Raw genomic sequence first — 269,021 nt, forward strand, 5'->3', positions numbered from 1 at the left:
CGCACCGGGCGGGAAGGACCCGGCTTAAGAGGAAAGCGGTTGTGAAATGACCGGATAAGACGGGGCGCATGGACCCGGTCAGCAGGAACCCAACAACGTTCCTCGGGGCCATAACCCTTCCAGTCAACGAGATAGGACAAGACACCTCTGGATAACTTGGAGTCCATGATAGAACGGACTTCATATTCTTCTTGATCACCCACTACCAAGGGCGGAGGAGGAGTGGATAACTTGGTGTAGCGATTGCAAGTAAGGGGCTTGAGCAGAGACACATGGAAAGTATTCGCAATTCTCATATGAGCCGGTAGTGCCAAAGAATAGGTCACTGGATTAATACGTTGGGTAACTCGAAAGGGACCTATGTATCGAGGGGCAAATTTCATGGACGGGACCTTGAGCTTGATATGTTTTGTGGAGAGCCACACCCTGTCACCTGGAAGATAGACAGGATTAGCGCCCCGTTTTTTGTCAGCTTGGACCTTTGCTCGTAATGAGGCTTTTTGCAGAGCTGAATGGACGGAATCCCAGGTATCATGAATCGATTCTAAACGGGTGTTCAAAGCAGGAATTTCCGTGTCTGAGAATTCAGAAGGAAAAACCGCGGGGTGATAACCCTGATTTACAAAGAATGGACTATGATTAGAAGATTCATGAGTGGCGTTGTTCCTGGCGAACTCAGCCATGGGTAAGAGCTCATACCAGTTAGACTGATTGGCATTTATAAAGCAACGTAAATATGCTTCTAAAGACTGATTCGCCCTCTCTGCAGCTCCATTTGTTTGAGGGTGATATGCTGACGAAAAGGAGAGTTCGATGCCCAATTGTTTACAAAAGGAACGCCAAAACCTAGAAACAAACTGGGTACCTCTGTCAGATACTATGCTTTTGGGTACACCGTGTAACCGAAAGACCTCTCTCATGAATATTTGAACTAGATCTTGAGCAGATGGTAATTTTTTAAGTGGGACAAAATGTGCCATCTTAGTGAATCTATCAATAACCATAAGGACTGTATTAAACCCGTTTGAACTGGGTAGATCCACAATGAAATCCATGGCCAAGTGGGTCCATGGAGCACTAGGTATGGGCAGTGGTTGTAACAGTCCAGGAGGCGATCTAGGAGGAACTTTAGAAACGGCACATATTTGACATGCCCCAACATAATCTTTGATATCGTTTCTAAGAGCAGGCCACCAAAACCTCCGGGAGATGGCAGAGAGAGTTTTATGGACTCCAGGATGGCCCGCTGTGAGGTTGTCATGGAACATATCTAGAACCTTTTTTCGGAACTGAGGTGACACATACAGTTTGTCCGGAGGTTTTCCCACAGGTGCCTGAGTGCCACTCTTATGGCACAGAAGAGTGGAGAAGACACTTCGGAAACTGTAGTGGCAATGAGGCATTCAGGAGGTATAATAGGATATATCTCCTGTTCCGGAACTTCCTCTGTCTCAAACTGCCTAGAAAGTGCATCTGCCTTGGTGTTTTTAGTACCAGGCCTATACGTAATTATGAAATTGAATCGGGAGAGGAACAATGACCATCTAGCCTGACGAGAGGACAGTCTCTTAGCGTCCCCAATATAAGCCAAATTCTTATGATCAGTAAAGATCAGAAGTGGCTCTTTGGAACCTTCCAAGAGATGCCTCCATTCTTTAAGGGCAAGTACAATGGCCAAAAGTTCCCTATTCCCTATGTCATAATTCTTCTCTGCAGGTGTGAGTTTGCGAGAGTAAAATCCACAGGGATGTAAAGGCGTATCAGGACTTTCTCTCTGAGACAGAATGGCTCCAACTCCTGTCTCTGACGCATCCACCTCTAGGATAAATGGTTTGGTTGGATCAGGATGGGTCAGGACAGGTGCTGAGGAAAATAAAGATTTTAACCGTTCAAATGCCTCTCTTGCTTCTTTGGGCCAAGATATACAATTTGCTCCTTTTTTGGTTAAATTGGTTATAGGGGAAATCACGGAGGAAAATCCCTTTATGAATTTGCGGTAGTAATTCGCAAAACCTATAAAGCGTTGAGTAGCTTTAAGGCCCTTGGGCAATGACCACTGTAAGACTGCCTCCAGTTTGCGGGGATCCATCTGGAAACCAGACGGAGATATAACGTATCCAAGGAATTGTATCTCCGTTTGGTCAAACTGGCATTTCTCCAGTTTACAGTAAAGACCGTTCTGTAACAGGGTTTTCAGTACAATTCTCACATGTTCGTGATGTGTCTCTAGGTCTGGGGAATAGATGAGAATGTCGTCCAGGTACACTAGAACGAACATGTGAAGGTACTCTCTTAGGACATCGTTAATAAAATCCTGGAATACTGCTGGAGCGTTACATAATCCAAACGGCATAACCAGGTATTCGTAATGTCCCATTCTGGTGTTGAATGCGGTCATCCATTCGTGACCGTCCTTAATCCTGACTAGATTGTATGCACTTCAGAGATCGAGCTTAGTAAAGACTCGAGCTCCCTTCAATCTGTCAAACAGCTCTGATATAAGGGGAATAGGGTAGGCATTTTTTATGGTAATCCTATTCCAACCCCTATAATCGATACAGGGGCGTAGGTCTCCTTCTTTTTTAGAGACAAAGAAGAACCCAGCCCCGGCTGGTGAGGAGGATCTACGGATATGACCCTTTCTGAGAGCATCCTTTATATATTCTTCCAAACAAAGATTTTCCTGGGGGACAAGCCATAAACTCCTCCCTTGGGAGGCATAGTCCCTGGTAACAAATTTATAGTACAGTCATAAGGTCTATGAGGAGGTAACCCTTCTGACTGGACCTTGTTAAATACCTCTTTTAAATCCATATACTGCGGCGGTATTTGTGTGGTCAAGGGAGGTGCAATAGGAACATTAATGGTACCAATAGGTTGTGGGATTTGCTTAAAGCAAACACCTTTGCATCTCTCACCCCAACTCACAATCTCTCCTTCAATCCAATCCAAACGTGGATTGTGTTTCAGGAGCCAAGGGAAACCGAGTATTATCGGACATGTAGGTGAAGATATGATTTGAAAGGTTATTTCTTCAGAGTGGAGAATACCCACTGAGACAGTGATTGGCAGAGTTTCGTGTGTGATGAAAGGCTGGGTAAGAGGCCTTCCATCAATGGCCTCGACTGCTATAGGTTTCTCTTTTTGTCTTAAGGGCAGGAGATGTTTTGCAGAGAACTCCTTGTCTAGGAAATTCTCCGCTGCCCCAGAGTCAATCATAGCCTCACACTGAATAGTAGTTGTAGCGGAACGCAGTAGCCTGTCCTGCAAAATGCCTGTGTGACTTAATTGGTTATATTTTTACCTATGTTGAAATTGCTATTCGCCTATTTAATATGTGAATTGTATGTTATTCGGTAGTTTCCATCCGTACTATATACTTATGGAAACTACCGAATGGAGAGACCACCCCGGAGAGAAGTGTGCCAGCAATTAAGGTTCACATTCTCTCCAAACCGCAAGTTAACCGGCTCATTAACAGTGTGTCTGGGTGGCCGCCATTCGGCATGCGTACACGTGGCGGCCATCTTACGCATGAAAATCTCAGCGGTGTTTTGTCGTCGAGTGTCTGGAACTCAAATCGGACACTCAAACAACCAAACACCGCTGAGACCTCCAGAGCTCCGTAACTGCCGAACGGAGAGACTTAACGAATCCCCATTCGGTAGTTACAAAGTACCGAATGAGGGAATCACTATCTAGGTGAATTAAAGTATGGATGGCAATTATAAATGTCTGTTTTAACTGCCGAACGGAGACCGACCGCAGGGCCCATTCTCATGGAACCCTTTTCGGATACCAACTCGTGTGCGGTCGGTCAAACTTCACCTTCCTGTAACTGCCGAACCACTGGTCCGATCTGGGTGAATTTTGGATATTATATTCACCCAGATCAGGGCTACCTAGCGGTACCCTAATATTAAGGATATGCAATGGTTTAGGGGTACATCCAAGTTTGGGGTAAAGTACTGTACAAGTTAAGGGGATTATGACTCACTCTGAGGGGAGGAGATGTGTGGGAGGTAACAAGCACTGCATTGGTTACTGTCATAATTACTGTAGTTCCCTCCCTTGCATGGGAGCAGGCTTTATAAGAAACCTTGGAATAAACGATTGTCAGTTCTACTCCTGAAACGGTGTGTCGTCCAGTTATTGGGAGTGCTGTGGGGATTTTGCTGTACCTTTTTACCTGCTGGAAACTCTGCTGTGGATTTACTAATGACTTGTTCCTGAGCCTTCCTTGGATCTAAAGTGGAGAATAGCTGCGAGAAATCAGCTCTCCGCTACATTGGTTGGCAGCGCTGGGATCCAGACTCACAGAGGAACAAGGATTAATGGAGATTGACCTTTCTACGCTAAAGAGAACCACATTGAAAGACCTTCTGGAAGCGAAAGGTGTCTCTGCCAGCAGCAAATCCAAAGCAACGCTTATCACCGAAGTAATGGCAGAGTACAGAGCAGAAGAGGTCCAGGCCACGGAACAAAGACCTGAAACAGAACAGGAGGAGTTCCAAAGGCATTTACAATTCAGACTGGCCTTTTATGGGGAAAACCCACCAACAGAGATCATCTCTAAAACAATGACAGAGGTGCAGGAGTTTGTGATGAGAAACAGGAGACCACAAACACCGGAAAGAAGTGCAGCAGGAGCTGTGACACAAGAGGGTAAGCCTAAAATTCCCTATCAAGCTTTTAAAACGTATGTGGAAGCAGAGGAGGATATAGATGCCTTCCTCCAAGACTTTGAGAGACTATATACGCTGCATAACATACCAAGGGAAGAGTGGGTACCCATATTAGCAGGACGGCTGTCAGGAAGGGCAGCTGAAGCTTACCGCACTGTGCCTGATATTGAAATTAGGAACTATAGCCGGGTAAAAGAAATTATCCTGGCCCGGTATGCAATAACACCAGAGGCATACCGGAGGCGATTCAGGGAATTGAAAAAGGCGGACAAAGATTCGCACGCAGAGTGGGCTTGCCGACTAGAAAGGGCAGCTCTTGGGTGGATGCAGTCGAGTAAAGCGCAGTCCATGGATGACTTGTTACAAATGCTGCTGTTGGAGCAGTTTTATGAGGGGATATCCTCAGAACTACAGGAATGGGTGAGGGATCGTAACCCCACCACCCTCACCGAGGCTGCCAAAAAGGCAGATGATTTTATGGACGCTCGCAGACAAACCAAGGCAGTGAGTACCAAACCTGTCATGCGACCACTAGGGGGGAATTCCTTCTCTCCTAACCCTCAACCCCCACCAAGACAACTCCCTCCACCAGCACCAGCAGCAGCGCAGCAGAGATACCGCACACCTGCTTCTGTGCAATGCCACCGATGCCAGAAGTGGGGACATTTCCAACGAGATTGTCCGCAGTCTAGAGACCGCACCACCTGGATCCGACCAGGGCCTCCACCACCACCACCGAGAGCAGCAGCGCATCACTACCAGGACGAGGTACCACTTCCCTACAGCTCTGCCGTTCCAGTCACGACTGTAGAACAGTGGGAAGTGCTGCATGAGGCCAACCCCTTACAAGCACAGGCGGATAATCGACAGCACCATAGGCAGACCGTGTATCTGGAAGGGAAGCCTATGCAGGGGCTCAGAGACTCGGGAGCCACCATCACCCTGGTGCAAAGCCATTTGGTTTTGGACAAAGCTAAACTGAATAAGACTGTGGCTGTCAGGGTTGCAGGGGGAGCCGTGTATCGGCTAGACACAGCCAGGGTACACTTGCATTGGGGTGCGGGGTTTGGGAATGTGGAAGTGGGACTAATGCCGCAATTACCTGCTGAGGTGGTCCTGGGGAATGATCTGGGCAAACTCACCTCCGCATTTGAACCACAAACTACTGAGGAAGCACACCCAGTAGTCACCAGGCAACAGGCCCGCACCCAACACAACAACGCACTGCCGGAGGTCCAGGTAAGAGATTCCTCCCCTTCCCTAGACTGTATCCCTTGGGCCCCTCCTGACGAGTTTGTAGCCGAGGTGATCACTGACCCTACCTTACAAGTATACCGAGACAAGGTCACCTCTATCCAACCGGGGGCGGAGGGGGAAAGATTTGTATGGGACAGGCAGTTATTATACCGGGAAACGAGTAAAGAGATAGCTGGGTCAGACCCCATTACTGCAAGACAGCTGGTGGTACCTCAGAGGTACCGAACCGAATTACTCCGGATAGCGCACGATATTCCGCTATCCGGACATTTGGGGGTCAGCCGTACCAGATATCGGCTGACCCAAAGTTTCTTCTGGCCAGGGATTAGCCAGGAGGTGCGCAGGTATTGTAATACCTGCGATACGTGCCAGAGGGTAGGAAAGAGAGGGGATAAGCGTAAGGCGAAGCTGCACCCCCTACCCATAATTGAGGAACCCTTTCATAGGGTTGCAGTAGACATTGTAGGCCCCTTCCGGAAGCCTAGCCCATCAGGCAAACGGTACATTTTGACCGTTGTGGACTACGCCACTCGCTACCCCGAGGCGGTAGCCTTAACTAATATACATGCAGAGACGGTGGCTGAGGCGCTGATGCAGATTTTCTCCCGGATGGGGTTACCCAGGGAGATCATCTCGGATCAGGGCACTCAGTTCACGGCAGAGGTCACCCAACAGCTCTGGAAGTTCTGTAAAATTAAGCCCATAATTAGTGCTCCGTACCACCCCCAGACTAATGGGCTCTGCGAACGGTTCAATGGCACCTTAAAACAGATGCTCCGAACCTTCGCAGAGACTCACCGAGACTGGGAAAAATTCCTGCCGCACTTACTGTTTGCTTACAGGGAGGTGCCGCAGGAATCTACGGGATTTTCCCCCTTTGAACTGCTATTCGGGAGGAGAGTAAGGGGACCCCTGGACTTGATTAGAGAACACTGGGAGGGAGACCGTAGCGCTGACGGCACCCCTATTGTACCATATGTGTTGGCCCTCCGAGATCGCCTGGAAGCACTCACAAAGACGGTAAAGGAAAACTTACAGGCAGCTCAGACACGTCAACGCACCTGGTACGATAGAGGCGCCAGGGACCGCAGTTTTCAGGTCGGACAGAAAGTTTTAATTTTAAAACCTGTCAGACACGATAAGCTACAGGCCGCCTGGCAAGGCCCTTATAAAGTGGTAGAACAACGATGTGACACCACTTATATAATTGGCCACTGCGCAGGGAATGGGGGGCGACGCATGATCCATGTGAACATGCTGAAGCCTTACCAAGAACGATCAGAGGAGGTGACAGCTATCTGCGCCCCCACCTCTGAAGAAGGCGACAGCCTACCCCTCCCCGATCTGTTAGAAGACGGCCAGCTGGCTGGGGATTTAGGAGCAGTTGTACTGGGGGATCGGTTGAGCCCACAGGAGCGTATCGAGGTACAACAACTTCTGCAAGAAAAGCAGGAGACCTTTTCTAATGTACCTGGATACACCCCTCTGGCTACCCACCGAGTAGAAACCCCTGGTCAACTTCCCATGCGCCAGACTCCGTACCGCATCCCTGAAGCGGTACGGTAGAATATGCGCAAAGAGATTGAAGAGATGATACAGTTAGGAGTCATTGAGCCCTCAGATAGCCCCTGGGCCTCTCCAGTAGTCCTCGTACCAAAGCGGGACGGCACGACCCGTTTTTGCGTGGACTACAGGAAATTGAATGAGAAGACCGTATCCGACGCATACCCGATGCCTAGGATAGATGAGTTGCTGGACCGGATGGCCAGGGGTCAATACCTTACCACTATTGATTTGTGTAAAGGGTATTGCAGATTCCCTTGGCCCCGGACGCCATCCCTAAGTCCGCCTTTGTCACCCCATTCGGCCTGTACCAATTTAAGGTCATGCCGTTTGGGATGAAAAACGCGCCGGCCACCTTCCAGCGGATGGTGGACCGCCTCCTAGATGGGTTCCAAGACTATACCTGCGCATATCTCGATGATATTGCCATATTTAGCGATACCTGGCAGGAACACTTGGCCCATATAGGAGCGGTTCTAGACAGGATCAGGGAGGCTGGTTTGACCCTAAAACCAGCGAAATGTAGCATTGGGATGGCCGAGGTACAGTACCTGGGCCACAGAGTAGGCTGTGGTAAACAAAAGCCGGAACCAGCCAAAGTAGAGGCAGTATCACAGTGGCCTACCCCGAAAACTAAAACCCAGGTGTTAGCCTTCCTAGGGACAGCAGGGTATTACCGGAAGTTTGTGCCCAATTATAGTACCCTGGCCAAACCCCTCACTGACCTGACACGTAAAAACCTTCCCCGCCAAGTAACCTGGACCCCGGAGTGTGAGCAGGCATTCCAACACCTGAAAGATGCACTTGTTAATGCCCCTGTCTTGGCCGCTCCCAATCCAACTAAACGTTTTCTTGTTCACACAGACGCTTCTATGTTTGGATTGGGGGCAGTATTGAGCCAAGTCGGGGCCGATGGCGGAGAACATCCAGTGGCTTACATCAGTCGCAAACTTTTACCCCGGGAAGTAAGCTACGCCGCCATCGAGAAGGAATGCCTGGCTGTGGTGTGGGCCTTGAAGAAATTACAACCCTATTTGTATGGACAGGCTTTTTCTTTGCTCACGGATCACAACCCGTTGGTCTGGCTGAACCGGGTGGCTGGGGACAATGCCAGGCTGCTGCGCTGGAGTTTGGCGCTGCAGCCCTTTGACTTTAACATTCAATACCGCCCGGGTAAGCAAAATGGAAACGCCGACGGGTTGTCACGACAAACTGATCTGGAGAAATAATCCGTGAGCACCCCGGTCATCCCCAAGCCGATCCGTGTGGGATCAGACTGTGTATGCCGGCTTGTGGGCAAGGGGGAGCAGTGTAGCGGAACGCAGTAGCCTGTCCTGCAAAATGCCTGTGTGACTGTATTGGTTATATTTTTACCTATGTTGAAATTGCTATTCGCCTATTTAATATGTGAATTGTATGTTATTCGGTAGTTTCCATCCGTACTATATACTTATGGAAACTACCGAACGGAGAGACCACCCCGGAGAGAAGTGTGCCAGCAATTAAGGTTCATATTCTCTCCAAACCGCAAGTTAACCGGCTCATTAACAGTGTGTCTGGGTGGCCGCCATTCGGCATGCGTACACGTGGCGGCGGCCATCTTACGCATGAAAATCTCAGCGGTGTTTTGTCGTCGAGTGTCTGGAACTCAAATCGGACACTCAAACAACCAAACACCGCTGAGACCTCCAGAGCTCCGTAACTGCCGAACGGAGAGACTTAACGAATCCCCATTCGGTAGTTCCAAAGTACCGAATGAGGGAATCACTATCTAGGTGAATTAAAGTATGGATGGCAATTATAAATGTCTGTTTTAACTGCCGAACGGAGACCGACCGCAGGGCCCATTCTCATGGAACCCTTTTCGGATACCAACTCGTGTGCGGTCGGTCAAACTTCACCTTCCTGTAACTGCCGAACCACTGGTCCGATCTGGGTGAATTTTGGATATTATATTCACCCAGATCAGGGCTACCTAGCGGTACCCTAATATTAAGGATATGTGATGGTTTAGGGGTACATCCAAGTTTGGGGTAAAGTACTGTACAAGTTAAGGGGATTATGACTCACTCTGAGGGGAGGAGATGTGTGGGAGGTAACAAGCACTGCATTGGTTACTGTCATAATTACTGTAGTTCCCTCCCTTGCATGGGAGCAGGCTTTATAAGAAACCTTGGAATAAACGATTGTCAGTTCTACTCCTGAAACTGTGTGTCGTCCAGTTATTGGGAGTGCTGTGGGGATTTTGCTGTACCTTTTTACCTGCTGGAAACTCTGCTGTGGATTTACTAATGACTTGTTCCTGAGCCTTCCTTGGATCTAAAGTGGAGAATAGCTGCGAGAAATCAGCTCTCCGCTACAGTAGTCTTCTTAAAAGACAAGGTAACTTTGACAAGGAAACGGTTCTTAGTCAATTTAGGGGACATATACATCACACCTAAGGTCGGTCCCCGTACGTGCCTTAGGTGTGCAAGTTTTCCGGCCGAACCGGACATGACGATCTTAGATGTCCCTTCTTGCCACAATACATACATAACCCCTCGTTACGTCTGTGTTGTCTCTCTGCCTCAGTGAGTTTAGCGCTACCCAATTGCATGGGTTCAGGTTCTGGAAGAGGCGCTTGGCTACTCACCACTGGGTTAGAGAAACGAGGAGCTATGGACAAATTAGAACGTCTGTTACGTTGTTTGTTTTTCTCTCTCTCTCTGAGCCGGTTATCAATGTCTATCATGTAGGCAATTGTAACGGAGCTCAGTGTACTCCGACCGAGTACCCTCCGTTGATGGATGCTCCTAGCGCTCTCAGAGGACTCCAAGCACTGCAGACGACACCACAACCACCGCAGGCTCCACAACCGCCGTAGCTTAACTGCAGCCGCGCCGTCTTCCTTCCACCCTGGATCGGCTTCTGTCCTCCAGGACCGTGTGGGGAAGACCTCTCCTCCAGGAGAGCGTATCCGGAACAAGCTCTTAAAAGAGCTAAGTGATTAAGAGCTCAGGGGAATATGCAGAGCATAGCAATCCCCAGTGTGATATAGCAGTTCCCTCCAATAAGGAAACACGGCTACGTATTGAGGGTCAGAAGAGGTCTGAGGACTGGAACACCCAGCCTGCTTTTTATTAGGATCAGGTACATACAGGACACTCCCAGGGGGAGGATGAAATTGACCAATCACATGCATGGTAACACCCCCACGTCTCCTCCCCTCAGATAAACACATAACCCAATTAAAACATACATTATTTTACCCAAGTTCTGGATGTACCCCAAAAACAGGTACCCCCAAATAGCCCTTGTTCAGGGGAACAGTCTGTCCAAAAATCAGCCCATTCGGATGGATGGTTCGGGAGATACAGAGCTCCAAAGTTTTGACCGACCGCACAGACCAACTAGCCGAGAATAGTTCCATGAGTTTTGGCCTTGCGGTCGGTCTCCGTTCGCACGGTAAAATAGACGAAATTCTTGCCATCCATTCGCATCTTTGTGGTCGCTAGAATCCCCATACTAAGTTAAGTATAACTACCGAACGGCCGGTCGTTCGGTAGTTTCCGTACGTAGTTCTGGATGTCTGGAGGTCTTAGCGGTATTCGCCTGTTTGCGCTTCCGATTTCAGTTCCATGCGTTCACAGGCAAACACCGCTGTTCGCACGCAAGATGGCCGCGAACACGTGTAAAAGTCCCGAAATGGCGGCCACCTATTCAGAGCACAAAGAATTCGCATGAAATCATACGAACGGCTGTATTCTCCAGTAATGGTATTCTCATGCAATATATTCGCCTAAATCCCCTGGCTGTTAGGTTATATTAGTAGTCCAAACCTACAGCATAGATAAAGGGTAAAAGACAGTCTAATACAAGTCCATATGCCTGAATACAGGGTTTACAGTGCAATATAGTCCAGGACCATAGTCGCAGGGGAGGAGGCAGGCAAGCAGGCCTCTCCAGGACAAAGTGGCGAAGGGCACTTCGTCACACATCTCCCCTTTGGGGGGAAGACTAACCAGGCACCTGACCTTCTGTCGGTCAGTGCCTCCGTTAGTCGATCCACCAACCCACAATAAACAGATGTCCGAGTAGCCCCCCCACAACATCAAAGTACAGGAACAGCCCACCCACAACACACAGTTACTGCACCTGGGTATTTGGCTGTGGTAATGAGGCCACATGCCGAGGGTACTTGAAGGGCAGAGGCCAACTGCACTCTGCCCAGATGCCAGCTCTTCTGCTGGGGTAGCCTGCAGGACATCAGGCTCTGGACCAGGGACAAAGGTAGGGCAGAGGCCGACTGCGCTCTGTCCAGCTGCCAGCTCTTCCGCTGGGGTAGCCTGCAGGACATCAGGCTCTGGACCAGGGACAAAGGTAGGGCAGAGGCCGACTGCGCTCTGTCCAGCTGCCAGCTCTTCCGCTGGGGTACTGAGACCATAGTCCGGCTCAGTAGTCAAGGGAACATGGACGTCAGGAGGGGTTAGCATCGCCTCCGTTAACCCTGGTGCCACGCTAGGAGTTAGCTGGGGAGGGGAATTTGTACTTACCCCCTCCTCTGGGTGTCCCGGTGAGGGTAGTTGGGGATCTGGAAAGGCTGTCCAGCATCCCTGTAGGTCAGGCACAGAGACCACGGTCCCATCTGCGCCGTCTGGAGGATTGGTGTCTCCCCTTGTTAGGGGAGGCTGCCGCTGGGGAGAGGGGGTGCTGTGCTCCTTTCCCGGAAACACAGGCTGCCGCTGGAGAGGGAGACCGCCTGTCTCCACTCCCGTAACATTGTCCTGTTGCTGTAGAGAGGGACCAACTGTCTCTGCTCTCTGTAGGACACACTGCTGCTGGGGGGGAAGGTCGGCACCTTCGGCCCCCTGGGGTACACACTGCCGCTGGAGAGGGAGACTGCCTGTCTCCACTCCCTTACCATTGTCCTGTTGCTGTAGAGAGGGACCAACTGTCTCTGCTCTCTGTAGGACACACTGCTGCTGGGGGGGAAGGACGGCACCTTCAGCCCCCTGGGGTACACACTGCCGCTGGAGAGGGAGACCGCCTGTCTCCACTCCCTTACCATTGTCCTGTTGCTGTAGAGAGGGACCAACTGTCTCTGCTCTCTGTAGGACACACTGCTGCTGGGGGGGAAGGACGGCACCTTCGGCTCCCTGACACTCACTCTGGGGTTGGGGATCTTCCCAGTAAACCTCTACGATATCCTTCCAGCTGAAGGGCTCTAGACCTGGTTCTGCTTGTCGGGTAGGTTGGGGCTGCACGGAGCTGAGCAGGTGTAGGTAGTCTTGCTCCAGCTCCCACTCCCTTGTTACCAGGTGGGTCATGTCTTCTCTCACCTCGCGTTCGTCAGCCCAGACATACATGCCCATCCGGTAGTCGTAGATGTCCCAAAACCTAGACTCCTCCGTGCTGCCGAAATCAAGATCCTCCTCCATGGCATCCTGAAGTAGACCAGGACCATCATAATCATCCCCCTCCGGTAGGTCGTGCTCGGCCGTCCAGGGAGTAAGTCGAATGGTATGCCACCAGAGGGCCTGGTATGCGTTGTCTAGCCCGATCTCTCGCCATACCAGGGTCTCCAGTCTTGCCACCCACTCATCTAGGGGCTGATCCCCCAATAGACATATTCGCATTGCCACACGCTTCTGTAGCCGCTGCTCATCACTGGGGAGGCCCTCACCTCGCCGCCACTGGGCATCTTCCAGGGCATCATACCAGAGTTCCCTTCTGGCTGCATCCCTGTAATCTGCGGCCTCCTTCTCCTCCTCATCATGGAACGCTGTCCGCAAACCAGCTGATTCCATCCTGTTGTAGCCAGGGGCGCTGCCCAATGGCTAGCGTTGCCCTCAATTGTAACTCCAAACGTTACCAGTGTCTCTGAGCTGCTTCTCCTCGCACTAGGACGCCATCCCACCGCTTGCCACCAATGTAACGGAGCTCAGTGTACCCAATTAAAACATACATTATTTTACCCAAGTTCTGGATGTACCCCAAAAACAGGGGGTACAGCTTTAAATCTGGTATCCCCAAATAGCCCTTGTTCAGGGGAACAGTCTGTCCAAAAATCAGCCCATTCGGATGGATGGTTCGGGAGATACAGAGCTCCAAAGTTTTGACCGACCGCACAGACCAACTAGCCGAGAATAGTTCCATGAGTTTTGGCCTTGCGGTCGGTCTCCGTTCGCACGGTAAAATAGACGAAATTCTTGCCATCCATTCGCATCTTTGTGGTCGCTAGAATCCCCATACTAAGTTAAGTATAACTACCGAACGGCCGGTCGTTCGGTAGTTTCCGTACGTAGTTCTGGATGTCTGGAGGTCTTAGCGGTATTCGCCTGTTTGCGCTTCCGATTTCAGTTCCATGCGTTCACAGGCAAACACCGCTGTTCGCACGCAAGATGGCCGCGAACACGTGTAAAAGTCCCGAAATGGCGGCCACCTATTCAGAGCACAAAGAATTTGCATGAAATCATACGAACGGCTGTATTCTCCAGTAATGGTATTCTCATGCAATATATTCGCCTAAATCCCCTGGCTGTTAGGTTATATTAGTAGTCCAAACCTACAGCATAGATAAAGGGTAAAAGACAGTCTAATACAAGTCCATATGCCTGAATACAGGGTTTACAGTGCAATATAGTCCAGGACCATAGTCGCAGGGGAGGAGGCAGGCAAGCAGGCCTCTCCAGGACAAAGTGGCGAAGGGCACTTCGTCACAGCAATAAACTCATTAAGATTAACCGGAAGGTCTCTAGCTGCGGTCTCATCTTGTATACTCTCAGCTAGACCTTCAGAGAAAGCAGCCACCAGACCACTATTGGTCCAATCAACCTCAGACGCCAATGTCCTGAACTCTATGGCATAATCGGCTACAGAACGACTGCCTTGCTTTATTCTCATAAGGGCTTTGGCAGCGTTCTTCTCCCTGCCTTTAGGTTCAAACGTAGCCTTAAAAGCTGTGAGAAAGGCACTGTAATCACGGGCTACTACGTCACCACTTTCCCATAAGGGGTTAGCCCAGGTTAAGGCTTTTCCAGTTAATTGGTTCATCAGATAGCCTATTTTAGATCTATCTGTAGGGAATGAACCTGGGGAGGCCTCAAAGTGGTATTCAATTTGGTTTAAAAAACCTCTGAATTCTTTAGAATCACCTCCATAACGAGGGGGAGGTGACAGGGTTATGGACGGTGGTTTATGTGGTACGGGAACCACTACAGGTGGCGGAACCACAGGTGGTACAGGAGGGACCTGTAAATAGGCAGTCCTCTGGAGCAAGGTCTGAAATGCCTGGGCAAATTGGTCCAACCTGTGGTCCATATCCTCCACCCTATTTTCACAGGCGATTATATGTTTGCATAGTTCTGCAGGATCCATGGCCCTGTCGTAATGTCACGGCTAGTAATGTGGTCCAGCACGCAGAAACTATGTAAACATATACATAAGAAAGAAAAGGAAAAATAACAGGATAGAGCGTAAACCGGACCTTAGAATGGCCGGACTAATACGCTAGAGACAGAGAATGGTCAAAGGGAAAGCCGAGGTCAAGGAAGCCAGAAAATACTCAATACCGATTAAACAAGCCAAGTCAGGGAAACCAGAGATCAGAATAACCAGGGAAACGCCAAGGATCAGGATACCAGGAAATCAGAAACACGGAAATAGCACTCTCGGGAAACCAGGAAACTGAAACCACGACAGGGCAAAGTTCTGGGAAAAGCTAGGGGTTTAAATACCCCTCTCTAGGCTATGATTGGTCAGAGGGCGACCTCTGACCCCAAAACATGCGTGTGCGTTGACGTCGTGACGTCACGCACACGTTGGTATAACTCTCGGGGGCGGGGCTATCCATAGACGCGACCACGTGGTCGGCGCCATATTGGATTCAGGCGTGATGCCCGGAAGAAGTGAGTGCGCGGTTCCCGGCTCGCCGACGAGCAGGTAAGCTCGTGTAGTCGGTACGGTCGTGCTGGTCGGGCACGGCCGTGAGGCTCGGCGGGCCGGTGACCGCAACAATTATATTAGATTATATATTACATTATATATTATATCAGATTATATATTATTACATTACATATTACATTATGATTATATTATTATATTACATTACATTACATTATTACATATTACATTATTATATTAGATTATATATTATTACATTATATTATATTATTACAAATTACATTATTATATTAGATTATATATTATTACATTACATATTACATGATTATATTATTATATTACATTATATATTATTACATTACATATAACATTATGATTATATTATTATATTACATCATATTGCATTTTTATATTAGATTGTATATTATTACATTATATATTATATCAGATTATATATTATTACATTATGATTATATTATATTATATTATTACATATTACATTATTATATTAGATTATATATTATTACATTAGATCAGATTATATATTATTACATTATGATTATATTATATTATTACATATTACATTATTATATATTATTACATTATATTAGATTATTACATATTACATTATTATATTAGATTATATATTATTACATTAGATCAGATTATATATTATTACATTGATGTGGGATTATTAAAAATCTTTATTGTACTTGTATTGAATTATTGTACTAACTCCATTTTGTCCTCCTAACCTGACTTCTTCAATCCTCCATTTTGTCCTCATGACTTAACTTGTTCATTTTAAAACTACCTTACGTGACTGAACTTCTCAACCCAATTAGTATAGTAGACAAAGACTGTATTTCCTGCAAGGACAAGCACCAGGAGGTGCTGGCTACTCCTTAAAACTTGTAAGATAGTATAGTTTGAAGGCCACGAGAACACAGTAGTAATGAAATGTTCTATTCATAAGAGACCTTGCACCTGGACATGAGGCCTGATATCATTGACCGTGTAAAATGACGCTCAAGACCCCCCTTATCCCCACCCGTGTCCAGAACAATCCCACCTTCGGTGGGTGGGCACGGGACTAACCTCTTAATTTTTGAACCAATAGGTAAGACACTAACCCCGACACTTAACAATTAATCCAATTGATGATGTTTATTTGCTGATATTCTAATAATCAATGATGACGCAAAATGCCTCTTAAAAGGGCCTGCGCGCCCGCTTTTTACTCACTTGCCAATAAACTTTCTCGAAGTTATTTTAACCTGAACCTTGTGTGTCAGACTTAATTACTTCAGCGTATATACGCAATTCAATTTTATTGATTTGGACAGGAACAGATAGACATTTAAACATTTTGGTTTACTTTTAAAAAGTACCATAACAACTTGGCGCCCAACGTGGGGCATCGGGCTATGTCCGGCCGGTGAGCCGTCCTAAGGAAGACAAGGGTGGACGGAGGAATCCGGGGGGAAGGAAAGGAGATTGATCACCTCCAGGTACACGGTAGAGACTTCTGCAGAGCCACCGGTATGTTCCGGCCCCTTTGATTGACCCGTCCACGTGTCTGTGACTGCTTCCCGGGAGGACATCAAAGACAGGTAATATCTTGCCCGGTGTCTCGTTACTCACTTGTTTACCTGCATTTTAGTCTATCTGTTGCCTGGGTGTGTTTGAATTGTTTGCCTGTTTCCCCATTTTGAGACAAAGGGGGGTGGACCTGCAGGGGATTTGCCTGGGGTTCTCTGTTTTGCTTGTTTTCCCCTTTTTGGGATAAAGGGGGGTGGACCTGAGGGGATTTGCCTGGGTCTTCGGTTTGTCTGTCTGTTTGTATTTTACCCCTTTTGGGATAAAGGGGGGTGGACCTGAGGGGATTTGCCTGGGTCTTCTGTTGCCTGTTTCACCCCTTTTAGGAACCACGGTGCTGTGGTTGTAAGGAAAAAGGGGGGTTGACCTGTGGATGTGTTCCTGGGGGTCATCTTTTCCTGTTTAACTCTTTTAGGAGCCTCGTGGCTGGGGCTGTAGGGAAAAAGAGGTGTGTTGGATCTGTGGAGATTGTGTAGACTCATAGTTTCCTGGGGATCCTTCTTGTGTCACTTTGATAGCCTAGCTAGCTTCTCTGTGCACGTTACTCTGCTTGCAGAGTGGTGGTACCCTCCAGCTTTGAGCGCTGAGCTGGAGCCATTCCAATTTTTATTTTGTGGTGTGTGAATTCGGGCAGGCATTGCTCTCTTCATCACCACGGAGTAGTGAGACTTATAAAGTGGGTTTTTATAGGGGCACTACAAGGGTGAGGGTAGCGCAGACACTATTAGTGGGCTGCTGTGACGAGGGAGGCATATGGATTTCGGACCGGTGTTAGCTGTTATCCTTGGCCGTTGGTAGTAAGATACTACGGGATTGAGGGAGGTGACTTTGGAGTAAGCACACGAGTAAAGGAAAGGAATTTTTCATTTGAACTGTGATGCATGCACTGTATTTCAACTGTATTGTTGTCTTGTTTGTTTAATAGGAGTCTCATGAACTCCTGTGTCTGTCTCTAAGGATTTTCCTTGCCTTTCATCTTTTCTGTACTTCCTATATTATTATACTATCCACTCCCATTCCTCTTAAAAGAGAAGTGATTGGTCACACACTTCTCACCTCGCTCCAATCCGTGTCTACCACCCCGGGTAGGCGGATTCAGTGACTAGTCTACGTTTTGGGAAGACGCACCTGAGAAAGTCCCACGGTTCTCGGGTGGCAGTCGAGCATTGTAGACGTTCTTGTTCAATTTTCCCTCTCTCTCTCTATATCTAGGACGCTGGTATAGGGGTAAAGGGACTATGGGACAGGATTTAGGTAAGCCCAGTAAGGGCTGGTTAGCATGTGATTTGGTAGAAAACAGAGAGGGTGAGGAGATGGTTAAAGGTGTTGAAAAGATTGCAAAAGTATGTAAAATTGCTGTACCGACATGTGGAAGATTGCAACCAGAAAGTTGGCGTAAGTTACTGGCAGAAATGAAAGGCAAGCTTACAGATAATGGTTTATTAAAGACTGCTGAAGCATGGTACAGAGTAGCGAAGGCTATTCAGCTAGAAGGTTGGGTTGAGGAAGAGATAAATCACAAAGGTGTGAAATAGTTTGTGTATCATAATAACTGTGTTGCTGGGGTTTACCCTCAGCCAGCGCCCCAAAATGGCGCCCAGGGGATATCTATCCCCAAGGTTCAGTCAGCCGTAGGTGATAGCCAGCTGACTATGTTCCCCACTCCCAATCCTCCTAACACCCATCCCGTCACCTCCCCTGTCTGCCCGGTGCTGAATTCTGATGGATCTTTCTTTTCCCCTTCCCCGTCTCTAACATTCCCATCATCCTCATCCATCCCTACGCTACCTGCTGTACCTCCCCCTAACATTTAATCTGCCATTCCTTCCCTACACTCTCTCTCCGTTAATGATCCCCTCCCCTCTTCATCCGCCCAGCTAATCACCTCTTCCACCCTTGCCCCGGCTCCTCCCTCTACACCCACCCCTACCAATCCCTCTCCGTCCCCTCCCATCTCCACCCCAGTTCAATACCCCACCTCCTTCCCCTCCCCAGCCTGGCCCTACCCCTTCCCATATCCCATGGCCCTGCCCTATCCCAGATATCCACTACCCCTTCCCCAAGCCACTCCCCAGGTTCCGGTCATGCCCAGTCCGGCACAGTCTGCCCCGGATGTGCCCACATCCAACATGGCTGACACTTCTTCCCTTAACCCTAATGCAGTACCTTTTCTGGCGGCCACCAATATGGCGGCCCCCAGTACAGCCCTGATGCCGGTAATTCCCGGTGACTATCTATCCCCAGGTTATGACTCGCTAGCCACCCCCGCATCTGGGACCCCCGCTCATCCTCCGGTCCTGTCACCTTACTCGGGCCCTGCACGTAAGAGAGCTCAGATCATAGAATTAGATGAGGGAGAAGAGGATAGGTTATCCCAGGACTCGTTGGAGGCTGCAGGAGCCGCTGCAGGAGCCTCAACTCATCGTTCTATCGATGATCCCTTTGGACACAAGGGTCGGGGAGAACGGACCCCTCCTAAGTATGTTGCTTTTAACCCCACTCAAGCTAGTGCATTAATGAAATCGCTCCCTGACCCAGAAAAACAGCCTATGCCTTTTTACCGAGGGATAGTTCAAATTCAAAAGACTTATTCCGCCGCATGGCGTGATCTACTCAGCATTTGTGCTATTAAAGCAGGGGATGCATATTGGCCAAGCATGGCCCGTCACCTCAGTACAGATCTGCTTTCCAGTGATGTTGATTATCCCTCCGGGGTAACCTTTTGCACCCAATTAAGAGAATGGGCTAAGGACAAACTTGCAGATCAGGCTGCTGGCCTTACTGATGTTATACAAGATAAAGGAGAATCAGTGGAAAGGTTTCATGCAAGACTGTATCAAATGTTTACAGATTTGGGGTTTGATCTTACTGACAAGATTCATTCACAAATGTTGTCCGGTGCGTTTGTCCAAGGTGTTAAAGACTCTATACGCAAGGGAATTATTGCTGCACGCCCTGAATATAAGGTTGTTCCCCTGGATACCCTGCTTTTAGTTGCTAGGGGCCTAGAATCTGCCCAGACCCCCAGAAGACCAAGCTCTGCTCCTCTTATGGTATCACGCAGTATCCCTGTTCCCAGGGGCACCAGACCAGAGGATGGTTTCTGCTTTAATTGCAAGGCTAAAGGTCATTTTAAAAGTGATTGCCCGGAACCCAAAAGAGAGCCAAGAAAGCCATCCAGGCCTGCCCCGGCCACTAAGGCCGAAAAAGGGGTTCCAATAGTTGAGGAACCCGATGAATAGGAAATTGGCAAGCCTGTGTCTGTGACCCCTGTCATGGCAGTGTCTAAAGGGGGGCCACTTGCCACAGTGACTTTGCCCATTGAAGGCCACCCTACCACATTTCTTGTTGACACAGGTGCAGCCCGTAGTGTTCTGCGAGAACAAGACCTGCCAGACCCATCTTTTCTGTCAAATATTGATGTCTCTTGTGTTGGAGTGGATGGCCAGCCGAGACATAGCCCTCTAACAACTCCACTACGAGTTGGTTCTAGCCTGCTTGCTCGCTTTGTAGTATCCTCCACATGCCCAATTAACCTGTTAGGTGCTGATGTTCTCTCACGCCTGCAAGCATCCATCACCTTCACCCCGGATGGGCAGGTAGAAATGTTTACACCTCTATCTGTATCAGACACCTCAGCCCTGTGCTCCTTGCCTCTGATGCTGCATTTAGAAAAGCCCCGTGAGAAAGCAGCAGAATTAAGGTCCAATTTCCCAGAGGAATTAAAAACACAGGTGCCCGCCAAGTTATGGTCCTCAGGCCCAGAGGACATAGGTCACCTAAATGTTCCCCCTGTGGTGATAAAGCTTATTCCAGGAGCTAAGTTACCAAGAAAGCCACAATATCCATTAAAACCAGCACAGTCTGCTGCCATTTCTATCCACATCAAGGCACTCTTAGAGAAGGGTGCCCTGGTAAAATGTAAATCTGAATGCAACACCCCATTATTTCCTGTGAAAAAGAAAACTCCAAAAGGTGAGCCAGAGAAGTACAGGATGGTCCAGGATCTCCGTGCTGTCAATGAAGCTACCGTCCTGGACACCCCTCTTGTACCAAATCCCCATACTCTGCTCTCTGGAGTCCCACCATCTGCAAAATTCTTCACAGTCATTGACCTGGCCAATGCCTTTTTCAGTGTCCCACTGGACCCATCCTGTCAATACCTGTTTGCTTTCACTCATGAGATGCAACAGTATACCTGGACTGTCATGCCCCAAGGGGCACAAAATTCTCCCAGTCAATTTGCAAAGGCCATGGGTACCATCCTTGACCCATGGCAAGCTGAGCACCCAGAAGTTGTCTTGCTCCAGTATGTGGATGATTTACTGCTCTGTGGAGATGATATACCCACTACTGAAAGGTGTTCGATTAGTCTTCTTTCCTATTTGGCAGAACAGGGATGCAAAGCTTCACTCACCAAGCTGCAATTCTGCCAATCTTCAGTGATTTTCCTTGGACATTGCCTATCTCAAGGTACCAGACATCTTACTCGGGACCGGGTAAGAGCTGTTCTGGACATTCCACCTCCAAGGACTTCAAAGTCTCTTCATGCCTTCCTAGGCCTCATTTCCTACTTCAGAGCATGGATCCCAGAAGCCTCTCTGCTTATGCAACCTCTCTATGATGCTCTTAAGTCTGACCCATTCTGTCTGACCAATGAAGCTCTGGACAATTTCAATGCTCTAAAACGTGCCATTGCTTCTGCTCCTGCCTTGGGCCTACCTGACTACTCCAAACCTTTCAAATTATTTGTCTCTGAAAGACAAGGCCATGCAACAGGAGTTCTCACCCAAACTAATGACTTAAGAGGCCGCCAGAGGCCTATTGGATATTTCTCATGTCAACTGGACATTGTGGCCAGAGGTACTCCTTCCTGTCTCAGGGCTGTTTTTGCTGCAAGAGAGCTCATAGAAAGAACCTCAGACCTGGTCCTTGGCCACCCTCTGGTTGTTTTGGCCCCTCATGACATTTCTGCTATCATCAACCAAGTCCAGCTCAAGCACGTGTCTCCAGCCAGACACCTGCGCCTACAGTGTCATCTTCTTTTGCCTGACAACATTTCCATCCAGAGATGTCAAGTGCTTAATCCATCCACTCTTCTTCCACTCCCTGAGGGGGGTATCTATTATGGATTTATCACAGATGAAACCTACATTTACCTGCTCTGTGGATGTATCAAGAAAGTCATGCATCCACATTTGTCATTCTATGAAGATGAGACACCTCTTTGTGAAGGCCCGGATTACGCCTTCTGTACCATGTGGTACAAGCCGAACATTACTCCTGAACCTTGCTATGAAGATGAGCTTTACCACTGGACCGATGTAAAGCTCACTGCACAAGATTTCTATTGTGACTCTGAAGGCAATAGCATGGTCTTGGTCCAGCTACCTCAACAACTTAACTACCTTTACCGCCATTGGGATACTGCTATCCCACATATTCCTGTTACCAAGTTGAAGACAAGGTCTTGGAATGATCTTGGGCCCATGGCAAAACTATGGGCCACCATGAATGAGGAACAGCTACAGGAAAATGGTATTGCCAAATACCCAACAACTGACCTTCTAGAAGCATGGCCACGCCATTTCCTAGAAAAGGAATTTCAAGATCTGGTCATAAAGAATGATTATGACCCAGAAACACCTCATGACTGTTTCGAACAGATGAAAATGGAAACAGTGCACTTACCAACTGTGCATTAGAATCCAATACCAGACCCGGATTTTACCCTGTTTGTGGACGGATCAAGATATGCTGATGAAGAAGGAAGATATCATACAGGATATGCCGTAACCACAACAGACGAAGTCATCAAATCATCATCCTTACCGCCAGCAATGTCTGCGCAAGAAGCTGAATTACAGGCTCTGACTTCAGCATGCAAAATTTCCGAAGGAAAACGTGCCAACATCTATACAGATTCAAGATATGCTCTGGGTGTGGCACATGACTTCGGCCTAATTTGGAAGACAAGAGGATTTCTTACCACCGCCGGTACACCAGTCAAACACAGCACTGCAATCAAGGAGCTAATGGATGCCCTCCTACTCCCTAAAGAAGTGGCCGTTTTGAAAGTCAAGGCCCATGGGAAATTGGATACAGATGAAGCAAAGGGCAACCATTTAGCTGATCAGGCTGCTAAGCTAGCGGCCAGGGATCTGCAGGAAGTGGATGAAGAGGTGTCCGGACAAGAAGAAGAAGAAGTTCCTATTTTTACTCTGCAAACTCTTCCTACTGATTTGCGAATTTTGCGAGAACAGCAAGCTGCAGTCACTCCTGAAGAAATCCAGAAATGGAAAAAGAAAGGAGCTGTCCAAAAGGACGGAATATATTACAACAACTTCAAATTTTGTCTTCCCAGAAATTTGCATCCAGCAGTTGTCCAATGGGCACATGGGCCTGCACACCTGTCAAAAGAATTGATGGCCGCCCTCATACAGAAGTATTATGAAGCACCTGGAATTACGACATTGATCAATAGCTTCTGCAAGGCCTGTGTCATTTGTGAAAAATGCAATCCAGGAAAACCAATCAAGGTGCCTGCAAAACACCTGGCAAAGCCCATGTACCCCTTTCAGAGAATTCAAATTGACCACATCCAAATGCCCAAGAGTGGGCCCCATGAATATGCACTAGTCATAGTGGACATGTTCTCAGGATGGCCAGAGGCCTACCCAGTGACCAATATCACTGCAAAAACAACCGCAAGACGCCTACTTACAGAGATAGTATGTAGGTTCGGACTCCCAGAAGTCATTGAAAGTGATCAAGGCCCAGCTTTTACAGCAACAGTGACTAAAGAAATTTGGACTGCTCTAGGGGTGACTCTAGCCTTCCACACCCCTTACCACCCACAAAGTAGTGGTAAAGTGGAGCGCATGAATGGCACTCTAAAAACCAGAATGTTAAAAATGTCACAAGAAACAAAGATGCCCTGGCCAGAAAGCCTGCCAATAGCTTTATTTAGTGTTAGGCACACACCTAGAGGGAAGCATTCACTGTCCCCATACGAGGTTCTATTTGGGACAGCACCCAGACTAGGTTGTTATTATCCACAGCAGTTGCAGCTCCAATCAGATGTTCTAGTAGACTATGTAACTGAACTTGCAAGTGTTTTAAACAAAATACATGCCCAAGTTTTCTCTTCAATTCCAGATCCCGAATTGGATACAGGTTCCCATAACCTGCTTCCCGGAGATTGGGTCCTGGTCAAGAAGTTTGTGCGGAAAAATACCCTGGAACCAAGATTTGACGGTCCATTCCAAGTTCTCCTGATTACCGCAACCTCCGTCAAACTGGCCGGCAGGCCAAATTGGATCCACGCTTCCCACTGCAAGAAATCTCCTGCCCCAGAGGAAGCGAATACCGCACAAACATGTATCTCTGGTACACCTTCTCCCTAATTAGCCTTATAAAGGCCCAGCAAGTAGCCATTACCAAAGATATTAGTGGGTACACCTTCTGGTATAATTCATCGTGCACCCAGGTGGCTACTTATACCTTTGACTACTGTGATATTGTAGAATGCCCATTTCCCACACCACAAATCCAGAGCATCTATAGAGATATCCCTCATTCGAAAGACCCATATGTTTGTGTAGTTGACAAGCAATGGGGGCACAATTGTGACCATTGGGGGGCGGCGGGATGGAATGCCGGGCCTGCCTGGGGTTACAAACCAAAAAGTGCCGTATCTAAAGTAGATGATCATGGTAGATCCCTTCTCCAGAGAATGACTTTGAGAAAGCCTGGGGGGAGTACACCAATGAAACTAATCCTTAACATTGAGCATCCAAGCCCAACAGATGCAGACCAGTATGTGATGGGAATGTATTGGAAAAAGGGTTCCTACCGTAAATTAGGGCATTTCTACCTCAAAGATATGTGCAACTCTTCTGAGTGGCAAGGGGCCACCCATATGGTCCCTAACCCATTAAAACCTCATATCCAGACCTTTCAAGACATGATGGCCATTGCTAACCCCACCTTTGAAGATACCATGGCCGCTGAAACAGGTTTTAATGATGTAAATCTATGGTTAGAATGGATGAAATATAATGCTAATAAGCATAATAGGACTGCATGCTATGTGTGTGGCGGTGCCCGGCCCCACCTGGGTACTGTGCCTTTAATCCTGCCAGTAGATATAGAAGAATGTGTTTTAAGCCTTTTTGCCTATCACTATAATTTTAACAGGTCCATATGTATTGCATGGACAAAAGAGTATCCTCTCCTAACCCAGGATGTCAAACCCCCAGATGGTATTACCGTGTATAAAGGTAACTACACTTGTTATGCTAATTATGATGGAATGGGTAAATTCTTGGGTAACTTCTCTAAAGGGTATTGTGCTACCTACAGAAATGTCTCTATGGACTTGTTGCAGTTTCACACCAGGTCATTAGGGGATATTTACTGGTTGTGTGGGGATTTACAGCTAAGATCCAGAATGGACAAGCAGTGGTGGGGGGAGTGTACTCTGGCTAAAGCTATTATGCCTATACATATCATCTCTGACACACACCTCGTCACCCATGGGTCCAAACACACTAAGGTTAAGCGTGACGCCCCAGTGAAAGGAAGTTTTGATCCTCATGTGTATATTGACGCCATTGGAGTGCCTAGGGGGGTGCCCAATGAGTTTAAAGCAAGGGATGAAGTTGCTGCAGGATTTGAATCAATTTTTACCATAGTTACTGCAAACAAGAATTTGAATTGGATAAATTACATTTATTATAATCAACAGCGTTTTGTTAATTATACCAGAGACGCCCTCCAGGGGTTGGCCGAACAGCTGCAGGCCACATCCCAAATGGCTTTCCAGAATAGAATGGCCCTAGATATGATCTTAGCCGAGAAAGGAGGGGTTTGTAAAATTTTGCCCGACACCATGACATGTTGTACATATATCCCAGAAAACACAGGCCCTAATGGTAAAGTTACATTAGCCATAGAAAAATTAAATGACCTGTCTGAAGAGTTGAAAAGGAATTCTGGGATAAAAGATCCCTGGGAAAGATGGTTTGGTTGGATGACAGGATGGCAAAAGGCTTTAATGCAGATTGGTATGGCTATACTAATTTTCCTTTTTATTTTTGCTCTTCTCTTTTGTTGTATCCTCCCATGTCTGAGAAAATCCCTCATGAAGACTTTTGACCAAGCGGCACCCACTTTCACCCATCTCGAAGTTGATGACCAAGATTTCCAAGACATCAACTCACCCTGTCTGCCGCTACAAACAATCCCTTTTGTTGATAAAGTGCAGGAATTCTAGGAAGGGACTAGCTCAGGGACAGCATCTGTCAGTGAATGGTAAAGGCCCCGTGTGGAGAAGTGGTGGGTTAGCTGCCATGGGACACCCATGGGTGTGAAGTGTTCGAGAGCCATACTGACGGATGAGTTAGCCTATCAGGGTCAGATCTAGGGACAGTCTTGCACTTTGCATTAACACCTAGCTAGCGGCCACGGGGTTTCTGTGCCTTTGGGTTAACACGTCTTCCTGGTACTAACTTAATAAAGTTTTTATCTCTTAGAATCTAACATTTCATAGGGGGGACTGATGTGGGATTATTAAAAATCTTTATTGTACTTGTATTGAATTATTGTACTAACTCCATTTTGTCCTCCTAACCTGACTTCTTCAATCCTCCATTTTGTCCTCATGACTTAACTTGTTCATTTTAAAACTACCTTACGTGACTGAACTTCTCAACCCAATTAGTATAGTAGACAAAGACTGTATTTCCTGCAAGGACAAGCACCAGGAGGTGCTGGCTACTCTTTAAAACTTGTAAGATAGTATAGTTTGAAGGCCACGAGAACACAGTAGTAATGAAATGTTCTATTCATAAGAGACCTTGCACCTGGACATGAGGCCTGATATCATTGACCGTGTAAAATGATGCTCAAGACCCCCCTTATCCCCACCCGTGTCCAGAACAATCCCACCTTCGGTGGGTGGGCACGGGACTAACCTCTTAATTTTTGAACCAATAGGTAAGACACTAACCCCGACACTTAACAATTAATCCAATTGATGATGTTTATTTGCTGATATTCTAATAATCAATGATGACGCAAAATGCCTCTTAAAAGGGCCTGCGCGCCCGCTTTTTACTCACTTGCCAATAAACTTTCTCGAAGTTATTTTAACCTGAACCTTGTGTGTCAGACTTAATTACTTCAGCGTATATACGCAATTCAATTTTATTGATTTGGACAGGAACAGATAGACATTTAAACATTTTGGTTTACTTTTAAAAAGTACCATAACAACATTATGATTATATTATATTATTACATATTACATTATTATATATTATTACATTATATTATATTATTACATATTACATTATTATATTAGATTATATATTATTACATTAGATCAGATTATATATTATTACATTATGATTATATTATATTATTACATATTACATTATTATATATTATTACATTATATTAGATTATTACATATTACATTATGATTATATTACATTATATTATTACATATTACATTATTATATTAGATTATATATTATTACATTATATATTACATTATGATTATATTATTATATTACATTATATATTATTATCCCCCTTTCCCTATTTTCTATGAATGATAAGCAGCTCTGTGTGCTGCATTCAGTCTGTGAGCGGAAAGACTCCATTTCCCGGCATGCTCTGTATGCTGCATTCAGTCTGTGAGCGGAAAGACTCCATTTCCCTGCATGCTCTGTGTGCTGCATTCAGTCTGTGAGCGGAAAGACTCCATTTCCCGGCATGCTCTGTGTGCTGCATTCAGTCTGTGAGCGGAAAGACTCCATTTCCCGGCATGCTCTGTGCTCACAGCGCTCGCTGATTGGTCGGAATGGAATTACTGACTGAGAGCATGTGAGAGCAGGGGGAGCAGGGTAATGAAAAGGGGTGAGAGTCTACTGGGTGATGGGGCAACGGGCATTATGGGTAATGTGTATATACTGGGCATTATGGGTAATGTGTATGTATTGGGCATTATGGGTAATGTGTATATACTGGGCATTATGGGTAATGTGTATATACTGGGCATTATGGGTAATGTGTGTATATACTGGGCATTATGGGTAATGTGTGTATATACTGGGCATTATGGGTAATGTGTATATACTGGGCATTATGGGTAATGTGTATATACTGGGCATTATGGGTAATGTGTGTGTATACTGGGCATTATGGGTAATGTGTATACTGGGTATTATGGGTAATGTGTATATACTGGGCATTATGGGTAATGTGTATATACTGGGCATTATGGGTAATGTGTATATACTGGGCATTATGGGTAATGTGTATATACTGGGCATTATGGGTAATGTGTATATACTGGGTATTATGGGTAATGTGTATATACTGGGCATTATGGGTAATGTGTATATACTGGGCATTATGGGTAATGTGTATATACTGGGCATTATGGGTAATGTGTGTATATACTGGGCATTATGGGTAATGTGTATATACTGGGCATTATGGGTAATGTGTGTGTATACTGGGCATTATGGGTAATGTGTATACTGGGTATTATGGGTAATGTGTATATACTGGGCATTATGGGTAATGTGTATATACTGGGCATTATGGGTAATGTGTATATACTGGGCATTATGGGTAATGTGTGTGTATACTGGGCATTATGGGTAATGTGTATACTGGGTATTATGGGTAATGTGTATATACTGGGCATTATGGGTAATGTGTATATACTGGGCATTATGGGTAATGTGTATATACTGGGCATTATGGGTAATGTGTATATACTGGGCATTATGGGTAATGTGTATATACTGGGCATTATGGGTAATGTGTATATACTGGGTATTATGGGTAATGTGTATATACTGGGCATTATGGGTAATGTGTATATACTGGGCATTATGGGTAATGTGTATATACTGGGCATTATGGGTAATGTGTATATACTGGGCATTATGGGTAATGTGTATATACTGGGCATTATGGGTAATGTGTATATACTGGGTATTATGGGTAATGTGTGTATACTGGGCATTATGGGTAATGTGTGTATACTGGGTATTATGGGTAATGTGTGTATACTGGGCATTATGGGTAATGTGTATGTACTGGGCATTATGGGTAATGTGTATATACTGGGCATTATGGGTAATGTGTGTGTATACTGGGCATTATGGGTAATGTGTATGTACTGGGCATTATGGGTAATGTGTGTGTATACTGGGCATTATTGGTAATGTGTATATACTGGGCATTATGGGTAATGTGTGTGTATACTGGGCATTATGGGTAATGTGTATATACTGGGCATTATGGGTAATGTGTGTGTATACTGGGCATTATGGGTAATGTGTATGTACTGGGCATTATGGGTAATGTGTGTATGTACTGGGCATTATGGGTAATGTGTGTGTATACTGGGCATTATGGGTAATGTGTATATACTGGGCATTATGGGTAATGTGTGTGTATACTGGGCATTATGGGTAATGTGTATGTACTGGGCATTATGGGTAATGTGTGTGTATACTGGGCATTATGGGTAATGTGTATATACTGGGCATTATGGGTAATGTGTGTGTATACTGGGCATTATGGGTAATGTGTATGTACTGGGCATTATGGGTAATGTGTGTGTATACTGGGCATTATGGGTAATGTGTGTGTATACTGGGCATTATGGGTAATGTGTGTGTATACTGGGCATTATGGGTAATGTGTGTGTATACTGGGCATTATGGGTAATGTGTGTGTATACTGGGCATTATGGGTAATGTGTGTGTACTGGGCATTATGGGTAATGTGTGTGTATACTGGGCATTATGGGTAATGTGTATATACTGGGCATTATGGGTAATGTGTGTGTATACTGGGCATTATGGGTAATGTGTATATACTGGGCATTATGGGTAATGTGTGTGTATACTGGGCATTATGGGTAATGTGTATGTATTGGGCATTATGGGTAATGTGTGTATATACTGGGCATTATGGGTAATGTGTATATACTGGGCATTATGGGTAATGTGTATATACTGGGCATTATGGGTAATGTGTGTATACTGGGCATTATGGGTAATGTGTATGTACTGGGCATTATGGGTAATGTGTGTATGTACTGGGCATTATGGGTAATGTGTGTGTGTGTATACTGGGCATTATGGGTAATGTGTGTGTATATACTGGGCATTATGGGTAATGTGTGTATATACTGGGCATTATGGGTAATGTGTGTATACTGGGCATTATGGGTAATGTGTGTGTGTGTGTATATACTGGGCATTATGGGTAATGTGTGTGTGTATACTGGGCATTATGGGTAATGTGTGTGTATATACTGGGCATTATGGGTAATGTGTGTATATACTGGGTATTATGGGTAATGTGTGTATACTGGGCATTATGGGTAATGTGTATGTACTGGGCATTATGGGTAATGTGTATGTACTGGGCATTATGGGTAATGTGTATATACTGGGCATTATGGGTAATGTGTATGTACTGGGCATTATGGGTAATGTGTATATACTGGGCATTATGGGTAATGTGTATGTACTGGGCATTATGGGTAATGTGTATACTGGGCATTATGGGTAATGTGGATACTGGGCATTATGGGTAATGTGTATACTGGGCATTATGGGTAATGTGTATACTGGGCATTATGGGTAATGTGTATACTGGGCATTATGGGTAATGTGTATATACTGGGCATTATGGGTAATGTGTATACTGGGCATTATGGGTAATGTGTATACTGGGCATTATGGGTAATGTGTATATACTGGGCATTATGGGTAATGTGTATACTGGGCATTATGGGTAATGTGTGTATATACTGGGCATTATGGGTAATGTGTGTATATACTGGGCATTATGGGTAATGTGTATATACTGGGTATTATGGGTAATGTGTGTATACTGGGCATTATGGGTAATGTGTGTATACTGGGCATTATGGGTAATGTCTATACTGGGTATTATGGGTAATGTGTGTATACTGGGCATTATGGGTAATGTGTGTGTATATACTGGGCATTATGGGTAATGTGTGTGTGTGTATACTGGGCATTATGGGTAATGTGTGTGTATACTGGGTATTATGGGTAATGTGTGTATATACTGGGCATTATGGGTAATGTGTGTGTGTATACTGGGCATTATGGGTAATGTGTATATACTGGGCATTATGGGTAATTTGTGTATACTGGGTATTATGGGTAATGTGTGTGTGTATATACTGGGCATTATGGGTAATGTGTGTGTATATACTGGGCATTATGGGTAATGTGTGTATATACTGGGCATTATGGGTAATGTATATACTGGGGTATTATGGGTAATGTGTATATACTGGGGCATTATGGGTAATGTGTATATACTGGGCATTATGGGTAATGTGTGTGTGTATACTGGGCATTATGGGTAATGTGTGTATATACTGGGTATTATGGGTAATGTGTGTATATACTGGGCATTATGGGTAATGTGTGTGTGTGTGTGTGTGTGTATATACTGGGCATTATGGGTAATGTGTATATACTGGGCATTATGGGTAATGTGTGTGTATATACTGGGCATTATGGGTAATGTGTATACTGGGGCATTATGGGTAATGTATGTATACTGGGGCATTATGGGTAATGTGTGTATACTGGGGCATTATGGATAGTGTGTGTGTGTATACTGGGCATTATGGGTTGTGTGTGTGTATACTGGGCATTATGGGTAATGTGTGTGTATATTCTGGGGCATTATGGGTAATTTGTGTATACTGGGTAATGTGTATATACTGGGCATTATGGGTAATGTGTATATACTGGGTGTAACGGACCGTTTCAGCAGACAAGGGGTTAAAATCGTTTAGGCGATAATCCCCTTTTCACAGACAGGCACGGCTACTGTAAAATCACCAAAACTCACGAATTGGATATAAGTGAATGCACCAAACTCCCGAACTGCATACAAGGGAATAAGGTAGCACTCCAAACTACCGAACTGGAACCACACGAATAGCTGCTAGCAGACCAACAAGAAAAGCTCCCAAGCGGCTTACACTCCTGGCAGTCAGTCCCTATCAGCATACAGTGAATTCCCCCAAGAACGAGACAAGGCTCCGTGTTGAGGGTCAAGCAGTGGTCTGAGGTGCTGGCACACCCAGCCTGGTTTTTATTACAGTTGTTGCAAATACAGGTCCGCCCACAGGGAGGTATAAAACAACCAATCACATCACAGTTACATCCCACATATTCCCTCCCCTTATCCTGAGAGGAAACTCAATTACACATACAGTTAAAACATACTTTCTACCCAACTTTCATAACTCTAAAACCATACATCACATTCACATAAAAATACATATCGACAATCAATCCATTCAGGGGAACAACATATTAAAAAATGGCATGAATCAGACCAGGGGTTCAACAGTTAGTAAAGTATCTTTTAAAACCCCTGCCAGCATGGCTTTCCGGCTCAGACCGGTTTTACAGAGCCCTCTCTCCTGGAGACAATGGAGAAGTAATCCAATTACCTCCCAGGACAGAGACAGACTCCACTGAGCACATGGTTGCAAAAAGACATAATATACAATAAAATACACAAGGTTACATTTACTACATAAAATAAAGACATTCAACATATCCCCAGATAGCTTAGGTCTGAGCGCATATTATTGAATGGCCCTCAGACCACACACATACAGTTCAATTGCCATGGAGCTAAAGTCTTTCCCATAGTCTTTCATTATATGAACGGGCTCCATGGCATAGCTATCTGGGGTATCACCGCTCACACAGGGCAAGTACCGAATGACCCCACTGTATTTAAAGGGCCAGAATGAGTGACATGCACTCTGTTAGGGCCGAATACGTTTTTTAAAGGGCCCAGTCTCCCAGGACCATAGTCCAAAGGCAGCAGGCGGGCAACCAGGCTTCTCCAATGCAATGTGGCGAGATTGCTCTCGTCACACTGGGTATTATGGGTAATGGGTAATGTGTATATACTGGGCATTATGGGTACTGGGCAAACTGAGGCATTCTGGGTATTTTGTAATCTATAGTACTGGGGGTATAATGCATGACTTACTGGAGATGAATGGGTCCTTCTAGAAGTACTGGGGGACAGTTTGATTCTCTTTCTCTCCCCTGCCATATCAGTGTTGCCTGACATTTGTGTCTCGGCATGGGGAGTGAGTTAAAGGGACAGCTTCTATCCTGATTATATGTACCTTAACTGGCAGAGACGTGCACTATTGGAATCCCTAAAGTCAGGGCAGAAAAGCATACATTTTTACTTTCCATAATTTTTTTTTCCCCCCGGAAGATTAGAGGCAGTGCTTTACAACAGGGATTTCTAATCTGGAGGGAAAAAACAGGCAGGCAACCTCCCAAACTTTTTAAGAACCTCCCCCAATTAACCTTTGACACTATAAATTGCTTCCTACACAAGAAATCCCCAGAAAGTACAAAAGCCGGAGGGGGGGGGGGGGGGGGGGGGGGAGGGGGGAACGGAGTGAGCACTGCCTCTAATCTTCCGGAAAAATAAATTTACGGTAAGTAAATATGTATGCTTTTCCCTTCAGATTAGAGCCAGTGCTTTACAACAGGGATAACCAAAGCAATCCCCCCTAAGGGCGGGACTCATATCACAACTGCTTGTAACACCTTGCGCCCAAAGGTGCGTCTTCCGAGGCCAATAGGCCTAATTGCAATGTTTAGCAAATGTGTGAAGAGATCACCACGTGGCTGTAGAAAAATTATGAGAAGGTATAGCTGAAGCCCTAGGGGGCAAGATGTGAACAAAGCTCTGGTAGAAAGAGCTTCAATAGAGATAGGAGTTGGATGAGAAAAAAGCCAAACAAATGCAGACTTTTAACCCTCTGGCCAGATCCTGTAGAAGCCATAAAACAAGACAAAAAAAGTCTGTTAGATTTCCTAATTGACTTTGTACTTTTTAGGTACTGCAGCAGAGAACTCTTAACGCCCAGGCAGTGGAATTCGAATTCTAAAGCCTTAGAAAGCTGTTGGCCAAAGTTGGTAATAATGGTAGATTGGGAATAAAAGAAGGATCCAACTTTAACACCACTTTGTCCTGATGGGGAAAAAAAAAATAAAAGGAAAAAAACTGAGCTTGAAGTTCTCCCAAAAGAGGTAATTGCCCCCAAAAACCTTGAGCGAAGACTCAAGATCAACAGAACTGAAAAACCCCAAATAAGACCCCATGGAGGAAAATTTTTCTTGATGGTAAGAAAACCAACCGAGACAAAGCCTTGAAAATTCTGGTGATTTAAGAATACGGAGTCAAACAGCTGAATGAAAAGAACGGATAGCCGAAAATTGGACCTTGCGGATAGCTGGATTTAATTAATTAGCAAAGCCCATCAGAAGGAATTTAAGGACGTTAAAAAATGGAAGCGGTTGCCGGATTTTCTTTGAACTAATACATCAAAAACAAAACTTCGATAACTGGAATAAATCTTAGACCAAGATTCTTTTTTAAGCATATATCAAAATCTCAATTCATGAGACAAACCCTTATCTTCAATATCTGGTATTCAGAAACCAGGTCGTCAGTTTGAATTTCTGCAAAGTTGGAAGAGGTACCATGGAGTGTTCCAGGATGTCTATTGACAGGAAGTTTCCAGTAGAATCCTGGGGATTAGAGAAATAGGAGGAAATTTATAGGCTAGGCTGTAATTCCGTAGAAGGAAAGGGAATCTATAACCTCTGGTCTGTCTGACGCGTTTCGGCGGTCTGCCTTCGTCAGAGGTGATGCTTTTGATCCATGGCATGCTGTCTTTTAAATCTAACCTTCGCGCCTTTTTCACCACATTCGCGGCACTTTGCTTCCGGGTTTGGCGTCAGGACGTGTCCTGCGTCATCACGTCCCAGCGTCTGTCGTCATTTCCGGTTTGGCTGCTCGTTAGGACGTGTTAGAAACGTCATAAAAAACGGAACGTCCATAACCTATAATGCTCCTGGCATTACACATATCATTTATCTAATATATTTATAGCTTAAATTGCACAAAGGATAGAATGAAGACTTTATAATCTTATATGTACAAAGGGGTAATCGGACACATAAATTACTAATAAATTATTAGTATATACATTGAATACTAGAAAACATTAAAAGATATCCAAAAAAATATAATTACCTACAGACCTGAGTAATAAAAAGGAGAACTAAATACATAACAAGGGGTAAAAAATACAATACAATATAGGGAGACAAATTGAGATGATACATAATTACTAAAAATGTATAAGACACTAGCACATATAGGAGAATTAATGATAAGAATAAAAGCAATATCAGTATAGAAAAATTCATTGTGTAAAACTTCTGTTTGAAAAAGCAAAGGGAAGAATGATTAAAAACATAGAATATTTATTAATCTCAAAGTCAACATTAAGTCCACGCGGTGCCATAGTGTCAAGTTCCAACATCCACTTCATCTCTGCTAATCCTAAAATATGCTCCTTATTCCCCCCTCTTTATTAAAATTGCAAATCAGATGTAATGCGAACATTTGAAAAATTATGCTCAAAGGATATAAAAAAGATTAAACCAATAAATAAATATCAGGAAAAATCTTACAAGAGAGGAAAAGTTAGCTTTAAAAGAGTTGAAAGAAGATAAATCTATAATTATTAAACCAGCTGATATGGGGGGAAGAGTGGTGGTATGGGACAAAGGAAAATATTTACAAGCAGCTTGGAGATAAGACATATAAAGAATTAATTAATAACCCACTCCCCGAGATTAAATTAAATTTTAAGAAGCTTTTAGATGAAGGGTTAGATTTAGGGATTTTAACCAAAAAAGAATATGATTTTTTTTAGATGTTAAATACCCAAGGATACCTGTAATTTATGTTTTACCCAAAATCCACAAAGACACCACTAACCCGCCAGGTAGGCCTATAGTGTCTGGGATAGGGTCACTGCTGTCACCTCTATCACAGTATATAGACTATTTTTTACAAAAAAAGTGACAGAGTGCCCAGCATATTTAAAAGATACAATGAGCCTTTTACAAATTCTTGACAATTTTAAATGGGAAGAGGACTATATCATGGCCACGTGTGACGTAACAAGTTTATACACGATAATTGAACATAACAAAGGCTGTGAAGCCACAAAATTTTATCTAGAAAAATCAGAAGATATTGACGATCAGCAAATCGAGTTTTTAATTAAAGCAATAGATTTTATTTTAAAAAACAATTTTTTGTGGTTTGATAATAAATTTTATTTACGGATTTTAGGGACAGCTATGGGGACCAGATTTGCCCCAAGCTATGCGAACCTTTTTATGTCCTTTTGGGAAGAAAAGTTTATCTTCTCTAGGGAGGACATCGGGGCAAATCTAAACGTTACATAGATGATATTTTTATTGTATGGAAGGGGAATAGGGAGTCTTTAGAACAATTTGTTTTTTCTCTTAACCAGAATGTTTTTAATATTAATCTATCACATGAAATTAGTAGGGACAAAATACATTTTTTAGACATTCTTATTTATATAGATGAGCAAGTTATTAAGAGTAAGACCTTTATTAAAACCGTGGATGTTAACAGTTTCATAGATTTAAAAAGCTGCCATTTTAGGCCATGGTTAAGCAATATCCCTAAAGGTCAGCTTTTAAGGATAAGAAGAAACTGTACTGAAGAACATGAATTTTCTCAACAAGCACAAATTTTAAAGCAAAAATTTATTGAAAAGGGATATAAAAAAAGATAACTTGGATAAACTTGAGAAGGAAATTGGAGAGAAGGAGAGACAAGCACTTTTGAAATACAAGATTAAAGATAACCCAGAAGATACAAATAGGGAAAAGATTCCCCTTATTTTTAACTTCAGTACTAATAACTATGCACTACAAAAAATCATTAGAAAACATTGGAATGTACTAAAAGAAGACCCAGAAGTACTCCCCTTTTTAAACACTAAACCTAGATTTATTTTTAGAGGAGCGAGCAATTTTAAACAAATTTTAACTCGAAGTTTTTTAGATAAAGAAAAATCCGAGAAAGATGGACATTTTTTAAAGGGAAGTAAAGGATTTCATTTTTGTGGCACCTGCAGGGGGTGCTTTTTTAGATTAAATAAAAATAAGAAAATTACACAATTTACATCCTCTGTAACTAAAAGAGAATATCAGATTAAGTCTTTTATAACGTGTTCGAGTAAAGATGTTATTTATATGGTGACGTGCCCATGCGGGTTCCAATATATTGGAAAGACCACACGTAGTCTAAAAATCCGTATCGGGGAACATATTTATAATATTCAACGTAAATTCACTAATCACAGTGTGTCCAACCATTTTTTACAAGCTCATAATGGGGACCCAAAAGGTATAGATTTTGTGGGCATTGACCAAATTAAAATCCACTGGAGAGGGGGGAATAAGGAGCATATTTTAGGATTAGCAGAGATGAAGTGGATGTTTGAACTTGACACTATGGCACCGCGTGGACTTAATGTTGACTTCGAGATTAATACATATTCTATGTTTTTAATCATTCTTCCCTTTGCTTTTTCAAACAGAGGTTTTACACAATGAATTTTTCTATACTGATATTGCTTTTATTCTTATCATTAATTCTCCTATATGTGCTAGTGTCTTATACATTTTTAGTAATTATGTATCATCTCAATTTGTCTCCCTATATTGTATTGTATTTTTTACCCCTTGTTATGTATTTAGTTCTCCTTTTTATTACTCAGGTCTGTAGGTAATTATATTTTTTATGATATCTTTTAATGTTTTCTAGTATTCAATGTATATACTAATAATTTATTAGTAATTTATGTGTCCGTTTACCCCTTTGTACATATAAGATTATAAAGTCTTCATTCTATCCTTTGTGCAATTTAAGCTATAAATATATTACATAAATGATGTGTAATGCCAGGAGCATTATAGGTTATGGACGTTCCGTTTTTTATGACGTTTCTAACACGTCCTAACGAGCAGCCAAACCGGAAATGACGACAGACGCCGGGACGTGATGACGCAGGACGCGTCCCGACGCCAAACCCGGAAGCAAAGTGCCGCGAATGCGGCGAAAATGGCGCGAAGGTTAGATTTAAAAGACAGCATGCCATGGATCAAAAGCATCACCTCTGACGAAGGCAGACCGCCGAAACGCGTCAGGTGCACTTTGGACTTTTATGTAAAGGGACTTTTCTTTTTCAATTTCATATATTTTAATTATCTCCATTCTTTTGGAAAATAAAGTTTGTTACCCCTTGAACCTGCGTTCCCTGGTGGTACATTGAATACAACTACAAGAAGGACCCAAAGAAAGTTCCATAAGATTTTGATTCAAGGCATGCAGTTTGAGCCAGCTAACTAAGTGGCTCTTTTTATGTGAGTGAGACCAGTATTACAGTTTTTAAGTTTTTACTGTGACGTTATTACCCTATGTGTTTTTTCTTTCTATCTGTGTTTTATGTCCAAGCTGTACGTTTGCTTGTTCCAGATGTTTAAAGGGCTTCTTTGAAGAGGTCTCCTCTGGCCTTTGTCCAATTGACCGCTGGGATAGAGGCTGCTGCAATAACTACCAGAATCTTAGAAAACACTCTTGGTGCTGAGGAAAGACCAAAGGAAAAGCTCTGAACTAATAATGCAGAGTCTGTCACTGGAAGTTGATTGTGAAGCTTAGGAATCTTTTGCTGGGTCCTGATTTAAACCGAATTTCACCTTATGGTAAGAAACGACTGGTCTCCCATCCAGAAACAAATGAAAACTTGTTGATTGTCTTGAGATCTAGAACGGAACTGTAAGAACCGTCTGGCATCCTTCATTTCTGCCTGGTTCAAATGGAATGACAGAAAAAAAAAAAATCTTTTCAAATTCTTCCAGCAAATGTTTCTGTGCCTTTGCCACTGAAGAACCTGTAATCAGTGCTATGCATAGAGATGCTGAAGAGAAAAAAAAAAATATTTAACCCCTTAAGGACACGTGACATGTCATGATTCCCTTTTATTCCATAAGTTTGGTCCTTAAGGGGTTAAAGAAGAATCAAAATGATTTTCCATAGCATCTCGTCTATCGAAGGAGATTTAAAGTGTTAAGAAATGAAAAGGCTTTCCTCCTGGGAATTACCATTCCCTGAGAATCAAAACCTTTAATGTGGATGCAAACGGAAAGCCTTGGATTTCTTTCTTTGCTCCTGAACTGTTCCTTATCAGGCAACGGAAACTGCACTCCTCTGGTAAAGAAAAACAATTGTAGTAAATCAACAAATTTATAGGATGGGAACTGTAACGGACCGTTTCGCTCACAAGGGGATAAAAAACGTTTAGGCGATAATCCCCTTTCAGATAGACCAGCAGCTACTGCAATCACCAACCTCCCGAACTGCAAACTGCACGAAGTCACCAACTCCCGAACCAGAGACACACGAACCCTGGGAGCAGCCGAACAGGAAAATCCCTACGAACAGCTTACACTCCTGGCAATCGGCATACAGTCAAATTCCCCCCAAGAATGAGACGACACTTCACTTTAAAGGGTTAAGCAGGAACTCCTTTACTGGGGCTAACTGCCCGGCTTTTATGCAGGTTTCCCACCTGGTGCACACTCCCCTAGGGGACCAGATGGGAAACTGGGAAACATATTGGCCACGGACCAATCACAGACATACAACTTTAAACAATCCCACAATGCATCACAATCCCTCCCCCCTTGTCAGGGCTCCGCGGGCAGCGGTGAGGGGAGGCTGCAATCCTCTCGCAGCACTCACCCTCGGTCCGTCGCCGCCCGCGGTCCCCTCTCCCCTTACCGATAAGCGAGCGGTGTCCTCTCCTCTTGACACGCCGCTCGCGTCCTCCTCTCCTCCTCCCAGCGGCAGCATGTCTAACGCTGCACGCTGGGAGCCGGCACTCACGTGACCCGCCGTTAAAGCTACAGTGCAACAAACACAGTGGGGGGTATAGATATCCCCCACGTGTGTTTGTTAATACTGATTGGTGGTTAGCCAATCAGGATTCAGGCTAGGATTTAAATACTTACCTTTCCTGTCTATCTGTGCCCTGTTGTGGTCTTTGCTTTATAGTATTGATTCTGAACGTGTGCTTTCTGGTTACGTACTCTCTGGCTTGTTATACTGACTTTGTGACTTTCTCCTACCCTTTGACCTCGGCTTGTTTCTCGTTATTCTGTTTTCTGGTTCCCCTTACTCGGCTTGTCTCCTGACTATTCTGTGTGTGCTTAGCCCGGCCACTCTAAGGACCGGTACTGCACACTTTCTGTCTGTGTGTATGTGTGTGTGTTAGCGTGTTGGGTTCCCCAGTATCGTGACACCCCTGGCCTGGAGATAATTGGGGAAGTAATCCAATTATCTCCAAGGACAGAGGCAAAACTCCATTACCCACATGGCAGACAAAAAGACAGTAAAATACACAAAATTACCCATTGACACATTTAGTACACAAAACACATACATGCAACATATCCCCAGATAGCTTAGATCTGAGCGCACATTACTACCGAATGGCGCTCAGATCACATACATACAGTTTAAATGCCATAGAGCCAAAGTCTTTCACATAGTCTTTCTTTAAACGAATGGGCTCCATGGCTTAGCTATCTGGGTTAACATATTCACATATCCCAAAATACCGACTGAACTGGTGTTCGACACCAAGGGCACGAATAGGAACCAGGGGGCGGACGGCTCAGAGGTGTTCGCGCAAGTAAGTGTCCGTTTTCAGTTCCACAGTGTTAGTGCTGAACACCGCTGGCCGTTCGGGACTTAAAATGGCCGCTGCCACGTGTTCGTTAAACGAACAAAGGCCACCCAGCGTTCATCACTTAAGCTGTGGTTAACCGCAGCTTCTGGGTGGTCAATTGGCGGCACACTCCAGCTCCCCGGTGGTCCCCCGTTCGGTAGTTAGAATCTACCGAACACCCCGGCAGAAAGGCACGAATAAGCCTTTCTGCGGGGAAAATAAACGATTTAACCTGCAGGGCCATAGTCCAAAGGAAGCAGGCGAGCAACCAGGCTTCTCCAGTTCACAGTGGCGAGGTTGGTTTCGCCACAGGAACATTCTGCATAGTGGGTGAATCACAAGAAGCAATTGCCATACAAGCCCTTTCTTTAAAAAGAAAACGGCAAAACAAACATAGGCAGTAACAATAAACCATTTCATCCCGTATCTGTGGCAGTGCAGGGTACAAAATGAATATGGTGGATATGTCCCACGATCAAGAGGCCTGCAGCCGTACCAGACATCGAAGTCAAGCCCAGTAACATGAGGAATAAATATTTTCCCATGGAGGCTAGTACACACAGGTTACCATCTTTACTGGCCGAAGAGGGACTGTTCACATAGATACAGAGCCTGCGGAAGACAATACCCATGATTTAGGCTTTTTCTTAGCCGTATTAGGGAAGCAGAGGTTTGAGCAGACTGACTGGCTGCAGACTGCATTTCAAACATGTTTGATGCAAACTTTGCAGGAACCAATTTTAGGAAAGCATTTCCTTATATTCTGCAATTCCACAATCAGTTTAGCACATTCAATCCAAAATATATAACTGATATAATTATAGGACTTGGAATTAAAAAAGGATGAAAACATAAAATGTGCAACCCTGGAGTTAAGCACAGGAAAAGTTCTGCCCCAGCAGAAAACAGACTACACCTTTAAGAAACGGAAATCAGGTGAAACAAGTTGAAGTGGTGATAAGGCTAATTGCAACAGAGTTTCAGAGAATTGTCTACAGTGTTCACTAAAAGCCTACTGCTCACTCGCTGGAATAAACCTTCACTGCTCGCTGGAAGAAACCTTCACTGCTCGCTGGAAGAAACCTTCACTGCTCGCTGGAAGAAACCTTCACTGCTCGCTGGAAGAAACCTTCACTGCTCGCTGGAAGAAACCTTCACTGCTCGCTGGAAGAAACCTTCACTGCTCGCTGGAAGAAACCTTCACTGCTCGCTGGAAGAAACCTTCACTGCTCGCTGGAAGAAACCTTCACTGCGCTGGGATTTTGGCATTTAATGGATCCATCCGCTACAAACGTATCTGAATACAAGCACAAGTTTTTTAAATGATCAGCCTCCATAAGGATATCTTCCAACGGTTAAACCTCCAATTGCCATATGGATCTTGCCTGTGAAGGATTGGTAATATATTCCACAGGAACACTTTACTTTCTTTATATCTCTGACTCTGTTGCATCATATAGTGATTATTGGAACTCATTGTAACGGACCGTTTTGCTCACCAGAGGTTAAAAAACGTTTAGGCGATATTCCCCTTTCCAGATGCACAGGCAGCTACTGTAAGCACCAATCTCCCGAACAGCAAACTACACGAATTCTGGAAACAGCTGAACAGGAAAAACCATACGAAAGGTTTACACTCCTGGCAGTCAGCATACAATCCAATTTCCCCAATAACGAGACGACACTTGTTGTGAGGGTTAAGCAGAATCTCACTGTCCTGGCACATACAGTCTCTTTTATTCCCAATCCACAACCACAGTACAGCCCACAGGGTATTACAGAACAACCAATCAATCCGTACAATACACACAGACACTCCCACACAAAATCCTCCCCTCTGCCTGTGATATGATTACTGAACACAATGGGTCATCTCATTATCACAGGCAGAGGAATACAGTTTTTATACAATATGTATAACTTCTAAAATATACATGTCACAAACATAAAACATACATTTTCATAAGCAGCATACTCCAAATACAAACATGTCAAAATCATCCAAATTGGTCCATTGGTTCAAAAGATAGATCGAAGTCCTTTGTGACCAAATGAAGCATGGCTTTTCTGCCCAAAACCAGCTCCACAGAGTCTTCTATCCTGGAGATAATTGGGAAGTAATCCAATTATCTCCAAGGACAGAGGCAAAACTCCATTACCCACATGGCAGACAAAGGACCATAAAAGACATAAAAATACAATAAAATACACAAGGTTACATTTATTACATAAAATACAGACATTCTACCTATCCCCAGATAGCTTAGATCTGAGCGCACATTATTACCGGATGGCGCTCAGATGTCATAGATACAGTTCAATCGCCATGGAGCCAAAGTCTTTCATACAGTCTTTCAGTATATGGCTGGGCTCCATGGCATAGCTATCTGGGGTAGCATGGCTTTAACAGTCCGCAGAAAGGCACAAACCAGCCTTTCTGCAGGGAAAAAGAACAGGGGCCATAGTCTAAAGGCAAGAGGCGGGCAAACAGCCCCCTCCAAGGACATGTGGCGAGGTCGGTTTCGACACACTCATCCTCCCTTATTTTAACTGTGTTAGCAGCTATTTATAGCAATAGCTAGGAATACATAGGTTTTAAACATACATTTTTTTTAGATTTTATACAATTTATGTTTATTGGTGTGTTAAGCAGCTAATAACTTATATAATCTTGTGTGTTAAGTAGCTAATAACTTATAGTTTTACCATTATTCTTAGAATTATCTGCGCTTTTTTGTTTAACAATTTTTTAACTGGGTTGGGTTAAATGAATAACAATTCAGGCTAGACTCATTTAAGATAAAAGCAAAAAGTTCTTACCATAAATGGCCTTGAAGTGTGTTGGAAGGAAGGTGAGAACACACTTGCAACAGATTCTGAGTGCACCTGGCAAACCGTTAGTTGCTGCTGGGTAAACAGCCTCTCTAAGTTCTGGAAACCAAAATTTTGAAACCGGGAGGGAAAAAAAAAGTTTTGGCGCCTGAATTTTGAAATCACATTGCGCATGTGCCATGCGTGCCGCAATTTCACGGTGGAAAGCATCGCAACCTGTACGTGTGTTCCACCGCCAGAACCTCCCAGCTAGCGCATGCATGTGCACCATCGTCTGCCCGGCACCTGGCACGGTATAGATGGAAGTAATACAAGCAGGGGAGACAGACGTCCGGCTTGCTTATTCCTGGCAGATGTCTGAAAAAAATAAAAGAAACCGAGTCTCTTGCCATACTCCTGGGGAGAAAACCTGACACCCCCTCTGCCGAAGGCAGGCAAAGAACTGGGGCTGTCTTAGGTAAGAGGCAATTTATAGTGCCAAAGGTTAATTGGGTGAGGTTCTTAAAAAGTTTTGGGGATTGCCTGCCTGTTTTTTCCCTCCAGATTAGAAATCCCTGTTGTAAAGCACTGCCTCTAATCTAAAGAGAAAATAGTCCTGACATCCCAAAATTAATGGGTGTTACAGTCTGTAACGGAGCTCCCTGTACACCGGCTGAGTACCTCTGCCAGGGACCACTTCCTAGCTGGAGCAGGGGAAAAACCTCAGCGCTTCTGCCCTAGTTGCCGTCGCTTGACTAGGGTCCTGGAGCCTCTCCGTCCTGGAGCTAGCTTTATCCACAACCAGGAACTGCATGACACAGTCCTGGGAGCGCTAGTCCTTACAAGGACTTTCCCTGCCGAGTCCTCCACGCTGGAACAAGCGCTTTCCCCTCCCAGTAACTAGACGACACATAGTTCTGGGAGTTCAACTGGAATATATCTTTAATGGGACATGGTACAGCCAGTTTATACACAGACCCCCTGCAGGGGGTCTCCATTCAATTACACACAAACTCCTCCCATGTTCCTGGAAAATAATTGAGTCAGGAACACTATAAACTCAATTATCTCCCAGGTACAAAAAAAAAACATACAATCTTAAAACACCCCACAAATACATTTTAATATTTCCAAACCCGATAAAGGTTATCACACTGAATAGCTGGGGTTTGGGGGAGGTGTCACGGCAATGGTACATAATTCATTGGTACATCATAGAATGTTGCCATTTAATGTAATTTATGTAGTGCATAAATGAATTGGCTACTTGGTAGAGGTCAGATGACAGAAGGGGTAATGTAAATTGCAAAGGGGTCAGATGGTTTACCATGTGTGTAGCGGAGCATGGGTAACCCAACTGGTTACCTCCGATATTACCTTCCTTCACCCACTCTGGAACCATCAGCACAAGTAAATACCCATTCCCCCAGTAACCAGACAAAACCTAGTCCTGGGAGTCAACTGAACTGATCTTTAATGGGACATGGTACAGCCAAGTTATACTTAGACCCCCGGCAGGGATTCTCCATACAATTAAAGAAAACATTCACCAATGGGAATACAGAACAGGTCAGAGAAAGAACTACAAAGTGATTCTTTACTCTAGTTACCACCTCCCCTGTGCCAACACACCATGACAACAAAAGGTTATCTTGGTTGGACTCCCTGTCCCTTCAGAGCAATCTCTGGTTACATCAACACAGCCCTTTGCTGTAGTAGATAGACTTGCTGGCCCCCACAGCAGGTGGTCACTCACAGGGCAGCATTTAACACGATTAACACACAGAACACATTTTACACCTAACTATACTTTACAATCTATAGAGCTGCTGCCCCCCACCTTTGTTGACCCACAGCTGCATATACAGACACACACACTGTTTTATGTATAATACAGGCACACAACACAGCGACATCTAGACACATGGAAAATCGTCACAAAAATGGCACCGCAAGCTTGTTGTAACGGAACCGCTTGCACCCCGACCAGTTACATTCCGTTGATGGATGCTCCTAGTGCTTCCCGAGGACTCCAAGCACTCCGCCAGACACTATAACCACTGTAGACTCCCATGAACCGCTGCAGCTTGGTTGGGTTCTCGCCGTCTCCACCCACTCTGGACCCAAGACCAGGGTCCAGCTTCCAGTAGGTAGACCTCTCCGAATTCCAGAGAGCAGGAACAGGAACAAGCTCTTAGCAGAGCTTATACCCTGGGGAGTATAGTGATTATAGCAATCCCCCTAGTGTAGTTCTCCAATCCCCCAAACATGAGCCGAAACTTCATGAAGGTACAAGATGACCTGCTTTAATGCACACAAAAGGACTTTATTTTATACAGGTTTTCAGGCCAGAGGCACACCCCCTGGACCTGGTGGTAAACTGTGACAAAAGGGACACAAACCAATGGTAACACTAATTAACAAAATAACACTCCCACACACAGTAAAATCCTCCCCTCTGCCTGTGATATAATTACTGAACACAATGGGCTAACGTAATTATCACAGGCATGAAAAGATACAGTTTTACACATTATTCATAACTTTAAAAGTATACATCACATTCACATAAACTTACATTTTCAGAATCTGCACACTCCAAATACAAACATATGTCAAAATCATACAAATTAGTCCAGTGGTTCAAAAGATAGATGGACGTCCTATTTGACCGACTGCAAGCATGGCTTGGGTGTGGAAAGCCAATTATCTCCAGCATACAGAAAACATCTCTATTCACAACAACAGCAAAAATAATTCCCATCATACTGAACAGAACCCCCACCCCCCCACCCCCCCCTGATAGCTTGGATCCGAGCGCCCAATATAGGTGAACAGCGCTCAGATCCCAAGAACACAGTCCAATCGCCATGGGGTTTAAGTTTAGCACGGGCTGATGAGAAGTTAAGGAAGGACAAAGCAGCTAGTTTAAACTGGTCTGGCAGTGTCCCTGGGACAACGCCCTGCTGGAGAACAATGGACAGGAAACTGGGGAGGGGAAGAGACACCCCTTCCCATTTATTCAAAGGGCAGAAAAAGTGTCCCAAAATCCAAGAAGCCCAAATAATGTTTGTAAAGGGCCATACAACCCAGGGCCATAGTCATGAGGCAGGAGGCTGACAATCAGGCTCCTCCAACAGTCAGGGGAAAAGGGCAGTTTGGCACATAACAATCCAGTGACAAAAGGCAGTTTGTCACACTGGTGGTTTGCGCCAAACCAATCCGGCCATCCATCACATATCTCCCCCCATAGAAATAGACAGACTTGTGGCTAGACCCACGACGGGCCTGCAACAAGTCTGTTGGACCCCCCTGAGTCCACAGTCTAAGTCCTTGGGGGTCCAATGTGACTGGACAAGTGGGTGGGCACAGTACTTGGGGACAGCGTTCCGTCACAATATGAATTGATTCTTTGATTAAAGGGCCTCTATAGTCACCTGAACAACTTTAGCTTAATGAAGCAGTTTTGGTTTATAGAACATGCCCCTGCAGCCTCACTGCTTAATCCTCTGCCATTTAGGAGTTAAATCCCTTTGTTTATGAACCCTAGTCACACCTCCCTGCAATACCCACAGATTAATAATTAAAGGAACACTATAGTCACCTAAATTACTTTAGCTAAATGAAGCAGTTTTAGTGTATTGTGGGGATATTTATGGGATAATAATAGTAAACAGTTGAGAATTGCCCACTATTTCAATTCTCAGATCCCAAAGATCGTTATCGTGTAAGTGAAATGTATTCCATATAAATAAAAATCACAATTTGTTATAAAAATAGATACAATTTATTGTGACAATTTAAATAATAATATGTAACATGCGTGATAATAATCAATGAATATTCAGTATAACATAGTATGCAATACAATATGGTAATGTAAAAACATCTCCCAATGGCTAACACAGTCTTAATTGTCAAGATAATGATTTATGATGGGCTTCACAGAGAGACGAAAGTGAAACTTACACACACAGAGCTTGCAGCTTAAGGCCATAAAACTTTAGCTGACAGTTAGAATAACCCTTTCAATGCTGGTTAGACCTCCTAAGTAATTAAGACCTATTCTCATGTAATTTTAAATAAAATAACATTTAAACCAGCTCATTAGTCATTTCCTAGAACCATCCAATAAGAGTAATCTACCATGTTCTATAAGCAGAATTTTAACTTGCCTAAACAGATATTTAATCTTATTTTAGAGCTAATCAATACACCTGGATAAATATCACGATATGCTAACATGTGATGTAATCACACTAATATAATAATCTTTTCTATCTGCAGAATAGAATGCTTAATTATATATTCTTTAGTAACTAAGATTTCGAAATATCGAAATATGATCGTGATTTATCCAGTCATATATCATGCTATTAGAAAATTTTAATTAATTTAGATTAATTAAATGAAGCCAGTATAATTACCAGTTAAATAGATATTTTCATCAGATTAGTAGGTAGTCTCAGGAACTTGAATGTCATGGGTCTCTTTCTCTGTCTCCTGACTTAGCCTGCTTCCTCTGCATTCCTTTTTTTTGCATCTCCCTCTCTTCCCTTTGTCTTAACTTTTTTTTTTAAAGGGAAAATTCACTAGGTGATAGACCAATAGAAAACTGGAGGTGTGGTTACCTTCCAGATAGCAATTTAAGTATTTGGTCTATAGAGGGCAGTCTCGTCCCACTAAACATTCCTATCCAGGAAAGAGTTAACTTTTCCTGGTGGCTATTTTGACGTCATTTAGCTTATCTTTATGGTTGTTTATAATTTAAGTTTTCTGTCAGTTCAAAGAGTTTTTTTGTGTCTGGCAAATTCTGCTATAATTTCTAATATGACAGTTATAACTAAGTATGACCCCTAAACTTACAATGGGATGTTATACAATATCGAAAGTAAAATTAAATTATTTAATCTTCTCTGTCACAAATGTCTGGGTTTAGAATTAATTATATTCCATTAGCATTTAAACAGTCTGTCCATCCCCCGTTCTCATCTCTTATCAACAGGTTTGTATATACTAAGCATTCCTTAGCTTCTGGCAAAGTGGTTAGTTTTACAGAAAGGATAGAAATCTTGTGTCTTTTGTTAGCTTGAAGATAACAAAATGGAGTCTGCTCTGTTCAGAATGATTCAGGCAATATATACTTTAATTTCTATCATAGCACAAAATGTCTGCCGATATAAATACCCTGACAGTATAGATCATTCCCCTGCAATTTCACTGCCATTTAGGAGTTATATCACTTTTTTACTGTTTATGCAGCCCTAGCCACACCTCCCCTGGCTATGATTGACAGAGCCTGCATGAAAAAAAACAAAACTGGTTTCACTTTCAAACAGATGTAATTTACCTTAAATAATTGTATCTCAATCTCTAAATTGAATTTTAATCACATACAGGAGGCTCTTGCAGGGTCTAGCAAGCTATTAACATAGCAGGGGATAAGAAAATCTTAATTAAACAGAACTTGCAATAAAGAAAGCCTAAATAGGTCTCTTTACAGGAAGTGTTTATGGAAGGCTGTGCAAGTCACATGCAGGGAGGTGTGACTAGGGTTCATAAACAAAGGGATTTAACTCCTAAATGGCAGAGGATTGAGCAGTGAGGCTGCAGGGGCATGTTCTATACACCAAAACTGCTTCATTAAGCTAAAGTTGTTCAGGTGACTATAGTGTCCCTTTAAGTCTAATTTTTATTATAATTCGAATTGGACAAGCACAACCTTCTATTAAGACTAAACATGATGTGTGGAACAAGGGGACCACACAGATAGGGAGATCCCCAGCATGATGACCTGAAAACAATAGGCAGGCAAGCGATCGGGCATGGTACTCCGTGACGGCGTTCCGTCACACAGTCCCAGACAGTTGCCTTATAAATTCAGTCCTCCTCAAATTGGTGTATGTTGGGGGAGAACTTAGGTGACAGAAACATGTGATTCTGCTTTATACATTGTATGATCTCATGTGGGAACAGTATATAAAATGTAACGGGCCGAGGGTAACCCGACTTGTTACCTCAGCTAATGCAAAATGAAGAGACCCATTTTCCTGGACGACACACAGTTCCCAGGGGTACAACAACAACTTTATTGGCCACTCTCGGCTTTATACTTTCCCCATGCAAGGGGTGGAACACACACAACAACAACAAATTATACACACACACACACAGCATTCATACACACACACACACACATACACACACTGCATTCATTATATACACACTGTAAATAAATTTTCAATTAATATAATTTTGGGGGGATCTAATTTTATTCAGAAATTTGCCAGTAGTTGCTGCATTTCCCACCCTAGTCTTATACTCGAGTCAATACGTTTTCCCAGTTTTTTGGGTTAAAATTAGGGGTCTCGACTTCTATTCGGGTCAACTTATACTCGAGTATATACGGTAATTGTAACATTGTTTAATTTTATGTCTTTTTGTAACCATGTGGTTAATGGAGTCTTGCCTATGTCCTGGGAGATATTTGATTACTTCCCAATTATCTCCAGGATAGAGAGGAGGGATTGTGATGTCACTGTGGGAGTGTTTTGTTTGTATTGTCTGTGATTGGCTAATATCCAATATGTGTCCCATTGTTCCATCAGGTCCCCTAGGGGAGTGTCCACCTGGTGGACACTTGCATACATACCGGGCAGGTAGCCCTCAATAAACCAGACCTACTTGCACCTTTCTTGAAGCCTTGACTCATGCTTGGGGGAAGGGATATCTACACTCTGGGGATTGCTATAATCACTTACTCCCCAGAGTAAGCTCTTCTAAGAGCTTGATTTGTTCCTGCTACGCTCTCTGGATTTAGGAGAGGTTCACCCACTGGGAGCTGGATCCTGGTCGTGGATCCAGGGTGGGTGAGAGACGGCGACCCCGGCGCAGCTGCATCGCTGGAAGGGGGGTATGCAGTGCTGATGATGTCGGTTGGAGTGCTCGGAGTCCTCGGCAAGCGCTAGGAGCATCGATTGGCAGAGGTACTCGGTCAGAGTCCCAGCGGTCCATCACAATGACATCGCCCCACTTTTGCAGGGATCCCAGATGGGACTCGGGGCTATTTAGTGATATACGTTTCAACCCTGTAACCCCTTCCCACCCCGGGCCACCGAGCCCCAAAGCTCCCTGTATGTATTGTGTTTTCATGTGTGTCGATTGTGTTGGATGGAGACCCCCTGTGGAGGTCTGTGCATAAAAAGCTGTGTGCCCAAATAAAGATCGTAATAGGTTGTACCCGGGAACTGTGTGTCATCCAGTTACTGGGGGGAAATGGTTCTGACCTATTATTAATAAAGGGAATAACCAGCCGGGTTACCCAGGTCCTGCTACACCGGTATAAAGCCATGATTCTCTCTGTCCCTTTAAATTGTCACCCATTAATCTGAGACGCTTGGTCTGTGTGTTCCTATTTTTCTGTCTCCCTGCATACTGCGCCCCTTTCATGCTGCCCAATAATCCGAGGTTGGCGTCACATGGGGGGCTCTCTACCTGATGATGCTTTTTGTTATGTGTGGAAATGTCAGGCTGCAGATAGCGAACATGTCCCCCCAGTATAATCAATTATAAAAGACTGAGCCTGGGTCTGGCAGAATGTCAGGGAGCTGATAGTGAACGTGTCCCCCCAGTATAATGTATTATAAAAGACTGAGCCTGGGTCTGACAGCAATGGCAAGGAGGGCATCTTGATTTCTTTCTGTTTGAAGTTAAGGACTTTGTACCCTGCACCCCACTAAAGCAGTGACCGCAGGAACAATCTGCCCTGTAATGGGGTAAAATATTAACGTTCTGGGTCTTTCCAGAGCTTTGAGTTTGTCTATGAATAGAAACATAGAATGTGACGGCAGATAAGAACCATTCGGCCCATCTAGTCTGCCCAATTTTCTAAATACTTTCATTAGTCCCTGGCCTTATCTTATAGTTAGGATAGCCTTATGCCTATCCCACGCATGCCTAAACTCCTTAACTGTGTTAACCTCTACCACTTCAGCTGGAAGGCTATTCCATGCATCTACTACCCTCTCAGTAAAGTAATACTTCCGGATATTATTTTTAAACCTTTGTCCCTCTAATTTAAGACTATGTCCTCTTGTTGTGGTAGTTTTTCTTCTTTTAAATATAGTCTCCTCCTTTACTGTGTTGATTCCCTTTATGTATTTAAATGTTTCTATCATATCCCCCCTGTCTCATCTTTCCTCCAAGCTATACATGTTAAGATCCTTTAACCTTTCCTGGTAAGTTTTATCCTGCAATCCATGAACCAGTTTAGTAGCTCTTCTCTGAACTCTCTCTAAAGTATACTTCTGAAGATACGGTCTCCAGTACTGCGTACAATACTCCAAGTGAGGTCTCACGAGTGTTCTGTACAATGGCATGAGCACTTCCCTCTTTCTACTCCTAATACCTCTCCCTATACAACCCAGCATTCTGCTAGCATTTCCTGCTGCTCTATTACATTGTCTGCCTACCTTTAAGTCATCAGAAATAATCACCCCTAAATCCCTTTCCTCAGATGTTGAGGTTAGGACTCTATCAAATATTCTGTACTCTGCACTTGGGTTTTTACGTCCAAGATGCATTATCTTGCACTTATCCACATTAAATGTCAGTTGCCACAACTCTGACCATTTTTCTAGTTTACCTAAATCATTAGCCATTTGGCTTATCCCTCCTGGAACATCAACCCTGTTACACATCTTAGTATCATCAGCAAAAATACATACCTTACCATCAAGACCTTCTGCAATATCACTAATAAAAATATTAAAGAGAATGGGTCCAAGTACAGATCCCTGAGGTACCCCACTGGTGACAAGCCCAAGCTTCGAATATACTCCATTGACTACAACCCTCTGTTGCCTGTCACTCAGCCACTGCCTCACCCATTCTACTGCACCACCCTGATCTATAATTTTAGTTACCCAATCAAAAAAAATCAATAAGATTAGTTTGGCATGATCTCCCTGAAGTAAACCCATGTTGTCTCTGATCTTGAAATCCATGTGTTTTAAGATGTTCAACAATCCTATCCTTTAACATGGTTTCCATCACTTTCCCCAATAATGAAGTAAGGCTTACTGGCCTGTAGTTGCCCGACTCCTCCCTATTACCTTTCTTGTGAATGGGCACAACATTCGCTAACTTCCAATCTTCTCGGACTACTCCTGTTATCAATGATTGGTTAAATAAATTTGTTAATGGTTTTGCTAGTACACCACCAAGCTCTTTTAATAGCTTTGGGTGTATTCCATCAGGTCCCATTGACTTATTTGTCTTTACTTTTGACAGTTGAAATAGAACCTCTTCCTCTGTAAACTCACGTGTAATAAATAACTCATTTATCCTTTTTTCTTAACTGAGGTCCCTCTCCTTCATTTTCATCTGTAAATACCGAACAAAAATATTCATTGAGGCAGTCAGCTAGACCTTTATCCTCTTCTACATACCTTCCTTCTTTTGTTTTTAATCTAACTAATCCTTGTTTTACTTTTCTTTTCTCATTTATGTATCTAAAAAAGGTTTTGTCCCCCTTTTTTACTGACTGTGCTATTTTCTCTTCTGTGTGTGATTTGGAAGCTCTTATAACTTGCTTAGCCTCTTTCTGCCTAATCTTATAGATCATTCTGTCTTCCTCACTCTGGTTTTTTTTTTTATAATTACTAAATGCTAACTTTTTGTTTTTTATTTTTTTGGCCACATCTGAGGAGTACCACAGTGGTTTCTTGAATGTTTTGCTTTTATTGACAAGCCTAATGCAATTTTCTGTTGCCTTCAGTAGTGCAACTTTTAAATAATCCCATTTCTCTTGGACGCCATTTAAATTGCTCCAGTCTGATAATGACTCCTTTACACATATTCTAATTTTAGAAAAGTCTGTTTTTCTAAAGTCTAAAACTTTTTTGTTTTTGTGTGGTGTGACTCAGTCACTGTTCTTATATTAAACCACACTGATTGATGATCACTGGATCCTAAACTTTCACCTACAGTTATATCGTATACCAAATCTCCATTTGTTAACACTAAATCTAGTATAGCCTCTTTACGAGTTGGCTCCTCAACGACTTGTTTTAGAGACAATCCCAGTAGGGAGTTTAGAATATGTGTGCTCCTGACACAGCCAGCTATTTTTGTTTTCCAATTCACATCAGGAAGATTAAAGTCACCCATGATGATAACTTCCCCCTTCATTGTCATTTTAGCTATTTCCTCAACTAGTAGATTATCTAACTCTTCAATTTGTCCTGGGGGCCTATAAATCACACCTACACGAGTTACTGTGTGATTACCAAATTCTAACGTAACCCACACGGACTCTATGTTCGTCTCACTAACTTTTATTAGGCTAGATTTTATGCTATCCTTACATACAGTGCCACCCTTTATCACCCTTTTGCCCCCCCCTCCTAGTTTAAATACATCCTAGCAAAACCTCTGAACTGCTCACTGAGAACATTTGTTCCCTTTTGAGAAAGATGCAAACCATCTTTTTTGTACAGTTTATTTCCATTCCAAACAGAGCTACCATGAGAAATAAAGCCAAATCCTTGCTCCCGACACCACCAAGCCACAAGTTAAAGTGCCTAATACGCATCCGCCTGTCGTTCTGAGTGTTATGCACAGGCAGAACTTCAGAGAATGACAGTGTGGAAGCAACCTGCCGTATATCATTGGAAAAAACACTAAAAACTTCCTTAACCTCTGAAACCTCATTGCAAGCCAAGTCATTTGTCCCTAGATGGACAAGTACATCCAATTCCCCTTCCTGCTTTGCTCGCTTAACAATATTACATGTACGTCTCCTGTATCTGTGAGCAGTAGCTCCGGGAAGACACCTCACAAGACCACCATTGTCCATCTCCACACCTCTTATGATGGAATCCCCCAACAACAACTGCTTTCTATTGGGCCTCACCATAGTCTCCAAGCCTCTCTCCACAACACCACTAGCCTCAGTGCCTCTCTGCACAACACCACTAGCCTCAGTGCCTCTCTGCACAACACCACTAGCCTCAGTGCCTCTCTGCACAACACCCCTAGCCTCAGTGCCTCTCTGCACAACACCACTAGCCTCAGTGCCTCTCTGCACAACACCACTAGCCTCAGTGCCTCTCTGCACAACACCACTAGCCTCAGTGCCTCTCTGCACAACACCACTAGCCTCAGTGCCTCTCTGCACAACACCACTAGCCTCAGTGCCTCTCTGCACAACACCACTAGCCTCAGTGCCTCTCTGCACAACACCACTAGCCTCAGTGCCTCTCTGCACAACACCACTAGCCTCAGTGCCTCTCTGCACAACACCACTAGCCTCAGTGCCTCTCTGCACAACACCACTAGCCTCAGTGCCTCTCTGCACAACACCACTAGCCTCAGTGCCTCTCTGCACAACACCACTAGCCTCAGTGCCTCTCTGCACAACACCACTAGCCTCAGTGCCTCTCTGCACAACACCACTAGCCTCAGTGCCTCTCTGCACAACACCACTAGCCTCAGTGCCTCTCTGCACAACACCACTAGCCTCAGTGCCTCTCTGCACAACACCACTAGCCTCAGTGCCTCTCTGCACAACACCACTAGCCTCAGTGCCTCTCTGCACAACACCACTAGCCTCAGTGCCTCTCTGCACAACACCACTAGCCTCAGTGCCTCTCTGCACAACACCACTAGCCTCAGTGCCTCTCTGCACAACACCACTAGCCTCAGTGCCTCTCTGCACAACACCACTAGCCTCCGTGCCTCTCTGCACAACACCACTAGCCTCAGTGCCTCTCTGCACAACACCACTAGCCTCAGTGCCTCTCTGCACAACACCACTAGCCTCAGTGCCTCTCTGCACAACACCACTAGCCTCAGTGCCTCTCTGCACAACACCACTAGCCTCAGTGCCTCTCTGCACAACACCACTAGCCTCAGTGCCTCTCTGCACAACACCACTAGCCTCAGTGCCTCTCTGCACAACACCACTAGCCTCAGTGCCTCTCTGCACAACACCACTAGCCTCAGTGCCTCTCTGCACAACACCACTAGCCTCAGTGCCTCTCTGCACAACACCACTAGCCTCAGTGCCTCTCTGCACAACACCACTAGCCTCAGTGCCTCTCTGCACAACACCACTAGCCTCAGTGCCTCTCTGCACAACACCACTAGCCTCAGTGCCTCTCTGCACAACACCACTAGCCTCAGTGCCTCTCTGCACAACACCACTAGCCTCAGTGCCTCTCTGCACAACACCACTAGCCTCAGTGCCTCTCTGCACAACACCACTAGCCTCAGTGCCTCTCTGCACAACACCACTAGCCTCAGTGCCTCTCTGCACAACACCACTAGCCTCAGTGCCTCTCTGCACAACACCACTAGCCTCAGTGCCTCTCTGCACAACACCACTAGCCTCAGTGCCTCTCTGCACAACACCACTAGCCTCAGTGCCTCTCTGCACAACACCACTAGCCTCAGTGCCTCTCTGCACAACACCACTAGCCTCAGTGCCTCTCTGCACAACACCACTAGCCTCAGTGCCTCTCTGCACAACACCACTAGCCTCAGTGCCTCTCTGCACAACACCACTAGCCTCAGTGCCTCTCTGCACAACACCACTAGCCTCAGTGCCTCTCTGCACAACACCACTAGCCTCAGTGCCTCTCTGCACAACACCACTAGCCTCAGTGCCTCTCTGCACAACACCACTAGCCTCAGTGCCTCTCTGCACAACACCACTAGCCTCAGTGCCTCTCTGCACAACACCACTAGCCTCAGTGCCTCTCTGCACAACACCACTAGCCTCCGTGCCTCTCTGCACAACACCACTAGCCTCCGTGCCTCTCTGCACAACACCACTAGCCTCCGTGCCTCTCTGCACAACACCACTAGCCTCCGTGCCTCTCTGCACAACACCACTAGCCTCAGTGCCTCTCTGCACAACACCACTAGCCTCAGTGCCTCTCTCCACAACACCATTACACTCTGAAAGTGCCGAAAATGAATTATGTAGAGCAACAGACTGTGCAATATGCCTTTTATCCACAACTCTAAGTCTACCAGATCCTACAGTGATCCATTTGCCATTCCTAGTATGTCTCTGCGGCAGTGGCTTTGCAGCAGTTCCAGTCTGAGTTTGTTTACCAGATAATTTACAAATCTCAGACTTCAGAAATACAATCTCCTGCCGCAAGATAGAGAACTGTCTACAGATTAGACAACAACCAAACCTCCAAAAAGTGGAACGTGAAACAAATGCATAGCAACTATTACACTGAACTAAGTCTGCCATTCCAATAAGGCGAATAATTTAAATCAAACAAATCTTAACTTTTAATTTATCCTCCTGAATACCTCATTCAGGAGGATTCAGGAAATTAAGAATGATTCAGGAAATGAAGTATTGACTATTTTTAGACACCAGGAAGAGGGCCTCAGGATGAATCTCTTTAAAGTTCCAACTGATAAATACATTTTGTTTTTAGTGGACTATCATGTCATTACCGTTGATTCCCTTTACCTGTATGGTTTAACCATTACCGCGCTGGCTGGCGGTTTAATATGATGTGTGACTGTCCTATTTCTGTCTCGTTGTGTATTAGTGGAAGCCGGGGATTCGTCCAGCAGCCCCATGGTTACACAGAGCATGGACAACAAGGAGAACGGGTCCCTGGATATTAAAATGTGAGTAAACGGGGAGTACTTCTCTTAACATTCAGTTTATTTATCACAGCAATGTATAAATTATACCAGCTACACAGAGGGATCTTACTTATTGCTAGGGATGCACCGAAACAAAAATTCTGGGCCGAAACCGAAACTTCAGGATGCTCTTGGCCGAAAACTGAAAATAACTTTTTCCCCAAATGATTTTTAAAAAGTTTTTTTTCCTATAATTTTAATATTAGACGTTTTAATGAATTTAATCTAATATGAAAAACTTCCCTTCTCTTTTAGTGGTCCCCCCTACTTTATTTTCCTCCCCCCTCTAGTGTTCCTCTCCCCTTCCTCTCTTTTTATAGTCTTCTATCCCCCACCTCCCCCGTCCCATAGTCTTCTTTCCCCCACCTCCCCCGTCCCATAGTCTTCTTTCCCCCACCTCCCCCGTCCCATAGTCTTCTTTCCCCCACCTCCCCCGTCCCATAGTCTTCTTTCCCCCACCTCCCCCGTCCCATAGTCTTCTTTCCCCCACCTCCCCCGTCCCATAGTCTTCTTTCCCCCACCTCCCCCGTCCCATAGTCTTCTTTCCCCCACCTCCCCCGTCCCATAGTCTTCTTTCCCCCACCTCCCCCGTCCCATAGTCTTCTTTCCCCCACCTCCCCCGTCCCATAGTCTTCTTTCCCCCACCTCCCCCGTCCCATAGTTTTCTTTCCCCCACCTCCCCCGTCCCATAGTCTTCTTTCCCCCACCTCCCCCGTCCCATAGTCTTCTTTCCCCCACCTCCCCCGTCCCATAGTCTTCTTTCCCCCACCTCCCCCGTCCCATACAGTGTTCTTCTCCCCTCCTCCCCGTCCCATACAGTGTTCTTCTCCCCCGTCGCATACAGTGTTCTTCTCCCCTCCTCCCCCGTCGCATACAGTGTTCTTCATCCCCCTCCTCCCCCGTCGCATACAGTGTTCTTCTCCCCTCCTCCCCCGTCCCATACAGTGTTCTTCTCCCCTCCTCCCCCGTCCCATACAGTGTTCTTCTCCCCTCCTCCCCCGTCCCATACAGTGTTCTTCTCCCCTCCTCCCCCGTCCCATACAGTGTTCTTCTCCCCTCCTCCCCAGTCCCATACAGTGTTCTTCTCCCCCCACCCTCGTCCCATACAGTGTTCTTCTCCCCCCACCCCTGTCCCATAGTGTTTTTTTTTTTGTTTGTTTTTTTAAAGATCTTTCTCACACTTTTAAATTTTATTCACAATTACTTATGTTTCATATATGAATAGGCCATGTGAAATGAAAGCCCTGTTTCCCCTGAACAAAATTATATATAATAAGTGTGGGTGCACTTAATATGAAAAAGGTGTATTAACCCCTTAACGCCGTTACGGCGTTCCATGCCGTCGCGCTTTAAATGGGCTTTAAAGCCGTTGCGGCGGCATGGAACGCCGTAACGGCTTTCTGCTCCAGGAGCCAGGAGGTACTCACCTCCGCCGCGATCCTCTTCTGGAGGGCTGCCTGACAGCCCAGGCAGCCCTCCCATGGCAAATGAGGCCCCCGGGGGCCATGTGATCGCTCCGCCCCCTATAGCTGGCTATGGATCTGCCAAAAATGTGTAAAAATAGATGTGTAAAAATAAATTAAAAGTATTTTTATATATATATTATGTGTATATATATGTAACGTCATACAAAGTGTATTGTAATACTAATAAAAGTATATATATTAGTTTTAAAATACACTTAGAATGACGTTACATATATATTATATATATATATGTATGTATAATTAAAATAATAAATAAAATATAAATAAAATATTGAAACAAAATGTAATATAAATTATATACCCTGAAAATAGGGGGGAAATGATGTGTGCGTGTTATACGCCGATATACCATATTTACTTACCTGTCTTGAAGCGTGGGCCGGTGTTCAGCGCGCTCCGCGGTACTGGAACTTCAATTTCAGGTTCCGGTTTCCGGCGGGACTGAAAGGAAGTGTGCACACTTCCTTTCAGTCCCGCCGGAAACCGGAACCTGAAATTGAAGTTCCAGTACCGCGGTGCGCGCTGTGAAGCCGGCCCACGCTTCAAGACAGGTAAGTAATTATGGGACAAGGGGAGGGAAAGTGCACTAGGGGACACTATGGGAGGGGGGGGGGGACACTATGGGAGGGAGGGGGGGGGGGGGACACTATGGGAGGGAGGGGGGGGGGGAAATTAGGGAAAGGGGGGGGAACACTATGGGATGAGGGGGTGGAGAATACTATGGGAGGGGGTGGAGAATACTATGGGAGGGGGTGGGGAACACTATGGGATGAGGGGGGGGAAATTTCCTGGAATTTCCTTCTTAAAATGAGGTGTGTGTTATACGCCGATAAATACGGTATATATATTGGTAACAAAATACACTTAGAATGACATTCTATATATATCTATCTATATATAAAATACAAATAACCGCAAAAATATATATATATATATATATATATACACATATAATTACATAAAAGATTACATTAGTATACACGTAGAATTTAAATACCTATAAATGCATATATATTAAAATTCTACATGTATATTTAAGTAATCTTTAAACATAATGATGTGATTTGATTAATTAAACTTTGATTGACATGCCTGACAACACAGGGAGAAAGTGCAGAGAATTTAATTCGCAAGCACTATATTTGACCCTGTAACTCTCCAAGACAACATAAAACCTGTACATGGGGGTACTGTTTTACTCAGGAGACTTCGCTGAACTCATATATTAGTGTTTCAAACTGGTAAATTGTATTACAACGATGATATTTTAAGTAAAAGTGACGTTTTTTGCATTTTTTACAAACGAACGGCACTGTTATGGACTATATTATTGTTGTAATATGTTTTACTGTTTTAAAACACTAATATTTGTGTTTAGTGAAGTCTCACGAGAATAACAGTACCCCCCATGTACAGGTTTTATGGTGTTTTGGAAAGTTAGAGAGTCACATATAAGGCTTGCATTTCATTTTTTTGACATTGAAATTTGCCAGATTAGTTCTGTTGTCTTTGAGAGCGTATGGTAGCACAGGAATAAGAATTACCCCCATGATGGCATACCATTTGCAAAAGTAGACAACCCGAGGTATTGCAAGTGGGGTATGTCCAGTCTTTCTTAGTAGCCACTTAGTCACAAACACTGGCCAAATATTTGTTTTTCACACAAAAACAATTATGAACGCTAACTTCGGCCAGTGTTTGTGACTAAGTGGCTACTAAAAAATACTAAACATACCCCACGTTCAATACCTTGGGTTGTCTACTTTTTCAAATGGTATGCCATTATGGGGGTAATTCTCATTCCTGGCCTACCACACCGTCTCAAAGGTAACATTACTAATCTGGCAAATTTCTATTTGAAAATGGAACGTTCTATATTTGACCCTGTAACTTTCCAAAACACCATAAAACCTGTTAATGGGGTACTGTTGTACTCGTGAGACATCGCTGATTCCAAATATGTGCATTTTTTGCAGTAAAATCTAACAGTATTATGACATTCACAGCTAAAATGGCAGACGGAAATAAAAATTTGAAAAAAATCTCATTTTCTCACATTTTTTTTTTTATTTTATTCATAATAAATTATGTTCCATATATGAATAGTTATTGATAAATTAAAGCCCTGTTTCTCCTGAACAAAATGATATATAATAAGTGTGGGTGCACTTAATGTGACAGCGGTGAATTACGGTTGAACAGACATATAGCGCAAGTTCCAGTTTTTGTTTACGTTTTTTGTTTTGATCACAACGTGTACAACTGGCTCAAACCTTGTACCCTTCATGATGAATGACAAACCCGATCCGTCATGCCGGGCAATCAGTTAACGCCGGGTGATTGTCCTGGTCCGTCATGCGCTAAAGTTAACCCCAGATCGCCGCGATCGCGGGGTTAACGCTCCTTCGGTCTGAGTCTGTATTCGAGGCAGACCGGGAGCACCTGATCGCGCTGTCCCTGCAGCAGTGATCGCTCTGATAGGCTGTCAGAGCAAGCACATGTGCTGCAGGGACTCACAAAACGCCTCCCTGCTCTTCTGCGTTCTGTTTGAAGTGCAGGGAGACGGATCAGCAGTGATCTGCTTCTCTCTGTAAAAAGTAAAAAAAAAAAAGTTAAAGTAAAATCCCACCCCCCTTTCCCTTGCTTTAATAAAATTAACCCCTTCCCTGCCAATTGATCACTGACTACAGTGATCAATTGGCAGGGACTACATTTTACGGTCATCTGATTTTTTTTTTTTTCTTTTTTATTGATTTTTTTTATTATAACCCCCGAGGGTCAACTTTTATTTTTTGTAACCGTCATGGGTTAATTTTATTTTATTAATTTAAATATATTAAAATGATATATTTAGCTAGCTGGGGTGGGTGGAAGTTAGTGGGGAATCTGGAAATTTGGTGTTTGGCAAGCTAGGGGTAGGAGAAAAAAAAAAGTTTTAAAAATGTTTAAAAAAAAAAAGTTTTAAAAATGTTTAAAAAAAAAAAGTAAAACAGGTCCCACCCCCCTTTACCCAGTCCTAATAAAAATGAACCCATGCCAACTTCCCTGCCAGTTGATCACTACCTACAGTGATCAAAATACAGATCAGTTTTATACTGTGATCAGATTTTTTTTTTTTTTTTTTTTAACCCTCAGGTTCAATTTATTTAATTAATTTAAATACTTTAAAATGACATATTTTGCTAGCTTGGGTGGGTGGGAGTTATGGGAAATTGGGGAATTTACTGTTAGTGCTGCTTACTACCAGTTAGGGGTTAATGGTGAAAACAAGTTTATAAAAATGTTAAATCTGTAAACAAAAAGTTTAAATAATTTAATAAGTAAAAAAATACATTTACAAAAATGCTCATTACCACTACACCTGAAAAACAAACTAGAGAAAAAATGATCCCACGCTAAGGTTCAAAATATGCCTTTTGAATTACCCCGGGGTGTATTCTTTAATAAATAGTATGTGTTTGTGGGGAAGTTTGAATAACCAACCAGCTAAACTACTCCGAAATGAAACCAGGACACCGCGTTAAACTTCAATGGCTGCGTCTCAAAATAGAGAAAATTTATGCCAAACTTACCGTAATTTTCTTTTCCTGGCTAATCATGGCAGCATCACTTATGGGTAGCTCCTCCCTTAGCAGTCACAGGACAGGAATTAATTAGATTAATTAGATTAATTAGACTGATAGGTATAAAGAGTCCCTCCTCCCCTTACACCACAGTCCAATTATAAAGCTGAAAATAAAAAATGGGCGGGAACCCTGATGCTGCCATGAGAAATAGCCAGGAAAAGAAAATTACGGTAAGTTTGGCATAAATTTTCTCTATTCCTGGCTAATCATGGCAGCATCACTTATGGGTAATACCCAAGCTCACAGAAAATAGGGTGGGAATAAAATCACGATAAAATACACAGAACAAATTATTATGCTATGACTGAATTTAATATCAACGAGACAAAGAAACCGTAGACAAGACACTCTTCCCAAATGAGGTGGAAGGAGTATCCACGTCTAGTTTGTAGTGTTTCATGAACGTCATCGGGGAAGACCAGGTGGCTGCCTTGCAAATGTAATCGTATGGAACCTCTGCCCAATTAGCCCATGAAGTCGACAATGCCCTGGTCGAATGAGCCTTTAACTTCAGTGGAGGAGAGCGATCATTTTTGAGATATGCCTTTCTGATTACAAGAGCAATCCAACGCTTCAACGTAGATAGAGAGGCTGCCTCACCTCTCCTGGCCCCTGAAGGCAAAACGAAAAGCTGGTGAGTTTTCCTGTAAGGAGCAGAACGTTCAAGGTACATAGACCGGCAGTTCATGACATCCAAACGTTGCCACTTGATCTCCTCTGGCGAAGAAGGATTGGGGTAGAAGGATGGCAGGACCACCTCTTGAGAGAGATGGAAACGAGAGACCACTTTAGGCAGAAACGCTGGATTAGGTTTCAGGCACACCCTATTGTGGTAGAATTGTAGACAAGAAGGCAGGGTGGAGAAGGCCTTGATCTCTGAAATTCTCCTAGCGGAAGTAATTGCTACTAAGAACAATGTTTTGTAAGTTAGGAGGACAGCATCCAAATTCTCAAGAGGAACGAATAGATCCTCAGTCAGGTAGTCGAGAACAAGCGGAAGGTCCCAAGGAGGGGTAGTGGATCTCGAAGGCGGTCTCAACCTGAAAGCTGCCTTGAAGAACCTGGAGATCAATGGGTCTGATGACCAAGAGGTGTTGCACAAAGCTGACAGGGCCGAAGACTGAACTTTAAGAGTGCTGATGCTAAGACCCTTATCCAGACCTTCTTGCAGGAACTCCAAGATTTCAGTGTTGTGAGGGCGTATGAAGTCAACTCGCTTGGCCGAAGCCCATTCCTGAAACACATCCCAGATTCTATGGTAGCATGAGGACGTAGAAGCCTTCCTTGAGTGTAAGAGGGTATTGACCACTGCTTCTGAAAGGCCTAATTGTTGAAGTCTCTCTTTTTCAAGACCCACACCCCCAATTTGAGGCGTTCCGGATGAGGATGGGATCCTTCAGAACAGGCAGGGGCCGAGGCTGTTCCTGGCTCAACGTTGACAGTAGGGGAAACCACGGCCTTCGAGGCCAAATCGGGATCACGGCAATAACCATCTTTCCTTCTGCCCAAACTTTTCTCAGGAACCTGGGTATCATGGGTAGGGGAGGGAACGCATACCCCAGATCGAACGACCAAGGAAGAGATAGAGCATCCTGGCCCAGTGCCTGACTCTCTGGGTGGAGGGAGTAGTAATTCTCCACCTGGCGATTCCTGAACGAGGCCATCAGGTCGATCTGGGGCATGCTCCACCGACGGGTGATCCAAGCAAAAACTGACTGGTGAAGTTTCCATTCTCCCGGGAGAATTTCTGATCTGCTGAGAAAATCCGCCGCTACGTTCTCCGAGCCTGGGAGATAGATAGCCTTCAGTCCCTGGAGATAGGTCATGGCCATCACCATTAGAGGAGCTAGCTCTTTTAAGAGCCGCTTGCTCCTTGTGCCTCCCTGGTTGTTTACATAAGAGGCCACCGCTCGGTTGTCCGTCTTGATCAACACCCAGGAATTCCTGATCTTCGGAAGGAACACCTGAATGGCCTTGGAAACGGATCGCAGTTCTCTTAGGTTCGAGTGGAGCCGACTTTCTTCTCGAGTCCACCACCCCTGAGTCCATGAGGAATCGAGGTGGGCACCCCAACCAGAAGAACTGGCATCCGTCGTAATAACGGTCCACGGAGGCTCTTCCAAGGGAAAACCCTTTGCTAGGTTCTTCCCGTTCCTCCACCAGTCCAACTCTCTTCTTACTGGCAGTGGCAGAGAAATTTTCTGATCCCAATCCGTTTTTTCTCTGTCGAACTGGCGAAGAAAAACAACTCTGTACAGGGCGAAACTTCCATTGGGCCCACTTCACCAAACCTATCGTAGACGTCAAAGAACCCAGGAGACTCATGACTTCCCTTGCCGAGGCCCTTTCGAGAACCTGGAGCTTCTTGACTTTGTCTTGTATCCTCATGACCCTCTCTGGAGACAAAAACACACGGGCAGAAATGGTATTTATCACCGCTCCGAGGAACACGATGGTCTGAGATGGAATCAGGGAGCTTTTTTCTATGTTGAGAAGCCACCCGTGATCTTGCAGGATGTTCATTGCCATTAATGTATGATGCTCCACTATTTCTTGTGAAGGCCCTATGATGAGTATGTCGTCCAGGTAATGGAATATCTCGATACCTCTCATTCTTATGACGGCAATCAGAGAGACACGGACCTTCGAGAAAGTCCTTGGCGCTAAGCTGAGGCCAAACGGAAGCCCTCAGAACTGGAAATGTCTTCCTAAAGCCCAGAACCGAAGGAACTGCATGTGATTGCTGTTTACAGGGATTTGGTAGTAGGCGTCTTTTAAGTCTATGGAGGTCATCCAATCTCCTGGTTTTACGCACTTTAGGATAGTCTGTAAGGATTCCATTTTGAATGTCCTTACGTCTAGAAAGGCGTTCACTCCTTTCAGGTTCAGGATGAGACGCCACTTTCCCTGGGGCTTTGGGGCCAAAAACACAGTGGAATACATCCCCTGGAACCTTTCGTGAGTAGGGACTTCCTCCAACACCTTCAGTCCCAACAGAGTGGAAATGCAAGTCCTCATGGCCCTTCGTTTGACACCTTCTGACACTTTTGATTTTCTGAAATGGGCAGCACGTGGACGAGAGGAAAATTCTATCCTGTAGCCTTCTTTTATGATTGAGGTGACCCACTCGTCTGTGACATTTGCGGCCCACACCGGGTAAAAGAACTGCAGTCTTCCACCCACCGTACCCGGATGGGCCCGAGGACCTTCAGAAGGTCTTCCCGGAGGTCCTGGCACCTCTACCTTTGGAAGCCTTATTGGAAGAGGAGTGAGAGAAGGACTTCCACGAAGAGTTCCTGGAATACTCCCTTCCGGGCTTGTAGCTTCTACTGTCCCGAAAGGACCGATCCTTAAATCGCCTGGTTTTCCAGGAGGAGGAAAAACCCTTTCTGCTGACTTGTGGAAGAAACGCTTTTTTCCCATCAGCCGCTTTCTGAATGGCATCCTCCAGGATCTTACCAAACAGGAGGTCCCCTTGGAACGGTAGACCACACAAGGACGCTTTGGAGGCATAGTCCGCCCCCCAGGAATGAAGCCATAAGGCCCTTCTGGAGGCCACCGATAGGGCCATACCTTTGGCAATCATGCGAGTGATGTCCAGGGAGGCTTCAGAGCAAAATTCAGTAGCAAGGCTCAAATCCTTGAGACTTCCCAGGAGATGTTCTCTACGGACACCTTGATCAATATCTTCCTCCAAATTAGCGAGCCAAACTCGTAAGGCCCTGGAGAGAGTGGTCAGCGCCACTGCCGGATGAAGGGCGGAGCCTAGCGCCAGATAGGCTTTAATTAGGTCACCATCCATACGCTTTTCCATAGGTTCTCTTAAGTATGCCATGGAGTCTATAGGAAGCGTGGTCTTTTTAGCCATATGGATCACTGCGGCATCAACCTTGGGAACCGAATTCCAAAGGCAGCAGTCCATGGTAGAATAAGGATAAGTCCTTGTGAATTTGTTTTTCAAGGTGGACTTCCTCTCCGGCTTATTCCACTCCTGAAGGATCATGTCCTTTATAGAGGAATGCACTGGGAACGTTGGTCTATTAGGTTTCAAGTCCTCAAAAAACCTGTCAGCCTCTCTCAATTCAGACTTTTCTTCCGTGAGGCTAAGAGTGTCTCTGAGGAGGGTAATAAGCCGATCTACAGATTTAGAGTCTAGAGACCTGGAGGCATAGTCAGCCTCCTCCTCCCCCTCATCAGAGACCTCCCACAGGTCCGTATCCTCCTCAGAGCTGGAAGACTGAGGTTCCGCTCTGCGTCTCTTAGGAGGGCCACCACATCCCGTGGTAGACTTAAAGCCCTCAGCAATTGCACGGGAAATCCAGAGCTTAAGGTCATCCTGCGGTGAAGTCTTACTGGGGACATTAGCCGCCTCCGACAAGCATTCCCTGCAGAGGTTCCTTCCAGGTGGAGCAGGCGATGAGCAATTAATGCATTTATTGGACTTTTCCCTTGATTTCCTCGCTGGGGAATCCAGATGCTTGCTGGGGCTGAAATAAAGCCATATATGACATATATTACAGGCTTAGTATGGCACTCTTTTTAACAACCCCCCCCAATAGAAAAATTGAATGGCTCACCTATGTTTTCTAGAGAGGGATCTTGCAGAGGCAGAGGGGGAATCCATACTACAAAGGAGAACCAAAGGGAAATTCAACACACAATACCTAACCAAAAGGTCAGAGCAGACTGACCAGCAGAGAGAGAAACAAAATAAATAAACACTCAAACCTTAAACAGGAATTATCAGGAATCCTACCTTATAATGACACAAAATTCCTCCAGGCAGCCAAGAAACAGCAAAGAGCGAACTGCAGGGGAGCCAGGAACGAGATCGCTCGAACAGCTGATGCAGCGCACAATCAGACTGTCAGAATCTGCCAGGTTAAATAGAGCCGGGGAAACCATCCGGTCCGCGCATGCGCAGACCGCTGGAACGCACGCCGTGCGTTCCAAACGCTCGCGGCCAAGGAAATTCACTTCCGGGTTCGCCGGATCCGGCCGCGAGCACCAGCCTGTCTGCTGGAACGCAAACTGTGTCCCAGCCTGCGACGCCCGAACCCCCAGGAAGCCCCAGGCAGTCGGGGAATAGCCCCATGGGCCAGAAGGCATAGCCACAAATCCAGGAGACCCCACAGGGAACCGGACAACATACCAAACCACAGGTAGGACCACTCCAGGGCCCCATAGTATGGATTCAAAGAACTGCCAGAAATAGGTGCGGGGGGGGGGGATTTTGGACCCCAATTAAGAGGGGCAAGCTGATAACAAGGGGAATTTTTAAGGAAGACCAACCCCATCAGACAAATAGAAAACCAGTGTCTCCCTCAGAACACCTAAATCCCACGCAGCAGTTCAGTACTTACACGGAACCTGACCCAGTTAGTCCTGCTCATGCAGGCTGTTTACTGGGGCCTTCAAATGAAGAGAGGCTGAACTTCATTTGGAACGAACCCACGACAAACGCAGGAAGGTGGCCATAAAAAGTAAAAAGTCCTGTAGAACTTGCTAAGGACAGGAAAAAAGACTGTGGTGTAAGGGGAGGAGGGACTCTTTATACCTATCAGTCTAATTAATTAATCTAATTAATTCCTGTCCTGTGACTGCTAAGGGAGGAGCTACCCATAAGTGATGCTGCCATGATTAGCCAGGAATGCTCTTTCAACATCCACATATACCTGGCAAATGTCAGACAGCAGGCAGAAATAGTAGATCAATCCAGAGTCAGGTCAGGAAGCAGGAGTAATCAACCGGAGAATCAAGGATCAGGAACATAGGCTGAAAATCAGGGCAATAGGCAGATATATAGAGACAAGCAAAATAACCAAGCACTGACTGGAAGGTGTGCTGGGTTTAAATAGCTGGCTGGGATCACATGACCGTCCACCTCCCACCAGTAGGTGGAGCACACAGGAGCTATATAAAGAGGTCAGGGACTCGGCGCCATCTTGTTTTACACCATAGTCCCTGACCTCATGGATCTGCAGCTCTCCTCCTCCTCCCTGTGCAGAATGCCGGGCCGCATGGCGGCCGCCATCTTACCGCGACAGCGTGCTCTCTGCGGACCTCGGCGGTGAGAGGGACAGAAGCAGCCACCGCAGACCCGGGAGGGGGGCCTCAAGTAGCGGCGAGTACCGCGACTCTGCCGCGAGGGTGACTCGGACGCCATGGGGCAGGTTAGTACACGGCAGTGCCATGACAATATGCCAAAATAGTAAAAAAAACACAATTTTACTCCAATATTTAGCACAGATTGGCGATGAAATGGCTACACAAAAAGTGTCAAACTAACCTTAGGTAAATAGCCTGTGATGTCTACTTTATATAAAAATATATGTTTGTGTGGCAATTTTTTTTTCTGTGATGGATACTAAACCTACAAGATAAACAAACATACCAACCTCTAAAATTGTTGCAAATTGAAATTGTATTTGTCCTTGTATTTTGAGACCGGTAACTTTCAAAATACATATGATGTACTCTATAAATCAAGACACATAAATGAATTTATTTGTAATTACTTTTTCTAAGCTGGACATATTATGCACACGCTATTATTGCCAAAACGGTGAAATTATTATTTATTTATTTTTTGGCATTGTTTTATAATTAATGAGATTATGTTTCTATGTATATGAGACCTCAAATTAAAGCCCTGTTTGCCCTCTAAAAAAACAATATATAATATGTGTTGGTGCAATAAATGACAGAGATGCAAATTGCGTTCGAACACAAGGGCAAAAAACGCAAAAATGGCTTGTGTCCTTAAGTGTAAGACAAGCTTCTGAAGCTGTGTCCTTAAGGGGTTAAACACTACAGGGTCAGGAATACGTGTAAAACTTCAAAATTAGAAAACAAAACTCAATGGCTGCGTCTCAAAGGTGCCCTTTCAACATCAACATATACCAGGCAAATGTACATACGGGGGTATTATTGTACTCAGACGACATAGCTGAGTAACATATGAAGTATTATACAGCTGTAGCACACATAAGATTTGAAAAATATACTGCGCAAACTCACTTTGTGAGTCAAAAAGGCAGAAAAAATGCTTATTACCACTACACTTGGTACAAGCTAGAGGAAAAATTATCCCACGCTAAGGTTCAAAATATGCTTTTTGAAATACCCTGGGATGTGTTCTTTAAGAAATGGTGTGCCTTTATGGTGTAGCTAGAATACGTAGTCTGCTCAAGTGCTCCAAAGTGGGACACGGACGCATCAAAACCCTCCATGAAAATTCACACTTAAAGGAACACTACAGTCACCTAAATTACTTTAGCTAAATAAAGCAGTTTTAGTGTATAGATCATTCCCCTGCAATTTCACTGCTCAATTCTCTGCCATTTAGGAGTTAAATCACTTTGTTTCTGTTTATGCAGCCCTAGCCACACCTCCCCTGGCTATGATTGACAGAGCCTGCATGAAAAAAAAACTGGTTTCACTTTCAAACAGATGTAATTTACCTTAAATAATTGTATCGCAATCTCTAAATTTAACTTTAATCACATACAGGAGGCCCTTGCAGGGTCTAGCAAGCTATTAACATAGCAGGGGATAAGAAAACAGAACTTGCAATAAAGAAAGCATAAATAGGGCTCTCTTTACAGGAAGTGTTTATGGAAGGCTGTGCAAGTCACATGCAGGGAGGTGTGACTAGGGTTCATAAACAAAGGGATTTAACTCCTAAATGGCAGAGGATTGAGCAGTGAGGCTGCAGGGGCATGTTATATACACCAAAACTGCTTCATTAAGCTAAAGTTGTTCAGGTGACTATAGTGTCCCTTTAAAAACCTGAACTTGTCACATCTCTTTTACAGCTCTGTAACTTCACAAAATAGTGTCTAGGTCATACATTGGGCATACATATTGTTCTACTGAGATGTAATTGAGCATAATTTGTGAGATTTTATGCCAGTGGTACATATAAAGTGTAAGAAATACTCGGCAAAAATGCAACATATATGTAAAAGTGCCATCTATTTTCCCCTCATCACAAACATTGACATAAATTGGTGAAAAAATGGTGACAAGTTAAGGCACAATATACGCCATTTAAGATACCCAACAGTTGTCTGCTTTATCAAATGAAAGCCCTTTGTGGGGTTATTTGAACAGTCACACTGCTATAATACCCCACAATGAGACATAGGCCCATCATATCCATCTATGAAAATTCTAACTACAGAAAAAAAATAGCCTTGTCTCTTATATGGCACTGTAGCTTCATAGAATAGTGCCAAAGGCATACACTGGGGGTATCGTTATACACAGCAGATGTAGCTGAACACAATATGGGCGAATAGCACACACCAGCTTTACGAAACACACATTACAAAAACCTTGTTATATGTGTATATGCCAAAATAGAGACAAAACACAATTTTACTCCAATATTTAGCAGAGATTGGCAATGAAATGGCTACGTAAAACGTGTCAAAATAACCTTCGGCAAATAGCCTGTGATGTCTACTTTATATAAATATATACGTTTGTGAGGCAATTTTCTTTTCTGTGATGGCTACTAAACCTACAAGACAAATATACCAACTTCTAAAATTGTAGCTTTCAAAATAAGCTGAAATCCTACACATATCATGTACTCCATAAATCAAGATACATAAATGAATTTATTTTGAATTACTTTTTCTAAGCTGGACATATTATGCACACTCTTTGGAGAGTTACCGTATATACTCGAGTAAAAGCCGAGTTTTTCAGCACATTTTTTGTGCTGAAAAACCCCAACTCGGCTTATACTCGAGTCAATTGTCTGTATTATGGCAATTTACATTGCCATAATACAGACAGGGGCTGTGGGGGCTGTCAGAGCTGTAACTTACCTCTCCTGCAGCTCCTGTCAGCTCTCTCCTCCTCCGCGCCGTCCGTTCAGCACCTCGGTCAGCTCCCAGTGTAGTGGGAGCTGACAGAAGAGCTGACCGGACGGCGCGGAGGAGGAGAGAGCTGACAGGAGCTGCAGTAGAGGTAAGTTACAGCTCTGACAGCCCCCCTCTCTCCCCCACTGAACTGCCAATGCCACTGGACCACCAGGGAAGAAGAGCCCCCCTCCCTGCCATGTATCAAGCAGGGAGGGGGGGACGAAAAAAAATAAAATAATAATAAAATAATAATAATTAAATTAAATTAAAAATAATAATAAGAAAAAATAATTAAAATAATTAAAAAAGTAATAAAATTGCCCACCCCCCCACCAAGGCTCTGCAACACACACATACACACACTGCACTCATACACACACACTGCACTCATACACACACACTGCACTCATACACACACACTGCACTCATACACACACACTGCACTCATACACACACACTGCACTCATACACACACACTGCACTCATACACACACTGCATTCATACATACACACACTGCATTCATACATACACACACTGCACTCATACACATACACACACTGCACTCATACACATACACACACTGCACTCATACACACTGCACTCATACACACACACTGCACTCATACACACACTGCACTCATACACACACACGGCACTCATACACACACACTGCATTCATACACACACGCTGCATTCATACACACACGCTGCACTCATACGCACACGCTGCATTCATACACACACACACTGCATTCATTATACACACACTGTAAATAAATATTCAATTGATATATTTTTTTAGGATCTAATTTTATTTAGAAATTGTGTTCCTATTATATAAGGGTTGTTGTCATTAGCTGTGCTAATATAGCTTGGTTGGTTCTGCTTCACAGTGTGTGCCTAGAGATATTCTGGAGGTAATCTGAGGTATTCAGGAGGACAACAAAATAAAAAATTTAAGATTTGTTTGATTTACGTTCCACTTTTTGGAGATTTGGTTGTTGTCTAATCTGTAGACAGTTCTCTATCTTGCGGCAGGAGATTGTATTTTTGAAGTCTGAGATTTGTAAATTATCTGGTAAACAAACTCAGGCTGGAACTGCTGCAAAGCCACTGCCGCAGAGACATACTAGGAATGGCAGATGGATAACTGTAGGATCTGGTAGACTTAGCGGTGTTGATAAAAGGCATAATGCACAGTCTGTTGCTCTACATAATTCATTTTTTACACTTTCAGAGTGTTATGGAGACAGGCTCAGGCACCGAGTGTAGTGGTGTTGTGGAGACAGGCTCAGGTTCTGAGGGTAGTGGTGTTGTGGAGACAGGCTCAGGTACTGAGGGTAGTGGTGTTGTGGAGACAGGCTCAGGTACTGAGGGTAGTGGTGTTGTGGAGACAGGCTCAGGTACTGAGGGTAGTGGTGTTGTGGAGACAGGCTCAGGCACCGAGGGTAGTGGTGTTGTGGAGACAGGCTCAGGCACCGAGGGTAGTGGTGTTGTGGAGACAGGCTCAGGCACCGAGGGTAGTGGTGTTGTGGAGACAGGCTCAGGCACCGAGGGTAGTGGTGTTGTGGAGACAGGCTCAGGCACCGAGGGTAGTGGTGTTGTGGAGACAGGCTCAGGCACCGAGGGTAGTGGTGTTGTGGAGACAGGCTCAGGCACCGAGGGTAGTGGTGTTGTGGAGACAGGCTCAGGCACCGAGGGTAGTGGTGTTGTGGAGACAGGCTCAGGCACCGAGGGTAGTGGTGTTGTGGAGACAGGCTCAGGCACCGAGGGTAGTGGTGTTGTGGAGACAGGCTCAGGCACCGAGGGTAGTGGTGTTGTGGAGACAGGCTCAGGCACCGAGGGTAGTGGTGTTGTGGAGACAGGCTCAGGCACCGAGGGTAGTGGTGTTGTGGAGACAGGCTCAGGCACCGAGGGTAGTGGTGTTGTGGAGACAGGCTCAGGCACCGAGGGTAGTGGTGTTGTGGAGACAGGCTCAGGCACCGAGGGTAGTGGTGTTGTGGAGACAGGCTCAGGCACCGAGGGTAGTGGTGTTGTGGAGACAGGCTTAGGCAACGAGGGTAGTGGTGCTGTGGAGACAGGCTTGGAGACTGTGGTAAGGCATAATAGAAAGCAGTTGTTGTTGGGGGATTCCATCATAAGAGGTGTGGAGCTGGACAATAGTGGCCTTGTTAGATGTCTTCCCGGAGCTACTGCTCACAGAGACAGGAGACGTACTTGTAATATTGTTAAGCGAGCAAAGCAGGAAGGGGAATTGGATGTACTTGTCCATCTAGGGACAAATGACTTGGCTTGCAATGAGGTTTCAGAGGTTAAGGAAGTTTTTAGTGTTTTTGCCAATGATATACGGCAGGTTGCTTCCACACTGTCATTCTCTGAAGTTCTGCCTGTGCATAACTCTCAGAACGACAGGCAGATGCGTATTAGGGACTTTAACTTGTGGCTTGGTGAATGGTGTCGGGAGCAAGGATTTGGCTTTATTTCTCATGGTAGCTCTGTTTGGAATGGAAATAAACCGTACAAAAAAAGATGGTTTGCATCTTTCTCAAAAGGGAGCACATGTTCTCAGTGAGCAGTTCAGAGGATTTGCTAGGATGTATTTAAACTAGGAGGGAGGGAGGAGGGGGCATAGGGGTGATAAAACATCAGTCCAATTGCCCCCCAAAACAAGGACAGAAGGTGCCTGTAGCAAGTGTGTTAAAAATGATAAGCTTAGAGTCATGTCTACAAATGCTCGCAGTTTAGGGAATAAGATCCATGAACTTGTGGCAATAATGGCAACTGATAGTGTAGATTTAGTCGCTGTAACTGAGACATGGTATAATGAGAAAAATGACTGGGACATAGCAATACCAGGGTACTCTTTATATAGAAAAGACAGGGAAGGCAAGAAAGGGGGAGGGGTGGCCCTGTATGTGAAGGATAGCATAAAATCTTGCCTAATAAAGGTTAGTGAGGCGAACATAGAGTCCGTTTGGGTTACGTTAGAATTTGGTAATCACACAGTACCTTGTGTAGGTGTGATTTCTAGGCCCCCAGGACAAATTGAAGAGTTAGATAATCTACTAGTTGAGGAAATAGCTGAAATGACAATGAAGGGGGAAGTTATCATCATGGGTGACGTTAATCTTCCTGATATAAATTGGAAAACCGAAATAGCTACTTGTGCCAGGAGCGCACATATTCTAAACTCCCGACTGGGATTGTCTCTAAAACAAGTCGTTGAGGAGCCAACTCGTAAAGAGGCCATACTAGATTTAGTGTTAACAAATGGAGATTTGGTATCGGATATTACTGTAGGTGAAAGTTTAGGATCCAGTGATCATCAGTCAGTGTGGTTTATTTTAAGAGCAGTGACTGAGTCACACCACTCAAAAACAAAAGTTTTAGACTTTTAACCCCTTAAGGACAGAGCTTCAGAAGCTTGTCCTTCACTTTATGACAACGGCATTTTTTGCATTTTTTGCTGTTTGCGTTCAACTGCAATTTGCATTTGACTAATTTATTGCACCAACGCATATTATATACCGTTTTTTAAAGGACAGAAAGGGCTTTAATTTGATGTAACATATATATACATATAATATAGAAGAAATGGCTAAAGGGTTAGACAAGTCCAACCCTAAAGTCAAAAATTAGGACTAGATGGGCAACAAAATGGGCATAACCCAAAGCAATGAATAAAAAGGAAATCCCCAACTGTCAAACGTTGCTGTAAGGGAGGACAAAAATTCAACTTCCAACAAACATTAACCGGAGGTGTGCCCATACAGAGGAGTATATAACTCAATTACCATGGTTTATACCGTATCAAAAATAAAAAATCTTTAATATAGAAATACACAGAAACAACAATAAACAGTGAAAACAAGGACAGACAGTGCTACCCTCATAGGGTCTAGGTCATAGATGGGATCTAGCTAGTATAGTGCAAATATACGGGAAAGTAGGGCAATTAAACAGATGTAATGCCTGGTATCAATGGGTTAAAGGGACAGAGAGTGTGGGTTATCAAAATCCAAAAAGTGCCAAAAATATTTTACCTAGATTATGGAGGAGAAAATCACTCCTCTAGATGTTGGAGACAATTGAGACAGTATATAAAAATGTCTACCTGTAGATTTAGTACATATAGTACTATCAGGTGCTACTAGTAGTAGGAGCAACCCTGAGGTAGTAAATGGATCAAAATGAACATTCCTCTTAGTCTAGAGGCAATCTTAAGCCCATAATATAGCTGCTTCTGCCAGGAGCACACATATTCTAAACTCCCTACTGGGATTGTCTCTAAAACAAGTTGTTGAGATGCCAACTCGTAAAGAGGCCATACTAGATTTAATGTTAACTAATGGAGATTTGGTATCAGATGTTACTGTAGGTGAAAGTTTAGGATCCAGTGATCATCAGTCAGTGTGGTTTAATATAAGAACAGTGACTGAGTCACACCACACAAAAACAAAAGTTTTAGACTCTTAACCCCTTAAGGACAGAGCTTCAGAAGCTTGTCCTTCACTTTATGACAACGGCATTTTTTGCATTTTTTGCTGTTTGCGTTCAACTGCAATTTGCATTTGACTAATTTATTGCACCGACGCATATTATATACCGTTTTTTAAAGGACAGAAAGGGCTTTAATTTGATGTAACATATATATACATAAATGCTTATTTATTATAAAAAAATGAAAAATGTTTTTTTTTACAGTTTTTGCAATAATAATGTGTGCACAATTAGTGCAGGTTAAGGAAAGTAATTAAAAATAAATTCATTTAGTTGTTCTGATTTACAGAATATATAATGTGTCTGGGATTTTAAGTTGTTTTTGGTAGTTACAGGTCACAAAGCACAAGGAGTAAAATAAACTTTTAATGTGGAGCGATTTTAGAATTTGGTATGTTTGTCTTGTAAGCTTAATAGCCATAAAAGAAAACAAAATTGCCACACAAAAGTATATATTTATATAAAGTAGACACCACAGGCTATTTACCTAAGGTTGTCTTGACACTTTCTACGTAGCCATTTTACCGCCAACCTCTGCTAAATATTGGAGTAAAATTGTGTTTTTTGGGGGTTTTCGCACACAAACTTATAACAAAGAACTTCTCATGTGTATTTTGTAAAGTTGGTGTGTGCTATTCCTGTACAAAGTTTTATTATGTGTTCAGTTACTTCTGCTGAGTACAACGGTACCCCCATTGTATGTCTTTGGCACTATTTCGTGAAGCTACAGTGCCATATAGGAGACCTGTCCTTTTCAGTATTCACAGTAGAATTTTGAGAGACGGATTTAATGAGCCTATGCTTCCATTTGGGGTATTATAACAGTTTGACTGTTCAAAAAAAAACCAAAAAGGCCTACCATTTGTAAAAGTAGACACTCCAGGGTATCCCATAAGGTGCATATTGTGCCTTAACATGCCCCCATTATTTCACCAATATATGCCAAAGTATGTGGTAAAAAATAATTTGGGGCATTTTTTTACATACGGATTGCATTTTTGCTGGGCATTTTGTATATTTCATATGTGCCACTAAGTTCAAAACCCCCAAATTATGCTCAGCTAAGTCTTCTGAGTAAAAAGACATCCCCAATGAATGTCTTTGGCACTATTTTGTGAAGCTACAGTGCCATATAGGAGACCAAGCCATATCAGTTTTTACAGAACTTTGAATTTTGACGCTGGGCCTATGTGCAATTTCCAAGCATCTTCGCAGGTTTTAAATTCAAACTACCCCACAAAGGCCTACCATTTCTTAAAGTAGACACCCCAGGGTATTTCAAAAGGCATATTTTGAACCTTAGCTTGGGATCATTTTTCCACTAGCGTGTACCAAGCGTAGTGGTAATAAGCGTTTTTGTTCTGCCTTTTTGACACACAAAGTGAGTTTGCACAGTATATTTTGCAAACCATATGTGTACTACCACTGTATAATACTTCATATGTTGCTCAGCTATGTCTGCTGAGTACAAAAATACCCCCGTATGTACCTTTGCCATGTATATGTGGACATCGGAGGGGCACATTTGGGACACAGCCATTCCATTTTTTTTTTCAAACTTTAAATTTTTACGCTGTGCCCATGTCCCATTTTAGATTATTTTACCAGGCTATACAAACCAAATACCCCATAAAGCCATACCATTTCTTAAAGAAGACATCCCAGGGTATTCCAAAAGGCAAATTTTGAACCTTAGTGTGGGATCATTTTTCCGCTAGCGTGTACCAAGCGTAGTGGTAATAAGCGTTTTTGTTCTGCCTTTTTGACACACAAAGTGAGTTTGCACAGTATATTTTGCAAACCATATGTGTACTACCACTGTATAATACTTCATATGTTGCTCAGCTATGTCTGCTGAGTACAAAAATACCCCCGTATGTACCTTTGCCATGTATATGTGGACATCGGAGGGGCACATTTGGGACACAGCCATTCCATTTTTTTTTTTTTAAACTTTAAATTTTTACGCTGTGCCCATGTCCCATTTTAGAGTATTTTACAAGGCTATATAATCCAAATACCCCATAAAGCCATACCATTTCTTAAAGAAGACATCCCAGGGTATTTTAAAAGGCATATTTTGAACCTTAGCGTGGGATAATTTTTCCGCTAGCTTGTACCAGGTGTAGTGGTAATGAATGTATTTTTTTACTTTTTAAAACTTTTTTTACTTTTTAAAACTATTTTTTAAACTTTTGTTTTGCTTATTAATTTTTTTAAAGTTTCCTAAACTTTCGTAAAACTTTTTTTTTTTTTTTACAGATTTAACATTTTTCTAAGCTTTTTTTTACCGTTAACCCCTAACTAGCAGTAAGCAGCACTAACAGTAAATTCCCCATTTTCCCATAACTCCCACCAACCCCAGCTTGCAAAATATTTAATTATACAATATTTAAATTAGTTAATTAAATAAATTTAACCCCTGAGGGATAAAAAAATAAATAAAAGTTAATCGTCAGGGGTTAAAAAAAATTAGATCACAGTATAATACTGTGATCTGTATTTTGATCACTGTAGGCAGTGATAGACTGGCAGGGAATGGGGTTAATTTTTATTTGGACTGGGTAAAGGGTTTATTTTTTGTAATTTTTTACTTAAACGTTATTAAAACTTTTTTTAACTTAATTTTTTAACTTTTTTTATTTTTTATCTTAAAACTTTTTTAACGTTAACCCCTAGTTAGCCTAATACTAAATCCCCCAATTCCCCACTAACTTCCACCCTCCCCAGCTAGCTAAATTTATAATTTTAAAATATTTAAAATAAATTTAACCCCTGAGGGTTAAAAAAAAAAAAAAAGAATTAACCCTCAGGGGTTAAAAAAAAAATCAGATCATAGTAAAATGTAATCCCTGCCAATTGATCACTGTAGTCAGTGATCAATTGGCAGGGAAGGGGTTAATTTTTTATTAAAATGGGTAAAGTGGGCTTTAAGGGGGGTGGGATTTTAATTGTACTTTATTTTTTTTTACACCAGGGGGCAGGATCACTGATGATCTGTGTCCCTGCACTTCACACTGAACCCGGAAGTGCAGGGAGGCGGAGGTGAGTATACAGAGCACATGTGCTCACTCTGACATGCTGTCAGTGCGGGCACATGTGCTGGGGCAGCACTATCGGGTGCTCCCGGTCTGCCTCTAATACAGAGGCAGACCGGAGCACCATTAACCCCACGATCGCCGCGATTGCGGCGATCTGGGTTTAATTTTACCGCGTGACGAACGAGGTCCGTCATTAAGGCAATCCCCTGAGTGACGGACCTCGACCGTCACTCGTCGTTAAGGGGTTAAAAAACAGACTTTTCTAAAATTAGAATATGTGTAAAGGAGCCATTTAAATGGAGTCCAAGAGAAATGGGATTATTTAAAGTTGTGCTGCTGAAGGCAACAGAAATTTGTGTTGGGCTTGTCAGTAAAAGCAAAAAATTAAAGAAACCACTGTGGTACTCCGCAGATGTGGCCAAAATAGTTAAAAACAAAAAGTTAGCATTTAGTAATTATATATATAAAAAAACCTAGTGAGGAAGACATAATGATCTATAAGATTAGGCAGAAAGAGGCTAAACAAGTTATAAGAGCCTCCAAATCACACACAGAAGAGAAAGTTATTAAAATAGCTTAGTGGTGTACTAGCAAAACCATTAACAGATTTATTTAACCAATCATTGATAACAGGAGTAGTCCCAGAAGATTGGAAGTTGGCGAATGTTTTGCCCAATCACAAGAAAGGTAATAGGGAGGAGTCGGGCAACTATAGGCCAGTAAGCCTTACTTCAGTAGTGGGGATAGTGATGGAAAGCATGTTATAGGATAGGATTGTTGAACATCTAAAATCACATGGATTTCAAGATCAGAGACAACATGGGTTTACTTCAGGGAGATCATGCCAAACTAATCCTATTGATTTTTTTGATTGGGTAACGAAAATTATAGATCAGGGTGGTGCAGTAGACATTGCTTACCTAGATTTCAGTAAGGCTTTTGACACTGTTGCACATAGAAGGCTTATCAATAAACTGCAATCTTTGAGTTTGGATTCCAATATTGTTGAATGGGTAAGGCAGTGGCTGAGTGACAGGCAACAGAGGGTTGTAGTCAATGGAGTATATTCGAAGCATGGGCTTGTCACCAGTGGGGTACCTCAGGGATCTGTACTTGGACCCATTCTCTTTAATAATTTTATTAGTGATATTGCAGAAGATCTTGATGGTAAGGTATGTCTTTTTTGCTGATGATACGAAGATATGTAACAGGGTTGATGTTCCAGGAGAGATAAGTCAAATGGAAAATGATTTAGGTAAACTAGAAAAATGGTCAGAGTTGTGGCAACTGACATTTAATGTGGATAAGTGCAAGATAATGCATCTTGGATGTAAAAACCCAAGGGCAGAGTACAGAATATTTGATATATTTCTAACCTCAACATCTGAGGAAAGGGATTTAGGGGTGATTTTTTTTTTTTTTTATGACTTAAAGGTAGGCAGACAATGTAATAGAGCAGCACGAAATGCTAGCAGAATGCTTGGTTGTATAGGGAGAGGTATTAGCAGTAGAAATAGGTAAGTGATTATGCCATTGTACAGAACACTGGTAAGACTTCACTTGGAGTATTGTACGCAGTACTGGAGACCGTATCTCCAGAAGGATATTGATAGTTTAGAGAAAGTTCAGAGATGGGCTACTAAACTGGTTCGTGGATTGCAGGATAAAACTTACCATGAAAGGTTAAAGGATCTTAAAATGTATAGCTTGGAGGAAACACGAGACAGGGGGGATATGATAGAAACATTTAAATACATAAAGGGAATCAACACAGTAAAGGAGGAGACTATATTTAAAAGAAAAAAAACTACCACAACAAGAGGACATAGTCTTAAATTAGAGGGGCAAAGGTTTAAAAATAATATCAGGAAGTATTACTTTACTGAGAGGGTAGTGGATGCATGGAATAGCCTTCCAGCTGAAGTGGTAGAGGTTAACACAGTAAAGGAGTTTAAGCATGCGTGGGATAGGCATAAGGCTATCCTAACTATAAGATAAGGCCAGGGACTAATGAAAGTATTTAGAAAATTGGGCAGACTAGATGGGCCGAATGGTTCGTATCTGCCGTCACATTCTATGTTTCTATATTTTTTTGCGTTTTTCACACAAAGACTGCACTTTCATTGATTATATCATCCTCATTATACATTTAACTGCTCTAAAACACTCATATTTGTTTCCAGTGATGTCTCTTGAGTAAAACAGTACCCCACATGTACAGGTTTTATGGTGTTATGGAAAGTTACAGGGTTAAATATAGGGCTTGTAAATTAAATTCAATGGACTTTCTGCCTGGGTTGTCAGGCAGGTCTCTTGAATAATTAATTAATAAAATTAATTATGTAAATATACATGTTGAATGAATATATATATATATATATATATATATATATATATACACATACGTACATACCTACGCACATCATATATTATAGATTTTATTATTTATATATATATGAAAGTCTGATTGTCCAGACTGAAGCGTCGATTTTTTAACTTGGAGCAATAAAAGTTAATTTTTATTTGAAGATTGGAGTCCGTGGAGTGCTGTCTACTTTTATCACTATATTCTTGCCAGATAAGCACCCGGCATTGAACATTTTCTTCAGTGAGTGCAACACTACTTGTAATTTTATATATATATATATATATATATATATATATATATATAACACAAATAGTTCCTGCACTCATGCTCCAATGTCCCTTAATGGCCGGGTGCCAAACACAAACAGCTTCAATATCCAAAAAATCCAAATGTATGGCTGCACTCACGCTTTAAAAGTCCAAAGTTTAATAAAAAAACGATTTAAAACATCAGAAGATCAACGTTTCAGTCATGTAAGACTTTCATCAGGATCAAAGTCGTAAAAGTGAACAGAAAAATATTGATGGGTATCCAACTAAAACATAAAGTACACATTATGGTCACAGCATGGAAGGTGTGCCACTATTATGTTGGTAGTGTTCATGGTGTCGTTTCTTGTCCTTCATAGTACAGGTTGTTGTAATCCGCCTTGTCCCGGTTCAAACTGGGTAGAGTGCTCAGGGGTCCGGGTCCTCGTCTGAGGACTGTTCCGTGTCGTGTTCGTGGGGTTAGACAGTCCCAGGATATCTAGGAGGGGTGATGCTTCCTCCACTGAGGTTAGAACATGTGTTGTTCCTCTGTGTGTGATCTCCAAAGTTCCGTTTGCGCCCCACCTGTAAGTTATATTTGCTGAACGAAGTTGTGTGGTGAGCGGTCCATAGGTTTTGCGCCATAAGAGGGTGGCTTTAGATAGGTCTTGAAAGAATGTTAATGAGGAGTTCTCAAATGGTAGTGGAGTCTTGCCTTTCAGCCCCGCCATTATGTGTAGTTTGTCTTGTATAGTGACGCATCTAAGGATGACATCTCTGGCCGGTGGGGTTTTTAGGTGAGGGGCGCTAGGTAAGCGATATACTCCGTCAATTGAGATCTTCTTTGCGAGTGACTGTGGCAGCACGGTAGCCAGCAGGCGCCTGACATAGTGCGGCAGTTCGTCGGCAGTTATCGTCATAGGTATGCCCCGGATTTTAATATGGGAGCGGCGCTGCCGGTCTTCGATGGTTGACATTTTAATTGCCAGGTAGGTATGTTGTTGCTGTAGTTGTTTGATGGTGTCATCCATTCGGTTCATATGAGAGTGGACTTTCACTACTTCCTCCTCCGTGTTTCTCACCCTTTCTGTGACTGTATGTAGTTCAGTCTTAAGGATGGCTGAGTCTGCTGCTAAAAGTTTGTGGATCTCTGTTAGGAGGATCTTAAGGTCTCGTTTGGTGGTTGGGGCTGAGTCATCTGTGGACTCTGGTGGTGGTGCCCGTGGCTCCTGTGTAAGCCCTGGGGAGTCAGGTCTGTGCAGTATATTGGTGTGTGCACTCATCTGCTGCAGTGCCTGTGCGTGCTCCTGAGGGTCAGGGCCCTGGTTTGCTTGGATTTGGGGCCTTGTATGTGGTGGCGTTATGGTGAGCTCAGAGGGGCTAAGGTCTGATGGTTTCATATGGGTCGCCTGTTCTGTCTGTCGTGTCTGAGACGGGCCAGGCAGATTGGGGCTCTGTTTATCTGTATTGGGTGCCTGGGCGGGGTCCGGCCTGTCTGCTGTGGCTGCTGGCTTGGAGTTAGTAGGCCGTTGTAGCATGGCCCCTATATCCCTGTCCCCAGGCGTACCTTGCGGTTTTTGAGAGCGTCGCCCCATGGCTGGTGTGTGAGCTGGGACGATGGGTTGGTCCCACAGGTAATGTTCGTCCCTGAGCTCTGTCGGGTGCCCGCACAGGAATTCCGCGAGGCCGGGGATCGCTGGTGTTTGGTAGGCCCCGTTTTTCCGTCTCCTCTTCTGCAGCCGTTGCGGCTGAAAGAAAGGCATCAGATGGTGCGGTGCTTTGTACCGGTGCCCGTGTGGTGAGTGGCAAGGCTGGATGGGTTTTGGGTACTTTGATTATCTTGGATGTAGTTTTTAAAGTTGGGAGCTTAGCGAAATGGCTTCCGCTCGGGTCTAGTAGCAGGCTCCCCCCCCTAAACTTTGGACTTTTAAACCGTGAGTGCAGCCATACATTTGGATTTTTTATTTATATATATATATATTTATAATTCTAAGTGTATTTCGAGATAGATAGATATATATCTCCTATACTGCTTTGCAGCAATGTGATTTTGACGTCAGTCACGATCACATGGCCCTGGAGGGCCGAAATGGAAGCAGGGGGACTGCCTGTCTCAAACGGCGTAAACAGGTTAATGTAATGTTATAGAAGATGCACTTGCTGCTCTGTTTAGGGGAAAGTATTGTGTCACTCTTTCTGTTTCGGGCCTATTTTTTCGCTAATTTTCTATGATATATGGCGGATTGATGTGCAGAAATAGTTAAACCTTTCCGTCACCGTTAGATTTACAGCTTTACATGACAGGTAAACAGCCCATGTGATTTTCATTTTTGTTTAAAGGAACACTATATGGGCAGGAACACAAACATGTATTAAATCTAACACAAACATGTTTTTCTGACCCTAGAGTGTTAAAAACACTATCTAGTCCCCCAGGTTCCCCCTTCCATACCTAAATATAGTAAAATCTTAACTTTATTCCAATCTGCAGCTGCTGGCTCTGCCCTTGATCTGCCTGCTTGGACTGTCAAGGAGACAGATCAGGGGCAGAGCCAGCACAAGCCAAACACAGCCCTGGCCAATCAGCATCTCCTCATAGAGATACATTGAATCAATGTATCTCTATGAGGAAAGTTCAGTGTCTGCATGCAGAGGGTGGAGACACTGAATGTCAGTCACACTGTGCAGCACTGCCCCAGGAAGCACCTCTAACAGCCATCTGAGGAGTGGCCAGTGGAGGTGTCGTAGGCTGCAATGTAAACCCTGCATTTTCTCTGAAAAGAAAGCATTTACTGCAAAAAGCCTGAAGGTAATGATTCTACTCACCAGAAGAAATTCAATAAGCTGTATACTATACAATAAGCTGCAGTTGTCCTGATGACTATAGTGTCCCTTTATTGAATAGAAATCCTTCAAATTAAGAATGTGTCTTGTTTTTCTTTAGCTAGTAATATCACTGATTTATCTTATTTTAAAGCGGAATAAAAATGTGACCAATGTATAAAGGAATGGTCCATTCAAAAACCTATCGCAAACAGTAGAGATAACTCTGTTTTCTAATTGCCAAACACCGTTTATTTTATCATTAATGATTTATAGAGCTGTACAGCAGCGATAATGCTGCAGGGATGAGTTTTATAGCTTTATCATACATTGATTGACATTGTTGATGTTTAAAGTGTACATTTAAAATAATGTGTGAATTTATTTCTGTGTTTTAAATGATAGAGTGATCATTGGGGGAGGGGCATTCATTTCTCTCTGTGTTTTCAATACCAGATCAATCCTTTGGGAAGAGGAAATGAAAAGGTTCAGTGTTCTGAAGTGATCATGGTGCTTGGAGTCTGTATGTGCAGTTTACAATATTTGCTGCTGGAGGGGTAACTCCCCCCCCCCCCCCCAGCGCCATCACTAATGCTCTGGGTTGGCTAATGCTAAATCTGTGCATGTTTGGTGTCTGTGATCCCCCCCGTACAGCCCAATTCCTCCCTTAATTCCATCGTCAAGGACGCCCCTCCCCCTGCAGTGACATCACTAATGGGGAATAAGGCTGAAGGAGAGCTTGACCTTTGTGTGGGATAGAAACATGAATTTATGATGTCATATTTAATTTGTCATTCTGGGGTTATTAATTTATTCAGTGTTATAAATTACAGGCTAGAAGATCTGTCACAATCATGACTTATGATAATGTTTTCTGATTATCTTGTTATAGTTCTGTAGAGAATGGCAGACCTCCAGATCCTGCACACTGGGCCGTTGATGATGTTTTCAATTATTTCAAATCTGCGGGGTTTGAGGAGCAAGCAGGGGCTTTTAAGGATCAGGTACACATTGCCTCTTATTTGTAAAAAGAAAGTTGATCTTGGGCATCCAGGTGGCAGGGCAGAATAATGAGTGACTGCATTGTTACTTCCTTAACCTGCTCTCGATTACCCCATTACCCAGTTTTGCTCTCTTCCTGGCCACTCAGCAGACCGTCCTCATAGTCCGGGAGCTGCTCGTTAAAGTGTGACCCTTCAGTCCTCATACTCTGTGACCTCCTGCCGCCTTTTGTTCCAAATGACCACTCACTCCTGTCTCTACTTTAGCTGGGTGTACACTCGCCCTCTATCTCTCTGTAACCGTTCCTTCATTATCTCCTTTAAAAATGATCGACTCGGCCCACTCCTTACTCACTGGAGCACAATGCTCGGTTTCTCATTTGCCTTCCTTTACCCTCTTGGTACATGCATGTGACATCATGATTGCAGAATTAATGTGCTTGTTGCTGGCTACATTTTTACTCATCTACGTAAATCGCCAAATAAGAGCATACCAGAAATGTCAAATAAAAAATGTTCCAAAGGAATCCCTCCAGGCATTGAATTGCATATTTTTGTTAATCTCGCTCTATTTTAGATGACATATTCCTTCTTTAAAGCAGCTCTGTCAGCATAAACAAATGTTAAGCACTTTGCAAAGATAAACATATTTATAAAAATCTCATACAGACTGTGTTGGAGTTTCATTGAAATCCCAACACTTTCAGAGATGCCTTATGGTAAATCCCTAAGGTGAGGCAATAAGGCACCATCCCCCTCTTCGTGTGACAATATCTATGGATCCTCCATAGGTGTCAGAGTTTTACTCCCGTGCATGTGCACTGATGTGAAAATCGAAGATGACTTTGCATGGGACTGACAGTATCAGGTAAGTATAATTCACCATAACTATATAAAGCACTGACCAATTCTAGCCCCTCTTATATCTCCTCACAGATCCCCTACTCAGTCTCTCCGTTCTGCCTATGACCTTCTCCTGTCTGCTCCTCGCACCCGTACAGCCAACTCGCGCTTGCAGGACTTCTTGTGGGCGACTCCCTTCCTTTGGAATAGCCTGCCTACCACCATCAGACTCTCCCCTAGTCTTCAATCATTGAAGAAGTGCCTTAAAACCTATTTCTTTAGGAAAGCCTGTGGCCTCTCAGACTAACCTCTACCTCACATACCTGTCTCTTGCGCTCTCCTAAAGGGCAGCACTCTACTCTCTCCGCCAGCTTTGCTTCACTCCCACCTTATTTAATTGCTATATTCTGTCCTATTGTGTTCTACACCTCACCTCCTATTGACTATAAGCTCATTTGAGCAGAGTCCTCTTCAATCTATTGATCCTGTAAGTTTTTGTAATGGTCTCATTTATTGTTAAATCTCCCCCTCTGATAATATTGTAAAGAGCTACGGAATCTGTTGGCGCTATATAAATGGCAATAATAATAATAATAGCTGCACCCCTGAGCCACAGCACCCCAAGAGCGATTTCCTCATTGGAGGTCTTTGCCAAATATGCAAAGACCTCAGAAGATAACAAAATTGCCATAATTTCCATGTAAAGACTAAAAAATAATTGTGGGTATACCCGGAACATAGATTCTGCAGGAATGGTGCAACAATATGTTTTTCTAATCTTTTAGGCTACTTAAAATGGCCTATCTCACGATTTGTTTTAGGACCCACTTGTGCTTTTTGTAACTCCAGCTTACTCTAATCCTTTCTTTCTTAGTGTTTGATGAAGCTAGTATTAATAAAAAAAAAACATATTCAATAAGTAGGATGTCCCTCCATGTAATTCCTGGTGCTAGGTGACAATAAGTGAGTGTTGGTAGGAGGTGGATGGGTGATCCCTCAATATATTTCTTGATGGTAGGTGACACTAAGTTGGCGTTAGTAGGAGTTGGGTGGGTGATCCCTCAATATACTTCTTGATGGTAGGTGACACTAAGTTGATGTTTGTAGGAGATGTATGGGTGGTCCCTCCATGTAATTCTTGGTTGTTTACACTGACTGGTCTGTTATTTTCAGGAAATCGATGGGAAGTCTCTCCTTCTTATGACCAGGAATGATGTTTTAACTGGACTTTCTCTAAAACTTGGCCCAGCTCTGAAGATCTATGAGTTTCATGTGAAGCCTTTACAGACACAGAATATGAAGAAAAACTCGTCTTAGAAAAAGAACTGTACCAAAATCATCATCAGCTGTTAGGTGATACTCAAACTGTCAAATTTAAACCAAATATGACCCCTTGTCCTGGGGTGTACTTGATTCGAGATTGTAACATATCTAGAAAAGGCACCAAAAGTTCTGGTTCCTGGTGTTGAAGATGTGCCCCCTGGTGGTGTATGTGGCAATAGACACAATCTATAAAGGAACAGACATGAAGATTCTTCTGGGATGTGTCCTACAGCTGTCTTAACACATTGTCCTGTACAATACAAAGACCTGTAGCCCCTGAACCATGTATGATCTGAATGCTGGTTTAAAATGAATGATGGCTGGGTGAGGAAAATGCACCTTTATATTTCATGAAATCCTAGATTTTATTCTCAAGGTGACAATCGTGTGACTGAAAGTAAATATATTTAAGGCTTATCTTTTCATTCCATGTGGATGGTATACACAGCTTATTGGTTAGTATTCGTACTGTTTGACCCCCTTCCTGCTCGCACCACACATGCCGACTGCCGAACAATTCAGTGCTCAGTCCTGCTGCTCGCTTTATTTTATGATCTTGTGTGAATCTGTCATTGAATAATTGTCAGTTTGTTTGTTTGAATGAAAACAAACTACACAATAGGTTTACTCTCCCAAGTAGTGAATTTCACTGACTTTTCATCTGAATTGTGCAGTTTAAGCTCCTATTCCAAAGTGCACAAAATGATATATGTATTGCTGCTTTTTGGAAAAGGACTGCATTGGTCCTCTAACACCTGCTGTGATAGGGAACTAACTGAAGAATGAAGTTACAAACTATTCTGCAATTAATAATTTAATATTATCCAGAAAAATTGATGACCACAAATACACATCTGCACATTACCAAAAGATTCCTTTAACCCCTTAAGGACCAAACTTCTGGAATAAAAGGGAATTATGACATGTCCCACACGTCGTGTGTCCTTAAGGGGTTAAAATATCCACATGGAACATACCAGGTTAATGACACACCTGTCACCTGTTACCATTATCAATGCACGTGACAGTTCTTAACCTTCAACTGATAGAAAACAAAAGACCGAGTTGGCATCAGTTTTAATTTTTATTTTTTTTATGGGGGATGTTTTTTTTTAATTATTATATTTAACCTTGTGAAAGCTTGACATCACAAGATTAATGACGACATCACAGGTTATACCTGGTTTTCGATTAATAACATTTCTGCTCATCTTGAGACAATATCTATGGAGGCTCTTGCGGGATACTCCATAGACAGTGTTGTCCTATTGCACATGCGCGTGAGTACAGCACTGACATTTGGCTCCAAGCGGATGAAGTGACAGGAACTGAAGATTACAGTGGGTAACGTCCACAAGGCCAACTCACTCCCGCTACCCACCGGACCCCCAGCGGCGATGTCACCATTGGGGGTCTTTAAAGAATATTTAAAGACCCCTGATTGTGACAGGGTTGTTATGGTCTGTAAGATGGTTTGGGGATTTAGGATTGCTATGAAAACCATCTCACTTTCTGGCCAAAGGTCAGAAAACATAATCTATGGCTTACTAATGTTGGACCAATAACCACTCTCTCACTAGCAAGTTTTTAACCCTGAAGTAAATAAAAACCGCACTCCTGCGTGCTTGCAGAGGCAGTTGGTGGTTAAAGAGTTAAAATACATGAGAAGGATGCCCCAGAACTCCCTACTAACCAAGAGGAGACCACTGACACGCAATGGGGTAAAGCATTCAGGTTTGTGTCCTGGATCCCTGGTGGGTTTTTCTCAATTTCTTCATTTACCCCCCGCGATGAGAGAGCATCCCTGGTTTTTCTTTCATTTCCATTTATACTAACCAGGAAATTAAAATGTCTCAATCTCGCCTCCAAATGGCTTCAGCTCAGTGTTTGATAGATGTGTCCAACACTCTGTGTGTAGTCCGGACATTTTTGCTGCTAATTTTTGAGAGAATGCATTTCTGCCAAAGCAAATGGCACTATTTGGAGCTAATCACATACATTGCTTGCGTTGCCTTGAATAAATTCCTGAAAAGCTCTTTTAGGATCAGCGAACCTGTGAGACACGTCATTGCTTGGTAACATGGAGGTACGGGGGAGTTTAGCAAATCTCCCCAATAAATTTTATTAAATCACCCACAATAGCTTACTGTGTGCTTTAGCCATGTACCTGGGAATATTTACAGCATTATATATATTTTTTAAATAATGTGATGTTCGTTACATTGACAATCATTTGCGCAGCTTGTTTTCTGCGTTGGCCGGTTTGCAAATCGATGGCTGTGTTCTCTACAGGGTTAATTCTTGAAGAATATTGCCCACATTGTGCACCTCGTACACTCCATCCCTGAGTGTTGGGAAGAGTGGACATGCACACCGTGCTGCAGTGCGCCCCATGCATGCAGTGACCCTGCCGTTACAAGTCCATTGGTGCTTTTACTTAAACTGGTGCTAAAATATATCTGCAATCCAAAATCTACACACTTTCTTAAATAAAGAATGGAAATTCTTCTAAGCTTAGATGGATTTAACAGACTAACTACTTTTTGTATGTGGAGTGTTATAAATGTATATAAGAATCTGTCACTGAATTGTTATAAACTGTTCTAATATTGACATGCATTGTGTCTGAGTTTTTAACTTTTTACTAATTACAGAACCTGTTCAGCCTTGTAACGGCTCCCTCGATTACATACTCCATGTTTGTTTCACAGATTTATATTATTAAAGGGTTACTCCAATACTTTATGGCAAAACACCCCACCCCCCATTTGTAATTAATTATTGGGCATTATTCACTTTGTCCTACCCCCGGGCTAAGGTCCCTACGCTGGTCACCACAACCTGCCCGACTGCTCTCTTTCCCTCTCAGTGGTCCAAGAGTCCTATAGAAGCATTTGATTGGACCATCGTCACTGGCTCAGAGCGCATGCACGCACTCTAAGCTGGGGATGGAATAAAAAAAATTCTAGGTCATAGGAAGGTTGGAAGGACTGGAGGAAGGGGAGTTACAGGCTCCTGGCAGAGGCGCACAGGGGTAGAAACTAATTCAGTCTGTTGCACAAATTAAATACTTTGTGTAATTGGCCCACATCAAAGTTCTAGATATCGCTGTATGGAAACGCTGCACATTCAGATTTCTACCACGATAATCACTTCTACAACCAGATGTGGACATGAAGGCTGGACTCACCATTTAATTAGCAGAAATAGGTCTATGGATTAAAGATGTAAAATAACGTGAATTTATATCTTGTAATACCTTTTTTTGGACTAACAGAATTTTGGAGCAATAAACGTACAGGTGTTCTTTTTTTTTTTAAATAAAGTATAAAATGCTTAAAACTCGATGAAAAGAGAGTCTCCCGAAAGCTTGTAGTTCCCAAATTCTTTTTATCCAATAAAAAGGTCCAGCTGTTATTTTATGTTTGCAACACCGGACTAATACAGCTAAATTTCTTCTTTATCAGTTGGTAAAAATACCCAGATATACTAGATATTTACTAGCAGAGCTATGTCATTGATTAGCAGAGATGTATTTGAATGAGTTCCATCTCTGCACCAGTAATCACGTTTCCTTGGTCAGTCACCAGGACACGTATTATTTTTTATTAATTATAGCTCCCCGACATTTCACGTGATGAACCCAGTGAAGCAATCATACAAAAGGCAGAATGATCATTCCATTTTATTAATTAAATCACTGGTTAAAGACTAGATCACTGGAATCACAGTTTGGAAAGAGGTGTTCTTCTGATGGTGCCGGTGATATTCCCATACGGATTGTCCGAGGGTAGAAGTATCTGATAGAGAAAAACATATTGTATGAATATACTGTGATAGAATTATTTCTCTTGGATACTGTGTGATTTATTATCCACTGAGATACTGTATGATATATTATTGCTCCCCGAGATACTGTATGATATATTATTACCCACTGAGATACTGTATGATATATTATTACCCCCTGAGATACTGTATGATATATTATTGCTCCCCTAGATACTGTATGATATATTATTACCCCCTGAGATACTGTATGATATATTATTACCCACTGAGATACTGTATGATATATTACCTCCTGATTTACTATATCATATATTATTACCCACTGAGATACTGTATGATATATTATTACCCCCAAGATATTTTTTGATATATTATTACCCCCTGAGCTACTGTGTGATATAGTATTACCACCTGAGATACTGTATGATATATTATTACCCCCTGAGATACTGTATGATATATTATTACCCCCTGATATACTGTATGATATATTGCCTCCTGATTTACTATATAATATATTATAACCCCCTGAGATACTGTATGATATCTTAAAAACCCCTGAGATACTGTATGATATATTATTACCCCCTGAGATACTGTATGATATATTATTACCCCCTGAGATACTGTATGATATATTATTGCTCCCCGAGATACTGTATGATATATTATTACCCACTGAGATACTGTATGATATATTACCTCCTGAGATACTATATAATATATTATTACTCCCTGAGATAGTGTATGATATTATTACCCCCTGAGCTACTGTGTGATATATAACTACCCCCTGACCTACTGTATGATATATTATTGCTCCCCGAGATACTGTATGATATATTATTACCCACTGAGATAGTGTATGATATATTATTACCCCCTGAGATACTGTATGATATATTATTGCTCCCCGAGATACTGTATGATACATTACCCACTGAGATACTGTATGATATATTACCCACTGAGATACTGTATGATATATTATTACCCACTGAGATGGTGTATGATATATTATTACCCCCTGAGATACTGTATGATATATTATTGCTCCCCGAGATACTATATGATACATTACCCACTGAGATACTGTATGATATATTATTACCCACTGAGATAGTGTATGATATACAGGGAGTGCAGAATTATTAGGCAAATTAGTATTTTGACCACATCATCCTCTTTATGCATGTTGTCTTACTCCAAGCTGTATAGGCTCGAAAGCCTACTACCAATTAAGCATATTAGGTGATGTGCATCTCTGTAATGAGAAGGGGTGTGGTCTAATGACATCAATACCCTATATCAGGTGTGCATAATTATTAGGCAACTTCCTTTCCTTTGGCAAAATGGGTCAAAAGAAGGACTTGACAGACTCAGAAAAGTCAAAAATAGTGAGATATCTTGCAGAGGGATGCAGCACTCTTAAAATTGCAAAGCTTCTGAAGCGTGATCATCAAACAATCAAGCGTTTCATTCAAAATAGTCAACAGGGTCGCAAGAAGCGTGTGGAGAAACCAAGGCGCAAAATAACTGCCCATGAACTGAGAAAAGTCAAGCGTGCAGCTGCCAAGATGCCACTTGCCACCAGTTTGGCCATATTTCAGAGCTGCAACATCACTGGAGTGCCCAAAAGCACAAGGTGTGCAATACTCAGAGACATGGCCAAGGTAAGAAAGGCTGAAAGACGACCACCACTCAACAAGACACACAAGCTGAAACGTCAAGACTGGGCCAAGAAATATCTCAAGACTGATTTTTCAAAGGTTTTATGGACTGATGAAATGAGAGTGAGTCTTGATGGGCCAGATGGATGGATTGGTAAAGGGCAGAGAGCTCCAGTCCGACTCAGACGCCAGCAAGGTGGAGGTGGAGTACTGGTTTGGGCTGGTATCATCAAAGATGAGCTTGTGGGGCCTTTTCGGGTTGAGGATGGAGTCAAGCTCAACTCCCAGTCCTACTGCCAGTTTCTGGAAGACACCTTCTTCAAGCAGTGGTACAGGAAGAAGTCTGCATCCTTCAAGAAAAACATGATTTTCATGCAGGACAATGCTCCATCACACGCGTCCAAGTACTCCACAGCGTGGCTGGCAAGAAAGGGTATAAAAGAAGAAAATCTAATGACATGGCCTCCTTGTTCACCTGATCTGAACCCCATTGAGAACCTGTGGTCCATCATCAAATGTGAGATTTACAAGGAGGGAAAACAGTACACCTCTCTGAACAGTGTCTGGGAGGCTGTGGTTGCTGCTGCACGCAATGTTGATGGTGAACAGATCCAAACACTGACAGAATCCATGGATGGCAGGCTTTTGAGTGTCCTTGCAAAGAAAGGTGGCTATATTGGTCACTGATTTGTTTTTGTTATGTTTTTGAATGTCAGAAATGTATATTTGTGAATGTTGAGATGTTATATTGGTTTCACTGGTAAAAATAAATAATTGAAATGGGTATATATTTGTTTTTTGTTAAGTTGCCTAATAATTATGCACAGTAATAGTCACCTGCACACACAGATATCCCCCTAAAATAGCTATAACTAAATACAAACTAAAAACTACTTCCAAAAATATTCAGCTTTGATATTAATGAGTTTTTTGGGTTCATTGAGAACATGGTTGTTGTTCAATAATAAAATTAATCCTCAAAAATACAACTTGCCTAATAATTCTGCACTGCCTGTATTATTACCCCCTGAGATACTGTATGATATATTATTGCTCCCCGAGATACTGTATGATATATTATTACCCACTGAGATACTGTATGATATATTATTGCTCCCCGAGATACTGTATGATATATTATTACCCCCGAGATACTGTATGATATATTACTGCTCCCCGAGATACTGTATGATATATTATTACCCACCGAGATACTGTATGATATATTACCTCCTGAGATACTATATAATATATTATTACTCCCTGAGATAGTGTATGATATATTATTACCCCCTGAGCTACTGTGTGATATATAACTACCCCCTGACCTACTGTATGATATATTATTGCTCCCCGAGATACTGTATGATATATTATTACCCACTGAGATAGTGTATGATATATTATTACCCCCTGAGATACTGTATGATATATTATTGCTCCCCGAGATACTGTATGATACATTACCCACTGAGATACTGTATGATATATTACCCACTGAGATACTGTATGATATATTATTACCCACTGAGATGGTGTATGATATATTATTACCCCCTGAGATACTGTATGATATATTATTGCTCCCCGAGATACTATATGATACATTACCCACTGAGATACTGTATGATATATTATAACCCCCTGAGATACTGTATGATATATTACCCCCTGAGATACTGTATGATATATTATTACCCCCTGAGATACTGTATGATATATTACCTCCTGATTTACTATATAATATATTATAACCCCCTGAGATACTGTATGATATATTATTACCCCGAGATACTGTATGATATATTACCCACTGAGATACTGTGATATATTACCTCCTGAGTTACTATATAATATATTATTACTCCCTGAGATAGTGTATGATATATTATTACCCCCTGAGATACTGTGTGATATATTACTACCCCCTGAGCTACTGTATGATATATTATTGCTCCCCGAGATACTGTATGATATATTATTACCCCCGAGATACTGTATGATATATTACTGCTCCCCGAGATACTGTATGATATATTATTACGCACTGAGATACTGTATGATATATTACCTCCTGATTTACTATATAATATATTATTACCCCCTGAGATACTGTATGATATATTATTGCTCCCCGAGATACTGTATGATATATTATTGCTCCCCAAGATACTGTATGATATATTATTACTCCGAGATATTGTATGATAAATTATTACCCCCTGAGATACTATGTGATATAGTATTACCATCTGAGATATTGTATGATATATTATTACCCCCTGAGCTACTGTGTGATATATTACTACCCCCTGAGCTACTGTATGATCTATTTTTACCCCCCCACCCCCCCAATAGAATATATCACTTTCATACATTCTGTAAGATTTTTTTACTCTCTGAGTAGTTATCATCATCTGTAGAGATCATGCATTAAATGAATATATTTTATCCCCTGTAAATAAACTGTATACTGTATTATTAAATCCTGGAGCATACCGTTTCCCCCCTGAAAATAAGACATCCCACAAAAATATGCCCTAGCTTATTTTCATGGGATACTTGTAATATAAACCCTAGGTGAGATTGTCGCTATTTCGCTAATCTATGTTCGGGGAATTTTCCTTGATCATAGATTTGTGGGATTCCATGCGCTAATTCGCTAGTCTATGTTCAGAGAAGTTTCCTTGAACATAAATTCAAACATGTAGCGGCGGCCATCTTAAAATTGTCCAGCGGTGTTTTGTCGTAGAGTGTATGGAACCGTTTTGGGCATGGGACCATTTGCACGGCGGGGCAAATATAAGACTTCCAGGAAATTCCTGAACCCCTGAAACGATCTCGGTGATTTTTGGATATGTTGTTCACCCAAATCGGTTCAGGGGTTCAGGAATTTCCTGGAAGTCTTATATTTGCCGCACTGTGCACATGGTCCCATGCCCAAAACGGTTCCAAACACAATGGCAAAACACCGCTGGACAATTTAAGATGGCCGCCGCCACATGTTTGAATCTGTTCCAGTTAAAAGTCCAAAGGGCAGAAACAGTACTTTTGAACATGGGTTATCACAGTGCCCATAGTCCCAGGGTAGGAGGCTGGCAAACCGGCCCCTCCAAAAACCAGTTACTTTCGTTACACATCTTCCCTTTCCGGGGGAGACTAACCAGGTACCTGACCTTCTGTCGGTCAGTACCTGAGTTAGTCAAATAGCCCACCCACAAAAAGCAATGACTGGACCTGGTGGCTCCTGTCATCTGTCTCAGTCCTATATCCAGCGTTACAGCTGCGTAGTGGGGGGAGTTGGAAGTTTCTGGATTAAGGACAAGGTGAGGGCAGAGGCTCACGTGGATTTCGTCACAGTGAACATATCCTCTTCATTCTGTAACTGGGCGCCTCCATCTTAGCTCCCTGTCCATCATTGTTATAAGCTCCGCCCATTACACCTGGCAGTCAGCATAGAGAGCGCCACCTCCATCTTAGCTCCCTGTCAATCATTGTTATAAGCTCCACCCTTTACACCTGGCCGTCACAATAGAGAGCCACCTCCATCTTAGCTCCCTGTCAGTCATTGTTATAAGCTCCGCCCTTTACACCTGGCAGTCAGCATAGAGAGAGCCAACTCCATTTCAGCTCCCTGTCAATCATTGTTATAAGCTCCGCCCTTTACACCTGGCAGTCAGCATAAAGAGAGCCACCTCCATCTTAGCTCCCTGTCAGTCATTGTTATAAGCTCCGCCCTTTACACCTGGCAGTCAGTATAGAGAGCCACCTCCATCTTAGCTCCCTGTCAGTCATTGTTATAAGCTCCGCCCTTTACACCTGGCAGTCAGTATAGAGAGAGCTACCTCCATCTTAGCTCCCTGTCAATCATTGTTATAAGCTCCGCCCTTTACACCTGGCAGTCAGTATAGAGAGAGCACCCTACATCTTAGCTCCCTGTCAATCATTGTTATAAGCTCCGCCCTTTACACCTGGCAGTCAGTATAGAGAGAGCCACCTTCATCTTAGCTCCCTGTCAATCATTGTTATAAGCCCCGCCCTTTACACCTGGCAGTCAGTATAGAGAGCCACCTCCATCTCTCCGTCAGTCATTGTTACAAGCTCCGCCCTTTACACCTGGCAGTCAGTATAGAGAGAGCCATCTCCATCTTAGCTCTCTGTCAATCATTGTTATAAGCGCCACCATTTACACCTGGCAGTCAGCCTAGAGAGAGCCATCTCCATCTTAGCTCCCTGTCAATCATTGTTATAAGCTCCGCCCTTTACACCTGGCAGTCAGTATAGAGAGAGCCACCTCCATCTTAGCTCCCTGTCAATCATTGTTATAAGCTCCGCCCTTTACACCTGGCAGTCAGTAAAGAGAGAGCCGCCTCCATCTTACCTCTCTGCCAATCATTGTTATAAGCTCCGCCCTTTACACCTGGCAGTCAGTATAGAGAGAGCCACCTCCATCTTAGCTCCCTGTCAATCATTGTTATAAGCTCCGCCCTTTACACCTGGCAGTCAGTAAAGAGAGAGCCGCCTCCATCTTAGCTCCCTGTCAATCATTGTTATAAGCTCCGCCCTTTACACCTGGCAGTCAGTATAGAGAGAGCCCCCTCCATCTTAGCTCCATGTCAATCGTTGTTATAAGCTCCACCCATTACACCTGGCAGTCAGCATAGAGAGAGCCACCTCCATCTCAGCTTCCTGTCAATCATTGTTATAAGCTCCGCCCATTACACCTCGCAGTCAGCATAAAGAGAGCCACCTCCATCTTAGCTCCCTGTCAATCATTGTTATAAGCTCCGCCCTTTACACCTGGCAGTCAGCATAAAGAGAGCCACCTCCATCTTAGCTCCCTGTCGATCATTGTTATAAGCTCCGCCCATTACACCTGGCAGTCAGTATAGAGAGAGCCACCTCCATCTTAGCTCCCTGTCAATCATTGTTATAAGCTCCGCCCTTTACACCTGGCAGTCAGTATAGAGAGAGCCCCCTCCATCTTAGCTCCATATCAATCATTGTTATAAGCTCCGCCCTTTACACCTGGCAGTCAGTATAGAGAGCCACCTCCATCTTAGCTCCCTGTCAGTCATTGTTATAGGCTCCGCCCTTTACACCTGGCAGTCATTATAGAGAGATCCACCTCCATCTTAGCTCCCAGTCAATCATTGTTATAAGCTCCGTCCATTACACCTGGCAGTCAGTATAGAGAGAGCCGCCTCCATCTTAGCTCCCTGTCAGTCATTGTTATAAGCTCCGCCCTTTACACCTGGCAGTCAGTATAGAGAGCCACCTCCATCTTAGCTCCCTGTCAGTCATTGTTATAAGCTCCGCCCATTACACCTGGCAGTCATTATAGAGAGATCCACCTCCATCTTAGCTCCCTGTCAATCATTGTTATAAGCTCCGCCCATTACACCTGGCAGTCAGTATAGAGAGAGCCGCCTCCATCTTAGCTCCCTGTCAATCATTGTTATAAGCTGCCCCCTTTACACCTGGCAGTCAGTATAGAGAGAAACACCTCCATCTTAGCTCCCTGTCAATCATTGTTATAAGCTCCGCCCTTTACACCTGGCAGTCAGTATAGAGAGAGCCACCTCCATCTTAGCTCCCTGTCAATCATTGTTATAAGCTCCGCCCTTTACACCTGGCAGTCAGTATAGAGAGAGCCACCTCCATCTTAGCTCCCTGTCAATCATTGTTATAAGCTCCGCCCTTTACACCTGGCAGTCAGCATAGAGAGAGCCACCTCCATCTTAGCTCCCTGTCAATCATTGTTATAAGCTCCGCCCTTTACACCTGGCAGTCAGTATAGAGAGCCACCTCCATCTTAGCTCCCTGTCAATCATTGTTATAAGCTGCCCCCTTTACACCTGGCAGTCAGTATAGAGAGATCCACCTCCATCTTAGCTCCCAGTCAATCATTGTTATAAGCTCCGTCCATTACACCTGGCAGTCAGTATAGAGAGAGCCGCCTCCATCTTAGCTCCCTGTCAGTCATTGTTATAAGCTCCGCCCTTTACACCTGGCAGTCAGTATAGAGAGCCACCTCCATCTTAGCTCCCTGTCAGTCATTGTTATAAGCTCCGCCCATTACACCTGGCAGTCATTATAGAGAGATCCACCTCCATCTTAGCTCCCTGTCAATCATTGTTATAAGCTCCGCCCATTACACCTGGCAGTCAGTATAGAGAGAGCCGCCTCCATCTTAGCTCCCTGTCAATCATTGTTATAAGCTGCCCCCTTTACACCTGGCAGTCAGTATAGAGAGAAACACCTCCATCTTAGCTCCCTGTCAATCATTGTTATAAGCTCCGCCCTTTACACCTGGCAGTCAGTATAGAGAGAGCCACCTCCATCTTAGCTCCCTGTCAATCATTGTTATAAGCTCCGCCCTTTACACCTGGCAGTCAGTATAGAGAGAGCCACCTCCATCTTAGCTCCCTGTCAATCATTGTTATAAGCTCCGCCCTTTACACCTGGCAGTCAGCATAGAGAGAGCCACCTCCATCTTAGCTCCCTGTCAATCATTGTTATAAGCTCCGCCCTTTACACCTGGCAGTCAGTATAGAGAGCCACCTCCATCTTAGCTCCCTGTCAATCATTGTTATAAGCTGCCCCCTTTACACCTGGCAGTCAGTATAGAGAGAGCCGCCTCCATCTTAGCTCCCTGTCAATCATTGTTATAAGCTCCGCCCTTTACACCTGGCAGTCAGTATAGAGAGAGCCACCTCATCTTAGCTCCCTGTCAGTCATTGTTATAAGCTCCGCCCTTTACACCTGGCAGTCAGTATAGAGAGAGCCGCCTCCATCTTAGCTCCCTGTCAATCATTGTTATAAGCTCCGCCCTTTACACCTGGCAGTCAGTATAGAGAGAGCCACCTCCATCTTAGCTCCCTGTCAATCATTGTTATAAGCTCCGCCCTTTACACCTGGCAGTCAGTATAGAGAGAGCTACCTCCATCTTAGCTCCCTGTCAATCATTGTTATAAGCTCCGCCCTTTACACCTGGCAGTCAGTATAGAGAGAGCACCCTACATCTTAGCTCCCTGTCAATCATTGTTATAAGCTCCGCCCTTTACACCTGGCAGTCAGTATAGAGAGAGCCACCTTCATCTTAGCTCCCTGTCAATCATTGTTATAAGCTCCGCCCTTTACACCTGGCAGTCAGTATAGAGAGAGCCATCTCCATCTTAGCTCTCTGTCAATCATTGTTATAAGCGCCACCATTTACACCTGGCAGTCAGCCTAGAGAGAGCCATCTCCATCTTAGCTCCCTGTCAATCATTGTTATAAGCTCCGCCCTTTACACCTGGCAGTCAGTATAGAGAGAGCCACCTCCATCTTAGCTCCCTGTCAATCATTGTTATAAGCTCCGCCCTTTACACCTGGCAGTCAGTAAAGAGAGAGCCGCCTCCATCTTACCTCTCTGCCAATCATTGTTATAAGCTCCGCCCTTTACACCTGGCAGTCAGTATAGAGAGAGCCACCTCCATCTTAGCTCCCTGTCAATCATTGTTATAAGCTCCGCCCTTTACACCTGGCAGTCAGTAAAGAGAGAGCCGCCTCCATCTTAGCTCCCTGTCAATCATTGTTATAAGCTCCGCCCTTTACACCTGGCAGTCAGTATAGAGAGAGCCCCCTCCATCTTAGCTCCATGTCAATCGTTGTTATAAGCTCCACCCATTACACCTGGCAGTCAGCATAGAGAGAGCCACCTCCATCTCAGCTTCCTGTCAATCATTGTTATAAGCTCCGCCCATTACACCTCGCAGTCAGCATAAAGAGAGCCACCTCCATCTTAGCTCCCTGTCAATCATTGTTATAAGCTCCACCCATTACACCTGGCAGTCAGCATAGAGAGAGCCAACTCCATTTCAGCTCCCTGTCAATCATTGTTATAAGCTCCGCCCATTACACCTCGCAGTCAGCATAAAGAGAGCCACCTCCATCTTAGCTCCCTGTCGATCATTGTTATAAGCTCCGCCCATTACACCTGGCAGTCAGTATAGAGAGAGCCACCTCCATCTTAGCTCCCTGTCAATCATTGTTATAAGCTCCGCCCTTTACACCTGGCAGTCAGTATAGAGAGAGCCCCCTCCATCTTAGCTCCATATCAATCATTGTTATAAGCTCCGCCCTTTACACCTGGCAGTCAGTATAGAGAGCCACCTCCATCTTAGCTCCCTGTCAGTCATTGTTATAGGCTCCGCCCTTTACACCTGGCAGTCATTATAGAGAGATCCACCTCCATCTTAGCTCCCAGTCAATCATTGTTATAAGCTCCGTCCATTACACCTGGCAGTCAGTATAGAGAGAGCCGCCTCCATCTTAGCTCCCTGTCAGTCATTGTTATAAGCTCCGCCCTTTACACCTGGCAGTCAGTATAGAGAGCCACCTCCATCTTAGCTCCCTGTCAGTCATTGTTATAAGCTCCGCCCATTACACCTGGCAGTCATTATAGAGAGAGCCGCCTCCATCTTAGCTCCCTGTCAATCATTGTTATAAGCTGCCCCCTTTACACCTGGCAGTCAGTATAGAGAGAAACACCTCCATCTTAGCTCCCTGTCAATCATTGTTATAAGCTCCGCCCTTTACACCTGGCAGTCAGTATAGAGAGAGCCACCTCCATCTTAGCTCCCTGTCAATCATTGTTATAAGCTCCGCCCTTTACACCTGGCAGTCAGTATAGAGAGAGCCACCTCCATCTTAGCTCCCTGTCAATCATTGTTATAAGCTCCGCCCTTTACACCTGGCAGTCAGCATAGAGAGAGCCACCTCCATCTTAGCTCCCTGTCAATCATTGTTATAAGCTCCGCCCTTTACACCTGGCAGTCAGTATAGAGAGAGCCACCTCCATCTTAGCTCCCTGTCAGTCATTGTTATAAGCTCCGCCCTTTACACCTGGCAGTCAGTATAGAGAGAGCCGCCTCCATCTTAGCTCCCTGTCAATCATTGTTATAAGCTGCCCCCTTTACACCTGGCAGTCAGTATAGAGAGAGCCGCCTCCATCTTAGCTCCCTGTCAATCATTGTTATAAGCTCCACCCTTTACACCTGGCAGTCAGTATAGAGAGCCACCTCCATCTTAGCTCCCTGTCAATTATTGTTATAAGCTCCGCCCTTTACACCTGGCAGTCAGTATAGAGAGAGCCACCTCCATCTTAGCTCCCTGTCAATCATTGTTATAAGCTCCGCCCTTTACACCTGGCAGTCAGTATAGAGAGCATACAGAGAGGAGGAGACATTAAGCCATTTTTAACTTATCCTCTTCACTTGCAATGTGTGCCTTGTCTGATTTGGATTATGCTGTAATTTGGTAAATCTTTAATATAAACAAAAGATACTGGAGCATCTGATGAACTATTTTTGGTGATTTACAGGTTTTTATTCAATGATGTAAATCTGAAATGAAAGGCAATTCCAATTCCAATTACTTCTAAGAGCTTATATCAACACCAGTGATATTGTATTATCTATTATTAAATCCTAGAAGATATATCTTCAGAGATACAGTGTTAAACATTATTAAACAGTGAGTGAATGTCATGTCGAGGGGTCCTGTATGATATATAATAATATATAATAATATATCACCTCCACAGCTATTGTATTACCCCCAGATAGTATAAAAATCCCGGGAGATATATTATTATGCCCTGAGGGTGTATTTACATCTCGGAGATACTGTAATATATCCACCACGCTAAGATGCTACATAGCATTAGCCCCGGGGGATATGTATCCGCCCGTCAGAAATGTTTACCTCATCCGAGTTGGAGAGCCCCAGTTTGCTCATATCAATAGAAAAATAGTGTTTGTTTGGCAAAATCAGTTCAATTTCTTCAATCTGTAAAGAGAAAAGAGTTTTATCCTCAGCAGCACTAAAATAAAAATCAGCTATTATGGTGTGAAATGTAATGTTTACCCAGAAATAAACACTTTAGTAAATAGTCGAATGGCATTTAAGGAATAATTACCTCTGGAACCTTTCTTAAGCTCAGCGTCTGGATATCAAACAGTGTCTTCTGGATAGACGGTGAATATTCCCCCTTATCAAAAGGCCCGGCGAATGTGTCCAGGATCGTCTCTTTAATAATTTCCCTGCAACAACAGAAACATTGACAGATTTCCCCTACAGACAGAGCACAGTGCGCGACACGGGAGACCGTTATCATTTATACGTTTATATTAATTACACCAAAATAGCTGGATGGCTCTGCCGACTATTCAGTAAAATGTATCTTACATGAAAATGGCCTATTCCTAAACACGGGGTTATTAATACATTTTAATAAATATTATATGACATGGGATAATAGAGGGGGTTTAATATTACTAAACACAGGGTTATTATTAATACATTTTAATGAATATTATATGACACGGGATAATAGAGGGGGTTTAATATTACTAAACACGGGGTTATTATTAATACAGTTTAATATTAATTAATATTTAATAAATATTGCACATTATACAACGCTGGACTTTAGGGGATTTAATATTTACACTCACCATACAGAATCGTAATCCGCTACCTTATTAGTGTTATATTTCCATTTGCAGTTTACGACTGTGGAGAAGCATCGATCTTTCACTTCCTGCAGAGTTGTAAATCGATCTTTAATAAATCCTTCAAACCCAGACTGGGTGGTTTTAAGGACTCGAAGCTCCTTAATCCCAGAACGAATCACGGGGGGACCTGTACATAGGTTCCAACATTTGGAAAAATACAGATTAAGGAACAGCGCGCACATAAAAATAAAAATTTTACATTTTACAAGGCTACTTAAAACCACCTATCTCAGCAAACAAATAAGGAGATTCAGTTCAACCATATGCCGGGCTGGTGCAAGGATTTTTGCCGCCCTAGGCAAAATAAAATTTACCGCCCCATTCCTTTCACCCACTCATGCAGAGTTACCTACTCTGATCCATACTCACACACACACACACACACACTGACTCATGTAGACACACACACAGAAACATGCAGACACACACTGACCCATACACACAAACACTGATCAATACACACACACAGAACTGACCCATAAAGACATACACACACACAATCACACTGACCTCCCCACACACACACTGATCCATAAACACACACACAATCACACACTGACTCATATAGATACACACACACAGAGACCCATGCAGACACACACTGACCCATACACACACACACTGATCCATACTGTCAGGATTACTAGTTGATCCAGTGTGTCACACTGAGGACTAATCGGTAACATATTACTTAACATACCAAAGAATAGTCAGGATACTTGCCAAGGTCAGGGGATACAGAAAGAGACACAACGATAACGGAAAGCCAGAAGTCAGGGATACCAAAATACAGGGAAGTCAAAACAAAGCCAAAGTCAAAAACCAGAATATAATCGTTCAGGAACACACTCTCGTACAACCACTAGGGAAACCACGACAGGGCAAAGAGGATAAAGCAATTCCTGCTTTACCATTCTGATTGGCTGAGATCGATCTTTGACCCCAAAACTTGTGCACGCGTCTCCCGCGTGACATCACGTGGACGCCGACATTGTCAAAACGTGGGTGGACGTGGGGGTATAATTTGCCATGGATCCAAAGTGGCCGGCGTCCGTCAACATGCTGCAAGAGTCAGTTATTTTGGCATGGAAAGAGCGGATCTTGCGGTCAGCATGGATGTCAGAGGCCGGAACCCAGGAACGGTCTGCAGGCCCATAACCCTTCCAATCAACTAAGTACTGTAAAGCGTCCCAAGAAAATCTGGAATCAATTATGGAGGAGACCTCATACTCCTCCTGTCCAGAAACAACCAAAGGAGGAGGGGGAACACTTGGGACAGTATACATATTGCAAACAAGTGGCTTGAGCATAGAGACATGAAATGTATTTGGAATCCGCAAGGAAGCAGGGAGAGCCAAAGAATACGAGACAGGATTAATCCTACGAAGGATACAAAATGGGCCAAGGAATCTAGGAGCAAACTTCATGCCAGGAACTTTAAGTTTGATGTTGACCAAACCCTCTCACCCACTTGGTAAACATTGTTAGCATCCCGTCTTTAATCAGCATAGCGTTTGAAACGGTCAGCTGCAGTTCCCAGAGCGGAGTGAACTTTGCCCCAAGTATCACGAATAGAAGCAAAGCGATTCTCTAAATCGGGAATAGCCGTGTCAGAAAAAACAGCCGGCAGAACAGTAGGATGACTGCCATTATTAATAAAAATGGGCTATGTCCAGAAGAGTCATGGTCAGCATTGTTCCTAGCAAACTCGGCTCTAGTAATTCGGACCAATTATCTTAAATGCTATTAACAAAACAACGCAAATATACTTCCAATGACTGGTTAGCCCTCTCAGCCGTACTATTGGTTTGGGGTTGATAAGAGGATGAAAAAGACAATTCGATGCCCAATTGTTTATTTAAAGCCCTCCAAAACCGAGAGACAAACTGAGAACCTCTGTCCGATACAATATTGTGAGGAATGCCATGTAATCGGACAATCTCACTTATAAAAATAAGAACCAGGTCTTGTGAGGATGGCAATTTCTTAAGAGGGATGAAATGAGCCATTTTAGAAAAGCGGTTAACACCATAAGAATAGTGGTATAGCCATTAGAATTAGGAATTTCAACAATAAAATCCATAGATAAGTGGGACCATGGGACACTAGGCACAGGAAGTGGTTGCAACAACCCACAAGGAAGCTTATGAGGGACCTTAGAAACAGCACAAACTGAACAAGCCTGCACATAATCCTTCACATCGTTTTTAAGGGAATCCCACCAAAATGATCTTGTGATTGCAGATATGGATTTATTGATGCCTGGGTGTCCAGCAGTCACATTGTTGTGGAAAACCATCAGTACATTCTTTCTTTCACCTAATGGAACAAACAATTTATCAAGTCTTTTATTGCATGGTGTCTGAGACTGAGCCTCCATTATAGCACCAAGCAAGGGAGAAGACTGTGAAAGAACAGTAGAAGCGATGACTTGTGTTCCTGTAAAGATTCCGTATCAAACTGTCTAGACAAGGCATCTGCCTTCCCGTTCTTGGGACCAGGTTTGTAAGTTTTAAGGAAGTTAAAGCGAGACAGAAACAAAGACCATCTAACCTGTCTAGATGATTAGCATCCCCCATCTAAGCCAAATTCTTATGGTCCGTTATGATCAAAAGGGGATCCTTGGACCCTTCCAAAAGATGCCGCCACTATTTAAGCGCTAGGACAATAGTTGCCAATATCATAATTGCGCTCAGCGGGAGAAAGCTTTCTGGAAAAGTAACCACAAGGATGCAAAGGGGTGTCCTGACTCTCCCTTTAAATAAGAACCACCCCTATCCCAGCTTCGGAGGCATCGACTTCCAATATGAAGGGTTTGCTGGTGTCAGGGTGTCTCAGTATGTCAGCAGAAGCAAACCTTTGTTTAAGAAGTTCAAAAGCTTCTTTAGCTTCCTTAGACCATACGGTACTACTAGCCCCCTTATGTGAAATATTGGTGATGGGGGCTATTACAGAAGAGAACCCCTTGATAAATCTTCTGTAATAGGTGGCAAACCCAATAAATCTTTGGATGGCTTTTAGTCCGCTAGGTACTGGCCACTGTATAACAGCCTCTAGTTTCTTAGGGTCCATCTGAAAACCAGAGGCAGAAATGTTATACCCCAAAAACTGTACTTCAGTCTGATCAAACAAGCATTTTTCCAGTTTACAATAAAGTTTGTTTTCCAGTAAAGTCTACAAGACTTGTCTGACCTGTTTGTGGTGAGTAGTGATGTTGCGAACATAAAATTTTTGGTTCGCGAACGGCGATCGTGAACTTCCGCAAACGTTCGCGAACCGCCATAGACTTCAATGGGCAGGCAAATTTTAAAACCCACAGGGACTCTTTCTGGCCACAATAGTAATGGAAAAGTTGTTTCAAGGGGACTAACACCTGGACTGTGGCATGCCGGAGGGGGATCCATGGCAAAACTCCCATGGAAAATTACACAGTTGATGTAGAGTCTGGTATTAATCCATAAAGGGCATAAATTACCTAACATTCCTAAATCACAATGGATATGGATTGACACCTGACATATGACATATTGACACCTTAACATATGGATTGACACCTGTCCTCAGAGACCATGATACACACTGACACAGAGCAGAATAGGGACTGTTCCCCCTACATAGGGTCACTTGGCAGATATGGATTGACACCTGTCCTTCAGGGACCCTGATACACACTGACACAGAGCAGAATAGGGACTGTTCCCCCTACATAGGGTCACTTGGCAGATATGGATTGACACCTGTCCTCAGGGACCCTGATACACACTGACACAGAGCAGAATAGGGACTGTTCCCCCTACATAGGGTCACTTTGCAGATATGGATTGACACCTGTCCTCAGGGACCCTGATACACACTGACACAGAGCAGAATAGGGACTGTTCCGCCTACATAGGGTCACTTGGCAGATATGGATTGATACCTGTCCTCAAAGCCCCTGATACACACTGACACAGAGCAGAATAGGGACTGTTCATCCTACATAGGGTCACCATTTTTAGCCCAAGGCAACTCATCTCATCAGGCCTTTTTTAGTCGAATGTATCGCCCACTGTCAGTCCCTTCAGGATCCATCCCTCATTCATCTTAATAAAGGTGAGGTAACCTAGACTTTTTTGACCTAGGCGACTTCTCTTCTCAGTGACAATACCTCCATCTGCACTGAAGGTCCTTTCTGACAGGACACTTGAAGCGAGGCAGGCCAGAAGTTCTATCGCAAATTGGGATAGCTCAGGCCACAGGTCAAGCCTGCACACCCAGTAGTCAAGGGGTTCTGCAGTTAAGGCGAGGTAGTCTGCTACCTGTCGGTCGAGTCGTTCTCTGAGGGTGGATCCCGAAGGGCTGTGGCGATGCATATGTCCTCCATCAATAACACGTCTTTAAAGCGTCCTGTCCTTGCCGGCGTGGTCGTGGGAGGAGGAGGATTACTTTTACCTCTTCCCCTGTTAGATTCCCGTTGTGCTGTGACATCACCCTTATACGCTGTGTAAAGCATACTTTTTAATTTATTTTGCAAATGCTGCAACCTTTCTGACTTGTTGTAATTTGGTAACATTTCAGCCACTTTCTGCTTATACCGGGGGTCTAGTAGCGTGGACACCCAGTACAGGTCGTTCTCCTTCAGCCTTTTTATACGAGGGTCCCTCAACAGGCACGACAGCATGAAAGGCCCCATTTGCACAAGGTTGGATGCTGAGCTACTCATTTCCCTTCCTTCTCCTCAGTGATCTCAATTAAGGTATGTTCTTCCCCCCAGCCACGTACAACACCACGGGTACCAGATAGGTGACAACGAGCAGCCTGGGATGCCTGTTGTGGTTGGTCTTCCTCCTCCTCCTCAAAGCCACATTCCTCCTCTGACTCCTCTTCCTCACAATCCTCTTCCAGCGTTGCCGCAGGTCCAGCAAGCGATGCTGATAAGGCTGTTTCTGGTGGTGATGGTGACCACAACTCTTACTCTTCCTCTTCATGCTCATCTACGGCCTGATCCAGCACTCTTCGCAGGGCATGCTCCAGGAAGAAAACAAATGGTATGATGTCGCTGATGGTGCCTTCGGTGCGACTGACTAGGTTTGTCACCTCCTCAAAAGGACGCAGGAGCCTACAGGCATTGCGCATGAGCGTCCAGTAATGTGGCAAAAAAATTCCCAGCTCCCCAGAGGCTGTCCTAGCACCCCGGTCATACAAATATTCATTAACGGCTTTTTCTTGTTGGAGCAAGCGGTCGAACATTAGGAGTGTTGAATTCCAACGTGTCGGCTGTCGCAAATCAAGCGCCTCACTGGCATGTTGTTTCGCCGCTGGATATCTGCAAAATGCGCCATGGCCGTGTAGGAACGCCTGAAATGGCCACACACCTTCCTGGCCTGCTTCTGGACGTCCTGTAAGCCTGTGTACTTATGCACAAAGCGTTGTACGATCAGATTACACACATGTGCCATGCACAGCACATGTGTCAACTTGCCCAACTTCAATGCCGCCAACAAATTTGTTCCGTTGTCACAAACCACTTTGCCGATATCCAGTTGCTGCGGAGTCAGCCACTTTTCCACCTGTGCGTTCAGGGCGGACAGGAGTGCTTGTCCGGTGTGACTCTCTGCTTTCAAGCAAGTCAAACCCAAGACGGCGTGACACAGCCGTATCCGGGATGTGGAATAGTACCTGGGGAGCTGGGGGGGTGCCGTTGATGTGGAGCAAGACGCAGCAGCAGAAGAGGACTCAGCCGAGGAGGTTATGGAAGAGGATGGAGTAGGAGGAGAAAGGAGGTGGCAGCAAGTCATGGCGGTGTAACCAACTCCTCTGCAGAGCCACGCATTCCATGCTTGTCAGCCGTCAGCAGGTTTACCCAATGCGCAGTGTAGGTGATATACCTGCCCTGACCATGCTTTTCAGACCAGGTATCAGTGGTCAGATGGACCCTTGCCCCAACACTGTGTGCCAGACATGCCATTACTTCCTTTTGCACAATCGGGTACAGGTTGGGGATTGCCTTTTGTGAAAAGAAATTTCGTCCGGGTACCTTCCACTGCGGTGTCCCAATAGCCACAAATTTTTTGAACGCCTCAGACCCCACCAGCTTGTATGGTAAAAGCTGGCGGGCTAATAGTTCAGACAAGCCAGCTGTCAGACGCTGGGCAAGGGGGTGACTTTCTGACATTGGCTTCTTACGCTCAAACATGTCCTTGACAGACACCTGACTGTGGGCAGATGAGCGGGAACTGCTCAAGGCGAGAGACGGAGTGGCGGATGGTTGAGAGGGGGCAAGGAGGACAGCAGTGGTTGACGTGGCTGAAGATACTGGACCAGGAGGAGGATGGCGGCTTTGAGTTTGTGTGCTGCTTGTACTAATGTGTTGATCCCATAGGCGTTTGTGATGTGCGATCATGTGCCTACGCAAAGCAGTTGTACCTAGGTGGGTGTTGGACTTCCCACGACTCAGTTTCTTTTGGCACAGGTTGCAAATGGCATCGCTGTTGTCAGAGACAGACACACAAAAAAAAATGCCACACTGCTGAGCTCTGCAATGACGGCATTCTGGTGGTGGACACAGCATGCGTTGATTGGCGTGCTGTCGGGCTGACCCCGGGTGCCGATGCATGCTGTCTGACTGTGCCACTAGCTCCTTGAGATGACCTCCCCCTGCTTCCAACTCGTCTCCTCCTCTCTGTCTCCCCATCTGAACTTTCGCCCTGTTCTTCTTCTTGCCGAGCGGGCACCCACGTGACATCCATGGACGCATCGTCATCATCAACCGCTTCACTTGTATCTGACAACTCAGCAAAGGAAGCAGCAGCGGGTACAACATCATCATCATCACACCATACGTCCATGTGTGTAATGCTGCCTGACTGAGACATATCCCTGTTATCTACATCCTCTGGCAATAATGGTTGCGCATCACTCATTTCTTCAAACGGATGTGTAAATAACTCCTCTGACAGATAAAGTGAAGCGGCTGTGGTGCTAGTATTGGTGGTGGCGGCAGGCGGGTGAGTGGTATCTTGAGAGGTGCCCGAAGCTAAGCTGGAGGAGGATGGTGCGTCAAGGTTCTGAGCGGAAGCTGTAGAAGATTGGGTGTCCTATGTTAGCCAGTCAACTATGTCCTCAGAACTTTTCAAGTCTCTGAAAATTGGGCATTATTCTAGGGCAAAAGGGAATCACAGCACCACGACCACGACGGCCCCTGCAGGGTGGCCTGCCTCTGCCTATCATTTTTTTTCCATTAGTGGTACTATGCGTGCAAGCTACTGTGAGACCAGATATGAGTGGCAATGTGCACTGGCAGAGGTTGGCAGAGTACACGCTGTAGGCCTGACACCCGCTTGCAGAAAAGTAACTGCTATTCAATCTATAACAGTGAAAAAAGTTTTTGGGTTTTAAATGCACGCTATTGTGACACCAGATATGAGTGGCAATGTGCACTTGCAGAGGTTGGCAGAGTACACGCTGTAAGCCTGACACCTGCTTGAAGACAACTAACTGCTATTCAATCTATAACAGTGAAAAAAGTTTTTTGGTTTTAAATGCACGCTATTGTGACACCAAATATGAGTGGCAATGTGCACTTGCAGAGGTTGGCAGAGTACACGCTGTAGGCCTGACACACCCGCTTGCAGACAACTAACTGCTATTCCATCTATAACAGTGAAAAAGGTTTTTTGGTTTTAAATGCACGCTATTATGACACCAGATATGAGTGGCAATGTGCACTTGCAGAGGTTGGCAGAGTACACGCTGTAGGCCTGATACACCCGCTTGAAGACAAATGTAAGGCCTTGGCCTGTAGTTGTGGGAGGGGCTTGAATTCCCTTAAAAGGGCGGCCAATCCTCTCCCACCTTACCGTGGACAGTCTGGCGAGTCACTTACGGTTCCCAGAGCGGTTGAAACTTCTGGTTCTCCGAGTGGAGGCAGCAGTTCCAGAGTGGCAGCAGCACAGCAGCTACTCCTGACAGCTGGCATTCCTCCTTCATGGCGGTGTACGACGGATGGTGAGTAAGCAGGCCGGTATCATTGTACCAGCCTGCAGACCACACACAGCCTGACCCGCCGGGGTCCTCGGCTGCGGGACAGGGGCTGCGGCACGGGGGATTGTGGGGTTTCCCCACCGGAGAGCCTTGCACGGTTTCAACCAGTTCCCCCTCCCCTCTCGATAGGAGCCGGTTCTCTGCATCAGCGGATCCGGCTCCTTAATCTCTTACCCCCACACGCCACGAGCTTGGGGGGCCCGGTACCTCGGCCGGTACACTATTGCGCCACAGGCTCCTCAGTCTGAGGCTTTATAAACTCGCGCTAACATTTTGCCTGGGGTAGTGGGAAGGCAGGGGATGTTGGGAGCAGTGATTGCCATATTAAATGTTCCAACACCAAAAAACTGCTGAGCTGATTGTCTTTAAATACATTGGATTTATTGTTTTAGCCCACGGTCACGGTTACACAGATTGAAATGTAAAGACAGACAGAATAAAGCTTTTACGTCTGGAATTAAAAGATAAACATACCAAAAGCAGTGCAAGTGGTCAGGCAGAGATGCTTGTGATGGGTTTAAAGTTCGATTTTTTTTTTATGTTTATCCTGCAGAGAAAATCAGCATTTTGCTGAGGGGCTTGTTTTCCAAATCAAAAAGGGCGTTTGATCACACTTAGAACCAGGGTTTAATTTTAATGTCCTGCTGTTAAGATTTGCCCCCTGCTTTCATAGGTAGTAGGCCCCATTCACATATCGGGTTGGTATATTACTCTGTCTACATAAATGCAGGGTTCTGTCCTAGGTATCACACTCAGGTTACAGAGACGTCGGGGCATTACTCCCTCCATAGCAGTCCTTGGTCTGTCAGCTGGTAAATAAATGTTCTGTTATGTGATATTCGTTATTATGTTCCTGCAAATTCATTGCAGGATATGAATTTTAAGTTTTGTGACGTCATTGATAAAATGCTTGGTCTTCTTGGGTTGATGTTGTGGTTTAGATTGTACTCATTGTGTGTTCTGTTATTGAGCATTAACATCTCGTTTTTAAGTGTCTTGGTCGTGCAGTTCTGTGGCTGTACAAGAAATGCATTTCCGTCACCTACCTTCTATTATTTTTCATTACTTCTCTATAGGTTCTAGAAGGTTTTTCGTTTACTGTTCAGGCCCGCGTTCTGGGCCACTCACATAAACTACACGCACGGATACTCAATCCCCTTATCGTTTTACGAGGTTACAGCACGTATCTTATACCTCCCTCGCTCCTATTTTTTCTGCTGGTAATCTAGTCCTGTCTCAACTGTATCAGGCATGTTTTCACATCCCTGTACGTTCTATTTAGGGTAGTACTGGCTTTTGAGAATTAGGTTGCCCAACTAGGTTCTGTTTTCCGGTCTTAATCCATATGTTAGTGGTCCCGCGAGGCGATCACCCATCCTCATACTCGGAGGTATACGTCCCTCGGCCCAAATCATAGGTAGCCGCCTCGCATGGTTGCATAGGGAGGGCCTCCCATGTCACTCCCATTCTATCTTATGCTTTAGTTGCCACCGAGAGGCCGACACCCCGCCACAACTTTCGGTGGCCTCAAAATATCCCCTGGGGCCAACGCATAGTTAGCGCCTCTCACGACGCTTGGCATTTAGTAGGGACTCATCTGTCACGTTGAGGTAGCTTAATTCTTAGCCGCTTGGCTTCTAGCTAGCCTGCCAGTACCAGGTCCTTTCTTATCACTTATAATAATCAGGTTACATATGTATTTCTGTTGCATTTCCGTCACCTACCTTTTATTATTTTCATTACTTCTCTATAGGTTCTGGAAGGTTTTCCGTTTACTGTTCAGGCCCACGTTCTGGGCCACTCACATAATCTACACGCACGGGTACTCAATCCCCTTATCGTTTTACTAGGTAACAGCACGCATCTAATACCTCCCTCGCTCCTATTTTCCTGCTGGTAATCCCACTAGGTATGTTTTTCTGGCCTTCTACGCCTTACGTTAGTGGTCCCGCGAGGCCAACACCCATCCTCAATTTGGAGGTACGGCATCCCCTCGGGCCCATTCATAGCTAGCCGCCTCGCTTGGTTGCATAGGGAGGGCCTCACTTGTCACTCCCGTTCTGTCTTATGCTTTTACAAGTCACAGAGAGGCCATCACCCCGCCATAATGCCAATGGCCATGTACCCCACACGAGCCAAATCATAGATAGTGCCTCTCAAAGCCGCTTGGCTACTAGCAGGGCCTCACCTGTCACGTTGCTTAGTAATTCTTCTCCGCTTGGCATTAGTAACAATAGAAAGAAGAAAAAAAAAATTGTTTCTGTTATGTGTCACAGTTCCGAAGGGGCTGGTGGTTCTAGTTCAGGTAGGTCGTTACACGTTTTGTTCTCTTTATTATCCTTGTGTCCGTATAGAGTTTAATAAAAAAACCTCACCACACTGGCATCAACATCACGTTATTGGTTACACTTCACAATACCATCCCTCACAACATTGGTTAAATTTAGGCGGGAAGGCTGACTCTAGGGTTCCACATGGGTTTGTACATTTGACAACTGGGACAGTGGAATGCTAACTTGCTACAGATCCAACAGACCGAGAGTTAATGGGTACAGTTATAAGGATGGAACTAGTTCAAGGGTTTGTGGAGGGGGGTTTGGTTCCCCTCCTTTTCACACAATTTTGGGGATCCAGTTAGACTCTTTCCACATACAGGCTGGCACATATCGTGCATTTGAACTCTAATTGCAACGAGGTCTGGCTACCGCAAGAACCTTCGATTACTGCTGGGGTCGCTCATGTTGACATGTGAATCATACCACGGGGTAGATCCTTCATTTCCCGATTATTACTCTGTATTCCCACGACTCACCATAGAAATATCATGTTTAGACACTCATGCAACCACTGATTTACTTATTGGCACTTTCCTCGAATACCGGAAGGGCGAGCCATGTTTATTCCACCCTCTCTGACATTTCACCCTTTGTTTGAACAGATGCCGTGGCATGGTCTGGTTTGACGGCCTTCGGAGGGAATGTATGGCGTTGCGCGTCATGACCCATAGGCATTAAGTCCCGACCCAGCTTCTCCTATACTCCGACCTTGTTTTCATATGATATCCATTCATGACGGCTGTCACAGCCTGGGGACCAATATGGTCCGGTCACTCTGTCAGATATTATTCACACCTAGCCATTGTACATATGGGCCACAACAGCGTGTTTGTAGATGCATATAAGTTTGACAGTGGCATGAGACATAGCACATTTTTATATAGTTATATCAGGCTTTGGCTAAACAGTGAGATTGTTGTGATATTATAGTAAGGTGATCACCGCTTTATGGTGCTAGGTTGGCATAGCTAGTGTCGTTATAATGTGGCATTGTAATTTGCATTAGGGCAACAGCCGGGTAATCGGCACATTTTAGTTTTTTATGTTACATGAAGATATCAGGCTTCTAGGCATAATTTTTATGGCATAACATGCTAGGCTAGACATGCATATAACAAGCTAATTGCGCTTAAGATTATAAATGTATTGCACATTTAATAAAACAGTACTAGTAATCAATTATCTATTGTAACACAAGCTTGCGGACTATAGTACTATGATATTCACTCATGAGTTAGCTGTTGCTAAATTATGCCCTTAAGCTGTTGCCCTTGCTAATTACGCTTAATATGCAGGTAGAGTCCTGAGTATAAGAGCACCCCAACACCCCAGCGGCAAGCTGCCAGGTACTTGTACCCCAAGGAGGTAAGTTATGCAGGCTTCGCTCCCCCAGTGAGTCCAGAGTTGTTTAGTGCTGTGATGTGGAGCTCGCTTTCGTCGCTTTCCTCCAGCTGTCCTGTGCCTACTCCCTGCGGTCCGGCTGACTAGTTTCACTGCGTCGTTATGGAGGTGGTGTAGGTCAGCTCCTCGGGATGGAGTTATGTTGTGCACTCTGTGCAAGTCATCTGGGCAGGTCCGAGGGATCTGTTGGGTCTGGGACGATAGGTCTGTGTTTTTCTGGTTAGCAGGTAGTCGCTCCCGCCTTTTTGTTGTCTTATCGCTTGTAAAGCTGTCACTGAGGCTGTGGGTCAGTTGGTACTAGTCCGTTTCTGCAGGCGTGCAGTGCTTGCATGGGATTCTGGAGGGTACCCTCCTCTCGGAAGCCAGAGGCGCTCGTGTGTGCCAGCAGGGTCGCTGCGCCGCCATTTTAGGTGCGGTCAAGTTTGTGTTTTGGCGGTCTGTCGGGGACTCAAAAGCTCCGATGTATCAGGAGCCATAGGGCGTACAGGGTGCAGGCCGGGATCACCCCCACCGGCCCAGAGGGGGGGGAAACAGGGCCCAGGTCGCCTAGCCGAAGGAGCCTGGGTGAGTAGCATTGGGCAGGATAGCGGGCGGCGGCCGTCCGCCTCACTCACCGCCTGAGTAGGCCTCATCCAGAAGGAGCGATGCATACTCCACTGGGGGACTAAAACATCAGCTGCAAGCCTCTCCCCGGGTCCAGCGTCTCCATAGGTGCCTGCCCACAGCGGTAGGTCAACAAGGGGAGTTCAACAGGTCCAAATTGTAAGTTTTTAAGCCAAGATTTGCCGGAGCTGTTGTAAGGTGCGACCGGCTAGCTCGGCGGCCAGGCCCCGCCCCCATTTTGGGGTTTTAAATGCACGCTATTGTGACACCAGATATGAGTGGCAATGTGCACTTGCAGAGGTTGGCAGAATACACGCTGTTGGCCTGACACACCCGCTTGAAGACAAGTAACTGCTATTCAATCTATAACAGTGAAAAAAGTTTTTGGGTTTTAAATGCACGCTATTGTGACACAAGATATGAGTGGCAATGTGCACTTGCAGAGGTTGGCAGAGTACACGCTGTAGGCCTGACACACCCACTTTAAGACAAGTAACTGCTATTCAATCTATAACAGTGAAAAAAGTTTTTTGGTTTTAAATGCACGCTATTGTGACACCAGATATGAGTGGCAATGTGCACTTGCAGAGGTTGGCAGAGTACACGCTGTAGGCCTAACACACCCGCTTGAAGACAAGTAACTGCTATTCAATCTATAACAGTGAAAAAAGTTTTTTGGTTTTAAATGCACGCTATTGTGACACCAGATATGAGTGGCAATGTGCACTTGCAGAGGTTGGCAGAGTACACGCTGTAGGCCTGACACCTGCTTGCAGACAAGTAACTGCTATTCAATCTATAACAGTGAAAAAAGTTTTTTGGTTTTAAATGCACGCTATTGTGACACCAGACATGAGTGGCAATGTGCATTTGCAGAGGTTGGCAGAGTACACGCTGTAGGCCTGACACCCGCTTGCAGACAACTAACTGCTATTCAATCTATTACAGTAAAAAAATTTGGGGGGTTTTAAATGCAAGCTATTGTGACACCAGATATGAGTGGTGGCACTGGGCAAGTGGGCACAGTATCCACTGTGAGCCTGACAAAAGCTGGCAGGCAGGCAGGCAACTGCAATTAGATTACACACACAAAAAAAGCAGACTAATGTTCTAGCCCTAAAAAGGGCTTTTTGGGGTGCTGTCCTAACAGCAGAGATCAGATGAGTCCTTCAGGACTGTAGTGGACACTGAATACACTAGCCTAGCTATACATTGCCCTATCAAATGAGCAGCAGCTACACTTTCCCTCCTCTTTCTAAGAATGCAGCTTCAGAATTAATCTAAAATGGATTCTGTACAGGAGGTGGGAGGGTCTGGAAGGGAGGGAGTGCTGCTGATTGGCTGTAATGTGTCTGCTGACTGTGAGGCACAGGGTCAAAGTTTAGTCAATGATGACGAATAGGGGGCGGATCGAACCGCGCATGTGTTCACCCGCCGTGACGAACGCGGACACGCTATGTTCGCGGGAACTATTCGCCAGCGAACAGTTCGGTACATCACTAGTGGTGAGTTTGAAGGTCAGGGGAATAAATAAGAATATCATCCAAATAAACAAGGACAAATTAATAGATATAATCCCTGAGTACATCATTAATAAAATCCTGGAATACGGCCGGAGCATTGCATCGCCCAAAAGGCATAACGAGGTACTCATAGTACCCGCATCTAGTGTTAAATGCCGTTTTCCACTCATGAATTTCTTTGATTATTACCAAATTGCAAGCACTCCTGAGATTGTAAAGATCGTAGCACCTTGGAGTTTATCAAACAATTGATAACTGATATGAGGGGAATAGGATAGGCATTCTTAACAGTAATCTTATTTAATGCTCTGTATTCAATGCATGGACGTAACTCTCCATCTTTCTTTTCTACAAAAAAGAAGCCTGCACCTGCAGGTGATAATGATTTACGTATATGGCCCTTGTTTAGTGAGTCTTTGATATATTCCTCCATTATTTTACTCTCCAGTGGCAATAAGGCATATACTGCTTCTTTAGGTGGCATAGCGCCGGGTAACAGATTTATGGAGCAGTAATATGACCTGTGATGAGGTAAGATATTGGACTGACTTTTACTAAACACTTCCTTAACCTCCCGGTATTGTATGGAAACTTCGGGGGTTTGAGGCTCTCTTGGTGATGTGTAACATACACTTCCCATTGCAATCCTTGCCCCATTCCAATATTTCCCCATTAGCCCAGTCGATATGAGGATTGTGCTTACGTAGCCAAGGAAAGCCTAATATGATAGGGCAAGAAGGAGACGCAATAATTCGGAATGTTATGTCTTCCTTATGTAAGGCACCAATAGACATGTTATTGGGCCACATTTTGTGGGTGATTAAGGATTGAGAGAGTGGTCTCCCATCAATAGCTTCAACAGCCAGAGGTGATATTCTCTCCTTGATAGGTATAGCATTACTTTTAACAAATTGAACATCAATAAAAGTCCATCAGGGCCTTGCATGAAAAGTTATTTTTGTCAAATATGATCGTAATATCAAGGAGAAACCTATTTTTGTTATTCCCAGAGGACGTATCCATTACACCTAAGTCCTGTCCCCTTAAGGTTCTTAGGTGCGGTAGTTTTCCGGACTTATGGGACAAACACTCCTCATATGTCCTCTTCTACCGCAGTATAGACATAGGCCTTCTTTTCTCCTATATTGTCTTTCTGCCTCTGACAGTCTAGTGACCACCAACTGCATGGGTTCGGGTTCAGACTGTACAGGAAGGTCAGGGACAATAGGTCTGGAAAATTGGGGTGCTAAAGCTGTTTGTCCAGTCTACCTTGGAAGCCAAGGTGCGAAATTCTATGGCATATTCCGAGATAGACCGGTCCCCTTGTCTGATATGCATTAGGGCAGTGGTGGCGCTGTTCGAGTAAGAAGCTGTGGCGAAACTGACCTTGCCACTGTTTTTTGGAAGGGGCCTGTTTGCCAGCCTCCTGCCCTGCGACTATGGCCCTGGGAACTGATTTGGGCATATTGTATTTTATTATGCTGCTGCTGGCCCTTTAAGAACCATCTGGGGACATACTGTGGAGTTACTGGGTGGCCACCATTTCATGTATCAGAGGCACATAGTGATAACAATGGATGAAGCACATGGTGAGAACAATGGATGGCGGCCATTTCAACTCACAGACACTGTTTGGACTTTTCTACACGGTGCCATCTCGCCGGTATTTGGTGCACAAAGACATCGTGCAGTAGTTTTAAACTATACAACAGGGGACACATTATACAGTAATTATTTTTCATATAGCCTGTATATGTTCTGCGGAATCTGCATTAAACTGTATCTTCCAAACTACTGAATGGATGTGGGTGAATTTTGGATATGTGGTTTACCCAGATCCCCCGGTTCCGATGATATACTTTATGGGGTTATTGCATGTTTTGGGGTCCCTGTGATATGTTTTATAAAACTTTATTTCTCTGCCTGTGATAATTATATTACCCATTGTGTTCAGTAAACATATCACAGGCAGAGGGGGGGATTTTGTGTGGGAGTCTGTGTGTATTGTACGGATTGATTGGTTGTATTTCAAAACCCTGTGGGCAGTACTATGTTTGTGGATTGTGAATAAAAGAGGCTGTATGTGCCAGTACAGTCAGTTCTGCTTGACCTCAAAATGAAGTGTCGTCTCGTTATTGGGGAAATTGGATTGTATGCTGATTGCCAGGAGTGTAAGCTGATTGTATGCTTTTCCTGTTCAGCTGTTTCCAGCGTTCGTGTGTTTCCTGTTCGGGAGTTGGAGGATTTGTGTAGTTTGCAGTTCGGGAGACTGGTGCTTGCAGTAGCTGTCTGTGCATTGGAAAGGGGAATATCGCCTAAACAGTTTTTAACCTCTTTTGTGCAAAACGGTCCGTTACAGAAGCGTACTGAGGGCCTGGGCAAACTGATCCATACGGTGATCATTCTCGTCTAATGTTCTCTCACAAGCAGCTATGTGCTGACACAATTCTACAGGATCAATGACCATGTTGTAATGTCAGGATTACTAGTTGATCCAGCACGTAGAATTGTGTCACACTGAGGACTAATAGGTAACGTATTACTGGGCCTTAGAATGGCCAGACTTAATGTACCAAAGAATAATCAGGATACTTGCCGAGGTCAGGGGATACAGAAAGAGACACAACGATTAGGGAAAGCCAGAAGTCAGGTATACCTGAATACAGGAAAGTCAAAACGAAGCCAAAGTCAAAAAACAGAATATAACTGTTCAGGAACACACTCTTGGACAACCACTAGGGAAACCACGACAGGGCAAAGAGGAAAAGCATTTCTGAGCTTAAATACCTGCTTTACCATCCTAATTGGCCGAGATCGATCTTGGACCCCAAAATGTGCACGCGCGTCTCCCGCATGACGTCACATGTATGCCGACATCGTCAATAACGTGGGCGGAAATGGGGTATAATTTGCTGTGGATCCGCAGCGGCCGGCAACATACAGATGCAAGGCCGCTGAGCGCAGATACCGCAAGGTGAGGAGGAATATGTTACACATACACACACACACACTGACCCATACATACACCATACACATGCTGACCCTTACACATACACTCAAACTCATACACACACAGACCCATACATACAAACACACATACACACCCATACACACACACAAACAGACTCATACACACACAGACAGAGCCATGCAGACTGATGCACATTCTCTGAAACACACACTGCGAGTCCTCTAGTACCTTCATTGCACTTTTCTCTTTGTTTCTGTCTTCTTTACTGCACACAGCGGCCAACATTTTTCAAGCCCCATTTCATGTTATTTCCCCCCCACTTTTACTCACATACAGGGTAAGGGGCTGGAGTAAGCGAATGATGCGACCTTCGACGTTCTACTGGGCGCTAGTCTTCAAGTAAGTGCTCCCTAGTGCCCAGTAACGTGGCCGGTGGCAGCCGCAGCCCGCTCTTTATGATCAATGCAACTTGATAGTCTGCCTATAGGACGCGGCGGCCCTGACCATATGGCTATATTGTGTTAAGCAATTTTCATTTTATCACCCATGTTGGAATTAGTGTAGGACCCACCAATATTGGGATACTATGACATAGCAGTGGGCTTAACACCACTAGTAGAGGTGGGCTCTATGAAAATTATAATAAAAGTGACATTATTTTATTATAATGTTTTATTAATTTATAGAGGTTTCAGATAGTAATATCACTTTTATTATAATTTTAATCGACCAGATACATAATATGTATTGTGAGTATATACAGCTAAAGCACTCTCACTTTAATTAGTTCTGACACTCTATTTTTTATTTCTTTTATCACATTCATTTTGCATTATATATCTATTCAAAATGCTCTTTCAGCAGATTACTTAAATACACTTTAGTTATTTAGCGCTAGCACTATTTAATTTGTGTCCCACGTTTAAATTAGTGTAGGACCCACCAATATTGGGGTACTGTGAAGTAGTGGTGGACTTACATAAATGAGAAAAGGAAAGTGTAACGGACCGTTTCAGCATAAAAGGGGGAAAATCAGTTTAGGCGATAATCCCCTTTTCACAGACAGGCACGGCTACTGTAAAAGCACCAAAACTCACGAATTGGATATAAGTGAATGCACCAAACTCCCGAACTGCATACAAGGGAATAAGGTAGCACTCCAAACTCCCGAACTGGAACCTCACGAATTGCTGCTAGCAGACGAACAGGAAAAGCTCCCAAGCGGCTTACACTCCTGGCAGTCAGTCCCTATCAGCATACAGTGAATCCCCCCAAGAACGAGACAAGGCTCCGTGTTGACGGTCAAGCAGTGGTCTGTTTATTCAGGGCTACCTGCCCCTGTATTTATGCAGGTCTCCCACCTGGTGGACACTCCCCTAGGGGACCAGATGGAAGACTGAAACAGCAGACAGACATGTATCATTTTCGTACACACAGCCACAATACTTTCCCACCATGCATCTTGGTTTCCTCCTCTCTGTCCTGGAGATAATTAATAAAGTAATTCAATTATCTCCTAGGACAAAGGCCAGACTCCATTATGCACATGGTGACACAGAAACAGACTATCACTTTAAAATACATACAGACACATTTTATACACATAACATAGACATGTAACATATCCCCAGATAGCTCAGGTCTGGGTGCACATTATTAGGTGAATGGCACCCAGACCACACAAATACAGTTTAATTGCCATGGAGCTAAAGTCTTTAATTATACGAACAGGCTATCTGGGTTACTACAGTTCACATAAAACATAAACTACCGAATTCCCTGCATTCACCAAATCCATACGAATTAGAACCAGGGGCTGGAGGTTCAGCGGTGCCTGCACGGAAAAGTGTCAGATTTTGGTGCATGAAAGCCGGGCAGAAAAGCGCTGGCTGCCCGGGGAGCTCCAGAACACCGCCACCTAGCGGCCGCTAAGTGTAACAGCAGGCACAAAGTTAACAAGCAATTAAGCTGCGGTTAACCGCAGCTTCAGGGAGGTAAATTGGCAGCACACTCCAGCTTCTGGGTGGCCAATTAACAACGCCGGCCGGCTTCCCACGGCTCTGGGGAGGTTGGTGAACGGCTGTTTGTTCGGTATATGAAATCTACCGAACTGCTGTGCAGAAAGGGAGAAATAAATCCTTCTGCACAGCAAAATTAACCCTTTAGCTGCCGGTCCATAATCCAAAGGAAGCAGGCGGGCTACCAGGCTCCTCCAATACAATGTGGCGAGATTGGTTTCGTCACAGAAAGTCAAACAAGGATTAGTTCGATTAAAAACAAAATAAGGAAGGTATGTAAAAGAGGATAAAGGTCTAGCTGACTGCCTCAATGAATACGTTTTTGTTCAGTATTTACAGATGAAAATGAAGGAAAGGGGCCTCAGTTAGGAAAAAGGACAAATTATTAATTTGTTACATGTGAGTTTACAGAGGAAGAGGTTCTATTTCAACTGTCAAAAGTAAAGACAAATAAGTCAATGGGACCTGATGGAATACACCCAAAGTTATTAAAAGAGCTTAGTGGTGTACTAGCAAAACCATTAACAGATTTTTTTTTTTTTTACCAATCATTGTTAACAGGAGTAGTCCCAGAAGATTGGAAGTTAGCAAATGTTGTGCCCATTCACAAGAAAGGTAGTAGGGAGGAGTCGGGCAACTATATAAGTAAGCCTTACTTCAGTAGTGGGGAAAGTAATGGAAACTGTGACGGGAGTAGAAAATGTCCCCGTCAAGCATTCCCTTCTTCCCATAAAAGTAAAATCACCCTGTTACGGTTGCCTCCAGGCTGGCTGGAAGTTGGACCGTAGAAAAGGATGCTCCTAGCGCTCACCCAAGGACCATCAGCACCGTAGCCACCATAAGCACTGCAAACTCCACGAACCACCGCTGCTGGGCTGGTATCTCGCCGTCTGCTCTGCGCCCTGGACCTACGACCAGGCTCCAGGTTCCAATAGGTGAACCTCTTCCTTCTGTCGAGCGAAGCAGGATCAGGAACAAGAGCTCTTACAAGAGCTCAACAGCTAAGGGAGTATGAAGAGCATAGCAATCCCTGTAGTGATTATAGCTGTCCCCTACAAACATGAGTCGAGGCTGCAAGTTAGAGGGTCAGAAGAGGTCTGAGGTGCTGGAACACCCAGCCTGGCTTTTATTGAGGTTACATGCAAATAGGACACTCCCAGGGGAGGCATAAAATCACCAATCACACATCTGGTGCAGCCCACACATTTCCTCCCCTCAGATAAACAGTTAAACCAATTATTACATACAATAAAAATACAGTTTTTACACACACACTGTAACTTTAAAACCATACATTCAATTTCAATAAAAGTTGCATATTCAGAATCAGCATACATCAAACATAAACCCTTCCAAAAATCAGCCAAATCCCTCCAGTGGATCAAAAGTTAGCTGGAAGTCCTTTATGACCGACCGCAAGCACAATTTCCTGCCCAAAACAGTTCCATAGATTTGGGCTGTGCGGTCGGTCAATTTCATGCGAAAAAACGACTAAGTCCCATTTCGAACGGGAGCTGCAAGTTCCGTATGGGAGAAGGTAAGGGTCAGCGGTGTTCGGCAGAATGTGTAACCGATTTTAGTTCCACAGAATCTTTAGCATACACCGCTGACCGCATTCGAGTAAACCAAGATGGCCGCCGCCACGTGCAATTAACCTGCAGTAACCTCACAGCCTGGGAGGTAAATTGCCTGCATACTTTAACTTCTGGGTGGTCTGCCTGTGTGGTACTCGGTTCAGTAAGCCCTATTTACTGAACCAAGAGGGAGAGAGCCAGGGGCAAGTTATTTTACAGGTCTGGGGACATAGTCTTAAAGGGGCATTGTTCAGCAAAGTCACAATATGTCCCCAGACGGTTCTTAAAGGGCCATACACACCAATAAAAGTTAATACATTTTCAGGGGCACAATCTTCCAGGGGCCATAGTCATGAGGCAGGAGGCTGGCCATTAGGCTCCTCCACAATCCAGGGAAGCAGGGCAATGTTCCATTTAAAGGGCCAGTTACAAATAACGATTTGTAACATACCCAATATTCCACAAGTAGAAATATCCCTGGAATCGCCGTTGGGTTCGGACCGAACCATGCTAGCTTCTCTCTCATTGCCTTGTCGGCTGGTGATTCCTCCTCCTGAATCACTGGTGTCTCCATCTCTTGTACTGCTGGTGTTGCTGCAACCAAGTTCTCCTGGTCTAGCTCCATTAATTCTGCTATGATGACCCGCTTGGTTTTGTTGCTAGCAATCCTTCCACGGACTTCCAGTAGTTCTTTCAGTGTATTTCTTTTAAGCACTGTTCCCAGTGTCTGCTTGGAATCCTGGTGTAAAGGAAAGTAGAAGGGAATGCTTGACGAGGATATTTTCTACTACCGTCACAACTGGTGGCAAGTGGCGAGATTTTCCCTTCTTTTTCCCTGCACAGAGGATTCAAGGAAAGCACTGGTATATAGTGCATGGAGGGCAACTCTAGCACTCGTGCAGCGACCCTGGCTTCGGAGGAACTCAAGGGATAGAGCTAGCTACGGGCAGCGTCCCTATCCGCAGCAACATGGAGCTAGCAAGACCCTGGACAGCAGCCAGTGAATTGCAAATCCGCCTGTCACAGTACTATGAGGGTGCTGATTTCATGAAGGAAGTAAAGGCGCGGCTGGTCTGGTTTGGCCCAAACCCTTCAGATGAGGTGGTCCATCACGTGATGCGCCTGTTGAGTGCTGAGAACCAAGAAGCACGGAACTTCGAGTACCAACTGTGGAGTTTGGGGGTATTGACACCCCGTCTCCAGCGACAGAGTGAATTACAAGGAGAGGAGAACAGCGACCTCCTTTCCCAGCGGCGGCCTGAGTTCCGGGAGGAGGTGATGGTAGATCCCTCCACCATACAGCAACCAGCGTCCTGGGTGTAACGAGAATATACCCCTACACGCAGGATCCAGCCAAACAGAAGACAGCACAGAGGAGAGATACGTCTACCGGACCTTAGAGTGGCCGGACTCGACGTAATAGGAGAAGTACAGAGTCAGGAACGATCCGAGGTCAAGGGCACAAAGAGACAGCGTAAACGAGAACTAGCCGGGGTCTGGTACACAGGAATCAGCAAGCCGGCAAACAGAACAGACAAGGATAAAGCGAAAACGAAGTCAGAATACAAAGCCAAGGTCAAATACGGAGAAACACAACAAGCACTAAAGGGAACTGTAGCAGAAACCACGATAGGGCAAGGAACTAAGGGAAAAGGGTGAGTATAAGTAGCCTTCAAACTAATGTGATTGGCTCCTGTCACTTCCACACCCCCAACAGGTAAGTGTATGGGGTGATTGGCATGACAGGAGCCAATGGGAGCCTTTTTGCAATTTAGGCTCCCACTGTCTCTTTAAGAGCGCACCCGAGACTCGCGGCGCGCTCTTAGCTGCAGGCGGGACACGTGACCGCATCTCGCGGTCACTGCCCGTCTTCCTGTTAGAGTCGGATGAGCCGCAGGACTGCGCGCGGCTTGAAGAGAGGACCGCGGCCGGCCCCCGGATAAGGTAAGTAACGCTACACTGGGGAGGGGAGGCAATCGGCCTCCCTCTCCTCCTCCAGCCAGATGTACCTGAGGTAGTGGACCTCATAGATTTTTCCTGGAGACACACACAGATGGCAGGTGGAGATGGGACCGAGGTCTCTCCACCGGCCCTACAGGGATGCTGGGTACCCGGCCCAGATCCCCAGCGGCAGTGTAAAGTGCAGGGAGAGGAGAGCAGCGTCCTCCCTCCCCAGCGGCAGGCTGAGTTACAGGGGGCATAGGTAGTTGTTCCTGCCCTCCAGCAGCAGAGTGATATGCCGGGAAGGCAGTGTGAAGTGCAGGGAGAGGAGAGCAGCGTCCTCCCTCCCCAGCGGCAGGCTGAGTTAAAGGGGGCAGAGGTAGTTGATCCTGCCCTCCAGCAGCAGCATATTTTTAGGGGAATTGGGAACCCAGTCTCCATTCCCCAGCGGCCGAGTGATGTGCCGGGAATTGGGAGCCCAGTCTCCATTCCCCAGCGGCCAAGTGATGTGCCAGGAATAGAGAGCACAGTCCCCTTTCCCCAGCAGCAGGACCCTGTATTGGGAGCAGAGACAGTCGGTCTCCCTCCACAGAGGCTGGAAGTATGTATGGGAGAGGAGCTTGCTACCACCTCTCCCCAGCGGCAGCTTAACAAACCAGGGGGAGACAGTAAGCCTCACACCTGTGCAGATGGGACCGTGATCTCTGCACTTCCAGCCCAGGGGGTAGGGACGGTCGGTCCTGCCCCCCCACGACAGGGCTGTTTAGCCAAAGGGGAGACAGTCGGTCTCCAGCAGCAGAGCTGTGTAACTAAAGGGGAGACAGTCGGTCTCCAGCAACCAGGCTTCAACCAGACTACTCCCGTGGTAGTGCTGGCATCCGGGCAGAGTACCACTGGTCTCTGCCCACTCAGCAACCCACCAAGGCAGCCTACCAGTCCCCCACACAGCCATGGTGAGGCATCTGGACATGGACAAATTTCTCCTCTACCCAGGTGTAGTAACCAGTTATTGTGGGTGGGCTGTATTGCTGTTTCTGTTTTGTGGGTGGGCTGCTGGGCTAACAAGGGCACTGACCGGCAGGAGGTCAGATACCCTGTTAGTCTGTTTGGAAAAGGGGAGAGATGTGACGAGAACAATCTCGCCACATTGCATTGGAGAAGCATGGCTGCCCACCTCCTGCCTTTGGACTATGGCCCTGGGAGATTGGGCCCTTTAAAAACAGTATTCGGACAGAGTGCATGTCACTCATTCTGGCCCTTTAAACACAGTGGGGCCATTCGGTACTTGCCCTGTGTGAGCGGTGACACCCCCAGATAAAATGAAAGACTATGGGAAAGACTTTAGCTCCATGGCAATTGAACTGTGTGAACAGGATCTGAGCGCTATTCGGTAGTTTTGTGCGTTCAGATCCCAGCTATCTGGGGATATGTGAAATGTCTGTGTGTTATGTGTAAAAGATGACTATGTATTTTTAAAGAATTTTATGTCTTTCTGTAACCATGCGGTTAATGGAGTCTGCCTCTAGCCCTGGATAATTGGATTACTTTCCCCTTTGTCTCCAGGATAGAGCCCTTTGTAAAACCTTTGTCTAAACCAGATTGCCATGCTGCCAGCCAGGGACCAAAATATACTTTTACTAACTTTTGAACCCCTGGTCTGATTCATGCCATTTTCTAATATGTTGTTCCCCTGAATGGATTGATTGTGAATATGTATTTTTTATGTGAATGTGATGCATGGTTGTAGAGTTATGAATGTTAGGTAAAAAGTATGTTAAACTGTAAATGTTCTGGCCAGCAGATAATTGAGCTATGTATATTGCTAAAACTCAATTATCTAGCCTGGCCCAGAGGAGGAGTTTTGTGTTGCATAAATTGTGAGTTCTGTGTGCCAGTAAATCAGTCTTGTTCCAGCATTAAGCTTTGGCTCATGTGTGGATTATTTGGCGAGACCAGCAATGTATTACTCTGTGGATTACTTGCTGATTTTATTTTATGGGAAGAAGGGAATTCTTGACGGAGTAACGGATTGTACCGTCACAGAAACCATGTTAAAGGATAGGATTGTTGAACATCTAAAATCACATGGATTTCAGGACTAATGTTATTGATTTTTTTGATTGGGTAACTAACATTATAGATCAGGGTGGTGCAGTAGACATTGCTTACCTAGATTTCAGTAAGGCTTTTGACACTGTTGCACATAGAAGGTGTAAAGGATTTCCTTGTAGTTGCCTGTACCCATTCGGTTATTTCCCTCTCCCTGCTAGTTAAGTGACTGTAAAGTATTCGTTGTTATTTCTGTGTTCGGGACATTTATTCATCCTACCGAACAAAGACCACCCTGGTTAGCAATCAGAACTTAGAACACCAAGTAACCACGAAAACTGCAAGGTAATTTAGTGCTTCTAGGTGGCCGCCATTCGGCAAATGAACACGTGGCGAGAACAAAGGATGTCGGCCATCTTAGATCTCCCGAACGCGGTCAGCGGGACTTACTCGTGGATTGCCTGGAACCATTTTCGGCATGACAAACACACGAACACCCGGTCTCTATGGAAGTCCCATCTGACCAATTTCCACTTACAATATCAAACTGGCATTTGGATATGTTACTCCTAGTATCCTCAGCTACCCAGGGATGTGGTTTTTATATTTTTCTGAGATTTTAAAAGTATATTTTTAAAAATTTGGAAAATTGTTAATGTTTCCGGCCAGTAGATAATTGAGCTTAGTATGTTGCTGAAACTCAGTTATCTAGCCTGGCCCAGAGGAGGAGCTTGTACTGTATAAATTGAATGCTGTTGCTTCCAGTAAATCAGTCTTGTTCCAGCATTAAGCTTTGGCTCATGTGTGGATTATTTGGCGATACCAGCGTTATTTTACCCTGTGGATTATTGTTGTTATTCTGCTATTGGGAAAAAGGGAATACTGGACGGTGATACAGATTACTACCGTCACAGAAGGCTTATCAATAAACTGCAATCTTTAGGTTTGGATTCCAATATTGTTGAATGGGTAAGGCAGTGGCTGTGTGACAGGCAACAGAGGGTTGTAGTCAATGGAGTATATTCGAAGCTTGGGCTTGTCACCAGTGGGGTACCTCAGGGATCTGTACTTGGACCCATTCTCTTTAATATTTTTATTAGTGATATTGCAGAAGGTCTTGATGGTAAGGTATGTCTTTTTGCTGATGATACTAAGATATGTAACAGGGTTGATGTTCCAGGAGGGATAAGCCAAATGGAAAATGATTTAGGTAAACTAGAAAAATGGTCAGAGTTGTGGCAACTGACATTTAATGTGGATAAGTGCAAGATAATGCATCTTGGACGTAAAAACCCAAGGGCAGAGTACAGAATATTTGATAGAGTCCTAACCTCAACATCTGAGGAAAGGGATTTAGGGGTGATTATTTCTGAGGACTTAAAGGTAGGCAGACAATGTAATAGAGCAGCAGGAAATGCTAGCAGAATGCTTGGTTGTATAGGGAGAGGTATTAGCAGTAGAAAGAGGGAAGTGCTCATGCCATTGTACAGAACACTGGTGAGACCTCACTTGGAGTATTGTACGCAGTACTGGAGACCGTATCTTCAGAAGGATATTGATACCTTAGAGAAAGTTCAGAGGAGGGCTACTAAACTGGTTCATGGATTGCAGGATAAAACTTACCAGGAAAGGTTAAAGGATCTTAACACGTATAGCATGGAGGAAAGACGAGACAGGGGGGATATGATAGAAACATTTAAATACATAAAGGGAATCAACACAGTAAAGGATGGGACTATATTTAAAAGAAGAAAAATAGATTTTATTTGTTTCCAGTTCAGACATTTTGACCTCATATTTGAAATGTACTTTGAATCCCCAGCAGTTCTCAATGTAATAAATAATCCTGGTAGTGATTATATGAGGTATAATGGCATATAATGAAATTTTCTGATATTGAGTGAATTTTTGATGTACCTTCTCGTTTTTGCTCCACTTCACATGTATGGACTCCCTCTGGTGAATAGATAAAGGCATGGACATGTGTCTCCCCATTCTACGACAAACAGAAATATATTCTAAATTAACAAGCATATTAACGTGACACTGGACAGGTAAAATCTAAAGGGGGTGTTTACCTTTTCTATTCGCTTCCATGGGGCTTGCTGGATGTTAACCTGTACTTCGCTAACATGATTAAATGACGAAAGAAAATGTTTACATATCTCCAAAGAAAATTCTTCAATAGTTTTAATCTAGGAAAGAAATCAATAAACACGATCAGGAAAAATAATCACATTACAACTGGTGAGGCAAGCCTGGCTTATGATGCTGTGATGGTTATGGACCCTGACTCATATACTGGTCTTCATTGGCATAGTGGTTCTGGACCCTTCATTGGTGTGATGGTTTTGGGCTCTTGATAGGTGTGGTGATTCCTGGACCCTGACTGGTAAAACAAGTTCCTGACTAGTATGCTAGTTCCCCCAAGGGTCACGAATCTCGACCTGTAATTAACTAGATATTGACTGCAAAACGGGGAAGCATATTCAAACTGTGACAGATCAGAGCAAACTATTGCTGATTTATGCAATATGGCCTTTTCAGTTATATGTAACATTTGTTAATTAGTCATTTTCATATCATATGCCCTGTACCAAAAATATGGACTATTCAAACTATGATTTCTGTACCCTACTAAGTACATAGAAATGGTTAATTTTAAACCAAATAATTAGTTAGGTCAAAATAGCATGTTTTTGCCAGTCAGCTGTTATTTTGACTTGCAAAATGTTTTACCTCTCTCAGCGAAAGACTTGCAAATTCCTGGTGAACAGCTGGATTCCGAGCGCGCAGCCCGCCCAGCACCCCACCGAGGACACAGTGAGACCCTCTACCTCATCCAGCAGACACAGGAGGACGGACTGGACGTTCCTTCATTCTGCTACAGACTGGAAATAATCCCTTATCCAGGGATTCAACTAGATCGTGATTGAGAGAATTTCTGACTTCAAATATTGGTGAGATCTAACCATTAAGTATTGGAGAAACATCTATATACCACCATCAGTGTGCACATACTTGGACTGTAAATATTTTTCTTCTTTTTTTCCTCTCTTTTTTTCTTTTTTTCTTTTTTCATATTTTTGGACATATTCCTTTTTTTTTTACATATTTTTTTACACTTTTTTTTTCAACACTGTTCAGCTGATGGGCTCTTGTGTATATTTTGTACAGCAGATAGAGGGCTCTCTATCATTTAGTGGCGTTTTGCACGTTGCCAAATTGTCATTTCCGGATTATATTGGGGGCTTATTGTTTAGTATATTTATTACTATTAAGGTGTTCATAGTGAGATTGTAGATACCGGTACGTTTTTTCATGATAAATATTTCTGAGATATTTATTATCTCTACATATTTAATAAATTTATATTTGCAAGTATTTGCTTTACACTATTACTTTATATTATAGAGTGCGGTATCATTTGTTGTTGTATAGCTGACAAACCTTGGTTTAGAAAATAACCCACAGAACGTGTTAGGGACAATTCATGCTGGAACAGGGTCTCATAGAAGGAACAACACTAAAAGGGTAGGGATGATCAGGACTCACTCAGCCACATAACGTCACCACATATGACCAATCTGAACTTTCACTCGGCATCCAACTTCCTTTCATCCTGTGGACCATGCCCTGATTGATACTGCAAGTGTAGGCAACCTTTGGCACTCCAGATGTGGTCGACTACACCTACTATAATGCTCTCACAGCCATAATGTTGACAAAGCATCAAAGGGAATGTAGTCCACAACATCAGGAGTGCCAATGGTTGCCTACCACACGTTCTACTGAGTTGTGAGCAGGGGATTGCTAAACATTCCACAGTAAAGCAATATTGCGCTATACCAGTCTTACCCCTTTAAGCTTTGCCAGAGCGTATACTGTATTCTTTATGGTATCTGTAGGGATAATATCAGAATTATCTCCCTCCAAATAATCCTTCTTGGACTTTAAGGAAAGTTGAACCGAGGCTTCGATTTCTTTGATAAAATGCTGTTTTCCGTTCCTCTTAATTTGGAGAACCTTTACCTCATTTTTTCCGTAACCTTTCCTCACAAAGGTTACATCCAGATCCTACAATAATTACAGAACAAAACACACTTATCAGACACTATATCCCAAAATATAATTACAGATCTTTATTTCAGCCAACATAAGACTGGATGAGGACAGATGTGAGATGGGGCAAACATCAAACTAATAAAAAAAATATAACAAATAAATCAAAAACACATATCTTACATGTTCAATAAAACAGAATAAATTCTAAATGAAGAGAAGTGGCTTTTTGTACAAACATAACTAAAGTGTACAACAATAATTTCTTCCAAAATGGGGAGGGGGATATTTCTATTTACCATGAAAAGAGAAAAGCTAGCAAGTCCAGAATGAACACTCAGTTCTTGGTATAGCAGGGTTTGGGTTAACACTCACATTAGAAAGGTACAGCTATCTGTCAGTATAGCAGACTGGGGGGTTAGAAAAGACACTCAGAACAGAGCTATAACCAGGTCTTGGTATAGTAGGCATTGGGTGTAGAATCAGCACTGACTATAAACAGCTCTTTGTATAGAAGGCCATTGACCTAGACGCTGCATTTACTCAGGATATAACCAGCTCCCAGCCGTGAATCAGCACTCACAGGGGATAGAGCAATAACCAGCTAGCAATAACTAGGCCATGGACCTAGAATCAGCACTCACTCAGGAAGAGCTATAACCAGCTCTCTGTATAGAACGCCATTGACTTATAATCAGCATTTACTCAGCATAGAGCTAAAATCATCTCTTTGTATAGAACGCCATTGACTTATAATCAGCATTTACTCAGGATAGAGCTAAAATCAGCTCTACGCATAGAAAGCCATTGTTAAGACACTCCCAGCTTAAATGAGTGAAACCGCCGTTTAGTTGATATTCCCCCTTTAGAGACACAGGCGCTATTGCAGTAGACCGCCAAACTCCCGAACGGAGTATAAGGGAATGCGTTAAACTCCCGAACGAAGAATCAGCCGAACTCCTTCCACAGCTAGAACAGGCAAAATAATACTTCCAAGTAGCAATCCCCCCAAATACGAGACCAAGCTCCATCTTGAGGGTAAAACAGGAATCTGCTTTAATGAGGGCTACCTGCCCGGTATTTATGCAGGTCTCCCACTTGGTGGACACTCCCCTAGGGGACCAGATGGAAGACTGGGACACATAGCCAATCATAGTGGCTCGGGTTTAAACAGTCCCCTTTGCACAAGTAAATCCCTCCTCTCTATCCTGGAGATAATTGGGAAGAAATCCATTTATCTCCAGGGAGAGAGGCAAACCGCCATTTTACATGGTACATTAAAAATACATAAAAATACATAACTGTAAAAATACCGAATACATACCGAATACATTTGATTTGTGTAACGTATCCCCAGATAGCCTGGATCTGAGCGCACATTACTACCAAATAGCGCTCAGACCCAATGCACACAGTTCAATTGCCATGGAGTCAAAGTCTTTCACATTGTTCTTTCGGTATACGATTGACTCCATGGGATAGCTATCTGGGTTAAGTCCATACGTATAATAAAAAGCCCGAACGGTTAGAATGAAGAGGTGTCTGTGGTTAACCACAACGTTCTCATTTGGGCCAAGAGGTTAACCAGCAGCACACTTCTCTTCTGGGTGGCCGTCCGTTCGGTAGTTTTATTCGGTATAACTTGCAATAAGCGAACAGGGACATACGGGCAGGTAATTCCACGAACGTAGACAAAACAGACAAACCAGCAATTAGTATTTAGACAGATGGATCTATCACAGCCATTGATCTAGAATCAGTACCTACTCAGGATACAGCTTTAATCAGCTCATGGCATAGAAGGTTATGGACCTATAATTAGCACTCACTCAGGATTTAGCTATACCTAGCTCTTTGTATAGAAGGCTATTGACCTAGAATTAGCACTCACTCAGGAAAGAGCTATAACCAGCTCTCTGTATAAGGACCTAGAATTAGGCTCATCACTCACCTCAGGGTAGAGCTATAACTCACTAATCTAGGAGCTGATCATTCCCTGTTGATGGTGTATTCAGAGGACTTTAATTAATCAAAATGGACATTCATTTAAAATCCTGTCAAACAGCTAGTCCTGAGAGTGTAATGTTTTTATAAGAATTATTTTTGTAACTGGGCTGTTAGAGTGAGGGTGTACTTGGGGGCCACAGGTTTATAGTGTAGAGACCATTCTGTGAGTAACTGATCTCATTCTGTGAGTAACTGATCTCATTCCGTGAGTAACTGATCTCATTCCGTGAGTAACTGATCTCATTCCGTGAGTAACTGATCTCATTCTGTGAGTAACTGATCTCATTCTGTGAGTAACTGATCTCATTCTGTGAGTAACTGATCTCATTCTGTGAGTAACTGATCTCATTCTGTGAGTAACTGATCTCATTCTGTGAGTAACTGATCTCATTCTGTGAGTAACTGATCTCATTCTGTGAGTAACTGATCTCATACTGTGAGTAACTGATCTCATTCTGAGAGTAACTGATCTCATTCTGAGAGTAACTGATCTCATTCTGTGAGTAACTGATCTCATTCTGAGAGTAACTGATCTCATTCTGAGAGTAACTGATCTCATTCTGAGAGTAACTGATCTCATTCCGTGAGTAACTGATCTCATTCTGTGAGTAACTGATCTCATTCTGTGAGTAACTGATCTCATTCTGTGAGTAACTGATCTCATTCTGTGAGTAACTGATCTCATACTGTGAGTAACTGATCTCATTCTGTGAGTAACTGATCTCATTCTGTGAGTAACTGATCTCATTCTGAGAGTAACTGATCTCATTCTGTGAGTAACTGATCTCATTCCGTGAGTAACTGATCTCATTCCGTGAGAAACTGATCTCATTCTGAGAGTAACTGATCTCATTCTGAGAGTAACTGATCTCATTCTGAGAGTAACTGATCTCATTCTGTGAGTAACTGATCTCATTCTGTGAGTAACTGATCTCATTCTGTGAGTAACTGATCTCATTCCGTAAGTAACTGAGAGTAACTGATCTCATTCTGAGAGTAACTGATCTCATTCTGTGAGTAACTGATCTCATTCTGTGAGTAACTGATCTCATTCTGAGAGTAACTGATCTCATTCTGAGAGTAACTGATCTCATTCTGTGAGTAACTGATCTCATTCTGTGAGTAACTGATCTCATTCTGTGAGTAACTGATCTCATTCTGTGAGTAACTGATCTCATTCTGAGAGTAACTGATCTCATTCTGAGAGTAACTGATCTCATTCTGTGAGTAACTGATCTCATTCTGAGAGTAACTGATCTCATTCTGAGAGTAACTGATCTCATTCTGAGAGTAACTGATCTCATTCTGTGAGTAACTGATCTCATTCTGTGAGTAACTGATCTCATTCTGTGAGTAACTGATCTCATTCTGAGAGTAACTGATCTCATTCTGTGAGTAACTGATCTCATTCCGTGAGTAACTGATCTCATTCCGTGAGAAACTGATCTCATTCTGAGAGTAACTGATCTCATTCTGAGAGTAACTGATCTCATTCTGAGAGTAACTGATCTCATTCTGTGAGTAACTGATCTCATTCTGTGAGTAACTGATCTCATTCTGAGAGTAACTGATCTCATTCTGAGAGTAACTGATCTCATTCTGAGAGTAACTGATCTCATTCTGAGAGTAACTGATCTCATTCTGTGAGTAACTGATCTCATTCTGTGAGTAACTGATCTCATTCTGAGAGTAACTGATCTAATTCTGAGAGTAACTGATCTCATTCTGAGAGTAACTGATCTCATTCTGAGAGTAACTGATCTCATACTGTGAGTAACTGATCTCATACTGTGAGTAACTGATCTCATACTGTGAGTAACTGATCTCATACTGTGAGTAACTGATCTCATACTGAGAGTAACTGATCTCATTCTGAGAGTAACTGATCTCATACTGTGAGTAACTGATCTCATACTGAGAGTAACTGATCTCATTCTGTGAGTAACTGATCTCATACTGTGAGTAACTGATCTCATTCTGAGAGTAACTGATCTCATTCTGTGAGTAACTGATCTCATTCTGTGAGTAACTGATCTCTTTCTGTGAGTAACTGATCTCATTCTGTGAGTAACTGATCTCATTCTGTGAGTAACTGATCTCATACTGTGAGTAACTGATCTCATTCTGAGAGTAACTGATCTCATTCTGAGAGTAACTGATCTCATTCTGAGAGTAACTGATCTCATTCTGTGAGTAACTGATCTCATTCTGTGAGTAACTGATCTCATTCTGAGAGTAACTGATCTCATTCTGTGAGTAACTGATCTCATTCTGTGAGTAACTGATCTCATTCTGTGAGTAACTGATCTCATTCTGTGAGTAACTGATCTCATTCTGTGAGTAACTGATCTCATTCTGAGAGTAACTGATCTCATTCTGTGAGTAACTGATCTCATTCTGTGAGTAACTGATCTCATTCTGAGAGTAACTGATCTCATTCTGAGAGTAACTGATCTCATTCTGTGAGTAACTGATCTCATTCTGTGAGTAACTGATCTCATTCTGAGAGTAACTGATCTCATACTGTGAGTAACTGATCTCATACTGTGAGAAACTGATCTCATTCTGTGAGTAACTGATCTCATTCTGAGAGTAACTGATCTCATTCTGTGAGTAACTGATCTCATTCTGAGAGTAACTGATCTCATTCTGAGAGTAACTGATCTCATTCTGAGAGTAACTGATCTCATTCTGAGAGTAACTGATCTCATACTGAGAGTAACTGATCTCATTCTGAGAGTAACTGATCTCATACTGTGAGTAACTGATCTCATTCTGTGAGTAACTGATCTCATTCTGAGAGTAACTGATCTCATTCTGAGAGTAACTGATCTCATTCTGAGAGTAACTGATCTCATTCTGAGAGTAACTGATCTCATTCTGAGAGTAACTGATCTCATTCTGAGAGTAACTGATCTCATTCTGAGAGTAACTGATCTCATTCTGAGAGTAACTGATCTCATTCTGTGAGTAACTGATCTCATTCTGTGAGTAACTGATCTCATTCTGAGAGTAACTGATCTCATACTGTGAGTAACTGATCTCATTCTGAGAGTAACTGATCTCATTCTGTGAGTAACTGATCTCATTCTGAGAGTAACTGATCTCATTCTGAGAGTAACTGATCTCATTCTGAGAGTAACTGATCTCATTCTGAGAGTAACTGATCTCATTCTGAGAGTAACTGATCTCATTCTGAGAGTAACTGATCTCATTCTGAGAGTAACTGATCTCATTCTGTGAGTAACTGATCTCATTCTGTGAGTAACTGATCTCATTCTGAGAGTAACTGATCTCATTCTGAGAGTAACTGATCTCATTCTGTGAGTAACTGATCTCATTCTGAGAGTAACTGATCTCATTCTGTGAGTAACTGATCTCATTCTGAGAGTAACTGATCTCATTCTGTGAGTAACTGATCTCATTCTGTGAGTAACTGATCTCATTCTGAGAGTAACTGATCTCATTCTGAGAGTAACTGATCTCATTCTGAGAGTAACTGATCTCATTCTGAGAGTAACTGATCTCATTCTGTGAGTAACTGATCTCATTCTGAGAGTAACTGATCTCATTCTGAGAGTAACTGATCTCATTCTGAGAGTAACTGATCTCATTCTGTGAGTAACTGATCTCATTCTGAGAGTAACTGATCTCATACTGTGAGTAACTGATCTCATACTGTGAGTAACTGATCTCATACTGTGAGTAACTGATCTCATACTGTGAGTAACTGATCTCATTCTGTGAGTAACTGATCTCATTCTGAGAGTAACTGATCTCATTCTGTGAGTAACTGATCTCATTCTGTGAGTAACTGATCTCATTCTGAGAGTAACTGATCTCATTCTGAGAGTAACTGATCTCATTCTGAGAGTAACTGATCTCATTCTGAGAGTAACTGATCTCATTCTGAGAGTAACTGATCTCATACTGTGAGTAACTGATCTCATACTGTGAGTAACTGATCTCATACTGTGAGTAACTGATCTCATACTGTGAGTAACTGATCTCATTCTGTGAGTAACTGATCTCATTCTGAGAGTAACTGATCTCATTCTGTGAGTAACTGATCTCATTCTGTGAGTAACTGATCTCATTCTGAGAGTAACTGATCTCATTCTGAGAGTAACTGATCTCATTCTGTGAGTAACTGATCTCATTCTGTGAGTAACTGATCTCATTCTGAGAGTAACTGATCTCATTCTGTGAGTAACTGATCTCATTCTGAGAGTAACTGATCTCATTCTGTGAGTAACTGATCTCATTCTGTGAGTAACTGATCTCATTCTGAGAGTAACTGATCTCATTCTGAGAGTAACTGATCTCATTCTGAGAGTAACTGATCTCATTCTGTGAGTAACTGATCTCATTCTGAGAGTAACTGATCTCATTCCGTGAGTAACTGATCTCATTCCGTGAGTAACTGATCTCATTCTGTAAGTAACTGATCTCATTCTGTAAGTAACTGATCTCATTCTGAGAGTAACTGATCTCATTCTGTGAGTAACTGATCTCATACTGTGAGTAACTGATCTCATTCTGTAAGTAACTGATCTCATTCTGTGAGTAACTGATCTCATTCTGAGAGTAACTGATCTCATTCTGTGAGTAACTGATCTCATTCTGTGAGTAACTGATCTCATTCTGTGAGTAACTGATCTCATACTGTGAGTAACTGATCTCATTCTGTGAGTAACTGATCTCATTCTGTGAGTAACTGATCTCATTCTGTGAGTAACTGATCTCATTCTGAGAGTAACTGATCTCATTCTGTGAGTAACTGATCTCATTCTGTGAGTAACTGATCTCATTCTGTGAGTAACTGATCTAATACTGTGAGTAACTGATCTCATTCTGTGAGTAACTGATCTCATTCTGAGAGTAACTGATCTCATTCTGTGAGTAACTGATCTCATTCTGTGAGTAACTGATCTCATACTGTGAGTAACTGATCTCATTCTGTGAGTAACTGATCTCATTCTGAGAGTAACTGATCTCATTCTGAGAGTAACTGATCTCATTCTGAGAGTAACTGATCTCATTCTGTGAGTAACTGATCTCATTCTGAGAGTAACTGATCTCATTCTGAGAGTAACTGATCTCATTCTGTGAGTAACTGATCTCATTCTGTGAGTAACTGATCTCATTCTGTGAGTAACTGATCTAATACTGTGAGTAACTGATCTCATTCTGTGAGTAACTGATCTCATTCTGAGAGTAACTGATCTCATTCTGTGAGTAACTGATCTCATTCTGTGAGTAACTGATCTCATACTGTGAGTAACTGATCTCATTCTGTGAGTAACTGATCTCATTCTGAGAGTAACTGATCTCATTCTGAGAGTAACTGATCTCATTCTGAGAGTAACTGATCTCATTCTGTGAGTAACTGATCTCATTCTGAGAGTAACTGATCTCATTCTGAGAGTAACTGATCTCATTCTGAGAGTAACTGATCTCATTCTGAGAGTAACTGATCTCATTCTGTGAGTAACTGATCTCATTCTGAGAGTAACTGATCTCATACTGTGAGTAACTGATCTCATTCTGTGAGTAACTGATCTCATTCTGTAAGTAACTGATCTCATACTGTGAGTAACTGATCTCATTCTGAGAGTAACTGATCTCATTCTGAGAGTAACTGATCTCATTCCGTGAGTAACTGATCTCATTCCGTGAGTAACTGATCTCATTCCGTAAGTAACTGAGAGTAACTGATCTCATACTGTGAGTAACTGATCTCATTCCGTAAGTAACTGAGAGTAACTGATCTCATTCTGTGAGTAACTGATCTCATTCTGAGAGTAACTGATCTCATTCCGTGAGTAACTGATCTCATTCCGTGAGTAACTGATCTCATTCCGTAAGTAACTGAGAGTAACTGATCTCATACTGTGAGTAACTGATCTCATTCCGTAAGTAACTGAGAGTAACTGATCTCATACTGTGAGTAACTGATCTCATTCCGTGAGTAACTGATCTCATTCCGTGAGTAACTGATCTCATTCCGTAAGTAACTGAGAGTAACTGATCTCATACTGTGAGTAACTGATCTCATTCCGTAAGTAACTGAGAGTAACTGATCTCATTCTGTGAGTAACTGATCTCATTCTGAGAGTAACTGATCTCATTCCGTGAGTAACTGATCTCATTCCGTGAGTAACTGATCTCATTCCGTAAGTAACTGAGAGTAACTGATCTCATACTGTGAGTAACTGATCTCATTCCGTAAGTAACTGAGAGTAACTGATCTCATTCTGTGAGTAACTGATCTCATTCTGAGAGTAACTGATCTCATTCTGAGAGTAACTGATCTCATTCTGTGAGTAACTGATCTCATTCTGTGAGTAACTGATCTCATTCTGTAAGTAACTGATCTCATACTGTGAGTAACTGATCTCATTCTGAGAGTAACTGATCTCATTCTGAGAGTAACTGATCTCATTCCGTGAGTAACTGATCTCATTCCGTGAGTAACTGATCTCATTCCGTAAGTAACTGAGAGTAACTGATCTCATTCTGTGAGTAACTGATCTCATTCTGAGAGTAACTGATCTCATTCCGTGAGTAACTGATCTCATTCCGTAAGTAACTGAGAGTAACTGATCTCATACTGTGAGTAACTGATCTCATTCCGTAAGTAACTGAGAGTAACTGATCTCATTCTGAGAGTAACTGATCTCATTCTGAGAGTAACTGATCTCATTCTGAGAGTAACTGATCTCATTCTGTGAGTAACTGATCTCATTCTGAGAGTAACTGATCTCATACTGTGAGTAACTGATCTCATACTGTGAGTAACTGATCTCATACTGTGAGTAACTGATCTCATACTGTGAGTAACTGATCTCATACTGTGAGTAACTGATCTCATTCTGTGAGTAACTGATCTCATTCTGTGAGTAACTGATCTCATACTGTGAGTAACTGATCTCATTCTGTGAGTAACTGATCTCATTCTGTGAGTAACTGATCTCATTCTGTGAGTAACTGATCTCATTCTGTGAGTAACTGATCTCATACTGTGAGTAACTGATCTCATTCTGTGAGTAACTGATCTCATTCTGAGAGTAACTGATCTCATTCTGTGAGTAACTGATCTCATACTGTGAGTAACTGATCTCATTCTGTGAGTAACTGATCTCATTCTGTGAGTAACTGATCTCATTCTGAGAGTAACTGATCTCATTCTGAGAGTAACTGATCTCATTCTGAGAGTAACTGATCTCATTCCGTGAGTAACTGATCTCATACTGTGAGTAACTGATCTCATTCTGTGAGTAACTGATCTCATTCTGTGAGTAACTGATCTCATTCTGTAAGTAACTGATCTCATACTGTGAGTAACTGATCTCATACTGTGAGTAACTGATCTCATTCTGTGAGTAACTGATCTCATTCCGTAAGTAACTGAGAGTAACTGATCTCATTCTGAGAGTAACTGATCTCATTCTGAGAGTAACTGATCTCATTCTGTGAGTAACTGATCTCATTCTGTGAGTAACTGATCTCATTCTGTAAGTAACTGATCTCATACTGTGAGTAACTGATCTCATTCTGAGAGTAACTGATCTCATTCTGAGAGTAACTGATCTCATTCCGTGAGTAACTGATCTCATTCCGTGAGTAACTGATCTCATTCTGTGAGTAACTGATCTCATTCCGTAAGTAACTGAGAGTAACTGATCTCATACTGTGAGTAACTGATCTCATTCCGTAAGTAACTGAGAGTAACTGATCTCATTCTGTGAGTAACTGATCTCATTCTGAGAGTAACTGATCTCATTCTGTGAGTAACTGATCTCATTCTGTGAGTAACTGATCTCATTCCGTAAGTAACTGAGAGTAACTGATCTCATTCTGTGAGTAACTGATCTCATTCTGAGAGTAACTGATCTCATACTGTGAGTAACTGATCTCATTCTGAGAGTAACTGATCTCATTCTGAGAGTAACTGATCTCATTCTGAGAGTAACTGATCTCATTCTGAGAGTAACTGATCTCATTCCGTGAGTAACTGATCTCATTCCGTGAGTAACTGATCTCATTCTGTGAGTAACTGATCTCATTCCGTAAGTAACTGAGAGTAACTGATCTCATACTGTGAGTAACTGATCTCATTCCGTAAGTAACTGAGAGTAACTGATCTCATTCTGTGAGTAACTGATCTCATTCTGAGAGTAACTGATCTCATTCTGTGAGTAACTGATCTCATTCTGTGAGTAACTGATCTCATTCCGTAAGTAACTGAGAGTAACTGATCTCATTCTGTGAGTAACTGATCTCATTCTGAGAGTAACTGATCTCATACTGTGAGTAACTGATCTCATTCTGAGAGTAACTGATCTCATTCTGAGAGTAACTGATCTCATTCTGAGAGTAACTGATCTCATTCTGAGAGTAACTGATCTCATTCTGAGAGTAACTGATCTCATTCTGAGAGTAACTGATCTCATTCTGTGAGTAACTGATCTCATTCTGTAAGTAACTGATCTCATTCTGTGAGTAACTGATCTCATACTGTGAGTAACTGATCTCATTCTGAGAGTAACTGATCTCATACTGTGAGTAACTGATCTCATTCCGTAAGTAACTGAGAGTAACTGATCTCATTCTGTGAGTAACTGATCTCATTCTGAGAGTAACTGATCTCATTCTGAGAGTAACTGATCTCATTCTGTGAGTAACTGATCTCATTCTGTGAGTAACTGATCTCATTCTGAGAGTAACTGATCTCATTCTGAGAGTAACTGATCTCATTCTGAGAGTAACTGATCTCATTCTGAGAGTAACTGATCTCATTCTGTGAGTAACTGATCTCATTCTGTGAGTAACTGATCTCATTCTGAGAGTAACTGATCTAATTCTGAGAGTAACTGATCTCATTCTGAGAGTAACTGATCTCATTCTGAGAGTAACTGATCTCATACTGTGAGTAACTGATCTCATACTGTGAGTAACTGATCTCATACTGTGAGTAACTGATCTCATACTGTGAGTAACTGATCTCATACTGAGAGTAACTGATCTCATTCTGAGAGTAACTGATCTCATACTGTGAGTAACTGATCTCATACTGAGAGTAACTGATCTCATTCTGTGAGTAACTGATCTCATACTGTGAGTAACTGATCTCATTCTGAGAGTAACTGATCTCATTCTGTGAGTAACTGATCTCATTCTGTGAGTAACTGATCTCTTTCTGTGAGTAACTGATCTCATTCTGTGAGTAACTGATCTCATTCTGTGAGTAACTGATCTCATACTGTGAGTAACTGATCTCATTCTGAGAGTAACTGATCTCATTCTGAGAGTAACTGATCTCATTCTGAGAGTAACTGATCTCATTCTGTGAGTAACTGATCTCATTCTGTGAGTAACTGATCTCATTCTGAGAGTAACTGATCTCATTCTGTGAGTAACTGATCTCATTCTGTGAGTAACTGATCTCATTCTGTGAGTAACTGATCTCATTCTGTGAGTAACTGATCTCATTCTGTGAGTAACTGATCTCATTCTGAGAGTAACTGATCTCATTCTGTGAGTAACTGATCTCATTCTGTGAGTAACTGATCTCATTCTGAGAGTAACTGATCTCATTCTGAGAGTAACTGATCTCATTCTGTGAGTAACTGATCTCATTCTGTGAGTAACTGATCTCATTCTGAGAGTAACTGATCTCATACTGTGAGTAACTGATCTCATACTGTGAGAAACTGATCTCATTCTGTGAGTAACTGATCTCATTCTGAGAGTAACTGATCTCATTCTGTGAGTAACTGATCTCATTCTGAGAGTAACTGATCTCATTCTGAGAGTAACTGATCTCATTCTGAGAGTAACTGATCTCATTCTGAGAGTAACTGATCTCATACTGAGAGTAACTGATCTCATTCTGAGAGTAACTGATCTCATACTGTGAGTAACTGATCTCATTCTGTGAGTAACTGATCTCATTCTGAGAGTAACTGATCTCATTCTGAGAGTAACTGATCTCATTCTGAGAGTAACTGATCTCATTCTGAGAGTAACTGATCTCATTCTGAGAGTAACTGATCTCATTCTGAGAGTAACTGATCTCATTCTGAGAGTAACTGATCTCATTCTGAGAGTAACTGATCTCATTCTGTGAGTAACTGATCTCATTCTGTGAGTAACTGATCTCATTCTGAGAGTAACTGATCTCATACTGTGAGTAACTGATCTCATTCTGAGAGTAACTGATCTCATTCTGTGAGTAACTGATCTCATTCTGAGAGTAACTGATCTCATTCTGAGAGTAACTGATCTCATTCTGAGAGTAACTGATCTCATTCTGAGAGTAACTGATCTCATTCTGAGAGTAACTGATCTCATTCTGAGAGTAACTGATCTCATTCTGAGAGTAACTGATCTCATTCTGTGAGTAACTGATCTCATTCTGTGAGTAACTGATCTCATTCTGAGAGTAACTGATCTCATTCTGAGAGTAACTGATCTCATTCTGTGAGTAACTGATCTCATTCTGAGAGTAACTGATCTCATTCTGTGAGTAACTGATCTCATTCTGAGAGTAACTGATCTCATTCTGTGAGTAACTGATCTCATTCTGTGAGTAACTGATCTCATTCTGAGAGTAACTGATCTCATTCTGAGAGTAACTGATCTCATTCTGAGAGTAACTGATCTCATTCTGAGAGTAACTGATCTCATTCTGTGAGTAACTGATCTCATTCTGTGAGTAACTGATCTCATTCTGAGAGTAACTGATCTCATTCTGAGAGTAACTGATCTCATTCTGAGAGTAACTGATCTCATTCTGTGAGTAACTGATCTCATTCTGAGAGTAACTGATCTCATACTGTGAGTAACTGATCTCATACTGTGAGTAACTGATCTCATACTGTGAGTAACTGATCTCATACTGTGAGTAACTGATCTCATTCTGTGAGTAACTGATCTCATTCTGAGAGTAACTGATCTCATTCTGTGAGTAACTGATCTCATTCTGTGAGTAACTGATCTCATTCTGAGAGTAACTGATCTCATTCTGAGAGTAACTGATCTCATTCTGAGAGTAACTGATCTCATTCTGAGAGTAACTGATCTCATTCTGAGAGTAACTGATCTCATACTGTGAGTAACTGATCTCATACTGTGAGTAACTGATCTCATACTGTGAGTAACTGATCTCATTCTGTGAGTAACTGATCTCATTCTGAGAGTAACTGATCTCATTCTGTGAGTAACTGATCTCATTCTGTGAGTAACTGATCTCATTCTGAGAGTAACTGATCTCATTCTGAGAGTAACTGATCTCATTCTGTGAGTAACTGATCTCATTCTGTGAGTAACTGATCTCATTCTGAGAGTAACTGATCTCATTCTGTGAGTAACTGATCTCATTCTGAGAGTAACTGATCTCATTCTGTGAGTAACTGATCTCATTCTGTGAGTAACTGATCTCATTCTGAGAGTAACTGATCTCATTCTGAGAGTAACTGATCTCATTCTGAGAGTAACTGATCTCATTCTGTGAGTAACTGATCTCATTCTGAGAGTAACTGATCTCATTCCGTGAGTAACTGATCTCATTCCGTGAGTAACTGATCTCATTCTGTAAGTAACTGATCTCATTCTGTAAGTAACTGATCTCATTCTGAGAGTAACTGATCTCATTCTGTGAGTAACTGATCTCATACTGTGAGTAACTGATCTCATTCTGTAAGTAACTGATCTCATTCTGTGAGTAACTGATCTCATTCTGAGAGTAACTGATCTCATTCTGTGAGTAACTGATCTCATTCTGTGAGTAACTGATCTCATTCTGTGAGTAACTGATCTCATACTGTGAGTAACTGATCTCATTCTGTGAGTAACTGATCTCATTCTGTGAGTAACTGATCTCATTCTGTGAGTAACTGATCTCATTCTGAGAGTAACTGATCTCATTCTGTGAGTAACTGATCTCATTCTGTGAGTAACTGATCTCATTCTGTGAGTAACTGATCTAATACTGTGAGTAACTGATCTCATTCTGTGAGTAACTGATCTCATTCTGAGAGTAACTGATCTCATTCTGTGAGTAACTGATCTCATTCTGTGAGTAACTGATCTCATACTGTGAGTAACTGATCTCATTCTGTGAGTAACTGATCTCATTCTGAGAGTAACTGATCTCATTCTGAGAGTAACTGATCTCATTCTGAGAGTAACTGATCTCATTCTGTGAGTAACTGATCTCATTCTGAGAGTAACTGATCTCATTCTGAGAGTAACTGATCTCATTCTGTGAGTAACTGATCTCATTCTGTGAGTAACTGATCTCATTCTGTGAGTAACTGATCTAATACTGTGAGTAACTGATCTCATTCTGTGAGTAACTGATCTCATTCTGAGAGTAACTGATCTCATTCTGTGAGTAACTGATCTCATTCTGTGAGTAACTGATCTCATACTGTGAGTAACTGATCTCATTCTGTGAGTAACTGATCTCATTCTGAGAGTAACTGATCTCATTCTGAGAGTAACTGATCTCATTCTGAGAGTAACTGATCTCATTCTGTGAGTAACTGATCTCATTCTGAGAGTAACTGATCTCATTCTGAGAGTAACTGATCTCATTCTGAGAGTAACTGATCTCATTCTGTGAGTAACTGATCTCATTCTGAGAGTAACTGATCTCATACTGTGAGTAACTGATCTCATTCTGTGAGTAACTGATCTCATTCTGTAAGTAACTGATCTCATACTGTGAGTAACTGATCTCATTCTGAGAGTAACTGATCTCATTCTGAGAGTAACTGATCTCATTCCGTGAGTAACTGATCTCATTCCGTGAGTAACTGATCTCATTCCGTAAGTAACTGAGAGTAACTGATCTCATACTGTGAGTAACTGATCTCATTCCGTAAGTAACTGAGAGTAACTGATCTCATTCTGTGAGTAACTGATCTCATTCTGAGAGTAACTGATCTCATTCCGTGAGTAACTGATCTCATTCCGTGAGTAACTGATCTCATTCCGTAAGTAACTGAGAGTAACTGATCTCATACTGTGAGTAACTGATCTCATTCCGTAAGTAACTGAGAGTAACTGATCTCATACTGTGAGTAACTGATCTCATTCCGTGAGTAACTGATCTCATTCCGTGAGTAACTGATCTCATTCCGTAAGTAACTGAGAGTAACTGATCTCATACTGTGAGTAACTGATCTCATTCCGTAAGTAACTGAGAGTAACTGATCTCATTCTGTGAGTAACTGATCTCATTCTGAGAGTAACTGATCTCATTCCGTGAGTAACTGATCTCATTCCGTGAGTAACTGATCTCATTCCGTAAGTAACTGAGAGTAACTGATCTCATACTGTGAGTAACTGATCTCATTCCGTAAGTAACTGAGAGTAACTGATCTCATTCTGTGAGTAACTGATCTCATTCTGAGAGTAACTGATCTCATTCTGAGAGTAACTGATCTCATTCTGTGAGTAACTGATCTCATTCTGTGAGTAACTGATCTCATTCTGTAAGTAACTGATCTCATACTGTGAGTAACTGATCTCATTCTGAGAGTAACTGATCTCATTCTGAGAGTAACTGATCTCATTCCGTGAGTAACTGATCTCATTCCGTAAGTAACTGAGAGTAACTGATCTCATTCTGTGAGTAACTGATCTCATTCTGAGAGTAACTGATCTCATTCCGTGAGTAACTGATCTCATTCCGTGAGTAACTGATCTCATTCCGTAAGTAACTGAGAGTAACTGATCTCATACTGTGAGTAACTGATCTCATTCCGTAAGTAACTGAGAGTAACTGATCTCATTCTGAGAGTAACTGATCTCATTCTGAGAGTAACTGATCTCATTCTGAGAGTAACTGATCTCATTCTGAGAGTAACTGATCTCATTCTGAGAGTAACTGATCTCATACTGTGAGTAACTGATCTCATACTGTGAGTAACTGATCTCATACTGTGAGTAACTGATCTCATACTGTGAGTAACTGATCTCATACTGTGAGTAACTGATCTCATTCTGTGAGTAACTGATCTCATTCTGTGAGTAACTGATCTCATACTGTGAGTAACTGATCTCATTCTGTGAGTAACTGATCTCATTCTGTGAGTAACTGATCTCATTCTGTGAGTAACTGATCTCATTCTGTGAGTAACTGATCTCATACTGTGAGTAACTGATCTCATTCTGTGAGTAACTGATCTCATTCTGAGAGTAACTGATCTCATTCTGTGAGTAACTGATCTCATACTGTGAGTAACTGATCTCATTCTGTGAGTAACTGATCTCATTCTGTGAGTAACTGATCTCATTCTGAGAGTAACTGATCTCATTCTGAGAGTAACTGATCTCATTCTGAGAGTAACTGATCTCATTCCGTGAGTAACTGATCTCATACTGTGAGTAACTGATCTCATTCTGTGAGTAACTGATCTCATTCTGTGAGTAACTGATCTCATTCTGTAAGTAACTGATCTCATACTGTGAGTAACTGATCTCATACTGTGAGTAACTGATCTCATTCTGTGAGTAACTGATCTCATTCCGTAAGTAACTGAGAGTAACTGATCTCATTCTGAGAGTAACTGATCTCATTCTGAGAGTAACTGATCTCATTCTGTGAGTAACTGATCTCATTCTGTGAGTAACTGATCTCATTCTGTAAGTAACTGATCTCATACTGTGAGTAACTGATCTCATTCTGAGAGTAACTGATCTCATTCTGAGAGTAACTGATCTCATTCCGTGAGTAACTGATCTCATTCCGTGAGTAACTGATCTCATTCTGTGAGTAACTGATCTCATTCCGTAAGTAACTGAGAGTAACTGATCTCATACTGTGAGTAACTGATCTCATTCCGTAAGTAACTGAGAGTAACTGATCTCATTCTGTGAGTAACTGATCTCATTCTGAGAGTAACTGATCTCATTCTGTGAGTAACTGATCTCATTCTGTGAGTAACTGATCTCATTCCGTAAGTAACTGAGAGTAACTGATCTCATTCTGTGAGTAACTGATCTCATTCTGAGAGTAACTGATCTCATACTGTGAGTAACTGATCTCATTCTGAGAGTAACTGATCTCATTCTGAGAGTAACTGATCTCATTCTGAGAGTAACTGATCTCATTCTGAGAGTAACTGATCTCATTCCGTGAGTAACTGATCTCATTCCGTGAGTAACTGATCTCATTCTGTGAGTAACTGATCTCATTCCGTAAGTAACTGAGAGTAACTGATCTCATACTGTGAGTAACTGATCTCATTCCGTAAGTAACTGAGAGTAACTGATCTCATTCTGTGAGTAACTGATCTCATTCTGAGAGTAACTGATCTCATTCTGTGAGTAACTGATCTCATTCTGTGAGTAACTGATCTCATTCCGTAAGTAACTGAGAGTAACTGATCTCATTCTGTGAGTAACTGATCTCATTCTGAGAGTAACTGATCTCATACTGTGAGTAACTGATCTCATTCTGAGAGTAACTGATCTCATTCTGAGAGTAACTGATCTCATTCTGAGAGTAACTGATCTCATTCTGAGAGTAACTGATCTCATTCTGAGAGTAACTGATCTCATTCTGAGAGTAACTGATCTCATTCTGTGAGTAACTGATCTCATTCTGTAAGTAACTGATCTCATTCTGTGAGTAACTGATCTCATACTGTGAGTAACTGATCTCATTCTGAGAGTAACTGATCTCATACTGTGAGTAACTGATCTCATTCCGTAAGTAACTGAGAGTAACTGATCTCATTCTGTGAGTAACTGATCTCATTCTGAGAGTAACTGATCTCATACTGTGAGTAACTGATCTCATTCTGAGAGTAACTGATCTCATTCTGAGAGTAACTGATCTCATTCTGTTAGTAACTGATCTCATTCTGAGAGTAACTGATCTCATTCTGTGAGTAACTGATCTCATTCTGTGAGTAACTGATCTCATTCTGAGAGTAACTGATCTCATACTGAGAGTAACTGATCTCATTCTGTGAGTAACTGATCTCATTCTGAGAGTAACTGATCTCATTCTGTTAGTAACTGATCTCATTCTGAGAGTAACTGATCTCATTCTGAGAGTAACTGATCTCATTCTGTGAGTAACTGATCTCATACTGAGAGTAACTGATCTCATTCTGTGAGTAACTGATCTCATTCTGAGAGTAACTGATCTCATTCTGTTAGTAACTGATCTCATTCTGAGAGTAACTGATCTCATTCTGAGAGTAACTGATCTCATTCTGTGAGTAACTGATCTCATTCTGAGAGTAACTGATCTCATTCTGAGAGTAACTGATCTCATTCTGAGAGTAACTGATCTCATTCTGAGAGTAACTGATCTCATTCTGTGAGTAACTGATCTCATTCTGAGAGTAACTGATCTCATTCTGAGAGTAACTGATCTCATTCTGAGAGTAACTGATCTCATTCTGTGAGTAACTGATCTCATTCCGTAAGTAACTGATCTCATTCCGTGAGTAACTGATCTCATTCCGTGAGTAACTGATCTCATTCCGTGAGTAACTGATCTCATTCCGTAAGTAACTGAGAGTAACTGATCTCATACTGTGAGTAACTGATCTCATTCCGTAAGTAACTGAGAGTAACTGATCTCATTCTGTGAGTAACTGATCTCATTCTGAGAGTAACTGATCTCATTCCGTGAGTAACTGATCTCATTCCGTGAGTAACTGATCTCATTCCGTAAGTAACTGAGAGTAACTGATCTCATACTGTGAGTAACTGATCTCATTCCGTAAGTAACTGAGAGTAACTGATCTCATACTGTGAGTAACTGATCTCATTCCGTGAGTAACTGATCTCATTCCGTGAGTAACTGATCTCATTCCGTAAGTAACTGAGAGTAACTGATCTCATACTGTGAGTAACTGATCTCATTCCGTAAGTAACTGAGAGTAACTGATCTCATTCTGTGAGTAACTGATCTCATTCTGAGAGTAACTGATCTCATTCCGTGAGTAACTGATCTCATTCCGTGAGTAACTGATCTCATTCCGTAAGTAACTGAGAGTAACTGATCTCATACTGTGAGTAACTGATCTCATTCCGTAAGTAACTGAGAGTAACTGATCTCATTCTGTGAGTAACTGATCTCATTCTGAGAGTAACTGATCTCATTCTGAGAGTAACTGATCTCATTCTGTGAGTAACTGATCTCATTCTGTGAGTAACTGATCTCATTCTGTAAGTAACTGATCTCATACTGTGAGTAACTGATCTCATTCTGAGAGTAACTGATCTCATTCTGAGAGTAACTGATCTCATTCCGTGAGTAACTGATCTCATTCCGTGAGTAACTGATCTCATTCCGTAAGTAACTGAGAGTAACTGATCTCATTCTGTGAGTAACTGATCTCATTCTGAGAGTAACTGATCTCATTCCGTGAGTAACTGATCTCATTCCGTGAGTAACTGATCTCATTCCGTAAGTAACTGAGAGTAACTGATCTCATACTGTGAGTAACTGATCTCATTCCGTAAGTAACTGAGAGTAACTGATCTCATTCTGAGAGTAACTGATCTCATTCTGAGAGTAACTGATCTCATTCTGAGAGTAACTGATCTCATTCTGAGAGTAACTGATCTCATTCTGAGAGTAACTGATCTCATACTGTGAGTAACTGATCTCATACTGTGAGTAACTGATCTCATACTGTGAGTAACTGATCTCATACTGTGAGTAACTGATCTCATACTGTGAGTAACTGATCTCATTCTGTGAGTAACTGATCTCATTCTGTGAGTAACTGATCTCATACTGTGAGTAACTGATCTCATTCTGTGAGTAACTGATCTCATTCTGTGAGTAACTGATCTCATTCTGTGAGTAACTGATCTCATTCTGTGAGTAACTGATCTCATACTGTGAGTAACTGATCTCATTCTGTGAGTAACTGATCTCATTCTGAGAGTAACTGATCTCATTCTGTGAGTAACTGATCTCATACTGTGAGTAACTGATCTCATTCTGTGAGTAACTGATCTCATTCTGTGAGTAACTGATCTCATTCTGAGAGTAACTGATCTCATTCTGAGAGTAACTGATCTCATTCTGAGAGTAACTGATCTCATTCCGTGAGTAACTGATCTCATACTGTGAGTAACTGATCTCATTCTGTGAGTAACTGATCTCATTCTGTGAGTAACTGATCTCATTCTGTAAGTAACTGATCTCATACTGTGAGTAACTGATCTCATACTGTGAGTAACTGATCTCATTCTGTGAGTAACTGATCTCATTCCGTAAGTAACTGAGAGTAACTGATCTCATTCTGAGAGTAACTGATCTCATTCTGAGAGTAACTGATCTCATTCTGTGAGTAACTGATCTCATTCTGTGAGTAACTGATCTCATTCTGTAAGTAACTGATCTCATACTGTGAGTAACTGATCTCATTCTGAGAGTACCTGATCTCATTCTGAGAGTAACTGATCTCATTCCGTGAGTAACTGATCTCATTCCGTGAGTAACTGATCTCATTCTGTGAGTAACTGATCTCATTCCGTAAGTAACTGAGAGTAACTGATCTCATACTGTGAGTAACTGATCTCATTCCGTAAGTAACTGAGAGTAACTGATCTCATTCTGTGAGTAACTGATCTCATTCTGAGAGTAACTGATCTCATTCTGTGAGTAACTGATCTCATTCTGTGAGTAACTGATCTCATTCCGTAAGTAACTGAGAGTAACTGATCTCATTCTGTGAGTAACTGATCTCATTCTGAGAGTAACTGATCTCATACTGTGAGTAACTGATCTCATTCTGAGAGTAACTGATCTCATTCTGAGAGTAACTGATCTCATTCTGAGAGTAACTGATCTCATTCTGAGAGTAACTGATCTCATTCCGTGAGTAACTGATCTCATTCCGTGAGTAACTGATCTCATTCTGTGAGTAACTGATCTCATTCCGTAAGTAACTGAGAGTAACTGATCTCATACTGTGAGTAACTGATCTCATTCCGTAAGTAACTGAGAGTAACTGATCTCATTCTGTGAGTAACTGATCTCATTCTGAGAGTAACTGATCTCATTCTGTGAGTAACTGATCTCATTCTGTGAGTAACTGATCTCATTCCGTAAGTAACTGAGAGTAACTGATCTCATTCTGTGAGTAACTGATCTCATTCTGAGAGTAACTGATCTCATACTGTGAGTAACTGATCTCATTCTGAGAGTAACTGATCTCATTCTGAGAGTAACTGATCTCATTCTGAGAGTAACTGATCTCATTCTGAGAGTAACTGATCTCATTCTGAGAGTAACTGATCTCATTCTGAGAGTAACTGATCTCATTCTGTGAGTAACTGATCTCATTCTGTAAGTAACTGATCTCATTCTGTGAGTAACTGATCTCATACTGTGAGTAACTGATCTCATTCTGAGAGTAACTGATCTCATACTGTGAGTAACTGATCTCATTCCGTAAGTAACTGAGAGTAACTGATCTCATTCTGTGAGTAACTGATCTCATTCTGAGAGTAACTGATCTCATACTGTGAGTAACTGATCTCATTCTGAGAGTAACTGATCTCATTCTGAGAGTAACTGATCTCATTCTGTTAGTAACTGATCTCATTCTGAGAGTAACTGATCTCATTCTGTGAGTAACTGATCTCATTCTGTGAGTAACTGATCTCATTCTGAGAGTAACTGATCTCATACTGAGAGTAACTGATCTCATTCTGTGAGTAACTGATCTCATTCTGAGAGTAACTGATCTCATTCTGTTAGTAACTGATCTCATTCTGAGAGTAACTGATCTCATTCTGAGAGTAACTGATCTCATTCTGTGAGTAACTGATCTCATACTGAGAGTAACTGATCTCATTCTGTGAGTAACTGATCTCATTCTGAGAGTAACTGATCTCATTCTGTTAGTAACTGATCTCATTCTGAGAGTAACTGATCTCATTCTGAGAGTAACTGATCTCATTCTGTGAGTAACTGATCTCATTCTGAGAGTAACTGATCTCATTCTGAGAGTAACTGATCTCATTCTGAGAGTAACTGATCTCATTCTGAGAGTAACTGATCTCATTCTGTGAGTAACTGATCTCATTCTGAGAGTAACTGATCTCATTCTGAGAGTAACTGATCTCATTCTGAGAGTAACTGATCTCATTCTGAGAGTAACTGATCTCATTCTGTGAGTAACTGATCTCATTCCGTAAGTAACTGATCTCATTCCGTGAGTAACTGATCTCATTCCGTGAGTAACTGATCTCATTCCGTGAGTAACTGATCTCATTCTGAGAGTAACTGATCTCATTCTGTGAGTAACTGATCTCATTCTGTGAGTAACTGATCTCATTCTGTGAGTAACTGATCTCATTCTGTGAGTAACTGATCTCATTCCGTGAGTAACTGATCTCATTCTGTGAGTAACTGATCTCATTCTGTGAGTAACTGATCTCATTCTGTGAGTAACTGATCTCATTCTGAGAGTAACTGATCTCATTCTGTGAGTAACTGATCTCATTCTGAGAGTAACTGATCTCATTCTGAGAGTAACTGATCTCATTCTGAGAGTAACTGATCTCATTCTGAGAGTAACTGATCTCATTCTGTGAGTAACTGATCTCATTCTGAGAGTAACTGATCTCATTCTGTGAGTAACTGATCTCATTCTGTGAGTAACTGATCTCATTCCGTGAGTAACTGATCTCATTCTGAGAGTAACTGATCTCATTCTGTGAGTAACTGATCTCATTCTGTGAGTAACTGATCTCATTCTGTGAGTAACTGATCTCATTCTGAGAGTAACTGATCTCATTCTGTGAGTAACTGATCTCATTCTGTGAGTAACTGATCTCATTCTGAGAGTAACTGATCTCATACTGAGAGTAACTGATCTCATTCTGTGAGTAACTGATCTCATTCTGAGAGTAACTGATCTCATTCTGTTAGTAACTGATCTCATTCTGAGAGTAACTGATCTCATTCTGAGAGTAACTGATCTCATTCTGTGAGTAACTGATCTCATACTGAGAGTAACTGATCTCATTCTGTGAGTAACTGATCTCATTCTGAGAGTAACTGATCTCATTCTGTTAGTAACTGATCTCATTCTGAGAGTAACTGATCTCATTCTGAGAGTAACTGATCTCATTCTGTGAGTAACTGATCTCATTCTGAGAGTAACTGATCTCATTCTGAGAGTAACTGATCTCATTCTGAGAGTAACTGATCTCATTCTGAGAGTAACTGATCTCATTCTGAGAGTAACTGATCTCATTCTGTGAGTAACTGATCTCATTCTGAGAGTAACTGATCTCATTCTGAGAGTAACTGATCTCATTCTGAGAGTAACTGATCTCATTCTGTGAGTAACTGATCTCATTCTGTAAGTAACTGATCTCATTCCGTGAGTAACTGATCTCATTCTGTGAGTAACTGATCTCATTCCGTGAGTAACTGATCTCATTCCGTGAGTAACTGATCTCATTCTGAGAGTAACTGATCTCATTCTGTGAGTAACTGATCTCATTCTGTGAGTAACTGATCTCATTCTGTGAGTAACTGATCTCATTCTGTGAGTAACTGATCTCATTCCGTGAGTAACTGATCTCATTCTGTGAGTAACTGATCTCATTCTGTGAGTAACTGATCTCATTCTGTGAGTAACTGATCTCATTCTGAGAGTAACTGATCTCATTCTGAGAGTAACTGATCTCATTCTGTGAGTAACTGATCTCATTCTGAGAGTAACTGATCTCATTCTGAGAGTAACTGATCTCATTCTGAGAGTAACTGATCTCATTCTGAGAGTAACTGATCTCATTCTGTGAGTAACTGATCTCATTCTGAGAGTAACTGATCTCATTCTGTGAGTAACTGATCTCATTCTGTGAGTAACTGATCTCATTCCGTGAGTAACTGATCTCATTCTGAGAGTAACTGATCTCATTCTGTGAGTAACTGATCTCATTCTGTGAGTAACTGATCTCATTCTGTGAGTAACTGATCTCATTCTGAGAGTAACTGATCTCATTCTGTGAGTAACTGATCTCATTCTGAGAGTAACTGATCTCATTCTGAGAGTAACTGATCTCATACTGTGAGTAACTGATCTCATACTGTGAGTAACTGATCTCATTCTGAGAGTAACTGATCTCATACTGTGAGTAACTGATCTCATTCTGTGAGTAACTGATCTCATACTGTGAGTAACTGATCTCATTCTGAGAGTAACTGATCTCATACTGTGAGTAACTGATCTCATACTGTGAGTAACTGATCTCATTCTGAGAGTAACTGATCTCATTCTGAGAGTAACTGATCTCATACTGTGAGTAACTGATCTCATTCTGAGAGTAACTGATCTCATACTGTGAGTAACTGATCTCATTCTGAGAGTAACTGATCTCATACTGTGAGTAACTGATCTCATTCTGTGAGTAACTGATCTCATACTGAGAGTAACTGATCTCATTCTGAGAGTAACTGATCTCATACTGTGAGTAACTGATCTCATTCTGAGAGTAACTGATCTCATACTGTGAGTAACTGATCTCATACTGTGAGTAACTGATCTCATACTGTGAGTAACTGATCTCATTCTGTGAGTAACTGATCTCATTCTGTGAGTAACTGATCTCATTCTGAGAGTAACTGATCTCATACTGTGAGTAACTGATCTCATTCTGAGAGTAACTGATCTCATACTGAGAGTAACTGATCTCATACTGTGAGTAACTGATCTCATACTGTGAGTAACTGATCTCATTCTGAGAGTAACTGATCTCATACTGTGAGTAACTGATCTCATTCTGAGAGTAACTGATCTCATACTGTGAGTAACTGATCTCATACTGTGAGTAACTGATCTCATTCTGTGAGTAACTGATCTCATTCTGTGAGTAACTGATCTCATTCTGAGAGTAACTGATCTCATACTGTGAGTAACTGATCTCATTCTGAGAGTAACTGATCTCATACTGTGAGTAACTGATCTCATACTGTGAGTAACTGATCTCATACTGAGAGTAACTGATCTCATACTGAGAGTAACTGATCTCATACTGTGAGTAACTGATCTCATACTGTGAGTAACTGATCTCATACTGAGAGTAACTGATCTCATACTGAGAGTAACTGATCTCATACTGAGAGTAACTGATCTCATACTGTGAGTAACTGATCTCATACTGTGAGTAACTGATCTCATACTGTGAGTAACTGATCTCATTCTGTGAGTAACTGATCTCATTCTGAGAGTAACTGATCTCATACTGTGAGTAACTGATCTCATACTGTGAGTAACTGATCTCATTCTGTGAGTAACTGATCTCATTCTGTAAGTAACCAATCTAATACCTCGTTCTGTAACTGACCTCATTCTTCATTCCATGAGAAAGTGATATATTTTAATTCACACAAACATAAAGCTTTATAAATGTGTCAGTGATTGTTTATGCCAGAGTTCCATTTCCAGTGAGTGAACAAACTTGGCAGAGATGGAAGAAGTTCATGTGTGATTTTATGGAAATGAATGAACCAATAATTAATTTGATGCCATCGCTGTGCCAAGTCTGGTTAAATAATTTCTTAATGAAGGTTAATGACCGCTTCAAGCCATGCTTCAGGACACACAGACATCGTGACATCATGACTACTTATTTATCTCGGCACCTTGTACATTTTCATTAAAGGGTTAATATACCCAAACCATCCCGCTTCCCAACCACCATGTATTCCTCTACATATATCACTATTACTCTAATAACTGAATTATTAAAGGGTTAATATATCCAAACCATCCCGCTTCCCAACCACCATGTATTCCTCTACATATATCACTATTACTCTAATAACTGTATTATTAAAGGGTTAATATATCCAAACCATCCCGCTTCCCAACCACCATGTATTCCTCTACATATATCACTATTACTCTAATAACTGAATTATTAAAGGGTTAATATATCCAAACCATCCCGCTTCCCAACCACCATGTATTCCTCTACGTATATCATTATTACTCTAATAACTGTATTATTAAAGGGTTAATATACCCAAACCATCCCGCTTCCCAACCACCATGTATTCCTCTACATATATCACTATTACTCTAATAACTGTATTATTAAAGGGTTAATATATCCAAACCATCCCGCTTCCCAACCACCATGTATTCCTCTACATATATCACTATTACTCTAATAACTGAATTATTAAAGGGTTAATATATCCAAACCATCCCGCTTCCCAACCACCATGTATTCCTCTACGTATATCATTATTACTCTAATAACTGTATTATTAAAGGGTTAATATACCCAAACCATCCCGCTTCCCAACCACCATGTATTCCTCTACATATATCACTATTACTCTAATAACTGTATTATTAAAGGGTTAATATACCCAAACCATCCCGCTTCCCAACCACCATGTATTCCTCTACATATATCACTATTACTCTAATAACTGTATTATTAAAGGGTTAATATACCCAAACCATCCCGCTTCCCAACCACCATGTATTCCTCTACATATATCACTATTACTCTAATAACTGTATTATTAAAGGGTTAATATACCCAAACCATCCCGCTTCCCAACCACCATGTATTCCTCTACATATATCACTATTACTCTAATAACTGTATTATTAAAGGGTTAATATATCCAAACCATCCCGCTTCCCAACCACCATGTATTCCTCTACATATATCACTATTACTCTAATAACTGAATTATTAAAGGGTTAATATATCCAAACCATCCCGCTTCCCAACCACCATGTATTCCTCTACGTATATCACTATTACTCTAATAACTGTATTATTAAAGGGTTAATATATCCAAACCATCCCGCTTCCCAACCACCATGTATTCCTCTACATATATCACTATTACTCTAATAACTGTATTATTAAAGGGTTAATATATCCAAACCATCCCGCTTCCCAACCACCATGTATTCCTCTACATATATCACTATTACTCTAATAACTGAATTATTAAAGGGTTAATATATCCAAACCATCCCGCTTCCCAACCACCATGTATTCCTCTACGTATATCATTATTACTCTAATAACTGTATTATTAAAGGGTTAATATACCCAAACCATCCCGCTTCCCAACCACCATGTATTCCTCTACATATATCACTATTACTCTAATAACTGTATTATTAAAGGGTTAATATACCCAAACCATCCCGCTTCCCAACCACCATGTATTCCTCTACATATATCACTATTACTCTAATAACTGTATTATTAAAGGGTTAATATACCCAAACCATCCCGCTTCCCAACCACCATGTATTCCTCTACATATATCACTATTACTCTAATAACTGTATTATTAAAGGGTTAATATATCCAAACCATCCCGCTTCCCAACCACCATGTATTCCTCTACATATATCACTATTACTCTAATAACTGTATTATTAAAGGGTTAATATACCCAAACCATCCCGCTTCCCAACCACCATGTATTCCTCTACATATATCACTATTACTCTAATAACTGTATTATTAAAGGGTTAATATATCCAAACCATCCCGCTTCCCAACCACCATGTATTCCTCTACATATATCACTATTACTCTAATAACTGAATTATTAAAGGGTTAATATATCCAAACCATCCCGCTTCCCAACCACCATGTATTCCTCTACGTATATCATTATTACTCTAATAACTGTATTATTAAAGGGTTAATATACCCAAACCATCCCGCTTCCCAACCACCATGTATTCCTCTACATATATCACTATTACTCTAATAACTGTATTATTAAAGGGTTAATATACCCAAACCATCCCGCTTCCCAACCACCATGTATTCCTCTACATATATCACTATTACTCTAATAACTGTATTATTAAAGGGTTAATATACCCAAACCATCCCGCTTCCCAACCACCATGTATTCCTCTACATATATCACTATTACTCTAATAACTGTATTATTAAAGGGTTAATATATCCAAACCATCCCGCTTCCCAACCACCATGTATTCCTCTACATATATCACTATTACTCTAATAACTGAATTATTAAAGGGTTAATATATCCAAACCATCCCGCTTCCCAACCACCATGTATTCCTCTACATATATCACTATTACTCTAATAACTGTATTATTAAAGGGTTAATATACCCAAACCATCCCGCTTCCCAACCACCATGTATTCCTCTACATATATCACTATTACACTAATAACTGCATTATTAAAGGGTTATTATACCCAAACCATCCGGCTTCCCAACCACCATGTATTCCTCTACATATATCACTATTACTCTAATAACTGTATTATTAAAGGGTTAATATACCCAAACCATCCCGCTTCCCAACCACCATGTATTCCTCTACATATATCACTATTACTCTAATAACTGTATTATTAAAGGGTTAATATATCCAAACCATCCCGCTTCCCAACCACCATGTATTCCTCTACATATATCACTATTACTCTAATAACTGTATTATTAAAGGGTTAATATACCCAAACCATCCCGCTTCCCAACCACCATGTATTCCTCTACATATATCACTATTACTCTAATAACTGTATTATTAAAGGGTTAATATACCCAAACCATCCCGCTTCCCAACCACCATGTATTCCTCTACATATATCACTATTACTCTAATAACTGTATTATTAAAGGGTTAATATATCCAAACCATCCCGCTTCCCAACCACCATGTATTCCTCTACATATATCACTATTACTCTAATAACTGTATTATTAAAGGGTTAATATACCCAAACCATCCCGCTTCCCAACCACCATGTATTCCTCTACATATATCACTATTACTCTAATAACTGCATTATTAAAGGGTTATTATACCCAAACCATCCGGCTTCCCAACCACCATGTATTCCTCTACATATATCACTATTACTCTAATAACTGTATTATTAAAGGGTTAATATACCCAAACCATCCCGCTTCCCAACCACCATGTATTCCTCTACATATATCACTATTACTCTAATAACTGTATTATTAAAGGGTTAATATACCCAAACCATCCCGCTTCCCAACCACCATGTATTCCTCTACATATATCACTATTACTCTAATAACTGTATTATTAAAGGGTTAATATACCCAAACCATCCCGCTTCCCAACCACCATGTATTCCTCTACATATATCACTATTACTCTAATAACTGTATTATTGAAGGGTTAATATATCCAAACCATCCCGCTTCCCAACCACCATGTATTCCTCTACATATATCACTATTACTCTAATAACTGTATTATTAAAGGGTTAATATACCCAAACCATCCCGCTTCCCAACCACCATGTATTCCTCTACATATATCACTATTACTCTAATAACTGTATTATTAAAGGGTTAATATACCCAAACCATCCCGCTTCCCAACCACCATGTATTCCTCTACATATATCACTATCACTCTAATAACTGTATTATTAAAGGGTTAATATACCCAAACCATCCCGCTTCCCAACCACCGTGTATTCCTCTACATATATCACTATTACACTAATAACTGTATTATTAAAGGGTTAATATACCCAAACCATCCCGATTCCCAACCACCATGTATTCCTCTACATATATCACTATCACTCTAATAACTGTATTATTAAAGGGTTAATATACCCAAACCATCCCGCTTCCCAACCACCATGTATTCCTCTACATATATCACTATTACACTAATAACTGCATTATTAAAGGGTTAATATACCCAAACCATCCCGCTTCCCAACCACCATGTATTCCTCTACATATATCACTATTACTCTAATAACTGTATTATTAAAGGGTTAATATACCCAAACCATCCCGCTTCCCAACCACCATGTATTCCTCTACATATATCACTATCACTCTAATAACTGTATTATTAAAGGGTTAATATATCCAAACCATCCCGCATCCCAACCACCATGTATTCCTCTACATATATCACTATTACTCTAATAACTGCATTATTAAAGGGTTAATATATCCAAACCATCCCGCTTCCCAACCACCATGTATTCCTCTACATATATCACTATCACTCTAATAACTGTATTATTAAAGGGTTAATATATCCAAACCATCCCGCATCCCAACCACCATGTATTCCTGTACATATATCACTATTACTCTAATAACTGCATTATTAAAGGGTTAATATATCCAAACCATCCCGCTTCCCAACCACCATGTATTCCTCTACATATATCACTATCACTCTAATAACTGTATTATTAAAGGGTTAATATACCCAAACCATCCCGATTCCCAACCACCATGTATTCCTCTACATATATCACTATCACTCTAATAACTGTATTATTAAAGGGTTAATATATCCAAACCATCCCGATTCCCAACCACCATGTATTCCTCTACATATATCACTATTACTCTAATAACTGTATTATTAAAGGGTTAATATATCCAAACCATCCCGATTCCCAACCACCATGTATTCCTCTACATATATCACTATTACTCTAATAACTGCATTATTAAAGGGTTAATATATCCAAACCATCCCGATTCCCAACCACCATGTATTCCTCTACATATATCACTATTACTCTAATAACTGTATTATTAAAGGGTTAATATATCCAAACCATCCCGCTTCCCAACCACCATGTATTCCTCTACATATATCACTATTACTCTAATAACTGTATTATTAAAGGGTTAATATATCCAAACCATCCCGCTTCCCAACCACCATGTATTCCTCTACATATATCACTATTACTCTAATAACTGTATTATTAAAGGGTTAATATATCCAAACCATCCCGATTCCCAACCACCATGTAATCCTCTACATATATCACTATCACTCTAATAACTGTATTATTAAAGGGTTAATATACCCAAACCATCCCGATTCCCAACCACCATGTATTCCTCTACATATATCACTATTACTCTAATAACTGTATTATTAAAGGGTTAATATACCCAAACCTTCCGGCTTCCCAACCACCATGTATTCCTCTACATATATCACTATTACTCTAATAACTGTATTATTAAAGGGTTAATATATCCAAACCATCCCGCTTCCCAACCACCATGTATTCCTCTACATATATCACTATTACTCTAATAACTGCATTATTAAAGGGTTAATATATCCAAACCATCCCGCTTCCCAACCACCATGTAATCCTCTACATATATCACTATTACTCTAATAACTGTATTATTAAAGGGTTAATATACCCAAACCATCCCGCTTCCCAACCACCATGTATTCCTCTACATATATCACTATTACACTAATAACTGTATTATTAAAGGGTTAATATATCCAAACCATCCCGCTTCCCAACCACCATGTATTCCTCTACATATATCACTATTACTCTAATAACTGTATTATTAAAGGGTTAATATACCCAAACCATCCCGCTTCCCAACCACCATGTATTCCTCTACATATATCACTATTACTCTAATAACTGTATTATTAAAGGGTTAATATACCCAAACCATCCCGCTTCCCAACCACCATGTATTCCTCTACATATATCACTATTACTCTAATAACTGTATTATTGAAGGGTTAATATATCCAAACCATCCCGCTTCCCAACCACCATGTATTCCTCTACATATATCACTATTACTCTAATAACTGTATTATTAAAGGGTTAATATACCCAAACCATCCCGCTTCCCAACCACCATGTATTCCTCTACATATATCACTATTACTCTAATAACTGCATTATTAAAGGGTTATTATACCCAAACCATCCGGCTTCCCAACCACCATGTATTCCTCTACATATATCACTATTACTCTAATAACTGTATTATTAAAGGGTTAATATACCCAAACCATCCCGCTTCCCAACCACCATGTATTCCTCTACATATATCACTATTACTCTAATAACTGTATTATTAAAGGGTTAATATACCCAAACCATCCCGCTTCCCAACCACCATGTATTCCTCTACATATATCACTATTACTCTAATAACTGTATTATTAAAGGGTTAATATACCCAAACCATCCCGCTTCCCAACCACCATGTATTCCTCTACATATATCACTATTACTCTAATAACTGTATTATTGAAGGGTTAATATATCCAAACCATCCCGCTTCCCAACCACCATGTATTCCTCTACATATATCACTATTACTCTAATAACTGTATTATTAAAGGGTTAATATACCCAAACCATCCCGCTTCCCAACCACCATGTATTCCTCTACATATATCACTATTACTCTAATAACTGTATTATTAAAGGGTTAATATACCCAAACCATCCCGCTTCCCAACCACCATGTATTCCTCTACATATATCACTATCACTCTAATAACTGTATTATTAAAGGGTTAATATACCCAAACCATCCCGCTTCCCAACCACCATGTATTCCTCTACATATATCACTATTACTCTAATAACTGTATTATTAAAGGGTTAATATACCCAAACCATCCCGCTTCCCAACCACCATGTATTCCTCTACATATATCACTATCACTCTAATAACTGTATTATTAAAGGGTTAATATATCCAAACCATCCCGCATCCCAACCACCATGTATTCCTCTACATATATCACTATTACTCTAATAACTGCATTATTAAAGGGTTAATATATCCAAACCATCCCGCTTCCCAACCACCATGTATTCCTCTACATATATCACTATCACTCTAATAACTGTATTATTAAAGGGTTAATATATCCAAACCATCCCGCATCCCAACCACCATGTATTCCTCTACATATATCACTATTACTCTAATAACTGCATTATTAAAGGGTTAATATATCCAAACCATCCCGCTTCCCAACCACCATGTATTCCTCTACATATATCACTATCACTCTAATAACTGTATTATTAAAGGGTTAATATACCCAAACCATCCCGATTCCCAACCACCATGTATTCCTCTACATATATCACTATCACTCTAATAACTGTATTATTAAAGGGTTAATATATCCAAACCATCCCGATTCCCAACCACCATGTATTCCTCTACATATATCACTATTACTCTAATAACTGTATTATTAAAGGGTTAATATATCCAAACCATCCCGATTCCCAACCACCATGTATTCCTCTACATATATCACTATTACTCTAATAACTGCATTATTAAAGGGTTAATATATCAAAACCATCCCGATTCCCAACCACCATGTATTCCTCTACATATATCACTATTACTCTAATAACTGTATTATTAAAGGGTTAATATATCCAAACCATCCCGCTTCCCAACCACCATGTATTCCTCTACATATATCACTATTACTCTAATAACTGTATTATTAAAGGGTTAATATATCCAAACCATCCCGCTTCCCAACCACCATGTATTCCTCTACATATATCACTATTACTCTAATAACTGTATTATTAAAGGGTTAATATATCCAAACCATCCCGATTCCCAACCACCATGTAATCCTCTACATATATCACTATCACTCTAATAACTGTATTATTAAAGGGTTAATATACCCAAACCATCCGGCTTCCCAACCACCATGTATTCCTCTACATATATCACTATTACTCTAATAACTGTATTATTAAAGGGTTAATATATCCAAACCATCCCGCTTCCCAACCACCATGTATTCCTCTACATATATCACTATTACTCTAATAACTGCATTATTAAAGGGTTAATATATCCAAACCATCCCGCTTCCCAACCACCATGTAATCCTCTACATATATCACTATTACTCTAATAACTGTATTATTAAAGGGTTAATATACCCAAACCATCCCGCTTCCCAACCACCATGTATTCCTCTACATATATCACTATTACACTAATAACTGTATTATTAAAGGGTTAATATACCCAAACCATCCCGCTTCCCAACCACCATGTATTCCTCTACATATATCACTATTACTCTAATAACTGTATTATTAAAGGGTTAATATATCCAAACCATCCCGCTTCCCAACCACCATGTATTCCTCTACATATATCACTATTACTCTAATAACTGTATTATTAAAGGGTTAATATATCCAAACCATCCCGCTTCCCAACCACCATGTATTCCTCTACATATATCACTATTACTCTAATAACTGTATTATTAAAGGGTTAATATATCCAAACCATCCCGCTTCCCAACCACCATGTATTCCTCTACATATATCACTATTACTCTAATAACTGTATTATTAAAGGGTTAATATACCCAAACCATCCCGCTTCCCAACCACCGTGTATTCCTCTACATATATCACTATTACTCTAATAACTGTATTATTAAAGGGTTAATATACCCAAACCATCCCGCTTCCCAACCACCATGTATTCCTCGACATATATCACTATTACTCTAATAACTGTATTATTAAAGGGTTAATATACCCAAACCATCCCGCTTCCCAACCACCATGTATTCCTCTACATATATCACTATTACTCTAATAACTGTATTATTAAAGGGTTAATATATCCAAACCATCCCGCTTCCCAACCACCATGTATTCCTCTACATATATCACTATTACTCTAATAACTGTATTATTAAAGGGTTAATATACCCAAACCATCCCGCTTCCCAACCACCATGTATTCCTCTACATATATCACTATTACACTAATAACTGCATTATTAAAGGGTTATTATACCCAAACCATCCCGCTTCCCAACCACCATGTATTCCTCTACATATATCACTATTACTCTAATAACTGTATTATTAAAGGGTTAATATATCCAAACCATCCCGCTTCCCAACCACCATGTATTCCTCTACATATATCACTATTACTCTAATAACTGTATTATTAAAGGGTTAATATACCCAAACCATCCCGCTTCCCAACCACCATGTATTCCTCTACATATATCACTATTACTCTAATAACTGTATTATTAAAGGGTTAATATACCCAAACCATCCCGCTTCCCAACCACCATGTATTCCTCTACATATATCACTATTACTCTAATAACTGTATTATTGAAGGGTTAATATATCCAAACCATCCCGCTTCCCAACCACCATGTATTCCTCTACATATATCACTATTACTCTAATAACTGTATTATTAAAGGGTTAATATACCCAAACCATCCCGCTTCCCAACCACCATGTATTCCTCTACATATATCACTATTACTCTAATAACTGCATTATTAAAGGGTTATTATACCCAAACCATCCGGCTTCCCAACCACCATGTATTCCTCTACATATATCACTATTACTCTAATAACTGTATTATTAAAGGGTTAATATACCCAAACCATCCCGCTTCCCAACCACCATGTATTCCTCTACATATATCACTATTACTCTAATAACTGTATTATTAAAGGGTTAATATACCCAAACCATCCCGCTTCCCAACCACCATGTATTCCTCTACATATATCACTATTACTCTAATAACTGTATTATTAAAGGGTTAATATACCCAAACCATCCCGCTTCCCAACCACCATGTATTCCTCTACATATATCACTATTACTCTAATAACTGTATTATTGAAGGGTTAATATATCCAAACCATCCCGCTTCCCAACCACCATGTATTCCTCTACATATATCACTATTACTCTAATAACTGTATTATTAAAGGGTTAATATACCCAAACCATCCCGCTTCCCAACCACCATGTATTCCTCTACATATATCACTATTACTCTAATAACTGTATTATTAAAGGGTTAATATACCCAAACCATCCCGCTTCCCAACCACCATGTATTCCTCTACATATATCACTATCACTCTAATAACTGTATTATTAAAGGGTTAATATACCCAAACCATCCCGCTTCCCAACCACCGTGTATTCCTCTACATATATCACTATTACACTAATAACTGTATTATTAAAGGGTTAATATACCCAAACCATCCCGATTCCCAACCACCGTGTATTCCTCTACATATATCACTATCACTCTAATAACTGTATTATTAAAGGGTTAATATACCCAAACCATCCCGCTTCCCAACCACCATGTATTCCTCTACATATATCACTATTACACTAATAACTGCATTATTAAAGGGTTAATATACCCAAACCATCCCGCTTCCCAACCACCATGTATTCCTCTACATATATCACTATTACTCTAATAACTGTATTATTAAAGGGTTAATATACCCAAACCATCCCGCTTCCCAACCACCATGTATTCCTCTACATATATCACTATCACTCTAATAACTGTATTATTAAAGGGTTAATATATCCAAACCATCCCGCATCCCAACCACCATGTATTCCTCTACATATATCACTATTACTCTAATAACTGCATTATTAAAGGGTTAATATATCCAAACCATCCCGCTTCCCAACCACCATGTATTCCTCTACATATATCACTATCACTCTAATAACTGTATTATTAAAGGGTTAATATATCCCAACCATCCCGCTTCCCAACCACCATGTATTCCTCTACATATATCACTATCACTCTAATAACTGTATTATTAAAGGGTTAATATACCCAAACCATCCCGATTCCCAACCACCATGTATTCCTCTACATATATCACTATCACTCTAATAACTGTATTATTAAAGGGTTAATATATCCAAACCATCCCGATTCCCAACCACCATGTATTCCTCTACATATATCACTATTACTCTAATAACTGTATTATTAAAGGGTTAATATATCCAAACCATCCCGATTCCCAACCACCATGTATTCCTCTACATATATCACTATTACTCTAATAACTGCATTATTAAAGGGTTAATATATCCAAACCATCCCGATTCCCAACCACCATGTATTCCTCTACATATATCACTATTACTCTAATAACTGTATTATTAAAGGGTTAATATATCCAAACCATCCCGCTTCCCAACCACCATGTATTCCTCTACATATATCACTATTACTCTAATAACTGTATTATTAAAGGGTTAATATATCCAAACCATCCCGCTTCCCAACCACCATGTATTCCTCTACATATATCACTATCACTCTAATAACTGTATTATTAAAGGGTTAATATATCCAAACCATCCCGATTCCCAACCACCATGTAATCCTCTACATATATCACTATCACTCTAATAACTGTATTATTAAAGGGTTAATATACCCAAACCATCCCGATTCCCAACCACCATGTATTCCTCTACATATATCACTATTACTCTAATAACTGTATTATTAAAGGGTTAATATACCCAAACCATCCGGCTTCCCAACCACCATGTATTCCTCTACATATATCACTATTACTCTAATAACTGTATTATTAAAGGGTTAATATATCCAAACCATCCCGCTTCCCAACCACCATGTATTCCTCTACATATATCACTATTACTCTAATAACTGTATTATTAAAGGGTTAATATATCCAAACCATCCCGCTTCCCAACCACCATGTATTCCTCTACATATATCACTATTACTCTAATAACTGTATTATTAAAGGGTTAATATACCCAAACCATCCCGCTTCCCAACCACCATGTATTCCTCTACATATATCACTATTACTCTAATAACTGTATTATTAAAGGGTTAATATACCCAAACCATCCCGCTTCCCAACCACCATGTATTCCTCTACATATATCACTATTACTCTAATAACTGTATTATTAAAGGGTTAATATATCCAAACCATCCCGCTTCCCAACCACCATGTATTCCTCTACATATATCACTATTACTCTAATAACTGTATTATTAAAGGGTTAATATATCCAAACCATCCCGCTTCCCAACCACCATGTATTCCTCTACATATATCACTATTACTCTAATAACTGTATTATTAAAGGGTTAATATATCCAAACAATCCCGCTTCCCAACCACCATGTATTCCTCTACATATATCATTATTACTCTAATAACTGTATTATTAAAGGGTTAATATATCCAAACCATCCCGCTTCCCAACCACCATGTATTCCTCTACATATATCACTATTACTCTAATAACTGTATTATTAAAGGGTTAATATACCCAAACCATCCCGCTTCCCAACCACCATGTATTCCTCTACATATATCACTATTACTCTAATAACTGTATTATTAAAGGGTTAATATACCCAAACCATCCCGCTTCCCAACCACCATGTATTCCTCGACATATATCACTATTACTCTAATAACTGTATTATTAAAGGGTTAATATATCCAAACCATCCCGCTTCCCAACCACCATGTATTCCTCTACATATATCACTATTACACTAATAACTGCATTATTAAAGGGTTAATATATCCAAACCATCCCGCTTCCCAACCACCATGTATTCCTCTACATATATCACTATTACTCTAATAACTGTATTATTAAAGGGTTAATATATCCAAACCATCCCGCTTCCCAACCACCATGTATTACTCTACATATATCACTATTACTCTAATAACTGTATTATTAAAGGGTTAATATACCCAAACCATCCCGCTTCCCAACCACCATGTATTCCTCGACATATATCACTATTACTCTAATAACTGTATTATTAAAGGGTTAATATACCCAAACCATCCCGCTTCCCAACCACCATGTATTCCTCGACATATATCACTATTACTCTAATAACTGTATTATTAAAGGGTTAATATATCCAAACCATCCCGCTTCCCAACCACCATGTATTCCTCTACATATATCACTATTACTCTAATAACTGTATTATTAAAGGGTTAATATACCCAAACCATCCCGCTTCCCAACCACCATGTATTCCTCTACATATATCACTATTACTCTAATAACTGTATTATTAAAGGGTTAATATATCCAAACCATCCCGCTTCCCAACCACCATGTATTCCTCTACATATATCACTATTACACTAATAACTGCATTATTAAAGGGTTAATATATCCAAACCATCCCGCTTCCCAACCACCATGTATTCCTCTACATATATCACTATTACACTAATAACTGTATTATTAAAGGGTTAATATATCCAAACCATCCCGCTTCCCAACCACCATGTATTCCTCTACATATATCACTATTACACTAATAACTGCATTATTAAAGGGTTAATATATCCAAACCATCCCGCTTCCCAACCACCATGTAATCCTCTACATATATCACTATTACTCTAATAACTGTATTATTAAAGGGTTAATATACCCAAACCATCCCGCTTCCCAACCACCATGTATTCCTCTACATATATCACTATTACTCTAATAACTGCATTATTAAAGGGTTAATATATCCAAACCATCCCGCTTCCCAACCACCATGTATTCCTCGACATATATCACTATTACTCTAATAACTGTATTATTAAAGGGTTAATATATCCAAACCATCCCGCTTCCCAACCACCATGTATTCCTCTACATATATCACTATTACTCTAATAACTGTATTATTAAAGGGTTAATATACCCAAACCATCCCGATTCCTAACCACCATGTATTACTCTACATATATCACTATTACTTTAATAACTGTATTATTAAAGGGTTAATATACCCAAACCATCCGGCTTCCCAACCACCATGTATTCCTCTACATATATCACTATTACTCTAATAACTGTATTATTAAAGGGTTAATATACCCAAACCATCCCGCTTCCCAACCACCATGTATTCCTCTACATATATCACTATTACTCTAATAACTGTATTATTAAAGGGTTAATATATCCAAACCATCCCGCTTCCCAACCACCATGTATTCCTCTACATATATCACTATTACTCTAATAACTGCATTATTAAAGGGTTAATATATCCAAACCATCCCGCTTCCCAACCACCATGTAATCCTCTACATATATCACTATTACTCTAATAACTGTATTATTAAAGGGTTAATATACCCAAACCATCCCGCTTCCCAACCACCATGTATTCCTCTACATATATCACTATTACACTAATAACTGTATTATTAAAGGGTTAATATACCCAAACCATCCCGCTTCCCAACCACCATGTATTCCTCTACATATATCACTATTACTCTAATAACTGTATTATTAAAGGGTTAATATATCCAAACCATCCCGCTTCCCAACCACCATGTATTCCTCTACATATATCACTATTACTCTAATAACTGTATTATTAAAGGGTTAATATACCCAAACCATCCCGCTTCCCAACCACCGTGTATTCCTCTACATATATCACTATTACTCTAATAACTGTATTATTAAAGGGTTAATATACCCAAACCATCCCGCTTCCCAACCACCATGTATTCCTCGACATATATCACTATTACTCTAATAACTGTATTATTAAAGGGTTAATATACCCAAACCATCCCGCTTCCCAACCACCATGTATTCCTCTACATATATCACTATTACTCTAATAACTGTATTATTAAAGGGTTAATATATCCAAACCATCCCGCTTCCCAACCACCATGTATTCCTCTACATATATCACTATTACTCTAATAACTGTATTATTAAAGGGTTAATATACCCAAACCATCCCGCTTCCCAACCACCATGTATTCCTCTACATATATCACTATTACACTAATAACTGCATTATTAAAGGGTTATTATACCCAAACCATCCGGCTTCCCAACCACCATGTATTCCTCTACATATATCACTATTACTCTAATAACTGTATTATTAAAGGGTTAATATACCCAAACCATCCCGCTTCCCAACCACCATGTATTCCTCTACATATATCACTATTACTCTAATAACTGTATTATTAAAGGGTTAATATATCCAAACCATCCCGCTTCCCAACCACCATGTATTCCTCTACATATATCACTATTACTCTAATAACTGTATTATTGAAGGGTTAATATATCCAAACCATCCCGCTTCCCAACCACCATGTATTCCTCTACATATATCACTATTACTCTAATAACTGTATTATTAAAGGGTTAATATACCCAAACCATCCCGCTTCCCAACCACCATGTATTCCTCTACATATATCACTATTACTCTAATAACTGCATTATTAAAGGGTTATTATACCCAAACCATCCGGCTTCCCAACCACCATGTATTCCTCTACATATATCACTATTACTCTAATAACTGTATTATTAAAGGGTTAATATATCCAAACCATCCCGCTTCCCAACCACCATGTATTCCTCTACATATATCACTATTACTCTAATAACTGTATTATTAAAGGGTTAATATACCCAAACCATCCCGCTTCCCAACCACCGTGTATTCCTCTACATATATCACTATTACTCTAATAACTGTATTATTAAAGGGTTATTATACCCAAACCATCCGGCTTCCCAACCACCATGTATTCCTCTACATATATCACTATTACTCTAATAACTGCATTATTAAAGGGTTATTATACCCAAACCATCCGGCTTCCCAACCACCATGTATTCCTCTACATATATCACTATTACTCTAATAACTGTATTATTAAAGGGTTAATATATCCAAACCATCCCGCTTCCCAACCACCATGTATTCCTCTACATATATCACTATTACTCTAATAACTGTATTATTAAAGGGTTAATATACCCAAACCATCCCGCTTCCCAACCACCGTGTATTCCTCTACATATATCACTATTACTCTAATAACTGTATTATTAAAGGGTTAATATACCCAAACCATCCCGCTTCCCAACCACCATGTATTCCTCGACATATATCACTATTACTCTAATAACTGTATTATTAAAGGGTTAATATACCCAAACCATCCCGCTTCCCAACCACCATGTATTCCTCTACATATATCACTATTACTCTAATAACTGTATTATTAAAGGGTTAATATATCCAAACCATCCCGCTTCCCAACCACCATGTATTCCTCTACATATATCACTATTACTCTAATAACTGTATTATTAAAGGGTTAATATACCCAAACCATCCCGCTTCCCAACCACCATGTATTCCTCTACATATATCACTATTACACTAATAACTGCATTATTAAAGGGTTATTATACCCAAACCATCCGGCTTCCCAACCACCATGTATTCCTCTACATATATCACTATTACTCTAATAACTGTATTATTAAAGGGTTAATATACCCAAACCATCCCGCTTCCCAACCACCATGTATTCCTCTACATATATCACTATTACTCTAATAACTGTATTATTAAAGGGTTAATATATCCAAACCATCCCGCTTCCCAACCACCATGTATTCCTCTACATATATCACTATTACTCTAATAACTGTATTATTGAAGGGTTAATATATCCAAACCATCCCGCTTCCCAACCACCATGTATTCCTCTACATATATCACTATTACTCTAATAACTGTATTATTAAAGGGTTAATATACCCAAACCATCCCGCTTCCCAACCACCATGTATTCCTCTACATATATCACTATTACTCTAATAACTGCATTATTAAAGGGTTATTATACCCAAACCATCCGGCTTCCCAACCACCATGTATTCCTCTACATATATCACTATTACTCTAATAACTGTATTATTAAAGGGTTAATATACCCAAACCATCCCGCTTCCCAACCACCATGTATTCCTCTACATATATCACTATTACTCTAATAACTGTATTATTAAAGGGTTAATATACCCAAACCATCCCGCTTCCCAACCACCATGTATTCCTCTACATATATCACTATTACTCTAATAACTGTATTATTAAAGGGTTAATATACCCAAACCATCCCGCTTCCCAACCACCATGTATTCCTCTACATATATCACTATTACTCTAATAACTGTATTATTAAAGGGTTAATATACCCAAACCATCCCGCTTCCCAACCACCATGTATTCCTCTACATATATCACTATCACTCTAATAACTGTATTATTAAAGGGTTAATATACCCAAACCATCCCGCTTCCCAACCACCGTGTATTCCTCTACATATATCACTATTACACTAATAACTGTATTATTAAAGGGTTAATATACCCAAACCATCCCGATTCCCAACCACCATGTATTCCTCTACATATATCACTATCACTCTAATAACTGTATTATTAAAGGGTTAATATACCCAAACCATCCCGCTTCCCAACCACCATGTATTCCTCTACATATATCACTATTACACTAATAACTGCATTATTAAAGGGTTAATATACCCAAACCATCCCGCTTCCCAACCACCATGTATTCCTCTACATATATCACTATTACTCTAATAACTGTATTATTAAAGGGTTAATATACCCAAACCATCCCGCTTCCCAACCACCATGTATTCCTCTACATATATCACTATCACTCTAATAACTGTATTATTAAAGGGTTAATATATCCAAACCATCCCGCATCCCAACCACCATGTATTCCTCTACATATATCACTATTACTCTAATAACTGCATTATTAAAGGGTTAATATATCCAAACCATCCCGCTTCCCAACCACCATGTATTCCTCTACATATATCACTATCACTCTAATAACTGTATTATTAAAGGGTTAATATATCCAAACCATCCCGCATCCCAACCACCATGTATTCCTCTACATATATCACTATTACTCTAATAACTGCATTATTAAAGGGTTAATATATCCAAACCATCCCGCTTCCCAACCACCATGTATTCCTCTACATATATCACTATCACTCTAATAACTGTATTATTAAAGGGTTAATATACCCAAACCATCCCGATTCCCAACCACCATGTATTCCTCTACATATATCACTATCACTCTAATAACTGTATTATTAAAGGGTTAATATATCCAAACCATCCCGATTCCCAACCACCATGTATTCCTCTACATATATCACTATTACTCTAATAACTGTATTATTAAAGGGTTAATATATCCAAACCATCCCGATTCCCAACCACCATGTATTCCTCTACATATATCACTATTACTCTAATAACTGCATTATTAAAGGGTTAATATATCCAAACCATCCCGATTCCCAACCACCATGTATTCCTCTACATATATCACTATTACTCTAATAACTGTATTATTAAAGGGTTAATATATACAAACCATCCCGCTTCCCAACCACCATGTATTCCTCTACATATATCACTATTACTCTAATAACTGTATTATTAAAGGGTTAATATATCCAAACCATCCCGATTCCCAACCACCATGTAATCCTCTACATATATCACTATCACTCTAATAACTGTATTATTAAAGGGTTAATATACCCAAACCATCCCGATTCCCAACCACCATGTATTCCTCTACATATATCACTATTACTCTAATAACTGTATTATTAAAGGGTTAATATACCCAAACCATCCGGATTCCCAACCACCATGTATTCCTCTACATATATCACTATTACTCTAATAACTGTATTATTAAAGGGTTAATATATCCAAACCATCCCGCTTCCCAACCACCATGTATTCCTCTACATATATCACTATTACTCTAATAACTGTATTATTAAAGGGTTAATATATCCAAACCATCCCGCTTCCCAACCACCATGTATTCCTCTACATATATCACTATTACTCTAATAACTGTATTATTAAAGGGTTAATATACCCAAACCATCCCGCTTCCCAACCACCATGTATTCCTCTACATATATCACTATTACTCTAATAACTGTATTATTAAAGGGTTAATATACCCAAACCATCCCGCTTCCCAACCACCATGTATTCCTCTACATATATCACTATTACTCTAATCACTGTATTATTAAAGGGTTAATATATCCAAACCATCCCGCTTCCCAACCACCATGTATTCCTCTACATATATCACTATTACTCTAATAACTGTATTATTAAAGGGTTAATATATCCAAACCATCCCGCTTCCCAACCACCATGTATTCCTCTACATATATCACTATTACTCTAATAACTGTATTATTAAAGGGTTAATATATCCAAACAATCCCGCTTCCCAACCACCATGTATTCCTCTACATATATCATTATTACTCTAATAACTGTATTATTAAAGGGTTAATATATCCAAACCATCCCGCTTCCCAACCACCATGTATTCCTCTACATATATCACTATTACTCTAATAACTGTATTATTAAAGGGTTAATATACCCAAACCATCCCGCTTCCCAACCACCATGTATTCCTCTACATATATCACTATTACTCTAATAACTGTATTATTAAAGGGTTAATATACCCAAACCATCCCGCTTCCCAACCACCATGTATTCCTCGACATATATCACTATTACTCTAATAACTGTATTATTAAAGGGTTAATATATCCAAACCATCCCGCTTCCCAACCACCATGTATTCCTCTACATATATCACTATTACACTAATAACTGCATTATTAAAGGGTTAATATATCCAAACCATCCCGCTTCCCAACCACCATGTATTCCTCTACATATATCACTATTACTCTAATAACTGTATTATTAAAGGGTTAATATATCCAAACCATCCCGCTTCCCAACCACCATGTATTCCTCTACATATATCACTATTACTCTAATAATTGTATTATTAAAGGGTTAATATACCCAAACCATCCCGCTTCCCAACCACCATGTATTCCTCGACATATATCACTATTACTCTAATAACTGTATTATTAAAGGGTTAATATACCCAAACCATCCCGCTTCCCAACCACCATGTATTCCTCGACATATATCACTATTACTCTAATAACTGTATTATTAAAGGGTTAATATATCCAAACCATCCCGCTTCCCAACCACCATGTATTCCTCTACATATATCACTATTACTCTAATAACTGTATTATTAAAGGGTTAATATACCCAAACCATCCCGCTTCCCAACCACCATGTATTCCTCTACATATATCACTATTACTCTAATAACTGTATTATTAAAGGGTTAATATATCCAAACCATCCCGCTTCCCAACCACCATGTATTCCTCTACATATATCACTATTACACTAATAACTGCATTATTAAAGGGTTAATATATCCAAACCATCCCGCTTCCCAACCACCATGTATTCCTCTACATATATCACTATTACACTAATAACTGTATTATTAAAGGGTTAATATATCCAAACCATCCCGCTTCCCAACCACCATGTATTCCTCTACATATATCACTATTACACTAATAACTGCATTATTAAAGGGTTAATATACCCAAACCATCCCGCTTCCCAACCACCATGTATTCCTCGACATATATCACTATTACTCTAATAACTGTATTATTAAAGGGTTAATATATCCAAACCATCCCGCTTCCCAACCACCATGTATTCCTCTACATATATCACTATTACACTAATAACTGCATTATTAAAGGGTTAATATATCCAAACCATCCCGCTTCCCAACCACCATGTAATCCTCTACATATATCACTATTACTCTAATAACTGTATTATTAAAGGGTTAATATACCCAAACCATCCCGCTTCCCAACCACCATGTATTCCTCTACATATATCACTATTACTCTAATAACTGCATTATTAAAGGGTTAATATATCCAAACCATCCCGCTTCCCAACCACCATGTATTCCTCGACATATATCACTATTACTCTAATAACTGTATTATTAAAGGGTTAATATATCCAAACCATCCCGCTTCCCAACCACCATGTATTCCTCTACATATATCACTATTACTCTAATAACTGTATTATTAAAGGGTTAATATACCCAAACCATCCCGATTCCCAACCACCATGTATTCCTCTACATATATCACTATTACTCTAATAACTGTATTATTAAAGGGTTAATATACCCAAACCATCCGGCTTCCCAACCACCATGTATTCCTCTACATATATCACTATTACTCTAATAACTGTATTATTAAAGGGTTAATATACCCAAACCATCCCGCTTCCCAACCACCATGTATTCCTCTACATATATCACTATTACTCTAATAACTGTATTATTAAAGGGTTAATATATCCAAACCATCCCGCTTCCCAACCACCATGTATTCCTCTACATATATCACTATTACTCTAATAACTGCATTATTAAAGGGTTAATATATCCAAACCATCCCGCTTCCCAACCACCATGTAATCCTCTACATATATCACTATTACTCTAATAACTGTATTATTAAAGGGTTAATATACCCAAACCATCCCGCTTCCCAACCACCATGTATTCCTCTACATATATCACTATTACTCTAATAACTGTATTATTAAAGGGTTAATATATCCAAACAATCCCGCTTCCCAACCACCATGTATTCCTCTACATATATCATTATTACTCTAATAACTGTATTATTAAAGGGTTAATATATCCAAACCATCCCGCTTCCCAACCACCATGTATTCCTCTACATATATCACTATTACTCTAATAACTGTATTATTAAAGGGTTAATATACCCAAACCATCCCGCTTCCCAACCACCATGTATTCCTCTACATATATCACTATTACTCTAATAACTGTATTATTAAAGGGTTAATATACCCAAACCATCCCGCTTCCCAACCACCATGTATTCCTCGACATATATCACTATTACTCTAATAACTGTATTATTAAAGGGTTAATATATCCAAACCATCCCGCTTCCCAACCACCATGTATTCCTCTACATATATCACTATTACACTAATAACTGCATTATTAAAGGGTTAATATATCCAAACCATCCCGCTTCCCAACCACCATGTATTCCTCTACATATATCACTATTACTCTAATAACTGTATTATTAAAGGGTTAATATATCCAAACCATCCCGCTTCCCAACCACCATGTATTCCTCTACATATATCACTATTACTCTAATAACTGTATTATTAAAGGGTTAATATACCCAAACCATCCCGCTTCCCAACCACCATGTATTCCTCGACATATATCACTATTACTCTAATAACTGTATTATTAAAGGGTTAATATACCCAAACCATCCCGCTTCCCAACCACCATGTATTCCTCGACATATATCACTATTACTCTAATAACTGTATTATTAAAGGGTTAATATATCCAAACCATCCCGCTTCCCAACCACCATGTATTCCTCTACATATATCACTATTACACTAATAACTGCATTATTAAAGGGTTAATATATCCAAACCATCCCGCTTCCCAACCACCATGTATTCCTCTACATATATCACTATTACACTAATAACTGTATTATTAAAGGGTTAATATATCCAAACCATCCCGCTTCCCAACCACCATGTATTCCTCTACATATATCACTATTACACTAATAACTGCATTATTAACGGGTTAATATACCCAAACCATCCCGCTTCCCAACCACCATGTATTCCTCGACATATATCACTATTACTCTAATAACTGTATTATTAAAGGGTTAATATATCCAAACCATCCCGCTTCCCAACCACCATGTATTCCTCTACATATATCACTATTACACTAATAACTGCATTATTAAAGGGTTAATATATCCAAACCATCCCGCTTCCCAACCACCATGTAATCCTCTACATATATCACTATTACTCTAATAACTGTATTATTAAAGGGTTAATATACCCAAACCATCCCGCTTCCCAACCACCATGTATTCCTCTACATATATCACTATTACTCTAATAACTGCATTATTAAAGGGTTAATATATCCAAACCATCCCGCTTCCCAACCACCATGTATTCCTCGACATATATCACTATTACTCTAATAACTGTATTATTAAAGGGTTAATATATCCAAACCATCCCGCTTCCCAACCACCATGTATTCCTCTACATATATCACTATTACTCTAATAACTGTATTATTAAAGGGTTAATATACCCAAACCATCCCGATTCCCAACCACCATGTATTCCTCTACATATATCACTATTACTCTAATAACTGTATTATTAAAGGGTTAATATACCCAAACCATCCGGCTTCCCAACCACCATGTATTCCTCTACATATATCACTATTACTCTAATAACTGTATTATTAAAGGGTTAATATACCCAAACCATCCCGCTTCCCAACCACCATGTATTCCTCTACATATATCACTATTACTCTAATAACTGTATTATTAAAGGGTTAATATATCCAAACCATCCCGCTTCCCAACCACCATGTATTCCTCTACATATATCACTATTACTCTAATAACTGCATTATTAAAGGGTTAATATATCCAAACCATCCCGCTTCCCAACCACCATGTAATCCTCTACATATATCACTATTACTCTAATAACTGTATTATTAAAGGGTTAATATACCCAAACCATCCCGCTTCCCAACCACCATGTATTCCTCTACATATATCACTATTACTCTAATAACTGCATTATTAAAGGGTTAATATATCCAAACCATCCCGCTTCCCAACCACCATGTATTCCTCGACATATATCACTATTACTCTAATAACTGTATTATTAAAGGGTTAATATATCCAAACCATCCCGCTTCCCAACCACCATGTATTCCTCTACATATATCACTATTACTCTAATAACTGTATTATTAAAGGGTTAATATACCCAAACCATCCCGCTTCCCAACCACCATGTATTCCTCTACATATATCACTATTACTCTAATAACTGTATTATTAAAGGGTTAATATACCCAAACCATCCCGATTCCCAACCACCATGTATTCCTCTACATATATCACTATTACTCTAATAACTGTATTATTAAAGGGTTAATATATCCAAACCATCCCGCTTCCCAACCACCATGTATTCCTCTACATATATCACTATTACTCTAATAACTGTATTATTAAAGGGTTAATATACCCAAACCATCCCGCTTCCCAACCACCATGTATTCCTCGACATATATCACTATTACTCTAATAACTGTATTATTAAAGGGTTAATATACCCAAACCATCCCGCTTCCCAACCACCATGTATTCCTCGACATATATCACTATTACTCTAATAACTGTATTATTAAAGGGTTAATATATCCAAACCATCCCGCTTCCCAACCACCATGTATTCCTCTACATATATCACTATTACTCTAATAACTGTATTATTAAAGGGTTAATATACCCAAACCATCCCGCTTCCCAACCACCATGTATTCCTCTACATATATCACTATTACTCTAATAACTGTATTATTAAAGGGTTAATATATCCAAACCATCCCGCTTCCCAACCACCATGTATTCCTCTACATATATCACTATTACACTAATAACTGCATTATTAAAGGGTTAATATATCCAAACCATCCCGCTTCCCAACCACCATGTATTCCTCTACATATATCACTATTACACTAATAACTGTATTATTAAAGGGTTAATATATCCAAACCATCCCGCTTCCCAACCACCATGTATTCCTCTACATATATCACTATTACACTAATAACTGCATTATTAAAGGGTTAATATACCCAAACCATCCCGCTTCCCAACCACCATGTATTCCTCGACATATATCACTATTACTCTAATAACTGTATTATTAAAGGGTTAATATATCCAAACCATCCCGCTTCCCAACCACCATGTATTCCTCTACATATATCACTATTACACTAATAACTGCATTATTAAAGGGTTAATATATCCAAACCATCCCGCTTCCCAACCACCATGTAATCCTCTACATATATCACTATTACTCTAATAACTGTATTATTAAAGGGTTAATATACCCAAACCATCCCGCTTCCCAACCACCATGTATTCCTCTACATATATCACTATTACTCTAATAACTGCATTATTAAAGGGTTAATATATCCAAACCATCCCGCTTCCCAACCACCATGTATTCCTCGACATATATCACTATTACTCTAATAACTGTATTATTAAAGGGTTAATATATCCAAACCATCCCGCTTCCCAACCACCATGTATTCCTCTACATATATCACTATTACTCTAATAACTGTATTATTAAAGGGTTAATATACCCAAACCATCCCGATTCCCAACCACCATGTATTCCTCTACATATATCACTATTACTCTAATAACTGTATTATTAAAGGGTTAATATACCCAAACCATCCGGCTTCCCAACCACCATGTATTCCTCTACATATATCACTATTACTCTAATAACTGTATTATTAAAGGGTTAATATACCCAAACCATCCCGCTTCCCAACCACCATGTATTCCTCTACATATATCACTATTACTCTAATAACTGTATTATTAAAGGGTTAATATATCCAAACCATCCCGCTTCCCAACCACCATGTATTCCTCTACATATATCACTATTACTCTAATAACTGCATTATTAAAGGGTTAATATATCCAAACCATCCCGCTTCCCAACCACCATGTAATCCTCTACATATATCACTATTACTCTAATAACTGTATTATTAAAGGGTTAATATACCCAAACCATCCCGCTTCCCAACCACCATGTATTCCTCTACATATATCACTATTACTCTAATAACTGCATTATTAAAGGGTTAATATATCCAAACCATCCCGCTTCCCAACCACCATGTATTCCTCGACATATATCACTATTACTCTAATAACTGTATTATTAAAGGGTTAATATATCCAAACCATCCCGCTTCCCAACCACCATGTATTCCTCTACATATATCACTATTACTCTAATAACTGTATTATTAAAGGGTTAATATACCCAAACCATCCCGCTTCCCAACCACCATGTATTCCTCTACATATATCACTATTACTCTAATAACTGTATTATTAAAGGGTTAATATACCCAAACCATCCCGATTCCCAACCACCATGTATTCCTCTACATATATCACTATTACTCTAATAACTGTATTATTAAAGGGTTAATATATCCAAACCATCCCGATTCCCAACCACCATGTATTCCTCTACATATATCACTATTACTCTAATAACTGAATTATTAAAGGGTTAATATATCCAAACCATCCGGCTTCCCAACCACCATGTATTCCTCTACATATATCACTATTACTCTAATAACTGTATTATTAAAGGGTTAATATATCCAAACCATCCCGCTTCCCAACCACCATGTATTCCTCTACATATATCACTATTACTCTAATAACTGTATTATTAAAGGGTTAATATACCCAAACCATCCCGCTTCCCAACCACCATGTATTCCTCTACATATATCACTATTACTCTAATAACTGCATTATTAAAGGGTTAATATATCCAAACCATCCCGCTTCCCAACCACCATGTATTCCTCTACATATATCACTATTACTCTAATAACTGTATTATTAAAGGGTTAATATACCCAAACCATCCCGCTTCCCAACCACCATGTATTCCTCTACATATATCACTATTACTCTAATAACTGTATTATTAAAGGGTTAATATATCCAAACCATCCCGCTTCCCAACCACCATGTATTCCTCTACATATATCACTATTACTCTAATAACTGCATTATTAAAGGGTTAATATACCCAAACCATCCCGCTTCCCAACCACCATGTATTCCTCTACATATATCACTATTACTCTAATAACTGTATTATTAAAGGGTTAATATATCCAAACCATCCCGCTTCCCAACCACCATGTATTCCTCTACATATATCACTATTACTCTAATAACTGTATTATTAAAGGGTTAATATATCCAAACCATCCCGCTTCCCAACCACCATGTATTCATCTACATATATCACTATTACTCTAATAACTGTATTATTAAAGGGTTAATATACCCAAACCATCCCGATTCCCAACCACCATGTATTCCTCTACATATATCACTATTACTCTAATAACTGCATTATTAAAGGGTTAATATACCCAAACCATCCCGCTTCCCAACCACCATGTATTCCTCTACATATATCACTATTACTCTAATAACTGTATTATTAAAGGGTTAATATATCCAAACCATCCCGCTTCCCAACCACCATGTATTCATCTACATATATCACTATTACTCTAATAACTGTATTATTAAAGGGTTAATATACCCAAACCATCCCGATTCCCAACCACCATGTATTCCTCTACATATATCACTATTACTCTAATAACTGTATTATTAAAGGGTTAATATATCCAAACCATCCCGATTCCCAACCACCATGTATTCCTCGACATATATCACTATTACTCTAATAACTGTATTATTAAAGGGTTAATATATCCAAACCATCCCGATTCCCAACCACCATGTATTCCTCTACATATATCACTATTACTCTAATAACTGAATTATTAAAGGGTTAATATATCCAAACCATCCGGCTTCCCAACCACCATGTATTCCTCTACATATATCACTATTACTCTAATAACTGTATTATTAAAGGGTTAATATATCCAAACCATCCCGCTTCCCAACCACCATGTATTCCTCTACATATATCACTATTACTCTAATAACTGTATTATTAAAGGGTTAATATATCCAAACCATCCCGATTCCCAACCACCATGTATTCCTCTACATATATCACTATTACTCTAATAACTGAATTATTAAAGGGTTAATATATCCAAACCATCCGGCTTCCCAACCACCATGTATTCCTCTACATATATCACTATTACTCTAATAACTGTATTATTAAAGGGTTAATATATCCAAACCATCCCGCTTCCCAACCACCATGTATTCCTCTACATATATCACTATTACTCTAATAACTGTATTATTAAAGGGTTAATATACCCAAACCATCCCGCTTCCCAACCACCATGTATTCCTCTACATATATCACTATTACTCTAATAACTGCATTATTAAAGGGTTAATATATCCAAACCATCCCGCTTCCCAACCACCATGTATTCCTCTACATATATCACTATTACTCTAATAACTGTATTATTAAAGGGTTAATATACCCAAACCATCCCGATTCCCAACCACCATGTATTCCTCTACATATATCACTATTACTCTAATAACTGTATTATTAAAGGGTTAATATATCCAAACAATCCGGCTTCCCAACCACCATGTATTCCTCTACATATATCACTATTACTCTAATAACTGTATTATTAAAGGGTTAATATATCCAAACAATCCCGCTTCCCAACCACCATGTATTCCTCTACATATATCACTATTACTCTAATAACTGTATTATTAAAGGGTTAATATATCCAAACCATCCCGCTTCCCAACCACCATGTATTCCTCTACATATATCACTATTACTCTAATAACTGCATTATTAAAGGGTTAATATATCCAAACCATCCCGCTTCCCAACCACCATGTATTCCTCTACATATATCACTATTACTCTAATAACTGTATTATTAAAGGGTTAATATATCCAAACCATCCCGCTTCCCAACCACCATGTATTCCTCTACATATATCACTATTACTCTAATAACTGTATTATTAAAGGGTTAATATATCCAAACCATCCCGATTCCCAACCACCATGTATTCCTCTACATATATCACTATTACTCTAATAACTGCATTATTAAAGGGTTAATATATCCAAACCATCCCGATTCCCAACCACCATGTATTCCTCTACATATATCACTATTACTCTAATAACTGCATTATTAAAGGGTTAATATACCCAAACCATCCCGCTTCCCAACCACCATGTATTCCTCTACATATATCACTATTACTCTAATAACTGTATTATTAAAGGGTTAATATATCCAAACAATCCCGCTTCCCAACCACCATGTATTCCTCTACATATATCACTATTACTCTAATAACTGCATTATTAAAGGGTTAATATACCCAAACCATCCCGCTTCCCAACCACCATGTATTCCTCTACATATATCACTATTACTCTAATAACTGTATTATTAAAGGGTTAATATATCCAAACCATCCCGCTTCCCAACCACCATGTATTCCTCTACATATATCACTATTACTCTAATAACTGTATTATTAAAGGGTTAATATAACCAAACCATCCCGCTTCCCAACCACCATGTATTCCTCTACATATATCACTATTACTCTAATAACTGCATTATTAAAGGGTTAATATATCCAAACAATCCCGCTTCCCAACCACCATGTATTCCTCTACATATATCACTATTACTCTAATAACTGCATTATTAAAGGGTTAATATATCCAAACAATCCCGCTTCCCAACCACCATGTATTCCTCTACATATATCACTATTACTCTAATAACTGCATTATTAAAGGGTTAATATATCCAAACAATCCCGCTTCCCAACCACCATGTATTCCTCTACATATATCACTATTACTCTAATAACTGTATTATTAAAGGGTTAATATATCCAAACCATCCCGCTTCCCAACCACCATGTATTCCTCTACATATATCACTATTACTCTAATAACTGTATTATTAAAGGGTTAATATATCAAAACCATCCCGCTTCCCAACCACCATGTATTCCTCTACATATATCACTATTACTCTAATAACTGCATTATTAAAGGGTTAATATATCCAAACAATCCCGCTTCCCAACCACCATGTATTCCTCTACATATATCACTATTACTCTAATAACTGTATTATTAAAGGGTTAATATACCCAAACTATCCCGCTTCCCAACCACCATGTATTCCTCTACATATATCACTATTACTCTAATAACTGTATTATTAAAGGGTTAATATACCCAAACCATCCCGCTTCCCAACCACCATGTATTCCTCTACATATATCACTATTACTCTAATAACTGTATTATTAAAGGGTTAATATACCCAAACCATCCCGCTTCCCAACCACCATGTATTCCTCTACATATATCACTATTACTCTAATAACTGTATTATTAAAGGGTTAATATATCCAAACAATCCGGCTTCCCAACCACCATGTATTCCTCTACATATATCACTATTACTCTAATAACTGTATTATTAAAGGGTTAATATATCCAAACCATCCCGCTTCCCAACCACCATGTATTCCTCTACATATATCACTATTACTCTAATAACTGTATTATTAAAGGGTTAATATATCCAAACCATCCCGCTTCCCAACCACCATGTATTCCTCTACATATATCACTATTACTCTAATAACTGTATTATTAAAGGGTTAATATATCCAAACCATCCCGATTCCCAACCACCATGTATTCCTCTACATATATCACTATTACTCTAATAACTGTATTATTAAAGGGTTAATATATCCAAACCATCCCGCTTCCCAACCACCATGTATTCCTCTACATATATCACTATTACTCTAATAACTGTATTATTAAAGGGTTAATATAACTAAACCATCCCGCTTCCCAACCACCATGTATTCCTCTACATATATCACTATTACTCTAATAACTGTATTATTAAAGGGTTAATATACCCAAACCATCCCGCTTCCCAACCACCATGTATTCCTCGACATATATCACTATTACTCTAATAACTGCATTATTAAAGGGTTAATATACCCAAACCATCCCGCTTCCCAACCTCCATGTATTCCTCTACATATATCACTATTACTCTAATAACTGTATTATTAAAGGGTTAATATAACTAAACCATCCCGCTTCCCAACCACCATGTATTCCTCTACATATATCACTATTACTCTAATAACTGTATTATTAAAGGGTTAATATATCCAAACAATCCGGCTTCCCAACCACCATGTATTCCTCTACATATATCACTATTACTCTAATAACTGTATTATTAAAGGGTTAATATATCCAAACCATCCCGCTTCCCAACCACCATGTATTCCTCTACATATATCACTATTACTCTAATAACTGTATTATTAAAGGGTTAATATATCCAAACCATCCCGCTTCCCAACCACCATGTATTCCTCTACATATATCACTATTACTCTAATAACTGCATTATTAAAGGGTTAATATACCCAAACCATCCCGCTTCCCAACCACCATGTATTCCTCTACATATATCACTATTACTCTAATAACTGTATTATTAAAGGGTTAATATATCCAAACCATCCCAACCACCATGTATTCCTCTACATATATCACTATTACTCTAATAACTGTATTATTAAAGGGTTAATATACCCAAACCATCCCGCTTCCCAACCTCCATGTATTCCTCTACATATATCACTATTACACTAATAACTGCATTATTAAAGGGTTAATATACCCAAACCATCCCAACCACCATGTATTCCTCTACATATATCACTATTACTCTAATAACTGTATTATTAAAGGGTTAATATAACCAAACCATCCCGCTTCCCAACCACCATGTATTCCTCTACATATATCACTATTACTCTAATAACTGTATTATTAAAGGGTTAATATACCCAAACCATCCCGTTTCCCAACCACCATGTATTCCTCTACATATATCACTATTACTCTAATAACTGTATTATTAAAGGGTTAATATAACCAAACCATCCCGCTTCCCAACCACCATGTATTCCTCTACATATATCACTATTACTCTAATAATTGTATTATTAAAGGGTTAATATACCCAAACCATCCCGCTTCCCAACCACCATGTATTCCTCTACATATATCACTATTACTCTAATAACTGTATTATTAAAGGGTTAATATACCCAAACCATCCCGCTTCCCAACCACCATGTATTCCTCTACATATATCACTATTACTCTAATAACTGTATTATTAAAGGGTTAATATATCCAAACCATCCCGCTTCCCAACCACCATGTATTCCTCTACATATATCACTATTACTCTAATAACTGTATTATTAAAGGGTTAATATACCCAAACCATCCCGCTTCCCAACCACCATGTATTCCTCTACATATATCACTATTACTCTAATAACTGTATTATTAAAGGGTTAATATATCCAAACCATCCGGCTTCCCAACCACCATGTATTCCTCTACATATATCACTATTACTCTAATAACTGTATTATTAAAGGGTTAATATACCCAAACCATCCCGCTTCCCAACCACCATGTATTCCTCTACATATATCACTATTACTCTAATAACTGTATTATTAAAGGGTTAATATACCCAAACCATCCCGATTCCCAACCACCATGTATTCCTCTACATATATCACTATTACTCTAATAACTGTATTATTAAAGGGTTAATATACCCAAACCATCCCGCTTCCCAACCACCATGTATTCCTCTACATATATCACTATTACACTAATAACTGTATTATTAAAGGGTTAATATATCCAAACCATCCCGCTTCCCAACCACCATGTATTCCTCTACATATATCACTATTACTCTAATAACTGCATTATTAAAGGGTTAATATACCCAAACCATCCCGATTCCCAACCACCATGTATTCCTCTACATATATCACTATTACTCTAATAACTGTATTATTAAAGGGTTAATATACCCAAACCATCCCGCTTCCCAACCACCATGTAATCCTCTACATATATCACTATTACTCTAATAACTGTATTATTAAAGGGTTAATATACCCAAACCATCCCAACCACCATGTATTCCCCTACATATATCACTATTACTCTAATAACTGTATTATTAAAGGGTTAATATACCCAAACCATCCCAACCACCATGTATTCCTCTACATATATCACTATTACACTAATAACTGTATTATTAAAGGGTTAATATATCCAAACCATCCCGCTTCCCAACCACCATGTATTCCTCTACATATATCACTATTACTCTAATAACTGCATTATTAAAGGGTTAATATACCCAAACCATCCCGATTCCCAACCACCATGTATTCCTCTACATATATCACTATTACTCTAATAACTGTATTATTAAAGGGTTAATATATCCAAACCATCCCGCTTCCCAACCACCATGTATTCCTCTACATATATCACTATTACTCTAATAACTGTATTATTAAAGGGTTAATATACCCAAACCATCCCGCTTCCCAACCACCATGTATTCCTCTACATATATCACTATTACACTAATAACTGTATTATTAAAGGGTTAATATATCCAAACCATCCCGCTTCCCAACCACCATGTATTCCTCTACATATATCACTATTACTCTAATAACTGCATTATTAAAGGGTTAATATATCCAAACCATCCCGCTTCCCAACCACCATGTATTCCTCTACATATATCACTATTACTCTAATAACTGTATTATTAAAGGGTTAATATACCCAAACCATCCCGCTTCCCAACCACCATGTATTCCTCTACATATATCACTATTACTCTAATAACTGTATTATTAAAGGGTTAATATATCCAAACCATCCGGCTTCCCAACCACCATGTATTCCTCTACATATATCACTATTACTCTAATAACTGTATTATTAAAGGGTTAATATACCCAAACCATCCCGATTCCCAACCACCATGTATTTCTCTACATATATCACTATTACTCTAATAACTGTATTATTAAAGGGTTAATATACCCAAACCATCCCGCTTCCCAACCACCATGTATTCCTCTACATATATCACTATTACTCTAATAACTGTATTATTAAAGGGTTAATATATCCAAACCATCCGGCTTCCCAACCACCATGTATTCCTCTACATATATCACTATTACTCTAATAACTGTATTATTAAAGGGTTAATATACCCAAACCATCCCGCTTCCCAACCACCATGTATTCCTCTACATATATCACTATTACTCTAATAACTGTATTATTAAAGGGTTAATATACCCAAACCATCCCGATTCCCAACCACCATGTATTCCTCTACATATATCACTATTACTCTAATAACTGTATTATTAAAGGGTTAATATACCCAAACCATCCCGCTTCCCAACCACCATGTATTCCTCTACATATATCACTATTACACTAATAACTGTATTATTAAAGGGTTAATATATCCAAACCATCCCGCTTCCCAACCACCATGTATTCCTCTACATATATCACTATTACTCTAATAACTGCATTATTAAAGGGTTAATATACCCAAACCATCCCGATTCCCAACCACCATGTATTCCTCTACATATATCACTATTACTCTAATAACTGTATTATTAAAGGGTTAATATATCCAAACCATCCCGCTTCCCAACCACCATGTAATCCTCTACATATATCACTATTACTCTAATAACTGTATTATTAAAGGGTTAATATACCCAAACCATCCCAACCACCATGTATTCCCCTACATATATCACTATTACTCTAATAACTGTATTATTAAAGGGTTAATATACCCAAACCATCCCAACCACCATGTATTCCTCTACATATATCACTATTACACTAATAACTGTATTATTAAAGGGTTAATATATCCAAACCATCCCGCTTCCCAACCACCATGTATTCCTCTACATATATCACTATTACTCTAATAACTGCATTATTAAAGGGTTAATATACCCAAACCATCCCGATTCCCAACCACCATGTATTCCTCTACATATATCACTATTACTCTAATAACTGTATTATTAAAGGGTTAATATATCCAAACCATCCCGCTTCCCAACCACCATGTATTCCTCTACATATATCACTATTACTCTAATAACTGTATTATTAAAGGTTTAATATACCCAAACCATCCCGCTTCCCAACCACCATGTATTCCTCTACATATATCACTATTACACTAATAACTGTATTATTAAAGGGTTAATATATCCAAACCATCCCGCTTCCCAACCACCATGTATTCCTCTACATATATCACTATTACTCTAATAACTGCATTATTAAAGGGTTAATATACCCAAACCATCCCGATTCCCAACCACCATGTATTCCTCTACATATATCACTATTACTCTAATAACTGTATTATTAAAGGGTTAATATATCCAAACCATCCCGCTTCCCAACCACCATGTATTCCTCTACATATATCACTATTACTCTAATAACTGTATTATTAAAGGGTTAATATACCCAAACCATCCCGCTTCCCAACCACCATGTATTCCTCTACATATATCACTATTACTCTAATAACTGTATTATTAAAGGGTTAATATATCCAAACCATCCCGATTCCCAACCACCATGTATTCCTCTACATATATAACTATTACTCTAATAACTGTATTATTAAAGGGTTAATATATCCAAACCATCCCGCTTCCCAACCACCATGTATTCCTCTACATATATCACTATTACTCTAATAACTGTATTATTAAAGGGTTAATATACCCAAACCATCCCGCTTCCCAACCACCATGTATTCCTCTACATATATCACTATTACTCTAATAACTGTATTATTAAAGGGTTAATATATCCAAACCATCCCGATTCCCAACCACCATGTATTCCTCTACATATATCACTATTACTCTAATAACTGTATTATTAAAGGGTTAATATATCCAAACCATCCCGCTTCCCAACCACCATGTATTCCTCTACATATATCACTATTACTCTAATAACTGTATTATTAAAGGGTTAATATATCCAAACCATCCCAACCACCATGTATTCCTCTACATATATCACTATCACTCTAATAACTGTATTATTAAAGGGTTAATATATCCAAACCATCCCAACCACCATGTATTCCTCTACATATATCACTATTACTCTAATAACTGTATTATTAAAGGGTTAATATATCCAAACCATCCCGCTTCCCAACCACCATGTATTCCTCTACATATATCACTATTACTCTAATAACTGAATTATTAAAGGGTTAATATATCCAAACCATCCCGCTTCCCAACCACCATGTATTCCTCTACATATATCACTATTTCTCTAATAACTGTATTATTAAAGGGTTAATATATCCAAACCATCCCGCTTCCCAACCACCATGTATTCCTCTACATATATCACTATTACTCTAATAACTGTATTATTAAAGGGTTAATATATCCAAACCATCCGGCTTCCCAACCACCATGTATTCGACATATATCACTATTACTCTAATAACTGTATTATTAAAGGGTTAATATATCCAAACCATCCCGATTCCCAACCACCATGTATTCCTCTACATATATCACTATTACTCTAATAACTGTATTATTAAAGGGTTAATATATCCAAACCATCCCGCTTCCCAACCACCATGTATTCCTCTACATATATCACTATTACTCTAATAACTGCATTATTAAAGGGTTAATATACCCAAACCATCCCGATTCCCAACCACCATGTATTCCTCTACATATATCACTATTACTCTAATAACTGTATTATTAAAGGGTTAATATATCCAAACCATCCCGCTTCCCAACCACCATGTATTCCTCTACATATATCACTATTACTCTAATAACTGTATTATTAAAGGGTTAATATATCCAAACCATCCCGATTCCCAACCACCATGTATTCCTCTACATATATCACTATTACTCTAATAACTGTATTATTAAAGGGTTAATATATCCAAACCATCCCGCTTCCCAACCACCATGTATTCCTCTACATATATCACTATTACTCTAATAACTGTATTATTAAAGGGTTAATATACCCAAACCATCCCGCTTCCCAACCACCATGTATTCCTCTACATATATCACTATTACTCTAATAACTGTATTATTAAAGGGTTAATATATCCAAACCATCCCGATTCCCAACCACCATGTATTCCTCTACATATATCACTATTACTCTAATAACTGTATTATTAAAGGGTTAATATATCCAAACCATCCCGCTTCCCAACCACCATGTATTCCTCTACATATATCACTATTACTCTAATAACTGTATTATTAAAGGGTTAATATATCCAAACCATCCCAACCACCATGTATTCCTCTACATATATCACTATCACTCTAATAACTGTATTATTAAAGGGTTAATATATCCAAACCATCCCAACCACCATGTATTCCTCTACATATATCACTATAACTCTAATAACTGTATTATTAAAGGGTTAATATATCCAAACCATCCCGCTTCCCAACCACCATGTATTCCTCTACATATATCACTATTACTCTAATAACTGAATTATTAAAGGGTTAATATATCCAAACCATCCCGCTTCCCAACCACCATGTATTCCTCTACATATATCACTATTTCTCTAATAACTGTATTATTAAAGGGTTAATATATCCAAACCATCCCGCTTCCCAACCACCATGTATTCCTCTACATATATCACTATTACTCTAATAACTGTATTATTAAAGGGTTAATATATCCAAACCATCCGGCTTCCCAACCACCATGTATTCGACATATATCACTATTACTCTAATAACTGTATTATTAAAGGGTTAATATATCCAAACCATCCCGATTCCCAACCACCATGTATTCCTCTACATATATCACTATTACTCTAATAACTGTATTATTAAAGGGTTAATATATCCAAACCATCCCGCTTCCCAACCACCATGTATTCCTCTACATATATCACTATTACACTAATAACTGTATTATTAAAGGGTTAATATATCCAAACCATCCCGCTTCCCAACCACCATGTATTCCTCTACATATATCACTATTACACTAATAACTGTATTATTAAAGGGTTAATATATCCAAACCATCCCGATTCCCAACCACCATGTATTCCTCTACATATATCACTATTACTCTAATAACTGTATTATTAAAGGGTTAATATATCCAAACATTCCCGCTTCCCAACCACCATGTATTCCTCTACATATATCACTATTACTCTAATAACTGTATTATTAAAGGGTTAATATATCCAAACCATCCCGATTCCCAACCACCATGTATTCCTCTACATATATCACTATTACTCTAATAACTGTATTATTAAAGGGTTAATATATCCAAACATTCCCGCTTCCCAACCACCATGTATTCCTCTACATATATCACTATTACTCTAATAACTGTATTATTAAAGGGTTAATATATCCAAACCATCCCGCTTCCCAACCACCATGTATTCCTCTACATATATCACTATTACACTAATAACTGTATTATTAAAGGGTTAATATATCCAAACCATCCCGCTTCCCAACCACCATGTATTCCTCTACATATATCACTATTACACTAATAACTGTATTATTAAAGGGTTAATATATCCAAACCATCCCGATTCCCAACCACCATGTATTCCTCTACATATATCACTATTACTCTAATAACTGTATTATTAAAGGGTTAATATATCCAAACATTCCCGCTTCCCAACCACCATGTATTCCTCTACATATATCACTATTACTCTAATAACTGTATTATTAAAGGGTTAATATACCCAAACCATCCCGATTCCCAACCACCATGTATTCCTCTACATATATCACTATTACTCTAATAACTGTATTATTAAAGGGTTAATATACCCAAACAATCCGGCTTCCCAACCACCATGTATTCCTCTACATATATCACTATTACTCTAATAACTGTATTATTAACCCCTTAAGGACCAAACTTTTGGAATAAAAGGGAATCATGGCGTGTCAGACACGTCATGTGTCCTTAAGGGGTTAAAGGGTTAATATATCAAAACCATCCCGCTTCCCAACCACCATGTATTCCTCTACATATATCACTATTACTCTAATAACTGCATTATTAAAGGGTTAATATATCCAAACCATCCCGATTCCCAACCACCATGTATTCCTCTACATATATCACTATTACTCTAATAACTGTATTATTAAAGGGTTAATATATCCAAACCATCCCGCTTCCCAACCACCATGTATTCCTCTACATATATCACTATTACACTAATAACTGTATTATTAAAGGGTTAATATATCCAAACAATCCCGCTTCCCAACCACCATGTATTCCTCTACATATATCACTATTACACTAATAACTGTATTATTAAAGGGTTAATATATCCAAACCATCCCGCTTCCCAACCACCATGTATTCCTCTACATATATCACTATTACTCTAATAACTGTATTATTAAAGGGTTAATATACCCAAACCATCCCGCTTCCCAACCACCATGTATTCCTCTACATATATCACTATTACTCTAATAACTGTATTATTAAAGGGTTAATATACCCAAACCATCCCGATTCCCAACCACCATGTATTCCTCTACATATATCACTATTACTCTAATAACTGTATTATTAAAGGGTTAATATATCCAAACCATCCCGATTCCCAACCACCATGTATTCCTCTACATATATCAATATTACTCTAATAACTGTATTATTAAAGGGTTAATATATCCAAACATTCCCGCTTCCCAACCACCATGTATTCCTCTACATATATCACTATTACTCTAATAACTGTATTATTAAAGGGTTAATATATCCAAACCATCCCGCTTCCCAACCACCATGTATTCCTCTACATATATCACTATTACACTAATAACTGTATTATTAAAGGGTTAATATATCCAAACCATCCCGCTTCCCAACCACCATGTATTCCTCTACATATATCACTATTACACTAATAACTGTATTATTAAAGGGTTAATATATCCAAACCATCCCGATTCCCAACCACCATGTATTCCTCTACATATATCACTATTACTCTAATAACTGTATTATTAAAGGGTTAATATATCCAAACATTCCCGCTTCCCAACCACCATGTATTCCTCTACATATATCACTATTACTCTAATAACTGTATTATTAAAGGGTTAATATATCCAAACATTCCCGCTTCCCAACCACCATGTATTCCTCTACATATATCACTATTACTCTAATAACTGTATTATTAAAGGGTTAATATATCCAAACCATCCCGCTTCCCAACCACCATGTATTCCTCTACATATATCACTATTACACTAATAACTGTATTATTAAAGGGTTAATATATCCAAACCATCCCGCTTCCCAACCACCATGTATTCCTCTACATATATCACTATTACACTAATAACTGTATTATTAAAGGGTTAATATATCCAAACCATCCCGATTCCCAACCACCATGTATTCCTCTACATATATCACTATTACTCTAATAACTGTATTATTAAAGGGTTAATATATCCAAACATTCCCGCTTCCCAACCACCATGTATTCCTCTACATATATCACTATTACTCTAATAACTGTATTATTAAAGGGTTAATATATCAAAACCATCCCGCTTCCCAACCACCATGTATTCCTCTACATATATCACTATTACTCTAATAACTGCATTATTAAAGGGTTAATATATCCAAACCATCCCGATTCCCAACCACCATGTATTCCTCTACATATATCACTATTACTCTAATAACTGTATTATTAAAGGGTTAATATATCCAAACCATCCCGCTTCCCAACCACCATGTATTCCTCTACATATATCACTATTACACTAATAACTGTATTATTAAAGGGTTAATATATCCAAACCATCCCGCTTCCCAACCACCATGTATTCCTCTACATATATCACTATTACACTAATAACTGTATTATTAAAGGGTTAATATATCCAAACAATCCCGCTTCCCAACCACCATGTATTCCTCTACATATATCACTATTACACTAATAACTGTATTATTAAAGGGTTAATATATCCAAACCATCCCGCTTCCCAACCACCATGTATTCCTCTACATATATCACTATTACTCTAATAACTGTATTATTAAAGGGTTAATATACCCAAACCATCCCGCTTCCCAACCACCATGTATTCCTCTACATATATCACTATTACTCTAATAACTGTATTATTAAAGGGTTAATATACCCAAACCATCCCGATTCCCAACCACCATGTATTCCTCTACATATATCACTATTACTCTAATAACTGTATTATTAAAGGGTTAATATATCCAAACCATCCCGATTCCCAACCACCATGTATTCCTCTACATATATCACTATTACTCTAATAACTGTATTATTAAAGGGATAATATATCCAAACCATCCCGCTTCCCAACCACCATGTATTCCTCTACATATATCACTATTACTCTAATAACTGTATTATTAAAGGGTTAATATACCCAAACCATCCCGCTTCCCAACCACCATGTATTCCTCTACATATATCACTATTACTCTAATAACTGTATTATTAAAGGGTTAATATATCCAAACCATCCCGATTCCCAACCACCATGTATTCCTCTACATATATCACTATTACTCTAATAACTGTATTATTAAAGGGTTAATATATCCAAACCATCCCGCTTCCCAACCACCATGTATTCCTCTACATATATCACTATTACTCTAATAACTGTATTATTAAAGGGTTAATATATCCAAACCATCCCAACCACCATGTATTCCTCTACATATATCACTATCACTCTAATAACTGTAATATTAAAGGGTTAATATATCCAAACCATCCCAACCACCATGTATTCCTCTACATATATCACTATTACTCTAATAACTGTATTATTAAAGGGTTAATATATCCAAACCATCCCGCTTCCCAACCACCATGTATTCCTCTACATATATCACTATTACTCTAATAACTGAATTATTAAAGGGTTAATATATCCAAACCATCCCGCTTCCCAACCACCATGTATTCCTCTACATATATCACTATTACTCTAATAACTGTATTATTAAAGGGTTAATATATCCAAACCATCCCGCTTCCCAACCACCATGTATTCCTCTACATATATCACTATTACTCTAATAACTGTATTATTAAAGGGTTAATATATCCAAACCATCCGGCTTCCCAACCACCATGTATTCGACATATATCACTATTACTCTAATAACTGTATTATTAAAGGGTTAATATATCCAAACCATCCCGATTCCCAACCACCATGTATTCCTCTACATATATCACTATTACTCTAATAACTGTATTATTAAAGGGTTAATATATCCAAACAATCCCGCTTCCCAACCACCATGTATTCCTCTACATATATCACTATTACTCTAATAACTGTATTATTAAAGGTTTAATATACCCAAACCATCCCGATTCCCAACCACCATGTATTCCTCTACATATATCACTATTACTCTAATAACTGTATTATTAAAGGGTTAATATACCCAAACAATCCGGCTTCCCAACCACCATGTATTCCTCTACATATATCACTATTACTCTAATAACTGTATTATTAAAGGGTTAATATATCCAAACCATCCCGATTCCCAACCACCATGTATTCCTCTACATATATCACTATTACTCTAATAACTGTATTATTAAAGGGTTAATATATCCAAACCATCCCGCTTCCCAACCACCATGTATTCCTCTACATATATCACTATTACACTAATAACTGTATTATTAAAGGGTTAATATATCCAAACCATCCCGCTTCCCAACCACCATGTATTCCTCTACATATATCACTATTACACTAATAACTGTATTATTAAAGGGTTAATATATCCAAACCATCCCGATTCCCAACCACCATGTATTCCTCTACATATATCACTATTACTCTAATAACTGTATTATTAAAGGGTTAATATATCCAAACATTCCCGCTTCCCAACCACCATGTATTCCTCTACATATATCACTATTACTCTAATAACTGTATTATTAAAGGGTTAATATACCCAAACCATCCCGCTTCCCAACCACCATGTATTCCTCTACATATATCACTATTACTCTAATAACTGTATTATTAAAGGGTTAATATACCCAAACCATCCCGATTCCCAACCACCATGTATTCCTCTACATATATCACTATTACTCTAATAACTGTATTATTAAAGGGTTAATATACCCAAACAATCCGGCTTCCCTACCACCATGTATTCCTCTACATATATCACTATTACTCTAATAACTGTATTATTAAAGGGTTAATATATCCAAACCATCCCGCTTCCCAACCACCATGTATTCCTCTACATATATCACTATTACTCTAATAACTGCATTATTAAAGGGTTAATATATCCAAACCATCCCGATTCCCAACCACCATGTATTCCTCTACATATATCACTATTACTCTAATAACTGTATTATTAAAGGGTTAATATATCCAAACCATCCCGCTTCCCAACCACCATGTATTCCTCTACATATATCACTATTACACTAATAACTGTATTATTAAAGGGTTAATATATCCAAACCATCCCGCTTCCCAACCACCATGTATTCCTCTACATATATCACTATTACACTAATAACTGTATTATTAAAGGGTTAATATATCCAAACAATCCCGCTTCCCAACCACCATGTATTCCTCTACATATATCACTATTACACTAATAACTGTATTATTAAAGGGTTAATATATCCAAACCATCCCGCTTCCCAACCACCATGTATTCCTCTACATATATCACTATTACTCTAATAACTGCATTATTAAAGGGTTAATATATCCAAACCATCCCGCTTCCCTACCACCATGTATTCCTCTACATATATCACTATTACTCTAATAACTGTATTATTAAAGGGTTAATATATCCAAACCATCCCGCTTCCCAACCACCATGTATTCCTCTACATATATCACTATTACTCTAATAACTGTATTATTAAAGGGTTAATATATCCAAACAATCCCGCTTCCCAACCACCATGTAATCCTCTACATATATCACTATTACTCTAATAACTGTATTATTAAAGGGTTAATATATCCAAACCATCCCGCTTCCCAACCACCATGTATTCCTCTACATATATCACTATTACACTAATAACTGCATTATTAAAGGGTTAATATACCCAAACCATCCCGCTTCCCAACCACCATGTATTCCTCGACATATATCACTATTACTCTAATAACTGTATTATTAAAGGGTTAATATATCCAAACCATCCCGCTTCCCAACCACCATGTATTCCTCTACATATATCACTATTACTCTAATAACTGTATTATTAAAGGGTTAATATATCCAAACCATCCCGCTTCCCAACCACCATGTATTCCTCTACATATATCACTATTACTCTAATAACTGTATTATTAAAGGGTTAATATATCCAAACCATCCCGCTTCCCAACCACCATGTATTCCTCGACATATATCACTATTACTCTAATAACTGTATTATTAAAGGGTTAATATATCCAAACCATCCCGCTTCCCAACCACCATGTATTCCTCTACATATATAACTATTACTCTAATAACTGTATTATTAAAGGGTTAATATATCCAAACCATCCCGCTTCCCAACCACCATGTATTCCTCGACATATATCACTATTACTCTAATAACTGTATTATTAAAGGGTTAATATACCCAAACCATCCCGCTTCCCAACCACCATGTATTCCTCTACATATATCACTATTACTCTAATAACTGTATTATTAAAGGGTTAATATACCCAAACCATCCCGATTCCCAACCACCATGTATTCCTCTACATATATCACTATTACTCTAATAACTGCATTATTAAAGGGTTAATATACCCAAACCATCCCGCTTCCCAACCACCATGTATTCCTCTACATATATCACTATTACTCTAATAACTGTATTATTAAAGGGTTACTATATCCAAACCATCCCGCTTCCCAACCACCATGTATTCCTCTACATATATCACTATTACGCTAATAACTGTATTATTAAAGGGTTAATATATCCAAACCATCCCGCTTCCCAACCACCATGTATTCCTCTACATATATCACTATTACTCTAATAACTGCATTATTAAAGGGTTAATATATCCAAACCACCCCGCTTCCCAACCACCATGTATTCCTCTACATATATCACTATTACTCTAATAACTGTATTATTAAAGGGTTAATATACCCAAACCATCCCGCTTCCCAACCACCATGTATTCCTCTACATATATCACTATTACTCTAATAACTGTATTATTAAAGGGTTAATATATCCAAACTATCCCGCTTCCCAACTACCATGTATTCCTCTACATATATCACTATTACTCTAATAACTGTATTATTAAAGGGTTAATATACCCAAACCATCCCGCTTCCCAACCACCATGTATTCCTCTACATATATCACTATTACTCTAATAACTGTATTATTAAAGGGTTAATATACCCAAACCATCCCGCTTCCCAACCACCATGTATTCCTCTACATATATCACTATTACTCTAATAACTGTATTATTAAAGGGTTAATATATCCAAACCATCCCGTTTCCCAACCACCATGTATTCCTCTACATATATCACTATTACTCTAATAACTGTATTATTAAAGGGTTAATATATCCAAACCATCCCGTTTCCCAACCACCATGTATTCCTCTACATATATCACTATTACTCTAATAACTGCATTATTAAAGGGTTAATATACCCAAACAATCCGGCTTCCCAACCACCATGTAATCCTCTACATTTATCACTATTACACTAATAACTGTATTATTAAAGGGTTAATATACCCAAACCATCCCGCTTCCCAACCACCATGTATTCCTCTACATATATCACTATTACACTAATAACTGCATTATTAAAGGGTTAATATACCCAAACCATCCCGCTTCCCAACCACCATGTATTCCTCTACATATATCACTATTACTCTAATAACTGTATTATTAAAGGGTTAATATACCCAAACCATCCCGCTTCCCAACCACCATGTATTCCTCTACATATATCACTATTACTCTAATAACTGTATTATTAAAGGGTTAATATATCCAAACCATCCCGATTCCCAACCACCATGTATTCCTCTACATATATCACTATTACTCTAATAACTGTATTATTAAAGGGTTAATATATCCAAACCATCCCGTTTCCCAACCACCATGTATTCCTCTACATATATCACTATTACTCTAATAACTGTATTATTAAAGGGTTAATATATCCAAACCATCCCGTTTCCCAACCACCATGTATTCCTCTACATATATCACTATTACTCTAATAACTGCATTATTAAAGGGTTAATATACCCAAACAATCCGGCTTCCCAACCACCATGTAATCCTCTACATATATCACTATTACACTAATAACTGTATTATTAAAGGGTTAATATACCCAAACCATCCCGCTTCCCAACCACCATGTATTCCTCTACATATATCACTATTACACTAATAACTGCATTATTAAAGGGTTAATATACCCAAACCATCCCGCTTCCCAACCACCATGTATTCCTCTACATATATCACTATTACTCTAATAACTGTATTATTAAAGGGTTAATATACCCAAACCATCCCGCTTCCCAACTACCATGTATTCCTCTACATATATCACTATTACTCTAATAACTGTATTATTAAAGGGTTAATATATCCAAACCATCCCGCTTCCCAACCACCATGTATTCCTCTACATATATCACTATTACTCTAATAACTGCATTATTAAAGGGTTAATATACCCAAACCATCCCGCTTCCCAACCACCATGTATTCCTCTACATATATCACTATTACTCTAATAACTGCATTATTAAAGGGTTAATATACCCAAACCATCCCGCTTCCCAACCACCATGTATTCCTCTACATATATCACTATTACTCTAATAACTGTATTATTAAAGGGTTAATATATCCAAACCATCCCGTTTCCCAACCACCATGTATTCCTCTACATATATCACTATTACTCTAATAACTGCATTATTAAAGGGTTAATATACCCAAACAATCCGGCTTCCCAACCACCATGTAATCCTCTACATATATCACTATTACTCTAATAACTGTATTATTAAAGGGTTAATATACCCAAACCATCCCGCTTCCCAACCACCATGTATTCCTCTACATATATCACTATTACACTAATAACTGCATTATTAAAGGGTTAATATATCCAAACCATCCCGCTTCCCAACCACCATGTATTCCTCTACATATATCACTATTACTCTAATAACTGTATTATTAAAGGGTTAATATACCCAAACCATCCGGCTTCCCAACCACCATGTATTCCTCTACATATATCACTATTACTCTAATAACTGTATTATTAAAGGGTTAATATATCCAAACCATCCGGCTTCCCAACCACCATGTATTCCTCTACATATATCACTATTACTCTAATAACTGTATTATTAAAGGGTTAATATATCCAAACCATCCGGCTTCCCAACCACCATGTATTCCTCTACATATATCACTATTACTCTAATAACTGTATTATTAAAGGGTTAATATATCCAAACCATCCCGCTTCCCAACCACCATGTATTCCTCTACATATATCACTATTACTCTAATAACTGTATTATTAAAGGGTTAATATATCCAAACCATCCCGCTTCCCAACCACCATGTATTCCTCTACATATATCACTATTACTCTAATAACTGTATTATTAAAGGGTTATTATACCCAAACCATCCGGCTTCCCAACCACCATGTATTCCTCTACATATATCACTATTACTCTAATAACTGTATTATTAAAGGGTTAATATATCCAAACCATCCCGCTTCCCAACCACCATGTATTCCTCTACATATATCACTATTACTCTAATAACTGTATTATTAAAGGGTTAATATATCCAAACCATCCCGCTTCCCAACCACCATGTATTCCTCTACATATATCACTATTACTCTAATAACTGTATTATTAAAGGGTTAATATATCCAAACCATCCCGCTTCCCAACCACCATGTATTCCTCGACATATATCACTATTACTCTAATAACTGTATTATTAAAGGGTTAATATACCCAAACCATCCCGCTTCCCAACCACCATGTATTCCTCTACATATATCACTATTACTCTAATAACTGTATTATTAAAGGGTTAATATATCCAAACCATCCCGCTTCCCAACCACCATGTATTCCTCTACATATATCACTATTACTCTAATAACTGTATTATTAAAGGGTTAATATATCCAAACCATCCCGCTTCCCAACCACCATGTATTCCTCTACATATATCACTATTACTCTAATAACTGTATTATTAAAGGGTTAATATACCGAAACCATCCGGCTTCCCAACCACCATGTATTCCTCTACATATATCACTATTACTCTAATAACTGTATTATTAAAGGGTTAATATATCCAAACCATCCCGCTTCCCAACTACCATGTATTCCTCTACATATATCACTATTACACTAATAACTGTATTATTAAAGGGTTAATATATCCAAACCATCCCGATTCCCAACCACCATGTATTCCTCTACATATATCACTATTACTCTAATAACTGTATTATTAAAGGGTTAATATATCCAAACCATCCCGCTTCCCAACTACCATGTATTCCTCTACATATATCACTATTACTCTAATAACTGTATTATTAAAGGGTTAATATATCCAAACCATCCCGCTTCCCAACCACCATGTATTCCTCTACATATATCACTATTACTCTAATAACTGTATTATTAAAGGGTTAATATATCCAAACCATCCCGCTTCCCAACCACCATGTATTCCTCTACATATATCACTATTACTCTAATAACTGTATTATTAAAGGGTTAATATATCCAAACCATCCCGCTTCCCAACCACCATGTATTCCTCTACATATATCACTATTACTCTAATAACTGTATTATTAAAGGGTTAATATATCCAAACCATCCCGCTTCCCAACCACCATGTATTCCTCTACATATATCACTATTACTCTAATAACTGTATTATTAAAGGGTTAATATACCCAAACCATCCCGCTTCCCAACCACCATGTATTCCTCTACATATATCACTATTACTCTAATAACTGTATTATTAAAGGGTTAATATACCCAAACCATCCCGCTTCCCAACCACCATGTATTCCTCTACATATATCACTATTACTCTAATAACTGTATTATTGAAGGGTTAATATATCCAAACAATCCCGCTTCCCAACCACCATGTAATCCTCTACATATATCACTATTACTCTAATAACTGTATTATTAAAGGGTTAATATACCCAAACCATCCCGCTTCCCAACCACCATGTATTCCTCTACATATATCACTATTACTCTAATAACTGTATTATTAAAGGGTTAATATACCCAAACCATCCCGCTTCCCAACCACCATGTATTCCTCTACATATATCACTATTACTCTAATAACTGTATTATTAAAGGGTTAATATATCCAAACCATCCCGTTTCCCAACCACCATGTATTCCTCTACATATATCACTATTACTCTAATAACTGTATTATTAAAGGGTTAATATACCCAAACCATCCCGCTTCCCAACCACCATGTATTCCTCTACATATATCACTATTACTCTAATAACTGTATTATTAAAGGGTTAATATACCCAAACCATCCCGCTTCCCAACCACCATGTATTCCTCTACATATATCACTATTACTCTAATAACTGTATTATTAAAAGGTTAATATACCCAAACTATCCCGTTTCCCAACCACCATGTATTCCTCTACATATATCACTATTACTCTAATAACTGTATTATTAAAGGGTTAATATACCCAAACCATCCCGCTTCCCAACCACTGTGTATTCCTCTACATATATCACTATTACTCTAATAACTGTATTATTAAAGGGTTAATATACCCAAACCATCCCGCTTCCCAACCACCATGTATTCCTCTACATATATCACTATTACTCTAATAACTGTATTATTAAAGGGTTAATATACCCAAACCATCCCGCTTCCCAACCACCATGTATTCCTCTACATATATCACTATTACTCTAATAACTGTATTATTAAAGGGTTAATATACCCAAACCATCCCGCTTCCCAACAACCATGTATTCCTCTACATATATCACTATTACTCTAATAACTGTATTATTAAAGGGTTAATATATCCAAACCATCCCGCTTCCCAACCACCATGTATTCCTCTACATATATCACTATTACTCTAATAACTGTATTATTAAAGGGTTAATATATCCAAACCATCCCGCTTCCCAACCACCATGTATTCCTCTACATATATCACTATTACTCTAATAACTGTATTATTAAAGGGTTAATATATCCAAACCATCCCGCTTCCCAACCACCATGTATTCCTCTACATATATCACTATTACTCTAATAACTGTATTATTAAAGGGTTAATATACCCAAACCATCCCGCTTCCCAACCACCATGTATTCCTCTACATATATCACTATTACTCTAATAACTGTATTATTAAAGGGTTAATATACCCAAACCATCCCGCTTCCCAACCACCATGTATTCCTTTACATATATCACTATTACTCTAATAACTGTATTATTAAAGGGTTAATATATCCAAACCATCCCGATTCCCAACCACCATGTATTCCTCTACATATATCACTATTACACTAATAACTGCATTATTAAAGGGTTAATATACCCAAACCATCCCGCTTCCCAACCACCATGTATTCCTCTACATATATCACTATTACTCTAATAACTGTATTATTAAAGGGTTAATATATCCAAACCATCCCGCTTCCCAACCACCATGTATTCCTCTACATATATCACTATTACTCTAATAACTGTATTATTAAAGGGTTAATATACCCAAACCATCCCGCTTCCCAACCACCATGTATTCCTCTACATATATCACTATTACTCTAATAACTGTATTATTAAAGGGTTAATATATCCAAACCATCCCGATTCCCAACCACCATGTATTCCTCTACATATATCACTATTACACTAATAACTGCATTATTAAAGGGTTAATATACCCAAACCATCCCGCTTCCCAACCACCATGTATTCCTCTACATATATCACTATTACTCTAATAACTGTATTATTAAAGGGTTAATATATCCAAACCATCCCGCTTCCCAACCACCATGTATTCCTCTACATATATCACTATTACTCTAATAACTGTATTATTAAAGGGTTAATATACCCAAACCATCCCGATTCCCAACCACCATGTATTCCTCTACATATATCACTATTACTCTAATAACTGTATTATTAAAGGGTTAATATATCAAAACCATCCCGCTTCCCAACCACCATGTATTCCTCTACATATATCACTATTACTCTAATAACTGTATTATTAAAGGGTTAATATATCCAAACCATCCCGCTTCCCAACCACCATGTATTCCTCTACATATATCACTATTACTCTAATAACTGTATTATTAAAGGGTTAATGTATCCAAACCATCCCGCTTCCCAACCACCATGTATTCCTCTACATATATCACTATTACTCTAATAACTGTATTATTAAAGGGTTAATATATCCAAACCATCCCGCTTCCCAACCACCATGTATTCCTCTACATATATCACTATTACTCTAATAACTGTATTATTAAAGGGTTAATATACCCAAACCATCCCGCTTCCCAACCACCATGTATTCCTCGACATATATCACTATTACTCTAATAACTGTATTATTAAAGGGTTAATATACCCAAACCATCCCGATTCCCAACCACCATGTATTCCTCTACATATATCACTATTACTCTAATAACTGTATTATTAAAGGGTTAATATATCCAAACCATCCCGCTTCCCAACCACCATGTATTCCTCGACATATATCACTATCACTCTAATAACTGTATTATTAAAGGGTTAATATATCCAAACTGTGGCAAACCTAGCCACTTACTGAGTGTAATTGTATATTTTCTGCTATTTCCCGTATCATCTTTTTCCCCCGATTAAAAGATCCATGTATGAAGCTGTACTGGATCACCTGGCACCCCGACTGGGTACCTCCGTTAATGGATGCTCCTAGCGCTTCCTGAGGACTCCAAGCACTCTGGCAGACACCATAATCACCGAATCAGAGAAGCATATGAATCCTCTCAAGCCTCTGAATGCTGTAGACAGTTGAATAGGAACCATACGAATAGGTTTGCACTCCTAGCAGTCAAACGGGAACAGCATGCAATAAATCCTTCCCCCAATAATGAGACAACACTTCACTTTGAGGGTAAAACAGGAACTCTGGACTGGCACATCCAACCTGGCTTTTATTACAAGAGTACACATACAGGCCACACCCAGGGGCAGGGGCGTATTAGCCGCGAGGCAAACAAGGCATTCGCCTTGGGCGGCATTTTTCAGGGGGCGGCAAAAAAAGCCGCCCCCAAATGCCCAGGGCAAATGCCTTGTTAGCCTTGCGGCTAACAAGGCATGCTGGGCGGCCGGCGGGTTGCTGGGAAGTGCGGGTAGGTGGGCGGGCGGCGAGGGAGCACTTCCTCTGAGCTGTCTGCTCAGCTCCCTCGCGCGCCGCAGAGTGAGGCTGGGAGCCGGAATATGACGTCATATTCCGGCTCCGCCTCCCAGCATTACTCTGCAACGCGCGAGGGAGCTGAGCAGACCGCTCAGAGGAAGTGCTCCCTCGCCGCCCGCCCACCTACCCGCACTTCCCAGCAGCCACTGGACCACCAAGGAGACAGATACCCAACCCCCCCCCCCCCCCAGCATTCCCAAAGGTAAGGAGGCTGGGGGGGTTAAATTTAAAAAAAAAATGTATTAAATATGTGAGTGAGTGTGTTTGTATGTCTGTTAGTGTGTGTGTGTATGTCTGTTAGTGTGTCTGTGTGTGTGTGTCTGTTAGTGTGTGTCTGTTAGTGTGTGTGTGTGTGTCTGTCAGTGTGTGTGTATGTCTGTTAGTGTGTGGGTCTGTGTGGGTCTGTGTGTGTCTGTTAGTGTGTGTGTATGTCTGTGTGTATGTCTGTGTGTATGTCTGTTAGTGTGTGTATGTCTGTTAGTGTGTGTATGTCTGTTAGTGTGTGTATGTCTGTTAGTGTGTGTATGTCTGTTAGTGTGTGTATGTCTGTTAGTGTGTGTGTGTGTGTTTGTGTGTGTGTATGTCAGTGTGTGTATGTCTGTTAGTCTGTGGGTCTGTGTGTGTCTGTTAGTGTGTGTGTGTGTGTGTCTGTTAGTGTGTGTGTGTGTGTGTGTATGTCTGTTTGTGTGTGTGTCTGTCTGTTTGAGTGTGTGTATGTCTGTTAGTGTGTGTATGTCTGTTAGTGTGTCTGTGTGTGTCTGTTAGTGTGTGTGTGTGTGTTTGTGTGTGTGTATGTCAGTGTGTGTATGTCTGTTAGTCTGTGGGTCTGTGTGTGTCTGTTAGTGTGTGTGTGTCTGTGTGTGTCTGTTAGTGTGTGGGTCTGTGTGTGTGTGTGTGTGTGTGTGTTTGTCAGTGTGTGTATGTCTGTTAGTCTGTGGGTCTGTGTGTGTCTGTTAGTGTGTGTGTGTGTATGTCTGTTAGTCTGTGGGTCTGTGTGTGTCTGTTAGTGTGTGTGTGTGTGTATGTCTGTGTGTGTATGTCTGTTAGTGTGTGTGTGTGTATGTCTGTTAGTGTGTGTGTCTGTGTGTGTGTTAGTGTGTGTGTGTCTGTAAGTGTGTGTGTGTATGTTAGTGTGTTTGTCTGTTAGACTGTGTGTGTGTCTGTTAGTGTGAGTGTGTGTGTGTTTCTGTTACCTAGTGTATGCGTATTTGTCAGTGAATGTGTGTGTGTGTATTTAGAAGGCGGGACGGGGGAAGGGTTGGGTGGGGGTGGCGCGGGACGGGGGAAGGGTTGGGTGGGGGTGGCGTGGGCGGGAGGGGGGCGCCTGAGTTTTGTCCTGCCTAGGGCAGCACAAAACCAGGATACACCACTGCCCAGGGGGAGGCATAAAATAATCAATAGTATCACGGGTGCAACCCACACATCCCCTCCCCTTAGTGTGACACATAATCCCATTATTCATACAGTTTAAAATATACTTTTTACACAATATTTATAACTTCAAAACCATACATCACATCTTCATAACAATTACATATTTGGAATCAGCACACTTTAACCCCTTAAGGACCAAACTTCTGGAATAAAAGGGAGTCATGACATGTCACATATGTCATGTGTCCTTAAGGGGTTAAACATAAACACTTCCAAAAATCAGGCAAATCCCTCCAGTGGATCAATAGTTAGCTGGAGGTCCCTTTATGACCGACCGCAAGCTCATTTTCCTGCCCAAAACAGTTCCATGGATTTGGGCTGTGCGGTCGGTCAATTACTGGCATAAAAACGGCTAAGTCCCATTCGAAGTGTGCCTGTACTTCGACTTTAGTCGAAGTGTCGAAGTGGAGGGGATGGTAAGGGTCGGCGGTGTTTGAAGTTAAAATGGCCGCCGCCATGTGGTCCTTTGTCCGATGCCGGCCACTTCGACGACTTCGACAACTTCGGTAACTTGGCAACTTCCTCACTTCGACAGCTTCGACTGTGTCCGAAGTGCCATATACAAAAGTACCAATCTTTCCCCAAAGTATTTAAAGGGCTAGGGACAGTATTCTACAATCCACATGCCCAAAAGTAGTTCTTAAAGGGTCAGTACTTTATGGTAGCAGTCCATAAGCCCCAATTCAGTCCCTTAAAGGGCAATATCTCCCAGGGACCATAATCACTGGGCAGGAGGCTAGCAACCAGGCTTCTCCAATTCTCAGTGGCGAGGTTGGTTCCACCACAGAAGCATTCGTTTGTTACAGCACACGAATACCGCTAGCATTCAGCTTGGTTATCCACCAACAGTGAATCGCCGCACTGTTCGTGGAACAAGCAAAGTACCGAATGGGAGACCACCCCCAGCCCCTCATGTGTCTCCAATTAGGTACTTTGCAACAGTGTATTCGTGCCCAATTAATGTATGTTGCGGGTGGCTGCCATTCGTGTACTGAACATGTGGCGGCGGCCATCTTTGTTCTCGGAGACCCAGCGGGATTTTGTCGTCAAGTGCCTGGAACTAAATTCGGCTACTTGGCAACACAAGCCCCGCTGGACTTCCAAGCAGTTCGGGAGTTTTATTCTTCCGTGAATCTCAATCCCTCAGTTAGTACAACTGTTTTAAGCCAAGTGGTCCTGATCATGTAAAATGAACGGCGTTCGGTTATTTGTGCTGGGATCTGAGCACAAGTTCCCTCAATAATGCGCTCAGGTCCCAGCTATGTAATAAGGGGTTTATTAGCTGCATAGCAGGAATATGTCAGTTATAGATTTTTATGTATAAACTGTATTTTTCTGTACCAAGAGATAATCCCATTAACAATGCATTCTGGGGTAATTATCTCTCTGGTACAGCAGTGTATGATGGGTAATCAGCCTGTAAGCTCAGTCCCCCATGTAGTCCACTACTGGACAACCCCTGTAATGTGACTTGGGAAACCCCTTACATTTGTAACCGCATAAATACTGTGACCTGGGATTAAAACCTCAGTTGACCTCCAAGCTATGTGTCGTCTAGTTCTTGGGAGGAAGGGATTATAACTACGCTACCTGGATTTTGCCTACTTTTTCCCTGCTTCACTCTGTCTACCAGCAGAGATACCGTGGATAATACTACTACTCTGCTACACATATATCACTATTACTCTAATAACTGTATTATTAAAGGGTTAATATACCCAAACCATCCCGCTTCCCAACCACCATGTATTCCTCGACATATATCACTATTACTCTAATAACTGTATTATTAAAGGGTTAATATACCCAAACCATCCCGATTCCCAACCACCATGTATTCCTCTACATATATCACTATTACTCTAATAACTGTATTATTAAAGGGTTAATATACCCAAACCATCCCGTTTCCCAACCACCATGTATTCCTCTACATATATCACTATTACTCTAATAACTGTATTATTAAAGGGTTAATATATCCAAACCATCCGGCTTCCCAACCACCATGTATTCCTCTACATATATCACTATTACACTAATAACTGTATTATTAAAGGGTTAATATATCCAAACCATCCCGCTTCCCAACCACCATGTATTCCTCTACATATATCACTATTACTCTAATAACTGTATTATTAAAGGGTTAATATATCCAAACCATCCCGCTTCCCAACCACCATGTATTCCTCTACATATATCACTATTACTCTAATAACTGTATTATTAAAGGGTTAATATACCCAAACCATCCCGCTTCCCAACCACCATGTATTCCTCGACATATATCACTATTACTCTAATAACTGTATTATTAAAGGGTTAATATATCCAAACCATCCCGCTTCCCAACCACCATGTATTCCTCTACATATATCACTATTACACTAATAACTGCATTATTAAAGGGTTAATATATCCAAACCATCCCGCTTCCCAACCACCATGTATTCCTCTACATATATCACTATTACACTAATAACTGTATTATTAAAGGGTTAATATATCCAAACCATCCCGCTTCCCAACCACCATGTATTCCTCTACATATATCACTATTACACTAATAACTGCATTATTAAAGGGTTAATATACCCAAACCATCCCGCTTCCCAACCACCATGTATTCCTCGACATATATCACTATTACTGCTTTATTAAAAGATTAATCCAGGCACCATAACCACTTCAGTGTGTTAATAATGATAATACTATAATAATAACAAGTATTACTACTGCTAGTAATAAAAATATATTATAATCATAATACTAATAACAATAACTAATAATATTGGTACACACTGTGCAGTATCTCTATATAATGTAAACAATATAAAATACAGAGCAAACTGATTAGCCTAAAGTTGAAAGTCCTTCCATCCCGCCATTAAAGGCAGAGCTGGGCTAGATATGCGTTATTGCGCTGTCTGTACATTGTTTAGAATCCCTCTCCTGCTTTCTCTTTGTAATAAATGCAAATAAAAGAGAATTGTTTGTATGTGATCGTTTTTCTCACTGATTATATGTTGAAACTTTTAAACCTTCAATCTTTTGTTTAGTGCAGATTCTGCACTGCATTTGTAGACGGAGAAGAGAACGTACATTCAAAAACTAATCATTCTAAGAAAGGAGAGAGGGTCTTATGCATCTATAACAATAATGTTTCTGGCACGTCTTCTAAAACTAATATGGACTAATAACCAATTATTATTATTAATATTTATAAAGTGCCAACAAGATCCGTAGCGCTGTACAATGGGTGGACTAACAGATACATAATTGTAACCAGACAAATTGGATGCACAGTAACAGAAGGATTGAGGGCCTGCTCAGTGAGTTTACATGTTAGAGGGAGTGGGGTATAGTGACACAGTAACAGAGGGATTGAGGGCCTGCTCAGTGAGTTTACATGTTAGAGGGAGTGGGGTATAGTGACACAGTAACAGAGGGATTGAGGCCCTGCTCAGTGAGTTTACATGTTAGAGGGAGTGGGGTATAGTGACACAGTAACAGAGGGATTGAGGGCCTGCTCAGTGAGTTTACATGTTAGAGGGAGTGGGGTATAGTGACACAGTAACAGAGGGATTGAGGCCCTGCTCAGTGAGTTTACATGTTAGAGGGAGTGGGGTATAGTGACACAGTAACAGAGGGATTGAGGGCCCTGCTCAGTGAGCTTACATGTTAGAGGGAGTGGGGTATAGTGACACAGTAACAGAGGGATTGACGCCCTGCTCAGTGAGCTTACATGTTAGAGGGAGTAGAGTATAGTGACACAGTAACAGAGGGATTGAGGGCCCTGCTCAGTGAGTTTACATGTTAGAGGGAGTGGGGTATAGTGACACAGTAACAGAGGGATTGAGGGCCCTGCTCAGTGAGTTTACATGCTAGAGGGAGTGGGGTATAGTGACACAGTAACAGAGGGATTGAGGGCCCTGCTCAGTGAGTTTACATGTAAGAGGGAGTGGGGTATAGTGACACAGTAACAGAGGGATTGAGGGCCCTGCTCAGTGAGTTTACATGTTAGAGGGAGTGGGGTATAGTGACACAGTAACAGAGGGATTGAGGGCCCCAGTGAGTTTACATGTTAGAGGGAGTGGGGTATAGTGACACAGTAACAGAGGGATTGAGGGCCCCCAGAGAGTTTACATGCTAGAGGGAGTGGGGTATAGTGACACAGTAACAGAGGGATTGAGGGCCCTGCTCAGTGAGTTTACATGCTAGAGGGAGTGGGGTATAGTGACACAGTAACAGAGGGATTGAGGGCCTGCTCAGTGAGTTTACATGTAAGAGGGAGTGGGGTATAGTGACACAGTAACAGAGCTATTGAGGGCCCCAGAGAGTTTACATGCTAGAGGGAGTGGGGTATAGTGACACAGTAACAGAGGGATTGAGGGCCCTGCTCAGTGAGTTTACATGCTAGGGGGAGTGGGGTATAGTGACACAGTAACAGAGGGATTGAGGGCCTGCTCAGTGAGCTTACATGTTAGAGGGAGTGGGGGTATAGGGACACAGTAACAGAGGGATTGAGGGCCTGCTCAGTGAGTTTACATGTAAGAGGGAGTGGGGTATAGTGACACAGTAACAGAGCTATTGAGGGCCCCAGTGAGTTTACATGTTAGAGGGAGTGGGGTATAGTGACACAGTAACAGAGGGATTGAGGGCCCTGCTCAGTGAGTTTACATGCTAGAGGGAGTGGGGTATAGTGACACAGTAACAGAGGGATTGAGGGCTCCGCTCAGTGAGTTTACATGTTAGAGGGAGTGCGGTATAGTGACACAGTAACAGAGGGATTGAGGGCCTGCTCAGTGAGTTTACATGTTAGAGGGAGTGGGGTATAGTGACACAGTAACAGAGGGATTGAGGCCCTGCTCAGTGAGTTGACATGCTAGTGGGAGTGGGGTATAGTGACACAGTAACAGAGGGATTGAGGGCCTGCTCAGTGAGTTTACATGTTAGAGGGAGTGGGGTATAGTGACACAGTAACAGAGGGATTGAGGGCCCCAGAGAGTTTACATGCTAGAGGGAGTGGGGTATAGTGACACAGTAACAGAGGGATTGAGGGCCCTGCTCAGTGAGTTTACATGCTAGAGGGAGTGGGGTATAGTGACACAGTAACAGAGGGATTGAGGGCCTGCTCAGTGAGTTTACATGTAAGAGGGAGTGGGGTATAGTGACACAGTAACAGAGCTATTGAGGGCCCCAGAGAGTTTACATGCTAGAGGGAGTGGGGTATAGTGACACAGTAACAGAGGGATTGAGGGCCCTGCTCAGTGAGTTTACATGCTAGGGGGAGTGGGGTATAGTGACACAGTAACAGAGGGATTGAGGGCCTGCTCAGTGAGCTTACATGTTAGAGGGAGTGGGGGTATAGGGACACAGTAACAGAGGGATTGAGGGCCTGCTCAGTGAGTTTACATGTAAGAGGGAGTGGGGTATAGTGACACAGTAACAGAGCTATTGAGGGCCCCAGTGAGTTTACATGTTAGAGGGAGTGGGGTATAGTGACACAGTAACAGAGGGATTGAGGGCCCTGCTCAGTGAGTTTACATGCTAGAGGGAGTGGGGTATAGTGACACAGTAACAGAGGGATTGAGGGCTCCGCTCAGTGAGTTTACATGTTAGAGGGAGTGCGGTATAGTGACACAGTAACAGAGGGATTGAGGCCCTGCTCAGTGAGTTTACATGTAAGAGGGAGTGGGGTATAGTGACACAGTAACAGAGGGATTGAGGCCCTGCTCAGTGAGTTTACATGCTAGTGGGAGTGGGGTATAGTGACACAGTAACAGAGGGATTGAGGGCTCCGCTCAGTGAGTTTACATGTTAGAGGGAGTGCGGTATAGTGACACAGTAACAGAGGGATTGAGGGCCTGCTCAGTGAGTTTACATGTTAGAGGGAGTGGGGTATAGTGACACAGTAACAGAGGGATTGAGGCCCTGCTCAGTGAGTTTACATGTAAGAGGGAGTGGGGTATAGTGACACAGTAACAGAGGGATTGAGGGCCTGCTCAGTGAGTTTACATGTTAGAGGGAGTTGGGGTATAGGGACACAGTAACAGAGGGATTGAGGGCCTGCTCAGTGAGTTTACATGTTAGAGGGAGTGGGGGTATAGGGACACAGTAACAGAGGGATTGAGGGCCTGCTCAGTGAGTTTACATGTTAGAGGGAGTGGGGTATAGTGACACAGTAACAGAGGGATTGAGAGCCCTGCTCAGTGAGTTTACATGTTAGTGGGAGTGGGGTATAGTGACACAGTAACAGAGGGATTGAGGGCCTGCTCAGTGAGTTTACATGTTAGAGGGAGTTGGGGTATAGGGACACAGTAACAGAGGGATTGAGGGCCTGCTCAGTGAGTTTACATGTTAGAGGGAGTGGGGGTATAGGGACACAGTAACAGAGGGATTGAGGGCCTGCTCAGTGAGTTTACATGTTAGAGGGAGTGGGGTATAGTGACACAGTAACAGAGGGATTGAGAGCCCTGCTCAGTGAGTTTACATGTTAGAGGGAGTGGGGTATAGTGACACAGTAACAGAGGGATTGAGGGCCTGCTCAGTGAGTTTACATGTTAGAGGGAGTTGGGGTATAGGGACACAGTAACAGAGGGATTGAGGGCCTGCTCAGTGAGTTTACATGCTAGTGGGAGTGGGGTATAGTGACACAGTAACAGAGGGATTGAGGGCCTGCTCAGTGAGTTTACATGTTAGAGGGAGTTGGGGTATAGGGACACAGTAACAGAGGGATTGAGGGCCTGCTCAGTGAGTTTACATGTTAGAGGGAGTTGGGGTATAGGGACACAGTAACAGAGGGATTGAGGGCCTGCTCAGTGAGTTTACATGTTAGAGGGAGTGGGGGTATAGGGACACAGTAACAGAGGGATTGAGGGCCTGCTCAGTGAGGCTACATGTTAGAGGGAGTGGGGTATAGTGACACAGTAACAGAGGGATTGAGAGCCCTGCTCAGTGAGTTTACATGTTAGAGGGAGTGGGGTATAGTGACACAGTAACAGAGGGATTGAGAACCCTGCTCAGTGAGTTTACATGTTAGAGGGAGTGGAGTATAGTGACACAGTAACAGAGGGATTGAGGGCCCTGCTCAGTCAGTTTACATGTTAGAGGGAGTGGAGTATAGTGACACAGTAACAGAGGGATTGAGGGCCCTGCTCAGTGAGTTTACATGTTAGAGGGAGTGGGGTATAGTGACACAGTAACAGAGGGATTGAGAACCCTGCTCAGTGAGTTTACATGTTAGAGGGAGTGGGGTATAGTGACACAGTAACAGAGGGATTGAGGGCCCTGCTCAGTCAGTTTACATGTTAGAGGGAGTGGGGTATAGTGACACAGTAACAGAGGGATTGAGGACCTGCTCAGTGAGTTTACATGTTAGAGGGAGTGAGGGCCCTGCTCAGTGAGTTTACATGTTAGAGGGAGTGGGGTATAGTGACAGTAACAGAGGGATTGAGGGCCCTGCTCAGTGAGTTTACATGTAAGAGGGAGTGGGGTATAGTGACACAGTAACAGAGGGATTGAGGCCCTGCTCAGTGAGTTTACATGCTAGTGGGAGTGGGGTATAGTGACACAGTAACAGAGGGATTGAGGGCCTGCTCAGTGAGTTTACATGTTAGAGGGAGTTGGGGTATAGGGACACAGTAACAGAGGGATTGAGGGCCTGCTCAGTGAGTTTACATGTTAGAGGGAGTGGGGGTATAGGGACACAGTAACAGAGGGATTGAGGGCCTGCTCAGTGAGTTTACATGTTAGAGGGAGTGGGGTATAGTGACACAGTAACAGAGGGATTGAGGGCCCTGCTCAGTGAGGCTACATGTTAGAGGGAGTGGGGTATAGTGACACAGTAACAGAGGGATTGAGAGCCCTGCTCAGTGAGTTTACATGTTAGAGGGAGTGGGGTATAGTGACACAGTAACAGAGGGATTGAGAACCCTGCTCAGTGAGTTTACATGTTAGAGGGAGTGGAGTATAGTGACACAGTAACAGAGGGATTGAGGGCCCTGCTCAGTCAGTTTACATGTTAGAGGGAGTGGAGTATAGTGACACAGTAACAGAGGGATTGAGGGCCCTGCTCAGTGAGTTTACATGTTAGAGGGAGTGGGGTATAGTGACACAGTAACAGAGGGATTGAGAACCCTGCTCAGTGAGTTTACATGTTAGAGGGAGTGGGGTATAGTGACACAGTAACAGAGGGATTGAGGGCCCTGCTCAGTCAGTTTACATGTTAGAGGGAGTGGGGTATAGTGACACAGTAACAGAGGGATTGAGGACCTGCTCAGTGAGTTTACATGTTAGAGGGAGTGAGGGCCCTGCTCAGTGAGTTTACATGTTAGAGGGAGTGGGGTATAGTGACAGTAACAGAGGGATTGAGGGCCCTGCTCAGTGAGTTTACATGTTAGAGGGAGTGGAGTATACCCCACTATACCCCACTCCCTCTAACATGTAAACTCAGTAACAGAGGGATTGAGGGCCTGCTCAGTGAGTTTACATGTTAGATGGAGTGGGGTATAGTGACACAGTAACAGAGGGATTGAGGGCCATGCTCAGTGAGTTTACATGTTAGAGGGAGTGGGGTATAGTGACACAGTAACAGAGGGATTGAGGTCCTGCTCAGTGAGTTTACATGTAAGAGGGAGTGGGGTATAGTGACACAGTAACAGAGGGATTGAGGCCCTGCTCAGTGAGTTTACATGTTAGATGGAGTGGGGTATAGTGACACAGTAACAGAGGGATTGAGGGCCATGCTCAGTGAGTTTACATGTTAGAGGGAGTGGGGTATAGTGACACAGTAACAGAGGGATTGAGGTCCTGCTCAGTGAGTTTACATGTTAGAGGGAGTGGGGTATAGTGACACAGTAACAGAGGGATTGAGGGCCATGCTCAGTGAGTTTACATGTTAGAGGGAGTGGGGTATAGTGATACAGTAACAGAGGGATTGAGGTCCTGCTCAGTGAGTTTACATGTTAGAGGGAGTGGGGTATAGTGACACAGTAACAGAGGGATTGAGGGCCTGCTCAGTGAGTTTACATGTTAGAGGGAGTGGGGTATAGTGACACAGTAACAGAGGGATTGAGGGCCCTGCTCAGTGAGTTTACATGTTAGAGGGAGTGGGGTATAGTGACACAGTAACAGAGGGATTGAGGTCCTGCTCAGTGAGTTTACATGTTAGAGGGAGTGGGGTATAGTGACACAGTAACAGAGGGATTGAGGGCCCTGCTCAGTGAGTTTACAGGGAGTGGGATAAAGTGACACAAAAGGTAGGTGTAGGGTAGAAAAGTAGGTTGTTAGGATATTATTTATTGAGTGCTAGGTGTTGTTTTGATGACAGTTTCAGAAGAGGAATCAGGGTGCGGGAGGAAAAGCTGTTCACAGTTTATTTGATATGCCTAATTGATATAATTGATAAGATAACATTTAATTGATATGCTTTAATTGATATACATGAAAGATAACAATAATAGGGAAATAAATGGAAAGTTTGGATATTAAATAGTTTGTTTTTGGATTGATTCCCTTCAAGGAAATCTGATGGACACCCTGGTTAATAGTCTTACCTTGCATGATACGCTGTACTCCTGTGCCATCTTCGGTCTACGCCAACCCCGGCCTTGGAATCTTTCCAATGAAGTGTTTTCAAGTTCTGTGAAAATATAAAATACATGGACTGGGGGATTAACTCAGACCTAGCCAATGGGACAACGCTTTGTCTGATATGTTTTGTCAAATAATTAAAGGACTTGTTTGAGAACAGTTACCAGTTAACTTTAGACATCCCTTATAATATGAATGATTAACTGACAATCCACAAGGAAGGGACGACTTTCCAGTAATCAACACTCTGACTACCTGTGACATGATACCGTGTGTCACATCCGTCTCTGAGAGAAGAATCGGGGTGAACGCGACAGAACCTTCATCAAAACCTCTCACTTAATCACCAGAACCCTCAGTCTTAATTATCAGAACCCTCAGTCTTAATTATCAGAACCCTCAGTCTTAATTATCAGAACCCTCAGTCTTAATTATCAGAACCCTCAGTCTTAATTATCAGAACCCTCAGTCTTAATTATCAGAACCCTCAGTCTTAATTATCAGAACCCTCAGTCTTAATTACCGGAACCTTCTCTCTCTTTTTTTTTTAAATTCTTTATTTTTCTCATTCAACTTGAGAGTACATCATATTCAAGAAAACAATTTGGCACAATTGTAGCGGCGTAGAAGTGTAAAACTGCAATATCTCCGCTGGTAGATGTAGTCAGCATATAAGTAAAGAGTAGCGTAGTGATTCCAATCCCATTCCCCAACAACTGGACGACACACAGTTTTGGGAGTCAACTGAACCTTTATTGAACCACAGCCGTTTTTTTACAAATCCCCATGCAAAGTGTTTCCTTAATGATATTCCAGGGGTTTTCCCCTGGTGGAACTTGTGGAAAACTTGTGAGTGTACAGTAACATTTCCCATAATCCTTTTCTGTACTGGAGAGATAATTGCGTAAGAGCACACCTGTAATTACATTATCTCTCCGCACAGAAAATTACACAATATTGGTTAAAATATCATAATTCGTATAATATTTATCCGGACTCCACGAAAGACACTTCACTGAATAGCTGGGATCTGAGCGCCCAATCTGTCGAAATACCTCTCAGATCCGTTTGTTAGAATAGAAAAGCCATTCGAGTGAAGTTAGGGACCGGTCAGTCACGAGGAGGGAGTCCCACAACAGTTCCAGGCAATTGCAGGCTTTGACCGGTCTTCTTTTGTGAGTTCATACGAATTAACAAACAAACATACACATTGTGGCAGGATGGCCAGGCTAATCTAGTTCCCAGTTTTAAACAAAATGAAATACAGCACTTTTAGCAGGTTTCACACAGTACCTTATTCTCAGAGTCTCAGAGTCTCAGGCTTAACTACCTCCTCTCTCTCAGCTGTTAGACTCCCTGATGTCTTCAGAGGCTAACCTTTTAAAACCCTAGGGCTGGTTAATTACATTCACCTGGTTGATAACATTCAAGAGGTGACTCCTCCCAATTAACCCCATCATGCTGGGAATAGAGATCGCTCCAATCTATTACTCACATAGAAAGCCTCTCTGACCTTGCCACATATCCTCCCCCCCAGCTTAACACTGGTGTGTGAAGCGGCCTTAGCCGAAAAGTCATGCACTCTAGATAATGCATCCGCGTTAGCATGCAGTAGACCAGCCCTGTGCTTTACAAAGAATTTAAATGGTTGCAGAGAGAGGAACCAACGGGTGACCTTAGCATTCTTGTCTTTATTGTTCTGCACCCACCGTAGTGGAGCATGGTCAGTGATAAGGGTGAAAGATCTGCCCAACAGATAATATTTCAAGGTTTCTGTTGCCCATTTAATGGCTAGACACTCTTTTTCTACGGTCGCATAGTTTTGCTCTCTTGGCAGTAACTTGCGACTTAGAAATAGCACTGGGTGTTCTTCATCACCAATCATCTGAGATAGTACCGCCCCCAGGCCTACATCGGAAGCATCGGTTTGCAAAAAGAAATGCTTCTTAAAATCTGGGGCTACCAAAACGGGTTGCATGCATAGAGCTGTACGCAAATCTGTAAAAGACGTTTCTGCATTATCATTCCATTTTACTGTATCTGGTGCCTTTGCTTTAATCAAATCAGTGAGAGGGGCAGCTCGGGTTGCAAAGTGGGGAATGAAGCGTCTATAATAGCCAACTAATCCTAAGAAAGCTTTAACCTGTTTCTTTCTTAGAGGGCGTGGCCAATTTTCAATTGCCTCAACTTTAGTCATTTGCGGCTTTACCAGTCCTCTCCCTACAGTATAGCCAAGATATTTGGCTTCCATACAACCAATGGAACATTTGGAGGGATTAGCAGTAAGACCAGCTTTCCTTATGCTGTTTAATACTGCTTCTACCTTTTCCAAATGGGAGACCCAGTCTTGGCTATAGATGACTACATCATCGAAGTATGCTGAAGCATACCTGGAGTGAGGTCTTAGCAGTTTGTTCATTAACCTCTGAAAGGTTGCTGGGGCTCCATGAAGCCCGAATGGTAAGACCGTATACTGGTATAGACCCTCAGGGGTCACAAACGCAGTCTTCTCTTTAGCTGATTTTGTCAGCGGGATCTGCCAATATCCTTTTGTTAGGTCTAGAACACTTAGAAACCTGGCCTGTGCCAGTTTCTCAATAAGCTCGTCCACTCGGGGCATAGGATAGGCATCAAATTTAGAGTGTTCATTAAGTTTTCTAAAATCATTACAAAAACGCACTGACCCATCTGGTTTAGGTACTAAAACTATGGGGCTAGACCACTGGCTATGTGACTCCTCAATAACTCCTAGTTCAAGCATTTTTTCTACTTCTGTTTGTATCGCCCCCCTTGTTGCCTCAGGAATTCTATAAAGCTTTAATTTTACTGTAATTCCTGGTTCTGTGATAATGTCATGACAGATTTCGCTAGTTCTGCCAGGAATGCTAGAAAATACATCTTTATTTCTGAATATCATTTCTTTGGCTTCCATCTGCTGTTCAGGGGTGAGATCAGCACATATACTAACGTCAACAATTGGGGGTTTGTCTACAGCAATCATACAGCTTTCCCTATCCTTCCAGGGCTTTAATAAGTTTATATGGTAAACTTGTTCAACTTTCCTATGATTAGGCTGTCTAATTTTATAGTTTACTGGCCCTACTTGTTCAATAACCTCGTACGGGCCTTGCCAATGAGACAGGAGTTTGCTCTCAGCTGTGGGGACAAGTACCATCACTCGGCCTCCAGGTTGGAAGGACCTTACTACTGCCTGACGGTTGTAGATAACCTGTTGGCTCCTTTGAGCTTCTTCCAGGTATTGCCTGACTATTGGAGAAATTTGTGTAATGCGCTCTTTGAGTTGATCTACATAGTGAATCACATTCTTTCCAGGTACTGTTTGTTCTTCCCATTCTTCCTTTGCTATATCTAATAGACCCCTTGGGTGTCTACCATAAAGGAGCTCAAAAGGGGAAAACCCTACAGAAGATTGGGGAACCTCCCGAATAGCAAACAGCAAGTATTGTAAGAAAGTGTCCCAATTTTTCCCATCTCGACCTACAACCTTTTGCAACATGTGTTTTAGGGTTCTATTGAATCTTTCTACTAAGCCATCGGTTTGAGGATGGTACACTGATGTCCTCAAGGCTTTTATTTGCAATGATTGGCATAGCTCTTTCATTAGTCGGGACATAAAAGGGGTACCTTGGTCAGTTAAAATCTCTTTTGGTAACCCTACCCGAGAAAATACCTGGAGCAATTCCTTTGCTATGGTTTTGGAAGCAGTATTGCGAAGCGGAATAGCTTCTGGATAGCGTGTGGCATAATCCAATACAACCAGAATGTACTGATTACCCTTAGCTGACTTTTTGAGCATCACCAAGCAGAAAAGGTGCAACTATGCCAGCCCATTGAGCATGAGGCCATTGCTCTCTGATAGCAGTTCGCTCAAAAGCAATGAGATATGCTTCCACATCATCTTGCGGCGTCATCTTTTGCAGATACTGATTTTCACGTATTGGCTTTGAACCGCTGCTTTGCTCCTCTCTGGTAATTTTTGAGAGTTGCTGCACAATCTCCTTCAGGACAGTCCTGTCCTCTTGCTGTGCCTGCAACACAGCCCCCATTTGAGCAGTTATCAGCCGGTTAGCTTCCTGTTGCACTGTGGTAGCATGCAGCAAGGCCTTTAACACATCCTCCATGTTAATACAGGGTTCAAACAGCTAATCCCACTTCTGTCACCACTTGTGGCAGGATGGCCAGGCTAATCTAGTTCCCAGTTTTAAACAAAATGAAATACAGCACTTTTAGCAGGTTTCACACAGTACCTTTTTCTCAGAGTCTCAGAGTCTCAGGCTTAACTACCTCCTCTCTCTCAGCTGTTAGACTCCCTGATGTCTTCAGAGGCTAACCTTTTAAAACCCTAGGGCTGGTTAATTACATTCACCTGGTTGATAACATTCAAGAGGTGACTCCTCCCAATTAACCCCATCATGCTGGGAATAGAGATCGCTCCAATCTATTACTAACATAGAAAGCCTCTCTGACCTTGCCACAACATCTATAACATCGTCTGACGGTCGGTGCTTCAATTTAGATGAACGCTGCTCAATTTGGACAAACGGAATTATCTGCACGAACGGTATGGAAGTCCAGCGGTGTTTGCGAGGTCATTTTAGTTCCATGCACTCGATGACCAAACACCGCTGGGCGTTCGTGCACCAAGATGGCCCATTCAACTATTAGGTGTTTGCGGTTTCCCTGCGTTGCCAGTTCCTAATTGGAGACACACGACTCCCTTGTGTGGTCCTCCATTCGGTACTTTGTTCGGCTCCACGAACAGTATGTCCATGTTCTGTTCTCGGAGCCCAATTAAACGAATGGACATAGTCTTTACAGATGGAATTAAACGAATAAACAGTTCTTGGTACAATGAAGTGGCTAGTTTTGCCACAAGCAATAAAAAGTCACTGTCATATTATATGTCAAATCATATTAGTCATATGTATGTGTAAAAAGGAGAGAGTGTGGTCCAAGAATGATGTGGAATGAGTTTTCGTTTTTTGTAATAGTAATAGAAGTTTTACATTGTGGTAGCTAAAGGTTTGTGGAGGGTGGGGGGAGAACGAGGTGCATCTACGAATTTAACTGAAACTTGTCTGCGAACCAACCAAACAATATGCCCGCAGGAGCAGGCAAGTCTGAGCCTCCTCTCCTGGTTCAAAGGAAAAGTCCTCAGAGGAGTAGGATGATCCTTCTTCAAGGGATGCCATGTTGTCCCATGTGGCTTTCTGTGAAATGCAGAACAGATCATCAGTGTTCCGTTCCGTCCAGGGGTGGACTGACAGCCTTCTGGGTCCCCGGACAAAATTAGATCCAGGGCCCTTCGAAGACAAAATATTGAAGTAGCACTATAGTGCCAGGAAAACAAACTTGTTTTTCTGGCACTATAGGGTCATTATCTCCCCCCCACCGCTGGGCTGAAGGGGTTAAAACATTCTATGTTTCTATGTTTCTATGTTTCTATGACACCGTTTTGGAAATATATACAAATAGAATAGGGGATAATCTGCTAAATACAGATAAAATGAAAAAACATAGCGCTTAACTGTGTGAGAGTTAATGAAGATGTATAATTTACAATTGGCCACTCACAAATTGTAAGATGTAAAACAGCTTTTGATACCGGAGAAACTGACGGAAGCCAAGCACAGAGAGATGGACACAGGTTTCTTCAGGAAGGAAGAGATTCTTTATTCGGTTCACCGATCGGGACTCAGAGGAACTAATGTCACCAAAATACAACAAGTTCTGAGCCCCGGACAATAGTGTAGGCTCCTTATATAAGCATGTAACTCCTCCCATAAGTAACTCCACCCACACATTCTCTTACCCAATCAATCGAATAAGAACTAACTTCCTGTTTGACCGCATGGCTTGCCCAGCACAATGGAGGAGGGGAATACTACATCCGGTATTCTCGCACATGCTCCGTACACTACTGATCGTATCTTTGCCACGTGCAACCAACCGACCGATACACCAGTATATGCACGTACACATGCCACGTGGTAATCTCGGCCTACTAAATTTATTTTTACCGAGATTCCACCACATTCCCCCCTTTGATGCCTCTGATATTTTCATAATTATGGAGGCATCACTTAACCTTAGTTTGCATATACCTCAGGTTGCCATGAACCAGACCAGACTTTGCGACTAATGACGTGAATCCCTCAACATTCTTCTTCCTGCACTAGTTCTCCCTGATTTAGAGCCTCATATCTATATATGGCCATTATCTGTGCAGCAGCCTTTCTCTCTGCTATATTTTCTATAATGCCCTGCACAGACCTAACTACCAAAGGAATCAGACATGGTAGGAGAAGGCACAGCATCAAAATTAGCATGACTCCACCTACCAACGCCTTAAGTCCTCCAAACTGCTCATACCAATTACCAAACCAACTACTTGGATTATACCCTTTCCATACCTGGGTAGGCACATGCGCTAGTTTAACCATATGGCTAGTAAGCTCAGCTATTGCTTGCCCTTCATCATCTATTTGAAGACAACAATTGCTTAGGTTAAACTTCCCACATACACCTCCCTCTACTGCCAATAGGTAATCCAAGGCTAATCTATTTTGGTAAACGGCTGTCCTCATCCTAGTATTATGTTTCGCTAGGAGATTGAGCGCTTGTGATGTCTCATTGGTAATTATCTCAACCACTGCCTGTAACCTTATAATGCGGTTGAGCATATATATTGGGGTTCTATATCCGAAAGTACCATCTTCTGCCCAAGTGGCTGGCCCATAATAATCTATGATACGCTGGGGAGGCCATTCATTATCTTCCCAGGTACCTATTGTAGCGGATTGGTACCGGGCTGTCCTACAACATGTATGGGAATAATTGTATTTGGTCATATTGCTAGTTTAATGTGTGTGAACATGCATAGAAATCATTGTATCCGGTTATATTGGCAGTTGAATGTGTGTAAAGTACTGTATTCCTCTGGTTGTTCGGTAGAATCATTCGAATGAAACAAGGGAATGAAACTACCGAACAACCAGACCACCCTGTGTAAAGTGTGCCTTCAATTACCGTTTGCAACAATGTTGCAAACGGGTAATTACCTATTCGTGCAGTGTGGTCTTTGTCCTCTGGGTGGCCGCCATTCGGGATACGAACACGTGGCGGCGGCCATCTTAAACTGCCGAACAGCGGTGTTTTGCCGTCGAGTGTCTGGAACTAAAATCGGACACTTGACTAGGCAAACACCGCTGAGACCTCCATACTTCCAGAAATTCGAATAGAAACTACCGAAGGACCCGCCGTTCTGTAGAAAGAACCCCACAAACAAGGGAATTCATTCAAACCCTCTCCAGGCTCTATAACACAGGCAATTCGTCTGTTTTCATTCCCTTGTTTGTGACCGACCGCAGGGCCAAAATGCATGGAACTGTTTTCGGATACTTTACCCCTGCGGTCGGTCAATACTTTAAAGTCCCATAACTCCCGAACGCTTTATCCGAATGGGCTGATTTTAAAATATGTTGTTCCTCCAGACTAGGGCTATCTGGAGATATTGGATTTGTGGATGTACCCCAAGTATTTAGGGTACATCCAAAACTTGGGTAAAATTATGTACATGATAAGGGGATTATGATGCTAGAGGAGGGGAGGAGATGTGTGGGAGGTTACTGTTCACAGATTGGATAATGTCTTAAGTGATAGAACCTCCTCCCTTGCATGGGAGAGGGCTTTATAAGGAACTGTGGAATAAAGCTTGTCAGTACTACTCCTGAAACTGTGTGTCGTCCAGTTATTGGGATTGCGATGGGGATATTGCTGTATTACTCTACCTGCTAGAAACCTTGCCTGTGGACTTATCATCACCTTGTTCCTGAGCCTCACTGGGATCTCTAGTGGAGAATAGCTGTGAAAGATCGGCTCTCCGCTACATTGGTTGGCAGCGCTGGGATCCAAACTCACAGAGGAACAAGCGTAAATGGAGTACGGATGGAGATTGATTTTTCTGCGCTAAAACGCTCCACGCTAAAGGACCTCCTAGAGGCAAGGGGTATACAAGCCAGCAATAAGAAGAAAGCAGTACTTGTTACAGAACTCATGGCAGAGTACAGAATGGAGGGCGATTCAGTTCCGGCACAGAGGGAGCCGGGAGGAACACCACAAGGATCGGAATTCCAGAGGCAGGTTCAGTTCAGGCTATCCCTTTATGGGGAAAACCCCCCAGCAGAAATTATTACCAGGACAGTGTCCGAGGTACAAGAATTCATCCTAAGGACACAGGCGACAACAGTTCCAGAACAAAGCTCTGCAAGTAGTGTGCCACAGGAAGGTAAGCCTAAAATACCGTACCAGGCTTTTAAAACATATGTGGAGGCAGAGGAAGATATAGACGCTTTCCTGCAAGACTTTGAGAGACTGTGTGCACTGCATAAAATTAACACAGAGGACTGGGTACCTATTTTGGCCGGAAGGTTAACCGGGAGGGCAGCAGAGGCATATCGGACTGTACCTAATGACGAAATAAGGAATTACAGTAAAGTAAAAGAAATTATACTCGCCAGGTATGCTATAACACCCGAGGCATACCGGCGGAGATTCCGGGATTTAAAGAAAGCAGAGAAGGACTCGCACGCAGAGTGGGCATGCCGATTACAGAGGGCAGCACTCGGGTGGGTGCAAGCTAGCAAGGCACGTTCTATGGAGGATGTAATACAGATGTTGCTGATGGAGCAGTTCTATGAGGGAGTAACCAGTGAGGTCCAGGAATGGGTAAGGGACAGAAACCCTACTTCCCTCACCGAGGCTGCTAGAAAAGCGGATGACTACCTGGATGCACGCAGGCAACAAAAACCTGCAGCTCCAAAAGCAACCTTTAAAACATTCGGGGGAACCACCTACACCCCAGCTCCACCGAGACCACTACCACCACCACCCGCTGCACAGCCCCGGTTCCGACAACCCACCGCTGGCCCCTGTCATCACTGCCAGAAGTGGGGACATTATAAAAGGGAATGCCCACAGCTGCGGGACCATTCTACCTGGATTCGTCCAGGTTTCCTCCACCCCGGGCGGCCGCAGACCACCACTACCAGGACCTAGTTGCCACCCCGTATGGTTCCGCAGTCCCCATTACCACTGTGGAACAATGGGAGGTACTGCACGAGGCAGATCCTGTCCAGGCCAATGTGGACAATCTACGGCACCATCGACAGACCGTATATCTGAATGGTACAGCAGTCCGGGGGTTACGAGATTCGGGAGCCACCATCACTTTGGTACAGAGCCACCTGATTTCAGATCAGGCAAAACTGAACAAAACTGTTGCCGTCCGGGTAGCTGGGGGAGCAGTGTACTGGCTACCTACAGCAAGGGTACATTTACATTGGGGAGCGGGGGCAGGGGAAGTGGAGGTGGGGTTGATGCCGCATTTACCGGCGGAGGTTTTATTGGGGAACGATCTGGGGAGGCTCACTTCTGCTTTTGAGCCCCAGTCGCCCACCACAGGGGAGGTCAACCCTGTAGTCACCCGACAACAGGCCCGCACCCAGGACCACAACACACTGCCGGAGGTCCAGGTAAGCAACCCTACCCCCCCTCTAGAATGTGTCCCCTGGGCGCCACCTAATGAATTTGTAGCTGAAGTTGCAACAGACCCCACGCTTCAGGTGTATAGGGACAAGGTTGTCACGGGTCCCCCCGGGGCGGAGGGAGAAAGATTTATCTGGGATAAACAACTTTTGTACAGGGAAACAAGCAAGCAGATTACGGGGTCAGACCCGATAGCGAGGAGACAATTAGTGGTACCGCAGCGGTACCGGGCTGAATTACTCCGGATAGCGCATGATATTCCGCTATCCGGACATCTAGGAGTTAGTCGCACCAGGTACAGACTAACCCAGAGTTTCTTCTGGCCAGGGATTAGCCAGGAAGTACGCAGATATTGCACGACTTGCGATACCTGCCAGAGAGTGGGAAAAAGGGGAGATCGCAGGAAGGCTAAACTTCACCCCTTACCCATAATAGAGGAACCTTTTAGCCGAATAGCGGTGGATCTGATAGGCCCCCTCAATAAAGCTAGCCCGTCAGGAAAAAGGTATATTTTAACGGTAGTAGATTATGCCACCAGGTATCCAGAGGCAGTGGCTCTGACCAACATCCACGCTGAAACGGTCGCGGATGCCCTCATGCGGATATTCTCCCGGATGGGATTACCCAGGGAGATTATCTCGGATCAGGGTACCCAGTTTACCGCAGAATTCACCCAACACCTCTGGAGGATCTGTGGCATTAAGCCTATTATCAGTGCCCCTTACCACCCCCAGACGAACGGGCTCTGCGAACGATTCAATGGTACCTTGAAGCAGATGCTCCGAACCTTCGCAGAGACCCACAAGGACTGGGAACGATTCCTGCCGCACCTCCTATTCGCATACCGGGAGGTGCCGCAGGAATCCACAGGGTTCTCCCCGTTTGAATTACTGTTTGGGAGGAGGGTCCGAGGCCCATTAGATCTTATTAGAGAGCATTGGGAGGGAGACCGGAGCACAGACGGCACCCCCATCATACCATATGTGTTGGCCTTTCGGGACCGCCTAGAAGCGTTGACCAAGACGGTAAGGGAAAACCTTCAGGAGGCCCAGACCCGCCAGCGCACATGGTATGATCAGGGAGCCAGGGACCGTAGCTTTCAGGTCGGGCAGAAAGTACTAATTTTAAAACCTGTCCGACATGATAAGTTACAGGCCGCCTGACAGGGCCCATATAAGGTGGTGGAGCAAAGATGTGACACCACCTATATTATCGGCCCCTGCACAGGGACTGGGGGGCGACGCATGCTCCATGTGAACATGCTGAAGCCCTACCACGAGCGTACTGAGGAGGTAACCGCCATCTGTGCCCCTAACACGGAAGAGTTTGACAGCTTACCCCTCCCCGATTTTCTGGGGGATGGGCAGTTGTCCGGGGATTTAGGGGAGGTTGCGCTGGGAGATCGGCTGAGCCCACAGGAGCGGATCGAGGTACAGCACCTATTAGAAGAGAAACGCGACACGTTCTCTAATGTACCTGGATACACGCCTCTGGCAACTCACTGGGTCGAGACCCCAGGGCAACTACCCATGCGCCAGACTCCCTACCGCATCCCAGAAGCGGTACGGGCAAACATGCGTAAGGAGATCGACGAGATGCTCCAACTGGGGGTGATTGAACCCTCAGACAGTCCTTGGGCATCTCCTGTAGTCCTCGTACCAAAGCGAGACGGTACGACCCGCTTCTGCGTGGACTATAGAAGATTGAACGAGAAGACCGTATCCGACGCCTATCCGATGCCCCGGATAGACGAGTTACTGGACAGAATGGCCAGGGGCCAATACCTCACCACTATTGACTTGTGTAAAGGTTATTGGCAAATCCCCCTGGCCCCAGACGCCATCCCGAAGTCGGCCTTTGTCACCCCATTTGGCTTGTACCAGTTTAAGGTCATGCCATTTGGGATGAAAAACGCCCCAGCCACCTTCCAAAGGATGGTGGATCGACTCCTGGATGGATTTCAGGACTATACCTGTGCCTACCTGGACGATATTGCTATTTTTAGCAATACGTGGCAGGAACATTTAGCTCACATAGGAGCTGTGCTAGATAGGATAAGGGAAGCAGGTTTGACCTTGAAGCCGGCCAAGTGTAGTATCGGAATGGCTGAGGTACAGTACCTGGGACATAGAGTAGGGTGCGGTAAACAGAAACCCGAACCCGCCAAAGTAGAGGCTGTAGCCCAGTGGCCCACCCCTAGGACTAAGACCCAGGTTTTAGCGTTTCTAGGGACAGCAGGGTATTACAGGAAGTTTGTTCCCAATTATAGCGCCCTGGCCAAACCCCTCACTGACCTGACCCGTAAGAACCTTCCCCGCCAAGTAAACTGGACCCCGGAGTGTGAGCAGGCCTTCCAACAATTGAAAAATGCACTGATAAATGCCCCTGTCTTGGCAGCTCCCAATCCAACTAAACGTTTTCGTGTTCACACAGACGCTTCTATGTTTGGATTGGGGGCAGTACTGAGTCAAGTCGGGGCCGATGGCGGCGAACATCCAGTGGCTTACATCAGTCGCAAACTGTTACCTCGAGAAGTAAGCTACGCCGCCATCGAAAAGGAGTGCCTGGCTGTGGTGTGGGCCCTAAAATAACTGCAGCCCTATTTATATAGACAGCCCTTTTCCTTGCTCACGGATCACAACCCGTTAGTCTGGCTGAACCGGGTAGCTGGGGACAACGCCAGGCTGCTGCGCTGGAGTTTGGCGCTACAGCCTTTTGACTTTAATATCCAGTACCGGCCGGGTAAGCAGAATGGAAATGCTGACGGGTTGTCAAGACAAACTGACTTAGAGAAATGATCCGTGAGCCCCCGGACATCCCCAAGCCGATCCGTGTTGGATCAGACTGTGTATGCCGGCTTGTGGGCAAGGGGGAGCAGTGTAGCGGATTGGTACCGGGCTGTCCTACAACATGTATGGGAATAATTGTATTTGGTCATATTGCTAGTTTAATGTGTGTGAACATGCATAGAAATCATTGTATCCGGTTATATTGGCAGTTGAATGTGTGTAAAGTACTGTATTCCTCTGGTTGTTCGGTAGAATCATTCGAATGAAACAAGGGAATGAAACTACCGTACAACCAGACCACCCTGTGTAAAGTGTGCCTTCAATAACCGTTTGCAACAATGTTGCAAACGGGTAATTACCTATTCGTGCAGTGTGGTCTTTGTCCTCTGGGTGGCCGCCATTCGGGATACGAACACGTGGCGGCGGCCATCTTAAACTGCCGAACAGCGGTGTTTTGCCGTCGAGTATCTGGAACTCAAATCGGACACTTGACTAGGCAAACACCGCTGAGACCTCCATACTTCCAGAAATTCGTATAGAAACTACCGAATGACCCGCCGTTCGGTAGAAAGAACCCCGCAAACAAGGGAATTCATTCAAACCCTCTCCAGGCTCTATAACACAGGCAATTCGTCTGTTTTCATTCCCTTGTTTGTGACCGACCGCAGGGCCAAAATGCATGGAACTGTTTTCGGATACTTTACCCCTGCGGCCGGTCAATACTTTAAAGTCCCATAACTCCCGAACGCTTTATCCGAATGGGCTGATTTTAAAATATGTTGTTCCTCCAGACTAGGGCTATCTGGAGATATTGGATTTGTGGATGTACCCCAAGTATTTAGGGTACATCCAAAACTTGGGTAAAATTATGTACATGATAAGGGGATTATGATGCTAGAGGAGGGGAGGAGATGTGTGGGAGGTTACTGTTCACAGATTGGATAATGTCTTAAGTGATAGAACCTCCTCCCTTGCATGGGAGAGGGCTTTATAAGGAACTGTGGAATAAAGCTTGTCAGTACTACTCCTGAAACTGTGTGTCGTCCAGTTATTGGGATTGCGATGGGGATATTGCTGTATTACATTTTACGGTTCTGAGACATTTGAAGCCGACCACCAGGTTGTATTCTTTGTATTATCATCATAAGCTTTTTGCCCTAGACAAGTTAGTTCTACTACAGATGTGTTAAACATTATTCCTTTTCTTGCTATGCAAACATAACCTATGATGGAGGTCTTTAATCGCCACTCAGATTTACCTCTAACACTCATTTGATAATCGGCTTGAGAAGATATTATTTGTTCAATTGTCTCAGAACCGGACATTACCTCCTTTGCTTCCCAAGGCCATTGGTCTCCCATGTTAGTACCTCCACATACATAGCAGTTGGTCACATTAAGACTACCAGCAATACTTTCAGCTAAATCTATAAACAGGTTTTTAGCATTATGGGGGATCTTATTTTCTACACTCATCTCTTCATAAAAAGAATGGAAAACCTGATGAGTTTGGGATGCTACGGTATCGGTCTCTATCCCTATAAATAATATTGTCCCAGGATCTAAACCCAAATAAGTTCCCAAACCTATCTAAAAATTGTTCAGGATTATTAATAAGTATATGGACTGGGTTACACTCCATAGACTTACAATACGATTTGGTAGGCAACTTAGTAACAATCATATCCTTATCTACTGTCTGTCCCCAAGTTGCCCACCCCACACAAGACCAATATGGGCAATAATTATAATCCCTATCTGGGCATTTTGGACTTACATATTTATTTTTACTACTGGAACAAATATACTTATCGTTAGACTCATACGTTCTCTCCCATTTAAGATCCCCACATACATTCCACGGCTTTCTACCACTTGATATCGCCTTACATGCATCAAATAGCAGAACAACCGAAGAATGTACGGTTTCTAATACTGTTTTATTTATTAGGGTCCCCTGTGGATCTCCATTCCGGAGGGTCAACCAAATTGTACGGGGTTGATACTCTGGATTGAAGCATTTAGGGTCTCCTACTCCTAAATGGCATACACTATATTCTATACCTAAGTATCTACACCTAGACACATATCCTTTACACTCATATTGTGAATGCCAAATTAGGGTCTGGGAAATATGATTACCTGTTATAGTAGTCTTAATGCAAACCTCACAGCTAGGTGTGTCGGTACCTCTACCTTCCTGAATATTTAAAAACACAAAAATACACATTATCCAAAACACTTCTTTCGACGTCTTCATCCTCAGTCTTCGTCCGTGCGATGGCACCTCAGCTTCCAGGATGTAAGGGCTGCAAGGAATGGAGTTCTGCTCTACCCTTCACAGAGGTCCCTTTGAGACACCCTGGCTATGACACGTGGGTAAGTGGTCAGGCTTTATTATGGCCGTCAAAACACTCACTTACTGATCTCTTTAAATACAATTGTAATCCCAATATCTCCTCGTCACTCTGACTGAGTTGTGCGCTTTAACCGGATCTTGCAGGGATTCTCTGGATCTGGTGTAGCTTGCCAAGAATCTACTGCTGCTGGTTTAACCCTGGAGTGATGAATCCACGGAGTCACTTCAGACACCTTTATTGCTGTAGGGGTAGACAAAAGAACAACATAAGGACCCCTCCACTTAGGCCCTAACGGTATACTGTTCCACTCTTTAATCCACACTTGATCTCCTGGATGATAGCTATGAACAGGGGGATAAATATTCACAGGTAATCTATCTTGTACCCATTTCTGTACCTCCTCCATAGTTTTACCCAACTCTACAACCTGCTGCCGGGTAATTCCTTCTCCCAACTGACTCAAATCCCCCCTTAAGTTACCAAGTACGGGAGGTGGACGCCCATACATGATTTCAAAAGGTGAGAGACCCATCCTTCTGGTAGGTGTACTACGAATACGTAACAGAGCTATAGGCAAAAGAACATTCCACTTAAGCTGAGTCTCTTGACACATCTTTGCCAACTGGTTCTTAATAGTTCTATTCATTCTTTCTACTTTACCAGAGCTCTGAGGTCTATATGCCGTATGAAGCTTCCACTTAATACCAAGCATATGAGTCAGTTGTTGTAGGCACTGATGAACCATTATCCGATCCTATAGAGCATGGTAGTCCATATCGGGGTATTATTTCTCGTAACAGGAATCGTACAACTTCTCCTGCTTTCTCTGTACGAGTAGGACATGCTTCTACCCAGCCTGAATAGGTACACACAACTACTAGTAGGTAGCGATGTCCACCGGATTTAGGCATTACTGTATAGTCTATTTGAAGTTCGGACATAGGGAGTCCCCCCATATACTGGACTCCCGGTGGTTTCACTGGTCCTTGCCTTGCGTTGTTCTTAGCACATATTACACATCTTCGTACAATGGCTTGAGTCAAGTTGGACAATCTTGGTATGTAGAAATGTTTTCTGAGAGATTCTTCCATACTATCTCTTCCAGAATGTGTCCCGTTGTGATAGTTCTGGACAATTTCTACAGCTAGTGATGCTGGAATAACTATTCTTCCATCTTCTAACTGATACCATTTGTTCTCCAGGTACTTCCCAGCTTCAGTCTTTAATTACTGTTCTTCTTGAGCTGTATAAACTGGAGTCCATTGAGACAGTGGAGTCGGTATAAGTGCAGCTATATGTTCCACATATTCCTGTCTTCCTGATTCAGCGGCACGCTTAGCTGCATTATCTGCCATCCGATTTCCTTTGGTTACATCACCATCTCCTTTCAGATGCGCCCGACAATGTATAATACCAACTTCTTTCGGTTCCCACACGGCTTCCAGTAGTTGTAATATTTCAGCTGCGTACTTAATTTCTTTACCCTCTGAATTCAATAGTCCTCTTTCTTTATACAAAGCTCCGTGGGCATGAGTGGTTAAAAACGCATACTTGGAGTCCGTGTAGATGTTCACTCTTAACCCCTTAAGGACACATGATATGTCTGACACGTCATAATTCCCTTTTATTCCAGAAGTTTGGTCCTTAAGGGGTTAAACCTTCAGCCAATTGTAACGCTCGTGTTAGTGCAATTATTTCTGCCTTCTGTGCCGATGTTCCTTTTGACAATGGCCGTGCTTCTATCACCTTGTCTATGGTTGTTACTGCATATCCTGCGTAGCGAATCCCTTCTTTCACATAACTACTGCCGTCCGTATAGTACTGGACATCAGGGTTCTGGATGGGAAAGTCATGAAGATCTGGTCTACTTGAGAATACTTCATCCATCACCTCAAGGCAATCATGTTGACTTTCAGTAGGTTGTGGCAAAAGGGTAGCTGGATTTAAGGTATTTACAGTCTCTAAATGCACTCTTGGGTTTTCACACAACATAGCTTGATACTTAGTCATGCGGCTGTTACTAAACCAATGATTGCCTTTATAGTCTAGCAACGTCTGTACTGCGTGCGGGACTCGCACATAGAGTTCTTGACCCAGAGTGAGTTTATCGGCTTCAGCTACCAGCAGGGCGGCGGCAGCTATGGCTCTTAGACAAGGTGGAAGACCACTGGCCACTGCATCCAGTTGTTTTGACATATATGCAACAGGTCTTTGCCATGATCCCAAGTACTGTGTCAATACTCCCACAGCCATTCTTCTTTGCTCGTGTACATATAGGTAGAATGGACGTGTATGATCAGGTAGACCTAATGCTGGGGCACTCTGTGGCGAAACCAACCTCGCCACTGGGCCCTGGAGAAGCCTGTTTGCTAGCCTCCTACCTGCTGACTATGGCCCCTGGGTTATTTGGGGCATATTGTACTGTATATTGCTGCTACTGGCCCTTTTAACAGCATCTATGGACATATTGGGACTTTTGGGACTACTGTCCCTTTAAGACTGTGATACATATTCTAGTGTACTGCCTGTAATATTATATGTGTATTAAGTTTAACCTGGGATATGTATGCAGCATTCAACTGATTGTTCGGTAGAATCACTCCATTTATTATATTGAGTGAAACTACCGAACAACCAGACCACCCAGGAATAAGTGTGCCTCCAATTACAGTTTGCAACAATGTTGCAAACGGGTAATTGGCAATCCATGTAATGTATTCTTTGTCCTCTGGGTGGCCGCCATTCGGGAAACAAACACGTGGCGGCGGCCATCTTAAACTACCGAACAGCGGTGTTTTGCCGTCGAGTGTCTGGAACTAAAATCGGACACTTGACTAGGCAAACACCGCTGAGACCTCCATACTTCCAGAAATTCGTATGGAAACTACCGAATGACCCGCCGTTCGGTAGAAAGAACCCCATAAACAAGGGAATTCATTCAAACCCTCTCCAGGCTCTATAACACAGGCAATTCGCCTGTTTTCATTCCCTTGTTTGTGACCGACCGCAGGGCCAAAATGCATGGAACTGTTTTCGGATACTTTACCCATGCGGTCGGTCAAATCTTTGTAACCCCATATCTCACGAACCATTCATCCGAATTACTTGAATTTTGGATATGTTGTCCCCCTGAATAAGGACTATCCAGCGATGCTGGATTTAAAGGTGTACCCCCGGGTTTTGGGGTACATCCAGAACTTGGCTGAAAAAGTGTACCGGATAATCGAGTTTAATGTTATCTGAGGGGAGGGGATGTGTGGGCTGAACCATGTATGTGATTGGTTATTTTATGCCTCCCCCTGGGTGTGGCCTGTATGTGGATTAGTGTAATAAAAGCCAGGCTGGATGAGCCAGTCCAGAGTTCCTGTTTTACCCTCAAAGTGATGTGTCGTCTCATTATTGGGGGAAGGATTTATTGTATGCTGTTCCAGTTGACTGCTAGGAGTACAAGCCTATTCGTATGGTTCCTATTCAATGGTCTACAGCATTCATACGCTTGGGAGAATTTAAAGGTTTCTCGGATTCGGTGATTATGGTGTCTGCCAGAGTGCTTGGAGTCCTCAGGAAGTGCTAGGAGCATCCATTAACGGAGGTACCCAGTAGGGGTGCCAGGTGATCCGTTACATTGGTGGCAGCGGTGGGATCCAAACTCACAGAGGAACAAGCGTAAATGGAGTACGGATGGAGATTGATTTTTCTGCGCTAAAACACTCCACGCTAAAGGACCTCCTAGAGGCAAGGGGTATACAAGCCAGCAATAAGAAGAAAGCAGTACTTGTTACAGAACTCATGGCAGAGTACAGAATGGAGGGCGATTCAGTTCCGGCACAGAGGGAGCCGGGAGGAACACCACAAGGATCGGAATTCCAGAGGCAGGTTCAGTTCAGGCTACTCCTGAAACTGTGTGTCGTCCAGTTATTGGGATTGCGATGGGGATACTGCTGTATTACTTTACCTGCTGGAAACCTTGCCTATGGACTTAACATCACCTTGTTCCTGAGCCTCACTGGAATCTCTAGTGGAGAATAGCTGTGCAAGATCGGCTCTCCGCTACATTGGTGGCAGCGGTGGGATGGCGTCCTAGTGTGAGGTAAAGCAGCTCAGAGACACTGTTTGGATTTACAAATTGAGGGCAACGCTAGCAGTCGTGCAGCGCCCCTGGGAGCAGACAAGTATGGAAGGTTCTGGCTCTGGAGATGATTGGCTGGCCGAGGTGAGGCAGCGAGTGGCCGAGTATGGGGATGATATACCCATGGAGACACGCCGGGTGATCTGGAACCAGGTCATGGCTGAGCGAAACACAAGGCTGGACCGAGAATTCCGGTTGGCAAAAGAGAGGAAGTATGCTCAGCAGCAGGAGCGGTACAGCAGCCGAGTAGAGGCTGCATCCGAGGAGGTTAGCCGTCTTTCCCTGAGGCGGCGGGAGGAACCCGAAGTGGGGGTCCTCATAGACTGGTCCTGTGAGGAACCACAACAGGCAGGTAGAGATAGGACCAAGGTCTCTCCACCGGGCCCTTACTCACAAATGTTGCGGGGCCTCACGGATTGGTCCTGGGAAGACCCACAGATGGCAGGTGGAGATGGGACTGCGGTCTCTCTACCGGCCCTACAGGGATGCTGGGCAGTCGGCCCAGATCCCCAGCGGCAGTGTGCGTTACAGGGAGCTGAAGGTGCCGTTCTTGCTCCCCAGCGGCAGTCTACGGTGCAGGGAGAGGAGCCTGTTATCCCCTCTCCCCAGCGGCTGAAGGTGTGTAAGGGAGAGGAGTTTGTTATTCCCTCTCCCCAGCGGCAGCGCAGCTCACCAAGGGGAGACAGTAAGCCCCTCACCAGCGCAGATGGGACCGTGGTCTCTGCGCCCTGCCTACAGGGAGTACAGAGGGTCAGCCCTGCTCCCCAGCGGCTGAAAGTGTGTAAGGGAGAGGAGTTTGTTACCCCATCTCCCCAGCGGCAGCTTAGCACACCAAGGGGAGACAGTAAGCCCCACACCAGCGCAGATGGGACCGTGGTCTCTGCGCCCAAGTTACAGGGAGCTGAAGGGGCCGTCCTCCCTCCCCAGCGGCAGTGTGATTTGTTGGGAATTGGGAGCCCAGTCTCCATTCCCCAGCGGCAGTGTGAATTGCAGGGAATTGGGAGCCCAGTCTCCATTCCCCAGCGGCAGGCTGAGTTACAGGGAGCAGAGGTAGTTGGTCCTACCCCCCAGCAGCAGAGTGATATGCCGGGAAGGCAGTGTGAAGTGCAGGGAGAGGAGAGCAGCGTCCTCCCTCCCCAGCGGAAGGCTGAGTTACAGGGGGCAGAGGTAGTTGGTCCTACCCCCCAGCAGCAGCGTGATTTTTTGGGAATAGAGAGCCCAGTCTCTATTCCCCAGCAGCAGGACACTGAATTGGGAGGAGAGACAGTCGGTCTTCCTCCACAAAGACTGAAAGTAGGCATGGGAGAGGGGATTGTTACCACCTCTCCCCAGCGGCGGATCATCAATGGGCAGAGTGTTCTAATGGGAGAGGAGCTGGTTACCACCTCTCCCCAGCGGCAGCTTAATGTACCAGGGGGAGACTGTAAGCCCCACACCTGTGCAGATGGGACCGTGGTCTCTGCACTTCCAGCACAGGGGGTAGGGACGGTCGGTCCTGCCCCCCCACAACAGGGCTGTTTAGCCAAAGGGGAGACAGTCTGTCTCCAGCAGCAGAGCTGTGTAACTAAAGGGGAGACAGTCGGTCTCCAGCAGCAGAGCTGCGCAGCTAAAGGGGAGACAGTCGGTCTCCAGCAACCAGGCTCCAACCAGACTACTCCTGTAGTAGTGCTGGCACCAGGGCAGAGTACCGCTGGTCTCTGCCCACTCAGCAACCCACCAAAACAGCCTACCAGTCCCCCACACAGCCGGGGTGAGGCACCTGGACCTGGACAAGTTTTTCCATTACTCAGGTGTAGTAACCATTTATTGTGGGTGGGCTGTACTGCTGTTTCTGTTTTGTGGGTGGGCTGCTGGACTAACAAGGGCACTGACCGGCAAGAGGTCAGGTACCCTGTTAGTCTGTTTGGAAAAGGGGAGAAATGTGGCGAAACCAACCTCGCCACTGGGCCCTGGAGAAGCCTGTTTGCTAGCCTCCTACCTGCTGACTATGGCCCCTGGGTTATTTGGGGCATATTGTACTGTATATTGCTGCTACTGGCCCTTTTAACAGCATCTATGGACATATTGGGACTTTTGGGACTACTGTCCCTTTAAGACTGTGATACATATTCTAGTGTACTGCCTGTAATATTATATGTGTATTAAGTTTAACCTGGGATATGTATGCAGCATTCAACTGATTGTTCGGTAGAATCACTCCATTTATTATATTGAGTGAAACTACCGAACAACCAGACCACCCAGGAATAAGTGTGCCTCCAATTACAGTTTGCAACAATGTTGCAAACGGGTAATTGGCAATCAGTGTAATGTATTCTTTGTCCTCTGGGTGGCCGCCATTCGGGAAACAAACACGTGGCGGCGGCCATCTTAAACTACCGAACAGCGGTGTTTTGCCGTCGAGTGTCTGGAACTAAAATCGGACACTTGACTAGGCAAACACCGCTGAGACCTCCATACTTCCAGAAATTCGTATGGAAACTACCGAATGACCCGCCGTTCGGTAGAAAGAACCCCATAAACAAGGGAATTCATTCAAACCCTCTCCAGGCTCTATAACACAGGCAATTCGCCTGTTTTCATTCCCTTGTTTGTGACCGACCGCAGGGCCAAAATGCATGGAACTGTTTTCGGATACTTTACCCATGCGGTCGGTCAAATCTTTGTAACCCCATATCTCACGAACCATTCATCCGAATTACTTGAATTTTGGATATGTTGTCCCCCTGAATAAGGACTATCCAGCGATGCTGGATTTAAAGGTGTACCCCCGGGTTTTGGGGTACATCCAGAACTTGGCTGAAAAAGTGTACCGGATAATTGAGTTTAATGTTATCTGAGGGGAGGGGATGTGTGGGCTGAACCAGGTATGTGATTGGTTATTTTATGCCTCCCCCTGGGTGTGGCCTGTATGTGGATTAGTGTAATAAAAGCCAGGCTGGATGAGCCAGTCCAGAGTTCCTGTTTTACCCTCAAAGTGATGTGTCGTCTCATTATTGGGGGAAGGATTTAATGTATGCTGTTCCAGTTGACTGCTAGGAGTACAAGCCTATTCGTATGGTTCCTATTCAATGGTCTACAGCATTCATACGCTTGGGAGAATTTAAAGGTTTCTCGGATTCGGTGATTATGGTGTCTGCCAGAGTGCTTGGAGTCCTCAGGAAGCGCTAGGAGCATCCATTAACGGAGGTACCCAGTCGGGGTGCCAGGTGATCCGTTACACACTCATCAAAGCCTTCTTCACATCTTCAAATGCCTTTTGCTGTTCAGGTGTCCACAGGAAGGGATCGTGTTCTGTACCATTTATAGCTGCATAAAGAGGTTTCGCCAATATCGCATAACTGGGAATCCATATCCTACAGAAGCCTGCTGCCCCCAAGAATTCCCGCACTTGTCTTCTATTCTTGGGTATTGGTATTTGGCATACAGCTTCTTTTCTCTCTGGCCCCATTATTCTTTGACCTTCAGAGATATGGAATCCCAGATACTTGACAGTTGGCTGACACAACTGAGCTTTCTTCCTGGACACCTTGTATCCTGCCTTCCAGAGAATGTGTAGTAGATCATGTGTTGCTTGCTGACATATTTCTCTAGTAACTGCCGCTATCAACAAATCATCTACATATTGCAATAGTACACACTCTCCTGGGATGGACTTGAAATCCAGTAAGTCTTGACTTAAAGCTGATCCAAATAGGGTAGGTGAATTTTTAAACCCTTGGGGCAGTCTTGTCCAAGTCATCTGGCGTTTCGCGCCCGTTACAGCATTTTCCCATTGGAATGCGAAGATACACTGGCTTTCTGCAGCAATTCGAAGGCAAAAGAAGGCATCTTTGAGATCTAAGACAGTGAAATAGGTAGCCCCACCCGGAATTAAAGCAAGCAGGTTATATGGATTGGGCACAACTGGGTGTATACTTACGACCGCATCATTGACTGCTCTCAAGTCCTGCACAGGGCGATACTCATCTGTACCGGGCTTTTGAACAGGCAGCAATGGGGTGTTCCAGGGGGAAGTACAGAATTTTAGGATACCATACCTTATGAACTTATCCAAGTATGATTGTATATTCTTCTTGGCCTTTTGTGGGATATGATATTGCCTTAAGCTCACTGGATAGACCCCAAGTTTCAGTTCGATTCGAATCGGTGGGATATTGCGAGCAAGTCCTGGTGGGTTGTTCTCTGCCCACACTCCTGGTATATTAAACAAGGATTCATCACTCTTACGGTTTTGGCTAGTCAACGCTGTATAAAGTCGCCACTCTTCTTCCTTTGGTACAGATATTGTCATTATACCTGAAGGTCCATTGAACTTTAAAGATGTTGTTCCATTTGGTAGAAACGTTATCTGCGCTTGTAGTTTTGACAACAAATCACGTCCTAGCAGTTGGACTGGACATTCAGGCATATAAAGGAATTGATGTTTTACTGCGTGGCCTCCCAATGTACAGAGTCGACTTTTAAGAACCGGTTTAGCAGCACTCCTTCCAGTTGCTCCTATCACGGTGATTGTTCTTCCAGATGGAGGAGCAACTAGGTCAGTCACCACTGAATGTTCAGCACCAGTATCGATCATGAACTCACTCCTTTTTCCCCCTATTGATACATCGACCATAGGCTCTGCTCGGCCAAGGGGGATAGAGCCCGGTCGGTATCAATAGTCCTCCATGACCGTGTCAGCCAATCCTACAAATTCCCTATCTTCTCTATCGCGGGATCTCTGCGCTGCTGGATAATACCTGTCTTCTCTAACACTTCCTCTATTGCTACCATTATTCCCTCCAGGACCTCCTCTACCTCTCGCTCTGCCTCTATAATTACCATATCCTGCCCTAGGTCTGTCTCTCTCATACTGTTCCCTTTGTGGACACTCACTTCTCCAATGCCCTTCTTCCCTACAGTACGCGCACTGATTCCTACTCAGGGGTTCCCTATTCCACTTACTATCGCCTTTATCTGCTCCCCTATACACCTCTTTCTCCCTTCTATCTATGCCTGCGATCGCTACCGCTATCATATCTGCCTTTCTACGCATCTTGCGCTCTTCCTCTTTCTTCGTCTCTGTTTCCCTGTTCATATACACCTTATTCGCTACCTCCATTAGTTGGGTTATGGACATCCCTACGAACCCTTCTAACTTTTGTAGCTTGCGCTTTATATCTCCGTAGGCTTGGCTGACAAAGGCAGAGTTAACCATCCGGGAATTCTCAGGGGCCTCCAGATTAACCCCTTAAGGACACATGACATGTGTGACATGTCATGATTCCCTTTTATTCCAGAAGTTTGGTCCTTAAGGGGTTAAAGGGGGTATACAAGCGGTATGCCTCCAATAATTGGTCATAAAAGACACTGGGCGATTCATCACATTTCTGCCTCAGCCGTCTTAGACATGTTAATCGCCTTCTTTCCTCCAGCTTTCATGCCAGCAATAATAGCATCTCTATAAGCTTTTAGATGAACCAAATCTGCGCCATTGACATTCCTCCATCACTCCCAGGTCCCACCCTTCTCATTTCAACAGACCCAAATGCACCCACGAGCGGAACCTGACCGACTTCCATCTCCCAATCCTCTTGACTAACGCCTCCCCAAGCCCATAGCTGCCCCGATGCAGAAGGAATGAGTCCCAAACTTACCAGCATGTAACCCCGGTCTTGCCAGGCCTAACCGAAAAATCTTGGTAAACTGAAAGTGAGACAAGTAAGAACCATCCGCATGCACCAGCAACAACCCGCCAACCACGTGCCTCCTAGCCAGATACCGCAACCCCGCGGCCACCGGCTCAACATGGATCCCGGCAGAGCACCCAGTGTCCCGTCTCTTCCCACCCCTTTGGGTGAAGCACAAGTAGCCCCTAGCCAAGTGAAGCACAAGTAGCACATCGGATACCTGAAGACCCCCACTAGCTACCCGATTAGCACTTACCAGTTCCCCGATCCAAAACGCACGAAAGAAAGCCAAGAGAAATGCAGTGCTAAACAGAAACCCTTCAAATTCGTCAAAACAAACCTCGGGTAACACACAATTGAGGCCCCATTGTCACATGTTCATCCTCACCTTGCGACATTGATGGTGGTTGTCTTGCCAATAAACGTGGTGGTGCCGTTCAGCGGCCGTATGTCAATGTGTCTGACCCCTGCAGCATGTTTATGGACGCCGGCCGCTGCGGATCCACACTAATTTATAACCCTACGTCCGCCCACGGCATGGAAGATATCGACATGCACATGACGTCACGTAAAGGACACACACACACACGTTCTGGGGTCAAAGGCCGGTTTCGGCCAATCGGATCCACAAGAGGGGTATTTAAGGTTACCTATTCCTTTTGCTCATTGCCCTGTCTGGTTTCCCTAGTGGTTGTCCGAGAGTATATTCCTAAGCATTTATTTCTGGTATTTGACTTTGGTTTCGTTTGACTTCCCTATATTCTGGTATCCCTAACTTTTGGCTTTCCCTCACCATTGTGTCTCTTTTTGTATCCCTGACTTCGGCATGTATTCTGACTATTCTTTGGTATGTTAAGTCCGGCCATTCTAAGGCCCGGTAAGACGTTACCTTTTAGTCCTAGGTGTGATACAGTTCTGGATCAACTTGTTATCCTGACACCCCTAACACCTTCACAGACACTAGCCTCCAAGCCTCCAACCCTGCGTCCCCTCCGTTACCCCTTAAGCGTCTGGTGGATCACAAAGGTCTTCATAAGATCTTACCACCCGTGTAACTTGAACCAAAATGCCAGCGCCGCCATATTCCTATACACCACCACCAGGGATGCGCCCCCAAGCTAACAAGCTAAATGTAAACCAAAGTAAGGCATTGAGTCGCTATTCCCCCACTAGCGCCTGATCCATCCAAGCGTTCCCAAGAGTCCCAGACCTTACTTTATGCGGCCAAAGTGCCCGGTGCCAAAGACGCTCTCACGTATCCCCCAAGCAAGACGCTCCGAGCATGCCTGCCTCACCTCCTGCACTCCGGGTGCCACCGTCCAAAACTGGGACCACAGCAAACGAGACAAAGCGTCAGCCATCACGTTTAAATACCCAGGCACAGCGAAAGCCACATTGAGAGACATACAGAGTAAAACAAAGCGATGCAACAGATGCACCACGGGTTTTGACAAGGCAGACAGATTATTGACTGCATGTACAACAGACATGTTATCCGAAAAGAAGACCACCTTCCGTCACTAAGCTTGTCACGCCAAAGAGCCAGCGCCACCAAAGAGAACAGCTCCAAAAACGCCAGGTTACAAATGAGGGGACTCTCCCTCCAAACCTCGAGCCACCGCTCCGCACACCAGAGGCCACCAAAATAAGCCCCGAAGCCCACGCTAACCGACGCATCAGTGAAGAGCTCAAGATCCGCACCCTAAAACCCTGCATTCCAAAAGAACACCGTTTTTTTTAATTCAAGCAAAAACGCATCCCACACCTCCAGAACAGCCCACATGGGCGATGTAACGGACCGTTTCACTCACAAGAGGATAAAAATCGTTTAGGCGATAATCCCCTTTCTCATCTCCCGAACTGCAAACTGTACGAATCTTCCAAACTCCCGAACTGGAAACACACGAACCCTGGTGTGGCGAAACCGACCTCGCCACGTGTCCTTGGAGGGGGCTGATTGCCCGCCTCTTGCCTTTGGACTATGGACCAGACTTTATGGGAATGTGATACCCCAGATAGCCATACCATGGAGCCTATTCATATAATGAAAGACTATGGGAAAGACTTTAGCTCCATGGCAATTGTACTGTGTGAGTAGGATCTGCGCGCTATTCGGTAGTTTTGTGCGTGCAGATCCCAGCTATCTGGGGATAGGTGAAATGTCTGTGTGTTATGTGTAAATGTGACTTTATGTATTTTAAAGTGTTTTATGTTGTTTTGCAACCATGTGGTTAATGGAGTCTGCCTTTAGTCCTGGGTAATTGGATTACTTCTCCAATTAACTCCAGGGCAGAAGGGAGGAAACCAGGGTGCATTGTGGGGATGTTTTTCTGCCAGCCAGAAAGGAACAAAAGATACTTTTAGTAACTTTTTAACCCCTGGTCGGATTCATGCCATTTTTTAATATGTTGTTCCCCTGAATGGATTGATTGTGGATATGTATTTTTATGTGAATGTGATGTATGGTTTTAAAGTTATGAAAGTTGTGTAAAAGTATATGTTACACTGTATGCATAATGGGATTATGTGTCACACTAAGGGGAGGGGATGTGTGGGAGGTAACATCTATGTCATTGGTTCTTTTATGCCTCCCCCTGGGTGTGGCCTGTATGTGTGAGTTGGAAATAAAAGCCAGGCTGGATGAGCCAGTCCAGAGTTCCTGTTTTACCCTCAACTTGAGTCCTGTGTCTTATTGGGGGAATCTGCTACAAGGGATTGCTATGCTAGGCATATTCCCTTGCTATAATCACTGAGCTCTTGTAAGAGCTTGTTCCTGCTTCGTTCTGAAGGGAGATAGCTGCAGCCTGCGGTGCTTATGGTGTCTGGTGGAGTGCTTGGAGTCCTCTGGAAGCGCTAGGAGCATCTTTCAACGGAGGTACCCAGTCGGGGTGCCAGTGGATCCGTTACACCTGGAATCAGCCGAACAGGAAATGCATACAATCCGCTTACACTCCTGGCAGTCAGCATACAATCCAATTCCCCCAAAAACGAGACGACACATCGGTTTGAGGGTCAAGCAGAATCTGAGGTGCTGGCACACCCAGCCTGGTTTTTATTGCAGTTGTTACAAATACAGGTCCGCCCACAGGGAGGTATAAAACAACCACTCACACATCAGTTACATCCCACATATTCCCTCCCCTTATCCTGAGAGGGAACTCAATTACACATACAGTTAAAACATACTTTCTACCCAACTTTCATAACTCTAAAACCATACATCACATTCACATAAAAATAAATTTCCACAATCAATCCATTCAGGGGAACAACATATTAAAAAATGGCATGAATCAGACCAGGGGTTCAAAAGTTAGTAAAGTATCTTTTAAACCCCCTGCCAGCATGGCTTTCCGGCTCAGACCGGTTTTACAGAGCCCTCTCTCCTGGAGACAAGAAATCCAATTACCTCCCAGGACAGAGACAAACTCCATTGAGCACATGGGGACACAAAGACAGTAAAACACTTTAAAATACATAAAGTCACCTTTTACACATAACACACAGACATTTCACATATCCCCAGACAGCTGGGATCTGAGCGCACAAAACTACCGAATAGCGTGCAGATCCTATTCACACAGTTCAATTGCCATGGAGCCAAAGTCTTTAACTACACGAATGGGCTCCATGACATAGCTATCTGGGTTAAAACATTCACATAAAGTCGGGTCCTTAGTCCAAAGGCAAGAGGCGGGCAAGCAGCCCCCTCCAAGGACATGTGGCGAGGTCAGTTTCGCCACAGGCGACCGCCCCCTGATGAAATGGTGTGGCGACCGCACACCCGCCCTAGCCGCAGACTGGCTCCGGCTGAAAATCTGTCCCATCAGAATCACTCTGCAAGCAAAGTTGAGCTTCCCAAGGAGCGATTGCAGCTGCTGAAGGCTCACCTCCGTGCCTGAGGAACCTCCGCTACCACACCCCGCAGCCCCACCGGCTTATCCTGAGGCAGCTGACACTCACCTAGCTCCGAATCAATTTCAAGGCCCAGAAAACTGAGACACTCCGTTGGGCCCTTACTTGCCGCGAGAGGCACTCCAAACTGACCCGCCACCCATTCGATGGTTCGCAGCAGGTGAAGACAGGCCGAGGAGTTCGCCGGCCCCATACAGAAAAAATCATCCAGGTAGTGCACCACCGACTTACTCCCCACCTCCATCCGAACCACCGGACTGAATTTCTCAAAGTAAGAGCAAGAAATTGAACAGCCCATCGGGAGACATAGGTCGACAAAATATCCCCCTGTCAAAGAGGCAACCCAGCAAGTGATGACAGTCCGGGTGAACTGGAAGCAAGCAAAAAGCAGCTTCCACATCAATCTTAGCCATCAATGCCCGACGCCCGGCCTTCTTAACCAACTCGACCGCATGGTCGAATGATGCGTAAGAGACAGAGCATAGCTCCTTACTGATGTCGTCATTCACCAACGCCCCATTCAGGTAGGAGAGGTCGTGAATGAGTCGAAACTTCCCAGGGTCCTTCTTGGGAGCCACCCCAAGAGGAGACACCCGCAAATTATCCAGAGAAGGCACTACGAAAGGGCCCGCCATCCTGCCCAAATGCACCTCTTTCGCCAGCTTCTCCCGCACCACCCCCAGAGCCTCCGCCACCGACCGCAGATTGCGCAACCCTCTTGATACACCCCTGTCCCGGAAGGGAATAAAGAAACCCGACTCGAAAACCCCCACGCAGCAACTCAGCATCCCCCCTCTTACCGTAGCTGCTTAGCCACGGCACCATTGCATCTAACTTCACTGGGGTTGGGCCCCGTGGCAGCTGGTGTACCCCCAGCCGAGGCAGACCCCCCGGCTCCCCCTGTCTTCCCTCACTTAAAACACCAATTGAATTTGTGGGTGCCCCCACAACCTGAGCACTTTTGCTTAAAGCGACAGGTAGACCCCCACTTGCACTGGCACTCATTGAAGAGCCAGCATAAGTCGTTTTGGAAGGCGGGCGACAAAGCGGACTGCTCCCTTGTGTTGGTCGTTTGCTGAAAGGGATGTGCCTTCTGCGCCATTATCAGCTTCATCCAGAGAGGCAGGTCCATCTGGTCCGACCTCATACCCGGATTAGCCGCAAGTCACTGTCGAAACTGTTAGTCATACCTCCACCACGAGGGCCTGCCATATATATGGTACGCTTCCCTTTCCCGATCAAGAAGCAGAACAGCAACGAACACAGCCCCGGCTACTTCTCGCCTAGGAAACTTGCCAGGACGCAGAACGCCCTCAACCAATTTGCTAAAGATTTTAGTATCTTACGATACCTTTTCTGCTTTTACCCTCCTCCTCCTTTTTCTCGTTTTTTTGTCCACCCCCTTGAGGTCAATAAAGTCCTCCAATGGAAGAAGCAAGAAAATTTCGCAAAACTCACCCTTCCACAATGTCTCCTTCACGTCCTGTTTCAGGTGTACCCCCAACGGCACGGCGAATGACACATACGCGTGCTGCCGCGCCACGTCCAGAACCCCTCGTCAATTCCGCCATCGCGCTCACAACCTTCACCGACCCTTCTGTCGTCCACGTGTCACCACCCAGGCCACACCCTGCCGCGCCATCCGCGCCTGATGTTGCACCACACTCGGCACGTGTTAGAGTGTAGTGCAACATCAGACTTAATGACCCAGGCCCCCGCCACAGATGGCCACCGGGGCTGTGCTGCAATTCCAGCAGTTCCATGATGTGCAACATCCTCCAACTGCCCGCCAACCGGGGAGCCCACCTGCTGCTGAGAACATCCTCTAGAAGAAGAATGGCTCCGAGACCTGAAATGCAGGGAGAAGTCCTGGGCAGGGTGTACTGTTCCAAACCACCCTCCCGTCCTGCCCCTGGGAGTGCCTGCCCAACACCAAGGCCTACCGTCAAGAGTTGTCATACCTTTTCCCTCCGGATGCTCGGGAGGCCCTGTGATGAAGTGCCCTTCGCCACTTGTGCCTGGGGGGGACTACTGGCTAGCCTCCTGCCTTCCGACTATGGCCCCTGTGCTGATAGCTGTATTTTACCCTGCAATAAGGTTTATTTGTGTATTTCTGCCGGGGTGTTCGGGACTTTCAGTATGTGAGTTGTGCTACCCCAGATAGCTATGCCATGGAGCCTATTCGTGTAACGAAAGACTATGGAAAATACTTTGGCTCCATGGCGATTGAACTGTATGTATGTGATCTGAGTGCCATTCGGTAATAATGTGCACTCAGATCTAAGCTATCTGGGGATATGTTGCATGTATATGTTTTATGTAGTAATGGTAACATTGTGTGATTTTATGTTTGTTTTTTTAACCATGTGGTTAATGGAGTCTTGCCTCTGTCCTGGGAGATAATTTGATTACTTCCCAATTATCTCCAGGATAGAGAGGAGGGATTGTGATGTCACTGTGGGAGTGTTTTGTTTGTATTGTCTGTGATTGGCTGATATCCAATGTGTGTCCCATTGTTCCATCAGGTCCTCTAGGGGAGTGTCCACCTGGTGGACACTTGCATAAATACCAGGCAGGTGGCCCTCAATAAACCAGACCTACTTGCACCTTTCTTGAAGCCTTGGCTCATGCTTGGGGGAAGGGATACACTATGGGGATTGCTATAATCACTTACTCCCCAGAGTAAGCTCTTGTAAGAGCTTGATTTGTTCCTGCTACGCTCTCTGGATTTAGGAGAGGTTCACCCACTGGGAGCTGGATCCTGGTCATGGATCCAGGGTGGGTGAGAGACGGCGAGACCCTGGCGCAGCTGCATCGCTGGAAGTGGGGTCTGAAGTGCTGATTGTGTCAGTTGGAGTGCTCGGAGTCCTTGGCAAGCGCTAGGAGCATCGATTGGCGGAGGTACTCAGTCGGAGTGGCAGCGGTCCGTCACAGGCCCCCTGTCTGAAGCCTGACCTAGATCCATCTCCCATGTGTCCCCCAGCACCCTCTATGGATCCCCTAATAACCCGAAGCCCACCAGGACAGGAGGGGGTCAACTAAGCAAACCCCCACCCACCCGTGGGGACCACAGTGGATCCCTGGGAGCTCTGCACCCTGCCACCCTGACAGAGAGACACAGGCTGCTCCCCAGCACCACCATTATCGCCTAAGGGGCCCCCTGAACTTGCCTGTCCTGTAGAGGGCTGGCTCCATGTTGCCCTGAAGCTGGCGTTGCCGCTACTCCCGTTATCCCCACCAGGCCGATGGCCCCATCCCACGTGGCAGACCAGGGGGCCCACCATCTCCCACCGTGGCCCCCGTGCCAAGTGCCATCCCATCCGGTACAGGGGCCATTCTGCCAGAGTCCTGGGCAGCCACCCGTCACAAGGAGCCCCTCTGAGGCTCCGGCGGCACGCTGGGAGGCGTGGCTTCAACCACGCGGCCACCGTCTTGAGTCATGCCGCACTCCGGCCACTTCATGAGCATCCGGCCAACCACCGCCGCCATCTTGCTTCACTGCCAGCACCGATCCCAGCTGGGCTGGAAGCCACTAAGCCCCACAGTTCTTCACTCCATCTAGTTGTGTGTTTCCCTTTTTGTCTGTCCACCGTCTTGGATTAACGTTTTGGATTAACGTTCGGTAGTGGTGGCCATCTTGTCTACTGAACATTGGCAGCGGCACTTGGTCGTCAAGTGTCTGGAACTCTTTTCGGCTCGGCACTCGCATGAACCCCGGAAAAGGTTGTTTCCAGAATGACGTTCGGGATATAGTAACTACTGTCTGGGGGGAGCATTTGTACACTGAAATCAAAAGAATCTGTTGCATGGTTTTCGAACAGGAACCCCCAAATAGAGACCGGACGGTGCACCTATTTTTCTGGAACAGTTTTGGGTAATCTTATTCCACCGAACCAAACTGAGTGATATTTGGACATATTATACACTCAGACCAGGGCTATCCGGCGATATAAATCATGAGGGGTTCCTTTGGTATGATGGTTCACTTTGGGGGTACTGTATATTTCATGTATGTATTTCTGTACCTAAGAGATAATGAAGTTATAGTTTTCTCACGCAATTATCTCTCAGGCAAAGAGGACCCTGGAAAGGAAAACCCTATATTGTTGTGTGGGAGACCCTATGTAGGGGTCTGTGCATAAAAGCCGTGTGTGGTCGGAAATAAATCAGTTGACTCTCAGAACTATGTTTCGTCTGGTTACTGGGGGTACTGAGAATGGATGTCTTCATGTTTTAATGGTTCCAGTCTGGCTGAGAGAAGGAATTAGGGGAGGTATCTAGTCGGGTTACCCGGGGTCCACCACAAAGTGAATCTCGGTATTTAATATTTAAAGATTATTTTCTTTCAGGAAATGTAGGATTGGAGGAATGCAGATGTGATTCCTATACACAAAAAGGCTTAATATTGAGAAATTCATTGGGAAGAACATTAGTAGCAATAATCAACATGTTTTTATGAAACTTAGGTCATGTCAGACTAATGTAATTGCATTCTACGAAGAAGAAAGTAAAAGTATAGATCAGGGTGTTGCAGTGGACAGGGCCGGACTGGGGATACAAAGCAGCACTGGATAAAAAATGTATGCCAGCCCCATAAGTCACTGCGCCATATATTGTCGCGTGTAACATGTAAGGCTATGTCTTGCCATGACAGATGATTGAGTAATATATATATGCATGTCCCTACAGGCTTTTCAATGTAAACACTGACTTTTCAGAGAAAGGCAGTGTTTACATTGCTTCAAAGTGACACCGCTAGTGACAGTCACTCAGACGGTCACTAGAGGTGCTTCCTGTGCCAGTGCACCTACATTCAGGGGCCTCCACACTGTGTAGGTGCTGAACGTTCCCCATAGAGATACATTGATTCAATGCATCTCAATGAGGAGAGGCTGATTGGTGTAGCGTTTTGCAGCCAATCCAATGGCAAAGCATTGGATTGGCTGAGATCATCAAGCTTGATGATTTCAGCCATAGAGGCAGGGCCAGTTGAGGGGAGACCAGCTCGCTGCGTGGGGAAAAAAAAAGGTGAGCAAAAACACTAGTTTTAAACACACATATACACCATGACAGACACAGAAACACACATATACCATGACAGATACACACCCCATGACAGACACACACCATGACAGACCATGACACAGACAGACCATGACGCAGACAGACCCACACACACACCATGACACAGACAGACACACACACATATACCATGACACAGACAGACACACACACATATACCATGACACAGACAGACACACACCCCATGACAGACACACACACACCATGACGGACAGACACACCATGACACAGACATACACACACACACCATGACAGACAGACACACACACCATACAGACAGACAGACACACAAACCATACAGACAGACACCATGACACACACACCATGACACAGACAGACACACACACATATACCATGACACACACACCATGACACAGACAGACACACACCCCATGACACAGGCACACACACACACATATACTGTGACACACACACCATGACACAGACAGACACACATCCCATGACACAGACACACACACCATGACGGACAGACACACCATGACACAGATAGACAGACACACACACACACACACACACCATACAGACAGACACCATAACACAGACAGACACACACACCATGACACAGACAGACAGACACACACCATACAGATACACACCATGACACAGACAGACACACACACCATGACATAGACAGCCAGACACACACACCATACAGACACACACCATGACACAGCCAGAAACACACCCCATGACACAGACACACACACCATGAAGGACAGACACACCATGACACAGACAGACAGACACACACACACACCATACAGACAGACACCATAACACAGACAGACACACACACCATGACACAGACAAACAGACACACACCATACAGATACACACCATGACACAGACAGACAGACACACACACCATACAGACACACACCATGACACAGCCAGAAACACACCCCATGACACAGACACACACACCATGACGGACAGACACACCATGACACAGACAGACAGACACACACACCATACAGACAGACACCATAACACAGACAGACACACACACCATGACACAGACAGACACACACACACACCATACAGATACACACCATGACACAGACAGACACACACACACACACCATACAGACACACAACATGACCCACATTACTCCTACCTGCCAGGGGGTCGTGCAGTGCAGGAGGCTGCTGGGGCAGGGGCACCTGTGCTGGCGGCCGCTGGGAGAGGTCTGCTGGCGGCCGCTGGGGGAGGTCTGCTGGCGGCCGCTGGGGGAGGTCTGCTGGCGGCCGCTGGGGGACTTGTACTGGCGGCCGCTGGGGGTCTGCGCTGGCTCTGCTCTCCCGCCCTCGCGCGCTGCTGAATGAGACCGGGGCCGGAATATGACGTCATATTCCGGCCCCGGTCTCATTCAGCTGCACGCTGGGGCAGGAGAGCAGAGCCAGCGCAGCTCCCCCAGCGGCCGCCAGCAGACCCAGGTGTCTGCCCGGCCCCAGGTGCCGACGGCCCACCGGGAAATTTCCCGGTATCCCGGTGGGCCAGTCCGGCCCTGGCAGTGGATGTGATCTACTTGGATTTTGCCAAGGTATTTGATACGGTTCCTAAATATAGTATAGAACAACAAAAAAATGCTCTATATCAATATTCTTGTTCTTGGTAGAACATTGGCTTAAAATAAAGTACAGAGAGTTGTCACTAATAGTACATTTTTAAGCTGGACAGAGGTGGTAAGTGGTGTCCCTCAGGGTTCTGTTCTGGGACCGCTTCTATTTAACATGTTTACAAATTATCTTAAAATAGGAATTGAAAGTCATGTTTCAGTGTTTGTAGATGACACAAAACTTTGTAAAGTAATAAAATGTGAGCAGGATATTGCTTTGCTTTGGATAGATTGGGGGACTGGGCACTAAAATAGCAGATGAAATTTAATGTAGAAAAATACAAAGTTATGCAAAGAATACACAAGCAACTTACACCCTAAATGGTAGTGAATTAGGGATAACCACACACTAGAAGGATTTGGGAATTGTTATAGACAACAAATTAGGCAGCAATATGCAATGTCAATCTGCAGTGGCTAAGGCCAGTAAGGTTTTGTCATGTATAAATAGGGGCATTAATTCTCGGGATGAAAATATAATTTTGCCTCTTTATAAATCGCTGGTGAGACCACACCTTAAATATGCTGTGCAGTTTAGGGCACCTGTTCTAAAGAAAGATATCACGGCACTAATAAAAAAATGCAAAGATGAGCTACAGAATTGATAAAAGGAATGGAGCATTTTAGTTACAAAGAAAGGTTAAAAAATAAAAGTCTCTTTAGTTTGGAAAAACGGCGCCTCAGAGGGGATATGATAACATTATACAAATCTATTCATAAACAGGGCTATACATAGAACACAAGGTCACACATTTAGGCTGGAAGAAAGGAGATTTCATCGGAGATTTCATCGAAGGCAAATAATTTTTTTTAACTGTAAGAACAATAATGATGTGGAATTCTCTGCCTGAAGAGGTGGTTTTATCAGAGTCCATACAGATGTTTAAACAGCTACTAGATGCATATTTGCAAAAACATAGTAATAGCTTCTTGATCTAGTTTGTTAGAAGTGCTTCACACATACACACATACATACAGGCCGACACACACACACAGGCACAGACAGGCACAGACACATACAAAGACACATACATAGAAACAGACAGGCACACACACATACAAAGACACATGCATACAGACACACAGACAGGCACACATACACACATACAGAAAGACACATTGTATCGGAGAGCTGACTTCCCACAGCCTATTTCTGCTGGTAATCCCAGAATGGCTCAGGAACAAGTAGTAAATACAATAGAATAGAAGGCACAATAGGTAAAACAATCCAGTAATATCCCATCACCTTTCCCAATAACTGGACGACACACAGTATCAGGAGTAGAACTGAGGCTTTATTTCACATACCCTGCTTTTATGCGGTTCTCCCCTACAAGGGAGACACCCACAATAATTATTACAGTATCTAATCAAATAGACGTTACCTCCCACACATCTCCTCCCCTCAGCTTAACAGATAACATAATAAAAATGTACACATTTTTCCCTAACTCCTAGATGTACCCCAAATATACTAGGTACACCCCTGTGGTATCCCCTGATAGCCCTGATCTGGGTGAGCAACATATTAAAAAATCACCCAGATCGGACCAGGGCTTTGGGAGTTATGTGGAAGTAAAGATTTGGTCTCTGTTCGTGCGTTGAAAGTCACGAAAATATATGCCATCCAGGGTTGAGCTGGCATTCGGATTCTGTTTCTTGGGATTCATCCTACCGAACGGCGGGCCGTTCGTGAGTTTCAATCGGTAGTTTCTGGAGCACTGGAGGTCTTAGCGGTATTCGGGTAGTCGAGTGTCTGATTTGAGTTCCAGACACTCGACTACCAAACACTGCTGTTCGTGTTTTAAGATGGCCGCCGCCAAGTGCTCGGCTGCCGAAATGGAGTCCACCCAGGGATTACAGCAAAGCGTTCATGCTTTTTACAGGGGAATGTAATGGACAACAGGGAGGTTAATTACAGCCACACTTCACATCAGGGTGGTCCGGTTGTTCAGTACTTTGTTTCGGATGGTGAATGCAGCCGTTCAATGAAGATTTGTATGGCTTTTTACCGAACAACCAGACGAATGCTATTAAGGTATCATAAATCCACATGAAAATCTCTATAATAAGTTCACATGAAAATCTTTGTGGTCAGATCAGAAATCCAAAGGAAATATGCTGGACAGCCAGAGGGTTTCTGCTACACACATACATACAGACAGACAGACAAACACACACACACACAAGACACACATACATACAAAGACAAATACAAACAGACAGGCACACATACATACATAGATACAGACACACAGACAGACACATACATACATATAGACAGACACACACATACATACAAAGACACATACAGACACACAGACACATACATACAAACAAACAAACACACACAAAAAATATTTTAGTCACCCTCCTGTGTCCTACCTTTAGGTGACTTCCCTGGGGTCAGGTTGATGGGAGTCAGAGTTCCCACTCTGACTCCCTCCTCCTTCCTCCCACGCGGGCTCTGTGTATGCTGGGAGGAGTGACTTGCAGTCACTTTCTCCCAGCTTGTGATGTCATCAAAGGGGGCCGGTCGTCATACCCAGTCGCAGGGGTCCGCAGGGCGGCTGGGCCCCCTGGAGTGACGGGCACAGTTGCAGCTGCGACCCCTGCGACCGCGGTATGTACGCCGCTGGACACATGTCTCTTTTCAGCCTCTGTATCTATGTAACTGTATGTTACGACACTCACCGCCAGGTAGGTAAAGCCGCCGTTTAGTAGATAATCCCCCTTCTCCAGAAATACAGTTTTAATTCAGCCGATCGTCAAACTCCCGAATGGAGCATACGAACACGGCAACTTCCGATCAGCAATCCAGTCGAACTCCTTCCACAGCTAAAAATAACGAAAGCGCTGTTCCAATAGTAATTCCCCTTCCCCACAAACGAGACAGAAGCTCCGTATTGAGGGTCAAACAAGATCTGGCTTCACTGTGGGCTGCCCGCCCGTATTTATGCGGGTCTTCCACTTGGTGGACACTCCCCTAGGGGACCAAATGGAAGACTGTAATTACAGTAGGATAAAAGTACATTTCAGACATACAGTCACAGACTTCTCCCACAATGCATTATGTTTCCATCCCCTCTGCCCTGGAGATAATTGGGAAGTAATGCAATTATCTTCAGGACAAAGGCACATCGCCATTTTAAACATAAACACAGAAAGTACATAAAAATATATAACTTTATAATAACCGAATATTCTACATTCATATCACATATCCCCAGATAGCTTGGATCTGAGGGCATATTATTGACGAATAGCGCTCAGATCCTATGCGTATAGTTCAATCGCCATGGAGTCAAAGTTCGTACAGTCCTTCGGTATGCGATTGACTCCATGGGAAGGCTACCTGAGGTCAGTACTTTCGTATGCAGTAAAACTCCCGAACATCCGGTGTTTGTACGTGATCGTCGAGACAGCTAAGCGACCCGTTGGTTCAGCGGTGTTCGGCAGAACGAGTGTCCGTTTTTAGTTCCATGAAATCCGTGCTGAACACCGCTGGGCTTTCGTGCGTTTTAAAATGGCCGCTGCCTCGTGGTTGACATACGAACGACGACCACCCTGAAGTCGGTCTAATTGAGAAGTGTCTGCGGTTAACCACAACATTCTAATTGGGATCAAGAGGTTAACCAGCAGCACACTTCTATTCTGGGTTGCCATCCGTTCGGTAGCTTTGTTCGGTCACAATAGTCATTTGTACGGTTGGGCTATGGGAAACAGTCATTATATGCACGGACAGCCAAATAGACGAATACACCATAATAGACAAACGGATGGTTTTGTCACACCCCTTGTGGGACACTTCGGCAGACCCGGCTTGACCCTTTGGCGGGTCAACTTGGGGATGACCGGACTAGGAGGAGGTGGAGACGTCGGTTTGCCGTGATAGCCCATCGGCATTCCCGTTCAGCTTACCGGGTCTGTAGCTGATAGTAAAATTGTAGGGCTGTAGTGCCAAGCTCCATCTCAGTAGTCTCCCATTGTCTCCTGAGACCCGGTTAAGCCAAAAATGGGGGTTATGATCATTCATCCAGGGAAAACTCTTGCCCATATAAGTAGGGACTTAACTTTTTCAATGCACAGACCAAAGCCAAACATTCCTTTTCCACTGCCGCATAACTCACTTCTCTGGGTAACAATTTTCGACTGAGATATGCGACAGGGTGCTCTCCTCCATCCTCCCCGACTTGGCTCAACACAGCCCCCAGTCCATACATGGAAGCATCTGTGTGGACGAGAAAGCGTTTGTTAGGGACTAGGGCAGCCAAGACAGGGGCATTTACAAGAATTTTATCCAGTACCACCCCTATATGCACCAGGTGTTCCTCCTAGGACTCACTGTAGATCGCAATATCATCCAGGTATGCACAAGCAAATTCCTAGAATTCATCGAGGAGCCTATCCACCATACGCTGGAAGGTAGCCGGGGCATTCTTCATCCCAAATGGCATGACACTAAACTGGTACAAGCCAAATGGGGTGACGAAGGCAGACTTGGGGATAGCATCCTCGGCCAGGGGAATCTGCCAGTAGCCCTTACATAAGTCTATGGTGGTCAGATAACGCCCCCTGGCAATGCGATCTAATAATTCGTCTACCCGGGGCATTGGGTAGGCGTCAGTGGTGGTCCGCTCGTTGAGTCACCTGTAGTCCACACAGAACCGGGTGGTCCCATCTTTCTTAGGCACCAGGACTACAGGCGAAGCCCAAGGGCTATCGGAGTGTTCGATGACCCCAAGCTGGGTCATCTCCTGTATCTCCTTCCGCATTCCTTCTCGGACTGCTTCAGGGATACGGTAAGGGGGCTGTCGCAGGGGGTTCTGTCCAGGGGTCTCTACCTTATGTACAGCTAGGGTAGTCTAGCCGGGCTCTTGGGAGAACGTCGCCTGCTTCTCCCACAGAAGCTGTCTTGCCTGTCCCTTCTCTGTGGGGCTCAACCTGTCCCCTAGCTGTACAAGGCTAGTAAGGTCAGTCTGGGAGTCCCTCTCTAACAAATCGGGTAAGGGTAAACTCTCTGTATCGTCTGCAGCCGGGGCACATACTGCAGCTACATTCTCTGGTCTCTCCTGATACTCCTTTAGCATGTTCACATGAAAGGATCGCTGGATCCTTTCATCTGAACAGCTGGCTATAAGGTAGGTAGTATCACATACCTGAGCTAACACCTTATACGGGCCCTGCCAAGATGCTTGCATCTTGTTCGCCTTCACAGGTTTGAGCACTAACACTTTCTGCCCAACCTGGAAGACCCGCTGCCGGCCCCCCCCCCCCCCGATCGTACCATCTCCTCTGTCTCCCCTGGGCCACCTGGAGGTTCTCTCTTACCATCAGAGACAGTTTCTCCATGCGAGTTCCAGGAAATACGGTACTATGGGGGTCCCTTCCTGCTCTGTCTGCCCCTCCCAGTGTCCTCTAATGAGATCTAGGGGTCCGCAGATCCTTCTCCCATAAAGTAACTCAAAGGGGGAGAACCCAGTAGATTCCTGGAGCACCTCTCTGTAGGAAAACAACAAAGGCAGGAATTGCTCCCAGTCTCTGCAGGTGTCAGAAAAGGTCCTCATCATCTGTTTGAGGGTGCTATTTAATCGCTTGCAGTGACCGTTAGCTCCCCGTACCATCCACAGACTAAGCATCAGTTTAATGCCGCATACCCTCCACAGTTGCTGGGTGAGCACAGTGGTAAATTGGGTTCCCTGGTCGGAGAGAATCTCCTTAGGAAACCCGACCCTAGTAAAAATCCTAACCAGGGCATCAGCAACTGTCTCTGCCTCTATGTTAGACAGCGCTACTGCCTCTGGATAGCGAGTGGCATAGTCCACCACGGTAAGAATATATTTCTTACCGGATGGACTAGCTCTGGCCAGTGGACCCACGATGTCAACGGCTATGCGGGCAAAGGGCTCCCCAATGATAGGCATAGACATAAGCCTAGCTCTTGGGTGGTCCCCCCACTTTCCTACCCGTTGACAAGTGTCACACGTACTACAATATATCCGCACAGCCTGATTAAAATGTGGCCAAAAGAAGTTCTGCATGATCCTATAGGCTGTGCGGCGGGACCCTAGATGTCCAGCTAATGGAACATCATGCCCTATCCGCAGAATCTCCTGCCGGTATTTTGCGGGCACCACCAGCTGTCGATTCGGCGGATGGGCAACACTTTTCTGGGACAGTTTAGGGATCCTATATAACCTGTCCCCCACCCACTCATACCGCTCCCCATCTACTCCTTCCTCTCCAGTATCTGCCCTGTCGCTATACTTCTGGAGAGTCGGATTTGCCTGGGTTTCCCTCCCAAACTCCTCTGGGGAATCCCAGCTAACAAAGGTCTGTCCTAGGGTATCAGTCGGGGAATCGGGTCTTACCTGGGTCTCAGCAGCAGGTGGGCTGGTTCCAGCAGCACGGGTAGTCACTGGGTTGACATCAGCAGGTCCCATTGGAGCATAAGCGGACACCAAAGGGGCCAAATCATTCCCAAGCAAGACATCGGCAGGCAAGTCTTTCATAACCCCCACATTCACATGTCCAGAGCCCACTCCCCAGTCCAAATGAACCCGGGCAACAGGCAGACGGAACACGGAGCCTCCTGCTACCCTCACTGCCACAGTATTTCCAGTATGTTGGTGTTCGGAAACAAGGTTCTTTTGGAGCAGGGTCATAGTGGCTCCAGTGTCCCTCAGACCAGTGACCACTTTACCATTCAGCTTAACGGTCTGTCTGTGCTGTTGGCGGTTATCCTGCTGGGCTGCTTGCACTGGGTCTGCCTCGTGTAGTATACCCCAAAATTCCTCCTGCTCTAGACAGTGAGCGGAAGGCTGGGGTGGCTGCTGATTACCTCCGGCTGGTCTCCTCCACGACTGTGCTTGGTTAGCATTATTCAATGGGCACTCTGGTCTCTTGTGCCCCAGTTGTTTGCACCCATAGCACCGGATCTGCTGAGAGTAATCCCGGGCGTTAAATCGGGCTGGCTGAACATAATTGTTCGCTGGTGGCATCAGGGGCGGACTGACTACTCGGGAACATCGGTCATGGACCGAGGGCCCGAGACAGCCAGGGGCCCGGCAGCACAGCCATGCTCCAGCTGGAGAGATCAGAGATCTCTCCAGCTGGAACGGCAAAAAAATAAAACAATTTCATTGATAGGTTGTGGGGCCCCTGATGGAGTGCAGGGCCCCACAACCTACCGCTCTGCATGTCACCCACCCCCCCCATCCTCAAAGGAGACCTGGCAGCTTCACCTCCTCTCTGCCAGGTCTCCTTCTCCTGTCCCTGCGGCTCTGTGTGATGGGAGAGGTGGACAGGAATTGACATCAACTTCCTGTTTACTCCTCTCACACAGAACCAGATCAGCAGGGGAAGGAGCAGCAGCCTGGGAGAGAAGAGGAAGCCGAGAGAAAGGTAGGCAACACTCACCCTTCCCCCCTCCCACTGTGTCCCTAATACCCCCCCCCCCCGTCACTACTCAACCCCCCTGTCACTACTCACCCCCCTGTCACTACTCACCCCCCCTGTCACTAGTCACCCCCCCTGTCACTAGTCACCCCCCCTGTCACTAGTCACCCCCCTGTCACTAGTCACCCCTCCGGTCACTACTCACCCCCCTGTCACGAGTCACCCCCCCTGTCACGAGACACCCCCCCTGTCACTAGTCACCCCCCCTGTCACTAGTCACCCCCCTGTCACTAGTCACCCCCCTGTGTCACTAGTCACCCCTCCTGTCACTAGTCACCCCCCCCAGTGTCACTACTCACCCCCCTGTCACTAGTCACCCCCCCTGTCACTAGTCACCCCCCTGTCTCTAGTCACCCCCTGTCACTAGTCACCCCCCCTGTCACTAGTCACCCCCCTGTCACTAGTCACCCCCTGTCACTAGTCACCCCCTTGTCACTAGTCACCCCCCCTCACTGTGTCACTAGTCACCCCCCACTGTGTCACTAGTCACCCCCTTACTGTGTCACTAGTCACCCCCTTCACTGTCACTAGTCACCCCCTCACTGTGTCACTAGTCACCCTCCCTCACTGTGTCACTAGTCACCCCCTCACTCTGTGTCACTTGTCACCTCAGTCGCTAGTCACCCTCCCTCTGTCACTAGTCACCCCCTCCCTCACTCTGTCACTAGTCACCCCTCCCTCTGTCACTAGTCACCCCCACCCTCTGTCACCCCTCCCTCCCTCTGTCACTAGTCACCCCTTCCTCCCTCTGTCACTGTGTCACCCCCACCCTCTGTCACTAGTCACCCCTCCCTCCCTCTGTCACTAGTCACATTCTCCCTCTGTCACCATGTCAACCCCTCCCTCACTCGGTCACTGTGTCACGTCCTCTCTCACTAGTCACCCCCTCCCTCACTCTGTCACTAGTCATCCCCTCCCTCACTCTGTCACTAGTCATCCCCTCCCTCACTCTGTCACTAGTCACCCACTCACTCTAGTGACAGAGGGAGGGAAGGGGTGACTAGTGACAGATTAAGGGAGGGAAGGGGTGACTAGCGTGAGGGACACAGAGTGAGGGAGGGAATGGGTGACTAGTGACAGAGGGAGGGATGGGGTGACTAGTGACAGACACCACCTCCCTCACTCTGTCACTAGTCACCATCTCCATCACTCTGTCACTGTGTCACCCCCTCCCTCTGTCACTAGTCATGCACTGCGTCACTAGTCACCCCCTGCCTCTGTCACTGTGTCACCCATTCCCTCCCTTACTCTGTCACTAATCACCCCCTCACTCACTCTGTCACTAGTCACCCCCTCCCTCACTCTGTCACTAGTCCTCCCCTCCCTCACTCTGTCACTTGTCACCCCTCCCTCACTCTGTCACTAGTCCTCCCCTCCCTCACTCTGTCACTAGTCACCCCTCCCTCACTCTGTCACTAGTCATCCCCTCCCTCACTCTGTCACTAGTCCTCCCCTCCCTCACTCTGTCACTAGTCCTCCCCTCCCTCACTCTGTCACTAGTCTCCCCTTCCTCACTCTGTCACTAGTCCTCCCCTCCCTCACTCTGTCACTAGTCTCCCCTCCCTCACTCTGTCACTAGTCATCCCCTCCCTCACTCTGTCACTAGTCTCCCCTCCCTCTGTCACTAGTCCTCCCCTCCCTCACTCTGTCACTAGTCACCCCTCCCTCACTCTGTCACTAGTCATCCCCTCCCTCACTCTGTCACTAGTCACCCACTCACTCTAGTGACAGAGTGCGGGAGGGGATGACTAGTGACAGAGTTATGGAGGGAGTGACTAGTGACAGGGAGGGAGGGGGTGACTAGTGACAGAGTAAGGGAGGGAAGGGGTGACTAGCGTGAGGGACACAGAGTGAGGGAGGGAATAGGTGACACAGTGACAGAGGGAGGGGGTGACTAGTGACAGAGTGCGGGAGTGGGTGACTAGTGACAGAGTTAGGGAGGGAGTGACTAGTGACAGAGGGATGGGGTGACTAGTGACAGTCACCACCTCCCTCACTCTGTCACTAGTCACCATCTCCCTCACTCTGTCACTGTGTCACCCCCTCCCTCTGTCACTAGTCACCCACTGCCGCACTCTGTCACTAGTCACCCCCTCCCTCTGTCACTGTGTCACCCTCACCCCCACTCTGTCACTAGTCACCCCCTTCCTCACTCTGTCACTAGTCACCCCCTCTCTCACTCTCTCACCAGTCATCCCCTCACAGTGACAGAGTTAGGGAGGGAGTGACTAGTGACAGAGTTAGGGAGGGAGTGACTAGTGACAGAGGGAGGGAGGGGGTGACTAGTGACAGAGTGAGGGGGTGACTAGTGAGAGGGAGGGAGAGGGTGACTAGTGAGGGAGGGGGTGACTAGTGACAGAGCGGGTGACACAGTGACAGAGAGAGGGAGTGACTAGTGACAGTCACCCCCTCCCTCACTTTGTCACTAGTCACTACCTCACTCTGTCACCAGTCATCCCCTCACTCTGTCACCAGTCATCCCCTCACTCTGTCACCAGTCATCCCTTCCCTCCCTCACTTTGCCACTAGTCACCCATTCTCTCACTCTGTCACTAGTCACCCCCTCTCCCTCCCTCTGTCACTAGTCACCCACTCCCTTACTCTGTCACCAGTCACCCCCCCCTCACTGTGTCTCCCACTCACTCTGCCACCAGGTACCCCCTCAATCTGCCACCTGTCACAACCTCCCACACTCTTCCACCTGTCACTAGTCACCCCTTCCCTCCCTCACTCTGTCACTAGTCACCCCCTCCCTCACTCTGTCACTAGTCACACCCTCCCTCACTCTGTCACTAGTCACCCCATCCCTCCCTCTGTCACTAGTCATCCCCTCCCTCACTCTGTCACTAGTCACCCACTCACTCTAGTGACAGAGTGAGGGAGGGGGTGACTAGTGACAGAGTTAAGGAGGGAGTGACTAGTGACAGAGGGAGGGATGGGGTGACTAGTGACAGAGTGAGGGAGGGAAGGGGTGACTAGCGTGAGGGACACAGAGTGAGGGAGGGAATGGGTGACACAGTGACAGAGGGAGGGGTGACTAGTGACAGAGTGAGGGAGGGGGTGACTAGTGACAGAGTGAGGGAGGGAAGGGGTGACTAGCGTGAGGGACACAGAGTGAGGGAGGGAATGGGTGACACAGTGACAGAGGGAGGGGTGACTAGTGACAGAGTGAGGGGGTGACTAGTGACAGAGTTAGGGAGGGAGTGACTAGTGACAGAGGGAGGGATGGGGTGACTAGTGACAGTCACCACCCCCCTCACTCTGTCACTGTGTCACCCCCTCCCTCTGTCACTAGTCACCCACTGCCGCACTCTGTTACTAGTCACCCCCTCCCTCTGTCACTGTGTCACCCATTCCCTCCCTTACTCTGTCACTAATCACCCCCTCACTCTGTCACTAGTCACCCCCTTCCTCACTCTGTCACTAGTCACCCCCTCTCTAACTGTCACCAGTCATCCCTTCCTTCCCTTACTCTGTCACCAGTCATCCCTTCCTTCCCTTACTCTGTCACCAGTCATCCCCTTACTCTGTCACCAGTCATCCCCTCACTCTGTCACCAGTCATCCCCTCACTCTGTCAACAGTCACCCCTTCCTTCCCTCACAGTGACAGAGTTAGGGAGGGAGTGACTAGTGACAGAGGGAGGGAGGGGGTGACACAGTGACAGAGTGAGGGTGTGACTAGTGACAGAGTGAGGGGGTGACTAGTGAGAGTGAGGGAGGGTGTGACTAGTGACAGAGCGCGTGACACAGTGACAGAGTTAGGGAGGGAGTGACTAGTGACAGAGAGAGGGATGGGGTGACTAGTGACAGTCACCCCATCTCTCACTCTGTCACCAGTCATCCCCTCACTCTGTCACCAGTCATCCCCTCACTCTGTCACCAGTCATCCCTTCCCTCCCTCACTTTGCCACTAGTCATCTCTTCCCTCCCTCACTCTGCCACTAGTCACCCATTCTCTCACTCTGTCACTATTTCTCTAGTCACCCATTCTCTCTCTCCCTCCCTCTGTCACTAGTCACCCACTCCCTCACTCTGTCACCAGTCACCCCCCTCACTGTGTCTCCCACTCACTCTGCCACCACTCAACTCCTCCCTCACTCTGCTACCAGGTACCCCCTCAATCTGCCACCTGTCACAACCTCCCACACTCTTCCACCTGTCACCTTCTCCCTCACACACTCTGTCACACTGACACTATATACAAAAAAAGCACATGTAGTCATCCAGACATGCACAAGTGCATTTACACAGACTCAAATACAAACACAGGTCTTCACAATATACACATCCAAAGGAATGCCGTATTATGAGTTATATTTAAAATTTATTTAATGCACATATATTTGGCCTTCAAAGTGCCTGGGAACTAATTTTGCCCGGGGGCCCCAAAGGCTCTCAGTCCGCCGCTGGGTGGCATTGTGGGTGTGCGTTGTGCTGGGGGGTGATATACGGTAGTGGTTGGAGGTGCTGCTGGTTTATATTCCACTCGGGTAGGGACCTTGGCTGCTGTCTGGTCCAGCTTCCGTGCATCGGTATATTCATCGGCCAGACGAGCAGCTTCTGGTAAGGTAGTGGGTTTGCGGTCCCTGACCCACTCTCTGACTCCTGCAGGTAACCGATCAAAACAGTGCTGCCCGATAACTTTTAACTTTTACTGCCCGATAACTTGTAATTTCCTCCTGTGGGATGGCCTGAAAAGCCTCACTGGCCCGGCCGGATAACTTCCCAGAGAGGATAGTGACCCATTCCTCTGCGGGTACCTGGTGTAAGGCACATTGCCTTTCAAAATCCGCCAGGAACCCGTCAACAAAATTTCAGAATGCAGCAAAGGGTACCTTTCTCCGTCCATAATTATTATGGGGTACCTCTGCTGCTGCAGCTCCTCTTCCCTGGAGCGCTACCACTGCTTGCACCTGGACCACAATATCTGCTGCAGGGTTGGGGCCAAAGTGTGCCAGCCTTATCTGGACTGCCCGGTTAAATTGTATCTCCCGTCATTGTTGTATCTCCCATAAATTGTTCATCCCGTCGCTTGCCACCAATTGTTACGACACTCACCTCCAGGTAGGTAAAGCCGCCGTTTAGTAGATAATCCCCCTTCTCCAGAAATGCAGTTTTAATTCAGCCGATCGTCAAACTCCCGAACGGAGCATACGAACACGGCAACTCCCGATCAGCAATCCAGTCGAACTCCTTCCACAGCTAAAAATAACGAAAGCGCTGTTCCAATAGTAATTCCCCTTCCCCACAAACGAGACAGAAGCTCCGTATTGAGGGTCAAACAAGATCTGGCTTTACTGTGGGCTACCCGCCCGTATTTATGCGGGTCTTCCACTTGGTGGACACTCCCCTAGGGATCCTAATGGAAGACTGTAATTACAGTAGGACAAAAGTACATTTCAGACATACAGTCACAGACTTCTCCCACAATGCATTATGTTTCCCTCCCCTCTGCCCTGGAGATAATTGGGAAGTAATGCAATTATCTCCA

At 42.7% G+C, this 269,021-nt stretch overlaps 2 protein-coding genes across 2 annotated transcripts; one reads left to right on the top strand and one right to left on the bottom strand.

The window, feature by feature from the left end:
* Window positions 1–38,657: 38,657 nt before the first annotated feature.
* SAMD13 (sterile alpha motif domain containing 13) lies at window positions 38,658–87,985 on the top strand. The gene is made up of 4 exons (XM_063427138.1): window positions 38,658–38,719; window positions 57,138–57,219; window positions 85,100–85,211; window positions 87,225–87,985. The coding sequence occupies exons 2-4, from the start codon at window positions 57,167–57,169 to the stop codon at window positions 87,366–87,368; spliced, it is 309 nt and encodes a 102-aa protein (XP_063283208.1). The 5' UTR covers window positions 38,658–38,719; window positions 57,138–57,166; the 3' UTR covers window positions 87,369–87,985.
* A 3,058-nt stretch (window positions 87,986–91,043) lies between these two features.
* Window positions 91,044–221,029, bottom strand: LOC134568929 (uricase-like). Its single transcript, XM_063427647.1, has 8 exons — window positions 220,881–221,029; window positions 131,695–131,913; window positions 129,915–130,031; window positions 129,754–129,832; window positions 103,339–103,525; window positions 102,801–102,924; window positions 102,587–102,670; window positions 91,044–91,174 (listed from the first exon to the last, which is right to left on the bottom strand). Exons 1-8 carry the CDS (start codon window positions 220,908–220,910, stop codon window positions 91,100–91,102), a joined length of 915 nt encoding a protein of 304 aa, XP_063283717.1. The 5' UTR covers window positions 220,911–221,029; the 3' UTR covers window positions 91,044–91,099.
* Between the last annotated feature and the right edge of the window lie 47,992 nt (window positions 221,030–269,021).

Source organism: Pelobates fuscus, chromosome 7, assembly GCF_036172605.1.
Source record: "Pelobates fuscus isolate aPelFus1 chromosome 7, aPelFus1.pri, whole genome shotgun sequence".
Lineage (NCBI taxonomy): Eukaryota > Metazoa > Chordata > Amphibia > Anura > Pelobatidae > Pelobates > Pelobates fuscus.

What these genes read in the sequence shown, in the direction of transcription:
- SAMD13 (XM_063427138.1), top strand. Translation starts at nt 57,167, where the DNA reads ATGGTTACACAGAGCATGGACAACAAGGAGAACGGGTCCCTGGATATT. An exon ending in GGGTCCCTGGATATTAAAAT is followed by an intron (nt 57,220 to 85,099) that starts GTGAGTAAACGG and finishes ATCTTGTTATAG; the next exon opens with TTCTGTAGAGAATGGCAGAC. An exon ending in CAGGGGCTTTTAAGGATCAG is followed by an intron (nt 85,212 to 87,224) that starts GTACACATTGCC and finishes TGTTATTTTCAG; the next exon opens with GAAATCGATGGGAAGTCTCT.
- LOC134568929 (XM_063427647.1), bottom strand. Translation starts at nt 220,910, where the DNA reads ATGGCACAGGAGTACAGCGTATCATGCAAG. An exon ending in AGTGGAGCAAAAACGAGAAG is followed by an intron (nt 103,526 to 129,753) that starts GTACATCAAAAA and finishes ACCTATGTACAG; the next exon opens with GTCCCCCCGTGATTCGTTCT. An exon ending in GCTTAAGAAAGGTTCCAGAG is followed by an intron (nt 102,671 to 102,800) that starts GTAATTATTCCT and finishes TTCTCTTTACAG; the next exon opens with ATTGAAGAAATTGAACTGAT.